The following is a 288,358-nucleotide window of genomic DNA, read 5'->3' as shown; positions in this document are numbered from 1 at the left end:
CTACTTTGCTTTTTCTGTGATGTTCAGGACAGTGTCACATAACAAGGACTTGTGCTAATCTATCAATTATGTTTTTATATTAAGAAGCCTCAGCACATTTTGATCACTAACATAATTTATTCCTCCTGTGCAAAGGAATGACTCAGGTTCTTGTAGATGTTGTGGCTGACTTAAAATATATTAGTCATTTTGCATGGAAAAATAATGCTGGAAGCATATGACTCTCTAATGGAGGCTCTGCAGACATTTTATGGTCTTTGGCTCACTCCCATTATAAATCTTGTATTTTTGAGGTATTTCCAACTCACTCATTGAACTTTTCATCAACCTAACATTCAACATTCGGGATGTTGGTTAGAAAAATTATCCAGGAGTTTAAAAAGATGCAAATGCCTTAGTCAAAGGTAAGCTCTCCTGAAATACAACATTTCTTCTTCTCAGAACTATTGAAGTTCACATGAAAAGCCTTGGGGAGGGAGACAAGAGCAGAGACCTCACAGCTGTTTGATATAGTTCGAGTGTCTAGATAGCCTCCTGCACTAGACACCCTATATATATGATAAGATTTTGCCTGGCCTGACCAGTTTACAACCCAAAGAAAGAGAGGCACAAACTAATGAAAGAGGATGTGGAAAACTGAGTTTTGAGAGTACCAGGCCAAACCCTCCCTGCCCAACTGCAGAATCGTTCTTGATTCTTGATGGATATTTTTGCCATCATTCTGCTGGTGTAAAATAGTGAATTAATGGTCCTTAATCCCCATTACAACAAGGCCTTGGTATAGGTAGTCCTAACAGGTTTAAACAGGATTAGCACAGATCGAGTGAAGTGAATAGTGGACAGGGGTTTGTTTATTTTTTTAAACTGAGTTTATCCATAAGAGATGTGCTGAGTAAGCTGACTTGGTGTTTCGTGTTTGTTGGACAGCAAAATCAGTCTGCATTCTGGATCTTTTAGGATGTATGTACACCGACTTAGTAAGTCAAAGTCCATTTACACAAAAACCAGGCTGGCCGTACAGTGTAAGGTGAGACAGATGATAAGCACATTGAAATTAGGAACTCCATAGTTTGCTAGATAGTTGCTCTAGATAAGGAAAAGGAAAGTTCTCTGGGGATATTCTATTCAAATGCATATGAGCAGAGAAGCGCTGGAGGAAGAGCGTGGGAGAGGCATGCCAGCACTGGGCAGCTGCGAGAGGACCCTGGCTGGCCCTGACAGAGCAGCACAGGGTACTCTGCCTGTCTTGCTCAGGGCAAAGGGTTGCAACAGTAATACAGATACTGGTAATTTGTCGTGTTTTCCTTTCCTGACAGGCCATGATTTTACTGTTTTTTTTTTCACTTAGCTTCAGCACACAAGCTATTAATGAATGTGTCATACCAGCAGGGCTGCTTCATTATCTGCACTCCAGGCAATCCAGCCTGGACACCAGCTCCTACGAGACAGCATTGTGTGGAATTTCTATGAGTTGTTTAATTAATACAGCAAATAGAAATGACAAATTAGGCAGATATTGAACTTGAACTTTGCAAGGGGAGTTTTCAGCCCAAGATATAACACTAAGATCAGACTGGTTTTATGTCTTTTGTCCCTGTTGTAGTTGTTGGGTTGCAGTTGTTATCTGAAGGTGTTACAAGGAGCAGAAAGAAAGAGATGTAATAAAGGCATTAATTTAGGTTTAAAACATCTTCTGTACCTAAGTGGAAGACACAAGATGACACTAAGTAATTTTTAGGCCTATTACCTTATTACAGATGACAGAGGTGCATTTAGACAAATCTGTATAAGCAGACAAGAAATATTTAGAGGAGAGGAATCAGGTGCTTATACAGTAGTTGTTTTTTTGACAGGCCTTTGTGATGAGCTGGGAAAAAAAGTAGCTGCATAACGAGACTTTGGAATATGTACTACAACTGTGTTCAAGACACAGATTTTATCAAAGCCATGAAATAATAGCACTTTCTTGGCATCTTGTTCTTGTAAAACCAGATGTTACTTCCACAAATTTGAAGCTTGCAGGCACCATGAGCTGTCTGCTTTTTTGATACAATTAATTTTCTATTTTTTTTAAATTTAAATATACTTCAAAATCATACCAGAGAGATGATGTTTCTTCCTTCTATTAAGACTCCCGCCCAGCATTGTCACCACTAAAGAATAGTACTGGGAAGCTTTCAAAAGGTATCCTTATCCCCTGAAATGAGAAGAGGAAACCCCATCCTCCCCCAACAAAACCAAGTTCATAGACATCACAGCTTAGACAGAAAATCTCTAACCTCTTTTGCTAAAATGTTCTGGTTAAAGTGTGTTACTGAAACAGTTATGAAAGCTCCAGGTGGCTGTAAAGAACAGTAGTGCTGGAGCTGGTCCTTCTGCAGGCCAGCAAGTGGGTAGCTTCCTTAGAAATGTGTCCTTTCTTCTTCTTCAGCAAGGCCACCTCCAGAACATCGCGAGGGATCAGCTCCTTCATAGACATACAAAGGAACCTGCTCCAGGTATTGGAATACTGGCATGGGTGGTGTGATGTCACTCTACTCTTCTTTCCTAGGCACAGCAGCATTTGAAAGCTACATAAGAGAATGATCATTCCTAAGTCGGATTCTGAATCTGCATAGGGAAGGCAGCTGCACTCCATGGAAATGGCCCTGCAAACATTGTGATGAAGCTGGGCAAATGAAGGAAATCTCCAGTAGCGCAATGAATGCTAGAAGGCACGTAGTTGAAGTCACGATTGAGACAGATCTCTATTTTTGCTAGAAAGTTAAAGGGAAGATATGAAAGGTTAACAGATAGAAAAGAAAAAAGGAGAAAATATTCCAGCCAAAAGAAATGAGGGATGACACTTGTTTACATCAGTAGATGTTACAAACCTTTTTTAACTAATGAACTTTCCTGAGGTAAAGAATTACATCCATTTGTCTTGAAAGGGCACTTGACAAGGGGTAAAGTGTCTATTATAATCTCATATAATAAACTGTTCAGCCTACTTAAATATGTTCTCTATCTGCTTTATCCACTGGAAATATGTGCTTTAGCAATTCATTAACCTCCCTTCTAATTATGTGGATATAGACAGCACTCTGTTATGACCCCACAGAACCACAACTGAAGAAATTTTGTTCTGTTGCTGAAAGAACATGTTCATTTCTGAAAAGGGGCAGAGAAAGGTCAGAGGGATGTAGCTGTTTGTAGCCTCCCTTGGATTTACTGTAATAATAACTTGCTTGTTCAGAATTAGCTATTACTTCAGTATGGATTTTATTACAGGTCAAAGACACACTTATGGAAGCAAAAACAAACCTCCCACTAAAATAAAAAATATCAGATAACATCAGATACAGTATTTCTACTTCAAGGGAAATATAAATAAGTACTTCATTAAAGATGTTCTCAGAGGAAATAAGCTGGCTTGGAAGAGCTATGAACTTTGGGGACATTTGCTCAATGTGGAGCCAAGTTCAAACTTTGCAGCAGTGGAGATGTATTATATTTTTTCTGAAGGGAATGTAGTGGGCTCAGAGGATGAGAATGCTAATAAGCGCAAGAGAGCTTCTAGGCTGCAATGTCTCCCAGTGCAGTTTATTTTCCAGTTTAGACCAAAGTCCAACACTTGCTGCTTAAAAGGAGGAAACAAGAAACTTTCTGGGGCAGTTTTGGGGCTGACTGCTGTCATGGAGGCAGTCCGTTTGAAGTAGCCGGTGGCTAGAGGTAGGTTCATGCTATCCGACATGAGCATGTTTGCAAAGCTTTGAGGACAGCTATTTCCTAGCTTTAGTATTAATTATTTCAGCTTATATGATATATAGACAGATTTAAATCCACTCATTTAAGAGTCTGCAAAGTGGCTCATACCACATGTATCAAGTGGCAACAATGTCCAGATAATGCACTGGGGAAATCAAAACTTGGAATGAAAATGGGGAGGATGAATATGTTCTGTGTCTTCCTTCAGTACTCTTGGGAGAAACACTAGGAAAATTTCCAAGGCGTTTTCCGTCTTGCTCTATTTTATTACTCATTTATTATTCCTTCACTCCAGGAAGGGTGTCCCAGGTGTTGTGAGAGCTGGGGGACAGGCCTATGACTTCTAAGAAGTACACTGTCACCTCACTTAGCATGTGAAGAGGATGCCTGCAAAAGTGTCTGTGCTTAAATTATAACAAAGATTAGAACATGGATCATCCTTCTGCTCCTTGGTTGCACAGTGTCAAGTGCCACCAGGGGTCCTGGTCCATTACCAGCTTTTTTATATATTAAGTCTGTCACCAGAATAGACAGTTAAAATGAGACAGACCTCCTCCAGTAGTAAACGGGCTATCAGATGCAAATAATAAATTGTGAATGCTGCTCTCAGCAGCTGTCACAGCAATGCTCCTGTTCTCCACACAGCCCTGCATTTGGTGAATGAGAGGAGAGGTTTGAGAGAAAGCAAGCGTTACCCAGGGTCTGGCACAGAAAGAGGATCAAGTAGAAAGTTCTGCACAAAAATCTGGTGTAAAAGAAAGTGTGGGAGTAGTGGGAAAGTAGTGCTGAGCCCTGGCGAGAGAGGGCTGAGGATGAAATTAGACCTCTCTTTTTGCAGACTTGCTCTGAACAGATATGAACATAGTGCTGCCTCTGCTCTGGAATGGGTGCTGGATAGCTATGATGAGCATGGTGCTGGACTGGCAGCGGTGCTGGGAGGTGGTGGCTGTGGCTGCAGGCTCAGTGCCCTGTTAACCACAGCGGCAGAGCTAGCTGACAGCTGTCTGTCTATGGACAACACGCCTGTGCACTCAAGAAAATGTTCCCACTGGGTGAACGTCTAAGCTGTGTAGAGACCTTCGTGGTTTGTACTTCAATCACTGGAGTGTAAATTACATCACTGGATTGCCTTTACTACCTGTTCCCTTAAGAAAGATTTTAGCTTGAGAATATTCCCTGTTGCAGTTCTTTACTGTAGTGTAACTCCATTGGCACTTCTTTGACTGAATCAGTCCATACTGAGCAAGTAGCTAGGACCTTCTGCAGAGAAAAGCTGGTTTCTTGTGCAGAACAAGGCCACCATCCCTCCACAGATGCAACAAACTGTCCACAAGGTGAACCCTGGGTGTTATTTTAGAGCTAGTCCCCATTCTCCAGGTGCTCTAAACCATACATATGTGATTAACTGACATCATTACTTCATTAACGGTTGTTGTTGCACAGCAACTACATATTTTGAGGAAGTGTTGCTGTGAATATGTTCACATAAAATTTTAAGCACTGTGCATGCTCTGCCCAGTAAATGGCGGAAGAGTAAATGGGGGAAGAGTGGGTCCTGCTTGCTATTTTACATCAAAGGTGCCTAAAGGCAAAATAAGCATGAAGTGAGTGGCATAAAATTGAACATCTCAACCAGCCCTTGCTATGCATCAAGGTAAATAACTGCACAAGAAGTAGGACCGTTACTAAAAAGCCTTGGATTTCTATCATATATTTCATTCAGGTTTCCCTGAGATGAGAGGGGCCACACGCTGCTGTGAATGGGTCAAAAGTGACCACTTGACATGAGCCTTATCACTTTGTGGTGAACTGCGGCAAGCGCTGGTGTTCACTGTTGTAGAGTAGTGGCATACACAGTACAAAATCCAACATTAATCAAATAATAAATTTGAAGGAGTAATGGACATGGATTTCTCTACCATCACTTTACTGTTAGATCTTCTCAGCCCAGAAACTGGGATATTTATTATTCAGGAGGACCTGCCATTGCATTTGAATTCAGACCACTCAAGTGTTTTTGTTATACTGGAGAGGGCTAAGAGCTGAGCAGGAAGACCAGGGAATGACTTCTAAGACTAGATCTCTTTCAAGAACCACCTATGTAGACAAAAAGTCTCTTTCATGTTTAATGCTATGTAAAGTTCTGTGTGTAGCAGCTCACTTAACTGAATGAAGAATATGAAAGTGATATAATAATACAATGGTAATATAAAAACCTCGAGACACTCATGACAAGAAGCCCATCTTTTTGTCTCAGTGTATTTCAGAGCGCCTTAGGGGAATCTCTTTTCCAGGAGAAAAGTGGACATGAATTTTCTCTTGTTTGTAAACAGATATTCCCATAACAAAAATTTGAGCTGCCTTGAAAGTGCCTTTGTCTCCTAAAATTGGATATCCACCCATGAGGATGTGTGACTTTGCTGCCAGCTTATGTACTCAGTAATTCTCTGTTGATTTTAGATCTGATGCTCTCCTGAGATAATAGATGGCTCTGTGGGGCTTACCAGTATAGGTATGGAGTAAGATAAGTATGTGGTAACCAACCAAATGGGCAATAAAAATATAACCGCTTGGAGTCTCCAGCCCCAGCCTGGAGAAGAGAAGGCTCCAGGGAGATCTCATAGTGACCTTCCAGTACTTAAAATGGGCCTACAGAAAAAATGTCAAGGGAGTCTTTACCAGGGAGTGTAGTGACAGACTGAGGGGTAATGGTTTTAAACTAAAAGAGGGTAGATTTAAATTAGATATTAGCAATAAATTCTTCCCTGTGAGGGTGGTGAGACGCTGGAACAGATTGCCCAGAGAAGCTGTGGCTGCCCCCTCCCTGGAAGGGTTCAAGGCCAGGTTGGACGGGGTTTGGAGCAACCTGGTCTGGTGGAAGGTGTCCCTGCCCATGGCAGGGGGGTTGGAACTAGATGATCTTTAAGGTCCATTCCAACTCAAATCATTCTATGATTCTATGAGTTTCAAACCCCTGTTTTCAAAGACTTTGTGGAAAGGGTTAATTATGCCTGTAAATATACCCGTTGTGAGGCTTCTCCTGACTGAATGCCAAGTGGCAGGCAGTCCATTTGGATGCATACAGGGAAATGATGACACAGTTAATGCTTCTGGAACATCTGGACTCAGCAGGGATTAAACAGAGGTAAAACTTAATTGCTGTGTCTGTGTGTTCAGATACTCCATGTGTGCACAGAAACTCTCAGCTCACAGGTGTTACTGAGGACCATTCACAATCTTCCTAAGCAAAAATTACTTATCAGAGAGAATACCATAGCAAATAAATTTCAAACGTGAATGTGGGGAATGTATATGACCTTTATAAAGTTAAAGATAGTCTCCTTCCCTCCTACATCTTTCTGAGATTTCTGCCTCCTCTTTATACTGAGGAAAGGGTTTGTTGTTGAAATATTTGCATTTCACTCTGGAACTCTCCTAGTCCTTACTGTTTGTTCCTTTCCTCCTTGAGTCCTTCCTGTGCATGTGGATCATATGACTCTCCAACCAACTTGTTCCTGTATAATACCCTGTGTGATGTTGGTTTGTGGCTAATCCCTGTCCCATACTTGTTATTATGGTCAGAGTCCTCACATATGAGGTATTGCCTGCAGTCCCAGAAAGCAGGACAAAATACGAACTCCAGAGAAGAGCTGAGCAGGAGGTCTTGATGTAGAAGTAAATGGTGGTGGGTTCAGGAAAGGTACCTGTATGATGGTACATTTCTGACTTTGTACATGGGAATTACTACAGTCTTGAAAGCAAAAATCCTCAAGGTGCCTTGTTTGTTCCAGGCACCTGGTGATGTTGAGGTGCTGTGCTGACCAGGCTGGAAGCAGAGGCATGGAGCTGGGGCCAGGAGCTGCGTGTTGTATTTGAACCTATTCATGGATGGATGAATGTGTGATAGTCATCCCTACATATCCTAAGCATTATAATGGAGAAAGGGTGAAGAGTTCCCCTCCCTCTCCTTTGAAATCACAGTTTCTGCCAGGACAGATGATTCCTCTTTTCCTCCTTCACTGTCCAGCCCTTACAGTCCTTCCTCCTGCCTTACCTACAGATGCGGGGATCCTCTGTGCTCTCTCCCAGGAATTTGTTAGGTTATAAATTTGTTATAAAGCCTAACCACAACGAACACAAAGGACCAGTGAGAATCAGTGGCAATACCATGTGGAACAACCTGTAACCTCAGCAGTGACAACAGAGCTCCAGACCTGCTCCCTGTGATTGTTGGGGGAGAGTGATCAGCATCAGGCCCCTGGCGAAACCCATGGAAGGGTCAGGGGGGCCACCCACTCCCCTGAAGGCCCAGGCTGGTGGGGGTGAGCACCTACAGGGGTATGGAACTCATGGGGGGCTGCAGGAGAAAAGCATTTGAGGGTGTTGTATTTCCTGTGAGGTGTTAAGGGTGTTGTGAGAATGTGCAAGAATTGTTATGGGATGTTTAGGGGAAGGATCAAAGGTGGTTTTGTAGGGAGAACCACTGTGAGAGAAAACGGGATGAAAGGGCCTGGCCCTGGGTAACAGCCGGCTGGTCAGTATGTTTGTCTGCCCAAGCCCTGCACCTGGTCACCACGGTGTCCTACTGTCTTACTAAATATTCTTACATAATAATAATTATTTATTACTATTAATAATACTGTTTATTCTTACATTCTATCCATCCATCTTCTGTCTGGGCACACCCTCTATTCTGAGCCCATGTGAGAGACCACCAGCAACCTCTAAGCCCGACAAGCAGGCAGCAGCATGAGAGCAGAATGGCGGCAACTGGAGCGGGATCACGAACCTCAGAGGCTGGAGGGTGCTGGTGCCAACACCTGGGGGACCTGGGGCCTGAGGCCAAGCTCTGAGGCAGACTGGGTGTCTAATGCCAGCTACCAGAGAGACCCGTTTTCCATGTGTGAGTACATATTTCATTAGTAGACATAAATCTTCATCAACTGGAGAGGAACAATACCTGTCACCCACACTGTTCACGCGTGTGTGCACGTTCTGTGTGTGCCTGTGAGTCTATGCAGGTGTAAGCACAGTGTAAAGGCACTGCTCTCTGTTTTCATCAGTGGCTGGAGTGATGGAGAAAAATGTACACTGCTCCTTATGCAAGGACAGATTCAAGGTTTAATGGTGGACCACTTTGTAGATGCTGGTATAGGGTGGGGAGTCAGAGTTATTCACAGCAGAAGACTCTCATGTCGTTGAGAGCTGTGTCATCGCCTATTCCCTGGGGTTTCTCAACCTTTGTCTGGAGCCCACAGATGGCTCCAGAGGTGCAGCTGCTGCTCCATGGGCCAAAGTGACCTCCTGAAAGTCCACAGCCCTCTAGCTTTGTCCCATCCGAGCAGGTGAACCTCACGTTGTTGGCTGCCGTGTCATCAAGAAGGTACTGCCTCTCTTCCACACGCAGAGAGAAGGAAACCAGCTTATTGCTGGGGCAGAGCTGAGCCGTCGTCCAGTTTCCCCACCTGCCAGAGCAGAAAACAACTTGCTAAGATGTGTTTAGCTCTGCTGTGCTGCAGTCAACACCGCAACTCGCCTGGGTTCCTGGTATTCCCGAGGCAAGGGACCTACACAGGGATAGTGGGTATCTACAAGCACCTGTTTCACTCTGCTTCCCCATGTCCCCCTAGATGCCTGCCACCATCAACCCTGGGCTTCCCTGTTGCTGCACAATCCCTTGGGAATCTCATTAGCTTGCTTTGTCCCTTTTACTTAATATCAATGTCCTTTTCAAAGTAAACATTTGAGGAAAAGGAGAAAGCGCAGGTTTAATATCTGCATTTTTTTGAACTCTCCTTCATCTTTCAAAGTACTGTTCCCTTCCCTGGGACCAGATCTCTACCTTAAGACCTTCACACTTCATGGCCAGTGGGACTTCACCCACCTCCTCAAGTGGGGTGGGGAGCCACCTTCACAGGGTGTGTGGGTGCCTATGGAGAAACCATTGTTCTGGTTTTCCTTCATGCTCCTCAAAAGTTGCCGCCCTGAATGAGGGCAAGAAAGCAAACTACTTACCGCCCCACAGAGGACTCAATGACTGTGCCATCCGTGCAGAGTAGGCGGATGCCATTCAGAGCCGTGTCATCGCCAAACATCCAAAATCCCTGGTAGGTCTGCACCTTAGAAGAGGGGAAGAAAATGGGAGACGTCAACACCCTGCCCCATTTAAAAGAAGAGTAGAGATGAGCCCTGGTGATGAGAGGTGGTAGGAGACACAGATAGTGCTGCTGAGCAGGGCTGTGAGACCTCTCCACAGCATTTCTCAGGTAGCCCTTTTCACTGTTGCCCAGCTCTACTTTTTCTCCAAACTGCAGAGCAGAGGCGCTGGACACAGGAATATTTATTTGGTGGCTGCTGTCCCAGATCATGCCCACCCTCTCGCCGTGTGTGGTGACACTCAGATCTGGAGTTCTGGCAGGTAGGAGCTGTCCCAGCCCCTTGGGAATGGGCTCTGCAGTACTGACCCCAGGTATTTTCTTACCCCATGGACTCCTCTGCTAAGAAATCACTCACTGTCAGGGAGTCCGGAGAGCTACTCTAAGCTAGAGATTTCTTGCTGATAAGCCTGCATGAGTGATGCAGATACAATGCAAACTGGTGCAATGGGACAAAGTGTTGCGTCCAGCCCTGCTAAGATCACAACAAAATAACATCATTTCACAGCAGGGGTTTTCCCACACCCAAGAAGGAATGAAACCTTACCTTCACTTCAAATCCCTTAGCGTAGCCACTGGGGCAAAAAAGTGGGTGTCCCCAAGAGCCCCAGGGACCTCCATTGGGCACCGTGAGGATGGACTCATATTCCCGGGCCTCTGTGCCCTGGAGACAGCAGGAGCCCAGCAGGCAGAGGATGGCTGGGATGAGCAGCTGCATTGCGGGAGACCTGCTCAGCGCCTTGCTACACAGAGCTGATGGCATGGGAGAATTTATGAGCCATGAGACTGGGTGGGAGTCCTTGGGGAGTGTCAACAAACCCCATGGGGAGTGCTAGCTGTTGCTATGTACTGCTCCTGTTGACTGCCTGTCCCTCAGTGGCGGGGCCACCCTTGCCAGGCAGAAGGGGTGTCACTGGTTTGCACTGGAAGGGGAGATTGCAGGGCTGTGAAAACTTGTGGATGTGAGGGAAGGGAAGGGGTGCAGAGCTGGGACCATTCCTCAAGAAGATGCTGTGGTTTGCAGGAAGGTCCTGGCAATGCTGAGAGGAGGTTATTGGAGAGAGTGAGGTTAGAGAAGAAATGGTGGACTGGAAGGGGAAGAAACCTCTGAAGGGGCTGAGGCAAAATGAAGGTGGAGGTGTCTCAGGGTTCTTCACCCTGTGGAAGTCCTCACTTGCTTCCTCTTCCTCACTTCCCTTCTCTCCTCACCATCCCATTGGGGTTGAGGAAAGTGCCTGCACTAGTAGCCATTGCATTTTGCTCTGGGACATGCATTAAGTGTAGGTGACTACGCGAAAAGTGGCAACCTCTTCTCACAGGACAAGTGCTCCAGCTGCCTACCATCTTGTGTGACCTTTGCTGAACTTGCTCCAGTTTATTTATGTCTGTCTTGTACTGGAGGCAGGGGAATGGGAGCAAAACTGCACACAGTCCCATCATGCCACAGATGTGTGCAGACACAGCTCCAGCTGCTCAGGTGTATCTTTAGGAGGTGTGAGCATACGGAAAGGGTGGGAGTTTCCAACCAAAGCAGACCCTACTTCTGCTGTTGTTCCACTCTCAGATGTGAGTTCCTGTTGCATGTTTTATTCCTGCATAGGGACTAGCCAGAGAAGAAACCTCTGCTGACAACAATATTCAAGGTTGTTCTGTGAGTATCTGCAGAGTAGGAGGATAAGCTGCTGAGTAGGAGGATAAGCCTCTCACGGTCCTGTTGAAGAGTCAGTGATGATTCTTCCTGGCAGAGTTGTCTTGTGAGGTTTATACCAGCAGTATATTCCACACTATAAACACAGCCAACATGGGGAGAAAGAGTTATTCCAGACTTCAGTTACTGAAGAACGGAATAGCCTGCTTCTATAATATCCCTTTTGTGCACGTGAAGGAGGAAGTGTTGATTTCAGCTGAAATCTTCTGATGTTGTCCCTTGGATAAAATTGTAAAGAACCTCAGTTACTCACAGCACCCCATGGGAGACAACGAGGACAAAGATCTTATTGTGTCATTGTATCTCATATGCAGCAGGAACCTGGCAGAAAGAAACCAACAGGGATGAAGGCCTGCATGGTCAGGTTTCTGGTCTGGAGAATGGATAGCTCAAGGATACTTTGCCACTCCTGTTAAGATAGGACTTTCTAATCTTGAGATGTTGACTGGATTTCTTCATAAGAGTGGCAGCAACCACAACAAGAGCAGTGGGCCATTGCCAGGTACTATATCCAGTGAAGAGCTGTGAATAAGTGATGTGATCAACCCTCTTCATTAACCATGCCAGCTGCATGCTGAGGCTTTCAGGGTATGTGGAAAGTTATGGGTTTTGGGTGGAGAAGTGGCAGAGGCACCTAGAACCATGAAAATATCTTAAAGAGAAGCAGTGAAGAGGAACCAGGTGGGGAGGAGCCCCCAGCCTGGCTGGTGCCAAAAAGGTAGAGATGTTTTACAGTTTGTAGTTATATCCACAGAGCTGAATCTTGCACCATTTGAGTCCCTCTTATTGTGAGGGTCTGTTTTCTTTGCCTTCCACTTTCACACACCTTCCCCTGTTTCCTCTCTGTTGATCAGTCTGAGCTCCCGTCCCAGTGGTCCTAACACTGCAGGTAGGAGAGGGGGTTCCTGTCTGGGAAAAGACCCTGTTCAACAACTTTGCTGATTTTTTTTGTTGCTCCCTTTTGGCTGCCTGGGAAGGAGGTAGTGGAGGCAGTGGTACCGGGTCAGTGGTTCTGTGATATTCCAGCAGGAAGCAGTGAAAACAATTCACACTAGTAATTAACTCTGCCCGTGGGAGAAAGTGGATACCATAAGCGTTTCTGTAACTTCAGAGAAGGGAGCTAGAAAACAAACAAGGAACTAATCTCAGCTTTATGTTTCTCTCTTTTGTCTCTCATCAACTTTTAACCCTTCCAGAGTGATGAACCTCCTTCTTGAGTCTAAGAAACTTTTTTTCCTTACAGAAAACCTTTCCTGGTCTAGGAGTAAGGCATGGACTGGAATGAAAACACTGGGATCAGTATCAGCAGTTGAATTTGTGCTGCTGGGGTACAGGGTCAATGAGTACTTTTGGATAAATCTGCTTATACCCTGAATTTCCCTCAGTATCCAGTGATGTCTCCAACATCCCTGCTAATGCACATTTTTTCATATGAGGAAGCTCTTTTTCTTCACTCCCTGCTTCTTTTTCTCTTCTGTTAACCTGCAGTCCTCCAGTCAGGCAGGGAATGTACCAGCTTTTTGGATGGATTTTTCATTATGTTAGATTAGAAAACTGGAGTTTGAACTTCTCAGGCAGTCTGGCAACTTCTTTGCTAGTTAGCTTTGGTAGCTAGTTGTAGGGTTATATTGTATGACATATCTTTTTTTCTTTCAGTCAAATTATTGGAAGGCAGGATAGCATTGGACTCAGCAGTGAAAGTGAAAACACGATGGCCTGTGTAGAATAAAGACCAGTTCTACATCTTTTTGAAACATATAAACCAAAAAGCAATACCTCTTGTTTTTTGGACCACTTAAGTCCTACTCGCTATGATAAAAAAGAACCAAGGGTTACAATAAAAACAAAATCTTTGAAAACAGTGCAGGTGCTCAAAATAGTCAGAAATCAGTAGAATAGAAAAAGGTACTCACAGAGCCAAAATATCAAGATAAAAGCGTGAAGTGCTTGCAGTAGCTTTGCTGATATTGCATATATACATTTACATTGTAGATACCTAAGTGTAGGTTAGATGAATCCCACTTTCCGTAGGCCAGAAGGTATTTTGTTATTTACTATCCATTTACAAGACCACGGGGCTCTCCAGGGAAGGCACGGGAGCTATATTTTCAGTTGGACACCTTCTCTAGCAACATAAGCCTTCTTAGATAATGGTGAGAAAAAGTTACTTTAAGTTGTGAGTGGACTGAAAACATTATTGAAATGGCCTTTGTAATGTCATTGGAGATAAATCCAGTTGTTTTTTTCCCACATCTGGTAACATTTCAAGTGTTCGTTGGTTCTGTCAAGAGACCAATCAGTCTTTGAAGCATGTAGCGCTCCTGTTGCTGTCATGTTAATTTAAAATCAGATGCAGAGGCTCAAAACTTTATATGCTACTAATAGTGTTCTTTGAGGGCCAAGAGGCAGGCAGTGGCTGACACTGTTGGTGCACCTAGACCAGATATACAGGCACATTTCCATCTGGGTGAGGGACAGCACTAATTGCCTATAACATAACAGTGGTGAGGTGTGATTCAAAAGCAATATTTCCCCCTCTTAGAAACATCCCTAATAACACAAAGTCATTAGAGTGAGCTAGAGTCCGTGACTTATCACGCTCAGTGCAGAGCAGCTAGTGCTGAGAATTAGCTCTCTGAGGCAAAGGTAGAGGCAAAGACATCTTTCTCCTTCACATTTTCTTTCTTTATAATTTCTGTTTCTACTTGATCTTTTCTATTGACTGGTGAGGCCACTAGAGCTCTGGTTCAGGTTCATCTAAGTTATTACACCCCCATTTATTTGTCTATACAAGAGTCCACCTGTGACTTTCATGTCTGAGCTGCTGCTACAACCAGTGGGGATGCACATGCTTGGTGAAGTCTAGAAATTGAATTCACTGAACAGCCATTATGGAGATGAGTCAGCTGCCTGAGGGTAGGTGTCCAGTGCCACAGGAGAGTCTATAGGGTGTCCTACCTTGCTGCTGTTTACCAAGCCAGAAGGTGCATGGGTTTTTTCAGGCCTGATAAGAAACTGGGATCTACCTTATATTTCCCTTTTCCCTCTACTTTTTTTTTTTTTTTCCCCTATGTTTATGTCTTTCATATTTCATGATAATAATTTCTCATGGATCTTTTTGTCTCTGCTGAGTCCAATTTCTATGGAAGATCTTCAGGAGGAGAGAGAAGGTTGTTTCTGGAAAGAATCTGTAACAGGAAAATGATGGCAGTGATTACAGACATTATTAAAAGTTGCATGTGAAATAGATAGCAGGCTTATCACACTGTGTGGTAGGTTAACCTTGGCTGGCTGTCAGGTACCCACCCAGCTGCTCTCTCTCTCCCCCTCCTCAGCAGGACAGAGGGAGAAAACAAGATGAAAAGTTCATGGGTCCAGGTAAGAACAGAGAGATCACACACCAGTTACTGTCAGGGGCAAAACAGATTTGACTTGGGGAAAGTCAATTTAATTTATTGACAATTAATAACAGAGTAGGATAGTGAGAAATAAGAACAAAACTAAAAACACTTTCCTCCTACCCCTCTCTTCTTCCCAAGCTCAACTTAATTCCTGACTCTTTACCTCCTCCCCCTGAAGTGACACAGAAGGATGGGGAATGGGTATTGTGGTCAGTTCATAACACTGTCTCTCTGCTCCTTCCTCCTCATGCTCTTACTCTGCTCCAGTGTGGGGTTCCACTCACGGGAGACAGTCCTCCATGAACATCTCCAATGTGGGTCCTTCCCACAAGCTACAGTTCTTCACAAACTGCTCCAACATGGGTCCTTCCCATGGGGTTCAGTCCTTCAGGAATGGACTGCTCCAGCCTGGGTCCCCAATGGGATCATTGGTCCTGACAGAAAACCTGCTTTAGCGTGGGCTCCTTTCCATGGGCAGCAGCTTCTTCCAGGAACCTCCTCCAGCATGGGCTCTCCGCAGACTGCAGCTTCCTTCAGGACACATCCCCCTGCTCCAGCATGGGGTCCTCCATGGGCTGCAGGTGGGTATCTGTTCCACTGTGGACCTCCATGGGTGCAGGGGCACAGCCTGCCTCACCATGGGCTTCACCATGGGCTGCAGTCGAGTCTCTGCTCTGGCGCCTGAAGCACCTCCTTCCCCTTCTCCTTCACTGAGCTTGGTCTCTGCAGAGTTGCTCTCTCATATTTTCACTCCTCTCTCCCAGCTGCTGTGCAGCATTTTTACCCTGTCTTAACTACATTATCACAGACGTGCCACCAGCATCACTGATGGGCTCGGCTTTGGCCAGTCATGAGTCCATCTTGGAGCTGGCTGGCACTGACTCTGTCTGACATGGGGGTAGCTCCTGGCATCTTCTCACAGAAGCCATCCCTGAAGTCCCCCCACTATGAAGACCTTGCCATGTAAATCCAGTACACACTAGCAGACTCCACTGTAGTATATAAGATGGAATAAGAGGTCAGTAGTTACTCAGATCATCCTTGGAACAATTTTTTTAAATTGACTTCATGTTTGCCCCTGTTTAGCCTTCCAGTAATTTTAAATGACACATTATCCACCACTGCTATGACCTTAGCTATTCCAGTTTAGAGACATCTTAGACTTCTTGAGTATTTATTAACAGTTCTATTTATTTGCTGCTATTTACTCTGTAAATTATTTTCATCTATCTTCCAAAGTATTTTTAATTTCCACTTTATCTTTTCTAAAATCCGTAACCCCCAAGATTGGTTGGAACCATCTGAGCACAAAATTTCTTCCACTATGAACACTGATGCAAATAAATAATTTTAAAATAGCTGTATCTGTTATGATCTTCCTTTATACTGTCAGCTGGTCCTACAGATTTTCTGACAGGCTCCTGAATCTTTGATCTGAAGAAACATTATTAGTGTTAATTCCCTTTGCCATTTGTTCCTCAAAGTGCTTTATGTCTGCTGTGTTTTTACATGCAATCTGCCACCAGATATGTTACTTTTATTTTTTTCCATTTGGCTACAACTTTAGCTTTCACTGTTTCCCCTCAGACTCCCTTACCTTATGGATTAACACTGCCTATTTCCTTTTATCCTTCCCCAAGTCCTTGTTACTAAGTTGTGTGCCCTGGTCCTGTACTTCCAGCACCATAACCTTTAGACCACTCCTGCTGTCAGTCAGCCTGAAAGCTCTAGGGTTTCCTTTGCAGGATGCCTTTTGGCAGGAGGAACAGAGAAGGAACCCCTGCAGGGTCTGTGTCTGTGGTTGGTCTGTGAGCAAGGGGAATAGAGAGCCAGGAGCTACTGTGAGCACTCCTGAGGACTTGGTGACAGAGACCTGCAGCATTGCCTCGGCCCAGGGATGGCAAACAGAGAGAGATGGGCACACTTCAGCACTGAACATGCCCCATGCCAGCACCAATATCTACTAATTTTTGTTAGATTACTCAGAATATTTTTAAGAAATAGAATCCCACTGAGGAACATCATTACACAAATTACAGATGTTACCCTTGGAAGCTGGAAGGCAGGCCAGCAGACTTTCCCAGGCATCTGCCTGCCTGTTGCCTAACTTGTTCCCACCGTATCAGTGAACAGAAATTCTGGCTACAGCTGGGGCAGGGAGTGGGGGGCTGTTAATGCCCCACAGCCCCAATGAAGAGCTTACTGGGAGGGTTTTCCTCAAGATCTGAAGAGAGGGGAGGTTATCAAAGTGAATTGAAATCACCTGAGAATTAAGTACTTCTCTTTGTGTATGAAATCTGCTAAGAAATTCCTTGCAGGTAGTCAGCCCTGGGGACTTTATCACTAGGAGAGTTTTGCTGGTATTTCATGCCAAACAAAGCCATAGCTATCCTGGTATGATGTATTGTTGCCAGCTCTTGCTCACTTTGAAGAGTGAAAATAAACAAATCTGACAAAAGATTTTTTCCTGGGGAAAAAACACCTTCAAAACTTCGCTGGATATGACCCTGAGAAGCTTGATCTTTCTTTGAAGTTGGCCCTCCTTTGAGTAGGGTGCTCAGGTTCTGTGAAAAGCCACGTCTGCTGAGATGTTGTCTGGGACTGAACTAGTATAAAACTAGATATATCGTAGTTTTGCCGACATAACTGTGTCAGCAAAACTCTTCTCTAGACTTGTCCTCTGAGTTAATTCTGAACACATTTCCTTCCTGATTTATGCTCTTCCTTCCAGTTTACACAGTAACTTCTCTACTTTCATCAGTTTCCAGACGTTATCTCATCCTTTCTTTTTCCTAAGCCACAAAGATTTATCCTTTTGAGCTCTTCTTTTGCACTTCCTTCTGATATTTTCTGTGTTGCCTGGGAACTTTCAACATTTGAAGAATTAAACCCCTGTAAGTTTTGTCTGCAAAATCTCTAAATTCTTCTTTAATAACATTCCTCCAGTCTCAAATCTGAGTTTCAGATATTCTTTAAGGTAATATACATCAAGAGCCTGTTTGCTGAATGCAAACCAAGGGGAAGGAAAAAAAAAAAAAAACCACAATGAAAATACCTCAAGCACAAAGGAATTTTCCTTGTGAGGCTGGATATTGAAAGTACAAAGGCAGACAGGAAACCTCCAAAAGGAGAGATTTTTTACCGACAATGCAAATCCCTTGCTGTTCTCAGAGGAGGAAAAATGCATCATCCCTTTGCTACCTCAGGAGCCTCCATGGGCACAGCAGGGACAGAGCTGTGCTCTTGTGCTCCCTTGTCCGGAGCATGGCAGGAAAAGAGCTGGCAGGCAGAGAGCAGCTGCAGCAGTGTTGCATGACAACCGTTCATCTCGAGCCTACTGAAAGAGCAGTTGCTCAGTAGCTCCCAGCTTTGGAAGTGGGGGAATTTATACTATAGCAACATAGGGTGATCCAACCTTTATAACCACTGCTGCTATCTGCCCCTGTGTCATCTGAGAACAGCTGTCAGGGTGAGGAGAGCCACTGCTCAGTACAACAGCAAGACAGAAACACTGGCCATGTTTGCTGAGAATGAGCTGGGACAGTTGGGCAATTCCTCGAAGTTCACTGATTGGAGAAGTGGACATTAGCCTGAGTGTAAAGTATGTCCTCAGTTGTCCAAGAAAAGGTGCAGCCAGAGAACTTTTCTCTTTTCACAGTCCCATTTGCAGGATTGATGGCTCTTTCCTACTTGAACCCCCAACATCAGCAGTATCCCCTTTTCTGGGGTCCCCCAGCCTCCCTGATAATGTGTGACTCGGCCCAACCCCTTCCATCTTTCAGCTCCTCTCTGGGACACTCCAGCATATGGGAGGGGATTTTTCTTGGGTCGTTATGTGACACGCCCACAACATAAGGACACGTGTTTCTGACTTGCTAAGATGAAACAGATGACATGCACTGTGTGTTGCTTTTTTTTTTGTCCTCAGACGGGAAACATGTAACTACCTGAGTTTAGCTTTGTTTCCTCATATCTCTTGCTTTGTCTTGTTTCTTATCAGGCCCTTTGTATTCTGGTCTCATCATGAATCATATTGCCCTGACCAAATCCAATTTCCACAGAAAAGCTTCATGAAGAATGAACAAGGTGGCTTCTGGAGAGAAAATCAGTAGCAGGGAAATGCCAGGCCAGGTCATTATTAATGGTTGCCTATAAAATAAATAATAAGCTTATTAACTTTGCAGACCACAGCAAGCTGGAATAGCTTGCAAGTACTTTGGAGGACACAGCTTGAGCTTGACAAATGTTCTTGTCAAATTGGAGAATTAGTTTGAGAAAAATAGGATGCAGTTCTTCAGGGACAAGTGCAAACTCCCATCTTACACAGAAATAAGCAGCTGCATGAGGAAAAATGCCTGCATTAACATCACTCTGCAGAGAAGGGTCTGGGGGTCATAAGGGAGCAAAGGGAAAGCATGAGTCAGCGGCGTCAGGTCGTCTCCATGCCGAGATATATGAACCAAATTACAGCCTGCAAGAAAAATGGAGTGATTTTCCTTCTCAGCATGTGTAAGCCCCTGGCAGGGATGGTCTGCTCAGCTAAGGGTACTGAACTTCCAGAAGGATGTGGCCTAGTTGGACAGTGTCCAATGGAAAGCAACAAAAATGATCAGCGGTTTGGAAAACATGACCTGTGAGGATTGAGCGTGAGAGCCAGGACCATAAAATTGAGAGGTGGGAGGACTGGGGAAAGGGAGTCATGGGAAGAACGGTTCAATTAGGGGTCTGCAGCTAGTGCTGCTGTGGAAGGATGTGGGGAGGACAATGCAGGGAGCACAGGGGAGAAAATCTACTCCAGATTTTCCTGTCTCCTTTCTCATTAGGCTATGTAGATCCAGGCTGGGCAGCAGCTGTAAGGGTGGGCTGTGAGGAGAGTCAGCATGGGGGGCAGGTCTGGTGGCTGTATGAGAGCTTCTGTTCAAGGGGGAGACATAAGGAGAATGTTGTGGAGGTAGGTATTGCTTCAGGGACTGAGAAACCATGTCACAGTAAGAGTGGTGTCACCTGGGACCTTCAGGGAATGAGAAGATCAGCAAGTCCCTGTGCCCAGCATTACAAACAGCTCATGGCCACTGGGGGGGGCGGGAAGGCGGGGGGAAGGCACACAGGATAAGCGGCCTGCAATGGTACAAATTATTGCTGCAGGGAGGAAGGGAATAACCTTGTCTCTGTGCGTAAATCAAATGGCTCAAAACTAAGAGCCCACCCTGACCTTCAGCTGGTGAACAGGGGCAGAGCTCCCAGGAGCTGCTTTCTCCTCTGGAGACTCACTGGGCATGTAGCTGCACCTGGGGCCGATGGGGACCCAGGTGGGGACAACACGAGGGAAGAGCGTCGTGGGGAGCAGTGCAGCAGTCATGGGCACCCATCTGTTTGCAGACCCTACCTGCTCTCAGTGCTCGCCACAGGGACGGTGCAGCAAGAGGCTCTTTGCCGAAGCATCGGTTGCTGGAGGTGTGAGCGAATGGACTGAGGTGGGAGGGAGACACCACTTCTCCCCCTCAGGCACACACAGTCATGTCGTATATATCTGCAAGCTCACTGGGGACAGCTTTCCCTGAGGCCTCGCCTGGCTGCTTGCCTCAGCCCCCGCACCGCTATGCTCCCAGGCAGCAAAGCCTCTGTCGGCGCTGCAGAGAGGGGAGTGTGAAATGGCAAGTGACAGGCCTTTACCGGAGCTTCACAGCAGCAAATGGGTGAAGGTTGCTGCCAAAAGCATCACTGCAATGTGTTTATTTTCTTTGTATTTGCAGGGTAAAATTGGGAAAAAGTTGTGAATATGAGCAAAGGCAGTTGAACAGCTGGAATCTAGCTGTGTACACAAACTGTTGATGGAGAACGTAAGTAATCAAGTTCATATATATATTACAGCATGTGCTGCATTTATTAGATTAAGTATATGAAAATATTTATTAAATCACCTATTATTACATGCATTATCTTTTACTGTGATTGTAAGCCTGTACTGAATTTCCCAGCTCCTTTGCAAGTGGCCAGCAGAATGGAAGTACTAAATAATCTTGAACCTTTATTAATACAAGCTGGACTAGAGTTGCAGATAAGAAACTGTTGGACATCAAATTCCTGCTGCCTGGGGAGTCCTTTTCCTGACTAGTAATCTGAAACTAGCAAAGGGTAAATATCCTCCAAGCAGCAGTGAAGAAAACAAACAAGGGAATAAATCCTGCCTAGTACTGACATGCAAGAAATACCATGGAGCCAATTTTCTAGGGATACTTAGCACTTCCCTCTAGCTACAGCGTTGTTTGTGGAGCTGGGTGAGCCCAAGTGCACCTGCCTGAGCTCTGGCACAGGTCTGGCCTGGGTTGTGGTTAGGAAACACCTTCTCAGACTGCCATCAGCTCTTTTCTGAGGTAAGGATGGGAGGTGAAAGGACATTTTGGTGTCAAACAGGGGAAAGGAAAGAGAGTAGAAACAGTGGTATACTTGGGCCTAGTTTCTCTGCCATTGCCAAAGCCGGAGTAATTTAAGTGAAGGAGCAGGACTTGCACTGTTTTTGTTTCCTGGAAAATGTTCAATTTTGTGCAACAATTCTGTGGGACTGGAAAGTCTCCCCACTCTGGGTCCCTGGTGATGCAAGAGCAGTGAAAACCCAATGTAGGAACAGGGGCAGCAAATCTCCAGCGCGTCAGTAGCAGTCAGTGTCACTGCAGTGGCTGGCTGACTCATCACCACTGCTCTCCTCTGCAGAGGTGGTGTATTTTCTGGTTAGGACTGTGTGAGAGAAGTGTAATAAGTGAGTACTATGTAAGAGGAGTGCCACCTTGGAAATACTTCTGCTGCCACCAACTGCAAGGACCTGTACATTTTGTGAGGATGCTCTAAACCCAGACAGCTAATGGGGAAAAGCTTCTTTAGACCTTTTAGGGAAGAACAAGGGGTCTGCTAGTATTTTGAACACTGTGGTTGTTGCAGAGGGAAGAGTGGGATGGCTATATAGTGGCTATTGCTGAGGGAAGGTCTTTCTGCAATCTCTGCTTCCATCTTTTCCATCTCCTCTGGCAGCAACTGGAGAACTGTGCTTCCCCATGCTTGTCCTGTCCTGTCACCTCTCTGCCAGCAGCAGGGTATGGGGAAGTGACAATTACTGCGAGGAGAAGTGTGGCCCCAATCAATGCTTCAAAGCAAACATCTGCCCTGGCACCAGCAAGAATAACAAGCTTTCACTCACTCCTCTCTCTCCCAGCTCTGTCTCTTCTTGCTAGTCTTCTTTTCCCATGGTAAACATCAACCCACACTATAACATTTTATTTGGGGTCTCAGAGTTGAACTTTGATATGCTGCTAAGGAGATTTGAGCCATCTCTGATTTGTTTTATCAATTCATGTTAATTTCTTGAAAAAAGATAAAAGCTGAGGATGATGATGTTTATTAAACTCCAGGTTTATTATCACAACCTGTGTAGAAAAGATACTTCTAACACCTGGAGGAGGATTTCCAAAGATAAGTTCTTTAATGTATCAGACCAAGCATCACAGCTTTTGAAGTGTGTCTGTGGCCATGCTTGTTCTTTCTTTTCCCCCTCTCTCATTCTTTGGTATTCCTGGCATATCTGAAGAAGGAATTTTCAGCTAGCGTTTGAATTCTTTGTTATCTCCAAGTGAAACTGAATGCCTTGAAATACCCTGTATAGTGTATACTCTGGTTGATGCTGAAGGCTCAGACTTTCCTCCTGTGCCTGCCCATCCCCATCCCTTTCTCCTCAGCCGTCCCACAGGGACCTGCACTGCAGCTATCCTGAGATGTTCTCAGCCCGCCGCTACCTCCTGGGAGAGGTGTCCTGCGGAGCCCCTTCAGCCATTGTTTTCCCTGAGATCCATCCAACGCCAGGTGCACTGACAGCTCTGCATTGGTAGCTGCATTCTGCTGTGTTGAAACAAAAACCTACTCCATGGATAAATCCTGGTGGTGTGAGCAAGGTCTTTTGGACTGGAGGTGAAAACAAGAGAAGAGAGGCAGCACTGTCTTGTGATCACCACTTACCCCAGGCCCACAGAACTATGTTAGGTACCTTCCCTCATTTTCCTCTCACACTCCTATAGTACCCACCCCAAGTACCTTTCTTGTCCTCCTGGTAACCCAGCCTGCATCTTAGCTGGTACAAACTCTTCTCTTCCAGCTTCTTTGTTGCTGCAAACTCTCCTCTTGCTTTTCCTCCCACTGCTTCCCCGAAGAACTCAACCTCTGTTCCTCCTCTGTCTGCCTTTGCAGAGAAGGTGCACCACTCACAGGTAAGGCCCAGTGACTGTGTCTGAGCTGCTGCATGGCAGGAGAGAAGAAAACAAATTACCATTCATAGTAATGACTCAATGACTTTGATACCTGTGCAGTAAAGATAGGTGCTATTCAGTGCTGTGTCATCACCTCTACTTTTGGCAGACTCCACCAGGGAGGAAGCAAAGATCTAGTGACAGGAAAAAAGACTGGAAGACAAGAAAAAGTAAACCTCAGTTTTATTCAAGGGTTCAATAAAATTCTGTGCATCTTCTGATTTGAACGAATCTCTTAAAAAAATTGCATTAAAACTGAATTTGACATACCGCATGGTTTCAATACTGATCCACAAAGCTGACTATTTCCTGAGTATTTCCTTCTCATCCAGGCTGTAAAGCTGAGGTCCTGAACCTTGTCTAGAAAAAAATGAGGGGGCTGCCTTGCCCTTGTCTCTGTTCTCATCAGTTTGTTTTCCCCAGGCTCCAGCAGTACATTAATTTCTTGCAACAACACAGAGATCATAACAGCTCCAAGCAGCATGGGACGGGAGAGCCCAGGCTTAATTTACATTAATTTATGCACTAAGGCTTCCCTTTGTCTGAAGAGCTTTTAGCTAATAGATCCCTCATTGGCAGAAGCCAAGGTCTAATTACATGATAAAATTGTGCAGATGTGGCCATAGAAGAGACACACGCTGTTAATAGAGTATTTTTCCACAGTGGCTTTTCCCAGTTTGGAGAGAAAAATAAACTGCCTCTTTTTTATTTTTTTTTTTTTGTGCTTTTTTTGTTTGTTTGTTTGTTTGTGGGCTGTTGTTTTTTGTTTGTTTGTTTGGTTTGTTTTGGTTTGTTTTGTTTTTTTGGCTTGTATAACTGCATCTTGTGTAGGCATATGGTTAAATTAAAGAAGACCTTAGCCTCACTGGCGAAGATATTACCGCCAAGATGTTTGGACCTGTATTTCAAGAAACACAGGGGCCTTGACTTTCTATACTTAGCCATGAGTGAGGAAGGAACAAAAGGATCAAAGCAAGTGTTACACAAGTGAAGTGTGTAGATACCATCTGTAGTGTTCAAAGCACTTCAAATACCAAGTGCAATCCTATATTGAGGAGTAGGTAAAGATGAGGGGAACAGAACATTTGAGAGACTGACAGCTAGGGCATTTGTATGGGAAAAGAGGATTCATGCCTTCATGGGTAGGATTGCCCTATTTTTGTGAAAGATTTTCTGGGGGAATATCCATAAATTTCCAAGAAATGGGGAATATCCATATTCCAGTTGCATAAAATTACTGAAAAACTGAACATGCAGGGGGAAATCTAGATATGAGATAGTTTTTGGAATGCAACCTGGGAAACTGTGAACTGCTGCTGTCACCACAGATGGTTGTACCTCTGGAAAATCATGTCCTGAGATCAAGGAGAGTTTTCAGAGGGCCTTAATGACATGCAGGTAGCTGGCATAGGACACTGTTAGGAGTGGAGAAGACTTTTACCTTCAGTGCAAATCCAGTGATGTATCGACTAAAGTGATAGTGGGGATTACCCCAGTTGCCCCAAGAACTTCCTCATTAGGAACGGGGAAGGCAAAAATGTGTTGTGTGCTCCCTGGAAGCAGCAGGTAAAAAGGAGACCAAGACCCTGGGTGAGGGACCTGATGAGTATCAGGGTTTGAGCTCTGGTCTGTTCACAGCAGTCATTGCTTCTTGACACATGGCCTGAGCAGGTCTTCAGTGACCTGTCCCGGCTGTCACTGACATGAGGCTGTGGAAGGGTGTCAGTCTGTATATCAATGTTTTCCATTAGCAGTCTCCCTCCACTGACCCCACTGCCCTGCATCCTTGATGGAGACCCCTGGGAGTGGGCTTCCTGCAGTTCTGAAGAGAGGGGTGACAGCCCAGGTGACCTCATATGAACAGAGAATTAAGTATGTGGTAAACAAAACCTTCTGCCAAGGAGTGCCTCTGTGGTTCCAAACCCTGGAGCAGTTCACACAGGCCGTCCTAGTGGCAAGGCAAACACAGTTTTACAGTAAGAAGTGTATAGTAGCATTTTTCTCCCTTTGAGAAAGTAAGCAGTCCTTGTGATAGCACTTTTTTTCTTGTTAAAATCCTATCTAACTTTTGTCAGCAGAGAAATACCTCTCCTAGCTTTGGTAGAGGACATGCAATGGCTAAATTTTCTAGTCTTGCCTGGCACTTAAGGCTTGTTTTCAGCAAATCTTTTCTTAGTTTAAAACTTCCCTTTCTAACACTGATTCTAATTATTCACTACTATTAACAAGTTCAGATATTTGCAGATATTTATTCTATTTCCTCTCAAGGTATCGGTTATCTAGACCATAGTGTTTTATCTCCTTTAAACTTTTCCACCAAGAAAGATGCTGGGGGACTTCCAGCCCTGAGGACCTTGGGACCCTCACCCTAAATCTGCCATGGGACAGAATGTACCTGCTCAAAGTTACAATAAGAGTAAGGGGCTTTACTTTTTTGTTTAGAGTGTATTTCTCTTTCCTAATTTTCTCATGGTTTTTCTCCTTGTTTCATGCACAACCTGAGTGTTTGTGTGCACACTAAAGCCTGTTAGAGGCCTCATTGAATGCATTACTTACTTTTTTTTTTTTTTTTTTCCCCCAAAATTCTCTTTCGGGGTTCCACCTGAAATAAATTTCAATTTTTGAGAGGAGCTGCAAGGTATTTGGACTCAACATGACGCTAGCATTTTCTTCTGGGAAGAGATATATGCATTGGTGTTGTATACAGGCTCGCTAGTAATGCCTGTTGAGATTTCCTACTGTTTGCTTCTCTAAGACTGATTTCAGTTGCTTGTAACTTTTCCAGTCTACAACCATTTGTGCTGAAATTTTCCATTTGTGGTTGCAGAGCTTGACTCCATGCAGAAGTTTTTCTGGAAAGTTTTCTGGAATTATGATAAGGCTATGGATTGAGGGAAACTGACAGAAGAACTTGCATACTACAAACAGCAACATACTTCTACAATAGTGATCCCCACTCAGATGGTGGAGGTCTGTGCCATGAATTTGAAAATTTCAGTTCTACTGATGCTACAGTGTAAATTGCTTCAGGGGTTTAGTTCCTTTTTAAAATTACTTAGAAAATTAGACATTCTAAGAGGTAAATTGGAAACTCAAAAACTAGTGTAGCATGAGTAACCAATTATTAATTTGATCTAGTATTTTTATGTAACTAATACTGAGGAATAGACAGACTCAGCAAAGTGATGCAAGAAATGTTTTTTGAAGGAACCAAGGGTGTCAAGACTGGGACACAAAGACCCGCTCCAAAAGGACCTGGTACCTGGGAGTTTTATCTGAGTGCAAAAAAAGAAGGGATCACAGCATAGAAAATAGCTGAGAAAGGGAGATTTTGTACCAAGGCACTCACCTTTTTTCCCTGAAATAAGAAAACAAGCAAGAACCCAAAAGAGTAGCTGAAGGGCCAGGTATGTTTGCTCAGGCAGGGTGACACAGTGGCAGACAAGATCATCCAGACCTGCCTGTTGGCTGCAGCCCACACAATGAAGAGTCACTTAGAAAGGGTTTTGACCTGGAGGTGATGCCTTAAAAATAAAAAAGATGATCGCTCCTTTCTTCTCTTTCTCTACTTTTCCTGAGATCCTTCCCCTTGCATCTGCATGGCTGCTCCTGCATGGTGGCAGTGACCACCCCACAGGCACTCTCCCTGGGATAGCCTCTGCCCCTGCACTAAACATGAGGGTCTCTCCCATGTCTAGTGTGAGTATGTTATGAGGGATGAACACTGGGGGAAGAAATGGAAACAGCAGTGTCAGGGTTTCAAGGACATGCCAAGAGCAACATGACTGGCAAGTGCATATAGGCAGACTCTTTCAGGTTAGAGCAGTGAGATAAATAAGCAGAGCCTAGCACGGTCATGATGAGCCTTTCATGAGAAGAAACTCTTGGGGCTGTCTGAAAACCTGCATGTGGCAGCAAATGGAAAGAGTTAAGTGGGCTTCCTGTAGGGCTGCTGCAGGAGACATGCTGTGGGCCAGACCCTGTTCAGATCACCAGTTCTGTTAATGCTTCACTGACAGCTAGAGTGGCAGGCTTTGGTGGAGACTAAACAAATTTATACTTGCTGGAGCATTTATCCCTTTTTCAATACATGCATATAAATTTACAAGCGTGTCTAAAGACAAGATATCACTCACATGCACCTAGCCTCTATGTGAGAAGTTCTCAGGGCAGGTGATTTTTATTTGTACCCACACAGAAATTTTTAGTCTATTCAGAGACCTGCAGTTACCATCAGAATGGGACATAATTCTGCTCTACAGTGACTCCAGAGAGGAGGGGATTAGGGAAGCTTGTGCCTGTTGACTTCAACCAGGAGGAGAGTGATACAAATCAGCACTGGTTCAGCACCGGTCCAGTGCAACTTACAGTAGGGATGTGGGTAAGTGGCTTCTGGTGAAACAAAAAGGTCATGTGAAACTTACAGAAGCAGTAGAGGTGAAACTTCTTGTGCTGTGTACTTTGTAGAACTTCAAGTTCAGGCATTTCTGAGGAGGAGGCTAGGAAAAATATATGTTTTTCTACTGTTGTAAAAAGTCAATATTTCAGTGTAGTGTTCATGTAGTGTTGGAACAATGTGAAGTCTGACAAAATATCTATCATATGCATTCCCTCTCCACATCTCTTCATCATCTCTAATTAGTATGAACAATAAATTTAACAAAAACATGCATTTTGCACCTATGCAGATGAGCCTTGGAAGCAATTGCATTAAGTAGACTGGTTATTCCATCTCTGCTGGACAGAAAGCAGAGACACAACCCACCCTTGTCCTGAATCCTGCCTGTGCTGTACATAGACAGCGTAGTGCCAGAAGTTCCCAAATCAGATAAAGAGAGGCCAGAAACTAGATGTGGGAAATGTGAAAAAAATAGGCTTAAATGGTCTGAAACTAGAGGTAGGAGCTGGAGTGAGGAAAATCCATTGACTTTTCTAGGATGCAGGATTCCTTCATAACCAACATCTCTTCCACAGCAATCCTTTTCCCCTCCCAATGGTTGCCTGCAAGTGAACACCCCAGATTAGGAGATGTGGGAGCTACAGCAAGCCATCAGAAAGGAAGCTTCCTCTTACCAGCAAGCACTTTGGTCCCGCTGTCCCTGCCAGCCTTGCCTTCTCCAGGTGGACTTGTATGCATGTGCATGGGTGGAAGAGGAGGTGGAAGACAGTCCTGTGGCTGCCAGAGCTCTGCGGGCAGGTGGATGCTACCTTCTCCCGGGGTGGCAGTGGCTTCCCTGCCTTCTACCTGTGGCTGTGCTGGCTTTCCCTTGTTTCTGTCTGTGTTAATGGTCACTACCTAGGTGCAAGGAGAGACATCCACCTCCTCTCTTCACCTCTCCATGACTCTTTCTACCTCCTCAGGATTTTCCTGCTCCCGTCAGCTCTCAGCATCACCCATGACAGCAGGAACTAGTGGGATGTGGCACATATGCCCCGACTTAGTGCTACACTTCTAATGATGCTGAGGTAATTGTTTCCCTTTTCCTTTCCAAGTCTTTGGGCAAGGGACAAAGCAGAAAATGTTGTATCTTGGCACCAGGGTCATGTGCAAGGAGCCAGGGTCTGGATATAGTCAGTCTGAGATGGCTGGGCAGCAAGGCAAGGCCTGGGGACTGAAGCCTGAGCCCTGGTTGAGTGTGAATGCTGCCTAGGGCATCTGTGTCGCTCCTCCCTTGCTGGTTCAAGGTATATCAATTCGCTCATTCATAGATGGATTCCTTATTGTTTGTTTTCTGGGTTGTTTGTACTGAGACACTAGGATCTGAACTGCAGAATGGAGTTTTCTACAGGCAGTTGTAGCTCTGCCTTGAATATATTATATCTGAAACCTTGAAACGTAGTCAAGGAAATCTGGCTCCCAGAGTGAATGGATTCTTTTGTCTTTAGTCAATTCACCTCGATGCCCAGACTATTACATGGAGAAATGTCACTCCCTCATTTCACAAGAGAAACTAATGTTTGTGGAGTCCCTGGATACCACAGTAAAGAATACTATGGAAACTCCCAAAGCAAATAAGTAGACATTTCCAGGTCAGGGTTTTAACAGAGTGTAAATAATAAATAGATTATGCCCTAAGCAGCTACCATTGTTTGCAGGTGGTGACCAAATCTTGTTCTTGATGTTTATGACACAGGTGAGGCAAGAGATGGAGGTTTGGATCATTGTGTTTGCAGCGGTTGAAACCAAGCAGATAGCAGGGTTAAAACCACAGAATACATGTTCATAACTCAGAAGGAATAGCCTTCGTGTTTTCACTCCGAACTACACCCAGGTATAGGATATCTTGGGTTTTTCTGTACCTAATCAGCATTTCCCCTATAGTCATCTGTTCCTGACAGAGGCCCTGGAGTTGCTGGTCATGTATGGTTTATCTTATGGCATGAGTCCAAATCCCCAAGCAAAGCCGTTGGGTCCAGATTATTGTGGTTCACACCATTTTATGATGGAGAACTGAAACAGTGTCAGGATCAGGGCTGCTTCCTGGGTCAACAGTCCACTGGTCAGTGACGTGAGGGCTTTAGGACTTTGGTTTGAAGGCTGCTAATTGAAGGTCTGAGCTTTTAAGGATCTGCAGGCTCAAGTACAGCAAAGTCCTTTAGCACTTGCTGAACTTTGCGAATATAAATGAAGCCCAGAAGATTAATGTTGTGCTTAAAGGCTTTGCTGGATCAATATTCCAAAGGTGGAAGGCTAACTGTAGAAGATAGGGTCTGTTTCGCAGTAAATTCTCTGGATCAGCATGGCTGCCTGTGAAAAGATCTTGGGAGAAAGACGACTTTTGCTTGAGTTGTCCCATCAGTGCAAATGTTCATACTTTAGTTGCCAGCAGTAATTGCCCGTGGTAACTCCCAATAACCATCAAGTGTTTCTGCCCTGCTCCAGAGTGGAAGGGGACTGTAATTCCACATGTGGGTTTCTTGTAAGAACATGGACTCTTTCACATGACTCTTCATCTTAGGGTGATGGCCTCAAGACTCTTTGTCAAAACATGTGGTATAGTAGAAACTATTGCACTGCCTGACTCTGGGCATGGGCCAGGGTGCAGTCTGCTCTGTTTATGAACATGCATGTCAGAGTGGTGGCTAAAGTATTTTCAACCAACACCTGAATCATCTTGGGAGATACAAAATTCTGATATAAGAAAAAAGTGTTTATGTATATTAAACACTTCTAGACATTTTGATGTCAAGGACATGCCCTGTCCTTTCTTTTCATGTTTCCGTTAATCTGTGCTCAAGATCTGCTAATAAAATGCTTTATAAAAAATAAATGTATCCTTTGAATGATCTAGTATTTATCAAAATAATCTATAAATATTCTATTTACTTTTAAGAGTTTTTTGCAGGTTTTTTCTTTCCTTTCCTCCTTTCTCCCTCCCACCCCCAACCCTGATCAGATCTCAATCTGCTCCTTTTGTCTTAGTGTTACTGAGCTATCATGCATAGCCACCCTGCCGCTGCAGGCATGGCCAAAACCCAGTCAACAGCACATGCTGCCTTTTTCCACAGGGCAGTTAAAGAGGGAGGAAAGGAGATGAGAGGGACGGTTGAGATCCACCAGTAGGAACTTGGGGAAGGTGGCATCAGTGACAGGAGCAGTTGCGAGGTCCCAGCTCTCTGCAGGGGACACTGGGACTGAAGTACCTTTGCTGGCACTGCTGGTAGCACCAGACAACATTCCACAGCCAGGTGGTGGGGACTGGCTTGCCTCCGTAGTGCTGATCGATCTGCATCCCAGTGCAAAAGGTGCTGTAGCTGGTGGCAGCCTGTTCCCACCAAGGGAACCAGTTGATTTACTGGAAATCAAAGCCCAGGTATGTGCTAGTGTGTACACAGTATATAAAGCCAGGGGACTGGCTACATACTGGAACAGAGCAGAGGGATGAATTGCTTTGGACATATTAGATATGCCACAATACTCATTTTCAGGGGACTGAACAGCCTTGCGGCTGTAGTTAAAGCTAATCCTGAGAACTTCTCCCAATGCATTTTCAGAATAAGTTGCTGGGGTTTTCATATGTGAAGTGATCTTTAGTTGAAGATATAGTCATAGATTTGCAGTGGGTGTAAATTGACATTTGGTCTCTGGTTGTCAGTAAATCTGCACTACAGGAAGGTCTGTCTTCTTTCTTTTCTGTTAATTAGCAATTTGAATCAGTGTTAAAATATATCAAAAGCCTGATCCAATTGTAGAAACACATATTGAGCCATGTTCCACGGGAGGCTGTTCTGGGTCTGGAATTACTCAATATTTTTATTAATGACTTGCACTGTAGAATAGAGAGTTTGGTTATTAAATTTATAGATGGCATCAACATGGGAGATGCTGAAGACACTGAAGGATGGTGATAGAATTCAAAATAAGCACATTTGCAAACTATTATGCTGACATGAGAATAGCCACCTTCAAAGAGAATTGAGAGAGACTGACTGGTGGGGCAGTAGTTCTACAGGAAAAGAGGTGCTGGTCCAACCCTTGGTATCTAATTGGGCATTTTAACTAAATAAGCAAGTAGAAAACTTCTACCTTTCAAGTATCATGTTGCAATTGCAAGGTCTCTGTTGAAATGTTGTTCAAAACCAGTGTACCAGCTGAGTACAGTCCAGAAGAGATCAGCAAAAATGATGAGAGGTCTAGGAAACAACGTATGAAGGATTAAACGTTCAGAAAGAGTCAAATGTCACTACCAAATGAGATAATGCCGTGGTTTCTATTGTCAGCTGATGATGTCCTGTACCCTGGGTAGAAATGGACTGAGTTGTGTTCTCTGGCTCTATCTGCAGGTCCTAGCTGTTTTCTTCACAGCTTCCCTCCACCTCCTTATAGAATACCTGGGCTGCAGCCAGAGAGCACCTCTCTCCACCCCTGGTTGTTGCTGTACAGTACTGCCTGAGCAGATATTCCTATTGATTTTTAGCTACTATTCTCTGGTCCTTATTTGTGAACTTCCTTTGCTGCCGATTCTGACCCCTAAAACAGCCTTGAGGAAAAAAAGTGAATGTCTCAGTGCAAAAAGTGCAAAAAACCATGAGATAACAAACAAAAGTTTCTTCATTACTGGCCATGGTCTCTGCTTTCTTTCTGCTCAACAGGTTTCTTAAATATATTAGATTTGTTTGCTGACCATCCTATGCAGGTGGAAATCACAAAAAGATCTAAGTGACAAGTGGACCCTTTATGTGTTTTCTGTTCTTGTGTGGGCATGGTGGACAGCAAGTAATACTGAAATTAATTCAGTATGAAGGAAAAGGACAGGGATCTTCTGTAGCAATTCTGAGTGTAGTGGATCATAACCTGAGCATGAGAAAACATTGCCACACTCTTGTGACAATAACAGTAATTGTACTGGAATGCTTAAATAAAAGTGCAACCTTCCAGCAATGCTGAATAATCCTTCTTCTCTCCTTGGCATTTTGGTTCATCTTGGCTGGGGTACTGAGTACAGTTCTGGATGATGAAATTCAAGGACGCTGCAGATAGAGGAGTTCCAAAAATAAAAAAATAATCCCAAACCAACCCCACAAACACCAGATCTAGAAAATAATATAAGCAGTTGGACCGAAAGAACTGAGACTATTTAGTAGGAAGAGAAGACTGAAAAGGTATGTGAAAATAATCTTCATGTGTGTAAATGTTTGCGAAGGGAAGAAATTAATAAATTATACTACTATGAACAAGAAAAAAAAATGTAGTCTTACATTTCAGCAGATATTAGGAGCATCAATCCAACAGTAAGGACAGCTAAGCGCTAGACTGTCCTGCTTAAGGGATCTATGGTGTATTTATCATTGAAAGTTTTTAAGGACAGGTTGGACAAACATCCTTCACCCTTTGGGAACACTTAGGTGTGGATTGATCCTGCCTTAGGGCTGCAGGCATGGATGAGCTGTCTTGTTATGTTTCTTCAGGTTCTCTATCTCAGATTTATTTATAGAAAGCATTGTTCTGTGGCACTCTAGCAAAAATAAGCAGTTTTGGCATGTTGGCTCCCAGACAGAAATCGTGAACCAAAAGAAATTGAGAGCTCCTATTGCAGGTCAATTAGTCTTTCACAAGAATCTATTAAAACAATATTAGTCATTGTAAACAAAAAATACAAAAAGCAAATAAAGAATAAGTCTATAGAAAAAAGACAGACATAATTCGTAGGTGAAGGAAGTTAGTTCTGTTGATAATACAGAAATAAAAAATGTGAGAAACTGTAAAGATTGTAATTACTGTGTTAAAAACCACTAATGGATACTTAGCCTCATGGATAATATAACTAAATTGTCTAAGTTTGTGAGGAAGAGTTTTATATGAAAGTTGGGGGTCATGGGCAGGTGGGAAACTGCCTGAAGACAAGTTCACAACAAGAGGAGCACCACCTCGGAGTGGAGGTCTTCTTTATATCCTATCACTAATGTAAAACTCTCTCCTCCAAAATCTGAGAAATAACTATATTTAGTCTGTTGTTTGAGGTAAAGCTTCTTTCTCTGCTCATGCAACTAGAAAATCCTGAGTCTTGTCTCACTTCTGACATCTCCCACTTGCATTTTTCCTCCTATTCTATTTTCTATTAATCTGAGTCAATTTAGCAAATGAGAAAATGAGGAGCAGACAGCACATAATTTGATTGCTCATGTTCTCTAAACATTTGCCCATATTACTGAAAACTGATTCTAATTCAGCACTACTGTTTTTAGCCTACTAAAACCTAAAAAGAGACTGAGGTTATAAGACCAGTCCAGATGGGGATCAAGCCTCCCTGTAGTCAGCAGAGATGAATGGGTATTTTTAGGGAGAGTTTCACGTGAAGGTATCTGTTTCTCTCTATTGTCACCATATTGCCTCAGCAACTATAAAGGACCCCATGGCGATTATTTCAGATGGAGATATCTGCACTGTAGTTGTCTATGTTCATTCAGAATCCCACCTGTTATTTCTAAAAAATACAACCCTTTACTCATTTGTACTTTCATAGAATAGAATAGATTCTTTATTGCCCTTATATGTTTCTTTGGCAACAGGTGTCATTTCTGGTACTTTTGCTGATGTACTGACACAGTGTGTTCTTTTTCAGGCTGCAGTTTTACCTGTGGAGTGCCTCATCTTCACCCCAAGCCGCATTTGAGGGAGTTTTGACAGGGCTAGGCTGTGTGATTCACACCTGATTTATACCTAGTTGTAATGGCCAGTTTGGACATTAGAGCTGCTGAAGGGCAGGGCTACTGAGAGCTGATGGGTGGCAACCAGTACCTTGGAAACAGAGTGGGAGGAGTATAAAATGGCCTGGAGCACACAGAAAAAAGAGTCATTCAGCCAAAACTGTTCCTCTGTACTTATTGACTTGCTTGGTGGATGCTGTCTACATCCACTCCTCTACTGAGTTCCTGGGTACTTGCCTTCAACCCTTCCTATAGTGCGCTCAAAACACATCACTGAGATTGTCTTCATAGGCATTTATCCTGCCTTGTTGTTCCTGTCGACTCCTCTCTTTCAGTTCACAGAATCACAGAGTCAGAGAAATGCTGATGTTGAAGGGACCTCTTGAGATCATCTGGTCCAACTGCCTGCTCAAGCAGGGCCACCTAGAGATGATTGCTCAGGACTATGTCCAGATGTCTTTTGAATATCTCCAAGGATGGAGACTCCACAATCTTTCTGGGAAATTGTGCCAGTGTTCAGTCATCCTCACTGCAAAAAAAGTGTTTCCTGATGTCTGGACAGAAACTCCTGTGTTTCAGTTTGTGCCCATTGCATCTGGTACTGTCCCTGGGCATCACTGAAAAGAGCCCAGTTGTCCTCTTTGTACCCTCCCTTCAGGTATTTAGAGACATTGCTAGGATCCCCTTGGAGCCATCTCTTCTCCAGGGTAAACAGCCCCAGCTCTCTTGGGCTTTCCTCACAGAAGGGATGTTCCAGTCTCTTCATCATCTTCATGACCCTTCATTGGACTCTCTCCAGTCTGTTCATGCCTCCTTTGTACTGAGGGGCCCAGAACTGGACACAGCACTCCAGGTGTGGCCTCAACAGTGCTGAGTAAAAGGGAAGGGTCACTTCCCTTCACCTGGTGGCAATGCTTTGCCTGATGCAGCCCAGGATTCCATTTGCCTTCTTTGCCACAAAGGCGCAGTGCTGGCTCATGTTCAACCTTGTCTCCACCAGGATCCCGAGGTCCTTTTCTTCCAAGCTGCTTTCCAGCTGAGTGGCTAGATCAAGGTGGAGCCCCCACAGGAACTTTAGGATAAGACAGTGCTCAACAATGTGAAGTTTTTCTGCTGTAAATGAGCACTTGCTCCATCTTCATCACAGCCTGCACATGCCATATCCCGCAGCAAATGAAAAATTAGTAAAGCCTGTCTGTATCCTTATATGGGGACATAACTGTGACATTTTGACTGTTTGCATCTTGCTGTAGTGACCAATTCCTTAGATGATGAAGTCTTTTACAGCTACCACTACCTTAGCACAGCTTCTCAGAGTTACCAAAGTGCATTATGTTCACAAGAATCATCACGTCATGTAACTGCTGGTAAATTACAGTGAAAATGCCCAATCTCTGACAATTGCTCCAAGCTGAGGAACAGATTTCTCAACTTTTTTTTTCTCTGACTGGCGAGTTTCTTTCAGGTTTGTTCTGCCCATTTTTCTCTTGTTTGAAATAATATTTGACCTGTTGACATGATAGACAGGGAAGAATGGGTATTAGTTTGAATCTATCTGAGATTTCTGAGCAAAGAGAAAATGACCAATGAGACCTAAATGAGGTCAAATGGAAATTTGGGTGGGTTCGTAAGAAGCATCAAAGGTTTAGTATCATTGCTCACTTCTAACTTTAATTGACTCAAGATTGTACATGTTTTTTACAAGCAATCTGTTAGCTCATACCTGAGCTTCTGCCTTAGGAAACATGGTTAGCAAGTGCTTACACTGAGTATTCATCTAAGTGTGGCTATGGTGTCACCTGGGTGGGCTGTAGCTCCCCAGGCCTCCTTTGTTGATACTTTGCGGTGTGCTCCACTGGCTCACCTAGTTGTTAGTGCAAAACTCATTTTCATGGGACTTCATTTTTTGTTCGTTGCCTCTGGGCTTCGTGTTCTAAATAGAATGTGGAGAATCCAAACTAAAACTAAACTCTATGTCATTCATCCATTTTTTGTGCTCCAATTTGTTAAATAAACTTGAGGTTATTGCATCAACAAAGGCATCACCAACAGAGATACAGAATTCATTATCCCACTCTACCCAGCGCTTGTCAGGCCACACCTGAAATCTTGTGTTCAGTTTTGGTATTCACTAAACAAAAAAGTTGTGGACAGGCTGGAGAGGGTCCAGAGAAGGGCCACAAAGATGATCGAGTGACTGGGAAGCCTGTCACATGAGGAAAGGCTGAGAGAACTGGGTTTGTTCAGCCTTGAGAAGAGAAGGTTTAGGGGAGACTTTATCACCACGTTCCAGTATTTAAAGGGTGGCTACAGAGAAGATGGAGACTCCCCTTTTACAAAGAGTCACATGGAAAAGATGAGAGGTAATGAGTACAAGTTTCTCCTTGGGAGATTCTGATCGGACACAAGAGGAAAATGTTTCACAATGAGAACAATCAGCCATTGGAATAATCTCCCCAGAGAAGTGGTGGATTCCCCAACATAGGACACTTTTAAGATTCATGTGGACAGGGTGCTGGGCCATCTTGCCTAAACTGTGCTTTTGCAAAGAAAGGTTGGACCAGATGATCCTTGAGGTCTCTTCTGACTTGGTATTCTATGATTCTATGATTATTACCTTGTCCTGATGTGCTAGATGTAAAGAACATGCTCTCAATTTGGGAAAAAAATCATGCCTGGAGATCATTGTTGTGCCCTAATGTCTGAGCCACCAGGCCTCTCCAGCAAGACTTTGAGAAGACTTATTGCCTCTCTGAGGACCTTTTAGGAAGTGTAGCTGTTGCTATTCCCTCAAAGCAGTGCATTATGCATCTTTGTGTACTTGAAACAGGGTAGGGGAATGGTGGTGTCACTCTCTAGGTGACTGGTTGGGCTGTGGTGGTGTCGTGTCCAGGACCACAGTCATGTGAAGCAGTATAGAGCTGATGGATGGAGGTTCCTTCTGCAAGTTCACATCCTCTGCTTACCACATACACAGCAGCCATCACCACTCTGGCTCTTCATACGTGTGAAATTTTTGTCCTGCCACCTCAATAAATACTCAAATAATAACTGTATTGTATTTTAAGAGAAAGTATGAAACAGGCAAAAGAATAGAACAAACATGATATGTACTTTGGTTAAAAGTGTTTTGATAAAGGGACAAGGGATTTGCTTTTGAGTAGATCACTGTTCTGTCTAACTCTATATACCGTCTCTGGTGACAATGCTCAATATGTAATGCTTGCTGCAGTAAAAAGTTTATCTGATACAGGGAAGTAATGAGTATGAATTTAATTGTCAAAGCAAACAGCAATCATTGAATGTTTACTGTTTGGTAATGTTCTCCAATGCTGGACTTTGGAGCACACAGCAATTTCTCATGATGTTTGTGTCATTTTGCCTCCCAGTCCCCATTTTTGACCACACAGGAATTTTCCAAGTGATGAGTGATGAGCAGAGAATTCACCAGAACTTAGTATTGACTGCATCTACCACAACCAGGTGGAGAGTAAAACATTTCTCTTCTCTTTGTCTCTCCTGTACAGCATATCACTTCCTATCTTCTGCTTCCCAAGGTGCAGCTGGGGTAAACTGATGCATCTCCAAAGACATCATTCAGAGTTACTTCAAGTGAAGCACTTTCCAAAGCCTCAGTGGTGCAAGAAGAAATCTTAGAAAGATTCTTGGATTTAAATGATTTTATTAAAAAAAAAAAAAAAAAGAAATTTCCATCCAGACCTACTGCTGCAAATTTGCATAGCTCTGATTTATTTAATCTCAGGACCTGTTTTATTTCTTAACCTTTTACACTGTTTTTTTGTTTTGTTTTGGTTTGTTTTTTTTTTTTGTTTTTTTTTTTTTTTTGTTTGTTTGTTTTTGTTTTTGTTTTTGTTTTTTTTAATATCATTTGGTGGGTTTTTAAAGAGATCCTTTAACTGCTTTCTGTCCTTCTCTTGTCTGCAGACATTTTAAACATACAACAGTTTTTTTAAAGAAATGCTTATTTTTGAAAACCAACCCAGTCAGCATTTGAAATACAAGGGATTATCAACTTCAAGGAAACATTTTGTAACTTCCATCTCCATTTGGGAGTTTCTGAAAAAAATCTTTATTTTTCATATATTCAGCTCTCTGTAAACATTTATATCCCTCAGCTCTAGTACTTAGTAGCAAAAAAAAACCCCAACCCCAAACCCAAAGTAGTAACGTTTTTCTGACAGGCTAAACTAGCCTAATTAAAACTAAATTCCGATAGTATCACAGTTAACTGGGGTTAACAGTGACCACATAGAAATTTATCTTTTAAAATGACTGTGTTTTTTAAAACCCACACATGGACATATCTTAATTTGTATCTAGTTGCTTGACTTCCATTTTCTTCTGAGATAGGGATTATTTCAGCTTGCAAACTGACCATCTAGTACAATTAGTGAGGTGATATTTGAAGAGATAGAAATAAAAATAGCTGCACTGATCTAAACAAAACAGGCTTCATTTAATTAAAGTGAACCGGTTTGTGGTGACATTATCTGCGTCATCTTCCAAAGCCTGGGGAATCCCTTTGCTGAGGCAGAGGCAGCTCCATGAATTTCACAGAAGTCTTAGAGGGCCAACTACTGGTCACCTTCCACCAGAGCAAGTAGGACAAGCAAAAATTGTTAAGTATTTTATATTACAATATTGTATGTTCAGTGTCACCATCAAATGCGGCAACATGACATTTCAAGCACTCTTTTTTTCAGTGTGTGAGTAAGCTGTATGTCTTGGAAAGATATACTGTGTGAATCTAAGTTGTGTGTGTGCAGCCAGTTCTGTGTGGGAAAAGAGATCTGGTAGCTTGTCTGTTCTCTAGGTAGAGCTGGTTTCTTAGAGAACTAATTCTTGGAATGGCTGTTATCGCTGAGCTGAAGTGCCTAAAAGAAGGCATTACTTTTCTTTTGAGTGATTTGTTCAAGAAGAAGTGCCTGTTTTCTTATGTGTATGTATGTATATATGTAGACAACTGAAAAACTTGAACTTAGTATAGCACATTTCTTCTCCAGAGGGCAGGCCAAGCTGGAAGGCTCTAAACATCCTCCTCTTCTCTGCTAAGGAATGATTCAGTTAAATTTTGAGGTTGCACTGGGGGAAAAAATTATTCACGTTATCAGAAAAACTAACCTTTTATGCTTCCCTGTTGTGCCAGGTGTAACATACCTTCATATTGGTGTCCAAATAGATGCTCAAATGAGAGCTGTTACAAGAAATGCTTGGAAAACAGGATAGATACCACCTCCTCGTCACATTCTTTCTCATGCATTTATCAGCAACTTCAAAATAAAATGGGGATGTTTTTGTCATCTGAATATTGATGGAATACTTCCAGCCAGCCCTCCTCTGATTATTTGTTTGTAAAACATAGGTCATATACAAAAAAGATAGGGTGGGACTATGATTTAGAAGCTTGAGCTGAGCAGGTCTCAGCCATTTACTGCACTTAGGGTGGAGGAATTAAACTCTTTCAACTGAAATTAAGATTTAAAAGCATCACCAAAGTTTGCTGCAACTGATGTGCCTGAAATGGTGCATAGCTGGAAACTGTGAGTAGCTGCATTTGCATTACTTCAAAAAGTCACTGTGTGTCCCTAGCACATCTTGGAGAACATCAAGAGCATGTTGCCAAAGAATTTCCAGCCAGTTCCTGTGGGATGACAATGGGACCAGTGGCAAGACCAAGGGCAAAGCAATATTTATCCCTGCATGTGGCAACTTTGGGGCTGTAGTATGAATAGGCTTGGGGAAGGCAAAGAAGAATTTCCCACCCATCTATGAATATGTGGCACAGCTCCCAGGAAGGCCAGCAGAAGCTGCAGGTCTGGAGCTTTCCAGAAGTGATTTTTAAAAGCCAGTTCTATTGAATAAGACTGAATCAGATTCAGAACAAACCTGCTGTTAGTGGTGCCCCAATGAACCGAGCTTTGAGACTGCTTCTAGAAATTTGACCTTATAAATCTTACCCTTATGACTGCATTGTTCCTGCTGCACAAGGAAAATAAATACTCCATACATCACAGGTGTTCTGATGCTTAAGTTATTACTTTTTGTGAGATGCAGAGAAAACATCCAAAGATGCTTTAGCTACATATGACTGTTAATACAATATATAATGAAGATGTGCACCATGCAGCTCAATCTGTCATAGTTAGCTCTGATAGCCCTTAAAGACAACCCTAATTAACTAGCATGATTGCCAGTGAAGAAACAACTGAAAACATCTTTTTTAGAATTTTCTGAGTATAATAATTTAGAAATGTTGCTACAGAATGTGAGCATCAGAGAAAATTAAACTATGGGTCATGAAAAGAAAAACAGCACGGCTTTGGAGAGCTGCTTCATGAAGGATTGAACTCTGGCTTCCTTTCTCCCTCACAACACTGAGCCTGTGGGTATGCCCTTGTCCCAAATGACTGCATATCTGTGGTACTGTGCTCAAATTTTGTCTGAGAAGTTGTTGCATGGTTTGTACCTGCCTGCTTTGTCTCCGTCTCTGCAGAAATGAGGCCTACCTAAGACAGTCTAGACTCTAGAAAGTGATGTTAGAAACTCTTGTCCTGTCCGGAAGAGGGAGTAGAAGGTACCTCCCTGGCTCAGTGAAAGCTCAGGAGAATGAATGAGCTGTCTGGCAGTTCAGAAACACAATTAACTGCAAGGTGAAAACACCAGATATACAGAAACCATATTTCTCTTGAGCAGGTAATGTGGAACATTTCTTAAAGACTCTCTCTTTTGGTGCATGTTTCCTGCACTTTCCACATCCTACCAGACCAAAATCTGGTGGACCTCAATCACATCATAGCACCTTACAACACTGAATCTGTATAGCCTGTTAAGGTTTTATGGCTTCTGCAACAGTTCAACTACTTGGATGAAATTTGGCTGCAACAATAATTGGGCTTCTCCAGCAAAGAGTGACAACTATTTCTTTCTGATCGCTCAAAATCAGTTCAACGGCAGCGATAGCATAGTGGTAGTTTGGTGCGTTTCTTAATGAACATATATCATCACAATGGACATAATGGCCTCTTTAGTGGTTGTGTAGCAGAGGAGATAAGTGAAGGTGTTGCAAGAACACTTGCATGAGCTTATTAACTCAGTCTGTGGAAAAAATTGTTTCTAGAGGGAACATGACAGTATGAGAAGTTAGATGCATGCATGAGTCTTTTAAGGATCAGGCCCTGAACAGGTCTGAGATATCCCCTTTGTGTTTCTGCTGATCTCTTTCTGTTTTGCTGATCTCTTTCTGTTTTCAGATCTCAGATGTGTTGTGGTTTGAGCTTGGTTGGCAACCAACCATGCAGCCACTTACTCCCCCTTCTCTTCTGGAAATGAGAAGGGACAGATGAGCCAGGCTTGGGATTCGAGATAGGACCAGGAGGGGCAGATCACCCATTATGGTCACGGGCAAAAGGCAGACTTGTTAGGAGGAGGAAAAAAGAACATACATTTATTACAGACACTAACAACAACACTTAACAGAGTAGGACAGTGAGAAGCGTTGCCACATCTTGAGAACACCTTCCCCCCACCCCTCCCTTCTTCCTAGGTTCAGCTCTGCTCCCAATGACTCTACCTCCACCCCCCAGAGGCGCAGGGGCAGGGAGTGGGGGGTGCAGTCAGTGCTGCCTCTTCCATCTTCAGTGGGGGGAGCTTCTGGAACTTCTTCCCCCTGCTCCATCGTGGTCCCCCTCTCACAGGAAACAGTCCTCCACAAACTTCCTCCGACATGAATCCCTCCCACAGGCTGCAGCATTTCCTTACACTGCTCCAGCGTGGGACACCAACTTTTTCCGACTGGAGTCTCTCCCACGGGCTGCAGCCCTTCCTGAGCTGCTCCAGCGTGGGACATCCCCACGTGCTGCAATCCTCCCAGTGCTGAACTACAACATCAGGCTCTTCCTTTTACCACAAGATCCCGGCCTTCTTTGGGCACAGACACCTTAATCATCCATGTGAAAAACGCAGGCCATAAATCAGTTTCTGCTCCACCGTAGATCTCTATGGGTGGTAGGGGGGGCCGCCCTGCCGTCTCACCAAAGGATACAGGGTGGTCTCTGCTCCGGCACACCTCCCCCCTCCTTTCTTCCTCCGTTCCTCCACTGACCTTGGTGTTCATGCAGCTGCTGCAACTCCTCCTCACAAGTCCCACTCCTCCTTACCTCGTCCCTTCTTAAATATGTTATCACAGAGGCGCAGCTGATTGGCTCAGTTTTGGTGCAGAGGTGGAGCTGACGTGGAGCTGGGGGAGCTTTGAGAAGCTTCTCACAGGGGGCCACCCTTATAGCCCCTTCCCCTGCTACCAAAAAACCCCAACACTCACTCAAACCCAGGACAAGCTGTTTTGTGAATGACTTAGAAGTGCATTGACAAAAATATACAACTGACATTGTTAAAATCCAGAAAGGGCCCCTAATAACCTAAAGGACAATGTCTCTCCATGGTGTCAAAAAATATTTTAACCCATTGCACTTTTTCAAGAAGTAGATGTAGATTAAAAAATTAATCCCAAAATCTGATGTTGTGTCTAGAATGTCTTTCAATCCTTGCTCCAGAATTTTTTTCCATTCAGACAATTTATGGTGAGATAACCAGAAGTAATTTAGAAAACAACTTTCCTTCTCAGCTTTTGCTAATATTGTGAATATCAAATAAGACCTGCTCGATTATTTCTAGTTTATTGCTATAGCATCCACAACACAGCTGGGAGAGCTGTCAATGGGAAACATGAAATATGATCTAAAAGTCAATCTAAACATTTTATTTTCTGTGGAGAAAAGACAAAAATAAACTCTGACTCCTGCCAGCTACAGTGTTTGTGCTTCACTGCAACAGCAACTTGTGTGCTTACTGGGAAGAGCAGTGTCAAGGGGACAAAGCTCTTCTTAATTTCAAAGGAGACTTTCATCTCATGAAACATAGTAGCTAACTGAAGAAAACACCACTTCTATTTCTAGGTGTTTGCAAACAAACAGCTGGGAACACTTCAGCGTTTTATGGAAAAACATAACTGTTTCTTTTCTGGGTCACACTGGAGTCAGTGAAGTATCACATGTATAAAATAGGGGATAAGTGAAAGACAGAAATTTAGGAAATCATTATTGTATGACCTATTTGATGAAAAATTTCATTTCAAGTCTAGCCAAATGACTACAACCTTCCGTATGAGATTATAACACCTATGCTACTGTGTTAAGTAGTCATCCACAAGTACCTGCTGAGTCTCACTCCTATTAGAGGTGTAAGAAATCTACTGGTGTCTTCCCAGACTTTAAAACCCAGTTGGAATTTTATCAATGAGTTATCTCGGAGGTGGCTCACCTTGAATGAGATACAGTGTCACACGCTTGCTTGTTAAACAGGCTCTTATGTAAGTGTTATGGTTTCCATAGAAACATAACTAAATCTTTCCTCCAGCATAATCCCAAAGGCTTTCACAGACCTGGAAAATATGCAGTGAATAGTCAAATTATTTTTTATGCTGACAAAAAGGATGCCACAGCTGTCACCCAGTCAAATTTCTCATGTGGGGCAAAATAAGTTTAAATCCCACATTGCAGAATTGCTTGCATCATTCAGACATTTTCTGGAATCTCATTTCCCTGCAAGTTCAGTATTATAAAACTCTTATGAAAACTTACAGAGCTGCATAAGCTATAGATGGGAAAGGCCTGTTGTGGTTTGATCTCAGAGGGCAACCACACAGCCGCTCACTCCCCCTTTCTCCTCGAGTGCTGGGAAGGAGAAAAGAATCAAAGGCTCAGGATTTATGATAAGAACAGGGAGGGATGACTCACCCATTATGGTTAGGAGCAAAAGGCAGACTCATTGGGTGGAGGAAAAAAGAACATAAATTTAATACAGACACTAACAACAACACTTAACAGACAGAGTAGGACAGTGAGAAGCATTTCTACATTTTGAAAACACCTTCCCCTACCCCTCTCTTCTTCCCAGGCTCAGCTCTGCTCTGGATATCTCTACCTCCTTCCCCCAGCACTGCAGGGGACAGAGAATGGGGGTGCAGTCAGTGCTGCCGTTTCTTCCAGATTTGGGGTGTGGGAAGACTTCTGGAACTTGTTCCCCCTGCTCCAGCATGGTCCTCCTCTCATAGGACACAGTCCTCCACAAACTTTCTCCAGCTTGAGTCCTTTCCATGGGCTGCAGCATTTCCTGAGTTGCTCTGGTGTGGGACACCCCCACGTGCTGCAATCCTCCCAGCACCGAACTACAACAGTGGGGGCTGCTTCTTCCCAGAGGATCCTGGCCTCCTTCAGGAGCGGTCACCTAAGATGTCATGGGGCAACCCACAGACTGTATGTCAACATCTGCTCCCCCATAGACCTCCATGGGTGGCCATCTTGCCGTCTCACCATAGGATATAGGGGGGGTCTCTGCTCCAGCAAATCTCCTCTCCCTATCCTCCTCCATTCTTCCACTGACCTTGGTGTTCACACAGCTGTTGCAATTTCTCTTCACTAGTCTAACCCTCCTCCCAGGTCCCCTTCTTAAATACATTATTGTAGAGGTGCAGCTAATTGGCTTGGCCTTGGTGCAGATGTGAGGCTGACTTGGAGCTGGGGGAGCTTCAAGAAGTTTCTCACAAGGGGCCATGGCTGTAGTCCCCTCCCCTGCTACCAAAAACCCCACCACTCACTCAAACCCAGGACAAGACCTTACTCATTTGTCTTCCCAAAGCCAGTTAATGAGTGCATAACCCATGCAGACAGAAATAATAAATATTCTGATGATCTCTTTCCCAGGTATATATTGCTTCCAGTTGTGTATTTTTTAGTGTTCATCATGCAGAGTTTTAAATGTTCCCCTTAACTGTTGGGCCTTGCACCGTGTAATAGGTATTTGCTCGGTAGAAAGATTTCCCCTGACAGTCATAGGATCATAGGATGGTTTGGGTTGGAAGGGACCTTAAAGATGATCTAATTCCAATCCCCCTGACATGGACAGGGACACTTTCCCGTAAACCAGGTTGGTCAAAGCCTCATCCACCTTGGCCTTAAACACTTCCAGGGTGGGGGCAGCCACAACTTTGGGCAACCTGTTCCAGTGTCTCACAACCGCCACAGGAAAGAATTTCTTCCATCTAATCTAAATCTACTCCTTTTCAGTTTAAAGCCATTACCCCTTGTCCTATCACTACACACCCTGCTAAAAAGTCCCTCTCTTTCTTTCCTGTAGGCCCCCTTTAAGTCCTGGAAGACTGCTAGAAGGTCTCCCTGAAGCCTTCTCTTCTCCAGGCTGAACAACTCCAACTCTCTCAGCCTCTTGTCAGAGGAGAGGTACTCCAGCCCCCTGATCATCTTCATGGCCCTCCTCTGGACTTGCTCGAGTAGGTCCATGTTCTTCCTACACTGTGGGTCCCAAAGCTGGACACAGTACTGCAGGTGAAGTTTCATGAGAGCAGAGTAGAGGGGAAGAATCCCCTCCTTTGGCCTAGGGGCCACACTTCTCTTGATGCAGTCCAGAACACGGTTGACTTTCTGAGCTGTGAGTGCACATTGCTGGCTCATAATTTTCCATCCACTAATACCCCAAGTCTTTCTCTGTAGGGCTGCTTTCAATCCACTCATCACCCAGCCTGTATTTGTGCTTGGGATTTCCTCAACCCATGTGCAGGACCCTGCACTTGGCCTTGTTGAACTTTGTGAGGTTTGCACAGGCCCACCTCTCAGGCCTGTCAAGGTCCCTCTGGATGGCATCCCTTCCATCCAGTGTGTCGACTGCACCACGCAGCTTGGTGTCATCGGCAAACTTGCTGAGGGTGCACTCAATCCCACTGTCCATGCTGCCAACAAAGATATTGAAAACACTGGTCCCAATACTGTCCCCTGAGGAATGCCACTTGTCACTGCTCTCCACTCAGACATTTTGCTGTTGACCACAACTCTTTGAGTGCGACCATCCAGCCAATTCCTTATCCACCTAGTGGTCCCTCCGTCAAATTCATGTCTATCCAATTCAGAGACAAGGATGTCATGTGGGACAGTGTCAAATGCTTTGCACAAGTCCAGGCAGATGATGTCAGTTGCTCTTCCCTTATCCACCATTGCTGTAACCCTGTCATAGAAGGCCACTAAATTTGTCAGGCATGATTTGCCCTTAGTGAAGCCATGTTGGCTGTCACCAATCACCTCCTTGTTTTCCATGTGCACTAGCATAGCTTCCAGGAGGATCCTCTCTATGATCTTGCTGGGCACAGAGGTGAGTCTGTCTGGCCTGTAGTTCCCCAGGTCTTCTTTTATTCCCTTTTTAAAAATGGGGGTTATGTTTCCCCTTTTTTTAGTCAGTGGACTGTCACGACTTCTCAGATATGATGGATAGTGGCTTATTCAGTTCATCTGCCAGTTCCCTTATGACCCATGGGTGCATCTCATCAGATCCCATGGACTTGTGCACCTTCAGGTTCTTTAGATGGTCTTGAACCTGATCTTCTCCTACAGTGGGTGGTTCTTCATTCTCCGAGTCCCTGCCTTTGCCTTCTGCAACTTGGGTGGTGTGGCTGGAGCTCTTGCCAGTGAAGAGTGAGGCAAAAAATTTGTTGAGTACCTCTGTCTTCTCCATATCCCAGGTAACCAGGTATCCCATTTCCTTCCGGAGAGGGCCCACATTTTCCCTAGTCTTCCTTTTGTCACTGATGTATCTATACAAGCTTTTCTTGTTGCCCTTGATGTCCTGGCCATATTTAATTCTGCCAGGGCTTTGGCTTTCCTAACCTGATCCCTGACAGCTCAAACAGTTTCTCAGTATGTCTCAGTCTACTGTGTCCTCTTGTGTAATTTCATCCCACTTCTATTAGTAGTTTAGGATCCCATTTTCTTTTCTAGATCACAGCTGAAGATATTTCTTGATAATGTTCTATAACAGAGATGGTGGTGATCTGTACTAATTCTTTAGTAGTTTGTGGGCATTTTAATGCTTTCAACTAAAAGAGACGTAGGCAATTAGCTTGATCACTGGGCCCAGACTGTTAGCTCCTCCTTTGGTGAGTTTTCCCAGTCATCTTTTTTTTTTTTTTTTCCCCTCTTTTCTTTAGTGTTATAGACCTGGATAATATAAGAGGTTTTGGACTGCTTGTGATCTGCATGCTTTGTTCTTTCAGTGCTTATGTGTGCTGGTTTCATGCCAGCTGAATAGCCAAAAGAGAGAAAATCAAAAACGTTCAGGGTGTTTATTATCTATGTGATCCCCTAGATCATTTTTAATCTCGTAATACCAACGTACTGGGAGAGGTCCTTTATAAACTGTTTCCCAATTCTTCACCTCCTCAGCTAGTTTTTCTGTCTCCTGCTTTATGTCACTACAAAGTTAAAGAAAGTTCCTATATCATTTTTCCTGGCCTTACTAATATAGTGCGCTGAAGACTGATTCTGGGTTGGTAACTGGCAACATTTTACAACTTTTTTTTCCTCACCATTAGAGCACAAAAACACTACTGATCTCATCTAAACAGATTTGAACTAAAGTTTGGGGTAAGATTTGCTGCATTACTGTTGCTGGATGCATTAACAAGAATTTCTGTGCTTTGAAACTGTTTTAGCAAGGCGGTTTGACTGAACTTTGATATCCTGAGACATTTCTCATGAAGCCTTCCCACTCTCCTTATACTTCTGCAGGTTTTTTTATTGAGTATGTGCATATTCAGTAACTAATCTGTCTTGACAAGGATTCAAACGCAGAGTTCATTCCCAACAGAATTTTCACAGATGGTCTGCAGATATGTAAGGTCAAGAAATGTTGAGCTTGATACTATCTGTAGCAAGAAGTATGTAGCAACTTTCCTTGCTCAGGAAAATTTCATCCTATGGGTAAAGCCCAGGTTAAAAATAGGGAGAGTCCACAGCATAAAGTACTGAAAAAATTCTAAATGCTGTGTATAATAATGGATTTTAGAAAACAGATCAGGCTGTGCAGTAGGATCCCTGATCTGTCTCCCATCTCCCAGCAGTGATCTAGGTGTTGTGTTGGTGCTGACTCCCATGGTGGACTGTGGGTCCATGTTGCACCAGAAATATCTCTGGGAGTATCATCTCTCTGGGTTTGTGCACTCAGACCAGAGAATGTGTTCACTGAAGACTGCATTGTCCCTTTGCTTGCCTTTTTGGAGGCTCATGGGAGGCTCCTGGAGGAAGAAGTCCCCATTCCATGAGTCATGATTAAGGGAAAAAAAAGTGAGATGGTTGTGCACTGTTTTAAAAGTCGATTCATACTCAGTTGGGTTCTGTTTCTTGTAGGAGATATATTCAGGTACTCCTGTCAGGGGGGAAATTCTGCCAATATTGAGGTACCTTCTGGCAGCTCTAACAGCGTCTGCTAGAAATTAAGGATTCTTTCTTTGGTAAAGCCAATTACACTTCTCCCAAACCCTCAAGTATAATGACTCCTTCCAGCCTCCTCCAGTATACTGAAGAGGTACTTAATGATTGTCTCTGTTGAGTGTTTCTTTGGCATAGATAGCTCCATGACCACATTCAGAGCCAGTAGTGACACTAGCAAGGGGATGAGGTGAAAGCTGAAGCAGAAAAAAATCCTGAGGCTGCAGGAACAGAAAGGGGTGAGCTTGTGGTATGGGAGTGTGGGCCTCATCCTGCAAGGACTGAGCAGGGTATGATGAACAAGAAGGGAAATACAAAATGGAGAGGAGGTGGGAAGGGGCTGCATTCATGCAGAAGCTGCATTCATGTAAGTGTGTTTTCAGTCCAGCTCCCTTGCACTAGGGGATGGCTGCCATGGTGGTGGCAGGGCTGTGAGGTGCTGTTTGTTGTGGCTGGATCCTAAGACTGCTGGTACAGGCACAGTCACAAAAAAGAAACTTGAAAAGCCTTCTGATGTCTACTCAGGTAGGTATTTGGGACAATTCACTCTGAGCATAGAGTGCCTCTCTGTTTTCATGGACTGTGTTTCTCATCCACTGATCATTTCTGTGCTATAAGTTGTCATCCTTATTGCTGTCCAGTTATATTCAAGGGGAGAAAAACATTATTTGACTTTCAGTCAAATAATTTGATTTCTGATATCTCAAGGAAGTCTCTTCCACCACAATCCTCCTTCTGCCACGCTGACTTCAGGCTCTTCTCTTGGTGCTCAAATTGCAGTTGGTGTCTCCTGGCTCAGACTCCTATTCAGTCACCAGACCTTCACACTAATCTGCTGCAAGAATCAGCCTGTTTTTCTCTCTCACCTTGTGTGGATCATTGTATTATTGCCAGTCTGAAGGTTTAAGTTATTTTCAGCTTTGAGCAGGACCACTACTTTGCCAGGTGCTCAGGCCTGATAGAGGTCAATAATAAGAAGATATGAAAATCTTTCTGTTTGATATCAGGCTTTTTTTTATTCATTACAGTGAGAAGAGCATTTAACTGAGACAGGATTAGGCTGTGGCTGTACTTTTCTGTATGTCCATAGGCAGACTAGCTACAGGCCTGCTCTCATTACTGCTATCTCCCTATAGAAATGCCTAGGGAACACTAATTATTTGTCATGTTGGTATTTTGGATACAATAAGTGCAATTAGTTGTTCATTAGGTACGATAAATGCCACATGAGGTAGCTGCTGTTTCACAGAGGCTGCAGTACAGGTGGGCACCAAGGGGTCCATTAATGGCTGGGTGGGCCAGGGAAGGATCTGGGAGCTTTAAGGAATGGGAGCTTTGGACTGCAATGACAAAGTGTGAGCATGGCACTTACCTAAATAAAACCTGCTTTCTTCATTCAATGAAAATTTAGAGCAAGGCCTCAAAATGGACTTCAAGCGCCATGAAAATCTTAGAGGGCCCATAACCCTTTATCATAATGACTGAACTCTATCTGGCATCAAAAATGCCTTATTTGCCTGCAAAAGTTTGTTCCTCTACTTACTTGTACTTATGGAAAAAACCCCCAAACTTGTATTTTACATCAACTTTTCCTTGTTTATCTTTCTTCTACTACTTCTTGTCTTGATGATCTGAAAAACTTTTTTGCTTCTGAGAATATGTATGTCGTTTTCAATGTATATTTTTACCTTGCACGTATATGCAGTCTGTTATTATTGTTCCTTTTATTGCCAATATAAATTTAAATCCTTCAGTGTCTATATGATTTATTATTCTGTATATACCGCCATAAAAGCTGTGTGGACATTATTTCTCTTTGAGCTTTAAAAATGGTTACAATATTTTAAACATTTTAATCAACTCTAAAACACATAACCTAACCTCAGTTCAGTGCATACAAAAATTTTATGATGCCTATAGATAGCCAATACCTATCAGTAACAATCTAGAGGAGCTGGAAGTATGATCCTTGAATTCAGATTTTTTTCCCAATCTGAATCGACTGGCTCATAAAAGTTGAGCCTGGAAATAAGCATTTCCTTCTGGAATGATGGAGAGAGTCCTTTCGAGCAGCCAGCCCTGCAGTTGTTAGAAGGCTGAGATGAGGATGGCTTATTAAGGATCTGTATTTAACCCTGACTGCTGTTTAACTCAGCTCAGGTATGTGAGCTTAAACTCTCTAAAGTCCAGATGAAACTATTATGATTCATCTAATTAGCACTGTATAAAGTTCCTTTTTATTGAAGATTTTAACATACAATGCTGCTGCAATTCAGTTAAGCAACTGAGGAGAGTCTTAACATAGGTGCATGAATAGTCCTGTCACTTTCAACACTTAAAATTCAACATGAGCCAGTGCTTTATTAGAATGGGTCTAAATTTGTTTGTTAAAATTATTTATTGTGAATTACAGATATCAGAACTGCAGTGCCTTTAGGTGGAATATACCTGAGGGAATATGGACACCTGTAATCTATAGGTCATGTGCTCATGAGTGGCAACGTTCTGGTCTTCTGCTCCTGTTACAGGAACAGCATCTGAGATTTAGCAATAACTTAATCCTGTTCTTTCTCTGTTTAAAGGGGAAAATGCAGCTGTCCTAGCTTGGTGTTAGGTGGTATATTCCAGTCAGAGAGACAGAAATCTCCTGAGGACCTGATTTGGGGCTGCTGGCTGTGGATGACCAATGGTGTTCATGGGAACTGATGGCTTGGTCGCAGCCCTCCAGACACTGGGTGCTTACTGTGCATGCTGTCTCTGCCACAAAACAGATGGTCCAGTCCACAGCAAGGAGCCAGGTGGATATCAGAGCCAAACGCAAATCTCCCAGACTCCACATACAGCCCTACCTCATGTGGGAGCACAGCACAGTTGTCAGCTCTCATTACATCCCTGTGACTGAACTTGATGCCTTCGCAGTTGGGCTGAAGCCAGACAGGATGGTGGAGACACGAGCAGCAGCAACCACTCTGAGGACTTTCTGCTTCCACGGGTGTCCCGGTTGGGGCTGGCCTAGAGTTCCCGTTGGTCTGGCAGCGGGAGGAGCTGCAGCCCCCTGAGACCCCAGGGGCTCCCCAGGGCCCAGTGCCCTCACCTGTGTGCGGGGGCGGGGGGAGCACAGCTGGAGGGCTGGGCCCCGATTGGCCGATAGTCCATGTCACGTGATACTGTGCTCACTATATAAAGGCAGGAGTGGGCCAGGAGGGGCTTTCACTTCTGGGAGTGTGGCTGTGGTGCATTTGTGTTTGGGATTGCTGGCTGGTGGTGAGCAGCTGTATTGTACATTTACTGCTGTCAGTGTATTGTTCTGTTGCTGTTATTAAGCTGTTTTTATCTTCACCTGCGAGTCTCCCTTTGCCCCTCTGATTCCCTCCCCATTCCCAAGTGGGGAGCGGGTGGGTGAGAGACTGCATGGTGTTCAGCTGCTGAGCACAGGCTCAAACGACGGCAATGGGGGAAAATCCCTCCCCAGTTTGTTGGCTGTCCCACACGCTTTCCTTGGAGCAGAGCAGAGGGGCAGGGGGAAGGGCTGTCCCTTACGTGCTCCTGGCATGGAGAGAGAAGGAGTCCTTGTTAAAGCTGCCCTCCTTCATCCAGGGGGTGACACCCAGCCCATCAGGAGGATTGAGCTGCAGCTTCCAGTTGCTGAAGAAATGATCAGAGGAGTTAGCTGGGCTTGAGAGGGGACATGGGCACTGTCTTGAAGCTAAACCAGATGGAGAAGCAGCTGTGAGATGAGCTATTGTTTCATGTCTCTCTGCTTACCTCCAAATACAAGAGCTACTTCCTTAATCTTTCTTTCTTTTTTTTTCTTTAATAATTCTTTTTAATTGTAGTTTAAGATACATTAATGTTAGCAAGTCCCAATCAGGCTGGTAATTGCTACTGGTTTGCTCTGGCAAGGCCAGCATCGCCTAGGAGCTGGTTGGGATCTCCGTGGGGACAATCTACACATCTCTGCTGTGGTCATGTTCCTGTCAAGCTGATGAGGTGCCAGCAGTGCTGAAGGGGTTGATGGAGGAGCTGAGCCCAATACACAGCATCAGGTAGGATGAACAGGAAAGAGTCCCTTGAGACAAGCCCCCAAGCCTGCTTTTGCGTGGAAGGAGCAATGGCAAAGAGCAATCCCTGAGCAGGTGGAGGATGGGAACTCCTGTGGTGGGGGATGGATGCTTGTAAACTATTGCAACAGGAGGAAGGCTTCTTCACTACCTGCAGAAGTGCGGGACCTCAACAGGTGAGCCCAGATTATGTTGGAAAAAGCATCTGGGCTGGTTGAGCCCGATCCATACTCTGGAACCAGGAATCTGTGAGTGGCAGTGGTGGGAGACTCTTTCTTGTGGGTGACAGAGGCACCCTTAACCTGCCAGGCTAGATATCTCAGGAGGTTTGTTGCTTGACCAGCAATATGAGATGTACTAATGAGACTGACAAGATTTATCCAGCCCTCAGACTACTACTGCTTTCTTTATCATCCACATGGACACTAGTGATTCTTCTGGGAAGACCTGCAGTGTATCAAGAGTGACTAAAAGGCCTTGGTGGCAATGGCCAAGGCCATGGGGGCCCAGGAGGGGTTCTTTCTAGTCTTGTTGGTAGGTGGGAGATGCTCAGATCAAAGCATCCTGGTGGGTCAAGTTTCAATTATGCAACCAGTATCCAAGACAGGGTTTAAGATCTGATAACTTTGAGGAATGAGAACAGCAGAGGGAAAGGCAGGATCCATCAAATGAAGTGGGACAAGAACTGTACCAAGAGGTTTGTTAACCTGGTAAGTAGGGCTTTATGCTGGAATGCCAGGGGATGATGACCAAAGCACAAAGAGATGTGGAGGAATTAATGTATTTATCTCCATTTATTCACCTAAGACTACATGTTAACTTTGTGTACAGCAAGATTTTCTGGTATACCACGGGGTGCAAAGCTGTAAGGGCAACACAAGCAGGTACAACTCTTCCTAGAGCCACCTCCTAGCAGTGGTACAAACTGCTGTGTCCCCAGGTAGCTCCTCTTCCCTGACTCAACCAGGATCAGTTGTGCTGAATTCCCTGTTGTAGTTATGCCATGAAGTGAAGGGGCTAAGAATAATAGGTAGACTTATCGCGAAATGCATACTATGCTTTTTCCTTCAGTCTTAGTTCTTAAAACACGCAATAGCATGCAGAAAGCTTGGAGACTTTTTGCCTTTGCAGTACCTGGGTGAATATGCATGTATCTTACAGGCCTCATACTCCACATGGTGACTAAAGGCTGGGCTGTTGCCTGTGTTGGCACACACCAATCATCTTGATGACTCAGGGCTCTGAGGGAGAGAGTAAAGAGAGTACAGGGTGAGTGAGCGCATGGGCTGGCACATCTCAGACTCCAGTGATGGGTAAATGATTTCTTTTCTGTGAGTGCTTAAAAGGACTGGGAATACACGAAACAGTGCTTCTTTTGTAGATTGCCTGGAGGTGATTCTCAGGGTCTACAGAAGAAGAATGCTGTAGAAAATGTCTGCTGAATTTGACACAGCATTTTGGTGCCCTAACAGTGATTGACAGAAAGAGCTCAAGGAGTTTGCTTAATAGATGTCCAGAGAAAGTATCCAAGATTTAGAGCATCCAAGTGCTGCTCCAGTTCTAGCACAAAGCATTAGCTTTGGTATATGTATGCCAGCTTGGTGTCCATGCCAAAATACTGCTTTCTCTGGGTGAGATATTTGTCAAATTCTAATCTTATGTCAGGATTTCTAATTGTCATTGACATTTTGAATAATCAAATAAATTAACTACTCTGAACATGATCTCAATAGGTGTGAAGATGACATTGTGCAGTGGAGGTTGACTCATCACACACATCAAGGGACAATGTTTTTCTCTGAGTATTTCACCCTTGTGCACTTATTTGTCCTGTCAGTGAGCCCGAGACAATTTTAATGATTATTTTGCAACTGCATTTTATCTTGATACAAAGAGAATTTTATATTGCAGGCCAGATACTGGAAGGTGTCTGTTGCTGTTTCTTTCCATAGTTATTCCGTCAAGGACAACTGAAGGCAGGTAATATATTAATATTTATTATGTCAAGAATGAGAGTGATTACAGTGTTGACAGCTCACCTACAGCTGTATTAGATATGGCAAACACTTCTTTCTTCTTGCTATAGAGATTTCTGTGGCTGTATTTTCTCCAGTGTTTCCATTGCAATTAGTTAATAAATTACTTGTTTTTTAAAAAGCCTAAGTCTTGACTCTGAGCATAAAGGAAATTAAGATCCTTTTTGTCCTTTGCCAAGACATCAATGGGAATTTTACATAAAGAAATATGTTTGAAAGCTGCCATGGGTTACAAGGTTATGTAATACCTAATACATCAGCATGGACCTTGGAGTACAGTGGTTTCTGCTTTGGCTTATGTGATCAAGGGCTAATGACTTTGACTCAGGCCCTTCATAACAGTCAGGTTCCTGCCTCTCACTCGCAGAAATGCAATGGGGGAAGAGTGCAAGTGCTCCAGGCACACACATGTGTCACTTTGCAGTGCTTCTGTCTATCACAGTCTTGGAAGACAGCACCTAAGGGTTATTTTTGCCAAACAGCAATTTCTGCATCCATGCAAGCATGGGGTGGGGGCAGGGAAGGGAGTCTGTCTTGACAGAGGGTTAGTGTCACTAAACTAACTGATTTAAATTCACTGATGGCAGTTTTCAGACTTTTGACACTGATAGTCAAAAATGCCTATCACCTGGCCACCAAAATCCAGCTGTAATGGCAACACTTTGTATTATTGTCCTGACCTGATTCCCTTTGTTCTTCACTCCAACTCCCTCTGTTCCTCATCCAGTAGCATGACTGGCATTAAGCTACTTAATTGCTGGCATCAATTTATCAGGACTGACCTTTAAAACTGATACTTCAGTGTAATTAATGTGAAACAAGTGGGATGGGTCAGTCATACCCCTCAGAGCTGTTAGATGATTTTTGTAGGCAATCTGGGAGTAAGGTAACACTTGCTATGTCTTTACAACTATGACAGAAATTTTTCTCTCTGAATGACATATAAACAGGTTATATTGATCAGATAACAACTTGCAGTCTGCATGCATGACCATAGCCTTCCTCCTGCCTCATCAAGATGGATGAATATTTACAGAAAACAGACTTCTTTTGAATCTGTATGTGAATTCTGGGTTGCATAATAGGGTTAAAATAGTGAAGTTCTTGAGCTGTTGTATAATTGGGATGTGTCTTCTTGAGATGATGACTGCTGAGATGGGGTGACACATCACAGCTGCAGTTTGCAGCATCATTTTACTTTTGCTTGAGCAGGCCAGTTGCAATGACATGCCAGTGTTTTCTCCTTTGATCTTACAACTAATTCAGAAGCTTTGTAACCAAAAAACTCCACCACTCACTCAAACCCAGGACACTACTATAGCATATTTCTCATTCAAAATATGAATTGGAACATTATATTCCTTAATAACTGCATTATATTCCCCTTTGTGTGTAGACTTACAGCAGTGGTTTGATGACTAAGTTCATCTTTGTAGATTTTGCTCTGGAAGGATCCCAAATAAATTCAAGATTAGTTGCCTGGGCGACCAAATAATGCAATTCAAAATGCAATGTGCTGCAGACTAGTTGCATGCTGCCTAATATATGCCCAGCTTTTTTCTACAGAAGACCTGGTTTCAGAAGTTTCTGGATGCTTTCTGCTCTTACACTTGCTTTTTCCAATGGGATAGGAAGCTTTAATTGTATTTCAAGTCTTACCTGTTTGGTTTTTTTTGCATCTTGTCTATAACAAAGATGATGTTTTCTCCTACTACTGTATTTTTGTATGTTTATGATTTTAATATACAACTTCAGCAGTGTTATCTTTTATAAATGTTCACATGAAGATTTTCAGTGCTGGGTACCATTGAAACCAATGAGAGTGGCAGTTCTGAAAAAAGAAATCTTTATCACATTAACTGGACTAACTAGGTAAGTAGTGTTACTTGTTACTAATGTCCAGAAACATGAATAAGATCCATGTTACATTGCCTGGTAAAGGCATGGGTAGTTCCCTTCTTGAAGAACTTATTGTTGACAGATAGAAGTGCATCACAGTGATTTGGGTAACATGAATTACAGATCAGAGGGAGAGCTGGGATAAAGATCCTTTGAGCTCCACAGTCCTCTCTTTCCACTCTGCCTATCTGCCTTTTCTACAAGTAAATGTGGAATTACCCAGTTTGGGATATTTCCTCCTTTTCTGTTATTCTTTGTAAACCATTCTAGGTCATTCAAACATGTTATTGAGTAGGAGAAGCCTCCTGAAAATCAGCCTTACCTGCAGTAACATCTCTGTGATGTGTTGACTCTGCCAGGTTGCTGCCTCCACCCCCACACGCTGGCATTTCGAAGAGAGAAGCATTGGATCCCCGATGCCAACAGCTGTCTCATTGCGCACTGGTTCATTTGTCATCAGTGACTGACTACTGGAGCACAACTGTGACCTACGAGCTGCCTTGTCAATGCGTAAGTGCTGGCTGTTTAAATTGACAGGAGATAAGCAGTAAGTATCTAACTTTCCAGCCCAGAGCAAGATTTCTCTCTATTGCACTTCCAGCTGGGGCTGGGGATCCTGAAAGAGGGTGTACAAACACAGTGTGCAAACAGAGCATGCTTCAAAATCCCTGACCTGTCTTGAAATGGTTTGTTTTGTTTTATCTGATAGCATGAATCATGTGACAAACATTGACAATTTACATGGCACATAACCCCAGCAAGCAGTGATTCTGCCAGCCTCACCAGTTAAACGATACTTAGGAAATATTGCAACTGTTTGTCCTGAATACTGGCCACAAACATACTTCATATTGCTGTTAGCTGCAGGGTCATTTCACAAGTCTATATTTAGAGGATTTGGAAAATCTGTCCTGAATAAAAGCCAAGCTTAGTGCAATCTAGTAACTCTTCTCAGGAAATATGCTTCTTTAGGTCCTATTTGGTTTTGGTTTTTACTTGGGTTTATTGTATTAGGTGAAGACAAACAACAACTTTTTATTTCTATTTGTGTATCCACATCCCCTTTACATGGTGTCTGCATGATGCAGGAGTCTGGGTTGTGTTGTCCTCACCCAGTCAAGAAGCTCCAGTAATACTAAGGTACAGTCACAACAAGAAGACATAATAAAGAGGAACATATGCAGGATGGAGCTGCGTGCCTAGGGTGAAACATGAAACCAAACAGGGCATCAACTGATGATACCATCAATCCAATTCAGCAGCTGCTTTTGATCGGTGGTGACATGCTGCAGATTACTATCACTGTCTGACTACCAATACAGAGCTCCTTTGCAGAGGATGCTGATGTGAAATAAGCCTGTGAGATATGACTGGAGGGAAAAGGTTGAAGGAATGCAAATTGTATGGAAATGCCTTTGGATGTGATGGGGCCTGATAAGCTCTAAGCAAGGATTTTATAGATTGCTCTATGCCCAGCTTTGCAAAATGCACTGTTGCTTATCTCATTTGTATGCAGAGTGCTGTGCTCTGTGCTGCACTTCTCAGCCCTTTCTCCCTTAAATGAAGACCCAGCTTCCCTTCTGGTCATTCCATCTGAAAACACTAGCAAGGGAGATATGCATTGGCACTTGGTATCTGCTGTCAGTCTCCACTGAGTGTACAACCATGCCTGTGCCCCTCTTGCTCCTCCAGCATGCTCTGGCTGCTGTACCCCACTCCTGCCAGAGACCCTGCGAGGACGCTCCTCTCCCACCTCACTGCAGTGTCACCCAGCTTCAGAGCTGCTGCTCTTTGCCTTTGCTCTTCACCTTTTTTGTGATCTGATCTACTTAGACCTCCCTGTACATTAAGGCCAACACGAAAATCCCTGTTATCAATCAGATGTAAAGGCACAGCCCCTGTATCAGAGATGAAGACATAGAGCAACCAAAATATTCTGTGTTTCACAGCTCTACTTCTCAGTTGTGGGTGTTTTACCATCCATTACCCTGTCCACATATTGTAATAGCATGGCCTTATGTGTGTACTTTAACAGCTCAGTATTTAATTTGTCTTAGTAAGCAAACGCGCTCATCTTGTTTTAAATTAAAAGTCTGGCTCAAAAAAAGTTAACTACATGAATATAGAAAAATATTATGAAGTATTTCAGGGCTCTGTGGTATTCTGTCTGCAGCATGAAGGTTAAATAGTGTTTGTGAAGAGTATGTGTATTAAATGGATGAAGTGTCTGCTCACCAGTGGGCTGCGAGGGGCAGTGGGGAGAGGGGAGTGGTCATGGTGTGGGCTGTGCCTGATGGGATGCTCCACAGGTAGTCACTGCACCCAACATGCCACAATGGCTTTGTCAGTGTACTCAAAGCAAGCCTAAACCCACTGATAATCAAAAAGTTGCAGGTGATTGTGGCACAACACCAAGCAGTGGTCAGAACTGGGCAGCCATTCAGAGTAATCTGGAGCATTTGAGTCTGCCCAGGAAAAAACATTTTCCCTTGTCCTGTGCAGGTTTGGCCTTTGAGGGTGGCCACAATGCCAAAAGCGTGATAAACCCACATGGCTGAGGTAGCTGCAGGTGCTTGGAGCAGGCTTAGGAAGGCCTGGTGGGTATTCATCATGTGGGGAGTCCTGTCTACCTCCTGGATGCTGGAGCATGCAGAAAGGCAATGTCATGTAGATGCTGTGAAGCAGGTGGGATGGCCTGGGGTCCTTCTCATAAGGTCCCACTGAGAAGAAACCTTTGCCGAGATGCTGCAGGAGCAGAGAGGATTTGCAGGCAACCAGTATTTAATTTCCAGTCAGGTTGTCCATGAAGGAAACATGGAAGGGAGATGGTGGTGCTTTGGAGTACCTCTCAGCTGAGCAGGGCCAAGATTTTCACCCCAAACCTGCAGGATGGGGGACTGCAGCCTTGAAAACAGGCTCTTGAGAAAGGATTATGGTGGCATAGGGGTCCAGTGTCAGCCCCTTTTTAAAATTTTGAGGAAAAATGCATTTTCTGTGTGCCTCAAGAGAGGGGTAACGAGTAAGACTGGGCCGAGGATTTTATCTCTGTATGCACAACATTGGGAGACCACACTGAGGACTTCAGAATGGTTCAGGGGAAGGATTCAAGTGACTAGAGTAGATGTATGCATCTAAGCCAGGCTCTCCTGCTTTCCTTTTAGTCACTGGAGGTGCTTTTGGGGAGTAACCCATTGGATCCTAATGTGGGCTTTCTAAAGGATGTAGGAAGGCTGCTGAAGACACAGAAAAGACCCCAAAAACCTATGTAATGTGTAGAAAAAATGCTGAACCGTGTGAGCTTCAAGGGTTTCAGTATGTTTAGACTGCCAGAAATAAACTTGCAATATCAATTGATTGTGACCTGGAAATCCTTGACAGGAAGAAAATATCAGTTAGCAAATGGCTCGTTAAGCTTAGGGCAGAGGAGGTATAATGAGATCCAGTGGTTGGATGCTGAAGATGGAAAATTTGAGTAAGGAAAAATAAGACTCTAATATTAACTTGGCATGAGTAGCTTTTAGAGCTATATAGAGCAGGCAGTCGGAGAAGAGGCAGGCTCCCCACCTCCTGAGGACTCCCAGCAACAGGATGACACTTCTCTGGGAGACTCTGGTCAAACACTGTTAGGCTTGAGGAGGAACACGAGAATGTTGTGTAATAGTTGTGACACCTGCGGTGAGGTGAGAGAACCTGCTGTTCCCTAAGGGGCTTAAACTCTCTGGATCAATCAGTGAAAGGATTAGGAGCTCATTTTGTCTTGCAGCAGTCATTGATTGATTTTTGAACACATACATCAAACAGAGGGACATGCAAAAAGGCTGGCTAGATACACAGCCTGTTGCTGCACTGAGATGGACTCCTATGGGTTATAGAAATTCAAAATAGTTATTAAGTTAAATCAGTCCCCTGAGGTGTCAATAGATAGGGTTTTAAAAAAAAGACCCCAAACCACATCTGAGCACAGTAAGCCCTGGAAGATGCAATATCTTGGTGCTGAATCATATTAGTTCCAAATGGGTTCATGTCAATTTGAAAGAACTTCTTAAGAAAACAGGAGAAGAAGAGTTCCTGAGTGTCTTGGTTTGGGCTGAAATAGAGTTAATATTCCTTTTCAGGGACTAGATGAGTGCTGTGTTTTGGATTTAGCTTTGGGTTTGGTATGGGAAAAATGCTGATAACACACTGATGTTTTCAGCTGCTACCGAGACTTCAAGGACTCTCCGACTCCCCATGTCCTGCCCGTGCGCAAGGGCACAGGGAGCAGGGAGGGAGCATGGACAGCACCTGACCCAAACTGGCCAGTGAAATATTCCATATCATGGAACGTCATGCTCACTATATAGAGGAGGGGTGGTTGGGAAGGAGCTCTCTCGCTTCCGGGATTGCGATTGTGGGATCTTGGTATCTCGGGGTTGCTGGCCGGGAATGGGCTGGGTATTGGTTAGCGGGTGGTGAGCAATTACGTTGTACATTGCCTGTTTATATATTTCTTTTTGTTTTCCCCCTATCATCGTTATTGTTCTCGTTTTATTGCCATTATTAAACTGTTCCTATCTCAGCTGGCGAGTCTCCCTTCACCCCTCTAATTCCCTCCCCCATTCCCAGGTGGGGAGGGGAAAGGGAGGGTGACCAGCTGCGGGGGTTGGTTGCTGATCAGGCCCAAACCACAACACTGAGTTATTACAGTTACATCAACTTAATTTACAAACTCCTGTAAATTGTTGACATGTGTTAATAATGGTATTAAATCATGGTGGAGAGGGAGAGGGGCCACTTTAATTGACTGCTGCTCAGGAACTTAAACTGCTCATAAGATGCTGAGCTGTGGGTATACAAAAACATAGACTCCCTGTCCCCACTGATCTGGGAGTTAGTAATTCTTAGATACCCTTGAAAATCTGGGCCTGAAATTCTGATTTGAGAAACAAAAAAGAAAAAAAAAAGAAAACTCAGACTTTCTTTTGCATCACAGTTTGCCCATGGGGGAACCACAAGACACTTCTGAGAGTAACAGAGGGCAGGCAGATCTCTGAGTACTGAGAGCCATAAGTCAACCACATCTATTTTTGATGAGGTAATTCTTCAGCACATTTTTAAAATTATTCATCAGTTCCCTCAAAATAGATCAAATTAAAATCTCTGAAACTCAATCCCTAAATATGTTTGTTTAAAAAAAAACCCAATGACCATCACCACATAGAGTTGGTCTCCCTCCTGAAAATTACAATCCTTTAAGTAAGAGGAGTAATTAGGCAAAGTATACATGGCCTTGCTGCCCATGATGAAAATATTAGCTAGCCCAGAGTGCCCATAGAGTTCTGCTGGGGCCATGGGCAATGCTGGGGCTCAAACAGGTGAGCCTGATGTTCAGCTGAATTTGGCTCCTAGGATGCACAGGGAGCCCCAGGACCATGAGGGAGACAAGAAGCAGGGGTGGGTGCCTGGACGTGGAGCACAGCCCTGGGGTGCCTGCTGCTCCCCCAGACCTGCTCCAGGCAAACCTGGCCCTGGTGTGGTGTTGAGGGGAGCCTGGGTGCAGCTGCATGTTCGCACAGCTCCTGCACCCACTGCCAGCTGCAGGAGTCAGAGGTCTCTACCCAAGCCTTTGGGCTGGGCAAGGGTAGCGAAACCTTGCTGAGAGTAATAGGAACGATAAAGAAAAAATTCATGTACCTAAGAAATTAATTACATTGTCTGAAATATTTTAAATACAATTAAATTGCACCTGGAGCTTTCCCTCACATCAACCAAGCCAGCTATTATTTTTTTTTTTTTTTATGTGAACCTTACGAAGATTTGATGCTACAAACTATTAGATCCAAATATTACAATGCATTTTCCTCCATGAAATGAACACCTTATTAATCATGCTGCACCCACTGCAAGCTATTTCTTACCTTAGTGTTTTTGTCCCGTCCCCTAAACTATTGCATTCCATCTACTACTTAAATTTCCTGTAATGGATTGTAAGAAGTCCTCTGTGCAGTATGCTGAGTGAGTGATCAGAATAATTGGATTTTTTCTTGTCTTTTCAACATTTTCATGCATTATCTTTAGTGACTCATGTGCTTCAGTTTTTTCCAGGTGTGCTTCAGGGGAAAATGAAAATAATCCACCTCCAGCATATGCTCAGCCTCTCAGGAGAAACTGCAAGTTTTTGTTATTATTCTAAACAAGATTTTCTGCTGCAGAAGATCCACTTAGAGCCATTTCTGCTCCCTGTATCGTCTGGGCAGGAAGTCTATTCTCAGACTATTAATGGCTTGCTATTTTTTTCATATGGAAAAACAATAAATAAACAAACAAACAAAGGATCATCACTGGCAATGCTGTTCATATTACAAGTTCAATTGCCAGAAGAAACATATAGGTTTTAATATGAAAATTTCTCTATAAATCTATATGTAAGTATATAGATTTTCATTCCTGACAGCATAGCCGTTTGCAGATCTGCATTAAACAATGAATTTCAATGCCAGTGTTGTAAAAGTATCAGTCAGCAGCTCTGTTGCTTCTGGGTCTGATGGTAATAGATTGGCTAAGAAATCTGGACACGTTCATTTTGCCAAGGGATCGTGTGCTGCTGGAGGTAATGCACATCAGATGAGATGTCACACTCTCAGAAGAAGTGCAGAGGCGTTAAGACAAGCCAAATTCTGGGCTGTTTATATTCTCCTTTACCAATCAGGATGTCAGGATGGGGACTGAATTTATAAATACTGGAACAGGATTTGTTGCATGACAGAAGCTCTTGGAGAAAAGAAATAGGTTAGACTTTCTGGCTTATTATGTCTCAAAGAAAACTGATTATCTGTGATCACAGTTTAAATTAAATAAATATGTTTGGATGTGGAATGATAGAGAGATTTCAGAAAAAAAGTGCTTCAAACATCACATGCTGAGGTCTATAAAGAGGGAAGCAGAAAACAGCAGCCAGTTGTGTTTTGTGCTGCACAGGTTTCTGAATGTTTCAAAGCAGCCCTGTGAAACTTTGCAAGTGTTTAAGAAACAACTGTCTCCAATTAGCACTAGTTCTTGGCTTACAATTGAAAGCCAGTTTTGGGTCAGTGGTAACTTCCCTGAAGAAGGAGTGAGGGGAAAAAAAAATCTGCTGGGGATTTAATAAGAGCCAGAGACATTGCTGTGATTTCACTGCAGCTGTGGAGGCACTAGTGGAACATGGAGGGAGGACTGTGACGGGATGTTGTTTTGGGTTTAGGTGTGGAGAGCATGTTAACAGTGAGAAGATATAGCCTAATGTGCATCTCTGTAGCTTTTTGCCTTTCAATCTTTTTGCTTATCATGATTTGACTAATCCTTTAAATATATTTTGCATTCATTTCTCAAATAACCAGCAGACATATGGTGCTAATGAGAACTAGAGAGGGTTTGTTTTTTTAATGAACAAGAGCAGCTGGTAAGTAGAACGTAGAATTAAAAATGGAGGGAAAAAAATAAGCCCAGAGGAATAGATATGGTTATTAATCACAGCAGAATTCTTCAGCTCTCTCCTCTGATGGGAAGAATCAGGTGGAGTGAGACACCGGTGACCTTGAGACAAGTATGTGACAGCCTGTTGCGCTAGGTGAAACATAAATGACTGTCTGATACACTCAACTGTGTCAAGGCTCTCCATGGAAGTAGAGATGCTCTGCCCTGTCCCCATGCAGGCAGCCTCGCTGGCGGCGGCCGCTCCGGTTGCCCAAGCCTCTGTCAGCCCATGGTCCTTCCGTGGGGAGAGAAGCCTGCGCCGCCCGTGTGGGTGCAATCTGCAGCAGGGTAGGTGAGCCCAGACCAGCAGCCACACATCCGAAATGAAAGTCTTTGGAAAGGGGACAAAATTGCTCCAGTACATCCAGGAGTAAATTCGCCATTTCTGAGTGGTGCTGCCTTGCTGGGAGGGTTTGTGGCAGATGTTCACAGCTTTCTTTAAGTGAAACTCACTTCATTTTCTGCTATTTAAACATGTCATCCTAACCAGCACAGAACAATAAGGGAATATTCCTGGGTTATGCTGACTGAGTCTGGAAAGGCAGTCACTTTCTTAACACAAACTGCCATTCTGCCCAGTAGCCTGGAGTTTCTGCTGCACTCTAATGTTCATTTTTAAAATCAAGCCTATTTCATTTAATGACTTGAAGCAGACAGGACTCAGCTAATGGTTTTAGTGTTAACCTACCCTCACCATGAAATACATACTTTTCAAGACTGCTGTGACTCAATCTGCCCCTTCCACTCAACAGAACTTGTCTGCGATTCATTAAAGCTTATTCCAGCTAGAAACCTCCGACTCACATATTTTCTGTCAGCCTCCAGTCAGGGTACCACATAACCCCCTCCTAGAGAGCTCCTGAGTCGGGACTGAGTTACCACAGACAGTGCAGGGATCCCCAGGTTTTCAGGGGCCCTGAGCACCTTCGGCTCCACAGCTATGGCTGCCTCATCTATCAGACCCTGAATTCTTTGCCAGAGCATTGTGTTCGTAGGTGTGGCTAGTAAGACAAGTCAGATTGTCCTCTGGTCTTTGCACATGTCTGGCCATAAAAGATAGAAATTATCTAGCTTAGTTTTAGATGTCCATATGTCCATAGGTTTCCCTTATAATCCAAGGAGAGAGAAAGGTGTAACTTGTCTCTTCCTGATACAGACATGATACCCTGGACAGGTTAGTAACTTTAGAAACCTTTCCCTACTGTGGTCATGTCAAGGACAAAGGACAGTCTCACCACTCTGTGTGCTTACTGGAGTACCTTTTGATCCCAGTAGCTGTGGGGCAGAAATAAAACTGCAGTCCCACTTCCTTGTTGCCCTTGGCAAGCTAAGGACATTTAGAGACTCTGGTGGTGCTTTCAGAAGACAGTGTTGGTCCTTTTGGTGCTGGGATGGTAGGAAAGGACAGGCATGGTCCAATGAATTCTGTAGCCAACCTCTATTTGAAAGGATCTAGTTTGAATCCACTAAGACCCACTTCATGATGTAAACAAAAGTGCAGGAAAAGGGGCAGCTGCAACGTGCATTCTTGATTTGAACTGAAGCACTGGTCTGGACACACCGTAAGAGCATTTCATGGGCTGCAGCATGAACACTAGCAGTTGCTGGTTTCTATGGTACTACTGATCTCACAATTATTATGCTGAGAGATAATGATGATTTACACAACACAAAAGCAGCCTCTTTTCCAAAAAGCATCTTTGGCAAATTCCTAATCCCTCTAATTTTCTGTAGTTCACGCCCTTAATCTCCAGAGTCAAAAGGATGCTTCACTAAAGTGACCGCTTTGAGCAGGAGTCCGTGCCATTTCTTTTCCTTCTTGAACAGTGTAGGCACCTTTTACTTCTCTGAGGTTCACTGAAGGTTGTTTTTTCTTATTAATGAGTAAAATGTACATTGTTATAACTAACAGGGCAGTAGACCAGTCATTGTAACAAAGGATTATGATTTATTTACAAGGTAAGAACATAAGAATCTGGCTATATGGGAGAAAGCCCTTGTTTGAACATGTTATTTGCACCAGTAGCAGAGAGAATCCCTACAGCTGAACGACAGTAAGTGGCTTTTCCTGTTTAGTGAAATATAACAAAAAATTGTCTAGGTGAGCTGGATGAGTAATGGAAGCGCTCAAGCCCTCTAGGGACACTCTCGCTGTCTTGCAGGATTGGTCTCCTTTTGCATCTGGGAAAGGAAAAATTGAAAAGATAATAGTGGCAGATGATTGCTGCTGCTAACAGTGGTGAAGAATGAGCACAGCTGTGTTGGGTTTTGCCCCCTGCATGGTAACAACCTTTCTGGGAACAAAGAGATGCTGTGTGCCCTGGGATTTAATGGAAAAGGGGGTGTGTGAAACTTCAGGGGCATAGCTGAAGTTGCCGAGTTCAGAAAGAGAAGGAATAATTCCAAATCCATTTGCTTCTTACGTCAACCTGGAAAGTCTTTGATGGATGTAAGCATCAGGCACGCTGCGACAGTCCAGCTTTGTGCCTAGAAAATGCTCTCTTGCTGTATGCTCAGCACCATCAGTCTCTTCAGGAAAAGGCTCCGCATGCCACACTCGCACTGGGGCTGAAAAGTGTTATTTGAGCTGTTTGTGCTGTGAGATTCTCACTAGCCCATTGTGGGGGATGCAGATTTTCAAGATCTGGCTAAGGCAGCTCTATCTTATTCACTTCCTTATGATAATTACAGTGATATTTTTTGCTACATACTGTGCTGAGGGAGAAAGGTTTCCCTTGGTGTGCCTGAATGCCGCACAGAGTAACGTAACACAGTGCTCCCTCCTGCCTCTCCCAGACCCCCCATCAATCTCTCAGCAGGGAGAAAAAAGCTCACGTAAAAGGGATGTTTACAGTGATGTTATTCAAATGAGCAACGTACAAATAAAATGATATTTAGGCATTGCCTTTGCTTCTCAATAAATTTCTCCAGGCAAAATTACCCACAATGGTACTTAAGCCTCCTTGGGGGGTCCATAGCTCTTGGCAGTATTTTCTTTCCTGCCTTCTACAGTTTGAGGAAAAAAAATATTCCTTACTGTACTAGCATAGCCCACAAACTTGCTGAGGCCCAGATGTGAAACACTTGTCTTAAGAAATGCCAGGAGGAGGAAGAAACCTGAAAAACAGCAAAAAAACCCACGCAAAGGGAGACATTTGCAATTGTACAAAGTTTACCTCTCTGATTTAAATGTTTCTGTAACTTGTTACAAAATTCACCATTTGTAAGGAAGAATATGAACTCACTGTATTGAACAGTTGCTGGATAAGATATTTGTGCAGAATAGAAATATTCTAGGGCCAAAAATCAATACTCAGAGGGGACTGAACTGCTCAAGCTATGGGTGAGCATATGGAGGCTGCTATGAAGAATTTAGCACTTTGAAATTCACCCAGGTTAGAAGAAATGGAAACTAATTTCCAACTAACACCTCTTCTGAGGCCATTAGTTAGAACCTGTCAAGTTAATATGAACCTTCTTTCTAATTTCAAGAAGGCAAATGTTTCTCTTTCCTGTTTACAGGGTGTTTGTCACTGGTGCAAAAATCAGTCTTAGCTATTAGATTGAAAAAAAAAGACAAACAACTAGCCACGGAAATAGAAACAGCTCCCCCAAAGCAGTGCAATTGTATATTGTAGGAAATTTGCACAGCCATGGATCACGCATTGGAGAACAGTGTCAAGTGTAGTCAAACTTGCATGTGCTTATGTCTGAGGGCCAAAGAAGTAAATGAGAGGTGTCACAAAGTGTGATCAGGAGAAAGCTTGCCTATTTTGATTTTGTATCCACTTAGGTATGGGAGACCCAGGGAAAGTCTTCAGCCTCCACCACCTGAGCAAAGGACAGCATAGGCAACAAGTGCAGGTGACTTGGTTTTGATTTGATTTATTACTGGATAGAAAGGCAGAAGAATAATATTGATAAAAAGGGGTTTAAGAAAATTAAATGATTCCAGAAGAGCGTTGCCTCTTCTGACTAAAAACCCAATGACTGCTGAGTAGGGACTTACCTCAGTCACTCTCATTGCTCCAGCATAGTCAGTGGTTGAACTATTTAAATTAAAAAAACAACTGCACCCAGACTCTGGATTTGATGACAGTTGTAATCTATCAGCCACTGATAGTTTCAGCATATGCTGGAGCCAGGGGATTTTATCTAACTCTAATTGGGAGGTGACAGGTGGTGAGCAGGTCTGACTTTGCTCAAGAGAAGCTCCTTTCTGTCCTGCTGCAGCATGATTAATTTACACCCCAAATAGTACCTTCTACTCAGAAGACCAGATTAAAAGTGTTGGTTGTGAGCAAAGCCTTAGACCTGCAGGTCAGCTGTGCTACTGCCTGGGCGAATCAGAAGTGTCAGAAACAGCAGAATTACGGATGTGACTCAGTGTTCTGGGAGGAAGCCTGTTGCAGGAGGGCTGGCCGGCTGTCAGCCCCCATGACCTGCAGTTCCACTGGGACCAGAAAGGGTGGAAGATCCCTCTCTGAGTCGCCCAGCTCTAGTGGGAAGATGTCCAAGCTGGGTACAGCTAGGCTCACAGGCAGTGGGTAAGGTCACTGGCACATCCTGGTCTGACGCGAGTGATCATGTCATTAGTTTTTGTGAGGCACATGTACTGCAGAGCACAGAAAGCTGTGAGAGTGCACAAGACCTCAATAGAGTGTTTTTATTCTCCTGTGGTGACTCAAACTGGTACCTTCATATCCAGTGATAGATTTTTTACACAGTGGGTCACTTGGTTTCTCTATAAATAGATGGGTATAAATATATTAAACTCCCTTTGCATGCCCCACTCAGGAGAATACCATAACAAGACTCTTTCAGGATCCATAAAGATATAGAGTTAGCAGATGCTATTTCTCTTTGCCTGCTGAGAAGCTGCTTACATTTTCATAGGGTTCTCATTGCTTTGAGCCTGACTTAACCAAGGCAGCAGGAATTCTATCCTGTAGCTGTTACCTGAGCCTTTTCGTAAGTCTTTCTCGTTTACTTTTGCACAGAGGAACTTCAAATCTTAGTGACCTACTTTCAGCTCTGTTTACCTGCAACAGATGAGAAGTGGCCCATACCCCTTGTGCTTCTGCGCTTCACTGGCTGAGATGAAGTCCTGCACCCAGGCTGAAGTGCAATGGGCTGTGGTCCCTGAGAGACCCCCTCAGCTGGCTGACAGCTCCCCCGTCCTCCCTGTGTGTTTTTGACAGGAGGGGACACTGCAGCCACCACAGCACAGTCCCCTGGCAAAGCACAGCCTGCACAGGACGAGGCTAATATCAGCTGGCCGTAATAGTTTCTTTCCTGAACACAGAGAAAAAATATCTTCCTTCCTTTGCAAGCTGAATGTATGTGCTGTAGATTATATCCATCATACTCTTGTCTGTATTACCTGTATTAATCTAGTACAGTGTGGGATGAAAATGTGCCCCTGAGACTAAGCATGTACATAACTTTAACTACCAGCTGCCAACATGGATGCAAAGTTATCTATTCAAACTATGCATAAAACCCTGTGGATAGTGACATTAAGTAGCTATCTTGTATGCAGTGCAGGCATTACATTTGTGTTAGTGTGTTGACACGACATTATATTTCTCAACAAGGCAAATTAGAGCAATGATATGAAATTTTGTCTTGAGAGCCTGAGGATTTTTTATAGTTCTGGGAACTAGCATTAAGACAGACTGTAAAACGGGGTGTAAATATTATAATGATGAGTTATTCCTTCCTGCTTACTAAGAAGCAACAGACATCACTAGAAGAGGCCAGCATATCCCATATGGATTACTTGTATTATATTTTAAGCACTGATGCATGTACTGATTGCTTGTAGTTTGTGGGGATCAAAGGTAATATTACCAATACTCAAAGAAAAACTTACATTTTGTACGTAGCAGCCATTTCTAACCACCTCCTCAGCTGGGTCTTTCGTACTGCTCTTGCTGTGAAGACACCCATGTGGGATCTTCCTTTTCTATCTTATTTTTTCTTTTTTTTTTTTTTTTTTCCTGCCACCAGTTTTGATGTCACCGTGAACATGTGTGATAAAACTTGGAACACTTGTTTCAGGGTATAGCTGCATGGCACCCTGTGGTATAGGTTCCTACAAGGATGGATTCCCTGTGTCCTTCAGATTGCTGGGCAGATGATATGTGTGGCCAGAGTCATTGTGGTATAACCTTGGGCCTGCACAACCCTTCCTCCTCCTCAACCCCAGGAGCCAGGGGCATCATTTTGTCTGTGGCACCACAGTCTTTATTAAGAAAGAGGACTAGGGTTGGGGAGAACTGCAGCCACCATGCCATGGTAACTTGTTTGGGCACCACCGCTCCCTGCTAGAGTTGTTGTTGGCCCATCTACTCTGATTAGACAACAGGTATCCTGACTGACTTAGTAAGTCAAATAACACACCCCACAGAAATTTCCACGTGAAAGCTGAACAAGCAAATGTAGATCTTAATATTCCACAGGAGCTGTTATTCCTTACATAGATACCTGCTTGGTTTCCCCACTTCTTGTTTTCAAAGAGGTATATTTAAACACAAAATTCATCAAGGCTGGGCCTCCTGAATTCTCCTCTTGCAAATTCCCTGTTTTGTGGACATTCATAGTTTCAGTGGCTGTGTTTAGGCTTCCACACTTCTAGACATTAACATCTGCTTGGACTGTATCCCGCCTCCCAGTCAGGGAAGGGATGGGTGAGCACCACCACACCCTGTTTTTCGCACAGAGAAAGACTGACTACAATGGCAGGGCACGATGCTGTGTGCTCTTTGCTCACACAGGTGAAGCAACTGGGGATTATTTCCTTACATACATTTAATAACATACACGTTTAGCAGTAGTCGCTGTTCAGTAAATGCTACTAGTACCTAGTCTGACCTTCTGCATACTGCAGGACCCATCACCCTGCTTCGCACCCAGCAGTTTGTGTTTGATCACAGTAGGACTCATATTTTGTCACAAATAATGTTACAAAAAGGTATCCAGTTGTCATGTACAACTACAAAAGGGGAAGAGAACATACCATTTTCATTGGATGTTTGTTCTGTTGCTTAACCACCTTTGTTCTTGTAATTATATGACTGATTTATAATTTAAATGCATCTGACTTAATTTTTTAGCTGCTGCAACTCATTTTTTTCAATGCAAAATGAAGAAGGCATGTGGTACTGAACATCATCTCTGCAGTCAGCTCACCCCTCCAGCCTCCTCTTTGATACAGGAATCACAATGATTGCTTTAATCCTTGTGAGGTTTCTTCCCTAACCCTCAAATAATTTTAATTAATCTTTTTAAAAAATTTCTGATTTTTTGTCAGATCCTTGAGTTGATCAAATTATTCCAGTAGCAATTTCTGTAAACAGGAACGATCTGAGCTGCCAGCTGCTGTCCGTGTCCCTGTGTTGCTGCTGTTATCCCCAGCGAGACTTCACTGCTCTTCAGCTTGTCCACTTTGACCCCTCATTCCTTGTGTTTCAAAAACTGTGAAGTCTGCTGCTCCTACAGCTTGATGCTTGACTGTTCCCAACAGTAGATTTTGTATTTTGCTTGTTGATAGTTTAAGGTGAAACCAGAGAAACACCTCAAAAATAAGACCTTGATTCAGATTTCTCTCCATGTCCTCTACTTTCATTACCAGGCTACAAAGGCTCCTCTTTGTTCATTTGCTTTCTGATTCTCCAAATCCACCCTTACAATTGGGAGGACAGAGTCATCGAGAAGAGTGAAAAGTGATTGTGTGGCAGCCCTGATGCCATCCCAGGCATTTGGGTACTCCTGTGGTAAGAGGGTGTACAGTCCAAACTCATCCAGCACAAGGAGGGCTCAAATTTGTGTCTCCCCCACCCTGGGTGATTGCTCTGACCACCAGCCTTTTATATGACCTTCAGCTTAAAAGCAAGGCATGAGGCAATGTCATGTACCCAGCAGAAAGGTGACAGCCTGGGAGCAGAAGTCTGGTTTGGAGGGTGCATCTCAGGCTCCCGTAGGCACTCCAGTAGAGAAGCAACAAGCTTAAATTTGTTTCAGACCAGACATTAACATTTGCAAAGAAATCCCAGTTCTAGGTGCGTTCCTCTGCTCATTCCCTGCAGAGGAGTCTCAGCAGGATAGTCCAGGTTTGTAATCCTGAGCCAGGTGGCCAGAGGTGCTATTTAATACCTTTCATACAGCTGGAATCGAGATCTCCAGTTTAACACCCGGTTCCTTCTGTAAAACAGATCTGGCAAAGTTTCCTTACCCCAGAGGAATGTTGTATTAAAGGACTTGAGATGGGCAGGCAGGGTGAACGCCAGTTATGTTTCTTAAACAGCATTTACTTCATATATAGAGAACCTTTCAGCAAAACATTAAATTGTACTTAAATCCCCCCAAAATAGTAAGTATATTCTCACTTAATACAATTTTTAATGATAATAAATCCTTAATTAATGGTAAATATAATTGCAAACCCAACAGTAAATTCTCCTCTTGTGTACATCTGTGTAGCACTGGGGTGTGAAATGGTAGTTTAGTGCTGTGAATGAACAAAATTTGGCTCATAGTTATTTATTCTTGTGTTTGAAGTGTCTTTGATCTTGTGTTAGTTATTTCTTTGAGAGACAGGCAACTGCTCCAGAAGTGAAAATGGAAGGACACATGAGTGAGTAAATAGTGGCCAATAGCACACAGAATTCAAGCATTCATGCATTAAAGTATAATAACCATTGTGCACACTGACATGTCTCATAAACACCTTTAGATAGAACTGCTAAGTTAGATCACAGCGAATTCTGACAGCTGAACTGTTTCTATTCTGTGCTTTTTGCTTAAAAAAGCTGGAATTGTATAAGTTGATTGCATAATGCAACAGAGCCATGAAGTTTAGGATGCTGGACTGTGTTTTAGGAAAAATGAAACAAAGAGAATGCAGACCAGATTTCTAGATCATAGGACATAAATACAGCAGGTCTCAGCTGTGTACGCAAATGTTTTCTCCTGATGAGCAGCTATTAGGAGAGGTTCAACAGGAAGATGTTTCCTTTGAGTGCCAGCCAACATTTGATTTCCTTGCCTTTATAGGTCTATGAAAATTATTTTTTAACCTAGATAGTTAATATCAACACATGAAACACCGGTTCCCTGTCTCTCCTTTAAGTGTTTTCTAGCGTTGTTCACATTTCTGACACAGCCAAGGTCTTCTCAATGAAAAACTAAAAGGAGTCTGTATTGAATTAATTAGAAGCAGCCTGTAATGTGTACCCTAGAACTGTGTTGTGCACTGGGGCTGGTTATCAAAACCAGGTGAATGTGCTAGGTGAATGTGTGTCTGTGGTAAATGGGATTGCTTATAAGGATTTGACTGGTCTGAATTAAGAAGTTATTTTATTTCAGGTACTGCAAGTTTTGTACAAGAAAATTTTCAGATTCTTTCCATCATAGTTAAATGAAGTGTGATGCTTGTATAGCTGTATTATTCTCCTCTTTGGAAACAAACAACAAAAATTATATATATTCTTGAGCATTTCCTTTACCTTCCAAGCAGTACAAATGGACATTTAATGACCTGTAGAATATGGCCCATGACAACAAAACAGTCACGAACACCTAAAAATTATAAGACCAGAAAGTTCTAGGTTTTATTTTGCATGTCTTGTAACTCTAGAATATCGATCTCACCATTTATGGTCTGTCTGGCTCTTTACTCCTCGTAATTTCTGAAGTGCACACAGAGGCAGAGCTAAATAAAAGTCAAAGTAATTTCAAACAAAGAGATATTTGACTTCATCATTGCTTTTCTTTCTCCAAAAAGAAAGCATTTAGTGAAAAGTTCTCATTAACACCAAAGACAATACTTCTGTTTATCACTTGCCATCCAGAAGAGAAATTCCTCAGCTTGTTCCTACTGAAAGCCAGAAGAGTATATAAGGGTCATGGGATGCATACCACCATTTCTGCCATGTTAGTGGGACCAGATGGACCTTTGATTTGACCTAGTGTAGAAGTTCTTGTATTTTTATTTAATCTAAAGATGCACTGAACAGAACAAGAACTGTGGGGAGTTTTATTGTAGTTATGCTGACTAAGAAATGTATGTCCCAGCTGTTATGTCTTTACACCCTTTCATGAAATATGAATAAGAAATTTCTGTAGCATACTTTAAAACAACATATCTTCATATGTCCTTTGTACATTATATGAAAACAAGAAAATCTGTTTTTGTACAAGAATATTCACTTTTTGTATCCATTAGTCACTATTCACCATTCTCTCCTGTTGTGTCACGCAGGGAGCACAGCTGTTATCACCTGACCTACATGGTCAATCACACAGTCCAAAAATCCATTGGCTGGCTAAAAATGACCCAGAAGTAATGGCTTATATAGATTGTTTCACAAAACTACTAACTGAGATAAGGGTCGTATCCATTAGGAACATTTACTTCTTGGTGCTGAAAAATCAGCTGGGGATTTCTGTGTTTTAAAATCATTGTGCCCGGGGAAAGCTTCCTTAGCTGCTGCTCACAGCAGACTGGATCCATACACTCTTTAGTTTTTCCTCATTTGATGGACTGCAGCTCATTTACTGCTTTTGGCTTCTCTACCCAGAATAGGCTCTTTGCCTCTCTCTTCACGAGATGAGGGTTTGCAGCCCAGCAGCTCTAGTCCACCTGTACTGAAGCTGTCTCTTCAGATATCCAGAAGTTTAAATATTTTTTTTTTTTTTTTTTTCTCCAATAGATTCTACCATGGGAAGTCTGAATTTACAATTTTCTCTCCAGGGACAGCCATGTAAGAGCAAACTATGCCCAGGCATTGTAAGATCTTTCAAAAAAAAACAGCCCCGCTTTTAACTCAGAGTTGTACAGGTTGAGACTTAGCTATAAACCATCTGTAGACAATTCAGTGCCTCATTTCACTCCGTGTTCATGAGTCCTCTAGGGAATACGGTGTACTTCTACACATGACTTCTTCTTCTTCGACATACACGTGTCTCCTGCAGCCCATGTCCTCCCTCCTTATCTGTTTCCACAGTGAAAATTATTTAATTTCTGCAGTAGTGGAGCAGCTCTTCTTTCCTGCTCAAGCCTCCCTGATGACTTAAAGCCCCTGCCAGTTACTATTTGTTGGGGACTCCTTTAATTTGCCTCATTAAGTGACCAGTTCCCTAACAGAACAGGCAGTCAGTGACTACTTACTGAAAAGCCAAACCTCAGCAAATTCTACCCTGAACCTTAGCCTTCTTTTTGCTTAAGGAAATGCCTCTTAAATGGCCAGTCTCCAAAGTTCACTGGCCCTTCTCTGCTGGTCCTAACCACGTGCAAGCACTTCTCCTGCCATCCTCTAAGGATTTGCCTCTGTGTGAAGCACCCCTTGGAGAACACACAGCATCCCCTGAAAATACTATAGTGTAAAATGCCAAGAATTCAGAAAATTCTTCAGTTTTGGTAACTTTAGTGCTCTATGTGTAGAGCCACAGTGTGTTTTAAGACCCAGTCCTTTGAGACTGGTTGAAGAGTCAGTTTCTTTAAACCTTGGTCTTTCTGAGGAGAAACAACAGCAGTTTTCAATTTGCAATCTCTGTGACAGTTTTCAGTGAAATCAGTGTGAGTATGTTTTTGACTTTTCCTAAATCTATCTTCAGTCCTCCTTTAGTAAACACACAGCAAGAGCAGCTCAGGCTGGGTTTGAGACAACATTTGTTTTTCTTCATTTACCTGTAACAGGACCAATGGCTCTAACATCCTTGATTTGCACATGACTGCCAACATTCGCTCTGCTAAAGGAGAGGTCTGGATAAATGATATCCTTTCACCTTACCACTGGCCAGCTTGGTCACCAAATACCTGCTTGTTTGGTATATGACAGGTTAATTTGATATAGATGTATGAGTTTCCTTCAAAATCCTGACAAAATACCAGTTTCTTTTACTAAATAGGCAGAATTCATTCTCATACTTCAGCCTCATCCTTAGGCAAGCTTATAAATAAATAAATAAATAAACAAACAAACAAACAAACAAATAAATAAATAAATAAGAAAAACGCACAAAAAACTAAGCATTGTAAGAATGGGTGACATTCCCCAGCAATCTTAGCTTTTTTTACCTCACAGACTTTCTTGTCTTTTTTTCCCAAGCCAACTGCCAGAACTATTTCAGACAACCACCCCAGTAACCTTTGATATTCCCTACAGATCTTGTCACAGAGAATCCAAAAGAGTACTCTCAAAGAAATCAGAAAACCTGTTTTCTGCAAAAGCTCGCTTCTTGATCTTCTCCAAGGGAATAGAGTATTACTGTAAGTCTCTATTCCAGATATAGCAAAGAGCAGCCACTGTGAATAGAAGGTACTCAATAAAAGAAACTTATTTTCTGTACCAAATAATTTTATTTCTATATCTGTATATTTATAAGTCCACCTTTGTTAGTGTCTGCACAATGTAAAAAGTGAATAAAAGGGGTATGAGCTATATTTTGTTCTTGTCAGATTCAGCTGTGACAAAATGTGAGAGAGATCACAGTTCACCCAATAAAAGATGAACAAGAGGCTTGGATTCCCTTGGATGTCTGCCAGTGGATATCGGGTGATTCACTTTGGACAACTCACTTGTATAAACAACCTCCTTCTTGAAACAAGTGCTTTGAGGCTGTTGATGTCCACAAAATGGTCAGGACTTCAGCTGTGCACCTCATCTGAAGGATGGTCTCTTGTCTGGCACTGTAACTTCTAATGCTGTGTGGAAGCATTGGTTCATAGTGCCACCTACAGAATCAGCGCTTCTGCTTGACCATGAATTAAGACAACAGCACGTGGATTGCCTTTCTTTCCTTCCTCTTTTAGGACCTGTAACTTCATTTAACATTACCAAGAAATTGTGAAACAAAAGCCTCAAACTTTAAGAGTTAAATTTACTAAGATTTTCAGGAGAGCAACGATACAATGCACCTGTGTATTTTTAAGCATCTTCCTTTAATTTAGGCTGTGATGAGAACATTCCTACCATGGAAAGCAGAATAAAATTGAACAAAAATTGAAGGTGGAAGGAAGAAAGATCTGGGACATTAATAAAAGGATAACTATTAAGAGTGATGTGCGGACATTGAATGACACAGAAAAACATGTAACATTGGGCCTAAAAATATGGAATTTACATTCCATATTGAAGAGAATCTTTAAAAATATATATCTGATGAATATACTACATATTTTCAAAAATGAAAGTGCATCTTCTGTAAATGGAATCCTACCTGTGGCAGTTGCTGTGCAAGTACACATAAAGAGATGATGTGTATATTTGGAGAACTGCAGTCTAGAGCTACTCTAAAGGATACCCATGACAAAAACTTCAGGAACCAGACTAGTCCTTGAAGGAGCGTGAACTGGCATTGACACATATAATAATGAAAGATCTAGTGGGGAAGGCTATCTAAGCAGGGTATTCTATGAAGATATCCTTTTGCATGGCTTTCTTTCCTTAAGGCTAATATATGTGTGTATGTGTGTATACATATATACATATAAAAATTTAAGAGAAGTAGACTGGACAATAAGGGGAAGTTTGGAATTCAGATATGTCTCTGGATTCCTCTTTTGTTGATTATTACCCAGTAACTAAGTAAATGCATAATAATGTAATATAAACTAAGAATTCCCTGGTGCAAAGATCAGCACTCACATCCTTTCAGTCCTAGGTTAATTCCCATGAAGCTTTGGAGTCATGGAAATAAAATTTAGGAATTAAATTCAAATTTACATCATGTAAGAACAGAGTGCCCTGATATGAGAAGGATGGCCATGGCTTTGAGTGCCGAAGCCTGGGCTCAAGTCTCCTTTAATTTTTAGCCAGAACACCATTACAGTGAAGGTCAGACACATCCTTAAGACATGCTTTCAGTCTGAGAACTAGGGGTGGATTTTTCTTTTCTGTCCTGATGAAGCTGTTCCAGTTTACATCGGTACTTCAGTGCTTCTGGGGCCAGAGCACAAACAAGAATATCCAACTTGCTAAACTTCATAGATAGGGCACTCAGACTAGGGGAAAGGGAATAATAACTTGGGTTCGCCCTGTATTCCCAGGGATCTATCTATGTACAAGACAGAACATCCCAAAACATCTGTGGTTGAACATTCCGTAACGTCTGTCTTCAGAAAGCTGATTCTCAGTGCAGCTGTTTCTCACAATTCATGAAGGAAGAAGTCTGGTGCTAATCTCAGCCAACAAAAGAGTTGGATCAGTTTTATGGAATTTAGCTAATTATACCCCAAAATTTCTGTGTATTCTAGATTCCAAAAGTCCTGAAGTGTGAGGGTGTTTGTGAAAGAAAAGGGATTATAAAAGGATTTTTTATTTTCTTTTCCGAAAAAAAAAAAAAAAAAAGAATGTTAAATCTCAACTAGTGCTTAGTTAATTACACACCCCTGGAATCCTGAAATGTTTCATTTTTAAAAAGTCATTTCCAAAATATGGACATTTCCAAAACACTTTCCTTCTTTTGGAGGAAAACAGGGTATGTAGGGTGGGGGGGAAATATGAAGAAAATTCCATCACACCTCACCCTTCAGTTTGCACATAATTCCATGTTGATGAAACCATAAAACTGCAATTTTGATAAATAACCTACATACAGGCTTCCTCTTTCCCTCCTCTCTCCCCCACTGAAGTTAAAGAAATGCACAAACTTATAGATAATATTAGAAGATTATAATCAGTAATGCCAAACTAGACCTGAAAATAATTACATGACTTGCAATTAATTTTTAATGGTTTCCTCTTATTTGCTTTCAGGTTTTCTTTTTTGAGTTTCTTTGCAAAGAATTTGTCTTTGCTGGGACTGAGTTGACCAATGGCTCTTCAGATCCTGTAAGAGCAGCCCCAGCACTTAAGCTAGTGGAGAATTTTCATGATCTCTCTCTCAAAATGCCATGGTGGTGAGCACTGGGGAAAGGACTATTAATCATTTGTCATCATCAGCAGCAATAGAATTATTTTTATTTTTTTTCCAGGCGCTTAACCATATGAGGACAGGAACACCAAAATACAAACTTCACCTGGGCAGACTGTTCAGTCTTTCATTTTGTTTCTCACACAAATGTCTTGAGTGGTCTTGGGTTGACAGGGGAATTTGCTTTGGGGACTCACTGGTGGTGTCTTTGCCCATGTGCAAGTTGGGTTAGGAGTGAGCAGGGTCAATGCTGGAGTGAGGTTGGTGCCTGGGGAACATGAGTCTTACCAGCAGGAGGGTGGCAGTGACCTCCGCTTTCCAGGGGAAGGCAGGAGGAGACCAGCTGAATGGCTGGAGGGCAATAGGGATGAATTGTCTGGGACACCACTGGCCTAAGCAGAGGACTAAATACCCTCCAAAGAATATGACAAAAAAAAAAAAGTAATCTGGATATCAGAGGAGCCCAGTGATGAAGGCTGATGTAAATGTCTTAACTCTTAGTAAATGTGAAAGAAGTATGAGAGGGGTGAAAGCAAATCTGTGAGAAAAATGACCAATTGTATCTTACAACAGTTACCTCCATGACTTTCAGTTTGGAGAGCTGGCACCCCTACAGCCCCACCAAAATTCCTGGCTGGACTCCATATCCCATGGTGTAGCATAGCCTTCCTCCTCACTCATGAGAATAGGCAAATTCCTTCTAACTTGTGACCTCCCTGGTCTACTGATATTTACTACCCCTGCAAATACCCATGAGCTGGTGATATTTTTTAGGGTATTTTCCACCATGGAGACATCAGAAACATTAATAAATAACATGTTTCTTCTGTGACTTGATTTTCATCAAACCTTGATCAAATCTTCATAGAGAAGATTGAGGTAGAGGTAGTACTGAGTACAACCACATGCTCTATCTATCCCACATAACTGGTGGAAGCAGGGATTTCTGCAGCAGTAGTTCACTGAGTTCATGAGGAGAAGGAAGTATGCCCAAACTGTTCTCCTAAGGTGTTTGTGACCACTTGGAGTATCAAGATGAAAAATTTATTGAAAATGGCTGTTCTGTACAGAAGTCATTATTTTCTACAGGCAGGGTAGCAACACATTTTTGTAGCAGCCCTTACTGCTATTTCACAGGGATGCTCTTCTGCTCATGTTCCCTTGAGGACTTTCAGAGATCTAAGCATCTGTGTGGGATATTTCTGAGTGGGATGCAATACCTTTCATGTTTCCTGAGCAGCAACACTGTGACACAGTCAGGAAAAACACTGCTCTAAGGAAAGCTAAGAGGTCATCTGCTCCAGCCTTCTGCTCCAACTTGTGTCTAGCTGTGCCTAAACCCTGCCTGGCTTCTGGACTTCCAACCGATGCTTAAAAATCTTCCCTGATGGAGACCACAGAGTCTCCCTAGACAGCCTATTCCAGTGCTTAGCTAGAGTTAGGCATTTCTTGTTGGAGAATGGCTCAGGGACAAGGGTCCTGAGCCCACCGAGCAGTTGTACGATCAGAGCCCGTTCTAAGGGCTGATGCTGCCTCGCTGATGCTGGGCCTCACTAGGGTTTGCCTGCAGCTGCTCGCAGCTGCTGATACATGAGGAATGTCAAGGATGCTTCGGCCTGGTGTACCATGGTGTGTCAAAAACAGGAATTAGAAATAGTGGCGTGAGAAACTTAGTGTTATGAGAAGCTTGTGCTGTTAGCTAACTGCAAGTAGGTGGACCGTGCGAATACGACCTTTAGAGCTTAAACCAATCAGCTAGTGACTGGTAGGCATAATAATTATCATTGTCTGTATAAATATATGTACCCTGGACCAATAAAGACACACGTAGGTTGATGTTCTATCACCCACATTGAACCCGTCTCGGCGTGTCGTTCTTCCGCGGCTCTGCAATTTCTTACCTTGCTTCAGCAATCGTCTCTAGCCACTGTCCCGTCTGCCCCAGGCACAGTGGAGAAGCCCTCAGTGCTGGCACCCAGCCCCAGATCTCCAGCTATAGCTCCCTGACCAGCCGTGGCTTTGTGATACAGGAGTGTAAGTCTTTTAAAGACTTTAAAAGAGTCTTAACCTTCCTCTCTGAACAAATGAGTAGTCCAAGTGAGATGGTTAGTTGCCACGAGCTCTGACGCCTCATTCCAGCGTGGATGACTAATGAAGGAGTAAGGCAAAACCGTGTACATAGGAGAACATATTTGTATCCTCATATAGGCATAACCTCACTGTGATTTCCAGCCTGTGAGTAGCTGCTCACGTTGGGTCAAGGCACACTAGCACTATTATTAACTGCGGTGTTTTGTCTTTTCTGTGTTTGCATGGGAACAATCTGCAGGTTTAATGACAGACCCTCTCTCCCATGGGCTGAGCTCACCTTGTTGCAAACCTGCCTAATTCAAGGGCTGTTGGTGACTGCAAGGCGTTACCTTTTTCCTTTTCTCCGCTGCATGTTGCCTTTAAATTTGATCCTTACAGCAAACCATTCATTTATCCTGAGTTACCAGTAAATTCGTTTATATGCAGACATCATAAATCACCCTTTACAGTATTTTATAGTCAAAATACAATTAATTAGGTTTGAGTTCTTTTATTTCTGAGTAGTTTAAATACTTATGAACTAAAATTTAAATAATTATAGCCTTCTCAGAATATTTTTAAGAAAGATCTATCAAGTATAAAGTTGAATTTTCAATGCCTCATTTAGCATGCTGCAAGGAAGAAAAGAAAGATATTAAAATATTTTGTACTGGAGGTTTAGAATTGAAAAGAGAGACCTAGAATTCTGATTACTAATTAAGTTCACATTTAACACAAATAAAACATGCAGGGTTGTAGGAAAGTTTGACAAAGAGAAGCCTACAGAGATCCATACTTTTTGTGCTATAATTATTTTGGGGTTTTTATATTATTATAGTTATTATCTTGCCAACAACCATGACAAAAAAACACTATTAAATCCTCTGAAGTTGATAGTATGCATATGTATGTCTGTGTGTGTGCAAAAATGTGAAGAGTTGTAAAAATATTGAACAGGGTTCTGATTTCACATAGTCCCAAATCCTTCGACCAATTAACTCTAGCTACTGCAGCACAAATTTCACCCTGTGTCTGTGAGCAATTCAACAGAGGTCAACTTGAGAAGAGCCTCACTCAAGTCATGCATGGCTACTTATGCTTCAGCTCGCAGGACTTCCACTGAAGTCATCTGCCCAGAGCAGGCAGGTGAATTATTGGTTGCAAACCCAAAGCCTGATATAGACATTGAATACTGTAGTGCTGTAAGGACGTTGGCGTGGCTTACAGCCCTCCACCCACCGCCTGTGAGCAGTGTGTCTCCTGAGAGATTCTTCAGCATTGCTCTTGGCTGCAGGAAATGAACAAGAGAGAATGAGGCTGGCACAGCAAGGTCTGATATTGCTCACCGTTCCTTGCTTGCAGAATGTGTGCAACCATGGGCAGGTGAAGCCTGGGGGCTGCAGAAACAACCTAGTCGTAACCTAGCTGGTTCCAACAGGAGTGTTCCAAGGTTACTTTGATTCAGCTGAGGTGAGAACTGAGCCCAGTGTGTCTTCCATGTTGCTGTTCAACAGCCTCCATCATTCTTGTTATTGTTGATTTTTGTTAGTGCAGAAATGTTTAATTTACTGAAGAGGATAAAACTGATTCTGAGGCAAGACACACCATCATATTTCAGAATGGACTAACAGTAATTCCTAACAAATACAGTTGTATTTTCCTAGAAAGGCCATTTTTCTATTCACATGTAGACGGCAGTATTAAAGTACTTGTTGAGAGCATCATGCATTTACAGAGATTCAATGACATGAATTAGGGATGAGGAATACTTTAACTGCATCAGTTGGATAGTGTTGATCAATTATTTGAAATGAATTTAAAGGCTAACTGGAGTCTGGAGATTAATTTGGAAATGGTCTATGTATTCTATTTTCAGGCACCTTCATGCATTCAAAGTGTGAATAAACCCAGGCCAATCAAGAGGGAAAGTAGCAGCTTGGGGGAGACAACTCTTTATGATATTATACTAGCATTATGCTTTCAGAATGAGGCTCCCATAGGGTATATGCAAACCTGGTGGGATTTAGTTGAAGAGTTTGTGCATTCAGGTCAAGCCGGGTTTCATTCACAGAAGCTCTTCCACAGTATCAGGCTTCATTTACTAAAATTGCAGGAGGGACTCCCCCTTTGCAAACCTGCTCTATCTGATGAAGAAGCCAGCCAAGCTCTGCTGGCCTTTCTGCACACCAGGAGAGCAGGGAAGGCCTGCAGTGAGGAGCTGATCAGAGTTAAAGGAACAAAATAGCTGTTCAACAGCTGCTGTTGCTTAAAAAATATAACTACTTGGCAGCTGAGTCTCTATAAGTAATGTGAAAAATAAGTGAGATTATGTTAATGAACAGTAATATTTCAGTTCTTTGAGTAAGGGGGGCTGCACTTACTTTTATGGCTGTTTCACAAACAAAAGGGAGAAAATTTGGAAAGATCTAAGCATTAGGGGAATCAGTGCCTACAGCAGAGCTTTTGCCTAGTCTGCTTTTCACTAATGGCCTAGAAATAGCAGTTTAGACTATGTCTTGGAAACAATCCTTTTATGGGATATGGGAAAAGGCAAATTTTAAAGTATCTCAGCTCCTGCTTGCTTATGACTGCCTGTAAATCTTCTATCCTCCATTCTGATGCCCTTCCCTGCTTGACTGTGGGGCTTACAGTTCAGTGGGATGAGGAAGTGTCGGGAAGATGCTGAGCTAGCTTGTTGGGTAGGTTGGAGTTGTAGTGATGTGGTAATCACATATGTGTTTGCCTGAGCTGTTTTTGACAGCTCAGGGATTTGGGATTGCCTTTAGGAGGGCTTTCTGGCCATGCCCTGGTCCTGGTGAGCATGAAGAGAGAAGTCTAGACCACATCTGTAATGTTATAGACACTCAAAATTGGATTAGTTTCCAGATAAAAGCATCTAAATGCATCTCAGCTGGTACTAGGTGCCTATGTTTGGATGAATGAATTGATCTAGAGTGATTTAGAGTGTGATTCAGTACCCTAAATATAGGCAATTCAGATAACTTAAGGTATCAGAGACATCCACGTGGGGTTGACAGGTTCATCATATCCTTGTAGCAATGGGTAGCGAAGGGGTAACTTTCACTCCAAATGAGCAGGTCTTATCTGGTTTTTGGGAAGGCCTTGCACGAGCTCTGTCTCTCCTGCTACTATAATTATAGGCATAGGACATGCCAGCCTGCCTAAGAATGGGAGTCATCCCTTACTCCCTAGAGTGTTTAGCTATCCTGTTACAGGGCAGGATCTCCAGGGGCTTTATGGAGCCCCATGAGCACAAAAGCCATACTGCTGCACACTGCTCATTTTCCTATGGACTACGAGCTCATTCATAATGTGCAAGGTTTGCTCTACCCTGCTGCCTTCATGCATGCCTCTTAAAAGTCTCCCTGTATTCCTAGCTTGTGGTCACTCCTGGCCCCTACACCAGCAACACTAGTAACTTTATGTCCCTAAGAGACATCATCTAAACCCAATGATCAGATACAAAACATTTAAAATATCAGTACAACTTGACCAGAAAGTAGACTAAAACCTTGTGGGGTGATCAGAGCAGGCAGCAATTGGCATAGACTGTGTATTACAGTTAGCCACAGATTCAAAACAAGTAATAGTGTGAACATAAGGTCAGAGGAAGACAGACTTCTTACAGATCTGTGGTGACCAGTAATGTATGAGCTCCAGTGCTCCCATTTCCTTGGTCGGGGCACCAGCAAAGTCTCCCTCCTCTACCAAACTGCCTTTTACATGAAACCTTTGTGCCTTTTCCATTTCCTATTTGTCTAAAATTGGCCACTGGGTTCAGACACCATTGGGGAGACTTAGGGACGTTCACACCCTCAGCCCAGACAGTGCAATAGCACATGCCACATCTTCCTTGAAAATCAGACTAACAAAATGCTATTGCTGTAACAAGCAAAGCTCTCAGGCAGGTTTACAGAGGGAAAATTCTAGTTTAAGACTTTTTCTTCCTTAGTGCTCCAATGAACGATTTTGGCAGCATGGGCCGTTTCCTGAGGTGCAAGAAGTCTGGGCAGCTCATTGTTCTAAATGTGTTTGCTATGGACTATTACCTGTCTGCTATTAAGATTTACTCGGAAGGAGAGACCAGCCCTCATATCATCTCTGCTCATTCATCCATCTATTCCAAACATAGCTCAGGGCATGAACTTTTGGGGTGTTGAAAACAAATTCTCTTTGGCCAAGTAATGTGCTTGGAAACAATGTTCCTGTTTTTGCAGAAGTAGTAAACAGTGAATCAGGGTGTAAGACATTTTTCAATCATATGTGGCTAGCGGTCGGTAGATCTCTCCATTTTGAAATCCACAGGACCTATCTGCCTTTTACTTTGATTTCATTAATCTCCTTGAAGAGCCAGTGCCTGCCTGGTCGTGTGGGCAGGTAACCTTCTGTCACACCGTCACTATGGTCTGTGCTTTCTTCACTCCTCTCTCTAAGCACCTTCTGTCCCAAGACTTGCCTTTAAAATGTTACTGCAGGGTGGATTAACTGCAGAGCAGTTTCACCACTGGTACCAGAGCTCATGCCAGCCACAACCCTGGGGCACCAATTGAGGCTTCTCCTCCAGCAGAGGAAGCTTCCCCCCCCATTGTCATCCATGTTTTGCTGGTGTGTCAGCACAGAAGCCAGATAACAACAGATATTTGGGCACTTAAACCACCCAGAGACCAGAGAAAGGTGCCATTCTGGAGACTAGTCCAAGGCTGTGGGCTCCATAAAAGAAAAAATAGTCCAAGAGGTGAATGCTGGAGCTCAGATACCTGGTGCCATGCTGACAACTCACATTTTCCATCTGAAGACCTCCTGGAGGGATCTTTGCCAAAGCCATTAGCAGCAGAAGGGCACTGGCATTGCTTTGTTTCACTAGGATTGTCAGTACTTTTGGTGGCAGAGGGACTTTCCACCCTCCCTGCATCCCTTGGCAGACAGAGCCCTTCTTCCTCCCCCTCGGCTGCCTCTCTGCCCCGGTGGGCATGGGGAAGGAGCCTGGGGTGATGGCAGGGAGCAGGGGAGCGACACCAGGATTTTGGGCAGACAGCAGCAATTTCTTACTGCAAGGGTAGTCTGAGGTGGGAAGAGAGGACAGGCGTGATGGGGATAGAAAATGAGCACAGAGGAGCCTTTGGGGATCTGGCTGTGAAGAGGAACTGCACAAGAAGAGGAAAAAGTGAACAGCTAGAAGGGAAGACCATGGTGGATAGAACATTTAATCGATTTTTTCCCAGGGAAGAAGAGTGCTACTGGATCAAGTGTGATGAGGAGCAGCTCGTGCGTGGTGGCCATCAGGGCTGACAGCCTGCGGCGGGGTGGTGACCTCCTGCCAGCTGGCCCCAGTTTGGTCTCATACTCAGATGGTATTTTAAAACTTTAGAGCAAGACAGTGAATTGGTAAAGGTTACCTTGGGGCTTTTCAGACTCAGCTATATGTACCATACAGGGAAGAGCTCTGCTTTCACCTGGCATACCCTTTCTCAAAAGTGTGGCATCAGCTTAATGTGTAGTTGTGAGATGCAGGATGTCTCCCTTAACATTAATGTCTCCCTCAACGTTAGTACATTTGCCCTTCTTAGCTCATTGCCAGTATAGTTTGCTGATTGCTGGTGGTGTCTGAGTTGGCTTTCTTTTTAGTAATTCTGTGACAAAAAACACATGCAGGTGAAAGCAGCTGTGCAAAAAGCAGCCAAGCACAAAGGGGGAAAAAAATTGCATCTCTTCCTAGTGGCAGGGAGTTTCACTGTGATTCATTGTGCCGCTGCTGGGCTCACAGCTCTCTGCTGTTTTTTTAACTGCTGCAGGCAAAAGCCAGATCAATCTGTTTTAGGTGTTTGTTTCATTGTCGGTATTCTGCGCTCTGTCAGTCGCAAAGGCAGGGGATGCTCACTCAGAGACAAACAGATGATGGCAATTTATAGTGTGCCAGATGGGGGTGTGTGATTCAATACTGAGTGAAACTGCTAACTAGAAAGGCCATCAAACAACACAGTCTCTACATTTTCCATACGATTACAGTCTGTCAGATCCCTGCCAGCCACAAATATCTGCAAGTGTGACATCACTTGCATTTTGGAGTACTTCTTTGCCCAAGGAGATACCATTTTACACTTGAGTATTTCTTGGAGACCAGCACAGGTGTTATCTGCCTGACTGAAGCATGGGGAAAAAAAACGGCAGGATTTTGGTACATGTAAACAGTACCTCCTGGTTTTTTTCAGGAAATCGCACCTGTCTAGGACAAATTAAATTTCTGCCTTTGTTGTTGTAATTTATGAAATTAAAAATTACCTTTCATCTTTAAAACCCCTAAAAACTTTGTCAAAATAAATGATTTTTTCCACCATAATCCCACAGTGTAAAATTTGATCTGACTTTCTTCTAACATAGATATATTGGGCTTCATTTGCTCTTCACACTGTTGCTGTACAAGAGCAAGCCCACTGTTGCAAAGCGATATTGTACCTCTTGTCATGGTTGTCCATGAAGGTACTTGCACTGTGTACTGTGATGCTGGAATGACAGTCTGACCAAACCCTGACTACCTTTCTGCCTTTCCTATGGCAGTAGTCCCTTTGGACAATGGACATTATTATTTATTAGTTACATTAATAAAGTTTGAAGTTTAGGCTTGTTGGTTTGGATTCAATCAGCATAAAATACTCACACCTCTATCTGAAGCTCTGAGATTCATCTCGGAACCTTAAATGGAAAGACAGATACAAAATATTTATTTATTCTAATTACTTTTTCATATACACTGCAAAATCTCAGATTTTAAACCTATTATTGGATTGTAGGAGGAGAAAAGAAAACCTGTGGCTCCCTCCCTGTTTCCCACCGCTTCTTTGTGGCTCTTCAGATACATCACAAAATCACTCCCCTGCTCAGCCTTGATGATCACAACACTCCCGTGATGAGATTCCTTTTGCAAACATATTTATCTCTGGCATTGCTTTGTCTTCCCCAACTCAGTTTATATACATGAGTTTGATCCATTCAAATCCATGGGAATCCTTGCTTTGGATAAATTTCTGATCAAGCTTATATCTGAGGTGGCCCAAAATATAATGACTGTGGAGGAAAAAAGACTTTGTGTCACATGCTTATAACATTCTAAGTGTGATGGTACAATAAAGTACTGAGGCAATAAAGCCTTGGCTGGGAAACTTAGCATTACAGGAATAGCAATAGATACACTAATAGAAAAAGTCCCCAAAAAATATTATTTTCCCCTTCCAGTACCCTTGAAGATCAGTGGAAATAAAAGCATTGCTGTATATCAGTGGTTGTGGTTTTGTTCTAATTCTTCCCTGCCCCTGGTTTGAAAAGTAAGACTCCTCTTTCCTCCTGAGGAACAGCACTTCTGTTTTCTGGGGATTCTTACTCTCTTTTCCTCCTCCTCCCACCCATCTCCATTGATTTAATCTTACACGATTTGTCATGCAGCCAAATACTCCCATAGTCAGATTTTGTCCTTTTGCTCACAAACCCTGCCTTCCCCTGTCTGTAAGTATTCCCCTGTTCCCACTGACATGAAGGCTGTTGCAGAACCAAGACTTGTTTCTTTAGCTTCTTTTTCTGCAGCTCCACGAGGGCTACTTTGTGTGATGGGAAATACCTGGCAGGAAGGTTAACATGAGCCAAGGATAAGGGCTGTTTCCTGACACAGCACCTTGGTTGGGCTGCTGGCACCTACCTGTGCTGAAGAATGTGAAAGGAGCACTCTTTTTTCCCTTTCTTTGTCTGCTGGGCCTTTGCTTGTATCCTTACTTGATATTATCCAATATACCCTGCATCACTAGTATAAAAGAATAAATGGCTCTTCCTCAGCTTAGGGGGCCCATGCCCCTGAGAAACACCCTCTTCTCTCTGAGTGCCTGAGGCATGTCTGGCTGCTTCTCTGAAATACTCTAGAGGAGTCACGAGTATCTCCAGGAAGGCTTAGATGTTGTTTGTCTGCTCCAAAGCCCCACACCACAGCCCCACGTGCACAGGCTTGACAGTTAATCCACAGGGAGATTAGTGGCCGTTTTATCTTCACCCACCCTGGTCTTCATCCCCAGCCTGCTCAGATGAATCCAACTGGGAGACCCGGCAATGCTGTGCCAGCTGAGCCCTGTGCCTGCTCACTTCACAGATGAACAGGTCTTACCCATGTGCCTGCCTGCTGTGCAATCCCCCGTTTTAGGGGGTGAGGTTTGCTCGAGGCAGGCAGGCAGATTCTCCAGATATCTGAGAAAATGTGGCTCTTCCCATAGCCAGGGAAGTCCAGGCCATGGCATGGTGGGTCTCAGAGGGTTCATGCCCCCTGGAAGGGGAGTATGCATGTTTCTCCCTCCTGTGAGGCCACCCCAAGGTGGCACCAAGCCTGTGATGTCTCAACATGGCCAGAGGACAAGGGAGAGGAGTGCAAGGGGGGGTGACCTCACTGTCCCCCCAGGTGTGTGGCTGGGGCCCACTCCTGCCCTGACCTGCACCACTCCCCCTTGAATTGGGATTTGGCTTGCCAGGACTATCTGTTCCTTTCGGTCCTTTGCTTGTATCCTTACCTGATGTTACCTGATATACTCTGTGTCACTAGGATAAAAGAATACATGGCTCTTCCTCAGCTTAGAGGAAAACCTAGCAAAGAGCATCTCCATTACAGAGAGCTCTGTGGAGCCTCCTGGGAGAAGAGAGAGGATGAGACGCTGAGGAACGACCTGGTTTTCCAGGCTGTGAAGGAGGTCACAGGGTTGGGGGGCTATTGAGTTTCATCTGGCTGCCCCTGGTGTCCCCAGTGCATGCACCGCAGTGGGATTCTGGCCGAGCGCAGCTCCTGGTGCCTATCCATCCTCCCACCCACCTGTCCTGGGCAGCTGCGAGGGGCAGCAGCAGTAACATGGTGTAGAGGTCTCAGAGTCCTCCACCACAGGAAGGAACTGTGCTGTGGCCTTTCAAAGCCCATGAAATCAGCAGAAGGAAGCAGAAAAGCTTCTTCTGGTAGCTGGCTGTGGCACCTTGACCTTTCTGAAACAGTTGTGTGGACCTTGGGCTGGTGAGGTTAAATAGTGGCATTGATATTTTGCTCCAGAGATGCTGCTTCCCACCATTTGTTATCTAATGACAAAGCAGCCTTAGATCAGTTACTGATCTGCTTGAAATGAGGGACAGTATTGTCATTACCAAGTGACAGTATTTGGACAAAACTTCTTTTTTCCCTAGAAGCTGTTAGAACTAGAAAACAGTGGGACTGCTGCTGTTTGACTACCCGACACATCAGTAAGCACAAAGTGTAGCCAAGAGTAGGAGCACCCCAGCAGCCTTCCCTTTCATACTGTTTATCAACCATTATATTTGAGCGTCACCATTAAAATGCAACATCTACCAATAGTTGAAATATTTTTCAATATTTGATATTACAAAATGTCATTGTTTTCACTTACATGGAGCTTTTAAACAGGATTGTTCCCCAAATCTTATTCTCTCTCAATATTGACCACAATAACTCTGTGCATTTGTAGTGCTTATATTAAACTCTTTACACATGAATTATGGAGGTTTGGGTAGTTATATTTGCATTGACCTATAACATCTTCTCAGGCATTATACTAATTTTTCAGGTTCTAATGTAGTATCTGACTGCAGTAAATATAACTTTGTATTACCTAATAAATATACTTAACAAAATCTCTTTGGAGGAAGGGACCAAAATCCAGTCTGTGAGCTGCTGTAAGAATCCACAGAGGAACTCCCACTGTCTTCATGAGAGATGCATATAAAGATGAAGAGAAGGATCTTGTCTTTGCATAGTGCTTGGTGTAGGATTAGCTCATCTAATTACAGCTATCTATGGTATAGGAATAATAAAGGTTGGGCCAGATGATCCCTGAGGTCCCTTCCAACCTGGTATTCAACGATTCATTTACAATGAAACGAGTCACCCTAGGTTCCTGTCAGAGTCAATCGAGAGAAGTAGGTATTTTCAAGAAGTGATTCACTTGACCTATTTGTAGCCATCTATTTTAGGATGAAATGATCCCTCTCTCCCCCCCAGAAGTGCCTATTTCTGTGCATTGACTGTAAAGGGCAGTGTAGGTACTAGCTGAAAGGTAAACGCCTACATTGCAGGTTTTTGCTTTTGCCCAAAGGAATCAGTGGATGTTTAGATTTTATCTTTATTTATTATTAGCTCATACCCTTACCTTATAGTAATGGGTGGGTTTGGGGCAATATGTTCACACCAAGGACTGCTCTGTTTCTGCCCATTTCATCTTTGCTTTTCCTATTTTCCTTTTCTCTTTCTTTTCTCGTTCCTGTCTTTCTGTGGCTCTTTTTTCCTTACAGCAATTTCCAGTCCTTTCTTCTTTTATTTCCTGAAATTGCTTTCAATAAAATAATTAATGCAAGTCCTTCAAATATTATTAAGACTTTCAAGGTAGTATGCCAGTAGGAGTAATAGGAAGCTGGGGAGTTCATAACTCTCAGAACTCGTGTCGGTCAGGTTTCAAGGTTATCTTCACAGCCAGGAGGAATGGAAATATGCATTGTAAAATAGAAGCTCAAACTGTTCAGAACCTGAATGAGTCCTATACATTACACTAAGTGTGCTGCATTCAGACAAATGTATTCTGGGGAAGAGCTGCTTGGTGCATTTACTCGGCAATGTCAATATTCTCGGTTGTACTCTTGTGTTTTTACAGTTGTTATAGTTTGGGTACGTTTCTTCATTTTCCCTTTGTTGCTCTGACTGATGAGGTTACATCCTGGCCTTGCTGAAACCCCTGGGAGTTGACTCTCACCTGGATTTTAGCTGCTCTCTGCTTAGAGGAGACACAGGTTCTCAGACTATATGGGTATGGGGCACATTATGCCTTGTGCTGACCTTTTCCTCTCTGCTGAGGACTCTTGTCTGTGTGCTAAATAAGAGAGGGCAGAGGACACAGCTGAGGGAAGAGGATTTAGCGGGAATGTATTTTATGGGATAACCAGGGTGTGCCACAGCTGTGGCTTCCCCAGCCAGCACAATGCTATTTTATGAATGTATCTTTCAATCTCTTTCTCTTCTCAGAAGGAAAGATGAGGTCTGAAAAGGAGATCTTTTCTGTCGAAATTAGTAATGCTGTCACTATAGGATCCTATACAGACAGGAAGGCCATGGGTCTCAAACTGGCAGGCAGCCCTCCTGGGAGAGGTGTACAGTGTACAGGGTGTGAAATCATCTGATAGCCACAGTGGTACAATAAAACTGATGAGTAGGGATGGGCAGGAGTCCTGATGCTTTCCCTACCTCCCCCAGAGTCCCAGTGGCATCTCTCCTTTCTCTCCACTGCGCTGAGCCTGGCGGTGTGAACCACCCAGCAGGACATCTGGGGCTGCAGCACCTGTGAGGGCACTGGGTGGGCGGCTGGAAAGTGCTGGGTGCTGGGTGCTGGGGCAGGCATGGGCAGGCTCGCATCCCAGGTGCCCCACGAAACAGAAACAGCCCTACATTTCCCACTGGGACCTGGCTCCAAACGGTATCCCCAGCCCTGGGCTGTGATGCTGAGGTGTGCAGTGGTGCTCCCTGACATTTTGGGAGTGGGATCTCCTCTCTCCACAAACCCTACTGACTTCTCCAGGATTAAAGATGAATATTGCTGCTTCTGACTTTTTTCTTGCAAGCATAGTGGCTTGTTGCTCTTCTCATTTCCACCAAGACTATACAAAACCTCCATAGCATTGAGATGTTTATCACCCCACCTTTTAAAATCCTGTTGCTTTCATGTTTATGGTTCAGCTTTTCCCAGTGGAGCTTGGTTTTCCTTCTGTTAGTCATCTTTGTTTTCCTACCCAGAAAAAAAGCACTCAAACCTCATAAATTCCAGTCATCTATAATAATAAAATTCTATTATTAGTGTTGTCTTCAGTGTAGAGTCTTATGCATGCATTATGCACATTGCTCTCTCATCAACAGTAAAAGAACCCAAAAGATTTCAGAAGAAACGAAGAGCACAAATCTTGTGGCCCTTTCTAAGTCAAATTTCCTTTTTAAGTCAAACAAAATTAAGGAAGAGTGTAAGAGTTGTAATGTTGATTGAAGATTACTGTGACCCAGTTCTTTCCCAGAATTTACTAGGAAAGTTAAGTTTTATACTGTTAAATTTTTTAATGTTGAATTATAAACACATACTCAGCTTCTGCTTGGGCCCATAAAAGATGATGGGTTGTTTACAGGAAGTAGAGATTTCCTTGGAGTGACTTGTCATTCCATGTATTATTAGAATCTAGCATCTTCCAATAAAACCCAAAGAAGACATGAGAAGTCAACCCGAGATTGGCAAGTTTTAATTGGCAGAACTTTCTTCTTTGATAAGTCATATATCTATATTTTAATCCTTTACCTATCCATATCTAATTTGTTCCTTGTAACATCAAATCTATCTCTCTGCCTGTGTCTAATACCTATATTTCTGTTCTATGAAAGCTGAAATTTTGCTCAATACAGAGACACCTCACAAGACCTTTCACACTATTTAAAACCCAATTACCCTGAAAATTTTTCTTTTCCCAGATATGTCTCAAGTGTTCAGATTTTGAAATTGCTTTGCTTGGTAATAAAAGGTACACTTGCCTTACTAATAGGCGAATAAGAGCTTTTGCTTCTACTTTATTTATCTGTACACTTATATGAGTGTGCCTGAATAGAAATGTTACTGTTTTCAATATTTAATCAGCGATATGTGGACTTTATTTATTTATTTATTTATTTTATAAATAAGGACAAGCAGAACAGGACAGGAAAGGATGGGAAAGAAGAAGAAGAGAAGAAAGAATTTTGAAACTTGAAATATTTAGGAATTACTGGCAGCAGTGGACAGAGAAGAAGATACCCCAGACAGTAGCATAGTACCTTCCTTACTAATTTCCCAGACTTCCTAAAATGTTCTTTATTTAGGAACTTATCTGTCAATAAGATCAGTGTTTCTTATTCACACCCCTATAATTTGCCTTAGTGTAATTTCACATTTTTCTCTTTTATTTCCAAATTTTGTCTGCATCAAGCCATTTTAATGCTTTTGTGATAAAAAAAAAATAATTTCTGCTATATGATGAATTGCATAGGTTAACACTGCAATGACGTGAGCTTTTTCCTACTTTTCACCTGCAATTGGTTCAAAGTGCTTCTCAAAATCTGCTAAAGTGTTCAGCATTTGAGTTACTATGGATGTTTTCAATGTAAACCTCCTTCTTTCTGCCGCAATGCATTTGCATTCCATTGCATTTGTATCCAACTAAAGAAGAAATTGCTTTTTAATATTTTTCACACCCTGTTCATGTTGAGTCATGTAAAGCATTAAACTGTTGCCAGTGGATGGAAAATATGACACTATTTGAAGACAAAACACGTGCATGAAAAAAGCCAGTGTGGTCAATTTGAGATCATATAGGAGGCATACATTTCACTTAATGGTAAAAACGGGGCATGGTATTTTACAGGAGCTTTGTATTGTGCGTAGATTAGTACTAAAAATAGTTCAACTGTATTAGCACTTTCACCTTTTTTGGAATTAAATTCTCATTGCTTTACAGAAGGTATTTTTAACTTCTGTGGTTTAGCTTTAGCTGAATCTTATTATTGAAGAATGAAGTGAAAAACTGATACTACAGGAAACTTTACTAGTGGGTAATCTGAACTGCAGTGTTCACTCTCTTTGCAAACCAAGCACTTACCTGCACCACTGCAGTAGGGACTCAGATCTACCTTGTCATTTTAAGAGAAACAATACATAAATCTGGTTTACCTATTGGTTTTAATTGCAAAACATTACATACCATTCTCTTAAGACTCAGTTTGATTGTTTCAGGATTTTAATGGTACTTTTCTGTAAAAATACTTCACACATCTGCTTTATTTATCTAAAGAGGCCAGTTCTTTTAAACATTATTCCTTGGGCAGCAAACATTTTTGGTAGCTAGAATTTATCTTTGGCATTGTTACAAGCAATTAAATTCCTATTATACCAGCATGTACCTTGCCTGTGGATTTTTTTTTTTCTTGTAGATTTTGAGAATCATTCACCCAGGGCCTGATTCAGAGAAGTCCTGAGGATTTCCTGCAAGGTGCTGAGCACCCCAGCTGGTATCAGAAGGAATTAAAACTACTGGATTTTGCCCACAGTACTTTTAAATCCACCATGAAACTGTGGTTGTTTGTTCAAGCTTATTCACATTACATACATTTGCTCTGTAATTGCTTGCAAATCGCCTTGAGAAGTTTGGAATGAAACATGCTACAAAAGTGAAATATTGATGTTATGGCAAACACATTGCAATCCCCCCCAGATGTGTGATTCCCTCACAGTAACCTATCTGTGACAGACATTTTTATGTAATACATGTTGATATGAAAGAGGACTTGAGAATCAATTAGGAGCTTTTCAAAGAGAAAAGGATTTGGCTTTTTCAACTATATTTTCCTTTTTTGTTCGTTTGTTTGTTTCCTTCCCCTTATCACCTCCAACAGAACATTTTAGACAGGGCCCAACTCAAATTCTGAAGTTGAAAATACACATATATATACATATATATATTTATATTCGTTTCCAGTTGTGTTACCATTATAAAATATATTTCTTTAAACTCTCTCACAGTGTACAGCTTTCCCATTATTATTCACACTAGTCTCTGCATAAAGATATTCCTCTGGAAACTGATGATCTGTTTTACAAAGAACACAAGAAACCTTGGAATAAGAAATTGTGGTATCCTGATGCAAAGATCATCACCAACAGCAAGAGTGACAGTGCTCTGAGTAGCCCAAGTGCTCATATTTGAATGTTGTATTCCTTCACCAAAACAAAGTGACAGGGACGTAATGACAGGCAAATAATTTACCTTCGTATTTACCTGTAGCCTTGTTCTACGGAGCCAAGTGAAAGTGAAGAGTGAAGTAAAAAGAGCAATTTAGTTTTCAAGGACTAAAGACATCAGAGAAGAATGGAAGGAACAGAGAAATGGATACACCATATTTTGCAACTCTTGTAAAAATTTCTCTAGAATATTAGAATTCTTTTTACACCAGAAGCCACAACATCAGTAGGTTAGCTGAATGTCTGGAAAGGTTCCTGAACTAAGTACTTAAACCTGCTATGCTCTACCGAGCAGAGACAGTCCGAAGTTCACTTTGCAGATACATCTAGTGAAAGAGGCCAGGACAGTTGTACCAGCATTGCAAGAAGCTATTTACATCACATTTCCCTGCTTGCAGAGATTGCTTTCACAACAGAATCATTTGCCATCTCTGGGTGAAACAGAGTAGATTTTATTACAATTTTATCTAGAAGCTCAAAAGGATCTTTCATTTGGACAACTTTTGGGCTGACTCTGTGTTCAGTGAATAATATCCTGTAGGTAGATATTGTAGATATTTTTTATTTGCTCCGGTACTATCTTAATGGTTTCTTATTATCTATATCTATAGGTATGACCACACTCTTTCCCCATCTCTCTCTCTCTCCTGTTGCTGAAACTATATATAAGTAAAACCTCTTTTTTCCTTTTTTTGTGCTTCATGTGAGCAAGTCATTGCAGGCAATTCCTTAATCAGTTCATCCATTATAGGATGCAAAGAAGCTTCCAAGAGAAAGTGTTCCCACTCATTATACGATATGAGGTCTCAGTTTTAAACAAGTCTGGGTAAACTATTGTGTGATTTCCTGTCATTAAGATAAAAAAGACAAAGGTAATCTAATCAGACAAGATGCCAGTGTGTGTTAATCTTAGGCCAGTTGGTGAGAGGACATTAATTACAATGATCTACATTTTGGAATTTTTAAACTGGAAAACATCTGGTAGAAGGTGTCAATTTGTGAAGAGATGAACTGTAATAGAAGTGTAACATTTGCGGAAAGAGCCAGATTGCTCAGATGACACTAAAGAAGATGCAGTACAACACTATGTACTATGTTCAGCGGCTTGGCCTCCTTTGGTAGAGCCTGCTGACACATTCCCAGCCAAGTCCTGAATGAGCTAGTCAAGAAAACCCTCCTTGCACAAACTCTGTGGCAGGCTGGTCACCTCCCAGAAGCTGTGCAGCACTGCTTGCCTGGACAAACTACTCCTCCATCAGGTCAGGCTCAAGCCTGGTAAAACCTGCTCAGTATTTTGCCACTACCCTAGTTTTCCAGGACCTACCTGCTAATTCCTTGCTTTTGCTTCCAGAGCTGCTTCATTGCTCTCCTGCCCCATCCTCAAGCCAGTGAACACTGCAGTGCTGCCTAGAAAATGTTATGTGCTGTGTGAGAGACTGCCAAGGGGAATTCCTAGAAGCAAGCCAGAGCACTGGGACGTGAGGAACACCCTGCCTCATGGGCATCAGCTCTGCCTTCCCTCAGGAGATGAGGCAGTCCTAGAAGCCATTTGAGAAAATGTGGGGGTCCTGGTTTAATTCAGCCTCTGTCCAGGACACAAGAAGCTCCTAAAGTCCTTGCCATCTTGGATTCCCGTGGTGTATGAAGAGTACAGGGAGCCGCTCCAGAAGTCTAGAAAAATGTCTGAACTCCCACTATGATACAGAGGATGCTTTACAGCAAATTGGCTTTAATCTCATATGTAGCCAGCATTATGCTTTCTTCAGATCAGGCTGATTGATGACATCGATACCCTAACAAAAACTGCTTAGAGTGGGAAGTCTATCTGGGATAAATATGGTTGCAAGAGTGAAAACAAACTGGCTTCTGTAGGGAGCTGTTCTATAAATAGTGGCTTGATTAAACTGCAAAGAATGCTGGGGTAAGGTAGCTCTAGACCAGATAAGATGCCCATTGGCATCTTCTTGTTTTGGTGTTTTAAATGAATTTGGATGGGGTTTATAGGTAACTGAGGCAGAACTCATAGGGTAACTGTTTCCTGCTGTCCCCAGGGTAAAATAGGACACAGAAGAAATGCTGATCAATAAAAGGTTCAATTTAGCTCACCTGGTATTGAATTCAGTAAAACTGTCTCTCTGCAAGCCAAATGGAAATGAGAGGTTTGAGTGCTGTGCTATATTTTTTCTTTTACAATTTAGAAATTCTCAAGTCTGTATATTTAGTCAGCTGCGTGTTCCTTCTGGACAATTAGTTGAAGCTGTATGCCATCAGAAGTTCTCTCCAAGTTTTGCCATCTCAGTTTGACCTAATCGTCTGAGTCAAAGCACTGTTATTTGAGCATTTGTATTTTTTTCACTCCCTCAGCAGCTTCCTCCACCATTTCTTTTGTGAAATAGTGGTGATGTCAATATAACATATCTCATTCCACAGCCTTGACATCTTGTTCTGATCCTTCTTTGGCAAGCCAGTATAGTGAAATCCCCGAAATTATAAATGGATCTGATGCTGGCCATTCATGTTTCAAGCCAATTGATTCTGAATAAAGTTGTCTTGAAGTTAGATTAGGCAACAAGGAATTCCTGATTCTACTATTGATCTGCTATGTAGTGTGAGACTCATGATATCAGTCATCGGTGCTTTGCTTTTCTCATCCATGAGAACAAAACTCTGAGAAGTGTGCTGAGGGTCACAGATTAAAGACATTTAATGGGCATTAAGACCCAGATTCTTCTGCCTTGATTATGTAGTATCTCATCTCGCAGTGCAAAATAGATTCATTACTCCTTCGGTAATACACTGTGCAACATGATGGACTCAAACATAACCTGATTACTAGAACATCAACTTTGGCCAATGCGAATCTGCTGTATCTTGCACATAAACTTTATTTCCGGGTAGTTGAAACATAAAATTGATCTGTTCTTGAAGCCAGTTGTAATTCAACAGTTCATTAATGACAAATGGCAGAATGCCCCAGCCATCCTTCCAGGCAATACTCCAGATGGAAGTCATTGGATAAAGAACAGGAAGGTTTGGCAGAATGTGAAAAAAGAATAAATTTGCTACACATCACTCATTTTGCCTGACTGCAATAAAGTAATTGTAATAGAATGTTGTCACAGGATAATGGTCTCCTGCTGCTTTAGAAATCCTTTGCAAAACAGATGTTTACTTTCTCTGTGGGAGACATTGATCCCAGGACAATAATCTTTTCTGTTAAAGGAAAATTAAGTACTTATAGGTTCAGCAGTGCTATAAAAAGATTATAAAAAAACATATAATGTAATAGGTGATATGATATAAAATAAATATGTGATGTATGCGATACATACAACTAATCCCTAAGTGGGATTAATTCAAATAGATTCTTCTGCCAGCTCTGCAACTAACATTTTCTCAACAAACGCAGATAGGACAATGCAATGCACGATGATGAAGCTGTTTTTGTTATTTTAATCTTCCAAGGCTCTGTGATCTGCAGAAAAACAGCATTTGTAAATAAAAACAGTAATATTAAAACTCTAGCATATAATATCTGATGATAAATGCTTAGTTAATAACAAATAGATACAAATAATGAATAAACACCAATGAAGTAACACATTGTAATTAATGGAAATTAAAGACCATCAATTTTCTGCCAGGGCTGAACTCAGTATTGTGAATTTTGCATACTAGCACCAAGACAAAAATTTGAAAACAGATAAAAATTTATAAAACATTTGTATATTCCAAAATAATTTCCTTAGAAGAGCAATTATACATTAGAGATTGCAAAAGAATTAAAAATACTCACATTTTTCTCTGAGCTAGCTGCAATACATGTGGGAGACATACATTGCACTCTGTTGTAGTAAGATAGAAAACTTACATATGCACAATTTCGGTGAACCTTATACATTTTATGGACATTTCTGCTATTCATCCAATAATGTGCCAACTGCAAATTTGAGCTGATGAGACATGTATACATTTGCTCTCTTCTGTGCTGTAACTGTCTACATCTATGTGCTGTCAAAGGCATTTGACTGTCAGATGAAGCAACCCTCTGTGGTATTTAGCTTTTGCCAAGGTTGTATCTGGATCTGGAGGAATAAAATGAGGATAATTAACCAGGGACTGAATGACTTGTTGGGTCACCAGCCTCACCTTCAGGACCTGCATCATCTCACATCTCCTGCTGTCCATTTCTATTTAGCTCAAGACATCTTGTGATGGTGGTTGGTACTTTTCCAGCTGGCGCCTCTATCCAATTCCATGTATTTTATATCACGAATCCCAGAGTTGCAGCATGCAGACTACCAACATCTTTGTAACCGGGCCAGGAAGGTATCAGGCTTGCTTCCACAAGATTTAAGGGTCGTAACTGAGCAGAATAGCCAGTGAATAGCAATGCTAAGTCTGGGTTCACTCAAAGTGCTGCTTCAGCTGGAGCAATAGAAGACTTTAAAATTGCATTTTTTGCTCTGAGTGGTGAACTTCACTACCTAGATGCCAAAGAAGAATGTCTTTTACATTCTTGAGAAGAGTTGGTTTGGTATGCGAGTGCATTCAGTTATAATAATCCTGACCTCAGGAATAGTCACTGAAGCAAAGAATTTCCCTTCTCATTTCAGGGTCACCACATTACAGATATAAAAAGAATATGGCCATGAGGGGCATGAATAAAGTAATTTTTAATGCTGCAAGGGTAACTCAGGAGTGCTGTCAAACGCTAATGATAAGTTGCATTGGGAAGAACTACTTTAAACTTTAAGAGAGGAAACTGAAGACTTAAGAAGTGTCAGTCTTGTCATCTTGAAACCATTTTTCCCTAGTGATGAATAAAATGCAAATATGCCCACAAGCAAGTTGCTTACCCTACAGCTGAAGTACTGCACATGGAACCAGTTGACACTTCGGTATTTTAGCAGTTTAGACTTATAAATATGTATTTACATTTTCAACGCTAAACTATGTGGCTCTTACCCAGTTGTCACTGTCACTGCATCAGCCAGGAAACCAGTGGAATTTGCTTCACTGAGGGCTGTACGATACGGTCTACAAGAATGCAGTAATTTTAATGGAACCAAAGCATATGAAAAAAATTAACATCTTAACAGAGAGTATCCTGCACTAGGGATGGTGTTTAGCACCGAACGACACCTTCCAGACCTCTTAACTCCTGAATCCCCTCAATGACAGGACCTTGGCCTGAGGGCAGGCAGGGGCTTGTGCAGTGGGTTTCAAAGAATCTGTTAAAATGAGGACTTCTTTAGAGGGAAGAAGGAAAAGGCAGAGTAACCATTTCATCTCTCTGTACTCAAGTACTGATGAAAATTGTTATTCTCCACAGGAGGAAAGACAGAGGAGGACAATGGGTCTGGAGGCTCATGTGTGGATTAGCTTTCAGGTGAGGTCATTTTGCATCACTAGGACTGCAAAAAGAAAGTCTCTGCGTGCCAAGTTCAATATTTAATAAAGCAACAGAAGGTAGTATGGACCACTCTGGATTTATTATACATTCTTTCAAGCCACAGGCTTCAAGCCCCAGAAATGTAAAAAGTATGGCAAGACAAATGGAAAGACAAATGGAGATTGTTTCTCCTACTCCATATATATTTCTATAGGAAAGAAAAACTTTAAAAAAAAAAAAAAGAAATAAAAACTGGGTGAGCCAAGAGAAACAGGGATGACGACACTGAAAGCAGTGCCCTGGCAAGGGCTGTCGTGCCCTAGTTAAAAGCAGCGTGCTCAGCCACAGACCTGTGCTGCTTCTGAAAGCAGACACACGGTTTGTGCTGCCCAGCGACATGCTCAAAAGCTCCTTCCTACCTGTGGAAATCTTCCCAGTCTCTCCAGTGGGTTCCTGTTCAGGCTTCACTCAGACATTTAATAGGGTAAGATTGTAAAATGTATGCCATAATACAGGGGAAAGGTAAAAACTACCTTCAAATTGTTGCCTTTGAAAATAAGTTTTGTTTGAATGAAGATAATGTAATGACAAGCAGTATTCCTTGATGGTAGGACAAACCACTGGAGCTGAGACCACATTTCCTTGGAGCCTTTCTGCCAAGGACTACGTGTGTTTATCACTATTGCCATGAAACTCTCAAGGTGTCTTTAAACTGACCGCATGGGTAGGGAAAGTTGGGAAGGAAACACCTTGCATTATCTTCAAGGGTGCCATCCTGCATCCAAGCTGCTCTGCTCTGTGTCCTCCCCCCCCTACCTTTCTCCTTTTGCACAGAGCGGCTACGAGGGAATGAGTTTAGGTTCTTCCTTCCTTGTTTTGGACGTGACCCGCCACGTTAGCGGGAGCAGTCCTCGCTTGAGGACGAGAAGAACTTTTGCCCCCGAAAACGGATGGCGACGCCCGGCGCCCCCCGGCTTTCTGAAAAGCTTTTTTTTTTTTTCCCGAGCTCCAGCTCCCCGCAGGCCACTCCGAAAAGTTGCCTGGCGGGAAGCGCCGGGCAGGGCTGCGAGGCCGCGCCTTCCCCCGGCGCAGGGAGCTGTCCAGCACGGCCCAGCCCCCGCCGGCGGCGGCGGCGCAGCGGGAGGGCCCCGGGGAGCCCCCGGCCCCCCGCGCCGGCACCGCCGCCCCCCGCGGAGCCGCGCGCGGATCCCGGCCCGTCTCCCCGCTCTCCCGCCGCCCGGCTGCCGAAGCGCAGGGAGGAGAGCGGAGCGCCCTGCCCGCCCTCCCAGCACCCGGCCTGCGCGCCGGCTCCGGCCCTCGGCCCGCCCCGCCGGTGCTGCCGGTCCCCGGGGCAGGGCGGCGGCTGCGGGCCGCGGCGTGCGGGGCTGAGCGCGGCGGGCGGTGAGCGGGGCGGGGGCAGGCGGGAGGAGGAGGAGGAGGAGGAGGGGGGAAAGGGCTCCAAACAACACGTGATTCCCGCGGAGCAGCGAGGGAGCCGGGGGAGGGGAGAGCGAGGGCGGGCGGCCGAGGCAGAGGAGGGCAGCTGCCGCCGCCGCCGCCGCCGCCTCTTTAAAGCCTCCCGGCGCGGCCCCGCGCAGCACCCGCGCTCCCCCGGCCAGGCGCGGGTCGAAGCGCGGAGCCGGGCAGCGGCGCGGGCTGCGCCGGTCCCGGCGCGGAGCCTCCGCCGCCGCCGCCGCCTCCCGCCCAGGGGCACCCGCGGCCATGCGAGGCGGCCGCCCCCGCGGCCGCGCCGCTCGGCGCTGCCCGCCGCGGCTGCCCGCCGCCCCGCGCTGAGCCCGGCCGCCGCCGCCGCCGCCGCCGCCCCGCGGCACCATGTCCCGGCGCAAGATCTCCTCGGAGTCCTTCAGCTCGCTGGGCTCGGACTGCCCGGAGACCAGCCCCGAGGAGGAGGGCGAGTGTCCCCTGTCCCGCCTCTGCTGGAACGGCAGCCGCAGCCCCCCCGGCCCCGCCGACACCCCCTTCGCCGCCGCCGCCGCGGCCAGCGCCGGGGCGCGCCGCGCTCCGCGCCGCCGCCGGGTCAACCTGGACTCGCTGGGCGAGAGCATCCGCCGGCTGACCGCCCCCGCGGTGAGTGCCCCGCGCCCGCGGAGCGCCGCGCCAGACTCCGCGGGGCCGGGGTCCGGGCTGGGGCGGGAAGGGGGGCGGCGGGGCCCGCGTTCGCCTCCCGCGCCCCCGCCCCGCCGCTCGCCCCCAAACCGGCGGGAGGCAAGGGCTCGGCGGCCCGGTGCTGCAAACGGGGAGGGGGGGCGCAGAGGCGCGCAGCTGCCCCTCTAGCTGGGTTTAGAATTTCCGCCGAGTCCCTTTCTGAATCGAAAGAAAATCGTAAAATCACAAAGTGCTTATCGCTATCCGGTACTAGCAACGGGTTTTTGTAAGAAGTTATGCCTGTGTGATGCATGGCATGCGCGTTCTTCCTTCACCACGCAATAAGCCGTGAACTTCTTATATTTATAGGGCTCTTCTGCACTGAACGAGGTGAAAAAAAAAAGTTTCGGCTTTGCGTTCAGAAATATTTCGGCAGCAGATTTCCCTGTGCCTCCCAGATGTGCTGACATTTCTGAGAGATCAGTTTCTTTAAAGTGTACTCTGAAATGCACGATTTACGATTATCCGGGTAGCCACACCTGTAGTTGAGAATCGGTGAAGCGCTGCGTGTGCTAAAATAAGGAGTGAATTTGGGTAGATCCCGTAACGTACGCTGGTATTGCTTTGTAAGACTGGAATCAGTGGCTCAGGACTTGTCGTAGTCTCATGTAAAACAAGGTTCTTCTCCAGGGTTTCTGTTACGAGTGTGCTACGTTCCTGTGAATACCACTCTGACCATCACTAAATATTCCTCTCAGAGTTTCGGCTGCAACTGAATGCTTGTTTGGTCTCTGAGATATTTTAACGTGTTAAGGTATAAAACATGAATTGCAACAAGTAGTCTAAATCTGTAAAACAACTATATCTACTATTGTGGTGTTGGATCATCTTTTTGCATATTGTTATCCAGCTTTGGAAATTGCTTATGACTCTCATCATCAGCTATCAGTTTGCTTTGGTTTTAATATACTCTTTTCCATTTGGTGTTTCTTGAACTGGCTAGATAGAAGTAGACAACCTGTTTAATGGGAGAAGTCATCAGTGCGTTACATAGCTAGTAGTTACCCGGTTTCAGTTAAGACTTTTCTTTCCCATTGATTTTTTCCCTCTCCACTGGGAATCTGGTCTTGTAATGCTGATATTAATAGATGATCTCTCAGGTGACCTGTCTTGTTATAGTACAAAAAAAAAAAAAGCGCTATTTAATTTGATAATAATACAATGGTATAATTAGAGCATGTGTTACCCAAAATATTTTAAGTATTCTGAAGTAGCTCAGTGCAGTATTTTTAGATAACCTCAGTATTTGTATTTTCCCAGCTTTGACTGTTGCCTCCTGTATTGAGTTGCTATAAAAGACAATTACATTTTTTACAGCTTTGATGAATTAATTTGATGAGTTTGTTTTCAAAATAAACTAATTGTTTAAATTAAGAGATTAGGAGCGCTTTGATAGCTCTTATAGTGCTCTTTCCTTCCTATTCTCAGAGAAAATATATGTAAGAATGCAAAAATTTCATCCAGCCTGGTTTTGATGTCCCAAACAACAGCTTCCACAGTTTCCTTGCGAGTTAATTATAGCAACCTTTATTGCTGAAAAACTCCGTTCTTTTAAAATTTTAATATGTGATACATATTGCTTAAAATTTTCCTTTTTATCATGGTATCATAACTAGTGCTTCACTCCCCTCTTACACATTTTGGCATAAATCAATGTGAATTAAATCTAAAAAGTCATGTTGGCACAGGCCCGGTATAAGAAAAGAATCAGGTCCCTTGTCTTTTCATTTTTCACTTTGAAAAATCACTGTTCAGGTGCATTGTTATTTTGGTGCAATCTTTTCTTACTGAAATTCTGTTCTGTGATACTGAATATATACCTTCTTGCATTAAGTCAAGTTACCATATGTCTAACACTTTGATTATTTTTGCACATCTGCTAATACAAATCAAGAATAACTGTAATTAGAAGTAAAAAAACCCAAAATGTTGCCTATAAAATTCGTGTCAAATGGGACTCATTTCCATTATTTGTAAAATTAAAGGACAAGTCTGAAGAGTGCGCTGACGTATGTTCTTTTTGAACAGAAAGCTTTAATACTTCTGCTATAAATGCAGATGTATCTTAATTCCATGATACTATAGATATGGGTCTCTGTTAAGTATATAAACATATATTTATGTACATACAAGTGTGTGTGAATGTATGCACTATATATATTGCCCGCGGTGGCTTAATGTTTTCCTTTCCAGCATGAATGCAGCAGCAATTTGTCCCCATCCCAGTGCTGAACATTTACAAAGTTGAAGGATGCTACAGGTTCCTGATGTTTATACTTAGCCTTAATTTTGTGCTTTCCTTCGGGAATGGCTAGGATTGAAACGCTGAGTGAAATGGTTTTTTGTGTTGTCACTGAGGAAGAATTCTCTGTGTGTGTTTAATACTGCTGTAGCATGCAGAGGGATCTCTGGGGTGATGTTGTTTCAGCGTGTCAGTAGCAGGGGCTACCGAGAGCTGCTCGGGGGGTGTAGAGAGCCTTGAACTGAGCAGGAAGGAGCATCCAAGGGGTGGAGGAGCTGAGCAGGAGGGGTGTCCATGGGGCACAGCAACAAGAAGGCTGTGCAAGCAGGCTAGGTCTTGAGTGGTAGCACAAAAATGTGTGTGAAAATATTAGTATCTCCTGTGCAATGTATTCATGAGTTAGTACAACCATACAGTCAATGGAAAGAGATTCTATAGAGTAAAATGCAGCAATAAAGTATTTGAGGTATTTTATACTAAAATATAGTGAAAAGAAGTTACTGCATTTTGTTATCACTTGTAATTTTGGTCTCAAGTTTAGTTGAGTGTGACTTTGCACAAATAGTACATTTGTGGGGCTGTGGGGAAAAAATTAAAAAGTGAACCTTGCTGTGTTGCAGCGTTTAATCCAACCCGCTCTGCTTGCTGCCAGAGGACAGCTTCTAGCACTTTCCCTTTCCAGCACACATTGTTTACCAACTTTTCTCTTAACTACATTTTTAGAGATTTTTCCTGCTGTTGTTATACTAGAGCATGTAGAGGCCTGATCTTCAGTCAGCACAGGGTGGTTTTGTGTTCCTGTGGGTTTGTAAACATTTCCTGGCATGCCTGGATGGTTGACGGATGGACACTGTTCATCTGGAACTTGCTTACACCAAACCCTTTCTTTTTTAACAGCCAGAACTAGGAGGATGATGGGGCTCACCTCCCACCAAAACAGCTGCATATTTTGGGGAAAAGTATGTGGTGATGAGGAGGATGAGCAGACCTCCCTATGTACCCTACTGTTGGCATTCGTGAGTAGGGTGTGCTGGGGGAGGTCAGGGGAGCAGGGTGCACCGGGCAGGGAGGCAGCAGCAGCGACGCAAGGAGAGAGGCAGCTTTTTGTCACAGCTGCACTCAACGATCTGACTGTGCACGCGCCGAACATCACATCGAGCTGCTGCCCTGTTGCCCTCCAAGGTGGCATTTTGCTGGGTAATCAGGAGCACTGACAGCAGGAGGGTTGAGGCTCTCCCAGCATCCTGGCACAGCCGGGCACCGCAGCCCAAAGGGTCGGGGGCACCGGGCCCAGCCAACCTGTGCGCAGCACCTGAGTGTGAGGATGATGTTTTGTGGGACCAGATGTAGCTGCTCGGCGCAGTAAACTCCAGGCATTGCACACACTCGGCTCTTGTGCCTCCTTTAGCTCAAGAGATCGTGGCCAAGAGTGCTCCATGGTGACTGCCCCGTGTCTGGCTCTGCCCTCTCACAGCCATCACCCCTGTGATGGCCCCACAGAGCTGAGCCCGTGGCTGCGTAGGCAGCTCCTATCCACTCCAACACGTTCCTCAATCATGTACCTGTCTGGGCAGAGATGTCCTTTCTGTCCTCCTTCATCTGAATCACCATCGAAGGATCTTTGGTTGCCTACTCCATCAGAGAAATTTGGAGGTAGATCCAGCTGCTGTTAAAACTAATATAATAGGTGCCCTTCTCACTGGGCTGAGTTCAGGTTTTTGGAGATAAATAATAAAATGCTGGGAACCTGGTAGAGACATGGGTTTATGACCTTGTTTTTAAGAAACCAACTGCAATTATTATATGTACATCACAAGTAAATTTAACGATACGTTTTTCTTGTGATTCCAGCTTTGTTGTTGTATTCCATTTTAAAGGATGAATTTTACACCCACAGTGACATAAATCTTGATTAATTATAACTAGAGCTGATGATATTATACGCTATTCATTACCAACATGAATTTTTCTGCCTTTAAGAGCTCTGCTATATGAGAATGGTATCCTGGCACCAGTGGACACAGTTTTATTCTGTGGAAATGCCATTTAGTATCTTACTGAATTCCAGTTCCTTGTAGCAATTTTCACATTTGCTCCAGTTCTATCTTGACTTGTATCCAATGCCAGGCTGAAAATAGAATCAAATTCAGAAAAAAATAATTTGTCACTGATTTGAAAAGTCAAATACTCTGCTCCCATCTGAGGGACATGGACTACCCTAAAGGAGCTGAGAGTGGCTGGGCATGCGTTCAGAGGAGACTGTATACCCCCCAAGCACCGTACTGATTTTTCTGGAAGGAGAATTACAACATGACACAGCATTAAACTGACTTAGATTTCCACTAGATTTTATTTTCTGAACGGCCTATGTAACACATCTCTTGAACTGTAAACATTATTCAGTGAAAATTGTTTCTGTATACTTTTCTGTTCATTCAGAATTATTCCTGCTATTCTTTAAAGACCCAGCTGAAGACACATTAAAGTAAGAACATTTTTTTCCTATTTAAGTTAGAAAGCTGCTACCGGCTCGTGCCAAATAGTCTGAATTTAAGAATTGTCTTTTCCTGACAGTGGGAGAAAAGTGAACCTGAAGACAGTCGTTTAGGTTAGTATGTAGGCTATTACTTATGTCACAGAACTGCTGTAACTTCAAATTGCTTAATTGCAAGTAAATCCTTCAGTGAGAAGAGGTGGTGTTTTGTCGAAGAAGTTGCAATATAGTGGCTCAAATTGAACCCGGCTTCATCATAAACCTCCACCACTTACTGTCAAGGAATAACTACTCTTTTTAGTAGCAATAACAAGTTGTTGAGTAGCAATAACAACTAGCAGGAGAGGTAACAAATTGATTTTTATATGAGATTTTGAAAAAATTTTGCGTAAGTATTCTGAGCTCCTTATAACTCACATTAACCCATCAAGTATATCTAAGATCTACTGTTGTAGGAATAACTTCTATAACTTCTGCCTATCTTTCTTAATGAAGGGAGGTAATATCAAATGATAACCATATCAGCAGCATGATGAGCTTATTCACTTAATAGCCCAGGCTGGATGAGCTTTATGTGAGTAAGGTCCTTCTCAGGAATGAGGGTGTGAAGGAACAAAAGCATGAAAATGGTGAAGAAAGGCACTTCCCATGAGAAACTCCTAAATTCTTACTCCAACAGGTAAACAGGATTAATTTTTTTAAAAGTGTGATAAAATCAGAATTTTGCCCAGTCTCTTTCAACTAACAGGGAGGAAAGCCGTTTATACACAAGGTCACACGAGCAGTCTGTAGCCAGTCAATCTGCTATTTCATAGCATCAAACAGAGCTGTGGTGTCTTAAGCAGGAACATTCTGGAAAACGTTATCAGTCTGAGCATCATGGTGGGTTTTGTTTGTTTGTCTTGTTCAGTGGTTTAACATCTCATGCAAGGGAACTTCAGCCTCAGAAAATAAAATAGTAAAAAAATCAGTTTGGCTATACTGGAGGGCCTGCAGCATTGGAGTGACCCTGATGAAATTTTATTTAGGGTGAGTTTGAATATTTGACATCTAATGCTTAGATCGATCATAGTCATAGTTGCTTTCTTAATGTTTGTACAGCTCCTGGCTGAAATCTTGACTTCCCTAGAGGGCATGGAAAAAAACGTGTCTTGGAAACATTCATACATCGTAGATAATCTTTGCTACCTGGAAGAAGAGAGCATGTCCCCGCTGGGGATCATGCCTGCCCACAGGCAGATCTGAACTGCTGGCTCACAAACCAGAGTGTGGCAGCACCAGTGTTAATCCCACAAAATTGATCTCAGTTGTTTTGCACTTCTCTGCCTCTTCCCTGGCCAAAGTGTATAGGTGCAAATAATAGAGAAAGACTTTGTAAGATAAGAAGTGTTATGATCGTCATTGTATGCCCCTAAGTAGCAGTGCGCAGTCATGGCTACGTGAAAATGAGGGTGATGTCCTTCATTTGAAACTGCTTGAGCAGAGACAGTAACTGCTTCACAGCAGTCCAGTGTAATCCTGGTGAAATTTATAATGTGAACATAGAGAAAAGCCGCCTCTTTCCTTCTACCTCTTGTGCTAATGTTAAAGGCTGTTATAAAATGCTTTGAGTAAAAGAAATCATTCTATGTCATACCCACATTCTTTCTAGATGTGTCTGCTTGCTAACTCTCAAACTGAGTTTTAAAATGAAGACCAAAAAAAAATCTGTGGTTTGTCTATAGGTCTCAAAGGGATAAGCATCTTTGCAGCTCCGCATATGAAATTATGACCAGTTATACTGAGGAAATTAAGTTTGTTCTATCCCAGCAGAAGAAATTCCTTGAGAAGGGCAGACATGTAAAACTTTCCATTTCCTATCTGTCTGCCAGAGTAGCACTGGTGATTTTATGTAGTAGATGTGAGTTGCATTAGAAGATGATCAGGTAGCATTAGTGGTAGATCATCTATTTTATTCTCACCTACTGACTACATTTTGTCTGCAGCACTGAACGGATCTTCTACCCAGTCCAGACATGGGTGAGTTTCAAAGATGAACAAAGTGATCCCAGCCAGTATTATAATGGATAGCACCCTGAGATACTTATCCTTCACTGTCAAGGAGTTAGACTAGATGATCTAATAGGCAATTTCCATCTGTAATGTCTGTGATTCTTCTAGTTGAAAGGTGGCTGGGGATGCAGGAGTTATAATTTCTGATTATTATTTAGCTCTGCTTCATTTCTTCAGAGTGTTTGCGTTGTTACTAACATGAAATAGTATGGGGTAAAATTCTTAGTCTCAAGGTTATTTATTAAATTAAGGCATTTTTTTTGATGTGCAGAAATATTTTTTTGTGAAGAGAACTCCAGTTTGCATCAGCTGAGGAGCAGAATGGTCTCAAGTTTAGGTGCCGGGTAGTACTGAGCTCAGGCGCTGCACCCTTGCCTGGTCCCATCCGGATCATCGTGAACTGTTCTAGGGCAGCTTGTTTTGCCTCCAGCTGTCAGTCATCCCACTGTAGATCCTCAAACAGTCCCTTCCTGGGGATTCTGCACCTTCCTCTCTTGATACCAAATCCAGTGCTAGTCATGGAGGTCTGCAAGCAGTTGGTGCTTTTATCTAAAGCACCAACTTCTGGAATCAGGAAGCCGTTTTTCATGAAGAAAAAAAATAAATTTTTAGCTCATACAGAGGAAAAATGAATGCACTCCAAAGGTTCAGAAGCTAGAGAGTAAAAATATATTTTTATTTCCTGATTATATCAAACCCACTATTAAACTTCCAAAGATTTTTATTTTTAATATTCAAATGATTGCTTATGTTGGGACTATGCTTCTCCATTTCTGATTTCTGTCTTTGCCCTTTCATTCCATTCTTTAGCTATTGGGAGGGGGATGGGAGGAGGATCCTGGCTGTGCAGGACCTTAAAGGACCTGCTAGGGAGCCTTCTTCCTTTCTGCATCATCAGAAATTAGTCAGATGCCAAAGGATCCTTCCTTTTCTTTCTGAGTTTTGTTCTTCCCTAGTTGGAGCAATTTCAATTCATATCTCCCCACTCCTGGCACATGGGAATGTTGATAAAAGTTTGTCTTCAGCTGGAGCCTTGATTCTTTGTTTACGGCCTCTTTAACATCAATATTTTGGTGACCAGTAGGGCAGGGAAAGAACAGTTTTCCTCTGCTTTCATGAACATAGGGTAAATATTAAAAAAACCCAGACTGGATGTGAAAATGAGTATTTTGCCATTTATTTCCTTCCAGATGGGCCAGATGCACACCTACTCATGTGTTCTTAGAGATCTGTAATCACCTATGCACAAAGACATGACTAAAATTGGTTCCGAAATATGAAAAAAATAGATGTTTTTCATTAATGAACAATCACCAGCAGTGAAGTTGGCAATTAAAATCTTAAACATCTGCTGAGTTAGTGATTGAACACTACAAATTTGAAGCATGTAAAACTTCCAGCATCAAAGTACTGATTTGGCTGAGGTCTGTGGTAGCTTGCCTCTCCTGCATGCAGAAGTGTGGATTCCTCTAGGAAGAACTTCGTGGCTCCCCAGGGCACAAAATTCTGGAGGAGCCCCCTGAGTCAATGGACTTCCTAGAAGAAATTCTGATAGAAGCAAAGTGGTTTCTAGCTGAGCCTATTATACTCTTCAGTGCTTTAACTTTTATGTTTAAAATTTTAAGCACTCAAGTTTTTAAGAATATGACTGCTGAAGCACTTCTGAGGCTCAGTTGGGAGCTACTTAGCTTTTACCAGGAAAAATCTTTGAAACCTTGTTAGGGTTAAGGAGAAACTGCCTGTGTACCTGGCTGCTCTCTTGGCTTGGACCTCCCTGTTCCATACAGTCCCCTTCTTCTCTAATTCTATCTGGTTGTCTTAGGATGCAAAAGGAATGGGATGGAGAATTTGAAAGTGCATTTATGTTAATTTAGACTGAGTCATCTGGGATACTGTGTGCAATTCTGTCACCTCAGGGTGGGGTTTGTCTGTCCTTACTTAAACATTTAAAAGATGTCTAAGTCTAAAGCAATCACTCAACATCTCTCTAGACAAAAGAAAGAAATGTGTATTTCTAAAGACTGAGTCCTCAGGCATGTATTAGATGCCAGCTATAGGATGAAATGGATCACTCTGAGTTCCTACAGTTGGACAGATGAGCCCTACCATTTATTTCCAAAGGTGTTGCAGTCAAATGAAAGACATTTCAGAGGCAACAGAAAATGGCTAGGGAATAGTCTAAAGTCTCTGTCCTCTGAGAAGACTGGAAAGCTTACATTTGATTGCCTTAGGGAAGACATTTATAACAAGGGATGCAATTAAAGTGAAAGTCCTCTCCCCTTTGTCTCCGAAACTGGAGGCAATGAAGTTAAAAGAAAGGAAAATTAAACTGAAAAAGAGAAAATTGTACACAATATTTAAACTGGAATCCTTTTTCAAAGGAGCTTGTCTGAGTTAAAAAACCTAGAATACTTCAAGTTCATTTAGACAAATATCTTAATAAAGTCTTTCTCCAGTTAGTCATAAAAGTGCTTTTGGAGAGCTATTACTCCCCTAGCTTCAGGTCTTGAACCAATTTTGCACTGCTGGAGAGCAGAGTGAGATCTAGCAAGAAGGGCAGATTTCTCCATGAGTGCATCCTGCAAACAGTGGCGGCTGGTGGGGCGACAGTGGCTGCCATGTGAGGATTGCTGCCTGCTGGTGTGCAACAGCAGTGTGCTCTGGTTGTAGCACTGAGGTGTTAGGTGAAGGAGCTGTAGTAGATGGTGAGCAGGCTGTACGCATCAAGGAGGATGGACAGGTCTTTCCAGAGGCCCTGCAGAGACAAGAACCTGAGCCCCATGTTGAAAGGAAGGAGGAAAAATCAGAGATAAACCTTGAGGGTCAGGGGTGGTAACTCTTGAGATGGAGGAGGCTGGAGGTTTTTTAGTTCTGGCAACACAGCTAAGGCCCCCTTTCCACCTATGGTTCAACAGCTACAAAGCAGGTACAGTGCCCTGGGAAGAGTTGGGAGCCAGGTGAGCCTCAACCCTGAGTGTCTTCAAGAAAAGGAGGGTGGTAGGTATCAGAAACTTTCTCCTGAGGAGACAGAAGCACTTATCTGCCAGCCTGCCTTGCTGCCTCAGGAGGTTTTCTGCTTGCTCAGTGTCCTGGGTTGAGTGGTGGAGTTTTTGGTGGCAGGGGAGGGGGCTATAGGGGCGGCCCCCTGTGAAAAACTTCTTGAAGCTCCCCCAGCTCCAAGTCAGCTCCACCTCTGCGCCAAAACTGAGCCAATCAGCTGCGCCTCTGTGAGAACGTATTTAAGAAGGGACATGGTGATGGGCAGTCGGACTTGTGAGGAGGAGTTGTGGCAGCTGCATGAACACCAAGGTCAGTGGAGGAACGGAGGAAGAAAGGAGGGGGGAGGTGTGCTGGAGCAGAGACCCCCCTGTATCCTGTGGTGAGACGGCAGGGCAGCCCCCTCTGCCACCCATGAAGATCTACGGTGGATCAGACATTGATTTACGGCCTGTGGCTTCTGCCTTATTGATCAAGGTGCTGTGCCTGAAGAAGGCCGGGGTCTCATGGGAAAAGGTAGCCCCGCTGCTGTAATTCAGCACTGGGAGGATTGCAGCATGCGGGGGAGTCCCACGCTGGAGCAGCTCGGGAAGGGCTGCAGCCCGTGGGAGAGAATCCAGTCGGAAAAAGTTAGTGACCCATGACGGAGCAGTGTGGGGAACGCTGCGGCCCATGGGAGGAACTCATGTTGGAGAAAGTTTGTGGAGGACTATCTCCTGTGAGAGGGGGACCATGATGGAGCAGGGGGAAGAAGTTCCAGAAGCTCCCCCCACTGAAGATAAAGGAAGTGGCAGCACTGACTGCACCCCCCATTCCCTGCCCCTGCGCCACTGGGGGAGGAGGTAGAGATATCGGGAGCAGAACTGAGCCCGGGAAGAAGGGAGGGGTGGGGGGGAAGATGTTCTCAAGATGTGGCAATGCTTCTCACTGTCCTACTCTGTTACGTGTTGTTAGTGTCTGTAATAAATATATGTTCTTTTTTTCTTCCCCTAACGAGTCTGCCTTTTGCTCGTGCTCATAAAGGGGGATTTTTCCCCATCCCAGTCCTATCTCAAACCCCAAGCCTGGCTCTCTGTCCCTTCTTATTGCCGGAAGAGAAGGGAGAGAGCACGGCTGTGTGGTGGTTGGCTGCCAACCAGGACCAAACCAGGACACCCAGAGCTTGGATATAGTGTTGCAAAGAGACTGACAAAGCTCGTTTGTCTCCTGGACCATGGCTCCTGCTGCTCATCCATGTGGGCACCGATGATACAGCCCAAGGAGTTCTTGAGTACATCAAGAGTGACTACACGGCTTTGAGTGCAAGGGAAAAGGGTGCAGGTGACAGTTGATGTCTCCTTAATCCTGCTGGTGAGGGGGAAATGTTCTGGTTGGAGCAGACACATCTAGTAACGCAGTCCCTGGCTGTGTGGCTCGTGTTGCGCTGGCAGAGCTTTGGTCTCCATGGGCATGTGCTCATGATAAGGTGGGTAGAATATTGACCCTTAGGGTGGGATATTGAACGTTAGGGCTCAAGAGGTGGCCATCAGAGTCACAAAGTTGAATTAGCAACCAGTTACCTCCGCATATGTGTCAGGGATTGATACTGGGGCCAGCAGAGGACTACCAGGTTGGTCAGAGGATGGAGCACATGACAGCTGAGAAGAGGCTGGAGGAGCTGAGTCTGCTTAGCTTTTGAAAAGAGACAGCTTTGGGGGTTTCTCGTTGCAGTCTACAGCTACCTGATCAGGGTGTGTAGAGAAGATGGAGCCAGACTGCACAGGGGTGCACAGTGGAAGGATGAGAGGCAAAAAAGCTGTGAGATGGGAAGTTTCAAGTCAGCATTAAGAAAAAAAACCCTAAAATTGTCATGAGGGTATTCAGACACTGCCACAGGTTGCCCAGAGAGGTTGTGGGATCGCCATCCTTGGAGACACTCAAAACTTGTCTGGAGAAGGGCCTGAGCAACCAGTTGCAACTCACATTACTTCGAGCGGGAGGTTGGAGTAGAAGACCTTCCTTCAAACCTGTATGATTCATTGATTTTGTGATTTTTTACAATTTATTTTGACATACTAGGGTTAGCTATGGTCTGATACCTGGATTCGGAATCAATTTAGGGAAGCCCTGTGGCCTCTTCAGTGCAAGAGATCAGTCTCAATATTTTCAGTGTTGACTTCTACCTTATATATCGTCATTCCAGATGAATCTTGGATATGATCTGGTATGACAATTCTTGGATCAATATGCAGTTAACAGTAGCAATACTGGCATGTTGTAATTTGATTTGCCCTTAGAAACATGAACTGATGTGACCATTCCTTTTGTATTGCATACGAAATACTAGTAAAGCATTATAATCAAAATGAATTGTTAACATTTACTGGTTTAGGTAATGGTCACTGTTTTACATTTATATTAAATCTTTCATTTTGAGTGGCCATGAAGCTTTAAAACCTCTTCGGTAGATAAAATGCCACTGGGTACTTGCTTGGCACAGACTTACATTGAGGTGGAGGAGGTATATTATTATAGGCAGCCTCTGGTCTCCCTGAATGGCAGAACTATGCTTCTTGGAGAGGTGATCAGTGTCGTGCCACTAGGAGAAGATTTAGATATTTTGCCTCCATCCAGTCTTGCCACAGGATGCAGAAAAGAGGTGGAAATGTTTTCCTGCCCACTCTCTCTCTCATGGGCAATGCATAGTCAGTAGTGGAAGACGTAGTACACCACACTAACCTTGCAGGCATCCATAAGCAGGTGTCATATCTCTTCTCTATGTTTTCTTTAGTCATGGCCATAGTTACAGAACTACATCTATAGCAAAATGACATTCACCCGCGATAAAATCCAGCAAACTGAGAAGATAAGCACAGTGGCTTTTTAACCATGCACAGTGACATACTGTAATAATGCTTGTTGGAAATGAAGAAAGAGTTTGTGACTCCTCAGGTCAGTTTTCATACTATGAGAACATTACACAGAGCTCTGTTTATGACCAGTGTTTTAAACATAAATTCTACTTTTTGTTTCTACTTAATTCCTAAGATTTGATAGGATAAGCCAATGAAAAGGGGTGTGCATTCATGGGATTTTATTAAATTGTCTGACAACAGCTAGGCAGCTGACTTAGTTTTCAGAAGAAAGAGTTAACATGGGCTAATTTTATTTTTCCATTCAGCACTGCAGGAGAAGGGAGGTCTACTGATGAAATAGGATCAGGACTTGGAGGTTGCTTGTATGGTCAAATCTTGGGGTATTCAGAAGGATTTTTCCTTGGGTAAGGAGTGCACCATCTGTGTGTCAGGCATGAGAAACACAAAGACAATCCATGGAGGATTGCTTATGTGTCATAAGCTGCAAAACTACCTGAGAAGATAAAAAGATATTTTCCTTCCTCTCTGCTGTGGTACCAGATATTGCTGCCTGCCATACACTTGCTATAAAAGCACTTTGAGAGAATCAGAAGGGAGATTTAATTTAACAATCAAACATTTCTACCATTTCCTATTTCATGTCAGAGGAGTTACTGCTGGAGTACTAATGTTTTGTGCATAGGGAGTGGGGCTGAGGTAAATGCTGTATGGAGATGGGAGGTGGCAGCTGTCTGGACCTCTTTGCTTAAAGACATTTTGCTTTGCTTCATTGCTAGTGTGGGAAAATACATCTTTTCTATGTGAAGAATGAATTTTTCTGCCTGCTGAGCGCAGGAAAGATGCTGAATCTCTGTGAAAACATGCCATGAAATATTTTTGTAGCTCATCAGGCCTAAGGACTTCAACACCTGCTGTACCACTGAGAAGAGGAGTTTTTTGATATGTGATGGTTTCATTCATATGGAGCTTCCGTTGTGTTTTGCAAGAGAATATATAACTTTTAATGCCTTTTAGCACAGGAAACTTAGCTCCCACAGAGAAGAGATCATCTGATACAGAATTAACAAAAAAAAAAACCTGTTTCAAGATTTACATCTCTTTTGAGCTTATTTTTGTTCTTAGAATCATGGAATCGTTTGGGTTGGAAGGGACCTTTAAAGGTCATCTAGTCCAATCACCCTGCAAATAAGCAGGGACATTTTCAGCTAGATCAGGTTGCTCAGAACCCTGTCCAGCCTGACCCTGAATGTTTCCAGGGATGGGGCATCTACCGCCAATCTGGGCAACCTGTTCCAGTGTTTCACTACCCTTATCATAAACAATTTCTTTTTTATATCTAGGCTGAATCTACCATCTTTTAATTTAAAACCATTAACCCTTGTCTTGTTGCTACAGGCCCTGCTAAAAATTTTGTCCCCTTCTTTCTTGTAAGCCCCCTTATGCATTTGTTAAGTGCATACATTTCTACACATTTGATTTCAAAACAGAAGACATGTTCTTATAGTTTGGTATTAAAAAAGAAACTTTTACAATTGTACAAATCCAGTGCAGCCTGGTATGCTTTTTCATTCCTACAGTCAGCAAAACAAATGCCTCCTTCTGTAAACTCAGGACCAAGAGCAGGTAGAAATCTCGGCTCTTGTGCTGCTGAACTGATACAGCAGTAAGCAAAATCTGAGACTTTCGAAGGTGATAGAGGTTTTAGAATGAAATTCCTCTAATTAAGGGGCATTTAAACGATTACTTTCCAAAACAATTATATGTCTTTTCCAAAAGGTAGGGAAATACTAAATATCTCTAAAATTTCAGTGTCTGCTGCTGCGAGTCTGATCAAAATATCTCTGTGTGCCTCTGATACAGCAGGAAGATTTATAAATCCCAATTGTGTACCTTTGTCTGACCTCTGGCACCAGGAAGAAATGGACAGATGAAAAACCTCAGATTTGGTACAAACTAGTCATTTTGGAAGAATGTTGTTTTGCCATAAGTGACTTGGAAAAATCAAAAGAGGATGACATGAATTTCACATTTACTTTATTTACACAAAGATCTCTCATGAATTAATTCAAAACAATAGTCTCAGCAGCAGTAATAGTAAGGAAAATAAAAATATATATGTACATACGTATTTTGCTGAACACTGTAGTAGTAGTAGTAATGCAAATAAGCACATATATGCACATACGTTATTTGGTGGACACCTATTAAAATGCAATAGCATAGAAATGCTTGAAGCATGTCATCATTTTCTTTTGATGAACTTGAGTTTCCTAATAATGTAAAAGATGACTGGAGAGTCATAGCTTGTCAGGAAAGTGAGCCAAAAGAAACTGTATAATATTCTTTAATACAAAATGCTCTAGGGATCATGCAAAGTTTAAAACCTCAGTGCCTCTTCCTGGTGTTACTTTCATCACAAAATTATAGCATTTTCTTGCAGACTACTTTAAATTAATTATTTTCAATTAATGAGATAATTATTGGGTCATAGTTTTTGAGAGCTAATAGTGAAGGCTCCTTTGTTATGCACAACCAGTCTTGTAAGCAGTATTAAATACGTCACATTGTTAAGTGGTGAAGTAACATATAAGGAATGAATAATATTTCATATCCATTGTTGCAATGGGCATCTGGCAGGTAGAAGATGAGGAGGTGTAAAATTGCAGAGAAACAGTGTGTTAAAAGATCTGTTTAAATTGTACTATCCTTCCCTAATCTTACATTTTTTTTTAATTCTTCCATAGCCTCAGACCATTCGGCAAACTCTTCAAAGGACACTGCAGTATTTTGAGCATCAAGTTATTGGGTAAGTGTTAATGTGAGGTAGTGAAAGGTACACAGTAATGTTTTGCTCCGTGCTTCCTAAGTCACAGCCTTGCATGACAAGCTTTTTACTTTTCTCTCAAATTCTTAGAAATGCTCTGGAGTAACTATACATACCATGGATGTTAATGATAAACTGCTGTCCAATCCTGCTTCTATGTAACCTCACCAGAGCACGATTGCTCCATTAACAGTTACGTTTCCTATATAAGGAGAATATGGAATCTTTCTGTAAAAGTATAAGATCTATTCTGTTTTGCTTTTCACAGAGCTGTCTGAGAGTGCTAAAAAAGTTACTTATACTATGACTTGATGTCCACATCTTGCAAAATCTTGCATCAGTGCTTGTTACATACATAGATAGTTACATACTTCCAGGTTTTTGCAGAAGCAGGGCTGAAAGCCACCTCTTAAGAACTTATGACATAGTTTCAGATTTTGGTGCACTGGAGGGAATTGTCCTTGTCTGTTTCTCAATGTTCGGATAAAATTGACAGGGAGCCCTAGCTTGGTGGCTGATATCTGCAATATTAGCAGTCTGGCTGGCTCCTGAGGGCAGCGAGTAGGCCATTCTTGTCAGGTAGTTGTGATGTCTGCTATGGGGCAGGCAGGGGGAGAAGCCTTCTGGCTGCTAATTTTTTTAGTTGCTGAAAAAATTGCTTGAAATCTCACATTAGGAGACTTCAGAGGATGATACAGTGCCCTGAAGAAAGCATGTGTGCTATAACAATGCAGCTTTTTATTTGTGGCCACGTGTGGCTTAGATGTAAGTTTAAAACTGGAACGCTCTGAAAACCTGTAATTCATGTGTCTTATGATACACTGACTTAACCTTTTTGAACATCAGTATGAGTTGGTTAAAGTAGCATCTGTCTCTAGCAAATGTCCTGTATTTGTCCTCCCCGGTGATCATTACTGTTGGTACACACTGTGGTGGGTTGACCTTGCCAGCTGCCAAACCCCTACAGAGCCGCTCTGCTCTCTTGGTACCCCTCCTCAACAGGACAGGGGGAGAAAATAAGATGAAAAAAGCTTGTGGGTTGAGATAAAGACACTCCCGACAGCTCTGGCTCATCCTCCCCTGAGTAGTGCAGGGGGATGGGGATGGAGGTTGTGGTCAGTCCATAGCAGCTCCTCTCTGCTGCTCCTCACGCTGCTTCCCTACTCTGCCCCAGGCTTTCCACAGGCTGCAGATTCTTTCAAGGCATATCCACCTTCTTTGCTGGGTGGTCCTCCATGGGCTGCAGGTGGAGATCTGCTCCATCGTGGTCCTCCGTGGGCTGCAGGGGGACAGCCTGCCTCACCATGGTCTTCATCACAGACTGCAGGGTAATATCTGCTCCAGCACCTGGAGCATCTCCTGCCCCTCCTTCTTCACTGACTTTGGTGTTCATAGGGCTGTTTCTCTCTGTTCTTTTCCTCACGCCTCACACCTCCATGAGGTGCTTTCCCTTTTCTTAAATTAATTTTCCCAGAGGCACCACCCACTTGGCTGAGGGGCTCAGCTGTGCCCTGCGATGGGGCCATTGAAGCTGGCTGGAACCAGCTGTGCCCAGTGCAGAGCAGCCCTGGCCCCTCTTCACAGGGTCCTCTGCAGCACCCACTGCCAGCACCTGGGTGCGGACACCCGATACAACATAAATGTTCATCAAATCTCCCATCCCAGTCAAGATAGAATCAGAGAATCATAGAAACATTTAGGTTGAAAAAGACCTTTAAGATCATCAAGTCCAACTGCCCAGTCCACCACTAAACCATGTCCACATATACATCTTTTAAATACCTCCAGGGATGGCGGCTCAACCACTGCCCTGGGCAGCCTGTTCCAATGCTTGACAACCCTTTTGGTGAAGAATTTTTCCCTAATACCCAATCTAAACCTCCCCTTGTGCAATTTGTGGCAGTTTCCTCTTGTCCTATGGCTCGTTACTTGGAGAAGAGACCGACACCTGCCTTGCTACAACCTCCTTTCATGTAGTTGTAGACAAGTGGTAAGGTCTCCCCTGAGCCTCCTCTTCTCCAGGATAAACAACTGCAGTTCCCTTAGCCGTTCCTCACAGGACTTGCTTTCTGGACCCTTCACCAGCTTCATTGCCCTTCTTTGGACGCGCTCCAGCCCCTCAATGTCTTTCTTGTAGTGAGGGGCCCAAAACTGAACACAGTATTTGAGGTGCAGCCAAACCAGGGCCAAGTACAGGGGGACGATCCCTTCCCTAGTCCTGCTGGCCACGCTATTTCTGATACAAGGCAGGACGCTACTGGCCCTCTTGGCTACCTGGGCACACTGCTGGCTCATATTCTGCTGGCTGTAGACCAACACCTCCAGGTGCTTTTCTGCTGGGCAGCTTTCCAGCCAGTCTTCCCCAAGCCTGTAGCATTGCATGGAGCTGTTGTGACCCAAGTGTAGGACCCAGCTCTGGGCCTTGCTGAACCTCAAGTTCAGAGGTGTGGAGTGGCTGTGGTGTCATTCATGGAGTCAGTGACACTGGCTGAAGAGGCCTGGCCTCCTGGAGTGGCGGTGAGACTGGGCCGTGACTTTGGGCTCTGGGTCATCTTGAGCAGTGTGCAAGGGCATGGCCTCCTGCCAGGTGCATGGCTTGGCATTGCTGGGCATCTGGGAAGCTGTACAGACCACGCAGCTCACCGCAGAACGCACCAGCAGCCCTTACCATGAGGTTTTCCTTACCTAATATGAGCCCACTCTTCCCAATATGCTTTAGTCCATGTGGAGAACCAGTTTCCTGTTGGGCTGTAACCTGATGTGCAGCTCTGAATCCTTTCTAGTCCTTTTCCACAGGTGCTGGCAAAACGGGTGCTGAAATTTTACAGACATTAACCAGATGAAGAGTCTAATCCTTAAAACTGCTATTCATGATTTATGAAGTATAAACAAAGTATGAAAGCATAACAAAACTGTTAATAAAATACTCATTAGAAGAGCTTTTCTTTGTGCATTGAGCTAAATTGATTGCGTATTTTGCCAATTGCATTATCACTCTGCTGCACTATTTTCTTCACTTGTATTCCCTCTTCTGTTTTCATTATCACCTGCATAAAGCTTTGTTTTAAACATAGTTTCAGCTTCTGTTCTGTTTCTGTTGAATTAAGGAAAAACAATCCAGCCAAACCAAATCAAATAGAATAATTTAGGTGGTAGCTGCTTTCTTGCTTGTTGGACCATAGCTCTGTGCCTTTCATCAGTGGTAGGATTCTTTTTAATTTTTCTTTAACAGTCTATAACATAAACTTTATTCTTGATAGTATAGTGAATTGCAGCTTGACATCTTTCTGCTGAGATGCTTTCAAAAGATAATTCACAGAGAAATCTAGGTTTTATACTTGCAGTGCTAATGTAACGTGATGTGGAAAATATATTACTCTTATTACATACTCAGCATTGCTTCATAAACATCCTGCTTTTACAACTTCGTTATAGACAACACCCCAGTCGGAATGATATATGACAGATATGTGATACCCTTCCCTCATGCTTCAGCCCTTTGATACTATTTTTTTCTTACGTCTTCATTTTCATTACAGATAATATTCGAGATTCTAGTATAATACCTGAGATACCCAGGCTACTAATGCAGTGTCATCTGTGTGTGATAATGCACAAATGGAAATGAGGTGATGGAGGGGAGAAGAGGGAGGAGATGAGGCTAAAGGCATTATTTATCACCACTGCTGAAAGACGTTTGTCGACCTTGCATTTATATAAGGAGACACTATAACTTTTTTACATTTTTTTTAACTGTAGTTACAGGGATGCAGAGAAGAACTTTCACAATATATCAAACAGATGTTCGTATACAGACTGCTCTGGCAATGAAGAAGCCGAAGATGTCTCAGGAATTCTCCAGTGTACGGCTAATGTACTTGGTATGTATTTTTTCAAGGGAATTTGTTTCCTTTAGTTGGAAGGAAAGTTTACTGACCATCCCAATACCGACAACAAACCAAGGAATGTTTGCTCCAACAAAGGAAATTTAGGATGTAGGCAGCTACATATCAGCGTACTGTTACCATATTTGTCTGCTTTTCTACATATATTTTGTGCCTTTGAGACAATTCAGACTGATTTTTCAGTGGTGGCAGTGGAAGTGTACTGAGCAATACCTAGTCATTAGAGAAGTTCCCAAGGCTTTTTAGTCCACATGGGCTTGCATCTGTGCAGGCCTTGGTCTTGGAATTATCTCAAGTGGTTTTATGAGGGTTCTACAGAACAACAGATACTCCTGTCATCTATGGGCCCAATGGATAGAGGGTCTGAGAAACACAGAGCAGGATGTACCTGAGACATGAAACATTCTGGAAAATTATGTTCATATTGAAGAATGCTTGCTGCAATAAACTTTTAGAAATGTTGCATGTCAAGACAATGTCATCCATCACTGAAGTGCAACTGTTTCAGTAGGTGTCAAAATTAGGTAGCTGGTTATTTGAATCCATTCTTCTGATGTGTTCAGCTTGTTCTCCTTCCAAGTTGTTAGTAAGTTTTACTGCTTTTCTGCTGCTATCATGGAGTTTGAAAATGGAGAGTTCTTGCAGTCGTTTCTCTGCAGGAAAGACCCTGCGTGTCCTGGTGGCCAGCAAACGGGACACGAGCCAGCAGCAAGTCCTGGCAGCGAAGGTGGCAATGGCAGCCTGGGCTGTATGAACAGGAGCAGAGATACAGATCGAAGGGACTCATTATTCCCATCTACTTAGTACTCATTAGACCACATCTGGATTACTGAATCCAGTGTTGGGAGCCCAAAACTACAGAGAAGTTGATAAACCAGAGAGAGTTCAGTTGAGGCCACTAAGATGGTGGGGGATGGCATACCTGCCCTGTGAGGAGAGGCTGGGGGAGCTGGGCTTTTTCAGCCTGGAGCAGCGATGGCTTTGAGAGGACCTAACAACAGCCCCCAGTGCCTAAGAGGAGGTCCTCAAGGAGAGGGATCTGGGCTCTTCACAGTGGTGCAGCATGGGAGGACAAGAGGCAGCGGACCTAAGGTGAAACAGCAGATGTTCAGACTGGGTATTTTTTTCCATAAGGACAGTCAGGCAGAGGCACAGGTTTCTGAAAGAGGCAATCTGTGTGCAGTCTCTGCCCTTGGAGGTACCTAACCTCAATTGGGTAAAGCCATGAGCAACGTGGCTTGAATGACCAGGCAACTCACGGGGTCTCTTCCAGCTTGAAAGCCTCTCTGATTCTGGCCCAAATGACATGATGCAGCTGTTGATACCATGAAGACATTTTTGCTAGTTGAGCTTTTTTTTTTTTCTGAATTTTTATATAACACTCACACCACTCAGGGCTGTGTTTTTTGTAATGTTGAAATACTCTTTGATCTTCCATTTGAGATCTTGGTAGGCTGCTGGGGTGGAAGGCACAAAAGATGGCATTCTAGTTCATAATAGTTTTTCTTTCAGCTAGTAATATACAATATTAATCCTGTGAAATTTTTATGGGCTTATGCAGTTAGACTTTCTTCATCAGGAGGCACAATGCTGTAATCTGATCTTGTATGATAATTAAAGAAGTGATTTACATTCCAAGTCAGGGGAATACTGTAAGGTGATACTCTCCCACTTTGTGGTCTGGACCATTGTATCCTGCTGACCTTTGGAGGTATATGAATTGCATGTCTGTCTTTTCTGTCTCAAACTGTTAAACAGACTTGGTACGCTCTGCGAAATAGCTAACGTTCTAATTGAGATGACTGTCTTTCACTGACATTCAAAAAGCTTTTTTTTTTGGTGTCAGGTGCTTTGTTCTTATATTATTAGGTGTCAGGTGCTTTATTCTTTTATTATTACCTATGTTATTATAGGTGCTAGGTGCTGTCAGGGAGGTTCTGAGTGCCCTTAGCTGCTGCTGAGAAGCACTTGCACATTTGTGATGGGGAGAATTTAGAACAAATTAAATTGTAAATATGTCCAGTATTAGTAAACATTTTTTTTGATGTTTGCATTTCAAAATAATTGAATGCTAACTTTTAGAAACAAATGCTGTGAGTGATAAGGTAGGACTCATGCAAAGCAAAGGGTTTTCATGCTATCATGTGTATATTAATAGTATAAAAACCCAAATTAGACATTCAGTACTTATTTTACCACGACACGAATTAGGTGTTCTCAGAAATAGTTATGAATACTTTTATCTTCAGAAAGCTTTTAAATCAATATGTTAGTCCTTGCCCCTTAGCTTGTCTGAGTAATGTGCAGCCTGTTTTTTCAGTGATATCCTCACAGTGCATGTGTGTTGGGTAGATCAGACTGTTGGGATCATAGTGTAGGGATAACATCTAGACATTACTGTCTTGGGATATTGTTAAAGTGCACTTTGTTGAAAATAAGTTTGCAGAGACTTACTCTCAGAAAAGCTCACCTTTTAAAGAATGAATTTGAGTTCATAGCAAAAAAAAATCAATGTGAGCAAGACACTGAGATAATTTAAAAGCAGTACTTCCTTCTTCTTATCTTGGACGGGAATGTTAAGGGAATGAGCAGTAAACCCAGCTTTTTCATTTTAAACATAGCTCCTGTCACAACAGGTGAATAATTAACAGAGGGTGCACAGTTAATTCTCACATATGCAGTTATTTTTCTGATTGAATAAGGATTAGTGAGAGCTACTTCTAAGCAAGAAGGATGTAACCTTCTGGGTTGTGTATCTAGAGCAATTAGCATTGCTGAGACAAGGAGACAAGAATGAATCTGAGTGTGATGGAAGCTAGAGAAACTGTTGAACCAAATCTGGCTCTTTGTTTATTTGTGTGAGTGGGAACAGGGACTTTGCTGTCTAGGGCTGGAAGAAAGTGTTTTGTTCAGGGTGCTTAGAAGCAACTTCCTGATCTTTTACCTTAGATATTGCCAACATGATTCACCTCTCCTGACACTCTGACTGCCTCTAAAGCAAATGCTGAAATCGTTAATAAGCTTGGAAGATTGTGAGCTTTGCACTGTGGTCCTGGTGTGATTTATCATGTATGAATATGGGAATTTTCCTCCTGTCAACTCATCACTGAAGTGTAACACTATCTTCCAGAAGTGGAAGGACCTCATTCTCCTCACCTGCTTGCTGTGTTGCTCCTGCTACAAGTCTAGACATCAACAGAACTCTTTCTGCTTTAATCCACTGTAGTAAGGGAGCCACATCCATCATGCTCACGTGCAGTAAACCACAGCTGATACCAAGTCAATGGCACAGATTTCCTCTGGGGTGACAGCTTCTGAGACAAGAATATTTAATTTAACTTTGTATCCTTTCCAGAATAGTCCAGACAGCTTTGTGATGGACTCTGCTTTCTTTAATTGGAGCGTACATACTTTTGCAGTGTCCTTCATAAGCACATAGAATCATAGAAACATTTAGGTTGGAAAAGACCTGTAAGATCATCAAGTCCAACCATTAACCTAACACTGCCAAGTCCACCACTAAACTATGTCCCTAAGTGCCACATCTACACATCTTTTAAGTACCTCCAGGGATGGCGGCTCAACCACTGCCCTGGGCAGCCTGTTCCAATGCTTGACAACCCTTTTGGTGAAGAATTTTTCCCTAATATCCAATCTAAACCTCCCCTTGTGCAACTTGAGGCAGTTTCCTCTTGTCCTATGGCTTGTTACTTGGGAGAAGAGACTTGCTACAACCTCCTTTCACGTAGCTGTAGATAAGTGATAAGGTCTCCCCTGAGCCTCCTTTTCTCTAGGATAAACAATCCTAATTCCCTTAGCCACTCCTCGTAGGACTTGCTTTCTGGACCCTTCACCAGCTTCGTTGCCCTTCTTTGGACGTGCTCCAGCCCTTCAATGTCTTTCTTGTAATGAGGGGCCCAAAACTGAGCACAGTATTTGAGGTGTGGCCTCACACAAGGGACACAAGGGACGATCACTTCCCTAGTTCTATCATCCAAAGGAAAAACAAGTGACAATATATTGGAGATTGGAAAAAAGAGAAGAGAAATCCTAGCTTCTAAAGGGACCCTTTGTAAATTTCCTAGTTGTAAATAAAGTATTTCAAAGAATAAGGGCTGTTTTGCTTTATCCAGTTGACACGGGTAATGCTTTTAGCTGGATCACTAAGCTGTGTTCAGAACAAATTGGTGTTTTTAGTTTGAACTTACTTTAGAAATAATGACAAGGCAAAAGATTCCTATGATAAAGTATATTATGTGAATGACTACCACATTTCTTTATTAGGTGACCATAAATTTATACTGAGGTACACTAGAGAGGAAGATTGTATGTGATGAGATTTCTTATTTAACCTTGGGCAAGTTTTTATTCTTTCTGTGCCTCAATTTCCCATCTGTATAATGGAGATAACAGTGTTTCTTTTAATCCTTTAAACCATATGTCAGTGCTATTCAGATTTTAACCTCCTCAAAGCATAGAGTTTATCATACCATTTGTACATTCAGCATTTTGAGCAATGACAGCCAAATCTTGTTTGGGACTGCTTTTGTCCCCATAACTTAAAATAATTTGATTTCAAGTAAGATGAGAGTGTGCATTTTGACTAGTCAGAATAAAGCAGAAGACTTCCATGTAGCTGCAAATTAAAACTTCAGCAACAGGAAAATAAGGATGAAAACTTATTTTTTAGTCTGTAATTCCTACTGTTAGGAATTTAATTTAGGACATAAAGCCTTCATGACCTGTCTCCTGCTTGTCTTTTGGGCAGATAATTCCAAGCAGGTCTGTGCTACTGAGCTTTACAAAGCAGTAGGACAAATGCTCAGTTTTCATTTTTCAACCCCACTGTGCACTTCTGATATATCACATGATGTTTCTCACATCCCAAATGCACAAACTAGATAAAAATTGTATGGCCTTCACCTCACCTCCTCTAGACTCTTTTCAAACACTGCACACAATTAATATAGTGTTTGTGGATGTGAACTATTTTTCACTCTGTTGCGGTTTGAGCCCAGAGGGCAACTGAGCACCATGTAGCCATTCACTCACCTTTTCCTCCTTCAGGAATAGAAAGGAGAAAAGAAAGTAAAAGGCTGGGGAATTGAGATAAGGACAGGGAGGGATGGCTCACCTATTATGGATCATGGGCAAAAGACAGACTCCTTAGAGGAAGAAAAAAAAGAACATCACTTTATTTCAGACACTAACAAAACCAACACTTATTAGACAAGGTGGACCAGTGAGAAGCACCACCATATCGAAACTAAAATCCACCCTTCCCTTCCTGCCCACCTCCCCCCGCCCCCGCCAGTCTCAGCTCTGCTCCCAATCTCTACCTCCTCCAGCACTGCTGGGGGCAGGGGATGGGGGTTACAGTCACCTCACAGCTCCTTCCTTCTCAGGAATGCTGCACATCCCTCCCCTGCTCCATGTGGCTCCCTGCTCACTGGAGACAGGCCTCCATGCACCTTCTCTGGCGCGAGTCACAGGATGCAGCCATTCCCATCCTGATCCGGCGAGTCCCGGCTTCCTTTAAGTGCAGTGGCCTGTCCTGGTGTGGGCTCCTCCACAGGCTTCATGTTGTCCTCTGCTCCACAGCGGACCTCCATGGGTGGCAGGGTGGGTGGCCCTGCCATCTCACCACAGGATACAGAGGGGCTCCAGTGCATGTTCCCTCCTTCCTCCTCCCTCCTTCCACTGACCTGGGTGTTCACATAGGTGTCCTTGTAACTCCTCCTCACAAGTCCTCAACCCTCTCTCAGGTTCCCCTTCTGAAATACATTATCACAGAGGTGCAACCATCATCGCTAATTGGCTTGGACTTAGTGCAGAGGTGAGTCCGACTTGAATCCGGGGGAGCTTCGAGAAGCTTCTCGCAGGGGGCATTTCTGTAGGCCCCTCCCCCACTACCAAAAACCCTGCCACAGAAACCCAGCACACACTCTTGGTCAATCCTTCACAAAAAAACAAAAGGTAGTTTAGTGGAGTTGCATGTTTTCCTTTAAATGGCACCAGTAGTTCATTTGGAGAGTCTTTGCATCTTGCTGAGGAACTCTGTAATCTGTCATAACTTTGATAGTAAAACTAATGAAAAGTAACCTAAATTCATAAATGCTGATTAAAAAAATCTGTTGTGCAAAATTTGCAATGCAGAGTAAATGTTCATACCAAAACTTTAACAACATGGAACAAACGTTGTCTTTGAAAGCCTATTTGTGTATGAGATTACAATACCTAAATAATGTAGCACTACCATGCTATATATACTGCATAAATAACATGTGCAATACCTTGGGCGCGCTGCCCAAAGTTACAAATGCACTTATATCAGATAGTTACTTCAGCAAGGAGGCCTGGAGAAATAATTACACCTACCTGACTTTCCATTGCTTAAGATACAGAAAAACACTCTCTTCCATTTTTTGTTCAAGAAATTAATTTATACAATGCAGTTCATCTGTTATAAAAACTTAGTTCCTAAAATCTTACTACAATTATTTAATTTTCCTTAAAAAATGCACAGCATATGTCAATTGCTGCTAAGTCAGCTCTGTATGAGGACTCAAATGTATTACAGGAATTTTTCCTGTTAGGCATTCTTAACTTGTAGGTTAAAAATAATGCTCCTGCTCTTGATTTTGTTTCTGAGAGTGATGTGAGGATTTTGTGTCTCTGTCATTACTAAGTGAATATCTTTCTGGGCATCTTCCATTTGGAGGATGATATGGCACAGTGGCGAGGATTCCTGAATCCCCTAGTGATAAGTTATGTGAAATCCCAGCCCAGACACCTGTCCTGTCAGCGAGATAAATCATGTTTCTGGATTCAGCCTCCCCAAAACACCGAGGAGGAGGTGGAATCCGTCGTTGGTGTAGAGGTTTAGAGAGCTCTTGCTCTGGGTGACATTTGCTTGTCACCACTGAGGAAGATATGTGCTGTAGGTTGCTTTATATAGAGCAAATCACTTCATGCCTAAATACATCTTGCAGGGCTTTCCTTCATTTAGTGAAAAGGGCATAGTACTATAAACGTAATTTAGTCTCTACATTTGACAGAGTTGAAGATCTGTGTTTCCTTTGGGAAACTGAGAAAATCCTAGCTCATACCTGTATTCTGTAGTTAAAGAGGAATCAATTTGGGAAGATTATGATAAGTATTAAATAATAACATCACATCACTGCTGAGAAATACTATATTTGAAGAGGCCGGAAATACATAAAAAAAGGAGATTTCAGGACAGATCTTAGCCTACTGTGAGATTAGACCAGGTGATGGAGTTGGAGAAGCTAGACAGGGGTTTGGTGCACTGACTGCTCAGCAGGTGTCTGAGAACTGTAAATGCTTTATATTGAAAGTACATATATTACTATCACTTTCCTTTTTGTTTGAGCTAAGAACTGCAGACAGTCATTAGGATGCAAGTAATTTAGGATATACAGCCTGATTTATAATTAAAGTTGTTGGTTTACAAATGGCGTAAAAGGAAATATTACATAACCCAGAGGACTGGCAATACTAATGGATTTTAATATTACTTTGAACTCTATCCAGGGAGGGGGTCTAAGCTATGCACAAATGACTCCTATTATTTAGCAGATGCTACAGTGCACTGGTAATACAAAAGTAATCTAAACAAAAGTCACGTAATTCATGTGATTTCAAAACTGAGTACATCTAAATTAGAGAAGGACAAATGTTTATATCAAATGGCCTTAGACATCCCACTCTTCTCAAATCAGAGCTATTTATTGTTAGAAAGCAGATGAACTGCCAGTAGATAGTGAGCAGTTTGAAGTTATGATGTACAGTAACATCTTGTAAAAGTCTATTTATAAACTAGAAGACATTCTGGCAGTGATTCACTGACTAAATGTAGGTGTTTGCCATTATTTTAGGTGCTGTGGGGTATCTTGTGTGGCCTCTGTTAAACCTTCAGAAATGTGTAGGTCTCCCTTAAGTCCGGTATCCTGGCAGATGTAACTATCTGTTAGTTCTTTTGTAGATGTCTTGGATGCCTTATGAAAGCTCAGGTAGCTTTAAATTTCTGTATTTAATCAGTTGAATTGAGCCCTTAATATATATAAGGAATTATGAGAGATGATTTTGCATTTCATGGGAAGAGTTTTTAGATTTCATTGCAGTTTTATTCTAAGAAGTGAAGTTGTGCTCCCTATGTCAATTCAAAGACATATGTGCTTATTTTAATGCAAAAGAAAATGAAAAAACTCTGTTCTTATTGCTGTTTGATCTCTAGAGTTAAAATTAAACAAACTGGATGTGACATTTTTAGGAATCGCCAACCTAGTGACTGCATTTTTCATTTAATAAACACTGTGCAAATCTAAAAAGTGAGGTTTCTGAGATGTGGCTGGGGGACGGACGGACCATAAAATGATGGTAGTCTTGCTTCAGACAGCTTGGCTTTGCATGCAGAATTGGCTGCTACTGAAAGCACTATGTGTGGAAAAAAAAAAGAACATTGCCTGTTCTTAATCTTTCAGCTGAGCTTCCTGTGTCAGCAGTTTGGTGCAGAATCTCTCACATGTATGCTTAGCCTAGGTGATCAGGTCCTCACCAAGAGGCAGCAATTACAATGATGTTTCTAAGCATCATTTGTCAGAGGAGACCCTCAGTTTAACAAAGAAAGAAAAGACCTCAAAAAAACCCTTGTTAACCTAAACCGAAGTATTTTAGGTTAACAAGTGTGAGGAATTATTTTTAACAATAATTCTTATTTTTATTTTATGAAATCTTGAAAGATATGCAGACCCTGTATGGCACTAGAAGTGTAGTACAAATTTTACAGTTGTGTCAAAACCATATGTAAAGGCATAAAATGATATTATTGTTTTTATATAAAAAACACCAAAAAGGGTAATATAAAAATACTATTTGGATTCCCAGGATGATACAATTTCACCTTCATAATGAAGTAAGATCAGTCCTTTATACAGAAATTAGATACTGGTACTAGGCTCACTCACAAGCCAAATGATTCATGTAATATACCTTCAGCATTAGCTTGTACACATCAAAACCTTCTTTACTGAGAGAATAAATAATGCTTTTCCTACCGTCTTAAATTATGCTTTGGAATTCTGAACTGCCACCTGGCTTTCTGTCCAAAAGGCTGTATAAGGAAAAGATCTTATTCATACCGAAAATCTGATAATCCAAAAACACTGAAGAGGTATTTGCTATAATTGAAGGTGGCAAATTTTGCTTCTGTCCACAGTATGAGTTCTGGAATTGCATACTGAATTGCCCCATCCCCTTAATATTTGACATTTACAGATTCTTAACGGGTATCCCAGAAAAAAAGGTATTTTTCTATGCCAGAGGAATCAGATGCTGGCCATTCTCAAACCACTGTCTCCATAATTTACTTTAAGGAATAACTGGATGGCTTGTATCTGCTTCTGCATGCTCTGCGAGTTAATGGATAACTTTGATGTTTTTATCACATCATTCATCTTCTCTTTGTTTCTGAAGAACCTATGATTTGATATTTTCTTTATGAGAACAGTTTTCATACCTAATTTCTCCACTTTGTAAAGTACAAAACAGAAATACTGTATTAGTTCCTTGACGTTTTGTAGTAGGTTTTCAGTTTACAGGAACTGCTGAAAAGAAAAGGAAGACAGACCTTTTACTAGCATGTTATTACAAGATGAAGTCATCTATTTCTCCGCCAGTTCAGTGAAATACTTAATTTGTACTTTGAGCCTGTGCTTAAAGACTTTGGTAATTTTGGATCTGGCTCACAAGTATAGTTCTCTAAATGTCTCTGAGACACGTTTTCAGAGGATAATAATAGACCTTATATAGTACTTTTGTCATAGATCCCAAAGTGCTTTGTAGTGGAGACCCATAGCAGTATTTTCATTCTATGGTTGCTTTGCCTCGGTTTCCTTCTACAGTGTGCATATTTAATTTTGGTATGGGTTAGAATAAAAATGGAATTGTAACAAAACACAATAAAAATAAACTAGAAAGGAAAAAAAACTTATTAGAGTTAAGAGATGCAATTTGTCCTCTCAAAGAAATGGTTGAAGTGGTAAGAACACAGCAGATCACTTTCCAAAAGGAAAGCAAATTGAGACTGATGAATTTTTAGAGTTTTATTCAGTATCTCAGTAGAAGGTTGGTAAATAGCAGAAGCTCAAAATAACAATTGGCTTCACTTGGGCAACAGTAGAGAGTGTTGGGATGGATTTTGATTTATTATGTGTCACTACCATTTAGTGAAGTGTCTTGGTGAAACTAAGGAAGACTTTTTCCTACTTACCAATTTCAGGCTAGTGGCCATTAGTAAGCCCTATCTGTGGTTACAGGGTTCATGCATGAGGCAATACGGGAGCACAGTAGCCTCTGCATTTGGAAGTGCTGGGCACGCATACAGATCTTAAACATTACTTTTTTTTCTGGGCAGCTGGATGAAAATTTGGATTAAATGTCCATAGTGAAAAAGAAAGGATGGAAATGCCAGCTTTTCAGAAAGGAATAGTAAATCATCAATTTTGATGAACAGAAGTTGATTCACATTTTCAGTGCCATCTTCAATTTGAATTACTCCACTGCAAAATCAAAATGAAAAAATGAAGATTCAGAGAAATAATTTAATGTGAGATGAGTTTGAAAAGATTAGACTGCTTATGCTGATGTATAAACTGAAGGTTATAAAGATCATTTTGAAGAATTTATTAGTCTTTTCTCAAAATAAAAGAAAAAACAAAGGAAATGCTGAACATGTTGGAATTGGAAATCATACAGAATGTAATTTTTAAAGATGATAATTAGCCCGTGGAAGACTCCAAATGCAGTAAAGTATGCACTATAGAGACAATGAGTTCTGGGAATTTTCTTTAGTAAGCAGGTTTTCCTATATTTAATAAAACTATCTCCTGATCAGATACTTCCATCCATTTCAGTGAACAAGCAAACATTTACTGTAGCAGTTAAGGAGGAGCTTCCTCGAAACCATGTTTTTCATGATTTTCCATCAAATTTTACAGTTTTTCTATAGCATCTGATACCAATCACTGCTGAAACAAGATTTCAGAGCAGCTGAATAGCAATCTGATGCAGTCTGACATTTTCTCTTGTTGCGATGATGATGGTAATTTCCATTGTCTCTTGAAAGCTAAACAGATATAAGTATAAAGAAAGGAGTAGGGAGAAAATCCACAGAAGATATTAAAAAGATCGGGATCATTTATATGGTAGTAAATGAAAAGTTTATAATGAAATGTATACATAATTAGTTAAGTGCGTACTTCTGTTCATCAGTTGTTTCAGTAAGAGAGGCAGGAATAAGTCAGTAAAAATACAGATTAAGTATTTTGTACAACTTCACACAAGCACATCACTGAGGCCAAGAGCTTTGTAGAAATACAGAAAAAAAACAGTTTGTGCATGTTTGTGTAATAGAAATGTAAATAAGTTTTTGATTTAAAGAAAAAACATTACGCTTCAAGAAAAACTGACCTCTTACTGGTGTGTCTTAGGAAGAAACTTCCCTGGTAGGTATATTATACTTGTTTGTTTTAGAAGGTCATTTCGCTTTGTTTAATTTTCTCAGTTTCTTGTAGTGTCTATTATTAGAGAGAAAATTCCTGACTAAGACCAGCAGTTTGGTCGAGTTTGGGCATATCCATTTTTCTATTCTGGGCTAACCTAGTTTTCTGCTGGTAATGTGTGTAACTCAATTCAAAGCTAAAATGTTTTAAAAGTAGTGGCACGTCCTTGAGCCAGGTCTTTGACCTGAATTTCACAGTATAATTTATATTGCTTGGAGTCAGTAAGTTGAGTCCAGATTGATCAGCCAGTCGTCCAGTGTGGATGACAAAACCGGTCTAAGACAATCAGCAAAACATTAGACCAAATACTTAGATACAACTCCAGTTAATGAAATGAGGCTTACATATGTAGCAATAACCTACATGAGTGATTAGCTCTGCATATCCTATTTTCAGGTAGTGGCAGCAGGGCAACTGGCTGTTTTACTGTAAATTTATAATACACTTTAAAGACAGCTCACTTACGCAGTTGTTTTGGTCAGCTTTGTGGGGGTTACATAGTTCTGTAACAGTATTTGGTCATTTGTATGAATAGCCCCGGCGTTTCTGATACTGCCTTGTTCCCATACTTTCAGGGCCACTGCAATCTTACAGCCTTGGGTGCCCCTGCTAGATTGCTCGCTTTTATACACAGACTTCTAAAGCTACTCACAGTTCACTCTACAGAACAATGAGATTTAAAAGTATGCATATGTGTTTCTGTATACATACAAATACGATAATTTCTTAGCTCCTGGCTATTAATATCCAGCTATGACAATGCTACTGGTATGGGTTAGAATTTAATTCTTTCTAGGTTATAGTGAGTATTTTTATGGAAGATACTACAATACTGTGTTATGCAGACGTAGTGGTAATGCATCAGGAATTGGCACACTGTCCTCTGAGTCAGGATGTTAGGGGGTGTTGTGTACCAGAGGTACTTTCTTCTGGTTTAGCTGCAGATCTGACCATCTGTGGTCATAAAAGATCCTGGGAATATTTGTGTAATAGCCTAGTTTAGTGGCCAAATTTGATTATGAGTAATGGCATTTGAATGAACTTTCCCAAATTATTACTATTACTTCTTTTATAAAATATGCTTTGTCATGTTGTCATGTTGTCCTGTTTATATATATAATTTTATGCATTTTAATCTGCTATTAATCATATTGAAGGTCCAAACAAAGCTATCGTTGCAGATAGTTTGCAAAGCTGTGGAACATTCAGATCCCTTATGAATATTGATCATTATAACTATGACTGTGTTCACAGTCAGTTTGGATGCTGCCTTGAGATGATCAAAGGTTATTGTCTGCAAACAACAGATACATGATTTCTTCTGTCCCCTGTTATACCTCTTGGGCATGGAAGTCACTAATCACACTGCTCTTCCAAATTTAAAAGCCTTCCAGCAATCTAAACAAACAATGAGAAGTTCAGTAATCTACTGGGATCTTATCTATGTTATAAAGCATGCTGAATACATACTAAAATAAAGGGCCTGTTGTGCCCTTAGAAAATAAATAACTGCCCTTCATTTCTGTTAAAATTCAAGATAAAATTTAAGGTGTCTGACTAGCTGACTGAAATATGATTTGATTTGATTTCATTACACTGAGGAACTATGTTGTTAATTTCTGTATTAATTTCCTTTGAAAACTCTTGCTGGATATTTGTAATTCACATACATCTGATTCAACTTCTTTTTCTTCTATTACAGCTTAGAACAATACAGACCTATCTGATTAATTTTGTAACTCTACTATGTGATATAGAGATTATATACAGATGAAATTTAACAGAGCATGTCTTCCCTAAAATAAGACAGAGAAAAATGTTTAGTAATCTTCTCAAAATTATTTTTTCCAGTTCATCGTTAAAATGGTAAATAACAAACTGGAGTAGGATTTGATACACATTTGTATCCAGGGACTTCCATCACTGATATTTTTTAATCCCTTCAGCAATACCAGCCTTATCACTACTGTAAATCAAACTCTTTTGAAGTTCTGTGATGGAGACCTGGAGTAACATTATGAGATATCACAGAACTATCCCATCTACTAGCAGTTCAGATTGCTCGAAGAGGCAAGGGGTTTTTTTGAAGATGGGTGAGTGTAGAAGCCTAAAATGGAAAGGCTTTGCTCTCCTTTGCAGGAAACAAAAAAGTATTTATTCATACCTTCTGGCAATGCCCAGCAGTTACAATGAGAAAAGTATTTTGTCTGAAATGAAACCCCAAACCCCAAACTCCCCTCCCCCAGCTACCCAAGTGTCATCTGACTGCAGGGCTTTACATTGCTTATTGAAAGCCAGAGGCCTGGACTTTGAGTCCCAGTACCTTATTCTTCAGGTAGATAGGAGCTGGCTCCCTCACAGAGGCAGCTGAACAGAGGGGCTATAAAAGCGGAGGCCTCGTTTGTGGCTAGATCAACAATGGAATGAATGCACCTGTGGCTGAGTGCATTCACACAGCAGACTGCATGTGACCTGCAGAAGTCAGGGGAATTATAGTGTATCCTGGCTTCCAGCAGGGAAAAGGAGACAGGCAAGTGTAAATCCCACAAGCAGCTTTCTGGGACAGCGAGCTGAAAGCATGGGAGCTTAAAATGACAGGCAAAAATGGCTTCTGGGCTTATTCCCAACCACCAGAGAAAACAGAAGTCCTATGGATAGGTATCCAGTGAAAAAGCCACTCTCACTGATTTGGAAAATACTAGACAAGTAGAGGACAAAGGGAGAATGTGACACAGTAGCAATACTATGTTGTTGATATCAGTGTCCCATTGTCCTATAGGTCTGAAGTTTGAAGAAATGCAAGAAAAGTTTGGGGAGGAATTCTTCAATATCTGCTTTGATGAAAATGAGAGAGTTCTTCGAGCTGTAGGTGGGACCCTTCAAGACTTCTTCAATGGCTTTGATGCTTTGCTGGAGCACATTAGAACTTCATTTGGAAGACAGGCCACCCTGGAATCCCCTTCTTTCCTATGCAAAGAGCTCCCTGAAGGCAATCTCATGCTTCATTACTTTCACCCACATCAGATTGTGGGATTTGCAATGATGGGAATGATAAAGGCAGCAGCAAAGAAGATATATCGCTTGGAAGTGGAAGTAGAACAGGTCACTAATGATAAATTGTGTTCAGAGGGGACGAACCCCGGTAACTGCAGTTGTCTGACTTTCCTTATCAAAGAACATGAAAATGCAAATATCACAAAAGCACTTCCACCGGGAACTTCCCAGTCCCCCTTAGACCTGAGGATTAGCATCAGCACCTTCTGCAGAGCTTTCCCCTTTCACCTGATGTTTGATCCAAACATGCTGGTTCTCCAGCTTGGAGAAGGTCTTAGGAAGCAGCTCAGATGTGACACTCATAAAACTCTGAAATTCCAAGACTGCTTCGACATAGTTTCTCCTAAAATCAGTGCCACATTTGAACGAGTTCTCCTGAGATTATCTACTCCCTTTGTCATTCGGACCAAACTCGAGGATTCTGGCTCTGAAAATAAAGATAAGGTAAGAATGTTAATTTGGAATAGGATGTGTGCATGTATGTGTGATGGGATGGTGTTATTTATTCAGGGAGAAGCAGCTCAAGTCCTGTGTACTGTGGAAGGCTCATTTATGCCTTGCAAACAGGGGCTAAGTGATATTCCCCAGCCAAGTGAATATTTTCCTAAATTATTTATAAGCTTTGCCTGTGATGTTGTAGCAAATCGTGACATTGCCATTCAGAAAATTCTGCACGGTGGAGTTGAATAGTGCAGTTTAAATCAAAAGCATGAGGAATTTTACAAAATGCCCATATCTAATCCTTAATTTCACTCCAGCTGTATTATGATAACAATAATAGTTAAGCCATTTACTAGGGAATAGCTTTCAGTATGTTTTCTGAAAGACTCTCACTGCAGGGTTCACACTGCCACTTTATTATATCTTACTTCCCTGTTTTGAAACACTGCTTTCCTCTGTGTCTCATCTTATCTCTCACCCTACGCTCAAGGGAACCAGAGCTGTAAGTGGTACCAAGTATCACTTATGCCAGTTTTGATGCTTTCCAGTCATTTAAATAGGCACTTGTCCTCCTACACTGCCTCTTCCCTCAATGTTTTTGAAGAGAGCTACCTTAACTAGTGAGTCCTATGTTGAGTTCAGTGCATCCCAGGTGAGTAAGAGAGAACATGTCTTCTAGAGTGGACCTCTCCAAAGGTTGGATGGAGATTCTTTCATTGCATATCCTTGAATGATAGGAAAGCTTTTTGGTGTAAAGTTGGGTTCCAGCTTTATGCACCAATGTACTTGTATTTAATGCTTACATTGAAAGCCTGTGTGTGTGTGTGCCTTGGAAATACTCCTGCCCTAAGTAATGATTAATTTTCAGGGTTTTTAAGAAATAGCACCCAAGAATAGTCAATCTCAATTACACTGGATACTTAGACAGCTAAGTTCTGCCTGTGGGTGCCACATTTACAGCTTAGGTGGTCTGGATATAACTTGAGAAACTCTGCCTCTGTTTTGCTACCTACACTGGGCCAGTTTCAGAAGACTCCTGGGGTAACTCCATGTAGAGTCTTGGGTTCTTTTCAAAACCTAACCACTTCTGAGAGCACCAGAGTTTCCAGCTCCTCTTTGGCACTGCTCTTTGGCACCAGTAAACACTGGTTTCTGTTGTATTTTCCCCTAGAAACATGCTCCCTCAGAAGAAGCAAATTAGTGCTTCTCATTTTATATTAATTGATGTAATTCAACCTATTTAAAACTGAAGGGAGTTTGTTTTTCAAAATCTCTCCTCAAAGTCACCCTAGCCTTTAATTATGAAAGGGAAATGTGTGAAAAGTTTGGAGGTGTTGGCTCTGAGCTACCTTTCAGCACAATCATTTCTCCTTTCAAAGAGGCTTGTGCTGTGCTCCTTCCGCCCTCAGAACCTGCCTATCCCTCTTGGGAGGCACCTTCCCCTGCCCTGGGACTGAGTCACAGCCCTTCGACCATCTTCTGTTCTTCATGCATCTGCTGTAGATGACTGAAGAGGAAGAAGGTTTTGATGGGGGAACGGGGGCTTTAAAAACATTTTTTCCTCTATAATTACAAGTTAAACAAATAAAACATTCTCTTACCTGGGCAGTTTTCATACACTTGTGACTTGCTTATAGGAGAGGTGGCAGGGAGCGGACCTTACTGGAGGCAGGTTTTAGCAGCCAGTTTGGGAAGCAACTGATTTCAAAAGTGTGTTCTGTACCATCAAGCCGTACAGCTCTGAGTGCATCCTTGCATCATTGCTGTGGTTTGTACCATGTGTCATTACAAGTGGGCAATGAATCGAATCAGTGGTGGGACCAGCTACCACTCTTGAGAGTGACGCTCTTTGTCTTAAAGTTATGTGTAGAGTCAGACCCTGAACAACCAGTGTCAGCACTAGTGCTGCTGCAGCAATTCAGATTTTCTTGAGAAGCAGATGAAAGGGAACGGCAGTAAAGGAAATCCTTTGCTGCCAGGAGTTAGGAGAAAAATTGTGTCTTGAGCAGTAAGGTGTAAATGAGAGATAAAAAGGTGATGGTGAGGTGCAGGGAACCTGAGGTAAATGTTGTGGTGCAGGCACAGGAATTAATTTGTGAATGTCAATTTAGATGAAGAGGTATTTTCTTCTGACTCACCTGTTTTATAAGCACTTTCCAAAAGTTTCTTTCTGTGAGTAGTTTAATGAAGCTTTGTTAGTAGTTAAACAAAGCTCAGCATCTGATACATTTTGCTAGATATTCCCCTTTTTCTCAAATTGAAAGGCTGCACATATTCAGAGGTTGTGGTTGTCTTGCTTACGTAGATTTTGAGAGGAGCAATGTGGCAACACTGTTAGGTTGTGTTCAAGTCCTTAATATCTCCTGGATAAAAAAATACAGACTGAGCCCTGTGAACTGCATGCTACATGACTTTCCCAGAGCTCATGTCACTCATGTAGCTCATTTTGGAATTTTTTTCAATTTTCCAACACATGTTTTGAAGTTGAATATTGGGCAGGTAGATCAGTGGCTGTAAGCATGACCCTGCTTAAAAGTCAGCAGTAACTGACAGGCACTTCCATATTTCTGTCACACACCTCTATTCAGTACATACTGGAATTACATCCCACTTACACCTATTTATCTGTTTTTTAGAAAACTGTGACTCTGTAATAACGTCAACACTTTTCAGACTTGGTTACTTCAAATGACAGTTGAAGGGATGCAACTCAGACAACTCTGCTGCAGTTTTGAAGCTGTTCAGTGCTTGTCCCATTTATGCAAAGTCTCATTTGTGTGCTTTGATTTACTGGGATTTGAATCACTGGAATAAATGACTCTATAACATCCTAAATTTCTGATTTAAGGCCTATGAAGTCTGGGTGATAAGTTGCACTTCCTGCAGAGATGTATGTACATGTTTGCAGAAGCACAACCTCATCCATCAGTGCATCAATATCTCAAAATATTTTGTGAATTTGGTATGTCACCAGCTCTGAGCATTTCCAGGATCCCATTGTTGTAGGAACCAAACAGGAAAAAGAACTCCCCACCTGAAGAACATGGACTCTATAGCTTTAATCCCAATTTTCAACACCATCCATACTCCTGGGTCATAATTCTAATGTTTTGATGTTTCATTGGCTGATATTTCAGTCTCCATTATAAAATGGACACGTGGACACTGCAAGCATGTATTCCACAAAATAGTAGGCAACTGTATAAATTTACTAGATCAGCAGTCTCACTGACCTTACTTGAACTTACTGTAAATTTGCAGCTAAACACACTTGTAAGTGCGTGGAGAATAAGAACCAAATTGTACAAACTAACCCAGAATAAGACAGGATGTGATAGTTTACTCCCATCCTTTCTTCCCTCCCTCCTTCTGTCCCATTTTACTTTCAGCAGTTATCAAGTTATCCACACGGATGCTTTGGCTTTTTTCTTGATTATTCTGCACATTCAAAATTGTCTACATGAACAATTACGAGTGTTTTTAGATCAGGTTTCCTCTTTAGATGTGTAAAAGCTGAATGCGATTGGCCTCTAAGGTTGTCACTTTTCCCATGCAGGTTAATTCTTGTTATTGTTTGTTGTTTATAGTGTGGTACTACCCAGATGCTGAAGGCAGTATTAGGGCCCTGTTCCTCTACTTTTTGTACAAACATTCTGTTGTTTTTCACATTTCACACTAATTTTTATTCAGGGTTTTTCTGTGTTTAACTGGAGAGCTTCACTTGCATGTAGTCAGATTTTCCAAATTTTGGGTGTTAACCCTAAATAACAAGAACACAGGTGTTGCTGTTTCACCTTTCTAAGGAAACTCATGCTACACCTCTCATTCTGAGAGCAATTATATATTGCAGCAATCAAAAATACATTTACTGTGGTGATTAGCTGTTTGGGATTGATTAGTTTACAGCTTCACACATGGTTAATACAGGTGTACTCCACAAGAGTTTCATGAAAGTTAGTGGAGTCACATATAGAATAAGATACAATTTAACTTGAGAAGACTGGATCTGAACTTGTCTGCTGGAGTGTTCTGAAGCCCCTGTCAAGCCCATCTGCTGAGGTTTCATTTCCATGGAGAATGCTGGCATGCGGGAGAGTTGATGATTGTGCACAGCCACGCAGGAGGACAGGAGCTGCCTTCCTGTAGGCACCCACAGGCTTCAGTGACGGGTCCTCCTGGCCAAGTGACCACCTGGGAAGCACTGCTGTTCCCTCCCTGGCAGCACCCCCAGGTGTTTGTGCAAAGTAGATGGGGTGTTTGCACACAAGTCTCTCCTTGACTCTCGCCTGTGAAGAGAGCGTGTGGACATGACAGACTCAATGTTTTCCTTGTGAGCACTGCACTACTTAGACGTGAGTGGTATTGACGTTGCTGTCTCTCGTCTGAGCTTCTGCAGGACTTCCACTTTCATACTTTTCCAATAGAAGTCAATTCCTCATCTCTGCGAGTCACTGTTGGTTTTAAGGCAGATCATCTTTTACCATGTCTCTTTGTGTATGCTATTTGTTTTCACAGAGCTCCCTAACACATATTGCCTGATTCTGCTGCCTCAGTGACTCGGCTTTTCTCAAGTGGCCTGTTAACTTTCCCCTCACCTTAATGGTGAGACCTTGCACAGTCTTTCTTTTAGTTTCCACCAAGGCCACATTTTAGTTTTCTATTGAAAGTGCATGACAGGAATTTTCCACTTTGTCTTTTTTTTTTTTTTTTTTAGCGAACAAGACAAAATGCAGCTGATTACCCCATGATAAGTTGTGCAGGTAGCCTGAGTGCAGGTGGGCTGCCCTCCCACCAGACCAGGCAAGGGCTGTAAGCTCCTGATAGGTACTCCCTGAGTGCAGTCCTTTTCTGATTATACTAATGAACAAGGCCATATGTAACATGGTGTAAATACTTTCCTCCTGGACAGTACAGTGAGATGGCTTGAGCTGCTTCACTTTTTGGCCAAATGGGAAGACAAAGACTGACTCTCCTGGTTTTCCTCTGTTGTCTAACATTGTCCTCACATGCCACTCCTGTTCCATCAGCACTGGGAGATCGAGAGGAGACAGGGTTGTCCTCACAGGGACCCTCTGTGCCCCCCAGGCCTTGATCCAGACCCAGTCCTCTCAATGGATGGATTGAGAGGACAAGCTCTGCCAGCACTGCTTTGTGGGTGCCTTTCCGAAACTGTGACTTGGCATGCAGTTGGCAAGAAACTTGAAAATGAATCATGAAGGAAATTATTTGGTTCCTTGCCAGATACTGTGCAGCTGTATTTCCCTTGTATTTTCCTTGCTCTCCTGTTCAGACTAACAGCCCTTTTCCACCTTTGAAATAAATTGGTTTTTATAAGGATACTCACTGGCCTTTGACTTACTGTTAGGCCTGTGAACACTTTCACTTAGAGAACTTGTCTAAGAATAAAGCTGGCACCTGAAACTGCATTACTGAAGGTGGCCAGGACTTTTCTGGTGGAATATATTCTCTTTGAATAAGCCATTTTATTAAAATCACAATTTCCCCAGGCATTTGGCAAAATGTGTTCTGGAAAATAATTTGTTTTTATTGTGTTAAAATGTTTTATTCAATGATTTTAGATATACCTTTTATTAGGAAAAAGTTTTACATTATAAATTATAATACAACATTTAAAATATGAACATTGGGTTTGACAAAAAAAAAAATCTGAAAATTTTATATTGCAAGAAGTTCCAAATACCACATCTAATTCAGATTTTTCAAGAAACACCAACTCTGTAATGATAAAATGTCCAGCAAAATGGTAGCATCAGCTTTTTATAGCTCTACTGATTGTGCAGGCTGTCTGAGCCAGAGCCTCATCTGTTGTCAGTGGGGAGGAGAGGTTTGTGGTAGATGAGCTAGACTGCACCAGCAGGAATTTGTACCAGTGTACTGATTTAGATAAACACAAAATAAATAAAAATAAACCAGTCCAGAGTGAAGATTAAAAAAAACCCTATATCTGGAAAGTGAGATTCTAAAGTGTATCATTAGATATGTAGTAAATGGCCAGATTTTTAAAAACGCTGAGTAATAAACAACTGTTCATTTTAAAATTTAGGTTGATTCAGTGGAAGCCAGTGGGAATTTCCTCTGTTAATTTCCATTGTTTTGTTTAACTGTGAAGTTACTCATCTAGTCCTTCTTCCACAGTATGAGGAAGTGCCATCTCCACGTCAAGTACTTCCTTTCAATCACTCATCTGTGTATTTGCCATGTGTGAACATATCAAAAGTTCATCTAGTCCAGCATACTGGCCTTCATAGTGACGAACAGACAGTGCTTAATGAAAAATAAAAGAAAAAGTTCAAGCCTGCAGTGCTCTTTTCTGTAATATGCCCTCCCAGCTTTTAGCTCTCTCATGATGAAAGCAATTCCTCTTGCACTGGCATCCAGGATGTGGGACCTGACAGCCCCCGCAATTTTCTCTAGGACCTTTTGAACCAGGGGAAGTTCATTCTCTTGGCTTCTATGGCATCCTGTGGCCATAATGTCCACTGTTAACTAGAAATTGAAGATAAGACCTCTCTGCCAGGTCTGTGGAAACCTCATGTGCAGCATGGAGCTGTGAGGAAGCCTGCTTACCCATTGCTTTGGCAAAGCACATTCCTGTTGTGTTTGTTGCCCACTGGAAACTGTATAAAAATAATGTTTTTTAAAATTCAGGAAGTACATTGTCCCCTTTTTTATACTGAGAGTCTATTCTTTATATGCTACTTTTTATTTTTATTCTGGACCAACTGAATGAAATGAGCAGTCCGGACACTGGCAGACTAATTTAAAACCCACAACACAATCTTGAAGTGTTTTGCTTTTGTTCTGTAACTGTGTTTTTCTTCCTCTCTTAATAAAATTCAAATGAAGTGGCCTGAAAATCATTCTAGCATGAGGGACATCTGTCACTTACTTTTCCCAGATCTGATCTATTCACAGTCAGTCAGCCTTTGACACTAAGCTTCTATTGCTTTCCAGGGTCCTTGAGCTCTCAGAATCGAATTGTCTTCTGTTTCTGCTAATGCTAATATTCCACCCGTTTGCCTGTCAAAATGTGTTCAGACTTCGATGGTTTTCAAGATGAATTGGATTGGCTGGTTTGACTGCTTCTGGAGACTATGATGGCTTAGAAGAAACAATAGTTGACATGACTTTCTTATCTCACTAAGGGTTGTGCATCAGAGGACTTTAATAACACTGTGAAAGTGGCCCAGGATTTTTAATAGATCTTCTTTAAGACAGGCCAATGAGAACATAATTTTAAAAATGTTTTCAGTGATAGGACTGAAGAAGTGTAACAATCTAAAGATAAAATACTCTCTTTTCTTTCCCATTAGCTGAAAACCAAAGAAGCTGTTTGCAGTTTTGTTAAGTCAAGTGGCTGTTAAAACAATTTAACTCCATGGTGAACTCTTCTCTCTTGTGATTTTTATAATTTTTTATGATAGGGAAGCTGCTTGCACATGAAAACGTCCATCTTTATTTGACTGAAAGCTTTTGAATGGGTTTCTAAATTATGCTATGTCATAACTGGAACAAAAAAGCGCATTTAATTAATTTTTACATTACATAATGAGAATAATCAGGCACAACTCAGTTTGATTTTCAGGAATGCATTTTTTTCTATCTCTTCTGGTGACTAAGACTAAGTATTGGTTATTCACAATACATTTTTATAATTTTCTTCATTTGCTCATGTGAGTTCTTGAGTGACTGTGTTTTTCATGGCATCACAGTCCTCTAATCTGAGTAGGTGTGATGTCAATAAAAAGCTATTTTCCTTGGGATGGTTGAATTAGAGTAGAAATATTTTTACTCTTTACCTTCCTCCCTCTTGTCTTGGAATTTGCAACTGGGCAATGCACATAGTCAGGTTAGGGCTTTTCTGTGTCTCTTAGGAGAGGCTGAAGTGGCCTTAGAAAGAAGGAAAAAAGACCTCAGTGTCTCCCGGTGGATTGAGTGGCTTTTGTTCATGAGCTCCCACAAGTGCACGGGTGGGAAGTTGGAGGCGGTGGGAATACCTGGCTGTGCCTCTGAGCATGAACACTAAGTTTATTGCTTGGCGGGGCAGCGAACGCAGGGTCTGGCACTACCTGTGATGTCAGCTTTCAATCGTAAGGTCACTTCTACCTGGCAAATACCAAAACCTCCTGCTAACCCTGCTTCTGGAGCACGCTCCTTGCCTGACAGCAAGCCTGAGTTACTCCAGGTTACTTCCAGAGTGGCCCTTGCATGGCCAAAGAGCCCAGGGAGTGGAAAGGAGGCTTTCTACTTTTTTCCTCCACCTTAATTTTTGTCTTGAAACCTCAAATGAGGACTGTGGGTTTCCCTTCTTATTTGGTTGTCAGTGTAGCTTAGTAGTTTTGGACCAGTTGTCAACTACTTGGCTTGGGTCCTCCAGTCCCATCTCATAAATATCTAATCTTTTGAATGTGTATTGTTGTTGACAGTATGGATTGACTCTAACTGGTGCTCATTGTGCATGCATCTTGTCCTGGATTCTTCATGCTTTATTTCCATGGAGGAAAAACTCTGAAGTTCTGAAACGCTCCATGAAATAGGAGCTTTGCTGATGTTTTGCTAGGCAGTGGATGCAGGCAGAATAGACAGCTGATGGCAAATTACTTTGCCTGTGATTTGTACCTGGTTTTGACCCCTTTTATATTCTGGAAGTGTAGCTGAATCAGACATCATAAATTTTGTAGGTCATGACTTGAATCAAAAGGACTACTACTCTGAAGTAGCACCCAGTTTATTTTGCATTAGCAGTAATTAGCAGTAGTATGAAAGAGTAAGATAATAGTGATTTACAGAATTCAGAACTTAGAAAAGTGACATGCAAAAGCCAGATGCTGATTTGCTAATACTTACGTGCAGTGTTTCTGTTATCTTTGAGCAGCAATGGATGCAGAATGAAAAATGGTGTGATGTGAGTGTTTGACTAAGTAACATTTTGCTGCCTTTTACTCTTGCCAATCATGTGCAATTTACCCTGTTTTGCCTTCCAAGGGCAGTGACTGTCAGTCTCAGTAACAGCAGATCACCTATTGCCAGGCAGGTGGTCCATGCCAGCAGTTCTAATCGTTGTTTTAGCACATGTTTTGCAATGATGAAATGGTGTGCTGAGGAGCCAGGAGTGCTCACTCAGGAAGGATGAGCCTTTCCTTTGCAGTTCTTTACACTGCTGAGGATGGAGTAATCACTGAAGCATACAGCCCAGCCAGGCAGATCGGTGGTTGGATAACTGTGGATTTGTTACTCTAGGAATATTCCTTCATCACATGTGCATTTTTAGGATGTGCTAAGTCAGAACTTATCTCAGCAATGAACATGTTAGATGTAGAAGTTACATAAAGCACAAAAATACTTCTTAGAGGGAACACAGGGATGTGCCCAGGTTCTGCTTGTGCTAAACCATCATAGGAAAAAAAAATAATCCAGAGTTTCGTAATCTGCTGTTTTGAGGATTCCTCAAATTTTGTAGTTTGTCTTGTTCATTGTTTTTTTGAATATGCCTTTTGTAGCCATATATGTTCACATTCTCCCCAGCTAAAACTTTTATACATTTTCTTCTAAAATGTATATAACACCCCTCTTATCGTCATGATTAAAGAGAGTGAAATGAGTTAACCCGTAAAATAATATTTGTATTATTTGTTCCCGTCACTAACCTTTGACTTTTATAAGTGAGGACTTAGTATCTGAAAAGAGAATTAAATGTTCTTTTTCCACAGACCAAGGGCAGGCATGTAAGATATTCCTAACACATAGTTTTCCTACTGTTTTGGTTCAAAATAGAATAAACTTGTTCTTCTTTGTGGATTGCAAACAAATAATAAACATTTGGTACTTTGAGGTAAACATTTTAAAATTCAGTCCTTGATGAAGACACATTTAAATATTATTTTGAACATTTCGACCAATGTAGTTTCTATTTGCCTTCTGAGTTTTATGTATTTTATGATACTTGTTATTCTGTTTCTTTCTTTTTAAGAACTTAAATTGATCTTCTTGTTCACACTGGATGCAGCTTTTTCTGTAATGATCCTCACTCTACTGTAGAACCACTAGCAGAGCAGGGTCTGTGCATATCTATCAGGAATATAAACATATTTCATTTTCATTTTTGCATCACCTTTCTTTTTCTTTGAAAATTTAGAGATTGAATCATTTTTGCCCTGTACCTAAAAGGGACTGTTATGAACATATTGTTTGATCTGCATAAATAAGGATGTTAGCTATTAATTGCTGTGTCTTTTTGACAGCATCTTCCTAGGAATATTCTAGTGGCTTTGGTGGATTGCTGTCATGACTGGAGATGTTAGGGTCTGATTATGGCATGTCTCAGTAATTCAGTCTAGCATTTCCCTCCTCAGATGTTGGACTGGTAGCTTTAATAATGTCTGTTGTGATGAAAAGACAGGTCTAGGGAATCCTCCCTAAGACAGTACAGATAACATTACCAAAGTGTTTAAGAAGGATGGCTTACATCGACAGGTTACAAAGATAACTGCTTCTGAAAATTCATAAAATAAAATCTTAGAGCATAAGAATATTTGGCCTGTGCAGTGCTTAGGAGTATTTGAAGAATGACCCCAAATTTTCAAGCAATCTACTAATAAATCCATTCCTTACACAAGTATTTTAATGGGCAAAGATAATCAAACTGGGGTAACTTTGGAGGCCCTTAGTTATGGCTGTTGAAGGGCCAATACATCTGTCACAAAACAAAAGCAGAGTCATGCCCAATGGCTTGAGGAAGAAAGAAAAAACTGATCACACTAACTTCTTTTTTGTTCTGTGTATGATGGGGGTAGGCTTCTCTGCAATGCTTCAGCACATTCTGCTGTTTTGATTCTGTTTGAGAAGGGAAGATCACTGACACTGATACATGAGCCCCAGAATAGGCATGAGGTGTGAATCAGGGGACTTAGTTATGTCCCCTCCTTCCACTGATGCCAATGATCTTTACAGCTTCAATTCATCTTTTAATCCTTCTGTCCATAAAGAGTGTTGGATGATTTCAGTTGAGTAGCTTCTTACCTGCATGAATTCACTTAGAAAGGGATGATATTAAAACTGATTTTATACAATACAGCAAAGACTAACCTCTTGTGTTAGTGTAAAACATTCATGGGGAGTGCCCAGTGATTTCTAAATTAATTATATTTTAAATTCTAACTTAAATATAAAAGAATTGGTGTACTGTTTTGTAAAACCCACAGTGCTTTCTACTTTGTTGCCCCGAAGGCATCTAGCAGAGGGAGTGTTTGAATGGGTTAGCAGAGCCTGGGGATTATTCTCAGCTGTGCTTGCTGTGGCTCAAAGTCCTTTGCAGTGTAGGCTTTTGGATGACTCCCCTGTGAAAGTACTTTCTGCTTCCATGGACGTTGCACCTGGTAAAAGTCAGGCAAAAAGAATGAAGAGATCCCCAGTTCCCAGAGTTCTGTTATCCCAATAATGGAGAGCTACCAAGAAAAGAAGAGGGTATTTCAGGTCCATTGAAACCCAAGGGGAAAAATATCAGTGCTTTGCAAATACTGAAAGAGATACTTCATATTGAAAGAACTTCGATTTTTCAGCGTTATTGAATTGTATTTAGCTTTTAATTTTAAAGGAAAAATATGCTATAAAAATACTGTCTACAGCAGTGATTTGAGTGCTGTGCAGACAGGCAGCGTTTAATTTTCATGTGAAAGAAGCATGGAACATATCATTAAAAGGGCATCAAATTTTCTCACTCCTCTCAGTGGACTGCTGATTCAGTCTATTTCCTCTTTGTTTAGGAAGGTTTCAAATTCAGTTATTGGATAACTTCTGCTCTGTGTCTTGAACATTCAGTTTCTGGCATTTGTTCCTGGGAATATGGGGATAAAATAGCTGAGAATATTTTCTGTCAGCCAAGAATGTAGAAACATCTGAGAGGTTTCCTAGCTATGTTCAGCAGCATCAGAGGATCCTGAAAAGCTTTTGGAGCCATTTTGGGTGATGGGGAACTCCACAGAGAGTTCTGGGGACATGGGAATAACACTGACGAATCCATAAACAGTATTTAAAAATAACTGACTTATTTGCTGTGATTCTGTTTTTTTTCCCATGGTGTCATATAATCATATATGGGCTCACTGAATGTGGTGAATACACCAGGGTACCATACTGGACTAACAGGACTTGAAGGGCAATCCTAGCAGCCCACTGTTGCACTGTCTATAAAATCCAAATTTTGTTAGTAGAATATTCTTTGAAACAACTGTAGCAATACAAACCCCGTTCATTCTGTCAGTACTGGTGTAGTGAGGTGTGCCTGAGAGTATAAAAGCAAAGTGCCAGCGGATGTGGTCAGGATCTCCTGACCCCCAACTGGTAACATAAATCAAGTTACTATTCAAAACTAAGTATATCATCCTGATACTGTGGGATCAAAACCTGGTACCTTTGGTCAGGATAAATAAGATGTTACTTCTTGATTTATCTTCATTAATTATCAACTCTGTTTCAACAGGATTACTTTGGGAGAAGGTACTTATTTTGAGTAGGGAGAGCAAAATAAAGTCTAATTTGACGTTAAATGCAGAAAAATATATTTGGTGACTGCTCCTACGAATGTCTTGAGCATGAAACTCTTTTGGTAACAGAAGTTGTCCATATGGCGTGTTCAGGGAATTAGACTTTTATTACTAAGTAGGAGCCATTAGCTTCATCAATACTGTACTGCTGTTTTTTTTTTTTTTTTTTTAGTTTGGAAGAGACGCAATCATAAATAATTCTGGGTTTTTAAGAAAAAAATCCTTTTTCTCTATAAAATTAATTCAATGTTCAACAGATTGTGACTTAAAAAATAGTATAATTATGTTATCTTTTTGTTATGTGTTAATTTGATTGACATTTTAAGACTTGTTTCTACAGTCACTGTAGAAGTAGAGATTGTAGTATTCATTATGGGAAATGGACACAGAATTATCAATTATTTATTAACAAGAAGTGACTAACACATTGTTTTTCCGCTTATGCCAAAGTACAGCTCTACAAAATTATGAGATGAAAGAACTGATTGACCACCCGCCCAAGTGTTTATTTCTGGATTTGTTTTCAGCTACAAGTGGCTATTTGTAGGCCAAGCTCTAGGCTCCTTTCACTAGCAGATTTTACAGTGAAGTTGTCAGATGCTGGTCTGAGTAACTGCTGGGTAAGGATATAAATTCTGTGTGAAGTCAAGGAGAATTTTACTAAGAAATTACTTAACTAAGAAAATGGGACAGATCCAAGATTTTGTCTTAAGATGATTTAATCAAAATAGATTTATTAAAATTAATATTATATTAATACAGGTGTTATTTTTCAAATCATCATATACAGGGAATTAACCTGCAATCTGCAATGGAGAGCACCACCTGAGTGAGGTGTCTGAGAACATAAAATTACACAAGAAGTTTGATCTGTTGGATTTCTTGTGGCACAGATAAAAATATTCTCTACAAAATACCCTGTCACCAAAGCTCTTGGTATTGAATCTGCATGCAAAGAAAGTGTCTATATGGGAATAGCCTTGCTGGGTGAAACTTGTAAGGACATGTTAGCCCATTGCTCCTTTGTATTGAACTCAGCATTGGCAGGACTGCTCAGGAACACAGTGGGCGCACAGGTAACTCTAAAATACCTGGTGTGGTATTTTTCTAGAAATGTGGATGAGCTCCACCTCTAAACTGGAATGAGAAGTCGTTGTGGCTGCTAGTGCATCATGATGCCCGACCCATGCTGGTGCCAGGGGTGGTTTGGCTGAGCAGTGCTGTAGCTTTCCTCAACAGTGGGTCAACAGCCTATGCGGTATCAGCAGGAAAGCAACCTTCCAAAGGTCCCTGGGGCATGGAAATTATCCAGAATTCACCCAGAGCATGAACAGCGTGTTAAGAGCTGATGACCTTACAGAAGTGCTGCTGCCTCCAGACTGATTAGTTTGGGGAAGGGATGTTTTAGATTTGGGTGAGCTCTTGTTTCTCAGCTGATAGCTCCATTTCAGAGCTCAGGCTTCTTCCATATCTCAGATGAGTGAGGACCACTGCTGCATGCCTAAGTCTTGCAGCACTGCTGTTGCTTTTGAAATTGTTATATAAATGCTTTTGCTCAGTTCAGCCAGTCCCAACCTTGTTGCAGCTGAGCATCAGAGTCAAATCAGTCATATTCTGTATCAGCAAACAGTTGACACTACTTTCTCTCAAAAGAAAGAGCTGTGATGGAGAATAAATACATGTTTTTAAATAATGTCATAAATTAACTGTATCAATCAGTAAATGATCTGACTATATGCAAAACAAACAGTACATCTTGTCCTCTGAAGAGATGCTGTGCCCTCTCTCTCACCCATTTTCATACTCTCCTCTCCTGCATGACCACCTCTCTAAACCAGAACCCTTACTCTTCACTTGCTGTCTGTTTTCCACATCTGTTCCACTGCAACCCCATTCCCAGGTCCACAGCTGGAGTGTGGAGGTCACACCACATTATCACTGACCATGTGTGGACTAGTGACCTGCACACTTCCAGGAAACATTTGGAGGGTCTCTGAAGCAACTGTTTGTACTTTTAAATGGTGAGATGCTCCTTGGCATGATTTTGGCTTAGTACCATTTAATAATCTCCCAAACATTACCTGGCCCAGAGTCAGGAGTTTCCCAGGGGAAATCTGGATGTGACAACTCTGGGGGGGTGAATGACATCAGTTGTGTGGGCCCACACCATTTCATGCCTGTTGGTTGCCATGCCAGAGGACTGTCCTGGGTGTCTTTATTTACAGAGTTCGGAGTGCAGGAGTTCCTGCAGAAGCAGGAGATGGTCACCTCAGAAGATCGTGATTTGCAGCCCCCACTGTGCTCCTGCAGATGCAATAGGCAACCTGCCCTTATGCGAGCAGGGATGACTTTTCCATATGCCTGCCTGCCTGCAGGCGTGCTGCTCTGTGCCCCTGGCATTGTACCTGACGGGTACAACTGATCCAGTGGGTTACTGTCTCTCCTAGAAATCACCGTTAGGTACTACACTGGGTGACTGTTCTTGCTTCATTTCATATCCTAATGCCTTTCTTTCCAAACAATCCCACCTTGCTGCCTATGCTGCAGCTAGACAGTGCTGGTTCTCATCCAGAGTTACAGAAGTCCATTATGTTCTGTAGCACCATCTTCTCATCATGGTACTATGTTTTTTCCTAACTAAAAAGTTTTAAAAATGCATGAAATGTTGTTTGTTTGTGGGCTTGTGTCCTGTTTGGATCCAATACCTGATTACTTTTCTCTAAGTCAGCAATGAAACACTGTGAAATAATTTGTGTTATTCTCCAGGATTTTATTTGGTCAATTAGCCTCTGACAACCTGTGTGCTGGTAACATTATCTAAGGTAAGGTTTTCAGTTTGAAACTGTGGTCTGAAGGTAAGATCCTTAATGTGAATGCATGTGGACATGATGTTATGTGGGAGAGGCCCAAAGAGTCCTCCATCTGAGGTCCCCTATGTATCTTTTATATTTGCTTTTATTATTTATACTTAAGCATTACTATAGACAAGGGTCTATAGTTCATGCCTGTATGTAGATCTGTAGGGTGACATAGTCTCCGTATTCGATTGCTCAGATTCTAAGTAGATAGGTACTATGTAGTTAAAAATACAAGAACATACTAATATATCATGGTTGAGCACAGATATATATTCAGTTTTCAGTTTAAGCTCAGTTTGCTACAATCCTGTATATAACATAGCCATTTATGTTCAAATTTATGACATACACTCTGTTATCTTGTTTTAATGAATGTCACTGTCCTTACTTTCCTACTAGTTTCTATCTGATTTTGTCCATGAGAGAAACTCCCAGAATTTCTGCCTGAGCCACGTTGCTCCCTCTTGGTGCTTACCTCTATACTGAAGAGGTCTATAAGATGTAGGTCCTTTGGTCTTGTAGTTTAATGCCTTCGGCAAGAATGTGACAGAAATACAAGGAACATAAGCACAAGAATTTCTCAAGACAAGAACTTTCTTTTTGATATCACTTATGACTACTGGATGTTTTTGAACAAAATGTTCTGGGACATGTTCCTCTGTCTTTGTTTGACCATCTAATCCCTTTGTCTAGAACTGCCTTCAGTTTATCTGTGTTTTGTGAGCAGTTTGAAGCAGGGAGAGTCCTCTCCTCTCTGTGGGCAAGGCTTTCTTGTGCCGTGTGCTTCTTCTTGACCAAAGCACAGCTGTGGTTCTTCAGGGTCTCCAGGTCCTTGCCTGGTGAACCCACTGAGAAGCCTCAGCCCTTTTGCTGTGTTAGCCCTGGTATTTGAAAACAATTGTGGTGGTGAATCATCCAAATTAATGGGCACTGCAAATTTTTAACACCACACCCCCTCCCCATGAATAGTCTTCACATTAGTGGATACTCAGGAGTCTTCTTTAAAGCAGATGCATGGCATAGGTACTTTCCTAGTTAAGGTCCTTTTACAAAAAAAACCTTTACTGTAACACTTTTCCTGGCTATGCAATACTCAAACCCGTGTCAGAAATAGCTAGCTGACAGATTATGGATGGCCTGACGCTTCCCTCTGTTAATTGCTTTCTATGGTGTTTTGTACAGCAAGTGTTAGTGGTTTCTGTTCAAACAGATCTTTACCACATGACTAGGGAAGCAGAAGGATTACATGCGGAGAAAGAACAGATTCCATTTTCTAACAAGTTGAAGAGTTGTTAACGTTTTTAGGGTATCTGCATGTGTTTGTGAATTGCGTCTGCTGAAGTGAAAATTGTACAGATGATCAGTATTCGATAACGTGTTGTGGAATAAAAAAAGAGAGTTTCTGATCCCTGCATAGATTAAAAAGCATGAGGCTTACTTCTCTGAAAGAAGTACTGTATGAATCACAAAAAAAATGCCTTGGGAGTTTAAATTTAGCAGATCCTTCCCTCTGTAATTCTTCAAGCATTTGTATTTGTAGGTAGTAATCTACCTAAAGGCAGCCTGGTGCTTTCCCACTTGAGTTAGAGAAAATGAACAGAAGTAAGGCATTCTGCTGAGCAGGATTGATAGCCCAAAGCAGATTATAAAGGGCTTGAGTAAATCTGTCTTCCCTTTGGCAGAAGTATGACTGAGAAATGAGTTTAATTTGTAGGTTTATTCCCTTTGAAGAAATGTATCAGTAAAGGATATTTGTCAGTCTGCTACTGCAGATCTGTGAGAAGAACCTAATAATATAACTCTCTGTTCTTGTTCATGAAAGTGATCTAGATTTAAAATAACCTCTCCCAGAGGAGTGGGAGGGGAAAGGTTGTTTTAAACTGGGATCAGAAACATCCTGAGAAGTTTACCTGAGTGCCCTAGTTACTGGGATCCATTTACTGTTAATATGTTTGTAACAGATGTATTTTTGTAAAACACTGGAATTTAAGAGAAGCTAAAGAGCTATAGGAAGCAAATGAGTTCTTTTGTAGACAAAGAGGAGGCTGAGATAGCCAGACAGAAGCTTGTATGTGCCACTGCAGTTGCACAAGATGTTGGTGCACAAATGTTTAAATAACACTGATCTTCCTTGGACGAGGAGCCCTGTCTCCAGTAAATTCAACAGGATCTGTGCAAGCTGGTGTAAGAGAGGCAGGATTTTAGGTAAGGTGAAACCAGAAAAAAATGTACTCCTTCAAGCAGCCTGTTGCTGGAATCACAGAAGGACCATACTGTAAAACTAAAATTGAACTGTAATTGAGAAAGTCTGATTTTCTGTTACCTTGTGTTTTGTTTAAGAGAGAAAGAACAGTTATATGGTTCTTGCCTGTCTTACCTGCTTTGCACATGAGTTTGAGAAGAGGTGAAGAAATATCTTTACTTATGCAATGCAACTCTGTTGATAATCCACTAGTATACTTAGTTCTAAGTGTACCAGTTTGCTTGATTTTCTTTTTCCTCATTGAAGGATTTTCATTTTCTACTTTAAAGATTTCTGCTAAGTAAATAGGAACATGTGAATAAAGTCATCAGTACATATTTTCATTATACCACTGTTGATATTTGGAAATTCAGAATGTTCCTACTGTTGAATTTATTAATAATAATATAGTATTTTAAAATTATCCTTTAATTGATCTAAAATATGGCATCTGGCCATGTTTACTTTTAGAAAAGCAAAATATCTGTAATCATTGTTTATACTGTGCTCCTTAGGGAATCATAACGCATACATCACAACACAGTGCAGCTTCTGTAGATATTCTGATAATACCTGGACAAACTGCACAGTGGACAGTGAGACCATATATATAATTATTTTCATATATTTGTATTTGGAAAAGCACTGATAAATGAAAAATAAACATAGATTTTAGAACTTCATATTGCAATAGTGTGTAGTGCACCTCTGCCTTGTTAGGCATTTGCAAAATTTTGCTTTTGAAGTGTCTGCTTGTCAGTGTCAAATGAAATTCTTTTTTTCTCTGAATCCATCTTTCTAAATAAAACCTTATTTCATATACATTTAGAACATGAAAAGTAATTTGAGATACACTATGTTAAAACTGTTCTTTAGATGAAAGCATATATTATCTCCCAGTAATTTAGATTTTTATTCAGGACAGTTGGCCTTGGAGGAAGCACCCTTGAAGTGTAGAAGTGCACTTTAAGTTCCATTATTACCAGGCAAATGAGACTGGTTTATAATGCTATTATTGGCTGGCGAATTTCCCCAGTGCTTTTACTAGATAGTTTTAGTTAGAGACTTAAAATGTTTTCTTCTCTGTTATTTTTGAAAATAAGTCTCTTGAGTCATACATATACCATTTAGTGTGTGATTTTCTTGTAAAATGGTGTTCAAAATCTTCATAGGATAATGTGTAAATCAGTAAGAAGTTGTATATATTAGACACTGCACAGTACTAAGTAGAGGGAACTCTTCTAACTCTATCTTCAAATCTAAACCAAGATATAAACAAATGTTGCTTGTATGAAAAGCAAGTCCTTAATCCTTTTTATACATCTGAGTGGTGATCCTGCCATCTTCTGAACAAGGACTGGTGAGACAAGCACTCTAGCCCTTTGGGCTTGCTCATGAAGCTCAGTACCGGTGCTCCTCTGGGGCATCTCTGTTCTGTGAGGCAGCAAGTGCAATGAGTTGCTGAGATTTCAGTGATACTTCAGTCTGCATAGCTACAGGCACATGCTAGTGCACTAAAAATTAGAAGGCTTTTGAATGTGATTTTTTTTTTCCTGCTTCTTTATGTCCATATTACAGGTTTGCCACAAGCTGCCTCATTGGGCAATGTATCTTAGAAGTTTCACTGACCCTTTAAGGAAAAAATTCACTGGTGCTGTAGGTAGGAAGGGAAAAATAAACAGAAAAATTATTTTAAAAGGTCAAAGGTTTTCTCATATAACTTGTTGACTGGAGTGAAGTAATATACATAACACCAAGCCGTGTGGTGCGGTCGACCCACTGGAGGGAAGGGATGCCATCCAGAGGGACCTGGACAGGCTTGAGAGGTGGGCCTGTGCAAACCTCATGAGGTTCAAAAAGGCCAAGTGCAAGGTCCTGCACATGGGTCAGGGCAATCTCATGCACAAATACAGTCTGGGTGATGAGTGAGAAGGACTTGGGGTATTAGTGGATGGAAAACTGACTATGAGCCAGCAATGCGCAATTGCAGCCCAGAAAGCCAACTGCATCCTGGGCTGCATTAAGAGAAGTGTGGCCAGCAGGTCAAAGGAGGGGATTCTCCCCCTCTCCTCCGCTCTCATGAGAAACCACCTGGAGTGCTGTGTTCAGCTCTGGGGGCCCCAGCATAAGAAGGATATAGACCTTCCCAAGAGGTTCCAGAGGAGGCCATGAAGATGATCACGGGGCTGGAACACCTCCCTTATGAGGACAGGCTGAGAGAGTTGGGGTTGTTCAGCCTGGAGAAGAGAAGGCTCTGGGGAGACCTTGTAGGGGCCTTCCAGTACTTGTGGGAGACGACAGGAAAGATGCAGAGGGACTCTTTGTCAGGGAGTGTAGAGATAGGATGAGGGGTGATGGTTTTAAACTGAAAGAGGGTAGATTTAGATTAGATACAAGGAAGAAATTATTTACTGTGAGGGTGGTGAGACACTGGCACAGGTTGCCCAGAGAAGCTGTGGCTGCCCCCTCCCTGGAAGGGTTCAAGGCCAGGTTGGACGGGGCTGGGAGCACCCTGGGCTGGTGGAAGGTGCCCCTTCCCATGTCAAGGGGGTTGGAACTAGGTGATCTATAAGGTCCCTTCCAACCCCAACCATTTTATGGTTCTGTGATACCATTTGACTTTTTTGACTTTCTTCAGTTATGAAGTGACTGTCCGAGTATTATTTGTTTATTAATGGACTCTTTCACAGGGAAGATAAACTATGGTAATAAATACATTACTGGGATTTGAGCAAGTTGATGTGTTTGGCCATTTCAGATATCCAATAAGAACAAAATGTATTATTTGTTTTGGTATGAAATTGTTGGCTAAATACAGCATCACGTGATAAGCCATGCTATGTGTTGACATAACGCCAAGCCAACAGTCCTGATATCATTTTCACAGTCTAAACCATTTATAGTTTGTTCTTAGATCCAGTCAACAAAGACCTTGAACTGAATCCACCCACTGGGACAGTAGAAAGCCCTTCCAATAAAAAGCCCTTAAGAATATCTAAGAAAACATTATAATATTAAACCCATTAAGATTAAAAAAAAAAATAATCTGTAAGACTTAATGGCAAACGAGTATCAGAAAAAAACCCCAGCTGTAAGACAGTGCTAGAACTAGGAAGCACAAGTGCAAAGTGGTAACAGAGAAGCGCTTCAGACAGACATGGCAATGGCAGAATACATTTTGGACAGTAAATGTAGCACTGACGGCTGTCTAAAGTCACTCTTTAGAACTGAATCTGTCAAAAGAAAAGGCAGTAGAAAATAAATAAAAATCTATCATAGAATTGCATCTGATGTTTTTGAAACTCAAATCTGAAACAGTCTCTATATTTTGCATTTGCAGGTTTGTATGCAAGAGCAAGCCTTTAAAACCAGAACTGGCATCTGAACTCATGTGCTATGCTCTGTTCTGGCTCTAGGATGAGGCACTGAATATGTGGAGTGGCATATATGTGCATCATATTTTTTACCCTTTGACAATTTAGTTTATAATCTACTGTCTAGATTTACCCAGTCTAGATTTCCCATTTCTGCAGTATAAAACTATTAGCTGAACCCATGCTTAGCTTGTCTGGATCTTGGAATTTTCTTAAAATATCCTGTCTTTTGATGGGAGTGAAGAAGAAGAGGAAACAGAAGTGACTTTTTGCTCATGGATTAAGGTAGCTCATCTTTCAGTTTACTCTGAGGATGCAATGGGTGTGGACTAATTCCAGCTCCTTGCAGGTGTATGGGAGGGGACCTGCTGAAATATAGGCCCCATCTGCTCCTCCTCAGGTGGGTCTGTGTTCTTCTCACAGTGAAGCTGAGTCTTAGAGGCACAAAAGCAAATTCTGATATAGCTATTACCAGGGTAAGTCTGAAGTGCTGGAACTGAAATCTCTTCTTTAATTCTTTGTTCAAATTTAATTGCTTTAATGAAATAAAGGATATTTGTGAATGATAATTAATGACTGAATGGAGCATGATCCATTTCAGACAGAGTACAAAGGAACAAATGGCATTTAACATAAAAGTCTGACCTTCATATTTGACAGATAAAAACCCCCATAACCTTAATATGGACTTCATATTGTTTGAAGCACAATCATCTTTTTTCTCTGTTACATAGCATGACAAAGTACCAGTCTAATTAATGAGTTTCCTAGGCCCACTAAAGCATTAAAATAATAAAATCAATGGAAAAACCCCACATCTCTACTAGAATCAAGGGAGGTATCATCTATGGACTTTGTTCTTCAGAATTTCCTTCTTCATACCAAAATTTATAAATGCTGGCAGCAGAAGCTAGTTTCTTGACTGCTTGGTATCAGGAAGCATCATTCAGGGGTGCTGAGAGAAATGGCTTTTACTGGGGATGCCCATGAGGGTGGTGCTGTTCTACTGACAGCACCCATTCTGATTTCATTTTACTACACTTGCACTTGTATTTGAATCTGGTATTAGAAGAGTATTTATGACTCTCTCATGCCCTCATCTCAGGAGCTGTACAGCCTGGCAGCATTTTAAAAATGTCTTAGTTTTCCTGCTCATCCCTTCTCATTTTCAGGGTACTACCTTGCTCTTCGTAATATCAGTTGATGTAGTAAGTGTTTTCCCTCTTTTGTTTCTAGGAGCTAAAACATTCAACACCATGGAAATCTTTATGATTTAAATCATATTTAATGTTTTAGTAATGTCACCGTATTTCTCTTTTTAAGGGAAAAAAACCAGCTCTTTTGAAAACTCAGAACTAATAACACTTCAGATCTGGAGTTTTGATTTAGAGTCTCTCTGTAGCAAATTAGAGACTGATTGGACACATTAGAGACATTAGCTACTTTTCAGATCAGCTCTGTCTAGTAAAATAGGCATCAGTCCCATTTGTACTTAACAAAGAAGTAATTTGGAAAGTAAATGAGTTGCTCACAGCAATGAGGTGAGTAAGTAACATATCTAAAAGATCATAGCACTATGTTCAGTTAATTTCTTCATCCTTTTGGCTATATTCAACTATTTTAGTACCTTTATGTAGTCTTCCTATTACATCAATCTGTAATTTACTCCTTCTCCAGTGTTCTAGGTATTTTCATTTTCCATTTAGTTCTCTGTAACAATTTTTTCTGTTTCTTCAGTACTTCTGACTTTGCTAAAATGAATTTTTAATTTTGTGTTGACTGTTTTTCATTATAATCCCAGTAACAGTGCATATTTGTAGGACCCTAGAGGGTCCAATTTCCTGTGATGGCAGGCAACTTTTTCATGAAATGATCACACACGATTTTAAATTGGTTAGATTTTATTTTGCCACCAGTTCTCCTATTTGCATGACTCTCCTAATGCTTTACTCCCCTGATGGTTGGAGACATTTTCTAATTTCCTGTTTAAATGTATTTGTTGTTAGCTTGTGTGCATTTATTGTTGTGCAGAGAGTGTTGAAGGTACTCCTAAACCACAGTAATCTAGGTCCTGATGGTTAGGAAACTCTCTTACGAGATATGAAATATGAATGCCCATGCCCTAGGGGAGAGGAAGATTTCATTAATGTCAAAGACTGTCAGATGACATATGAGACCAATGGGAACGATTGTTTTTTTTCTCCTCTTCTGTTTAATCATAGTTTAGCCTATACTGTTTTTATATCACAACCCATTAAGCCTGTTGAAACCTCAGAGCTTTGAGACGACATATACAGAAGTTGAGGTTCACTGCATGAGTTCTCCTTTTCAGATGCTTTCATTTAAGAGTGTGACTGATTATATTGTTTCCTTGGCTGCTACCGCTGTGTCTTTTAAAAGCCATATTCCATGCTTTTTTTTTTTTTTTTTTTTTTTTATTATTAATAGGAATTAGCTTAAACATTCTGCCCTGACATTTTAAGTCTGTGAGATTCGGGGTAGATCATAAACAAAAATATTTGTTTTGGTGTGCTCTATATATGTACTGAAAATCCCAATTTGGATTTGTGATACAGTTCTCCATAAAATTTAAGGATCGGAATAGACCCATTTCAAAACCATATAATAATGAAAATAAATCTTTGTGAATAAAACTAATTCCATATTTACAATCTGAAGAACAAGTTTTTGATTTTATGTTGATTTTATACCAGAATGACTCTGCTCATTTCAGAGCAATTACTTTGTTTTATGTAAAATGTACATAATACTAAGATCAAGCCTTTAATAGAGGCCCTACTGCTGTCTCAGAAAATATTGCTGACTGAAAGTCACATAACTTTTGTTTTGATGTTTCCAAGGAAACACAGCTTGCTTCCACTGCCAGTTGGTTTCAACATGTGTGGAAGATATGTATTTTTTTCTCATTGTGTAGTCCTCTGGGTTGCTTTAAAATTTCCTTTAGTGTTGACTGCATATTTCACTCTGCATCTGCAGTGTCTTTGCATTGAATTGAATGATGCTTTCATTCTAATCTTGATTTACCCATGCACGAGGCACCACGCAGATTCAGTTGTCTTCCAGTCACAGTACATTGTAGCTGATTTTATATTTCAGATATTTGTTACTGGCTTTTTTTTTTTTTTTTTTTTTCCCAATAAATGTTTCCATCATTCAGGCTCTTTTGCTCCTACATGCTTCTGCAAAATGGTTCCTATGGTGACACTGCTAAATATCTTTCTGTGTGCCTTGCATTGCCCTCTGCCATCTTTTCCTTCAGAAGAAAAGGTGGTATCATGACAGCCCATTCACCCTGCTTTTATAATAAGACTAAATCAACTTTTTTTGGTATATATTTGTTTTACAGAGCATTCTCAGTACATTTTTACTTATACAGGGTCTTAATTAAATAGCAGTATGCATGAGTTTTCAATTCTTGTTCACTTTCTGTTTCTCTGCCCATATTTCTTCACATTTGTAGAACTTGGTTTCATAACTGCTCTCTGCCTTCATCACCTGACTCCTCTGATGGAATGGGAACCCTCTAGAAAGATGGCCATGCTCTTGACTTTTAAAGTGCCTTCAAGGCTTCATTACAATTTGAGTAAATGGGGTCATGCTTGTGAGTGCTGCACTCATGCATATTTATGTTAGTTCAGAGACCACAGTAAAAAGGTACAAGGATCAGCTACATGATGTCACGAATCAGCTCATGAAAATGTTTCCATAAAGCATCCAGTATTATTTATAGGGCATACACTATGCCAGCCTAACAGTTCACCTGAATACCCATAGTCTTTGGGAAGTGTAAATTAGCTTGGACCGCTTTTACTATATGTGATACCTTAGAATCATTGCAAGGTCAAACATGTCCTGCAGCATAGGTTATGGAATATCAGCGGCTTTCTTCATGGTAATTTTTTACTATAGCCATTCCTGTACCTGACTTGTCTCCAGATCTAACGTTTCTGTGACTTTGTAGGCATTTTAAAAGAGAGGATGAATATTCCTCCAGCAGGATGGTAACATCAGTTTTGTCTACCTATAGATCATTAAATACAGTTGTGGCACATCCCTGGGAAGTAGTACAGGCTACTTTGGTTTCTTACATGGAAAAGTTCTAATTTTTGCTGTATTTATACCTATTTGAAATTTTCCGTTTTCTTTTCATTCCTTCTTTTCAAAGCAAAATATTCTGGCAAGGTCTTTATTTAGCCATCTTTTGTACATGGTTTCTATTGCAGATGCATTGTGGTGCTAACAGCATTGCACATGTAAATCATTATTCCTACTGACTCCTGCATAGCAGCTTTGGAATAGTTTAAGTACAGCACAGTTAACTCCTCCATGAAAATTCTGTCTTGATTTGAAATTGGGAGGAATTCTTTCAGTTGTGTATGTGTGTGTGGGTGTGTGTGTGTGTTTGTTGAAACTCAATACAGTAAATGAAATATAGAGAAAAATCTTAAAAGCAATGTGCAGATTTTGCATTATGGAACTGACTGATTAAATTGTGGTCTAGTTGGAAGAAGAGGATCTGCATTAATACTGCTTTGGGAGATTGGAACTGATAGCGGCTTTTGTAGATCAGTTGAAAAAGGTGACTTCCTATCTCACTCTATAATTGCCACTTTTGCAGTCAATGTAAGGCTGAAATTTTTTATTATTTTTGTGTTTCAGGAGTGAGAATTTAGTAAAGAGAGGCACACTGTCTATCTGTAACATAGGGAAAATCTGAAAAAATACAGGGGAGTTGTCAAAATTCTCAAAGATTATTGTTGGTGTTTTTATCAGGATCTTTGCTGTAAATAAAGTCCATTAACCTAACTTCTTTGATAATTGGGGTCAAAAATTTGGATGTAACATAGGTCCTTACTGCATCTTCAGTAATATTCTTAACAGTTTGTCATTTTTAACTTATTACTCCTAGCAAGTCTTGCGTATTTTTGCCTATAAAGGTGATCTATAAATTACTCTGGTCTGGAGTGCTTTTGTCTGTGATACAATAGAAGTTTGAAAGCTAGGCCTCTGCATTGTTAACTACCAAAAATATTATTTGTATATTGTAAGAACAGTAGTTTGCTGTTGAGCAAATCCAAGATAACTGTGCTCCCTAAAAGTTAGAAATAAGCCTAAAAATATCTCCTTGGGAAGAGGTAGATTTATCTTACCTATATACTGATAAAACAGCTTATGTTTTAATTTTTCCTCCTTTTTTTTTTTTTTTTTTTCTTTTTTTTTTGGTCCAGAAAGGTCAATAATGATGATCTCCTCGCACTCAGTTCCTGTGTTTTCACCCAGTGGTGGGTGGGGCACCCTGGATCAGGAATTGCAGGAAAACGTCCTTTCAGCTCTGGACTGTAGCACACACAGGGCATATATCTGCTGACATCTGCTACCAGCTGTCTGATAAATACATTTTTAAAGGGTCTCTGCATTTGTTAATTTGGATGAGTTAACCGAATGGCATAACTATATGCCTGACACAGATGCTAAATTTCAAATTCCTGCTCTTACGCACAAACGTACTAGAAATCACAAATGTAAGAGTTATTTCCTACTTCATTAGAATTGATTTGCTTTAACCATGGGGACTTTTTATTTCTTTGGTGTCTTTTTTTAAATGGCCCCAAAGCATTTTGGTCCAAATTCTCTAATGCCATGACAGCCTGAGTGAGACACAGGAAATGTAAACCTTCAGCCTGAATGGTTCAAATATGACAGTTAGGAGCCATGGAAAATTAGATCTCTTAATGGGAAATGTTTGTCACCTTGAGTTGTAAAAGAGGCTTGTAATATTGCTTATGATGTAGACAGAACAGCTTTTAGTCACTCCTTTTTAACTTGCTCAGGATGTGAAGGGTAATGCAACTGAAATGCTTAGATGGTATTGGCTTATGGCACTGTACAGTTCTTTACAGGCGTAATTAATAAAGTAGATTATGGCCTCTGCCATCTGCTTAAGTTATGTTTATGATAAATACTGCTTTCCCCACTGTGTAAGGGCACAGATAATTTTGTGTTGATAGCTCAATTACCTGTGAACATTTATACTTAAAATTCCTCACTTCAAAAAGGAAAAAAAAAGCACCAGCAAAACAGAATGTGCATGTATATGTGGTATATTGACTGGAATGCCTTAATTCTCAGGAAATACTCAGTGAGCCCCATACCTAAGCCTGTGGTGGCTTCGTCAGTGCTTCTGACCTTAGCTTAAAATGCCTGTCTGGGGTGAGAAAGATGGCTTAGAAGATGATACTGAGAAGAAAAGAAGGCAAAAAAATTGAAGCCAAAGGTGATGACTCTATCCCTATTGCTCTCTTCCTGTGTCACTGTTTTTAGGAAAGACCCAAGAGCCAGAAGTGGTAAGTCTGTTGCTAATGCTAAGAGATGCTGTGGGGTGCCTAGTGTGTGGTGGGATGCACATTCTTCGGACTAAATGTTTTCTGTTACTAAATACTTTGCCTGGATGGGTCTTTTCAGTAGTTGAGCAGGGTTATTTTTCAGTGTTAAATAAAAATGATATTCCCTCTCCTGCCTTTAATTCTCTTTCTTCTTGCATTGGATGTTGCCTTCCTCGTTCATTATTAGAGAGGATCATTAAACTTACAAGCTCAATACCTTTAATGTCTATATTACAGATCCCCTCCAGCCTTTCTGACTGCTTACTTTATAGCTGTTAATTATAAGTTTTTCCATCTCAATATCAGTGTGGGTTTTTTGGTGGGGTTTTTAGGTCATTAAGGAAAAAACAAATGTAGTTCCTTTAAATGTCCTCATCTTAACATCCCTCTGTTGAAAAACTGATCACTGTCCTTCATTCCTTCTCTTACCCTACTTCTGAACTGACAGAGTATTATCCTATCCAGCACTTATATTTCCATATTATCTTCTTATGAAAAACTTTGCCAAGGGCATTCTAAATGTTATACATGCTCTCATTTTTTTGCTGAGTGTTCCTTTCAAAAGGATGCCATTTTCCTTCGAAAAAGTAGTCCTATTTACCTTCTATTATGCCTCTCAAGGTGTGCAATAGTTCTGTTTCAATCACTCCATTATGAATTAAGTGGTTAGGACTCAGTAAAATTTCTCACCTACAATTCATATGGTCAAACACGAAGCTTTTTAGCTGACTGAGCTACTAACAAAAAGGGAAAAAAAAATAATGCAAGGTCTTCTGGAACTCAGCTGAAAGTTGGTATCTTAAGACCTTATGGACTCTCTGACTGAGGACCTTCCCAGACTTCTGGCTGTGGCTATTTAATCACCCATTTTTTCTCCAGTACCAGCTCTTTTGACTTATATTTCTCAGACTGTGCCTCTTTAATCAGAGCTTCTTAGCACCCTTTGTATGAAGAGAATTACTACAAAGACATCTTCTTAACTCCCTGAAAATGTCCTTACTATCCTTGGTGAAGAGTTTTATATGTTTTACACCACATGCTGGTGTGGTAGACCTATGAATTCTTTGCTCCTTCCACAAATAGAAGTGTGAGAGGATGAAGAAACTCACCTGGGTGATTTGGAAAGCTGCCTACCATATGGTGTGGACATACCTGGCTGTTGGCATGATGGTGGCAAGAAGCCTTATCATGTCTGAGCTCACCTGGGTCTCCTGTCAGGCTGCAGCAGGTGGAGCTGACATACAGCATGTGTTCAAAAAACTAACTGCTTCAAAATTGGCAATTCATACATTTAAGAAAATGAACTATGTGATGTGATTGTCTCCAGCAGCAGGGAACTGGGCAAAATTAAGTGGCAGATCCTTAATAAGCTGAGAAGCAAACTAATGAAAGGGACTGAAAAGCGCACATAAAATGCCATGAGCATTTTACATCCACTCTGCCATAGTGAAATACACAGTGAGATTCTTGGTTTAAGTCTGAGTCTCATAACATGCAAAAAAGCATATGAGACTGATGATGAATTATAACTTATGTTCTATAAATAAATTTTAAAAAACTTAGATGACGATTACTAAAAAATAAATCTATATGATCTGAAAAAAATTCTCTGCTATGTCTCAACATAATGCTTTGTCAAATACTAAATACTGAATACAGGTTTTATAATGGACGTCATTATAATTCAGGAATTGCAGAACTACCTGGCTTTGAGGAGATAAAACTAACTACTTTTATTATTTGCAACCATAGAACGTGGTGTGACAAACTGGTTGAGGTAGGGACCAAAACCCGCATGCTGTATGGCAATGCAACAGCATTTTCAGAAGCTGTTGCGTTAAAATATTTAACAGGACTTCTACTCCTAAACAATTTAGATGCTTTTGAAAATCTTACCTGTAGTCTATGTTGTAAAATGAATAGAAATCCATGATCACAGAAATAGATTGTTTTCTGAAGTGGTTACGTATGTGTGATAGATAAGCAGCACTTGCTAATGGCAACTGACAATGTGATTATATGACAGACAGAAATGATGCAGGGCCTGATTCTCCACTGCTGCAGATCACTCATGGGCACTCAAACCTGGGTAGAGTGACATTTAGTCTGTCAGGAGAGTGCTGCATTCATTTAGCATTTGAATGAAATGACTGCTTGAGTTTCTAGGCAAGGGAGAATTGGGGTCATGACAATTTCATAGCTGGTTTCCAAGTTTAGCTTTAGGTACAAATGCTAGTGTGTTGGCATAAATTTAATCTGGCGTAACTCAGAAGCCCTAAATTGCATGCCAAGAAGGGCATGTCAGACAGATTGGCATACATGAAATTAGCTCCCAAGATTATTCATGAATTCTACTTTATGTAAACAATGGATTAGAAACAGACTCGGGCATGAGAGATGACTGTATCTATGCTAGCAAGCATTGTGGAGCGTTAGGAACAGACCTGGGGGGTAAAAGAGTAACTGTTGAATACTCAGCACCTACATTATTTGTATTTCTGTGGGGTTTACTGTGGACAGGCTCTAGCCTGGTCCTGTGGGCTGACTGTCCTTTGCAACACGGAGTTCTGCAGGGAAACTCCTGGAGAGCAGCCTGCTCTCTAAGGCTGCTCTGCCAGGCTTTGCATCTGAAGTGTGATCCCAATACAAATTAAAAGACTATAATAGACATGTCTCATCTTAATCTACTATTTTACTGAAACAGTTAAATGATTAAATAATTCTGTGCTTAATTATTGTGCTATGAGCTGTATGAAGCTTTCATTCTTTTCTGTGCAGACTCCAATGTCAATGTGAAAGGTGCAGCAAGTTAGTTCAAATGAACTGTGATCTTTAAAGAAAATCTGTGAGTAGTTAGTTTTGAATCCTGAAAACACCTTGCTGGAGTATCTGCAAATAGGAGAAATCTTAAATCTCAGATATATCACTGCTCTAGCAGACTGGCTACATGCTGAACATACAGGCTTTTCATTTACCTTCTTGAGGCATATGCATCTCCCCAGGTAGTATACAGGAAAACAGTCACCCAGGGCTCGATTCAGTTGTCCACACTGTGTCATCTGGTATGACTGAGATGCCCTAAAGCACTAGAGAAGCCCTCACAGGGCTGGCAGGAAGTGTGGGAGACCTGTGCTCTTTCGGAGCAGCAGTAGGAAGCTGAGAGTGATACCACAGAGCACCTCAAATGCTACTAATGACAGTGTGTCAGCCGGTGAATTTAATATCCACATTTCATGCTTTGTGGCACCACGCTTATCAGATGTATAAATCCTTATTTGTATGTAACTCCCAAATTCATGCAATTAGCAATGCTGAAAACAGTGGGGATCCACTGTGAAATAATCAGACCGGACACTACTGTAACAAAAAATACCACCTTGTGATGATGATGGTTCATCATGCATTTGAATTAGTAGTTAGCAGGGATTTGTCATATTCATGACTGTTGACTGTCCATTTTACTTACTCCTTTTTCATCCTTTTTTTGGCGGCCATTATCTGATTTTTTTTGTCTGGTTGTTTTGTTTTGTTTTAAAAAAAGGAAATCCCTTCTCCCTCAGTTTTCCCTTCAGTAAGTTCTAAGTTTACAAAGTCTTATTTCACAGCATTCTGTATAGTAGCATAGTTCTAATGCAAGATTCTAAGTCTCATCTACGTATTTTTTTTCTGGTTGGTAGCAGCTTAGTGTTTTAAGAAAAGGGCTTATTCCACTATAAATCTGTTTTTTAATATAAGTATTTGGTTAGAATATATATGTTCCCTTTCTAGAACATTTGTTTTGTAATTTCATGTTTCATAATTTGTTTTCATAATGGCTTTTCAGTGTTTGTGATCATTCAAAATTCAAGTCTGAACATTATGAAAATTGAAGACTTCCTTGATGCTCTTTGGATATATTTTAGTGATAGAAGAAGGATGTACAAAATTTTTTAAACATGCTGATCTTTAAAATGTGTTTTCTAAGAGTAGAACATCCATTCATCTGCCTCAGTTGGATTTTCCTCAGTCTAGTATTGATTTTAGTCAAGCACTACTACCCATCAATAGACCAGTTAGATTTAAGGGCATTCTTGAAGCTTGGCATATGCTAGAATGGTTCTGTGAAAGGGGATGAATTGCCATGAATGCACCAAAACTCAAGGATTTGACCACAGATAATATTACTTCCTCTCCAAAGATATATGTGTTACAGAAAGATGTGTTGACTCTTTCATCAGCTGGACAGATCAGAACATGTTTAAATTATTTCTTCCAGAAAAGATAATACCATTTTTTGTTATGAGTAGGAAATGATAGTCTCAAGTCACTAGTCAATCTTCGTTATTAATGACAGAATCAAATAGTGCAGCATGTTTGGAACGTGTCAGCTTGGCATGTTTCATTTTCTGTAAAGAGCAAACAGAATGAGACACTTATTTGCAGCATACTTCACTTCCACAGCAAATTCTAACAATGGTGACATTTAAAAAATATATTTTTGCAGTAATACTGCTACAAAGCCATCTAGGCTTGATGTGAGTAGCAGAGGTCATAATGAATCCTTACAGTTATCTGTGGGAGTATCATACTTCTTCTAGAGGAGATAAACTGAAATAGATTTGTTAAATGTATCATGAAAGCACTGTTACCCAAGGATTTTAATTTTCCTTTTTAACAGCCTAGTTCAATGAATTGTTCTGATTACCTATGGAGAAATTAATTTTAAAATTAGGTAGGTCTCAAATGGAAAAAGATAGTGACATGCTCAGGAGTCATTGCAGATTGATTTATATGAGGAATAAGCAGATCTGTCAGCCAGGAACAGGTGTCATTTATTTATTTTATTTTATTTAACTCACACCCAGGATCATCATAACTGGCTCATTAGAGTTTAAAAAGAGCATATCATTACCAAAACCATGCAGTGAGCTGAATCTCCCTCCGTGGTGTTGTGTGTCCCATGCTCGTGGTACGTTTCCTCAGCGGCACGCTCACGTGAGAGCGCAGCCCGCACCCCGCGCCAGCCCCTTGCACCCCGCGCCAGCCCCTTGCGCCCTGCAGTGTTGCTTGTGGGAGCGGGCTGGCTGCACACACCGAGAGATAGCAAAGTGGGGTCTGCCAGCTCTGACCTGCTCTGAGCTGCTGAAGAGGACTAAAAACCCAGTCCAGATCTGAAAAGAGGAGCAGGCAGTAAAGCAACTAACTTCTGGGTAATACATCCCTCTCTTCTTGAAGGGAACAGAACAGACCCATGAGAGGTGCCTGAGCTCCCAGGAAGAGGTGACAGAGAGGAGTCCAAAATGAGACCTTCATTGCTGTGAAGCAGTAGGACATACAGACTGCATGGGACTCATTGGAAAAGCCTCATCTTTCTGTAAATGCGGGCATAAATCAGGGCAAGAAGAGAAGAGCTGGAGCCCTAACAGGATTAGAAAACAGAATCCTCTCCCACAGACAGATGTGAATGTAATACCTATGAGCCAATGAGAGCTCGGGCCCACATCTGTTCTTCTGGCTAGTGTATTTACGGCTAGACTGCTATGCAACACACTGCGTAACAACCTCCTCTGCTACCTTTTCAAGTAGGGGTGTCTGTGAGTGAGACATCAGTGCTGTCCGTGATAGCAGGGTAGTTGAAAAACACTCACCCTGTGAGACTCTGTAGGGACGGAGGCTGGGCTTTGCTGCTTTTTTGCCTTCTGTTGTCCCTCAGGCTGGGGCTGGCGGCTACGGCCCGGCTGGAGCACCTCGGGGACGTGTACCCGGGCACCTACAGGGAGTTAGTGCCAGCAGGGAGGTAGGTGCTCAGGGCCTGTACGTGTGTCCCTGAGCACTGCGTGAGGTTTTTCAGGTTGCAGTTTAGGATTTGTGCTGAAAGGCTGCTGAAGTCCTGTTTGAGGTCTCTAAATCTTTTCTTTGGAGCTGGCTTTTGGTTCTCTCTGACTAATCAGCAATAATAGTAGAGATAAGAGAGAGAATGATTTTGTGTAGATCATGTCTCAAGACAAAATCTTCTCAAGCTAGATTTTTGTAGAATGGGGGGAGAACGTATGCTGATAAAAACCAGTTCTGTAAATCAGTAACAACAGAATAGCTAAGGGATGTTACAATAAAATCAGAATGTACATTTTAATGCAGTTCCCCTCATGCAGTCTGTACTATAAATGGCAGGCTACTAAAAGACATTCTCCATGTTGTCATGCATTTTAACTCCCTAATTTGGCTATTCAATTTGAACTACAAATGCAACAGTCTCTGGATTTTTAAACCTCTTGGCTAATGGAATAGATGGCTTCAGCATTGTCCTATGAGAAAGAGACATGCTACAGGCTGTGCCAAATTAACTTAATTTCTTTAATTTAAGGGGCACACACTTGCTGCAGGATGAAAACTAGTATGAAATTGGACATGGTTGGCTAACAGTAATGATGTAATTTCTCATTTTTGCTTTATTATATCTGCTAAGTGCAAATTTACCTTCAGAGTTCAGCCAAGAGGAAAAATATCAACAATATTAGAATCCAACAGAAAGCATATTTATTCTTTTAGCAGTTGTTTTTCTTCATTAGTTGTTTTTTAGAGAGACTTATTTTAAATAAAATTAATAGTTCCTTTTCTATAGCTGCTGAATATAATTTTCCTTTGAACATTTATAATCTTTTAATAGCTGTTTTTTTCCAGACAACATGACAATAATTGCTAGATTAAAAAAAAGGCAGTTTGATTGAGCTTGAATGCTGGCTTGATCCTATTTCTGTTGAAGTCAGAGAGACTTCTTCAGTAAGAACAGAGTCAGAATTTACTTCATGATTGTTTCTTTTCTCCTGCCAAATCCTCTTTCATTCATCCAAGGCAGTGAAGAGTTCTGCTTTCAATCACACTGCTGTAAATCTGGTCTAACCGCATTGACTCAGTGGACTTATTTTTGTAGAGATCAGTATAAATGAGAGAAGGATTTATCCCAGTTGGATTCATGCTACTTGTTAGTGAGGTAATGTACTATATAATTGGCTCTATCAATAAGACTTTCCCAGTATTAACTTATTTTTCAGTCTGTGTATGGAAACAGATGGAATATATCAGTCTCTAATAGATATGAAAGGTACAATATCCAGGAACAAAAAAAGTTTTTATTTGTCTGGGGCTTTTTATCTTTTATCCTGAAATTTAAAAATAGCAACGAAGTGACATGTATTGCTATCCATTGCTCATTTTTTGTTGCTTAACTGTCCTAGATGTTGTGACTGCTGGCAGAATCATAACTGTTTGAAGGGTTAGATCCTGAAGTAAGAAGCACACACGGTGCTGTTTATTAATTATAGCACCCGCAAGGTGCTATAGATAGAAGATGTAGAAACACATAATTTGAATCTTGGAGAACTCACACTTAATGGAAGTGAAGAATATGAAGGTAACAGAAGAAAGGCAAAACCTGACAAAATTCATATGCTAAGAGTTGCATTGAGGGTACGATTTTAGCTTGAAAAAGCTGTAGTTTAGATAACAAATGTTCTATGCTATAGTTATAAAAAAAACCAGGAGAGGGTCTTTTCTAGACAGAAAGTCTTAATATGAAATCTTAGAAGGAGCCTTTATTTTGTTTAACTTTGTGGAAAAACAAATTTGAGTGGGTGCTGTGATAATCTGGGAGCTCTCAGGCAATCTGAGTTATTACATTTTAGAGCCAAGAATTTAACATGACATGGATTTTTTATATGACCCTTGACATATTTATTTTTGCTGCAGTTTTTCCAAACAAGAAGGGACCATGCTTAAACTGTGCTTAGAAATCCAGAACATATTCAAACAATAAAAGAGGGAAAAAGATCATTTTGTTCTTATAAATTCTGATATGCAAAATAGCTAAGGTGGCACTGATTTATTTGCTTGGCTCCTCTTCTATATTTTGGCAGATTTCTGGATATATATATATTTTAGCTGTCTGGTTTTTGCCTGTATACACATGTTCCAAGAATTCATGCAACATAAATTAAGCATGTATGTTCTGTCTGATAGGTTATTTGTGAGGCAAGAGCCATTACACCTTGTCATTTAGAGACTTAAAACACTTCCAGGAAGTTTAAATTACTCATCTTTACAAAGGAAATATAAAATTTAATTCTGATTTGAGCATGCCATTTCAAGCCACCTTGCTTCTCATTAGGGTTCTGATAATCTAATGTTAGATTCATTAGCATTTAAAATTATTGCAATCTGCTGCCTTTTGTTTTGATTCAAAGTCCATAATTGTGCCACATGATGTCAGTAATTACTGAGGCTGCTTTAGGAGGATATGCAAAGATATGGCAAGAAAAGATGATCAAGCCAAGTTTAGATTTGTTACATGGTTGTACACGTGCGTCAGAAACTACATTTTAGTAGTGTATCTGTTTACTCTTGATATTGCATAGGTTCCAGAAAAGGAGGAATTACGCTGGAAAATTAGGAAAACAAATTAAATATACTCTTGAATCATCCAAGATGGAAAGGAAAGGACTCCTAGCCACATGAGGATGAAGCTTCTACTGTATTTAGGTTTTTTTACTCCAGTTTCTTCTAAAGACAATATATGCTCTTCTCTGTGTAGAACCTGTCCTTTTCCATACAAAACAGATTAAAGCACTCGTGCTGAAAATTAATAAATGTTACTGGCTCCAAATTATGTTACAGATTATATAATTTAAAACACATAAAAATATTTACTATTTCTAAATAGTAATTTATTTTATTAATTTTGTCTTCTCTTTGTAAATGAATAAGGCAGACTTTCCACCCCAAGAGGAAGGGTAAAGTGAATTTAATTTCTAGTCTCTGTTTTCATATACCTTCTTATGAACATTCCACTAATGAAATGAGATTCTATACAGAATATAAACATGAAATACACATCCAGAATAGTTTACTGCAATAATGCAGTATTACATTGCAATTTGATCCATCATTAAAAAAATTACAGCCTTGAGGCAGCCTGAATCCACTAATGGGACACAACATTATGGGTAATGTTTGTTTTTCCTAAGGTTAAAAAAAAGTGGATAAGAGAACCAAGATATGCAGGTGTGATGGTGGGTGCTGAATGTGAAGTATTTGGAAGGCCCTAATTTTCATCCCATGAAATTTTATTTCTCTTAAAATGTTCCAATCCTGGTGGCCAGAAGCAGTTGCTTTTAAGAAATTCGGTAATTTTTTTCTGTTAGAATTTTTTTTTTTTTTTTTTCATTCTAGTCATCATGACTACCTTGCTTTTAGAAGCTTATTTTGTTTTGTAGGCAGATGAGACTTTTTTTAGAGTAAATGAAAACAGAATCTCTGGCTAGAGAAGCAATAGATCTTGTTTGCTTTAGTTTCTGATCCATCAAATTAAAGACTTTCCGTGTTCCATGATTGGAAGTAGAAAGAAGTAGGGGAATTCCGTAAAAGGTCAGAGTTCTGAAATACATGTGTATTTAATGGACCACTTAAAATTAAGAAAGATTAAGGAAAATCAAACTGAAACTTGGCAAAAAAAAAAGCTTTTCCTTTTGACTTTTTCATGAAGAGAGGAAAAAGCATCAAGTCTGATGGCAGTTAACAGATTCAATTTGTGGAAGCAGCTATAAATCAAGTGCTGCTTTATTACACTGCTACACATTTGGAATAAATTGGATTACTGCAGTGGGAATTATTTTAAATTTGTACTGCTGAAAACAAGAATATGATGTTTCCTGAAGTCACTAGCCAAAGTTTAAGAAGAAAGCCAGAGTTTAGTAAGAAGAAAAAGGGAAGATAAAAGAAATCAAATTAAAATCAAATGTCATGAGATTACACTAAATAGACTAGGATTACTACTTTTATTTAGTACTTAGTCTTATTTTGTTACATTTAATTGCTGCTGTTTATTATGTGTGATAGGAAAGAAGGAAAAAAGAATCAAAGCAGGCTGGAGACAAGTACGATGACTGAAGAGTGTTAGAAAAGCAAGCTCCCTTTCCAGATTAAAACTGATTTTGCTAGATGATACAGACAGCAGATTGTTGATCATCAGTATAATGAGAGAGAAGATATTTGGAAATTTGCCTCAGATCACTTGGAGAATTCAGTAACCAAAGGTAGGAAACTAGATTCTCTGAAGTCATTAGGAAACACCTCATGCTACGAGTCAGAGTAAAAACTCTTTACGCCCACTATTGAACGAAGACTAACAACAGTAATCCCATCGAAGTGTTCTTGTTCTCCATCTGGTTTTATAAGAAAGGGAGAGCAATTAATGGCTAAATCAGAACCAGATCACAGAACACAAACTATGAGCTGCATTGAAACAAAGCTGAGAACCTCTCGCAGCAAAGCAACTTAATTGGGAGAGAAGTTCTGGTTTTGCTGTCTTAGCTCCCACTGTGACTTTGTCATTAGCATCCTATAGTGGGGTATTCGGCTTTCCAACTAGGTCCTGATCTCTTCACCTCAAGCAACAGCTTTTTAGACTTCCTCAAGATAGCTGTCAGAAAAAAAAAAAAAGCCAACAAACCTAAGCAACGCAAAAAAAACCACCTCCCAAAAAACCTCATAAAACCAAGCAACTCTCCTCACCCACAAAGTACATCAGCAGCCCTAGCGACTTCCTCTGGGGTGTCTGGTATTGCTCAGTATCAGACAGAAAGCAGGCGAGTAGAAGGGCCATGGATTAGTCTAACACAACAAATATAGTACTGTAACTATAGTGGTATCACACTGACAGTACGAAAGTACATTATCAACCAAAAGAATACATTTTATTCCAAGCTTAGTGTATGAAAAAGTATAGGAAAATCATTACTTCCGTGTTAGGAATTCAGCCTGGCTCATCAGAAAGTGTGTAAAGCTGATAGAGCTTGCCAAAGACTGTTTAATGAGAGTGATAGTACAGCAGCATCAGCATGAGAGTGTGGCATGTAACATTTGCTGGTCTAAGAAAAATATGGTCTGATATTGCCTGTGTATGTGTACAGCAGTCAAAATGAAGACAAGGAAGGGGAAATCACTTTGGTATTGCATCATATAGCCAAAGCAAATGAACCAGTTTCTGTTAGCAGTATGCCAGTTAGGGTTGATAAAAAATATCCTGTAGGAAGGTATGCCCAGAATTCATGAGAGATGAATTTTCAGAAGTCTGCTGTGCTGCATCAGGAAAGACATATTTCTGTATTTCTGTTCTTGTTGGCCCAAATATCACAAAGTGAGATTTAATTAAAGTATTTACAACATGAACCTAATTTCAATCTGATAATTTTGATATATCTCAAAATACAATTTTCTTAACCTGTATGTAGTAAGAGATATACCTTCAAGTAGTACAACCTTACCACCTTTTTTTGACTGTAACTGCTGAACAGGAGGCTGTTTCTGTTAAATACAACACAGGGTACAGTGTCCCATGCAGACAACTTCCTTAACCTGAGAGAATTTTGACATTTCACATTTTTTTTTCTTCAAAAATCAAAAATATAACTTGTTTTTGAAAAATTTTGAAACAAACATAAACTTTAGAATATAGTATTTTTCTTTCAATGAGGTTGAAGGTTTTTGTTTCAATAAAGATAAAGCCATTCATTGTATATTTTATCACTTTATTTACACTCATGATTGAATTGAAGAATTTTGAATTTGAGTCCATGTGGATACATATTTTGTTTTACCCTTTGGTTTAATTCACGTATACCGAAGAAATATTTTTTTGCTTTCCTTGAATCATAATTTCCTGACACAAAAAGGTATTTTGCCAGGATATTTTTGACCAGCTACTGTCACGGTTTTTTCCACGTATTAAGGATGTACCTACCAGTCTTACCTCAGTGGGGGACTTTATTTGAGAGTGACCGAGGAGCTTGCTAAAGTCAGCATTGTTGGAACTGTGTGGCTGCAGAGCTTTGAAATGAAGCTGTCACCAAATACGAAAAAAAGTGAAGTTTAAAATACATTTCTCAGCTAGGTTGCAAAATTTCGATTCTCCAGAAGAATTAATTTGCAGGTTGTTTTACTAATTAGCTTCAACATTAGAGTTATTTCTGGAAGATTTATTCTGTTAAAAACTAAAATATTTGGAACAATCTTGTATCTCTAAAATTTTTAATTTCTTGTGTGATCTGATTTTAATAAATCAGGAATTTTATCTTGTGTAACAAGAATGTCCTGATACAACAGGCTAAATGTTTAGGCACTGTGAGACAGTGATGCTGTTGTCATTTCTTCTTGGGTGAATCCAAGACAGTTCTGCAGACTTTGGTAATTTACACCAATTAAAACTCTGAGATTTGACCAAGCTCTGCAGAATTTAGGCTTCTGGTAATCTGAAGTGAACAAGACAGCACTGGGCATATGGAAGCTGATCTTTGGAAAGCTTTTACAGAATAAGCTTTGATTTAATTTTTCTCTTGACTTCAATTGTTAACTGCTTTTGTGAAATACAAGCATTAAGATGTTGTGAACCTTTGCAATAAACAGAGACAGTGTATTTTACGTATGGTTGTCAGTGTTCAAACAGTATATAATTTCATAGCATAGAAGAGAGCTGCAGTGGCGGTCCCTACATAGTAAAGGTAGCTGCTTAGCCGTTTACTTCCCTAGGTCAGGATTTTTACTCTGGGGACATAAATGTAATTGAAGTGCCTTGGTAACCTGTGGTCATTTAACATATTTCGGTTGGGTTACTGTGTGTGAAATACAAAGGTGTTTTAGATTGACCAAGCGGCCATCAACCAAAGCAGAAAGGAGAGGGATTTAATTCTTCCATCTTTTCACAAGTCACTAGTACCTCAAAATGAGCTTTCGTAAACAATGCCTTATTTTCTTTCCTGTTGAGCAAAGGATGTTATTTCCTTTCACAAACATGGGAAGAAATTGGGAAAAATGTCTAGTTACACTGTTTAGATATGACTGACAAATCAGAAATGTCATCAGAGAGTCATTTATACCAGACTGTTTCCATTTATTATAATACGAATAAATGAATACTTGTATATGTTGGTAGATATAACCTATAATCTTTTCTTTCCTCCAGTGAGAGGTGAATGTTTCAATCATTTGAGAAAGGGGGGATTTCCCACTCATTTGGAATGCTCTGTTCTAGAGTGTGCTGCTGTCAGAAATAGCCTTCCTCTTAACTTCATATGACTTCAGATTAGGCCTTTTCATTGCTACAGCTCCAGAGCATCCCTTCTGGAGAGCCATGCATTTTTAAAGCAGTGGAAAAACTTCTTTAAACAAAAGGTAATATATTTGTCTCTTAACACAGAAATAGGCAGTCATCTGTTCGCTTTTCTGTGCTATTTCCTCTTACCTGAAGCTAGGTAATCATCTTCATTTTCGCTCATTTCCTTGGTGAATACAAGAATATTTTCCCCTTTTAAAGAAATCAACTGATCTGTGAATAATCCCATTGATCTAAATCAAAAGACTGTTGCAGTGTGATTAAGAATTGCTAAATTTTACTGTCCCCTTTTTTGGGGGGATTATTCTTCTGATGGAATAGTATGCAAGAATAGGTTATTTGGGAGAATTGTTATTATTTTTACTTATTTTAACATTATAAATAAATCATATGATAAAGCATGAGAAGCTGAGGTCCTATATTCTGTATTCCCAGCACATCAATCGCTGTAATTTTGAGGACTGGAATTTTATTTCATAGAATCATCACCTTGATAATTCAGTATTGTTTAATGTTCCTTATAGTGTTCTCTACATGCTTGAATCTTTAGTAAGAGATTTTGAAAAATAATTTAAACACCCCCCCAACATTCTAGCCAAATACTGCAAGTTATATTTGAAAACAAGGGAAAGATCCATGGGTCTTGTCTTTGTGTTAGTTTGAGTACCCTGAAACTTTAAATGGATAATGCTCAGAACAGAGGATGGGATTTCCAGTGTAAATGTGTAGGAAAAATCTACGTATAACAGTGTACTACAGCACTCTAGCAATATCTGGTATTGGTGCAAAATAATTTAAGATGAAACTGTGTATTACTAGGCCCAACATTGGCCTCAGTGCTTGTTGAATCCAAGTATATCGTGACTTACACTGAAGGAGATGAGATTTTATGAGTGTGTCTGGGCATGTAAATGAAGTAAGGCACTACCATGTTTGTTTACATGAATCAATGACAGGCCATGTAAAGCAAAACCCAAATAAATAATGAAAATGCAATGCAACTAATGAAAACATATGTGCTAGAGAAAGTAGGTACTAGAGATGCTTAATAAAATTTAGCCTTATGGTGAATCATTACCACAGGAGCCTGTTGATTTCCAGATAAAAACTGAAAAAAAAACTAAGGTAAACTGATTTCCATGAAAAGAGTATATTTTCTTTCAGGCTCTTCTCCTGGGGTCTTTTTCATGAGAGATTCTAGGCAGGTCTTTTTTGTTCAGGATCTACTGAAGGAAGAGCATCAAGGAGCCCTCCAGCTCCTATGACCAAGGGTCAGTCAGGGTCCTTAATAACCCCAGCAGGAACTGAGAAGATGAGGGGACAGGCACTGGGGGAAGCTTGCCGATGACACCACAAAGCACACATTGCTGAATTACAACTGAGGACAGTGCTAGGAGTCTGTATTTGTACAGTAACACCCTTGGATGTGGTATTGGTTTCAAACAATGTGATGAGCAGGAGGCTCATCAGTTCCTTCCATTTGCAGCAGCAGCATTGTATCTAGCTTGGGTATGTCTTGAACTTTTGTCAAAGCCTCTTCCTGGCTAGTCCATAGCATGTAAATATCCACTCCCTTTGCAAATACAGCACACAGCTTCATATTTCTATCAGACGGCACAGAGGACTGTTGGTTTGGTTTAATCGCCTTTGTTGAGATGTGATATGAAATGAGGCTGCTGAACGTGGAGCAGTGCTCTGCTCTCAGCAGTGGCAGGATCACTTTAGCTCCTGAAGGAAATCCTTTCCAATTTTTCACACACTTAGACTCAGAAGGATCTTCTTACAATGTTTTTGGTTTGGGTTTTTTTGGTTTGGGTTTTTTTTTGTTGTTATTTTTTTATGTTTACAACAAAATACTCCAGGAACAGTTTAAAAACTTTCCAGACAACAGTGTTGGGGACTCAGCAGTCATGAATGCGAAGGAAAGTGCTTCTGACTCTTACAAAGGGAACAGACATACAGAGTGTGAAATTTGAAAGGCACCTAGATCTTATTCTTAAAACTGACTTTTGAAATCAGGATTTTAGGCTTAAAGGCTTTAATACTCAAAAGAATCATAGGAGTCAAAATGCTGAAAATTGGGGAGCTAATCAGGTGTTATGCCCTGTAGGGAATTCAGAGCTCCAAATTAGCTACAGGTCAGTATTTGCATAAATTGGATGAAACCAGTCCTGTCGATGTGTGTACAGACAGCTTTTCTTTAGCTCCACTCAGCCTCTCAGCCTGCCATGGCCAAGCTGGCCCTGATCCAAAAGCCAGGGAGCAGTGTTGGCATCATGCTGTTCCTGAGCAAATATTTTCTGCTGCTCAGCAGGGTGCTTCAGCCGAGGCAAAGCACTGGGATAGGGCATCCTCTGATTTCTGGGGCTGGGCTGGCTCCCGGTCTGCCTACCCACAGCAAATACTGAGCACTTGTGTGAACCTCCCTTAAGGTATTTGAGGGCAGAAATCCGCAAGCTGAGCGGAGAGCTTCCTAGAGCAGCAGATCTCAACATTTTTAGCAGGAACAATTCCCTTGTCCTTCTTCACTCTAACAACTGGGCCTCCCATTTGCATCCACACTCACACTTGCCCCATCCCACCAACCTCCCTCCAGGCTTTGGTGGTCCCTAAGCAGCAGTGCTGAGCAGCTAAAATCTTGGAGACAACTTCGTATTTCTCATCAGCCTGGGTCATTGAAGCAACTTGCTTTAATTGCTTTCTTCGACTTGTGCTAGAATAATCAAGGCAACAGAGACCAAGTTTTGGTTTTAAAACACCACCTTCCACCTAATTTTTTTCTTTTCCTTTGTTGTCATTTCAAGGAAAAATAAATTAATTGTAGTTCAGAAAATGGAAGATAAACATATATTTTAACATGTACAGAAATGTGAATAATCACTAGCTCTTTATGTTCCCTCAGACACTCTATATAATGTTCTATTTATAATTAAGCTAAAGGCATTTTAATGTTTTTGTTTGCTTTTAATTTATTGATGGGTTGTAAAAAAATACATTATGTAATTTGTTATAAAAATGACACCCTTAAGCTGGGACTACTAAACAAAACCAATGAATTCTTCCCAAATTCAGATCTTTTACGTGGCCTGTAAGAGACTCCACATGAAGATTGTCTTTACTGGTACATGTCAAATATGGTAGCTGATAGAAAGTTATGGATGAAAGGTCTCCTAATGCTGTAATGTATTGTGTTGAGCATACTGAAGGAAATTCAACCCTTTTAAGAAAAATACAGAAAATGTAATTTTAAAGACTTAGTACAGTTCCCACTACAACCAGCTGGATACATATATACAGTGACTTTGGTGAGACATAGAATGGCTCTTTCTAATTATATCTAACTTAAGAATGATGGGACTGGGAAAAGAATAAATTTCTTCTCCTGGTGTTCCAAAAATTTATACTGCACCAAGAGATCAGAATTGATTAATCTTGATATCAAAAGCTAATTATAGTGTCTTTTATCAAAGCTGTAAAACTATGTGATATATGGGGTAGTAAAGAGAAGAACAAAATAAAAATACCAACAGAGGACTCACCATCTAATCAGTTTCCTTGGTGTGGTGCTGGCAGGAATTTCAAGCAGATTTATATACTTAAGATGAAATAGGGGAAGGGTTGGAGCCTGCAAGTCCTAAAGGAGAAAAATGTCTGCAAGCTAGTTAGTGCATGGGCTAAGAGATCTTTTAATCACAAGAATTTTAAGATACCTAGGTTGGTGATGAAATGTCACATTTCCTAATGCTTGCTCTATATATATCTGTTCTGCACAGATCAAAGGGGAAAGCTGCTTCTGCTGCACTTTGCCTGCTGTTCTCATGAATAAACATATATTCTTATTTAACCAGTTCATTGCATTTTGATAAAAACAGTTTCCACAAGGAATCTAACCTGGATCTGATAAAGAAAAATATTTTGCAGGAAATATCACAGAATTACTAAGAGTACTTTCTGCTAGCAGGTCAGCTCAGGCAGCTGGGATGGATCACGTTCAAATGAGAAGCTTTTGCTAGAAACAGAATACTGCTAGTGGAAGGATTAGGTGCCAGACTGATTTGTACACCTGCACAAATCTTGTGGTGAAAGGAGGAGGAACTAATCCTAAAAGTAACAACACGGGAAAATTGGAGCCTTTTCACTGCTTTCAGTGTATTGACACATTCCTCTGTAATCTTGCTTGGTTGATGTTGATAGAATAAATAAAAATATCTGTCTTTAACAAACAAAATTCATCAATTATAAAGGTTTTTACAGTCATGAGGTAATTAGAGATTTGACCACGTAAATATATATAGCATTTGTTTTTAACCAGAGAGATAGTCTTGGTGAGTTTCTTGTGTTGTTATCATGAATGTTGAGAATGTTGCAGTATAAACTCAGTAGAAAAGCAAAGGTGTGGTTTGGTGTGTCTGCACAACATATAGCAAAAAAGGGGCCAGTTCAGAGTAGGATTTCCAGGGGAGTTTCAGCCCCTGGTATTCTTTTTTAGCTGTGGCACGTCTGCACACTGCTGTATGGCAGCTGTACCCCAAAAAATAGCTAAAAAGGAAGGTCTAGATGTATGGAACAATGAATTTTCAGCTATAAGAAGGATTGAGCCCACCTTTAGTGTCTTTCAATCAGCTACTACTGTTGTTGCATAACTCAGCTGTTCTTAAATTTTTTGTTAAATAATTCAAAACAAATTGAAAGATCTCTGAGGCTTGAGTGATGTAAACAAAAGGTGAAAATAAAATGAATTTGTTTTAAAACAACAAAATGTCATAATTTAAAGGCAATCTTAATTTATTCTTATTAATTTATATTAGACATATAATAAAAAGATTTCCCTGCAGATACTTTGAATTTTTTGTAAAATTGGGTCTAGTGGAATGTGCTGAGCATTAACTTGCTCTGGGTGATGGTCGTTATGCTGTTTTCTAGTATAATTTCCAAAACAGGAAAAGAGAAACAAGGTTTCAAAGAAGCATTCAAGCAGACAAAGGTACTTGACGATTGCACATTATCTTCTATTCATAAGTGGAATTTTCAGCTTGTAATTCAGCATGTTCAGAGCTCTCTGTAAAGGACAACGTGGTATGAACCAGCCTAGGCACCATTAAAGCCAGTGGTGAGCTGAGGACTCTGCATTATGTGTGTTGGAGCTTACTCCCACAAACAGCCATCTAGCTGGGGGCCGGGCTGTGGTACAGACCCTCAGATCTGCTTTTGGGGCAGGAGCTGTGGGCTTTTCACATTCTCTCCAGGAATCAGGAACTGAAACCACAGTTTCATTTTTTCACAGATTCTTTCTTCCCTCTGCCCCCACCCTACCAAAAGCGAAACATGTTGCTTTGAGGCTCATAACTTTGCTACAGGGTTTACAAGATTTTCTTTTGACTAAGTACAGTGTAAGAGTTGTGCATAGAGGAAACCTCTGGAAGTCAAGAAATAACAATTATAAATGATATTCTAAATGATAATGCATATGAATGTTGTTAAAATATAAGCAGGTGCAAAAAAAAGACAGGAGAAGTACTGTGTTAGGGATTGTATCTATTAATTTGGCATAATTATTTCAGGAAACTTAATTGTAACAAGCATGATTTTTACCTCTCTGGAGTTGGTAAATTGAATGCACGTTTGCGTCAACCTCCACCTCACTGCACTGTCATGCTAATGGAATTTTGTTTGAACTGAAGAACCAACTTTTCAGAAAGCTTTGATGACTTTCTCATTCTCCATGCCTTTTTTAAAATGGAAAGAGAAAAACAACAGAAATAATCTATTTTTTTTTTTCCCAGGAAAGACTTAAATAAGAACTAGTGTTTAACATATGTTCACTGGAAATGTAGTATAATTCTTTTCCATTTGTCTTTCATAAACGCAGTGAGAATATTAAATATGGGAAGTTTCCCTTACACTCTGATTGTTTTGTTGTAGTAAAACTGTTGTGGGGACATAAGTATAAAAAAGGCATTTTGCTTTTGTTGAAATGCAAAATTAATACAAGTGTGTGTCTTGGGGACACCCTGTTTGGAGCATGTTTATTGCTACTGCCATTCTCACAGTTCCTGTCAAGCAGCAGGGCTTTAAGTTTTCAGGAGTTTTTGTAAAAAGGCTCTTGGATGACTCAAAATTATATGAAAAAGTAGTGAAATATCCCGTAAGCCAGAATGTCCCCAGAATCTGCAGCTTCTCAGAGCAGTTAATCTTCCTGTCCAATTTAAACTTTATGTCAAAAATATAAATCTCACTGAGAAGTTGCATGAGGTACCTACAGTACATAACTTCAGGTGATGTGTACTGCTCTCACAGCAGAAATCCTACAATTTCTAAACCTCACCATCCATGAAGAGGCAGGCCAGCTCTACTCAGTTGTCAGAGGCAATCTAATCAGAGCATTGGAGAGAAAGATCTTAGGATGAACAAATGGGCATTTCCCCAAAGATTGTTTTCACTCATCTGCTCCTGACCAATACAAACAGATTTTTTTTAACCCCGATGCTGTAAACTTATAACTCTGTGTTGCTGGAGTAAGGTGGATATCTGTATATCTCCATAGGGTCTACTGGCTTTTAGTAAGCAGCAGAGAGATGCAGTGGTATCAATAATGCCTAAAAATCTACCACGCTAATCGAAGTTGCGTGACCTGAAAGCAGTTTTAAGGGATTAAATAGATTTTGCAGTGAAAGGAAAAAACCCAGAATATCTCAAGTTCAAAGGGACCCATAAGGATCATTGAGTCCGACTCCCTGCTTCTCACGGGACTACCCCAACCTAAACCAAATAACTAAGAGCATCGTCCAGACGCTCCTTGAATTCTGACAGACATTTTAGGTAAAATCCTTTCTGGGGTGCTGTCAGAGTACAGCAGGGGCCAGGGTTTCCTGGGTGCTGGGAGCCATGGGGGTCCCCAGGGTGACTGGGCAGGGCCTGGCAGCCAGGGCCCAGCCCGACTGCGCAACCGGGAGCGGGGCAGCCCAGGAGCGGCCATTGGCACCAACCCGGGGATGGGGATGGGGATGGGGAAGGGCCAAGACTGGGCTGGGCCTTGCGCCCATGGAGGGGCCCAGCCCAGCAGGGCCTGTGGCTGAGCAGGGCAGGGCTGTGAGAGCTGGAGGTTGGTCCTACTGCAGCATCGCGGAGGCAGGGACTGACAGCCCCAGGGAGCTGGCACGGGGTCCTGGGCCGTGGGCAGGGTGGGGGGATCCCAGGGGGACTGGGCAGGGACAGTCAGGCCAATGGTGCATTCAGCACCCTGACAGGTCGGTATTAAGTATATGAAGGCATTTATTCATGAAAAAAACTCCAATCTAATCTCAGTATGTTGACTTTAAAAGGGATTTTGAAATTATCTCGGAAACACCAGTGAGTTTCTTCTTCTTAAACAGCTGACTTTTGTTTCTCTGTGCCATGCAGCACCTTGTCAAGCGGCTCTGCCTGTCTGCCATGTTGAGTTCATCCACTCCCCTTCTTGGCAGCATCCATGAGGGGAGCTGACTCAGGCACCCATGGGGTTGAGTTATGGCTCTTCTACCTTGTGAAGAAAGGGGTTCCTTTGAAGGAGTAATTTTTCCATTATTTTTATGCCTCAGGGCTAGATTTATCTTGTACTTATCCAAGGAGGAGTCTGAAATACCGTCTTAAAAGCAATTTCTGTGTCTTGAAGCAGGAAAGGAGAAATTGTAAATCATCATGATAATTTCAGGTGTAATCCACTGTTTCCTTTTGTTTATCTAGTTGCTTTGACAGACTAATGTGCAAAGGATAGAGCCATCTCCTATACCTCTTCCCCTTCCACATTTACTTATAGCTGGCTCCATGCTTTGATTTGCCATGAATACCTGTGCTTCACGTGGAGAAGATCCTAGATCCTATCTAACCCTCATTTGTTTGCTTTTAATCTGCCACACTCTTACTCTCTTTATAGCAAGAAATAGCTTTGGAGGTCCAAGTTTACAACTGAAGGTTTTTAATGGTTCTTTCATTATTACGCTCTCTCTTTTACATTATAGAACATGAAGGCATTCCCACCAAACTTTTATATTTCCTAGAAGTGGGCTCCCTGCAATATTCATGCTGGCATTTTATGTTCATGAGGTATCTATGGTGTACAGAAAATGTTAAATTTGGTCACTTTGGTCTGGAGACTGTTGTAGATTATGTAACACCTCAGGGATTTCTATAAATAATGAGAAATTTATATCAGACACTTTGCTGCTGTGTGGAATAATGTTCTTTTGACAATGCATTGAGCTGGAAATCCAAACTTGTAAGCAAATGCTGAGAGTTATACTTCTGCAAGAACCTGAACACATCCTGAGTTGTGCTGAGCAAACACTGACTAGTTTATTCAATTGCATTAAGCATCAATTGAAAAAGTAGTTTTTCATTTCTGTGGAGATGATACGTATTTCTTTTAGCTTTTTCAATAAAACATAGGTGTAATGGAAGCTGGTGTTCTGTTATGATTTTTGTATTGAATTTAGATGCTTTTTTTTTTTGTCTACAGGTAAGATAACAAATCAGGAATTCTTTTGAATATAAATTTTCTTATTCGCATGAATCTTTCTCCGCAGTTAGTTTTTCTGGCGGTGGCTCTGATTTACCCCACTCTACAAGCAGATCTGGTGTATTGGAGAGGTTGTAATGGCTGTTCCTTCTTCTCTGTTTAAGGTTAGAGTTGTGTTGTGCCTGTGTTGGTGGTCAGCCAGCCACAGAGCAGAGTTAGCTTTATTGGCACATAAAGTTTTTGTTTAACTGATTGAATTGAGATTTGGAACATTTAAGATAGCGATCAGTTAGACCAATGGAAGACTTGTACTTCCATCAATGTACTTATATAATAGCATTTAGCTGTCTTTAAATACACAGGAATATCTTTACTGCTCTGAAGTATGTTTATTCTGATAGGGGATAGACTAATCTGGACATCATAGACATCTATGTCCAAGCCTTGTTCTTTTACAACAGAGAAATGTGTTTCTACACATGGGACACAATTCAATCAACCCTGACTTAGATGTCTCACATTGATCTCCTGTTTCTGTTGTTGCCAGTAAAAAGAGGAGTAACTAGTTTAGCTGTAAACCGAGTGAAGGAAAGAATTCCACACTATCCACACTTGCACTGCATTAATTATCCCAGAAATAAATTGTGTATTTTTTGTTTGAAGACAAAATGATACCCTCCTACCTCTCTCCTTCCTGTTGCCACTTAGATTTCTGTCAAGTTGCTGGTTCATCCCTCTGCTTCCCAGCAAGACTGAACATCTTTGGCAGGTATCACAAATCTCCACTAATGGAGAATCTAGATCCTCTCCACTGATGTTTCCATTCTCACTGTCACAATAGAAGAATATCCCACATGAAACTAATTTTTTTCCAGTTTGAGCCTTTTACTTGTTCATTTCACACTCACAGAAGGTTGAGGTTGGAAGGAATGTCTGCAGGTCATGTGGTTCAATCTCCTGCTCAAGCAGGTCCATGTAAAGCCGGCTGCCCAGGACTGTATCCACACAGCTTTTGAATATCTGCAAGGATGGAGACTCCACAACCTCCCAGGGCAGCCTGTGCCAGTGCTTGGTCGCCCTCTGTAAAAAAGTGTTTCCTGATGTTCAGAGGGAACCTCCTGTGTGTCAGTCTGTGCCCACTGCCTCTTGTCCTGTCTCTGTGCACTACTGAAGAGAACCTCGGTCTGTTGGCTTTGCACCCTCCCTTCAGATATTTATGTACATGTGTAAAATCCTCCTGAGCCTTGTCATCTCCAGGCTAAACAGTCCCAAATCTCTCAGCCTTTTCTCATATGAGATATGCCCCAGCCCCTCAATCATCTTTGTTGCCCTTCACTGGATACTCTCCAGCATGTCCGTGTCTCTCTTGTACTGAGGAGCCCAGCACTGGACACAGCACTCCAGGTGTGGACTCAGCAGTGTTGAGCAGAGGGGAAGGCTCTCCTCCCTTGGCCTGCTGCAGCATTCCCTCTGAGGGAGCCCAGAGTGTTGTTAGCCTTTGATGCAAGGGCCTGTTGCTGGGTCATGTTCAACTTGGTGTCCACTGGACACCCCTGGATCCTTTTCTGCAAAGATTTCCCCGCTGAATCTGTAGAACAGCCTGACCTTTTTGCATCAGGTCTTAGTGTATTTGAAGAATTTCATATGATCACCCTGAGACTTTTCTTCTTTGGGGAAAACCATCAAATTTCTTCAATTTTTTTTTGTAGGTCATATTTTCTAGACCTTTCATCGCATTCTTTACTCTTGAGAAGACTCACCAATTGATCCACTTCTTTGCTATACCAAACACAATCAGATTTGCCCATCTGGGGACCTAACACTGGTGGTCAGAGCATAAGGATTACTTCCTGTGTTTGGCAAGCTATATTCTTGTTTACATAGTCCTGTATAGTGTTTTCTTTCTTAGTGACAGCATGACTTGTTGGCTTACATTCATCTGTTCCACTCTGTAGACTATGGGCCATCTTAGGAACTGTTAGCCTGCCTGTATTTTTTACATTTGATTATTTCTGCCTAAGCATTCTTTGCCCTTGTTTTGAATTCTGCTTTTAGCCCACTCCTCCGATGCAAGATTTTTTTTTTTTATTTTTTATTTTTTTTTAATTTCAATGTTGTCCTTCATACTTGCAGCCTTTCTTTTAGATATGTCACCTGGAAACATGACAATCAGAGTCATTACATTTCTTTCTGGAAGTGTCCTGTTGCCCTGTCCAGTGCTCACAAAATCCCCTAAGCCCCTAACCACAATCTTCCCCCAAATCTTCCCAGTCCTCTAAATAATTATGGGTCTGTTAAAGAAGCAGCTCTGTTTATTCTCATTGAATTTGTTCATTGTATGAAGTCCAGCATGCATGTGTAACTGTTTACAAAAGTATGGCTTAGGACTGTAAATTTCCTAACCTACTCCAAATAAAAAGTCCTAAAAAAAGAAGGCTATTATCACAGTTTGGGAGGGATTATGTACTGATCAAAGTCAAAGCAGCAGCTCTATTAAAATTTGTGATTGCAGAGGCTGCAGAATACATAGCCTGACCTAATGAAAAAGAAAATTTTTTTTTAATCCCCCAATTCTTTCTCAAAAATACCTTCTTGTATTTTCCTTAATATTTTCCAGAAGGTGTGTACACTTTCTCTCAGTCACTATTCCAAAATGCCTGTCTTTGTACAGGGAAGTGTTTGTTGTCTTCTATCAGTGCAACAAATTGGGCTTTTCCACATGCTTTTCATTAAAGACTAGGCGGTGGAGTTGGCATTTGATTAATAAGCTTTTGATCCATACTTAATCCTAGGGTGGCATGCATCCAGAGCATGCAGAGTGTTGGATATTGTGTACCTAATGAAATAGCTGTTGGTGTACAGCACAGTAGGAGGCTCTCTCATGTTCTCAAACAGCAGCTTTAGAGTCTGTCCGTTTTCCCTGGACGGGTCTTTGGGGAGAGAGGCAGAAAGAGTTCCTGAGAAGCAGGTCCTCTTCTGTTTGCTCCAGTTTCTTTCCAGTGGATTTGCAGTGAAAGTAAAATAAAGCAATACGTTTTTTGTTTTTCATCCTAGATCTACTTAAGCTGCACCATCATTTCATAGCAACATAATCCCATAAAATATGACGTGCAATTGCTCATTTAGAAATATTCTCTTATACCACTGTAGATCAGGAGAATGTCCTCTGAAAACAGTGGAATTATTCTCACTTTTCAGTGAGAATATAATTCAAGAGACCAGAAAGCAATGAAATGCAGCAGTAATGAAATACAACTGATGACAAAAATGTTTCAATCTTTCTCGTTTTACAAGAAAGATAGATGATGTAATCCTGATTGCCTGTAGGTTTATAGACCAGATGTAAAGCAGTCCAGCTCTGGGGAGATGCCCAGAAGTGTGACTTCCTATGGCAAGCTTCAGGCAAATCTGATGTCTCATTTCATTCAGCTATACTTTAAGATACAGAGAAGGATATAAGGGGCAAGAGAGTCCAAAGAAAAGAGATGGAGATTATGCTGGATCACAGTTGCAGACTGAAGTCCTCTAGAAAAAGTCTGAATGATCTCAGAAACTTCTTTGGAAAGGAAAGGGCTTTGCAAAAAACTGAGAAGAGTGATGCAGTTTTAGCTCTTCTCTACTGTTGTGCTTTACAAGATCTGAGATTTTCTTTGGCAGCTTGAAGAAACTAGCAGGCCATTTTCTAAACAAAATCCTCAGTCATCAAGAGTGAGCAGGATATCAGAATCACTAACAGAACATGAAAGGAGTGGTGGGAAACATCAACAATTCTTGTTAAGCACAGCAAATAATAATAATATTCAGAGGATAAAGCCAAAATAGCACTGAACCTGTGACACTTTTAGGACACTAGGCAGTTGTGTAGGGAGAACACATCTTTGCGAAGTTTCTAAAAATGCTCTAAAACCCCACAGTCTTGTTGAAGTAGGGGCTCAGCTCACTTGGGCAGAAGAACACGTTATTAGGCATTTTACAGGATTTTCTGTGTCTTCTATTGCTTCTCACACATAGGTCGCAAACTGTATTATAGGGTGGTCAATATCATTGTTCTTGCTGTGCTGAAAGGCCAAATAAGCACTCAGGAGTTGATAATTTACTTGGGGTTACCCCAAAGCAGAGTGGAGGACTCCAGAGTGTCTGTTTAGTATGTTATTTACTTGATCAGTGTTTCCTGAGAAGAATCTACCCAGGGAAGGTTGGCATGATATACTCACATGGACAGAGGTCACATCAAAAAGTTTAACACCTCAAATTTACAAAGGTGAAGCAAGAGCAGAGAGTAATGCATTAATTTTCTTCTAGTCTCACAGCAGTTAACAGAAGAAACACGTCTTCAAAGGTAGGTGCTGTGCCTTGCTGACAAGGAGCCCACCCCCAGTCCAGGCTGGCTCAGCCGGGGTCTGTGGTCACGCTCTCTCCTCCTAAGATCAAACTATTTTCACCTGGAGGTGGAAGAGAGAAGTGATAATATGAGATACGTTTATTTTGCACACCAGTGAAATTCTAGGAACAGGAAACAGAAAAACTCTCTGTCAAATGGGACCAAAATAAGAAGAGAATTACGAATGCCATACCGAGTAATTCACATTTGGCACTTTGTACTTAAAACAGTTTCGTATGTGCCCTTTGAAAGCATGAGGCAGCATGCATGAAAAAAAAGCACCTATTTCCCTTATGTTTTGAGCAGGGATCCATATGTTTTAAAAATTAAAAAGAACATTTAGTCTTGGAGCATGAAATCTGCCCATCTAGGTAGCTGACTAGCTTTCTCACAAAGATGGCTGTCCCAGAGCGAAGCTGAGGAAACAAGGCTTGGAAGTTTAAACATTGGTAGGTGTGTGGGAACATAAATTAAAAAGAATGTCAATTTTAATTACTTTCATTTACTTTTATTTGCTGAGTTTCCAGGCTGACATCAGAAGTTACATCTGTTGGGTTGCTAGCAGTGTGGGGTACGGTGCAAAGGGGCATCAGGACAGGATAGGCTCAGTCCCCATGTTGACAGTAGGATCTGCAATGACAGCATATTATCTGATGTAAGAAATCCCTAATAGAAACGGGAGCTTCCCAGTGTCTCCCCCAAACATGGAAAGTACCATGCTGTCAGCTCAGCAGGAGCTTCCAGGCCTCTGGACACTTCAATCATGTAATTATTAGACACCTCTGGATTCTCTGATGAGGTTTTCCTATTTTTCTTGGAAAGATCATGGATGGAAGAAGGATAAATGATAATCATGTGAGAGTGAGGGAATGCCTACACAATGAAAGAAAGGGTGACTGGAAGAGATCTTTTCATTTCAGTGGATTGTGTGGAATAGAAAGATACAGATTTAAGGCATTATAGTGACTAACACTGTGCTTGGATGCACAAAGTTTGTGTGTTGTGCCTGTTTTAACTATGAGGTCCTTAGGGTAAGGACTGTTTGTTGTTTTTTTTTTTTTTTTTTTTAGATCACCTAGAACAGTATTGCCCTGGTCTTTGTGTAGTCCTGGAATAAAAACATGAATGATGATTTTTTTTTTCATGGCAGAGGTTACAGCAGGCTTTTTATAAAGAGATCCAGTTTATTTGATTTAATTATTTTCTGCTTAAACAAAACATGTTCATCTTAGTTTTCTGTTTGCTTGTTTTTTAAATACTATATTCAGGTGAGAAATGTCCTTTGCAGTACTTGGCAGTTACTTTTGTGTGACCCTAATAATTTATTAAAAATCAGAATGTATGTAGCCCCAAATGTTGAATATATCATTACAGTTGGTTTTCAGTGTTCATTTCAGTCTGGTAGTTTTGTGCTTGTCTGCCATCATGGAGCAAGAGGTAACAAGCCAGGGCCTCACTGGTGTCCAGCACTGGACAGCACTAAAACACCTAGCCATTTAACAGGCAAATGCGAGATCTATAAACCAGTGTGACAAACCACCTGCTGCTCCGTTCCTACTGTTCCTTCTTCTGTCTGCAAATACAAATTACATGAATCTGTATCACCAAGAAATCTGCAGACTCTAACAAAATGTCAGCCTTCAGCTCTACTACATGTATGAGAAAGATAATAGGAAACTGGACCACTGGTATACTTTTTCCATTATTTTATGGAGTTCTTTCTCACATCTGTTTTTATTTGATTCCTCTGTAACATGGCCATATTTGACTTAGATGTTTTGCTACTAAGAACAGAAGATACTTCACCATTTCACTAACCTGCTTTCAGAGAGTTGTCATTTCCCTTAATTTTGTTATTTTTATAATTTATAGTTAAGTAACAAGAAGGAGCTACTCTGGAATTTGCTTTTAAGGCTAGGTACCTTCCAGGAGCAAAAGTTAGAACCATTATTTACATACTATTCTGAGAAATATATGTTATTTATATTGCTTTCTTACTAATTGGGTTGAAAAATAATCCAGCATCTGATTTGGGAATCCTTTTGTGTCAGTATAGGCTTTTTTCTGACTCACCTTGGTGAGTGGACTATGTGAGTCTCATTACTTGAATAGGTGAGTGTGAAAGGCTACAGTTTATGTTTATCAATTTTAGCTGAAGAGGAAGGATGGGGATCCACATCTATCAGCTATTTTTTCATTTTTTTCTAATTTTTTCTAATTTTTTATTTTACAGGTGATGGAAATTAAAGGACAAATGATTCATGTGCCAGAATCAAACTCAATTTTGTTTCTGGGTTCCCCCTGTGTGGACAAGCTGGATGAACTGATGGGCCGAGGCCTCCATCTTTCAGACATACCTATCCATGATGCTACTCGCGATGTCATACTGGTTGGGGAGCAAGCAAAGGCCCAGGACGGCTTGAAAAAACGAATGGATAAGCTGAAGGCAACGCTAGAATGCACACACCAAGCCCTGGAAGAGGAGAAAAAGAAAACAGTAGATCTGCTTATTTCTATTTTCCCTGAAGAAGTGGCTCAGCAGTTGTGGCAGGGGCAGCAGGTTCAAGCCAGGAAGTTTGACGATGTCACCATGCTCTTCTCAGACATTGTCGGCTTCACTGCCATCTGTGCACAGTGCACGCCCATGCAGGTCATCAGCATGCTGAACGAGCTCTACACGCGGTTTGACCATCAGTGTGGTTTCCTGGACATCTACAAGGTAATAGCTCAAGTCCTAAGTTAGCAAAATGTAATTGAAACTAAGATAGAAAAAAATCCCAGTAGCCATCTTCCTAAATTACAGACCTTCCCTATGAAAACAGAAAGGCAGTATTTTTGTTTCACGTGAAAAAAAAAATCTGAAATACCCTCATTGAAGATCAAATACTTTGATGCTGGGCTGTCATCATGGTTCCCCAAAGGAATATATGCCTTATATTCCCATTTTCCTATAGGAGTGTACACTTCCTGTATTATAGTCAGGTTTCCTTTAGGTGATGCATCAGCCACAGTGTCCTAAGGATAATGAAGTGCACAGTGATGATCCTAGCCCAAGCTGCAGCTCCTGGAAGCACTCAAATACTTTGTCTCAGCTGAAACTGGAATGGTTTAGGATTTCAGCACTTACCTTTCCCCTGAAAGAATCCAAATTTTCAATGAAGAGCAGAGCATTCACTAAAAAAATTGTTATGAGAGATTTATACTTCCACTGAAAACAGGAGGACAGCAGATGTCCATTCATAGTAAATGGAATGAGTGGGACATGGCATTGGGGTGCCGTGCTCCTTTACTGCTCTGCTGAAGAAGAGATATTGCATGCGTTGGTCCTGTTAGAGGCTTCATCACTTTAATTTCTCTTTAGTGAATTTGGTGTCCAGTATGTATCTGGGAGAAAAAAGGGGGGGAGGTAAAATTTAATAAACTAAGATATTATCTAATTATCCTGTGAAGTCTACAGAGAATAAGTTTTATATATGGAATACCTTTAATTTGGTGATAGGAAAAGCAGAGTACATTTCTTTATAACCGAATGCACCAAAGGAAAAAAAAAAACGTAGTTCTAATAATACATTGACTTAGTTTTCTGTCCGAGGCTTGCAAACTAAATCACTCTTTCAAACTGTTTCAAATAGTATTTGTTGATGGGCTATAGAGAAAATGGCTTCACAAGAGTGATGTCCCTTTCATTTTTAGCCTCTAATACTCTTTAAACAGCATCCAAAAATATTAATTACCCACCTAAATAATAATCGTGGCTGAAAAGTTACAATACATACCACAGATAGAACTGAACATGGTATAGATACAGATTGTTAGGACAGTGTAGCAAAGTACACTGTAAGTAAGTTTTGTGCTCCTGGGCTAGGGGTTTGTATTCCTGATGCTCAGAAGCCAAAGGCCATGGTGTGAGAAGACTACAATGAAAGGTACCAACCGTCACTTGAAAATTGTTATGGTGATACAGTCGTGGAAGATTGGAAGCTTGGTGTCAGTTTATATTAATCTGATGTTGCTGCACGGGATCTTGAGCCAGCTCTGAGAACAGGACTTGAGGAACTTCTGACCCACAGTCAAGAACGATATCTAGTGACCCTATTTCACATGCTGTATCTGGTACATGGGTATAGTTAGTATTTTCCCAGATGATTAATTTTAGTTAGCTGTTTTGAGGCATTCAGGACATTCTTTGTTGAAATGGGAATAGGAAATAAAGTATGTAAAACTCTGATGTGTTTGGAAGGAAGGTTAGTTGAGTCCTCTAAGAAGGAATATTTATACATAGGTCATGAATATTATATCATTTAGGCTACGGTTTTCTGCCTTTCACCTAGCTTTGTGCCACTTTAGATAGAAAGATGTTACTGTATGGGAATACTGTCCTGACCAGTGAAATAAGATGATGACTGCTGAGATAGACAAGGTAAGATTTATGCATTCAGAAAAGAAATAAACACTCCAAAAAGTTAAGACTCCCATGTAATTCTGTGAGCAAAGGAATAAGCAAAACCTGTTTTTCTATGGAAGGATGTTTTACACCTCTAACACCCTTTCTCTGCTGTTACTGCCTTAATATTGCCCCTTCTTTCTCAGATCCTTTCATCCTGGGTTTTCGTCCATCTCCCTGCTCCGCCATGTCCCCTGAGCCTCCCTACACATACCCTGCTTCCACCCACAGCCCACCCATGAGCAAGGCAGTCTGCACCGTGGCTATTTTTGAGTTGTGTGTACCCTTTTTTCTCCCCGCAAATCTTTTTTTCATTTGTTTTTTAAACAGAAGTCTAAAAAAGTTACTGTGGGGTTAAGTGAAAATTATTCAATTAAGCATTACAGAAAGACAAAACCCAGGCAATTAACCCTTCTTCTCTTCCTTAGAGAATCAGGCTTAAAATGACAATTCTTTTGAAAAAGCATTTGTATTTTATAATAAAAATAGCTCATGTGTTTATATCTTTTTAATTTGTTCCAGGTGATACTGTGGGAGCTAAGTTTATTGCTAGGAATGATCACCACCACAGCAACTATAATTTTAGAAGTTATTGTCAGGCAGTGAATTTTAGATGTGTAATCACCAGTATTTGTACCCACAGCCTGCCTCTGAGATACACTCCTGTTACTAGGCTATAGAAATTTATCATGTGACCTATATATACATCAAAACAGATCAGTTTTCAAATTTTCTTGTTTTTAAGCAACATGGCAGGAATAATTTGCAGAGATTATTTGGTGAGTAGTTCTGAATACCAAATTCACTGTTTTATAAACAGATAATTAAGCAAAATTCATTAAATAAATTCCATGCTGTAAATTATTCACCCAGCTTTACTGTTACAGCATTTTGAATTCAGAACCTCAGTGCTTCTAATCTTGGACTCAGACAATGAACATAATATTTTCTATTGTCTCATACTATTCATTCAGGGATGTTTACAGAGAAGTATGGCACAGAGAGAAGAACAAAGATCCTCACATTTAACAAGCACGCACAGAGGGCAAGCATAATGAGCTGTGGATACAGAATAAGAAATGCTTGGAGAGGGCTGAAGGGATGAATTACACTTTGAGATTTCTTGGAAATGAAAGTAAGTAGCTGTAACTGATAAGGCAGGGAAGGTATATCCAGTGGATGGATGCATAGGTAAGAATGACACAGGCAGATGATGGACTCAGAAAATGCACTTCACAGCAGCATTTTGAATGGATACCAGAGATGATAGATTACATTTGTCCAGTCTGAGGGAGGACATTACAGTAATTGAGATGCATGGTGATATGAGTCTGGCTGACAGTTTAAGCAATCTGGAAGAATCTGTGTTTCAGAAAATGAAACTTTAGAGAGAATCTGCTTACATATAGCCTTGATGAAAAGATCAAGAGGGACACTCTTGGGGTAATCACAGAAGGGAGAGAATGTGAGACAACTGAGGCCTGGCAGTGCATTTGGAAACTGGTGCTGCTGACCATCTGAACTAATTATATTTTGCTTTGGATTGAGAAATGGGAGAAAAAGATGCTGTCAGGCAGGGAATGCTAGTCAAAGCAATGCTGATGCAGATGCTTGGTAAACTAGTGTATGTGGAAATGCAGGTAGAAACATGGACCCCAGGAGCAGAACTAATGGGAGAGAGAAGATCTCAGTAAATTTTGAAAGCAGTTGCTTTGAGTAAAATATATACTGGTTGGCCTGACAGTTTGTGTCTTTGTTTTGACCTGTTTTTCTGTGTATCTGAGTTCCTCTTGTTTATGAACCAAGTGGTGGGAAACTATGCTTCAGCTAAACCATATTTCATCACATAAACTATTTAGATATGCCGCAGCCATGGCTGCTGGCATTTAAAACATAACCCTGCAAACTGAAATTGTCCCTGCTCAAGATTCCTGCAGCTTCTGCTTCTCCCTCCAAGTAATATGTCTTTGACATAGGATCATTTTACATATTTTTTTCTTGTTGAGTCCTTTTGCTTGTGTAGGCCTGCTTTCTCAGCTGTTTTCCCCTCAGTTTCCTTTCTGAAACAACCCAGTTTCCCTCTCTTGCCCTTTAACTACTTTGTGGAGTAAAGGCAACATGTACTGTTGCTGTTTTTTTCGTCATGCATGCACTGACTGGGTGGCTATATATGCTGGCTGGATAACTCTGAGCCAAATAGAGCAGAACCAGGCCTGCTCCAGTCGGTGTTAGTTTCTTTGTCCTTTCTCTGGGCAAGCAGCATTTGCCCTTGAAGACATTTGCAGATTTTCTTCTAACACTAAACTTCACTTTCTGTGAAGTGCTGAGTCCCACTTTCCATGTCTAAGCAGACAGTCCTAAATGTTTTCAACGATGAACTGTTGTCAGCTGCCAGAATTTCTTTGCTATACATCTTTGTTGTCAAAATTTTAATTGAAAATTTATTGAATAAGACAATATAATTCCACAAGTTAATTTTATAGTTAGGGTTCACAACTTTGATATGTGAATTTCTTCTTTCTCTTTGGTTTCATTATTTGGCTAAACTGACAGTTTCTCTGAATGGTACTACACACATGCCTCAAAGTCCTTTACCAGCTTGCTTGGGTTTCTATTTGTCTGTTATCCCTGACAACATTATTTAATTTGCTTTATACTGAAATATATTATTTTTTCTGAATGATAGAGTTAGCATGTCAGATCTTCATTTTCTAACTTTGGCTACAGCCTTAATTTTTGATCATTGAAAGCAAAAAAGGATATGAAGCCTGGACTGCTCTGCAATCATTTGAGACTGATACTCACTGGTTCTGAAAAATGTTGCTTACTTTGAGGTTGTGATATAATGCTTTTAGGAACCTAATTTCAAACTCACAGTTTCTGAAAATGCCACTTTACATTTTTATACTGGTAGTTTAAGTAGCAGAAATCAGTATTCATTCCACAGAAAATACCAGTACTTTCTCAGTACCAGGACTATCCCTTGAGAACTGATATTTGTACATACTCACACGTATGTTCCTAAGCTTCCTATCAGTGTTATAGTGACTCCAATGACAGGAGTCATGATCTTCAGACTATTCTGAGGTTTTCCTGGCTTTATGTTTAATAAACTAAAAGCCAGTTTCCAAGTTTTCATGTAAAATCTATGGCCACTTTTTTTGTCTTCTTTCCATAAGTTCTACAGTTTTAACCTTTTAAGTTCAGTGCAACTACATGACCATTTTTAGAAGGTTTCAAATTCTTTTAGCTTCAGCTTAGGCGTCTGCAGAATGAAGATATTATGAATTGCAATTAAGATATGTAAATGATATTGATACTTTTATATGAGCAATATGATATGCATAAAATACCATGGTATACCTTTTTCAAGATGAATAGGTGCAGTTTTGGGGATTACTGGTGTACTAGGTTACTTCCTCCTGTTAGTTTAAAGTCAGTGGGTTTTGAATGTGTAATAGAAGAAAATGGGTAATAGAAGAAGATTTCCATTGCCCAGAAGCTCTTAACATGATGCCACCCAGCCTGGTAGAGCTGCCCTTCAGCATGCTGCTCTGTTCAGGTCCCACCACAAGGGCTCCTGAACTTTCTTCCTTTTCTTGCCCTGAGCAGGGTATAACACTGACTTTCTCCTTGAACTCGAGTTCTGCATGCACTTGCTGGCTCATGGGTGTTCTCTTTCCAATATGAAGTCAGGACAAAGCTGGGGCACCTGTCTTCTTTGGGAACGCAGGATTGTTCTTGGGTTAAATTTAAAATAAAAGAAACACAAAATATTCCTTGGATTTTCCCTGCAGATCTGGTGTATCACCACCCAAGAGTTCCAGGATATTTTAAGGCTTCCCATTACATTAAGCATGTATTTTTCTGCAGCCTTGTGGAGGATTTACACTTTTTGTCTTTAGGGATATGTGCAAATGAAGCAAACAGACATGCAGGCTCCAGAAGAGCTCTTCTTTACTTCGTAAACATACAGACCTTCACAAAGCATTAAAACATCTGTGCACGTTCCCCTGCTTTAGGCAATTCATCATCCAAGAATCCTCTAAAGAGTCTAGGACTTCTACTTCTGTATATAATTTCTTCTTCAGGAATACCATGCTTGTATATATTTCCTTCTCTTTTTCTCTTTTGTCTCTCTCCTTTCACTTTTATCTGAAAAGCACACATTTGTTTATAAGTGTCCTGCTCAATTTCTTTCAAGTTGCTTGGGAGCCTTAAAGCACATGTCCAACTTGGAGGTTGGACAAGGCCTCAGTTTGTGTGTGAACCCTGCCTATATCCTGACTTCATCTGAACAGGACGGAGAAGGGTATCCTCCTTTGGGGCTCCCTGCTCTACAATGAGGAGCAAGTCCACACATAGCAGCTGGACAGAAACCATAGCTAAGAGCATGCCCTGTTGCAGCATACAGGTCTTCCTGATGCTATGTCTTGTAAAACCCACCATTAATACTTCAATCCTTTGTTTTCTTGTGTCGTGTTTTTCCACCTTCTAAATTTCAGTCTCTCTGAGGGACTGGAGAAAATTAATTTCACTGTCTATCAGCCTAGGCTATTTCCATTTAAACAGTCCAGTATTGTATCAGATCTAGAGGATACATAGCACAACCATGACAACATATGGCTGGCCCTTCATATTCCTGAGCATGCCAAGATGCAGCATCTTCATTCATGCAAATAACATTCATAACTGTACCTTAATTTCTTAAATGATTTAAATGAATATGGAGGATACTTAGGTAAGTTAAGAGAAACTAGCTAACGTATGGATTTCAAAACAGTAAATTAAAACTTATGTAAACTTGAGGAAGATGTTGTTGTTCAGTAGTAGTTTTAATACAGGGGATATCAAATTAAGACCACTTTTACATCTGGAGAAGGGCAGTCACATTAAACTGAAATGTGTGTCAAATTATGCATGATTATTTTCACATTTGCTTATTTCGTTAAACAGTTCTTTACTTTGACATTGCAACTATGTCACATAAGGCAGAATGCCAGCCAGGACATTTTCTATTCATCAGACATACTCAGTGTGATTTTTTGTAATTACATACTTGTCTACAGAAGAGAGAAATCATTTATGCACTCTGACTTTTGTGTTCCATGACTGTTGTGTGCAAACCTGATGTTGACATCATGTAAACTGTAAGTCTTCTAGCATGTCTCTATTTTAACTAGAGAAAAATCCTCCTTAAAAATACTAGGTAATAATTCTACAGAGGAAGTACTATTTGTCTCTTTTCCTTTTGTAAAGAAAACAACACTCTGAATTAAAAGTGTAGATGAAAGAGTTTCTTCCTGTATTGGGTACTGAAAGATTTATGCTTAAGACTGCTAAATAGATGCTATAGAAAGAATTTGAATACAGCTCTTCCTGCAAAATGCTCCTGAAATTGCCAGCATGTAGCATCATTAAACTCACTAAAAATAAAATGCCCTCAGGCTTGGTAAGAGCAATTGCTTCATAATTAGGCTCTTGGGAAAGAAGCTGGGGTTTAAAGTAAGACTTTTCTTTTAAAAAATGAGCTCTACCAGATGAACAAATTTTTGAACTTCATAGTTGGACACTTGGAATCCATTCCTGCTCACACTGGAGGGGTTTTCCATACACTGTTTCCAAAAGCAGAATGCAGTGTCATAAAAACATTGCAGAGTTATCTTAAAACTTATGCACAAGATTTCACTGCTTAGGAGTTAATTTTGAACTTGAGAGACAGAAGGTAAGAGAGTCAAACAGTAAGGTAGAAACTGAAGGAGATTCTTGGGTCCATTTGAAGACAGTCTTATTCTCAAATCCTATATTGAAAACTTTTAAAACCTTTAAAAACCAGGAGGGTTTTTTTTAGTATCCCAGAGATTTTTGGAATCTATAAATAATATTGTATACCACATGTAGAATTAATTTAATCAACAAACTCCAGACCTAAGTATTTTAAGATGACAGATGTTAAGCTTCACAGTGTTGCACAATTCAACTGTGTTTCAAAGCTTTTCTTCCAAATCTGTGCAGTAGAAAAACATATAGAGTACTTCAGAATGCAAACAGAACTACTCTTTCATTTGTATTCACACAACACCAAGAAAACAAGCAGGTTTTGATTAACTTGAAAAAGGTCAGTATTCACTCTTTGTTATGTAGACGGAAATGTAGCTCTAGAAGTTACCTCAGGATCAAGTATGCTTAGGCCATGCTCAGAGGAGGCTTTTCTAATCTGCACTTACACCACCTCCAGATATAAAGCATACACACTTCACCTCTCAGTAGACAAACCTGTCTAGTTTCTCTCCAGCATGTTTCTTTGATATTTCTTTCCTTAGAATCTGTGTTTTATATTAAGTGACTCGTTCAAGTCTTTCTACCGTAAGCTGCCCAACATATATCACGTCTGCCCTCCCTCTGTTTAGTGATTAATAACACCTCTGACCCGCATGCCAAATTAGGCATGCCAAGATACTGGATTTTTTGAGCTAAACAGGATATTTCTGTTCTGCTGACAAACAGTATCTTAGTGCTAGCAGTCAACACACTTATGCAATCTCTTTCTTGTTTTGGGGTACTTTATGGGAGTAGGAACATGCAGTCTGCAGTGCATTTTCAAAGGCATGGGGTGTCGTGCATGAGAAAATAACAGCTCACCTGGAGTTTTCTGAGAGTTTCACAAATTAAGCCTTCCCAGTCTGTGGCCATTGTGGCCCACATAAACCTGGTTTTCAGCCATTTCTCAGAAGAAGCCTGCTGATGACAGCATGGGAGGGGTCTTGCATATCACATGACAGTCTGGGCGTGGAATCAGGCAATTAAGCAAATACATAGACTTTTGGGTCCTACTGCAGCAAAAGGGTAAAAAAAATGAGATTCACATAATTCAGGATGGAATACATCATCCCCTGGAAGTTTATTTTTCTCTTCAGTGACTATAGAAAGGCTACAGATGAGTAGCTTAACTTTTGTGTGACTGACACTGGGTAGTGTGAGTCCCATCCTGAATGACAGTGTTGTGAGGTTATTACTGGTTTGCAGAGATATGTCTGGAGAGGAGTTTGAGTAGAAGGAAGTAAGGGAGATCTCAATGACATCTTGAGGTAGAATGTGGATATTAAGTAAATTGTTCCCGCTGATGAATGCTGAGATTGCTGACTTGAAATAAAAGTAGAATGGAGAGACTTTCCCTTCAGTCTTCGTCCCATACCAATTAAAAAGGTATCCTGTTTGCTGCCAAACTAGAAATCACAGAAAGAAATAATAAAGCCCAAATGGTAAGTCTGAAGCACCACTTTGCCATATACCATGGCCTTTTCCTGATTTTCCTGCTGTACAACTTAAGGCAGAAAACAGATGAAAGAGAAGTCCAATAAGAAATACAAATAACTTCAAATGTTTCTTACAGAATTATACTTGCAATAATTTAATCTTAAGGGTGAATTTTGCCGCATTCCTTTAAGAGGGAAGATGTTTCAGCTTTCATAAAATAAATACATAGTGTTGAGGTACTGTGTAGTTCAGTCTTGCAGATGGAATGAAATATGGATAAACAGGATAATGAACATTCTGGGGAGGTGTAGTCTTTACTGCAGTATGTAAGAACACTTTCCAGCTTCCAGTTCCAGGTGCATTCCCATCCTGAATCCTGGCCTCATGCTGGGATGAGATTTAAGAAACCACTTCCTTATATATTTACATGCTCCAAATGAAATGCAGCCTAAATGTGCAGGAGGCTAAGATGTGGTTGGCTAAGTCCAGGCTGAGGAGTACACACGGAACTTACTCTAAGAGATAGCCAGGGACATACCCTGACTTTGATCCTTATGAAACTATTTCCAGGTCTTCAAAACAAAATTGATGTTCTAGAAGTCATTGATTTTGTTCTTAATGTAATCATAAGAATCACTTAAACTTCATATTCTCCAGTAAATGCTGTTCTTGGCCTGGATTAATCTCTAGGAGTTGAAAGGAAACTGGTATGGAGTGTAGAAAGGTATTCCACTGGTTCATATATCCATCTGGAGATCAGCTTTCCTGAAGGACTGTTTGATTTCCCAGAACTTACCCTGCTTTACTTCTAAAATTCACATGCTTCTGTGAACTTCCATGTTCAGTCTGCCCTTCTGCCTCTTCACATGGTCTTGTTAATTCTCTCTCTTCTCTAGTTCTGAGAGGTGGAACTATGCTATTTATAACATGGAACTAGTCATCTAGACTATGCTTACAGACAACAAAGTATGATTTTATAGGGTAAGTGTGAATCTCTTTTAGTGTGAGATTCATCTTTTCCTGAAGGAGCTACTTAGCACAGGACAGATGACTGCTAGAGTTCCCATTTCAGTTCATTGATTATAAAGAGAATTGAGAGTGAATAACTCATATTCAGATTACTGTATCAGAGATACCTCTGTCTAGGTGAGCTGAATCTCACCCACATAGTCTACATCTTATAAATTTGCAGCCTATATGGTTGAAATACTGCTTCTTCCCTGTTTATGCCATCTACTTTTCATGTTCTTTATTTTTACAGTTATTTAATTATGTTATATAGTTCAATGCCATGCTATGCTGTTTAATGAATGTATTTTGTTTGAGTAAAATGAAGTTTCACTGCATATTAATTTCTCTCGTACAATCTGTGTCAATCCACGTTACTTCTTTCCTAATTTGATTGCTTTTTGTTATGTTGGCAATGGAATAACTCCCATCACCACCTGGCATGAGTATCGTGCTGTCTCTCAATAGTGTCCCTTAGAATACTTTACTGATTAATTCAAAGCTTGACTTTCCATGACTTTTGTGAACGGATATGATGATTGTTGTCCAAAAAGCCATGTATTGCCTATTGAAACAATCAGTAACATGTGACATTGACTGAAAGAGGCAATGGAGTATTCATTAGTGCTGATTCTGTCCACTTTTAGCTAAGAAGAGAAATATTAAGAGCATTTTATCAACCAAAGAAACTGCGGTGGTAATTTTACTGGTGATCATTAGAGGAAGATACAGAAAGGCTGACATTCTGGCAGATGTTAATCAGCAGGGTGATGACCAGAGAAACTGTAGTGTTGCAGCTACAAAGAATGCAACTCCGTGTCTCAACTGAACAGTAAAAGCATCTATAATAAAATACACAGAAAAACGTGCTTTTATAAAAATTCCTTCCTTCCTTCCTTCCTTCCTTCCTTCCTTGGGCAGTTCAAATATTACATCATGAAAAGTTCAGAAAGTGTGGATAATTTTCAGCTTTAATTTTTCCAGTGTAATTTGTGTTGCAGATTTTTCTTCTTGGAATTAAAAGATACAGTATTACAGTGAAAAATCAGTGACTGCAATATAACCTCAATTATCTAAATGTCAGGGGAGACAGAAAACATATGGACAACTGAAATTTCAGAGAATTACCAATATAGCTAGTAGATATACTGGGGTGCAGGGCATATCATAAAGTTTGGACTATGGTAGAAACTGCCATAACTATTGCATTATAATGGTCCATGTTTGACAGTATTGAACACAAGTACTTGAAAAAGCACAAGCCCCATGAGCTACTTATGAAATGTTAGGTACATATATCAGACTTCTTTCTGGTATGTTAATTTTGGTATTTATGCCCTAAAATACAAGGATTATGTTCTTTATCACTGTATTTGTTGAAGCATTTATTAAAATCCTCACTGTCTGCAGAACTGTTTGATAGTTCTTTAAAAAACTTGCAAAATTCTTTTTATCTGACTAAGATCTTGTGGTCAATAAGTTTCACAGGCTTCCTGCTTCCATAATCTTTAAGGATGCTGATGCCATTGTCTCTTGCCCTTCCACCCTGCACCACTGTGAAGAGCCCACCTCTGTCTCCTTGAGTACCTCCCACAGGCACTGGGGGCTGCTCTTAAGTCCCCCCTGGGCCATCTCTGCTTCAGGCTGAACAAGCCCATCTCCCCCAGCCTCTGCTCACAGGGCAGGTGCTGCAGCTCCCACCATCTCGGTGGCCCCCACTGAGCTGGATCCAGTTTATCAATCTCTGTCTTGTACTGAGGGGCCCAATGCTACATGTAGTATCTAGGTGTGGTCTAATGAGTGCTGAGCAGGGGGTGATAGCCACTTCCCCTGTCTCTGTTCATACAGTTCAGGCTATCATCGGTCATCTTTGATTCCAGGAGTCGTTGCTGGCCCATGTGCTACTTGCTGCCCACCAGGACCCCAGGGTCTTTCTCGCAGAGCTTTTCCTCAGGAAGTTGGCCCTGGGCTGTATCAGTTCCAGGGGAATTTCTTAACTCCTTCCCAGGGACAGGACATTGCACGTGTCCTTGTTGAATTTCATGAGTTTCCTGCTGGCCAATTCATCTCGCCTGTCTGTGTCCCTCAGGATGGTAGCCCTGACATAGAACAAACTGACCCATCTCCCTAGTTTGGTATCAACTGCAGACTCGATGAGAGTGCAAATAAAGTTATTATCCAGAAAAGAAGTACAGATTTTGTCAGAAAAAGCAGATACACTTATTCAGTAAAATTCTAGCTAGTTTTTTTTGCATAGAGTATTTTGAAAGGTGTTAACTAACCAGCACACATTGCATGCACGTAGAACAATGTGTCTGTATTTGGATAGGAGAGGGAAAACATCCTTCGGCAACAGGTGAAAGGAGAGATGGTATTTTAAGATGGAGAATAATGTTCTTCTGTGCAGGGAGAAAAAAACCCACACCCAAACCAGAAAAGTTAGTTTTCTCATTGAGAAAAGTTAAGTGAGGAAGACAAAGAACATTAAACTGCAATTAGCTAAGTCGTTACCCCTTTCCTTGCAGCTTTCTATTTTTTTTCACTCTCAAGCTCTTTAAGAGGAAACCGGTATCATTGCAACTGCTGTTTGTTATTATTTCAATATTATAAAATTAAATTTTATAGAATATCTCCCAACAGTAGGAGAGTTTCAGGATATTGGCAGATTAGTCATAAGTAATAAGAAACTATTTAGTAATAAGCTTTTCTTCAGCTAAGTATAGCATCTATGCTTTATATACTGTGGCTGTAAACGGGGTGTGGCACACAGAGAAACTGTTTAATATTCCAGGTTTTCCTGCCAACTTAAAATTAGAATGATTATGAACACATACTCTCTTAAGCAGATGTAAATATTTCTGGTGATTAAAATAATAGAAGCACGAGGCCACAGCAGGATTTGATACATGTGGAAACTCAACTGAATTTAAAGAAGTATCTGTTACTCTGTAAAAGGAGGATAAGAAATCAAGACATGGAAAAGGCTGAAGAATGTCTATGTTTAATTACTCTATCTAAAGTCTGTCTTTGTGATACAGTTATACATATAATCTATATATATTAATAGAATAAACCAAATAAACTTTTAACAGCATAATATATTTTTCTTCATACATGTAACACTGAAATGTTTTCTCAAGGAAGAACATCCTTGAGCAAAGGATGGTTATACAGTACATACTTTCCAAAGTAATCCTGTATTCACTTGATCACTTGTGTAGAACATCAAGGCATCCAGGAGTGTCTTCATCCTGAAATGCACTGTAAATTTTTTTTCCTGTGTCATATGAGAATAAAAAAATTCTGTTTTTTCTGTATATATGTATATATATATCAGGAAAATGCTGAAGGGTGAATGTTCCTTGAATGAGACATTCTTGAGAAGGGCTCCATTAGCAGTTAATTTTATCTCAGCAGGACAACCGACTCAAACTAAAATTGCTAGTGCAACCTGTGTTAAGGGCTTTTATTTATGGATGACACTGAGTTAGAGACAATACTTTAACTGTGCTTATCTCTATAGTGAAGGCAGTCCAACTTTTTATTTCCTATTTATTTATTTATTTTGCAAAAGAACGTTGAACAGACCATAGAGACAGGGGCATAGATTATTTTAAGGTGAATGGGTACTAAATATTATAACCCCTAGGAGTGAGACAATAAATACCTCTGCAGGCCTGTGAGTATTTTGGAGATGGGAACAATAGTACACAAGTACCCTTCAGAGGAAGGTGAAAGGGCATACGGTTAAGGGTAAATTTTCTACCTGAAAGAAGACAGCAATTTTTGAATTTTCAGACCCATTTTTTTGTACATATTTAGTTTTAATTGTAAGCAAAACCGTCTTCTTGATACGAGCATAATTTAACCCATTAAAAAAGGAACAAAGAGCACACAGACTTACTTATGTCTCTCGTGAAAAAAATTAGTCATGAGTACTCCACTGCAACAGTTATAATACAAATTATATATTAAGCTTTTACAGGAAACCAGCTGAGAAAGCACTAAAACTAGAGCAAATTCTCCCTCCAGTTACTTTTTTTTTAGTGGATTTAATATTTCTGATTGCTGTAGGAATTTCAGATTGGAATTGCCACAAGAGTGACCTCCATGATTACATTTTTTATGTTTATTTCCAAGCTGTGCTTTGAAAAAGGTGCTAGTAAGATTCCTTACACTATCGGAATTCCTGAATATTTCAGATTAAAATCTTTAAACTTGCCATTGCAGTTTTCACTTACAAAATGATATTTCCCACCATGTGTGTAATCCTGTGAGATGAAGTCTAACACTTCAGTTCCTTCATTACCTGTAGAAGTTCATATACATAATGACTGGTGCATATTCATGCATTCATGAGGAAAAGTACAGAAGCAGGGATGTTACTTCAATAGTCCACATTTTCTCTTCTAAACTGTCACGGAATCAACACCCCAACTTTATACTCAGGGAACATGATTCAGTTACAACTTCGACTTTCTCAGTTAACGTAGCACAACACAAGGTTTAGCTACTGTTAGTTCAAAGAGATCTGTTGGAGCTGCCCTGGGGACAGTTTATTAACCTCTGTTCTCTGGACACATTAGAATTGGAGAAATTATATTCTGTTTGCTGGGCTACCAGATTCATCTGCAAGTCATATTCCACCTAAAACCAGTATGAATTAAGAATAAGTGATGATAAAAAAATTACTATAGATCTCAACTTCTGTAAAAATTACTATTTATGTCTAAACCAGACATATGGTATCTATTGAGGACTAACAGAAGCTGGGTACATAGGAAATGAGTTCCCGAAAGTAGAAGAGATTTTTGTTTGCTGCCTGCTGCAAGTGTTATGCATTGTCACTCTTAGCAGTCTCAGGATATCTAGCAAGAAGCTTCTTCTGAATTGATGGGGACACACAACTACTTCAATTAATTATGAATCTTAATCTTTGATTTGTCGAGGACCTGACTGAAAATCTTTTGGACATTTCCAATGACTTGATGCAGAGTTACAGAAGGATTTAGAGAAGGCCTGTGTATAGCAGTGTAAGTAGCTGCAGTGTTTCCTGACTTCTTTGTTTGTTAATTAAGAATAAAAATTATATCCTACATTTTTATAGATTGGTCTAATTTTGAAATCTAAGTTCAACCTCACTTCTCTCTATGATGCTAAATATTAATTCCCAACTAATGAAAGTCCAGTGAAGCTGCCCACAGTGAGTGTAAATCAGTGAAAAGGGATGAAAGTAGGTGAGAGTAGGTCAGGCTATCAGTGAGTTGCTGGAAATATTCAGAGCAGTAAGAAATGATTATTTAACTAGAAAAAAATGTACTAAATCTTAAGAAAGGTAAAACTATCAACCATATGCAAAAATAGCTGAAATATTCAAAACAGAATGTATTTTGTTTTTTAAAAGAAGCAGGATAATACATTCCAATCTTACAGGGACAGTGAAATACCTTTTCCTGCATATGTATCTAGGAAGGATATAAAAATCAAATATACCACTAATAATGCACTATAATAGTCACATTACAAACTCAGAAGCTTAAAGTTAGTTTATCACATGGTAGAGATTTTCTCTGGAGTTTCATTACTGTGTATTATCATCTCAAAGATCATCAAACAGATCTGAGTGCTGCTATTTTTAGCTACCTTGAGTAGTACCTTCCTTTTCTCTAAATCCTATTGACATTTACTTGAATATTTATGGAGTAAGTTGCTCTTTGGTGTGCATAGTGATTTCAGGATCTACCGAGAAGATAGTTTGGAGCGAGCTATAAGCAGTGCTTTATTTTCTGGTCCAATTCTTGCTTCTCAGCCAAGACAAGATAAATCCCCTTCTTCCCCATGTATGTCTGACTCACTGACAGGCCCAACCTGAAATTTTGAAGCATGATGTATTGCTTTCATTGCAGATTCTATTTTAATGTCCTCATATAACCTCGTGAAATTTAATAAGGCCAAGTGCAAAGTCCTGCACATGGGTCAGGGTAATCCCCAATATTAATACAGACTGAGGGATGGATGAATTGAGAGCAGCCCTGCAGAGAAGGGCTTGGGGATATTGGTAGACAAAAAATTAGACTTGACGCAGCAGTGTGCACTTGTAGCCCAGAAAGCCAACCGTATCCTGGGCTGCATAAAAAGAAGTGAGGCCAGCACGTTGAAGGAGGTGATTCTCCCCCTCTACTTTGCTCTTGTGAGACCCCACCTGCAGTGCTGCATTCAACTGTGGGGTCCCTGGTACAAGAAAGACATGGACCTGTTCAAGCGGGTCCAGAGGAGGGCCACAAAATTGATCAGAGGGCTAGAACACCTCTCCTCTGAAGAAAGGCTGAGAGTTGGGATTATTAAATGTGGAGAAGAGAAGGCTCCAGGAAGACTTTATTGTGCCCTTTCAATATAAAAAAGTGGCTTATGAGAAAGATGGAGAGAGACATTTTGCCAAGGCCTGTAAGAGGCAACAGTTATAAACTGAAAGAGTAGATTTAGACAGATTATAAGAAAGAAATTTGTATGATGAAGGTGATGAGGCACTGGAACAGGTTGCCCAGAGAAGTTGTGGATGCCTCATCACTGAAAGTGTTCAAGGCCAGGTTGAACAGGGATTTGAGCAACCTGATCGAGGGGAAGGTGTCCCTGCCCATGGTAGGGGGCTTGGACTAGAAGATCTCTGAAGGTCCCTTCCAACCCAAACCATTCCATGATTCTGTGACGCCATATGAGAGGACCAAATCAAAGTGCCATGAACAAAATGAATTATAACAACTCCTGGAGATTTTTTAAAACAGGAGTTGGGGGAAAAAACCCACAGATTATTGAAAAATTTGTCAAATCTAATTTTGAAGGACTGAACCAGGATTAAAGTTTGATGGAGATACTCAGCATGGAAATTTTAGCTTAAATGCTTAGTTGGGAAAAAGCTTAGTGACTGAAAACAGGGTCACAGAATGGTAAATCATTAGACAACTTTATCAGTACTCATCACATCCATTTTCAACAATCAGGTCAGTCTTAACTGTCCTAATCATTCCCCTGGTTCTCCATTGTTACTGGCAGAGGAACTTCACAGGGATGAGCACGTTAAAGAGTATCCTACAATGGTATTATTATAATTTTTATTTTCAGAGTATGGTGAACATGAGGCAGCTTCAGTCCCATTTTTCTTGTAGTACACAGTTATGTACAATGAAACTCTGATGATGCTACTCATTCAGTAAGTGCAATTTAGCTGTTAAATTAGTTTACACCACTATGGAAATTTCCAAAGGGGAAGAAGCTAACAAAGTAAGTAGGTTTTCCTGAACATTTCAGGAACAGTATATGGTCCCAGATCTATACTTGCTTACAGTGGTGTAACACAACTAACTAGTGGAAAAGTTGTTCTGAAATTAAATCATTCAACAAAGAACAGACTTTGTATTCAATTTTTCATTTTTTTTTTGACTCAGCTCTTTTTGTAGTAACCCCTTTATTTCTGTTCAAACTGGTTATGTCCATCCACAATTTAAAGAATGACAGTGTGCAGTTATTTGGATCTCTGCTAATTCTTCCTTCTGATTTGGAGAATTTTTTACCATCTATTTCTTAGCTATCCAGAATGTCTCTTTAACTTCTGATATTTCTCACTATGCTCATGTATTTTCTTCCCTAGTTTCTACATTTGTCACTAGCCGTTGCAACATACTTGTCTATCCATTTGTCTTTGGAAATACAACCTCCTAAACTGCAGGGAATTGGCAGTCTCTGTGAACAGAGACCCTGAGATAGGCTTGGGTAAAACAGGCAGGCAGGCAGCAGTATTGATTGCTCCTACATGTTTTTTCTATATACAAGTACTATTAGGAGCTTCCAAAAGTGACAAGGGAGCTCTAACAGCTGTCTCAGCTCTCAATTTATGAGAAACCCTCAGCTTCTTATATATATCCTCCTGCACAGTCAGCAGGAAAGGCTAAGGTTCCAAACTCAGCAATGGGCTTGCAGCAGCTAAGTTTGATGTTGGGAAGTATTTGATCATACAGCTGTTCTAGATTCATGCACTGGGTACATTTACATGTAATGCTTACTTTTTGAGATACTATTTCCAATTCTGTTTGTCAGGACTGGAAATTAATCTGAGAGGGTGCAGGTCTTCTACTATTAGTAGAATCTCTGCAGAGAGAAGAATCAGCTGGTTTTATTCCCTGAATAACTTCTTGCTCAGTGCATGATTTCTTCTCACCCTAGTCTTTCCTGAAGCCTTTTCTGTCATTCCTGTAGTGCTGTGGGCAGGGTGAAAGCCACATTAATCATGTAGAAAAACCCAAACTAATCCTCGAGGGCTGCGTTTGCTTGGGCATGTGTTAACGGACGCTGTTAACAGACCATGTTGCAGGTGTGTGGGCAAGCAGACTGCAAAACACAATGCTGTCAATAAAGCTGCAGAATTTCAGGACTTCAGCGTTTCTCAGGCTGCCTTTATCCAGAGCCAGACGGCTTCTGTAATTTCTTTTGTTCCTGCTTCCTCCTGAGGGACAGCTTTCTTTAAAGAAAATCAAGGATAAGAGGGAGGTATGGCCTGTCTGAAGAGACCAGGGGGATCAGGCTGCTGAACTTGATGCGTGAAGGCAGGGAATTCACAGTCACATAACCTGCATTGTAGAGAGAGGCAACAATTTTTACTTGAAAATAAGAGACAGGTGCAGTCAGAAGTCTGTAGCAGTAGCATCTATTTGTAAATTATTCCTATACTGGGAAGAGCTGTCAGCTAATGAGAAGTTATAGACTCTTCACTGTTTTTGATGGTGATGTTTTGTTTTTTCTAATTCTTTTCCTGATATACTTTTCTAGAAGAGTAAATAATAATTGCAAATTATAATCATGTAGCACCATTCTTACCCAACAGCAAACTCAGCCAGGATAGTGTCAAAGCTGCAAGCAATTTCTTATTTAGGAAAACAGAATTTTTTGTATTGCTGCTATGGAAGAATGTTGTCATCGCTCAGCTGATGGCATACACAGTTAATGATCTTCTTTGGTTATAATGGTGATGAACCACTATGCAATTGCATGTCAGGTTTTGGCTGCACCTGTTTGCAAACTCAGGTAATTATGCTCTGTTGTCTAATTGCTTATTTTATGGATGTTTTGCTCACATGTTTTAAGCAATGCTATTTGATTGCAGGTAACTAATGGTAGGGTTCTCTTCTCATTATCATACTTTAACATTTGATTTGTCTGATTGCTGCAGGTGGAAACAATAGGTGATGCATACTGCGTTGCAGCAGGGCTCCATAAGAAAAGCCTTAGTCATGCCAAAGCCATTGCTCTGATGGCACTGAAGATGATGGAGCTTTCAGAAGAGGTTCTCACTCCAGATGGGAGCCCTATTAAGGTAACCCCTTTGCTCTTTATTCTCAGGTAGTCAGTGGTATGTAAACCTGAATAATTCTGTCATGATCTGTCAGTAGAAATCTGTTTATTGCTAGAAGAACTTAAAATTGCATCAGTGTATCACAGTCATTTTTATAGACTTATTCACTGGTTCCCATCAACAGTCATGTAAGCTGTGCCTTACTTCTGTAAGCGCAGGTAGAACGCACAGACTAGTTGTTGCCTTGTCGTATGCACTGAATGCCTGTTTGTGGCTGGAGGACATTAGATGCACTCCTGGAGCAATTCTTCCAACTCACTTTAGTGTGAGTAGAAGACAATTCACGTGATACAGGATTGTCCCATGCTACAAGCCAAAGCACAGTATGGGATGACAATAGGGAAATTCACTTCAGAAGTAGGCTCCTGATCTGAACTTCAGCACTAGCATAGAGGAGCTCAGAGAGTTCTGTGTCTCTAAGGGGCCATATGCCTCTTTTGTAAATAGCTGTTGACCTGTATAGAAGAAGAATGTGTAGACTGCCTGCTTTTTCTCAGTGCTAATATGCTTCCTTCCCACGCTACTCCAGTTCCTTCTAGATTGGTGCAGGAGGTGGAAAAACGCATGTCCTTTTGTACCGTTTTAAAATTCCAATGCTGTTCTACTTCTCTTGACCTTATACTAACCTTGTAGCTGCTGGCATTTGGAATTAGTAATGTTTAGGTAGGAGACGGGGATTCATGAGGGAAGAAAACCATGGAGATATATATGTGTCTTTCTTTTTCAGGGGTCAGATTACACACTGTTTTCATTATGTGTACTTACTCCTGTTTCTGGTTAAATTGTTCTTCCCATAGTACAAATCTTTTGTTTTCAAAGAAAATGAGGGGTATTGTGTAGGACAGTTATTCAACACTGTCTACAGCCCATAACAAAAGCCATATGTGGCTGGATGAGAAGGCTGGACACGCTTCCCATAGGACTATTTATATCATGGTTGAAATGCACTTTGTAAACTGCAGTTCCTTATATCTGTTAAAAAAATAAGGGTTGCATCTGAAATGCTTCTCTCTTCTTTTTCTTTTTTTCCCCAAAATTGATAGACTGTTTTGAAGTTTAAAACTTGTCAGAAAGGATGTAAAATTTTAAAAAATGTGTTCAGGGATGTTCTTATGATGCTCCATGTGCAATAAAATACTTCTGAGTTCCAACTCTTTTCTATCCATTAATTAGATCATATCTTGAACTATATTCCTTGAACTCTTTGTATATGGTGAATTGAGAGTTTTAATCTAAGTGAATTGTTCTGCCCAGAAAGGAGAGTGTGGATGCAAGGCAACCAAGCTAGAAATTCTATGAAATATGACACCAAATGAAAATATTCAAATGACAATATATTGAGTTCTGGATTAAATATTTTTATTTTTAGATATCAATGCTAATAATGATATTTTTTTAAATGTTAAAATATTTTATTATTGAAAAATGTCCACATATTCAGAAGAAAAAATATCTTGGGCTATAGATCTTGAAGAATATTTTTTAAAGCTTCATGTGGACATTCATCAAACTCAGAATAATAATTAGAAGACACATGTCTGAAGATACCAGAAGACGTAGTGTTTTCAGTTTTGAAATAAGGCTGTTTCAAACAGGTATTAATCCTATTAAAATAGATTTTTCTGGGTTGTTTGTTTGATTTCTCTATTTTTCCAAAGACAATAGCTGGTTAATACATTCTAGATATACTGTCACCTGCTGGGAGAGCTGTCTTTCAGATCCTCTCCATCTTTTCATTTATTTCGAGTGACTGATGCAATTGTTGGGAAATTTTGAAGGTGTATGTTTTACTTCAAGAGTCACAGTTTGTTGCTATTTTCATTACCACTCATTATTTTTCAGAAAATTCCTGATGATTTCAGTGGCTGCACAGGAAAACCTATAAAAGAAAGACTATAAAGACGGTGCAAAGGAAAAAATGCTTGAATACAGTGAAATTCTAGGAATAATCAAATATTTGCAAAAAGTGCTTATAAGACTCCTTTAGAATTCAGAAGAAAAAAGTGAGTTCATCATACTTAGACTGAAAGTAGAGGTACTGAGAAGGTCTTCAGAGGGTATTAATTGTCCTCCCTTCAGTTTTAGGTGCAATAGATTTCAGGGCAGGAGGAATGGTGATATTGTAGAATGTTGCTGTTATCTTTGTACCTAACCTGGTAAATCATCGTGTTTTAAAAAGCTTATATTTCATAGAGGCATCTTAATTTGATTTTTAAATATATTTATATTAGGATTCCTCTCACATGGATGTCTACCCTGTAAAACTACTGAAATAAGGACTTTTGGGGAAGTCTACTTTATTATGTCCTAGTTTAGGTGTCTACTCTAGGATGAGATGAATCACGCCCTAAAAATGTGTATTTTCTCAGTTGTCTGGAAGGGTAGTCTATAGACTTAGTCTAAATGTGGATGTCTACACTGTATGATTACACTCTTGTCAGATGAGTCCTCCTACAAATGGCAAAAAACACGTAATTTTTCTTAGTGGTTATGTCAATGATCGTCACAGTTAAAAACATACGCATTATTTCTAAATTGAAGTGGCATGGTTTTACCTTGCAGACAATGTTGAATTGACTAGAGTGATCCTTATTTTTGTTAGCTGCCAGTTTTCCACTTAAAAAACCGTGAAGGTGCCTATCACGCCACAGAATCCTGTTAACAAACATCCCATGTACATAATAATGTCTTAAATCTGCGTCAGGGGAAGTTCAGTTTGGATTTTAGGAAAAATCAGTCAAGTACTGGAACAAGATCTCCAGAGAGGTGGTCGTGGCCCCAGGCCTCCAAGCCTGCTGGTATTAAAGAGTTCTGACAAGGCTCTTAGATATGTGGTTTAACTTTTAGGTTTCCCTGTGTGGACTTAGTTCTGTAATCTACCTGAAGTTTAAGGAACCCCTAGGTATGTGTGACAGTTGCTATGGACTCGGCTCAGAACCAGTAATAGGAGACTTATTGCGTGACACATTTTACAATTAAGCCTTGCCATTCAAATATTTAAATATTCATTAACATTACATACAAAGTACACAATGTAGTCTATAAGTGGCCTGACTTCTAAACAGTGAATTAAACTGTACTATAACGTGATACTTTGAGCTGGTCCTGTTGATATGGATGGCAAAACAAGTGCAGTATTTTGACTGTATTTTGACCTTAATTGTTATCTGTGATTCATGTTAACAAGCACAAGTCACATTTCCTGAGTCTTTGCCAAGTGTGTTGAATATAGAATTCTGATGCAGCTTTTGTTTTTTTGTATCAAAAAACCTACATCAGTATTTGGATATTTGAAAACAACTTGAAATCAGAGGGCAGTTTTCCTCGTGACCAACATTTTATACCTTGGACAGCTTTCATGAGTTGCTGTGACTAAACTCCAGCATTATTCTTCAGGATAGTCTGTAACTATTTTGAAAAAGACAATTACTTCACTAAGTCAGAGACAATTTTTCAAAACATAGTTCCTAAAGATAATGGACTTTCTGATCTCAGGAGTAAACAACAGTGTTCTGTTTTCACCCCACTCCCCCAACAACTGGCTGATAAGTCTTGATTAAATAGGAGGAAATAATTTTCAGCCATTTTATATAATACATGACGCCACAGTTACTTGAAGTTCAATTTCTGTTAGACTAACAATTGCAGCACAATTATTCTGTTCTGATTTTCTTTTCTAGTAAGAAGCAAACATGCTAAAGTCTCCTTGGTGTTTGCAGGATATTTCTTTTAACAGAGGCATATCTCTTGTTTAAGCTTTTTGAGGTCAGCACTGGAAACCTCAGAAGTTATTCCCCAGGTTTGCGGGGTGTGACTGGTATGATGCCTGTTTAAGAGGCTAATTACTTAGGGGCAAGATTTTTTTAGATAGTCATTATGAATCTGTTTGGGTTGTCCTGGTTGCAGAGATTTCAGCTCTGGGGAAACCTAACTGCAATTATGAAATGCAGTGCTTTTTATCTGATGATTAGATATGTCTAACTTTATGATTATGGTTTATGGAATATATGCATTTTCTAAATTACTTTGATGGATACATTTTGTTATCATCTCAGGACTGAATTCACCAGAATACAGATACTTTTTGTAGTGCTTGAAATGTTCATCCCTGTGATAGCAGTGGATATCTTATTAAATGACACTTAAAATCTCAAAATTAGGAAGAAAAAGTAAATGAACAAATGAAAAAAAAAAATCACATAAATGTGAATTTAGGATGAGATTTTTACGTATAAAGTACATTAGCAGACAATGAAATGAAGTTTTTTGTCTGGGTACACAGTTACCATCTAAAAGTATTAATTGTAGCGATCACAGAAATACCTTGTTTGTACAACTATGTATACTTTAAGAAAAATCTGCCCCTTAGAGCAGTGCTCCTGTGGCCAGTAAACAGCGAGGGCCTGCAGGATGGTGACAAGGTGTTTGAAGCAGATCTGGTTTATATCCAGCTGATGCTTCCACAACCAGAGTTGGAGCTCATAGCATACTGATGAGAGCACCCTGGTGTGCAGCTGACATGTACTAAGGCATCTGACACTTCCAGCAGAGCCAAAGGCAGCAGAAATACATAAGCAGAATGGAGACCCTGAGCCTGCACTCCTTATACCTGCATGAATAGCCTGGGATTTGCAGGGTAATGAAAAAATGTTGTTTTGCAGGAAGAGAGAGTGAGCTATTTTATGGCAGCCTCCACAAATCCCATCATCAGTGTTGTAACACAGCCTGCTCTTTTCGAGAGAAATACTTGTAACAGAAAATGGGCTGCTCATTCTCCTGTGAATGACAGAGAAGGCTTCAGGTCCCTGTATGTTTGTTTTTAAATTCCGTTACTTTAGCATCAGCTAAGGCATTAGTACAAAAGGAGGACTTTTGGCTCAGATACTGCATGGAGAATTGGACGTACATTTATATTCTTTCAGCAAAACACTTTTTAGTCCAGAAGCACTTATTAGGTTTAGCTTCTGTACAGCTAATTGTACGTCATGTCCTATGACTGAAGTTTGAAAATATTGACTTAAAATTGACTCCTACATTTAAATGAGTGCTACTTGAATTTAGGGTATGCTTCATATTTTACTACATTTTTTTAGATAAAGTGGAAGTACATTAATTTTAATAGCTGAAGATAATGCTGTAAGGAGAATTATCCTGAGTATTGACCTTTAGAGATAAAGGTCGCAATGCAGATCTCATTTGATGTGTTAAAACCCATAGGGTATTATTGGTGGCATCACTTTTTATCATGCTTCAAATCTTGCCTAATTAATTAACGTGCAGTGTATGTCCCAAGGAAACAGAAAGGCTTCCTTTCGAGTTTATTGTTAAACGGGCTGCTCTGGCAGAACATACCTAGTTTTGACTAATGAGATTTCCTAAAAGGTTATTCTCTAAGATTATCTGCTTATTTTTATAGTGTATGGAGGTGGTCTTAATAGGGTTGTGAAGAGATACAGAACTGGGAACACACAGAGGAAAAGTAAATGATTTCCATGAAGCTGATGAAATTAACTACAATTATGTAGATTTGTTGTGTACAGGTGTTCCTCTCTAAAACATAAAAGATCAGGCCCTACCACAGTAATTTAAAACATGTTTTGAAATATGTTCCTCTACAGCAGAAAGATGTCATGTATCTCTCAAATTACCATGTTACAATAAATGAGAATTAGGCCTGCAAATATTGTAATCACAAACTGATGCAAATACATACCCTTACCTTTCTTTTTGCTCACCTGCTAATGACTAGTTCATGAAATAATCTAAATAGAGTAGTGCAGAAAATTTCTAGCTGATACTGGCTTCAATTAGATTAATTTATTCTCAGTGGGGTGAGGTAGGTGGGACTTTGTATTTGCAAGGCACATAATCTGGTCCTCAGTTCAGTTGTTTCTTTATTATCAAGATAGAGAGTGTGACTCACTTGCAGCTTCTAACTTTCAGATGTGTGTTCCCAAACCTATTTTATTACTGGATTTATAAAATACACTTAGTGTAGTCTGATTCTATCACTATCAACACAAGAGCTGAGTTTCATCTATCAGCTAGAGAAAGAAGAACAGCATGGCAGAGGGACCATTTCATGTGAGCGGTGGGATTAACCTCCTCTAATTTCAAACACTGACTGTGAACAGCTGAATCTGAACTTGTTACTGTAGCTGTCTGTTTAAATGGAGAGAGTAAACCTATTTTAGTCTGTATTCATCTGATGTGCTTTCAGTGTCTACCTATAATGAAATATTTGAATGAATATTTGTCAGATAGGTCCTATCTCAAGGGTAAACAGGCTGACGAGCTCTCAGGATGGACAATCCTACTGGAAGGAGCTGGACTGAAACACAGGTTCAAACCTTTGTTCAGTCACAGCCTTTCCATTTGAATTTTAGGTATTATCCAGACTTTCTATACTTCATATATATAGGTGACAAATAATGCTATGTGTAGAACCATTTCTGTAGCATGTGTAAGCTGAGTGACTTTACAGCCATGCAGCTGCATTAGTTTTGGTTTGTGTTGTCTATTTAAATACCTGTGGTCATCATCACAGGAACAATGAAAGTCTGAGTTTGATAAACCTCTAATCTCTGCTTTCCAAGTGGTAACTTTTAATAAGCATGAACTCTGCCTCATGAGGAAGGGTACAAATAGTCAGAAGGACTGTGGATTGGAATGGCTTATGTCCAGTGAGAGTGACATGCTTTTCTAAATAACACGGAAATGGACAATTAATTTTAGCATGTGTTGTATCTTCTCCTCGCTCATTAACTATTCCCCTTTGCATTATGGTAATGAGACACTTGGGCCCAAAACACAAGCATAGTGAAAATGCCTTCATTTGCTTGAATATATGCTTTTTTTGAGTTGCTAAGTAAAGAGGCCATTCCTAAACATACAGTGAGGGAGCGTAGTTTAGAGAGTGTTTGTCTGTATAATCCTTTTCAGTGTTTATTGCTTTACTTTTAATTCAGATTGTGGCATGCTAGTTTTATAACAATTTTGTAGTCGTCTCCAAATGTACATCTTTATGTAAGCGGTAAAAGGTTGTCTGGTTTGTTTTAAATTGTGAAAGGCTGAGTGCTGATGCAGTCATTCTCATCAGCCCTGTGTGAAAAGCTGCTGCGTTACTGCAGTGCTCCTTGCTTCATCTGTGGTCTCCTAGCAACTTCACCCTGTACCTAATGTCTACATCAGACTCTGGAAGGTATATAATACCTTATTTCAAGCTGCATAACTTCAAATTAGACATTTCCTTGTGTTAAAAGAAAAAATCAGAGACAGTTCCACAAAAGAAACACTTGCATTAAGAGACTTTTTTTACTAAAAATGACCACTGAGCCAGTACAAGAGTTCTTAGTTTCATGGGCTTACCAACATAAGGACAGCACAACTCCTTTGGGAAGCACTCAGAGCTTCACTCCTCGGGGGGAAGCTTGGTACTTTTTCTTGAGAGCATGCTTGGGAGATGGTGAGCCGAAGTCAGCCCTGGCGATGGTTCCTTGGATTTGAGGAGAGTTGGTGACACCATACCTCACTTTGGTCCATTTGCCTTTGTAAATGTGAAATGAGAGGAGCTGATCTGTATCAGAGTGCATCTCCCCAGGCATCTCAGAAATTACAAGTTTTGTTAGGCCTACCCTAAGTGAAAACTCACTTTCCTCAGCCCTCCAGTCATTTGCACTCAAGTACTTCCTTTTGACTAATTTTAATAATTATCAATTGTTTTAAAAAAATCAAAACCACACCCATTATTTGTAACTTCTACTCTTTTGAAGGGACTTTGCCATATCCAGTTATATGTTGACAGTGTTACTGCATATGTGTTGCAATAACAAGGGCAAGTGGGGTTTAGTGGGTGCACAACAGCAGCTTTGTGGAACAAGCTGGTCTGAAAAACTTGATGTTTATTATGCTGAAGAGGGAAGTTTCCCAAAGGTTTGGATATTCTTTCAGATGGCATGCATTTCTTGTTTTAATTGGGTACTTAGGTAAAGTCTGCAGTAGATGATAAAGGTAGATTTTTCAAAGCTACCAGGGCTTCATCCTGCACCACATAAGGGTCAGCCTTCTGTGTGTGCAATTGCAGGGCAGAGGCATGATATCGGGATTGGCAACCCAGTGTAAGCCCAATTTGAGTTAATTAGAAGATTATGAAGATATTATTTTTCTGACTGCTGGGAGAAAAAGACCTGAAAGATGAGCTGAGAGAGCTAATTAATAACATGAGGATATCTTTGGACCTGGCCATTCTCCTCTCATGTCATGCTTTCTCTGACGTTCTGCAAGTAAGAAGCACAAGCACCTTTCTATCTATACTTACCTCTATTGCAAAGATAAAGTACACTTGTAGAAACCAGGGCAATTGCCCAGGGCTCCTTGTGGACTTTTCCACTGTTTATTAGTTCACAGTGACTACTACGTGTTCACAACTCTGACTCACAGTTTTTAGATTTAGCTGAGTGTCGAAACACCTCTGTAATTCAGTCATATGTCCTGTTCCCTAAGGCAGACAAAACTTTACTATGATGGTTGCGGCTTGTAACTTTCTCCTAGTGCTTCACAGTGAGCAGACAGATACTTTAATTTCCTTCTCCAGGTGATATAAGTACATGTACAGGGAAAACCAGCACTGGCTTCAAGATTTAGATTCCTATGTGGGATTTTGTGGCCACAGGATGTGCAGCTGGATTGTGGGGTTAGGTTTAAGGTCACAGTGTGACATCTCTCGCTGTTCTGATTCTCACGGTTCAGCAGTTGTTCCAGACACAAATGCCTCCAAGTAATACTCCAGATGTCTGGCTAGTAGTAGAGCTGGTTGGGAAATTTCCATGGAAAACGCTTTTTGGCTGAGAACGCTGAATGATCAAAACAAAAAGCTGTCATAGAAATGTCTTGCCAGATTTTCATCAGGCAAATCTACCAGGTTTTGGTAAATTTCTGGTCAGAAAAAAACTTGCTTCAGACTTCAAACAGAATAAAGTGTTGAAATTGTGGAACAACAGTGCATTCTGGTTATCTAGGATGGAAGATATCCTATGATAATGTTTTGGTTTTGGGCTTGGATTGGGGTACATTGTGCAGCTGCCAGAACTTCACATTATGGTTTTGACTGCTCCAATCAATGGAGAATTTCCAAGCTGAAGTTGTTACTGTCCTTGACTCTTTAATCAGGCAAAAAGAAAACAATAGTAACAAGAGCAATGACAACAGAACCCACCAGGTGAATAAATAATTAAATCTGTGATGTACGTAGGAGTTTCAGGAGGTTAACACTGTTACATCTTTACAAAGGGACAATGGACAAAAATTCTTAGAAAGCGAGAGTGGCTATGTGTATAGTGATGTTATATATTTATATAAAAAAAGAAACAAACCCATATAACTTAAAATGATCCATGAATATTTAAAGACTTGGGCTAAGGAACCCAGGGTAGCTGAGTGCTGAACTTTTATTTCTCCTATGTCCTGTATATCTGTTCTCTTCTTCCCTCATTGTGTCTCCCTGTTATTATAAAAGTTAGTCAGGCTTCTGCTATCAACTGCAAGACTATTTTTCTTATCTCCTGAGATGGAGAAGAGATGGAAAACATTACACAAGAACTAAACAAACGTAGTGAGATAATACACAAACCTACAAGGACTTACAGAAGATAAGCAGTAATACACTGAGAAGCAAGCACAGTTTTTGCATAAAACCAGTGGTTTACTGGCTTTTATGCAGTCCGACCATGCCAGCAGTAACAGAAAATGTTACTAGGCTTGAATTGCCACCTCACTGTGTTAATAGGCGCAGGTGATCCCAGAGGCCTCTGAGTGGGATGTAGAGGCAAAGATGCCTTGCCCTTTGCAGCTGCAGAGGTGGCTGCTACCTGAATGTCTGGTCCCTTCAGTGACAGAGTTGTCTGCACCTCCTATTTGCTCTGGCAGCTTTAAAATGAAGGAAGCCTCTTCTGTCCAGTGCTAGTGATACTTATTTATTATTGTCATCTCAATTATGTACGTTGTCTTTTCTAAACTGGGCAATATTTTTGTTGCAGAACCACCATTACATTGCTGATATCCCTTCATTTTCTGTCTTTCTCCCAGAGTTACAATCAATGAAGTACCCTAATCCAAATGTTTCACTTTTTCTGGGGCCAAAATATGCCATAAACTGCAGTTTTTGGCAGCAAATAGGGAAAATCTGCTTCCTCCTTTGATTTGACCCTCCCCTAGAAGAAAGAGATAGTGTTATGCCTCCAGGAGTCCTCCAGAGTGCAGAAGTAATACATCCTGAATAATGCAACTTGGACACACGTGTGCCAGGTGATGGTGCTAGCAGAGCTCCCTCTTCTTTCACCCTGATGCAGGCTGGAGAAAAAGATTCAAGAAAGAGCCTCTTTCCATCTCCTCCTTCTCCCATCTCTCTTGTCTCATACTGCACGATTAGTTCTGGGTAAGGTGCACTGGAAATAAAAAACATAAAAATGAAGCTGAGCTGCATGCACTTTTTTATACTGCATACTTTCTGTTACACATCTAAAGGGCATAGCTCTCGTGTCCGTGACCTATTATTTATCTTGTCCCTTTAATATAATTTTGATGGGAGGATTATGCACTCTGCAGGAAAGGTCCCTTTGGACACAAAGCTTTTTCATCTTGCAAGGAAGAGTGCCTCAATAGTCCTAATAGTCCTTGTATTTTCTGACTCTGGATTGCAAGCAGAGCCTTTCACAGAGTCCCAGAAGAGCTGCCTGTGGGTTGTCTCGTGGACAACAGTGTCTTTCTCAGCCGCACTGGGTAATTCTGTAGATATGTTAACCTTTATGCAGATCTGGCTCCATACTCTGGCATCCACAGTTATGGGATTTTTAGAAACAGCTGCCAGCATCTCCTCTTCAAGATTAAAAAGAATAAAGTATATTTGTTAATGGAAATTCTCTACTTTTCATCCCCCATTCTCTCCAACATGTACACTTCTGAGAAGAAAAGTCAAAGTCTGCAGTTTTAAGCACCAGCTAAAAAACTCCTATCGCATAACTGTTGTCATTATTTTGTGCTAAACAGTGAGTCATTACACTGTGCTATATTTGAGTGAACAGTTCAGATGGGGGGTGGATGCGGGAGGATTATACTTGGCCTTCTGTTTGAAGCTGACAAGTTCAGCAACATTGTTCAACTGTTTCAGAATAGTTTAGTTCCCTAAGGAAGAATGCATTTCCTGTCATAAATAAATCCATAAACTAAATGTTTAATGGTATTTCAGCTTCTTTTTATATGAGACATAGAGTTGGAAAAAATGCCAGTACTTCAGAGGAACTTGGGATGGCCTATTCTGTTTAAATATCTTCCTTAAATTTAAACTAGGGTAAAAGTCATTCAATGTAAATATTCATTTTCAGAGACTTCATATTGAATAACCTGAATATTCTTTTTAAAACCAAACCAATCTCCATATTTTGGTATAGGAGATGAGAGGCAAAGACAGTAGTTTTGAATGGAGAAGATGGGAAAACAAGGCACATATAATCTAAGGATGTTCAGTTAATTAAAGGGCTCTTTTTCTTCTTCCTAGAGAGTGACCTATTTGATTAGGTCAATAAAAAGAAAGGGGAAAGTGGTATAGACAAAAGTGGATTAGATTGTACTGGGATTTCTCCCACCTGTCAGAACTTGGAGGGGCCCAAGTGGTAATTATCCCCCAAAAAGTCCTGATTTTTGTCTAGTTTTGAAGCTTTGTTACAGGAAAAGAGTCAACTTTGAGGAGGAAGATGGGAAGTGATGTATTTCTGAGATCCTGTTTTTCCTTCCTACAAAATCTCCACACCAGGAAACACAAGGCTCTGGATAATTTCTTATTGAGATACAGTTTTCATAGAGTGAGCAATGTGTAATTCTTGACGTTTAGCTAAATATTCTGTTAATGCTTAAAGCCTTCACCATTATCTTAGTATCTAAAATGACAAAAAAGTTATTAAAGCTTACTAAAAGTCATAAAATAACCCAGGTTGGAAGGGACCTCAAAGGATCAGGTCATCCAACTTTTTGTGGGATGGGAAGCCTGGATGAGATCATCTAGCACCCTGTCCAATCACAACTTCCCACAATGGGTACTCCACCACGTCCCTGGGGAAGTTGCTCCAGTGACTGATTCTTCTCAGTTTAAAAAATTTCTTTCTTATGTCGAGATGAAACCTCTCCTGGTGCAAATTGTACTTGCTACCCCTTGTCATCTCCATGTGGCTCCTTGTGGAGAGAGAGCGCCTCTGTTGTCTTTGTAGCTGCCCTGTAAGTACTGGAATACTGTGGTGAGTTTCCAATGAGCCTTCTCTTCTCCAGGGAGAAAAGACCTAACTCCTTCAGCGTTTCCTCATAGGGCAACTTCTCTGGCAGTTTGATCATCTTCATGGCTTTCCTTTGAACACTCTCCAGTTTGTCCACATCTTTTTCAAACAGTGGAGCCTGGCACTGGACACTACTCCAGGTGTGGCCTAGCAAGCACGACTGAGTAGAGTGGGATGATCACGTCTCTGTCTCTGCTTGTCATGCCCCTGCAGCTGCAGCCCAGGATCCGATTTGCTGGTGTTGCTGCAGCAGCACACTGCTGAGCCCTGTGCAGCTGCTTGTCCACCCAGACCCCCAGCCAGCAAGGCTGCTTCCCCGCCACACAGGTCCTAGCCCGTACCAGGCTCTCTCAGTATTCTGTCCCAAGTAATGTGATGATATATTTACATTGTTAAAATTTGGCGTTCATCTGGGAATCACAACATGCTCTTTACAAAAGAGTAAATTTTTAGTTGTCTGTAGCAGTAGTGACACCTCTTACATTAATTTTAATGGAAATTGACCAATTAAATCCATATGTGCCTTTTTAAAAAAATTATCTGTTGTGTCATCTTTCTGCAGAATACCCGTTTTTCTTTCTGTGACAGCTTACTTTGTAGTAGGTCCGTTTGTGCTACATTTTGAAAACGGATGAAAAAGTAATAAAAACTTCTACCAGAAGAAAGAGTACTAAAAATAGGGAGATTTTTAACTACCATTCAGTTCTAAAGTTCTTTGAGAAAGGAAGTAACTGCTGCTGTTACTTCTTTACTACTGTTATTTCTGCAGGGTGTTCCTTTAGGAATCACTCTGTATCCCCAAACAATACTGAAGAATTAGAGTTACCATTTCTGTTGGGATCATCTATGTGACTTACTTAAAAGAAGCAGACTGTTACTAAATCTTACCTTAAAGAAGTCTCTTCTGATTTTTGACTAAGTTGTGACAGTGACAATGACAAATACATAACATGAAATGACACAAATATTTCCGTTATTCCAGTAAGTGTTTCTATGTTTTTCTGAAAAAAATTCTGTGATCTGAAGGTGGCTTGATTGTCAGAAAACAATTGAGCTTTCTGGTCTGAAAATCAGATATATGTAAGACATCTCAAGTACGACAATTAAAATCACTACTCACACCAAACTTTAAAGTAGCTAATCTATTCAAAAAGTTGCTTTTATGGTCTCTGGTCGTAGGAGTTTGATCTCTTACTTGTTTGTAATTTCTGTTTGCATCTTATGTTATCTTTTAATCTTCCAGTTTACAAAGCTGATTGTATAGGCCATCCTCATTAACTGGCTATTGTAGTTTCTTTGCAATATTATGAAAAAGGTCGTAATCTCACAGCACACTGGTTGCTTGAACTTCAAAAAAAGCTTCATTAATCAGATGTCTTTTTGACTAAAATTTCTGTTAACTTATCAAAAACAGTCCAGGGTTTATAGATAATGGAAACATTACAAACTTGATTAGCTAACTATACATTTGTACATCTAAGTGGTTTGGGAGCTGAGCTCAAGTCCTTTGAATTGAATAGAAGATCTTTTGCATTAGGCTACCTTTGTTCAGCCTTTGATTTTTCTGAGGTGAAACTGTCGTTTCTGACTATCAGTTTATAGAGACTGGAAGATATATATATATATAGAGATATATTTATATATAGATATATATAAATATATATATATATATATAAAAGACTGAGCAGTTTCTTCTCTACATCACAAGTCTTTCTGTCTTCAGGAATTTGCTCAGAGGTACAACTGTACCATTCTGTAAAATCAAAAGTGTTTGGAATGTCTCTGAGGCATTAAAATCAACATGAGCTGAATTACTCCTCAGCTCTGGATTTTGCTTTTTATATATTTTGTGGAATTAATTTTCTAAAGAATGGAGGGTTCTGAAGGTCTAAACTGATCTGTGAGAGCTTTTGTTTATAGGACACTTGGCTTACTGAACTCTTAAGTATGTTTTTTAAAAAATAAATGATATTTTAATAGCAGCTGTTTCTTCAACTTTTAATGCATGTAAGCAATCTGTATTATTTAAGAACTGGATCTACCTTAGTTGTGTTGAATTACAAAGTGAAGGACTTGCACCTACCAAATTACTGCAGACCTTCAAATTTCTATACATTTAGCTGATTCTCACAAGCCCTAAATTGGTCTATTTTTGACTCTAGAAAACTCTGTCTGTTTGGACTTAGTGAAATGAATGCTAACAGCTATTCACTTTAGAAAATTTTTTAATAGCCAAGTTCATGTCCCACACACAACTGCATTTAGGTTCAAGCAATAATAACAAACACTCGGAATAATCAGAACAAATGGAAATCATTCCTTAAATATATCTAAACGTTCCATATATTTTTTGTGAAAGGTCTGATTCAGCGGACCCATGCGTGACTGATATGTGTACACATTAGCAGTTTGTAGTTTTACAGGCTACTGTTATGACTAAAGGTAAGAATGATCATTAAATGTGTAATTTTGCCTTTTTTCAATTGTTCAGGTATTTCATGATTAAAAGATCATTATAAAAAAAGTTAAGTTCAAAATACATTAATGGAGCTACTTTTTTGAAAGAAGAATCAGCAACATAAGTGTTTTCAAGAGAATCTGACTTCAGGTAGTGATTTTATTTTTTAACCTAGCTTTTGTGATAGTCACAATTTCAACTTTAAAGCCTGTGGAAGACTGAGAAATCCAAAGAATTTCTGTAAATACTTTCATGATATTTTCTAAGGATGTCACTTTAAATTCTTAGCTTATGTGCAGTAAGACAACATGAAAATGTCTCTCATATTAATGATTGAGTCTTTCCCTTTTCCTATATAAACTCTTAAACACTAATTAATTTAACTTTAATACATACTAATTTTAACATGGACAAGGTATTGTACGCCCTGAAACTTTGTAGCGGGATACATAGAGTTCCATTATTTCCAACTCCAAAATATCAGTCTCTATTTCACCAGGGTCTCTGTGAATAAGAACTTTATCAAAGGTGAAAATTAAGATAAGATGATGTGGAGTTCAAACTTAGGTTTTTTATTTCTGTATCTGTTTACCACAAAACTTCACATATCTTAGGAAACTATTCAATATTCAAATTTACAGTCTCACTTTTCTTAAACTTTTGGTGAGAACAAAGCATGATTACATTCTGTTCGGCACTCTGAAACCTTTCCTTTACCATAATTAGAATAATATTTCACAGGCTTCAGTGAGTCCCTCATTTAACCTCATTTGTCTTCAGGGTACCGTCCCTTGCATGCTGGGCTCCATGTTCAAGCACTGTTTGCTTTCAAGGCCAGAGTAATGGACTAGATGATCTTTTGGTCTGATACAGTACAGTTGTTCTTAAATTCTTATGTAATTTATTGTCTGTTCCTAGTCACAGACCTCTGCAGCTAAGTGTCAACTTCTTTTTCTGAAGGAATGGCATATTTAATAGCTAGGATAGCTCAGATAACAAAAACAACAGAGTGCAAAAATTCTGTCTGCTGTGACTGAGGTCACGGTATCTATTTCAGTCTGGTTACCCTACAACATTTTATGGTTGCTTATACAGTGACATTTCCTCCCCAACGGACTTGTAGGGAACTTGTGAAATTTCTAGTTACAAACATATTGGCGAGACTGTAACATCCTTCTTCTGTTCTCACAGCTTTCATTATTCCTGAGCATTTGCCAAAGAATTTTTGGCCTTTTTGTTTTTCATGAGCTCTTCCTTGATTTTTGCCATTTGTTGCATTGATGTGTACTGGTTACCTAAATTACGTGACATTCTTGCTCCCCGGACAGAAGGAAAACTTTTAATGCATGAGAATGAATGGCAAATAACTAAATAATAAAGCTTACTCTTGTTCACACACGTAGAGTATTGTTTATAGGAGATGAGGCTAATTTTGCAAAGATCTGTTCCCTAGTGAACACAGTAAGTTTTTTTGGTCAGATTGTTCATAACTAGAAAGAAATGAACAGCCATTCAGAAGCAAAATGATTGTTTGCAAATGTATCTTTTTCAGAATGAAGAAAGGTTATTCTCATAGTAGAACTGCCTCTCTAGTTATGTCTACACAAACCTACTGAGCCACACTCACTCTACCAACTGCAATCTGTAAGACAGTGCAGAGTTTCCAATCTAGTTCTCAGTGAGGCTAACAATTGCATCCTGGATAGTGGTGGCACAGGGCTCAAGTTGCCTTGACTTAAGTCAGGTATATCATGCTTTTTGTTGTTTTTGACAGCTCTGTAAAGTAGAGCCATCCAAGATTTCTTTTTCCTTTTGGTTTTGGTGGGATGTTTTGTGCATATGAAAACACAGACCATTTTAAGCCAAGACTTCTTGTGAAATGCACTAGTTTTAATGATCTTTTAATAAAACAAGAAGTTCTGTGGTTTAGGATGGCATTTCTGGAAAGATAAAAATGTGTTAAGAGCGTCCACTGGTTAAGTGGGGTGTAGAAAACCAAGCTTAGACTCCATGGCTTATATTAGATGAAGGTGAATGTCCCACACTACAAGTGAGTGGGTACTGTTAAGCCCAAAATAGCATAATGGCTGTTCTGGAGCCTGTCATCATTTTCTTATGTTGTATTTTGAAGGACCTCAGTTTTGTGTCACAGAAAAGATGCTTAAAAACTGCAATTTATACAAAACTGAATGTTTTTCTTGTTAACTCTAACAAGCATCATCATTTCACAGCCTACGTAACACTAATTAAAATTAAATCTAAGCTCTAAACAATGTTTTTCAAGAAGAATAAAAAGTATATTTTTGAGAAAGTAGAAAGTGAGAAATAAATGCATGTTTTAGAACCTTGACTGTGTTTCTTGGAAGTCTGAATTCCCCCCCTCCAAACTGCTTTATAAATGCTTCTGTTTGGAGCTATTACCAAATTGCAACAGATGACTACTTTTAGTTTGGTCTTCCAAAGACAAGAAAGAGATACCGTGTCAGCTTCCTAAAAATTCTTCTCCATACCCTCCCCTCCTCCTCCTCAAAAAAAGGAAAAGGAGAAAAAAGCCAATAGGAAGAACTTGGTAGAGTTGATTGGTTCTTACGCACGTAGATTTGCTGTTTAGAGGTGTACAGACAGCAGGTTTACAGGCTGTAGAAAGTACTGAAAGTTGTGGAAATTTCTGTGGATGTGGTCTGTGATACCACTTTTTCTGCTGCTTCATTTCCGGGAACACCAGCAAAGAACAAATATTTTGACTGGACTTGTGGTTTCCTCAGCAGGACATGGGCGTTATGCAGATGTGAATATAGTTTATTTTGCCATCTAGATAAAGCATTTTAATTCATGATATTTGCCAACATTTCTAAGTCCATTGCTTGATATGTCTTGCACATTAGTGACAATGTTATGAATAATGCCCTCACATCCTGATGCAACTATTTTCTGAGCACATTGCTAATTTAGAGGGACAAGGTTCCAAAATGAGAATGTGACTCGTGTTCTCTCATTACTTTGGGCTAACAGAAGATGATACTATTATAGCCCAATGCTGTTACAGGAATTATAGCTTTTCCATATTTCCTATGACACACCTGGAATTCTTACTGGTGCATGAAAAACAGATATACATCTTTGCTATCATGTGTCACTACGGGCTTAGCCTATCAAAACTTAACTGGTCCCTCCTCTCCACCGTCCTCTTCTTCCATTCCTTTGTTTTGTATTGGAATTTTACTTCTAAGGCATTTTCTATAACACTATTATCATTTACTCCTTGTGATTATGCCAAGGTGTATTGGTTATAGTCTTTAGGGTTTGGTAGTTCCAGCATTTAAAATTCCCATGGATTAACATGGAAAGAGGCCTGTATTTTACCTTGTATCACACCCTTTACTACAACCCTCTCTTCCCCTCATGATAGCTGTTCTCCTTAAACTCAGGCATCCTAACCATCTGACAGCATACTGCCCACTCTCCAGATTGTATTGCCCTCTGCTGTCCTACCTTGCCTTTGACCCAAATCCTTTTTCAGGAAGCCTTTGAGTCAGTGAGAGTTCATTAAAAAGGTTCAAACACTCTTCTGTGTATAATCCAGATCTACTGCAGCATGCTGTCAGCTGTTGTTGTCAACACGGGGCTAACTGGGTGGAACTGCAGCCAAATCATGTGCTTCTTTTGTACCTTCTGTTTTAAAGTCTATCAGACTGGACTGAGATGTGACATCAGAAGCGCTGCTTGTGACCTTCACAGAAATGGCACGTTATCAAAACTGTTAATTGTAGAAATCATTTTTGGGTACAGTTTCCAGATATTTCTAGACTAAGCAGAACTGATTCCGTTCCTGTGAAAAATAGTTAAGAAACCATTGCATGCCAATTTTCTACTGAGTTAGTTTGTTTAAATAAGGTCAAGGATATGTAGAGGAGAACAAGGACTCTTGCTGCTGAGTCAGAGGACAGTTTCTTTCATTGTCCCGTTCTTACAGCTGGGATGGTAGACCAAGTAAAAAGGAGCTGCAGTCAAGTAAGAAGTCATTAATAAGTGCCTGAGCATTACAACAAAAGCCTCTCTTCAGTCCAATGAATGTTCGAGGAACCCACCAACTGCAAAGCTTTGAAAAATCTAGCAGAGAAAGAAGACCAGAAATATACTTGCAGTTAAGGGAGAGGCAAATATTGGAGTTACCTGTTCCAGGTTTATGCCAGTTAGTTTGAGCAGTCATAACAGCCTAGTGTGAGGGCGTCAGAGGACACGGGCTCAGCAGAAGGTGATACATGTTTCACCTCAGAAGACCCAGAGTCACAACTGGTTGGAAAAAAGGAAAGCTGGAAAGGTATCGGTCTGCACTTGTCATGTTCTGATAATTTTTCATAGGTGTTGACAGCTGCCATGGTTTGAGTCAGGACAGTGGTCCTCATGGCCCTGTGGACTGCCCCAATAACACTGCTGTGCTTCTGTGGCTATACTGGGTCAGATCTGAACAAGCTCATTTTAACATGTCTTGGAGTCTGTATGCCTCACTGAAACTTACAGTGCCAGTAGTAGCTTTAAAGATATTCCAAAGAGAAAAACAGCCTTTCTTAGTTTGGCAGAATTTAGAGATACAAAGAACTTGTGTTTGCTTGGCAGCATTTCCTCGTGATTAGTATGAAAGCGGACTTCCTTGTTAACAGGTTCTTTACACAGAGGCATAATTTTTTAAAAATCTGCATGCTTTTTGAGCTACACTGTTCTATGATTTAGACAGACATTAATGAAATGTATGCTTTAAAGGAGAAGATTTGCATTCCTTTGCTCAAATTTGCATATTAAGTTCAGCTACATGAATTTGGATGGTTGCTGATGTGAAGAAAGCCCCTGTTTATTTTTATAGAAAATAATTAATTGACTTCAGAGAAGAGGAAGGGAGTTTTCATTACTCTTCCCACATTTCTACAATAGGGAATGGTGCCTGTGGAACGCGTAGGCTGAACATTATTCATCTTTCCCGTGGGGATTATTAGAAGTGCATTAGGATTCTCTGAATTTCCTTACAAACCAAGATCAATTTCTAAGTAAGACTAAATGAAGAAAAATTGTGGTGAGTTATCAGACGCAGTCCACTGTAGTAGCTGCTTTATAATGAGCTTTGAGACACACCATAATGCAGTCTATTGTTGCAAGTATCTTTTGTACGCAGACTGCCTACCTTTTATGAAGTAATTGGAATTTAACGTGCTACAGCTTTGAAATGTATGAAGTCAAACCCTTAATGTGGGAAGCTTCTGGGATTAAACAGTTTTGCAATGGGAAATCTTAAATGTGTTTTGACTAATTCCATTCAGTGTTCATCTCCAGCATTTTTTTATAAGTGAATTTTATGGGCCTTACCACTCTAATTAAAGATGTCACTGTTTTCATTTTACATTTCAGTCCTGAACATTTCTAATACAGCCATAACATTTTCACTTAGTAATTAATTTATTGGTATAAAATGTCAGTCGTTGAGTAGAATTTAAAAAAATGGTTAAATGCGTGATCACAGGTTTGGTTGGCTAACCTTATGTAATTAGTTTTACTCTCATGTCCCTGTCACTGATGATCCCATAGGTATGCCTGCTCCTCAAGTAGATCAGTGCAACAGAAAAGGATCAGTGGATTGATGGAGTTTGTGATGAGGCCCTTTACATCTACACTCAATGCATTTTGAGGTTTTTCACTTGGACTGATCTTGTTCCTCTGACTGAATGCCTCCATCATATGTGATATGAAAGACCAAATGTTGATTTGGACCCTGATATGACCATAAGAATTTGTCTTGACTTCGGTGTATATATTGAGCACAGCTACTGCTTTAATTTCCTCTGACAGTGGTCTAGTTCATGCAGACCAAAACCACTATGTAAAGTGAAGCAACGTAGAGTAAGCAGGAACAGTTGGGGCATGTGCTTCAAAACTGCACTGTTTCTTTGAACAAAACCTGTAGGACGTAGCCTCATTTTACTTTGGAGGTTGCTGCCCTTTAGTGAGTTGATCCTTTCTCTCATCCTTATGGAGGCTGAATGTACAACTGCTGAAGTATTTCCTGTGAAAGGGTTTATTTTTACAGTTATCCACATGAAGCTTAACTCTGATCAACTGTGATGAGGAACAGACCAGTGCCAAAACAATATGTATAGTTCAATGTATGATTTCAGTGTATTAACAGAATTGACAGTCACATTCCTAAATGGTGACTGTCTAAAAAATTCTATTACTTTTTCTACCTGTCAAGATTACACTGATTTGCTATGGACTGCGTACTCGATTCTCCAAAGTATGTAGTTAGACATAGATCATCATGTTGTTAAAAAAAAAAAAAAAAAGTTAAAAGTCCAAGTTTATATTGTAAGTAAAGTTGTTTAAACATAGTTGCTATACTCTTCATTTTCATCTCTGGTATTAATCTTATACCCTGATCTGACTGGATCAGAAGTTTTCTGCCAAAACAGTTTTTTGATTCCATGGCACTGGAGTTGTTTTCCAGAAATGCAGGTTTCGCTATCTATGACAGCTTGTTTGATGACCAGTGGAGATGACGTGATTTCTAGGATTTCCCAGACTTTGATCATTCCCCACACAGCTATCAAATCTGGCATCTATAAATACCCCGTTTATATGAGGAAATTTTAGGCCTCTTCTCCCTGCCATGCTCCCGACTTCTTAGACTTAGCTTAGATGCTCCCTAGTGTCTCTGGAGTCACTGCTTTTGCCCAGTGAGGACCTGAGAAGGTACAAATCTTGTGAGGCCTGCTTCTGCTGAAGCTTACCAGTTTGGGATCCTGTTCTCATTTACTTTCCAAAATACTTAAATAATTATTTTTTAATTAATATTTTCCAACCTGAATTCTGCTAAAAATGCTAAATTTCTTTCCTTGAAAGGAATGTGTTCCTCCTCTTCCTCTCACACCTGCTATTACCATAGAAATAGATGTTCCAATACTGGACACAACTCTGTATCTTGGTGACTGCTTTCAGTAACTTTTGAGCATTTCTTGTACTAGCTGCAGAGTACTGACTTCATTTTACATAGGTTTGTTCAAGGAGGTAAAGCAGATTCTCAGAGTTCTTTTAGATGTCTTTTGAAAATGCTAAACCCAAGTTTAAGCCCATGGTAGTTTTTTTGACAGTTTTAGGGAAACACTAAAGAAAATGTGAACAGAATTGCACTTAACTTTAGTTTTAAGTTCAAAATTATGTTTCTTTAAGCAGTTTCAGGACTTTAAAAAATATTTTTCCTACCCCATCTGTTATTAAGAATGAAAGGAAGACAGACTTCTCAGCAGTCATTTGAAACCCTCAGATATATCACCACTTTCTAATTAGTTGTCCTGAAATGCAGTATCATATTAGGAGTTAAAGAAGACATACATGTATTAAGTCATCCTGTCCATCTTCCTTTCATCGTCCTTACAATGTATTTTCAAGTGTTTTGCCTAGTGCCTTAAAAAAAAAAAAATGCCTTGTATGATGTAGCTTAGCACTCTTGCCTCATGAGTCTGTCACTGCCATTAATATAGTCTATTTAGGCCTAGGGAAGCTGGATATTCGTCTATGTCTTAATTTCCATTTTATTATTTCTAGTTGTGTCCCTATCTGCCATATCTCCCTCTTTGACATTAACACCTTGTAGATATTTGTAGATGATTATCATGTTCTCCCTATTGAATAATACTTAGCCAAGCTGTGAATATTTACAGGTTTTTTAGTTCTCCTCCTTAAATCCTTTCAAGGATCTGAGATCTTTTCAGAAGTCACTCCTGCTGACAGTACTTAGTTTTTAACTTAATATTCTTGGTGTGTTTGAACTAGAATTCTGTAGGAAGGAACTATTTAGAGTGTCATATGATGTTCATAGCCCCAAATTACTTTTTTTTTAAGTGATCAGATTGCATGTTAATTCCAGTTCATTTTAGTCTTCACTCGGGAAACCTTACACAGAATTTTCCAATTTTCTCTCTTGAATTGTGTATTTTTAATTTGGAGTATATTTCTAGATGCATTTAGATTGTGTGATCAGTTAGCTTCACATGTGTGTTGTTTATTGCAGATCATTAATGAACACAGTAAACAAAATTCAGAATAATTTATTTGCTAGGCACAAATACAAATGAAATGAAGTTCAGGCATATTTGACATGATTTAATCTTCACAAAACCACAGCCATAATCTCTGGAATGTCTAATGACTTCTTCCTCTCCAGCTGTTTCTCCTTAATTTATTAAGGCTAAAAGATAGACTATCAAGAAATAATATCAATAATTTTTTTTTTCTGCTGTAGTCATACCTATATTTAGATTTCCAGTGTCATTTCTATTGTTTATTGATTCTAAAAGAACTATTATTTTATTAGTAAGGTTGATAGCTAACTTGTTTGCTTGTCTTGGATGCAAGCTCTCTACAGATGACCTACTAAATTAATACAGACTTTTTTGTTAGTATTTATGTCAGAAAAGTTAGTGTTCATTTTAACAAATGCATTAATGTAAATTTTGGGTAGCAGTTTAAGAGACAAGGATTGTTGAGTTGGTTGCTCTTTTTCTTTGTGGGAGAATTTGTATATTTTACTCCTGTTTTTCGATTACACCAGTTACCCTGCATACATGTTATGTATGTATGAAAAATATAGTCTATCAGAGAACAAAGGGACTCTTTCCATGAAAACACATCATGCATGCATTTGGGAAGAAAGGAGCAAAGAATGTGATTAAATGGTAAAAGAGTTGTCAGCTCTTGTCAGCAAAGGTTGAACCAAGGGAGATGGCTTTGAGTGAAGATGTTGACTGGAAAAGTTCCAAATAAAGCACAATCAGACAAGAGCAACAGCAGGAAAGAAGCAAGTAATGATAATGCTGGATAAGCAAAATCCAGGGCTAGACATCTGTGTCCTTCAGCTGCCAAATTCACCCAATTAGCGGCATTAAAGATTGGCTGGGCAGCAGTGACAAACAATGAAGTTATAGATATGCCATGCTATCATCTGCTACTGTATCCAAAACTAAATTAGTGTTTAATTTGTCTAGTGATTTTCAAAAGAACATGAAAGGATAATTGAGGCTTAAAGTCACTATGTCTTTCTTTTTTGGTCTCTCTCACTGAGACAAATAAAAGCACAAATATGCTTTTATTTCTGTGTGTATATGTTTGTCGATTATAGAAAAATAAATTAGTTTATAAAAGCTTGTAAAGATGGGCAGAGGTGATCTTGACCAAGCATATTAACATGTTTGAATTTTTGTATTTGCAGAATACATAATATATATAAAAGGAATTATTATAATATGTCTATTATAATTGCCATTTTTTTTACAGAATGTAGAAGCTAAAAACAGATGTATGTGTTCCCATGCTTTGTTCTTTATTAGTGTGTCTCTGAGAAGGGGATGAGTGTGAGATGCAGGGGGACAGACTACTGAATGAAGTGAAGTCATTAGACTGAAGATTGAAGTCTTTATTTCCCATAAGTGATTCACCTTCATCTGAGAGAAATTTGTCTCCATTTCTTTGGATTTTGTCATATTCGTGACATCATAAGGTCTTCATTTGCTAATTCCTTTGAAAATAAGGTTGAAGTTTTTCCAGTCATGAAAACACTGGAACATTTGAAACAAACAGTAAAATAGTATCTCAGTTCTATTCATGACACATATGATGTGCAAATCATCGGATATTGCTAGTAGATTTGCAGCTTAAATCTAGGAATATAAAATGTTACATTTTACATGAGTTAGAGTGATTTTTCATTTATTTCATTAACCATTTTATTTACAAATTTATTTTTTAAGCTAGCTTTTCAGTGAATGTAACAGAGCTGTATAGAATACTCTGAGTTTTGATGCTGGCTTCTGTTATACTTGTTTTGTGGTGTCAAGAAAGTTTGACTTGCTGAAGTGCTGACTAGACATGAATCATGAGAGTCTGTGAACTCTTTTCTAAAATCCTCAGTTCAGTGCAAAACATCACCCTTTTTCTTCATGCTCATTCACTTTGTTGTATGAAGTAGTTGTTCTCAACTCAGTAGATTTGCCTGTCTGAAAGACTTCAAATAAATCATTAATATGTGAATGTATGTTTTGATTTCACTGAGGAGGAAATTTACTTTCCCTGCAAAAATCTAAAGCTCTGTGACAGTGAAGTACAAAGGCCAATAAGGAGTGTTAATAAACCTCTTCCCAATTACAGCCAAGGTGAAGTCTTGGACTTTATAGGATCCATACAATCACAAAGCCTCTTTTCTCTTTGTGTGCAGTTACCATTGCCTGTTAGGCTAATCATAATCATTACCTATCAGCTGTAGAGAATTGCTCCAGGCTTCAGAGGGGGGGTAAATTCTACAAAAATCGTTGTCATCATCTAGTTCTTACATTGTCTTGCTTCAGTCTGTAGAAACTGAAGTTCTTAAAAACGAACTGATGAACAAGTAAAGGAACACAGCATCACTACTGTTTTAGAGAAGAATGAGATGTGTAAGGATGGGCTAATAGTGTGAGCTGTTCTAACACTGGAACATACATGGTATAAAGTATCTGTACACCCCAGCTGTCATATGCAAACTTTCTGTAATTTACAACATAATCTATCCTTTATGTAAACATGAGATAGTAATTGTGTTGGACATTTAGTATTCAGATATCTATGATGATGGCAGTGCCTGAAATTTCTTCACAAGAAAGCAAAATATTTTTTTGGTTATAACTTGCAGCACTAAGCATTGCTTATGCACTGTTTGGGATGTTCTTAGCCTTTTGTTTTTCCATGTGGTCATTCCTTGATTTACTGTATTTCAAAAGAGAGTACATGTTGCCTTGTTTCTGGTATTTGTCTATATTTAATTGGGTATATTGTTTGACAGATTGAGAGATGCTAAGGGAAGTAGTCTCCGCTTTTCCCAGCTTGTGAACAAACATATTTTCAAAGCCTGGCCCATTGATATTTTTGTTGTGTCTACTGTGTCCATATGGAAAAGGAAGGTTAATCAGTTTATCTTGATTTTGTTTGCCTTTAGTGCTGATTGCAAGAAATTGAGGAATCCAGTAGAAACTACACACTTAAAACATATCTCCTCTTTGTACAAGAAGTATTAAAACGCCTTGCAGTGGTAAATGTTTAAATGACAGACAACAATTTAGGTCCCTCTAACAGTGTAGAAGCCTTTGGGAAGAATCTTCATACAGATACATCATTATTGTACATAGGCTAGATACGGTTGCATCTAATAGTAAAACTGAAAATCTCCTATTCATCAATGCTTTCTGTAGATTTTAAAGCTGTTATGCATCAGATCCTCTGCGCTTCTACAAATAGAATGATATTCTGACAGGGTCCTATCCATCAACACCTATTTCTTTGATCATTTATGCACAGGAATGTAGCTCATTTTAAGCAGAGAAGATGAAAGTGTGTCAATTTTGCTAGTCTGGGGGTTGGATTCATCTCACATATCTGTCTGTTCATGAGGCGTCCAGGATAAATTTACCATTAAATGTCCTTCTCTGTTCCACCAAGAGAGTTAGCCACCTTCAGGAGTGATTGATACGGCCCTACCTAGGTGCCAGTTTTGGAATGTGAAGAACTGCAGCCTTGAGGTGATTTACCTCCTTGGTTTAGAATTGGTCTAGAAATCTAACTTAAATGAGCTGTCTAACTACTAGGTGGTTGAAATTAGGTGAAATCTATCTTAAATGACTAAATTAGTAGAAGTATCAAAGACTGTTTCCTAAGGTTAAAACCCTTATGCCCAACTCTTTTTTTTTTTTTTTCTTAGCATACAGTTTTTTGTTCCCTTAAATATTTTGAGCATGTGTCATTTATCCTTGTTAAAATATCACCTAATCCATTCAGTATATGTCATATGATGGCACTGTGAGACAAAGATGTCCTCCTACACTAAGGATCAAACAGAACTTTCTGATGATTTTTTTTTTTTTCTTTTTTAGGTGTCAGTGGAGGCTGGGAAAAATCCTTCACTGATATGTGGGCTTGCTTGAATGATTAGCTCTTTAAGTGCCTGAACACGCATATTCACATAGTAATTAAATTCTTGCAGAGGAAATTACTATTCAAAGAAACAATAAAACAAAGTTTTTGGTTAAATGCTATATCAGCAATGAAATGCAACATTTTATTGTTGAGGGAGAATCAGATTATGAAGCAGCACATTAATATTAATTATATTAATGTCTCTTCCTTGGAATCTTAGGGAAAGGATATCGAATTTATTCTTCTGTTCAGCAACTCTAGAAATCCGCATTCACATGGTTTATACCCCTCCCAGTAAAGAATTTCATGTCAGATATTTTCTTACAGATGACCCACATCCTCTTCTAACCTAGACCCTTAGCGGTGCCACAGTGCATTCACATGATGCCTCAGGATAGAATTTGGCCCAAAACACCTTGCCCCAATATAAACTTGCCTTTGGTGCTAGAACTAACGAGCTACCAAAACTAGTTTGAGTCTTTGGTTTTGATTTTTTACTTCATCTAATTCTACTTCATATTGCTGATAAAGACTCATAGGTGTATAAATTTTCATCATAGGTTATGAAATGCATAGTCATGGAATAAAGGAAGTTGTAAGGAACCTCTGGAGGTCATCTAATGCAACCACTATTCAAAACAGGGCTAACAGATCATAGTGGAAGAATTTAAGGGGAAAGAGAAAAGGGATTTCATCTGTCAAGTCTGGGGCTTCTTTAGGTAGAATAGCTTCATAGATTCTCGTTCCACATTCAGTAGAGATGACTGTATGCCAAAACCATAGTCCAGGGCCAGGCATATGTAACGTGCATCACACTGATTATAATTTAATTGTATGTCTTTTACACAAACGACATGATTGCTTTAACTAATAGCTGTTTTAAATGGATTTATTGAACTTAGGGAATTCAGTCTTTATTAGTTTACTATTGTATTTTTCATTGTCCTTGTATAATTTTCTGTGTCTTTTGCTTCAGGTGGGTTGAATAATTCTAAGTCTATGAGTAAGAAAGTAGGAAATTCTCATTAGAAAAAATCTAGGTGTTCATTTCTCCAAACGTTATTCAAATATAGGGAAATATATCCTGTAGTTTAGTTTTATAGAACACCTTGTGAAATTCAAAGTGATCTAAATTTTCCTCTGAGCAGGTCTGTTCCTTGGCAACAATTCTGTAGTGAGCTGTACTGTCATATGTCCCTTTCCAGAAAGACACTGTGATATTTATAAATCTATCTAAGAATACAGATAACCCACACACTAAAGCATATGTCAGGACATAGCTGTCAGTCCTGTCAACTTGCAGTTCTTTGAGAGAGCAGAAAGGCACAGTGACTCACCAGTGTGTGGCCCTGATTTTAGACCTCTGAGCTCTGCAGAGTCTATTTTTTGTTAATACATTTCACAAAAAAATTTCCCTGTATAAGGCATATGTTGAGATTTAGAGATATCACTGTTGTAGAAGCTGCTACAAACTACTAGAGCAGATAATGTCTTACAGAATTTGGCACATTCTGTTTGAAAGGATCTGGCAACGCGTTACAGACTAATAGCTAAGATGTTCTGCAAGAGGTGTTTGGTTTTTTTCCTATCTGAAGGACACTGCAAGGACAGCAGGGAGAAGGTCCTTACTGAAACACAGAGTATCGCTTGGTATGCTAGGGCAGAAAGTGAGGAGTACGTTATTTGTCTGAGAAATGGTAGTGTACAGATACTCATGTACATTATTGGAACTGATTTCTAAAGTACTGATCCAGCAGAACACTTCCTTTTATATTTAAATGCTTTGCTGGCTTGTAACATCCATGTGCCTGTAAGTATTTCCATACAGCTACTGCCCCACATCAGCCCTGAACTCGACTACCAGCTCAGCACAAAGTCTTGAGCAGCTGCCAGTCAGTCACATTATTAAGGCTTGAAATGCTCCATGCTGGCTGAGTGGGGGATTACTTCTGCCTGTGGTTGCTTTCCAAACTGTGTCACCTACTTCCCAGCCTGCCCTCATGTCTTCAGCTCAGTGTCTGTGTAAGGCAGGCAGTTCTGTGAAAATGAATTTTGAGTCCTTCTGGATGCAGTTAACCCGTGAGGCAATCGGAGAGTTCTCTTTCCTGCATGGGAGTATGTTTTTCAGAGTGTGAGAATTATTAAGGTCCTTCTCTCTGTCTGTGCGGTGGGAAGAATGTGTACAGCTACCACTCCCATGAAATATTATCATAGTTCATATTTGAGGAGGAACTGTGAACAACAAACACCTTTTCTCTACAAAAATAATTTCTTTTAGCTCAGGAAATCCCTGAACTAAAAATTACTGGTTACAGAGAGAAAATTTTAGAAATCGGCATGTATTTTTGCCCTGTGCTTATCAGAACACAGGTTACACATACTTTTGGTTTGAATTGGGAAGTCTGCTTGCCTGTTAATAATATCAACTACTCTTTACTGGCAGACAAAAAGAAAGGTACCCACAAACTCTTCTTTTTCCTACTCTGCCTTTCAATACTGTCCACAAAGAGCCTTTTCAACTCAGAACTCATTCTTCAGTGTCACGTCCTTATGCAATTCTTGATGCTGCACCTGTCAGGAAAGATGTCTCTGTGTCCTTTCTCCTTCTCAATTAATCATGGGTTATGCTTTTTAAAGTAGATTTTTAAGCCCTTAACCAAGATTGCAGGTACTTTAGCACAGCACCATGGGCATAAGAAGCTTGAAGAATAATTAAAAAAAAGTTAAATTTTCTTTCAGATATCCTTACAGCTTAAACCATTATTTTGTGGTATAATTAGAAGAGGAAGTATTTTTAAGTCTTGTAATGCAACGTCTCAGTTTTGACTGAAAGGAAATACGGGGTTTAATGTGTTCTGTTGGTTATCAACATGCAGACATATACTGGTAAAAAATCTTAGATTTAAGGTGGTTTTATAAAATGTTCTTGAAGAGACGTATTATTTCTCAGACTGTAAAATGGTGTCTTTTCACTTGCATTTTAATGTCAAAGCTTTTTTCCTCAAAAATTATGTGGGGAAATTAGAAGAGGGAAAGGAGAATGCATTTTTCAACAGATTTTCAAAAGAGAAGAAGCTCAGGAGCTTTGAACATAAAGCAAATTACTGGATTTTCTTATTGTGAATGTACTGATTAACATAAAAAGCTATTAAAGAATAAATTAGCAATGATGAAATTTCCTTCAGGCATGCCACTGCATTCCTTTACTCTTTATAAAATATTTTTGCCTCTTCACCAATAAGTGAGTGTAGATGGGTTGTGAGTTTTCAATGTTGCATTTACTTTACCTCACTTGGAACAGACTTTGTTTTGATGGAAGAGTGCAGGTTTCAGTAGGGTGCCTAAGGCGGCACTGGGGCTATTGGAAGTGATGGAAACTGCACAGCAGGTATAAAGAAAACAAAACCAAACTGAGGAATTTTACCTACAAAAAAAGAAAAATCATTCTTTGGAAATGAGGAGGAGTAAAAAGGGGTAACATGCAACTTTTGTAAGATTCGGTACATCAGAAAAACACATAACGGAATGTTCAGTCCAGAAAAATAAAATATCTTTATATTCATCGTCCCTCTTGCTGTTTATTCGTGGCTTTTCTCTCTCAGTCCAGTCTGGATGATCAATTTTCACTGATACTACTTCTGGCACATTTCCCCATTAGAGGATGACCATTAGCTCCAGTGCTCCTTACCTTTCCTTATGAACCTTCTTTATCTATCACTATTATACAAAATGACCATTCTTCCTGTCACTCAGGTTTTAGCCATTTCTGTAGTATTGCTTTACACTGTAGGCAATGTCCAAATACTACTACATTTTTTTTAAATTTTCTGGAAGCCTCTTTTCCTTTCCACATGGATAAGTCTTTCTTCTTGTCCTCAGTTGATCAATGCGGGCTGCTTTTCTTTTATGTCTCTGACACTCACATCAGCTTTTCTCCACCTCACTATTACCACAGATGCTGCAAAGATCAAATTAATTAATCTTTCTTCTCCCTGTCATTTTCCACTCTAAATCTTTCCATGGCAGCCAGTTCAAGTTGTTCTTCTTTATCTAAAAGGCCTCTCGCAGGTCTCTGTCTTTTTCACACCTGTTCATGTTTCATTCCCCATTGTGCCTTCCAATATTCTGCTCTAGAGATGGTTCTGGCCTTTGTCCATCTCTTCACTATTCCTTATCTACAGGGGTCTGGTGTTTTCTGGGGTTTTGTGTGCTTTTATTTTTTTTTTTAATGGCTGTCTTGTCTTTGTGATTGCTTCCAAAGAGCTGTCTTTCCATTTGTATGCAAAATGCCTCCGAACTTGCAGTCTCAGTTATATGCTGCCCTTTTATGATTAGCCAAATAATTAAGGATAGATAACGGAGCAGCTGGCACAGATGAAGAGTATGTGTTTTATTAAAAATGCTCAATTTAAGTGTAAGATTGTGAATATATGTATAATGTATACTATACATATATTTAAAGGACATAAATGAATAAATATAGTTATGAAAGACAAATAATACATCCTAGTGTTGCCATGCAATTTGCATTTCATACGTTATTAATAATCTTTAATTATACTGTTCTGGGAAAGCACTGATAAGGGCTGCATATATGATATAGCTTGGGAAGCCATACATGTATAACTTATTATTGTTCTAAGTCAAGTTCTCTAGGCAGATTTGCTTTTGCTGCAAAGTTAATGTGAGAAGTTGATGTGCCCCAATAAGTGTCTTGTTGTTAATAATTTGATTACACATTTTCTTCCTTTGTAAAAAAAAAAAAGCCTTAAAATGTTAACACAACACTTTTCAACTCGGTGAGGAAAAAGCTAGAGTACCTTATCTGCAGATGAAATAAAATCTTGAAAAGACATTCTTATGAAAAGCATATTTCACTAAAAAGAAATATATGATCAATATAATGGTTATCCTGCATATAAGAAGACACACCAAGGAGTACTTCATGGCAATAGCATCAGTGTTGCAGGCTTTGTAGAGAACCATATAATGAAGCAGAAGTAGAGCTTTATTGCAAGCCACTCCTGGTGTATCAGGCATTTATCTCTATGGTTTAACAAGAAAACCTGTATTAACTAACTTGCACCCAATGAAAACTTCAGTTTTTGGCACTCTCATTGGTAGCTCTATGCAATTTAACCTGTGTGTATGAGAATATCTACCTTTTTTATTGTAAGAGCATGTTTTTTAAAAAAAATCAAATATGCTACAGAACACAAAATCTTATGTACCAGGCCAAACCAAAGGTTTTAAAAATCTCTTTAGATAAACATTATATTAAATGGAAAATCTGTTTCCTTGCTTCATCTGTCTCATCCCTTCTGAAAGTCAAGCAGTTCACAGAAGATCTAAGCTGTGTACTCCTAAGTGAAATTTTAAATATCCGTTTATTTTTGCTCCCAACCTCAGTTTTTATGTGGAAGTTGGCATGGCTTTAGCTTCATTCACCTAACCTTGTAAAGGAAAATATTTTGTATTAAGGGTGGTATATCAGCTTGTATTTTTTTCAGCAAGTCTGACAGTGTAATGTCTGTTTTTCTTGGCACATGCAGAAAAGTCATAACCACAAAGGCCATTTCCCCAGTATCTTTTTGAGACAATCATGAGAAAATATCTTGAAAGCATTTACTTTTTTAGTAAATTATTTAGTAAAGTATTAGTTTGGGTTCTTCAAGAGAGCCTAAACTTTTCTTCCTGAGAATTTGGAAATTGTGATGGATTTGGAAATCCTTTGGAAGTCCTCTGTCACTGAAGCACTGAATGATAAAAAAACTATGTGGACATGTAAAAGGAAGCACTTCAAGAGTGAAAGCAGAAAAATAATCATGAGCAACTTTAGCTTTCACTACATATACTGCAAAACTATGTTTTATTTTCTTAGTATATTTTTTGCTACCAGATTTTTCCTTCCGCTCTAACGTGTACTCTCATTTCCACTTTCTAACAGCAAAATAAAGGTAGTCCTTTTTATTATAGCTTCAGTCTGTCCTTCACATATGATTGAATAGACAGTAGAAGCAGTCACAGCAAGTGGTTCATTTGTGATTCTTAAATAGATGTAGTAGCGAAACAAATCAGTAGCATTAGTTCTGTTCTTAAAACCGTTTACAAAATAACTAATCCTTCTCCAATCTCACAAAACCGAGACATTGTAAATAAGTTATTTATTGTTTATTGAAAGTTGACAGCGTGCTTGATGTTGTGTGAGCAAGACTTTCTACCTGCAATCTTTTGCTGAGGGCATGTATTGACCTCACTAATATGCAGAAGGGCTGTTTGCTCACTTCTTGACTGCAGGAACACTTTTTTCACTGGAAGTGAACAACAGAGTTTAAATGTATCTTGTGTCAAAATCAGGAAATCTTCATGCCCCCGAATATGACCAAAATAATGCAGAAGTCATGGGTTTTCACAGATGTTCAAGGCCAAAGCAAGTTTGTGAGTGCTTCCCAGTCCAATAGGATAGAGTATTTGAAGGATTTCAGTAGCTGTCTTGCAAAGTCTAGCAAAGGTTTGAAAGCTCAATTAAATTTGAATGCTATTTATTCACTGATTAAAAAAAAAAAAAAAATAGAAATCCTAGTCTGTAATTAACAGCGTTATTGTGAAAATTGAAGGTTTTATGTTTCCTGTGAGAATTTGCTAAGAAGTATCACACTGAATGCTGAACAACATGTTCTTAGGTTACTCATGGGCTTAATGTATAGCTGATACAATGCTATTCCCATCATCTGTGACTTATATGAGAGGAACAAAATGAACAGGGTGCTTAGCTGCATGGTAAAAGTTTTGGACGCATGGGAAGAACTATAATCAGTGAAATAATGTGGGGTCCCACATACTTGCAAAACTTCAAGGACGCCAGCATTATAAAATGCTGGCATTTGTCTTAACATAAAAAAAAAAAAAAGCTAACGATTTTTTTGTTTGTATTTGAGTAAATATGTATTGCGTTATTAAAAAAATAGGGATTGACAGACAAAAGCACAGTGCAATAATTGTGAATTAAGTCAAAGGACCATATTGAGTGTAGTATTTAAGTCATTCACTCATACCCCATCAGACCCTCTGTTTTAGTAGCTGCTATTTATTTTCTTCGTTATCTCATGTTTTGAAGTAGTTCAGTTACTATGAGTAAGAGTATCCTCAGAAGATATAAATATCTTCTTTTCATTTTTAATGTTATAAAGTCAACAAGAGGAAAAGACTTTCCTTCTTGTAAAAATTATTTTCTTGGCAAACACAGTTGGTTGCTATAATGTAGGAAGAATATATCTCTGATTATTCACTCTGGAAAAAATTTGGATGGTGATTCCAGGTTTTACAGATCAGGGTAATTGCCACATCTCAGTTACGGGGGATGATTGCTAGAATAGTCACATGGGTTTTTGTAATTTGCTGGAGATTTATTCCTCCTAATTTTGAGGGGCATACAATTATTTTAAAAATTATTGCTGCCTAATCTTCAGCATCTTCACTGTTGCAATATCTCTGTCTGGCAAAGTGAGAACAACCTTAGACCCTGAGGAGTTTGGAAGAAAAAAAATACGAAGAAGATAAAAGTACCATATTCATTCACTTCACCTTACTACTCTTTCTGCCAGTTTGAGAAAATTGAGGTCTTACTTTAAAGCCTGTGTTAGAAGTGGTGGCAAAAATAACCCTCCATAATGTATCTATTTGTGTAATTTAGATGTCTGATATTTCAGTAACTCTTGGTGATCCCATCCTATTCTGTTCATGATTCCTGTTCTAACTGATGTAGTTTCCAGCAACTGTGCACAGAGAAGAAAATAGTTTTAGTAGAAAGATAACCATGTTTTTGTTCTTCTTTTTTTGACTTTAAGATAGAGGAAGAGAAGAGCCTGGTTTCTTCCACTTTATTCTTTCTTCTTTGGTTTATTATTTCTTTGAAAGGGTTGCTGTGACTGGCTTGTAAATAAGTGCTAAAGATATTACCACGGGCAGCACAAGAGAGACAGACTGACATGGATCTCGTATTTTTCCAGATGAGGATAGGCATTCACTCAGGATCAGTGCTGGCCGGCGTTGTTGGTGTAAGAATGCCACGTTATTGTCTCTTTGGGAACAATGTCACCCTTGCAAGCAAGTTCGAGTCAGGAAGTCACCCACGCCGCATCAATGTCAGTCCAACCACATACCAGTAAGTCCTCTTAGCCTTCTCATACTGTTTTTATTTCAGCTTGGTTTGAGTTCAGTCTTGCAACATGCTCTGTCCTCAATACGCTAACTTCAACAGAAAGCAATGTACCAGGACAAGTGGAAAGTGGTGTTGCCTGAGGCTGTCAGTCTTTCGTTTGCAGGTTTGCATCAGAATGTGTGAAGAAGTCAGACAGTGGAGGAAGGAAGCACAATGGGAGAGCCAATCATTCCTGCCTTAAATAATATGTAACTGAAGAAATGGGAGACGTCTCCCAAAGCACCATAATTTTATGCACTCTTACAGCTTTAGGCTAAGGATTTCTGTTCCACCTGCTAGACGCAGTTCATGGAGAAAAGCATATTCCCATTGGCTCCGAAGAAAGTCTTTGATTTGGCCACGATGCCCAGCTTTGAAAGAGTTTTTATGCTTTCTTGAAGACAAAATTTCTTATTTAGCACTGTAAAGAGACACTTGATTGAAGCGTTTTCTTAATGTAGGAAGAAAGATTGAAAATGGCAAAGCATTATTCTTAGTTCTTTGAAGAAATTATGCAAATAGAGAGAAGGCTTGATTAAATCTGGTTATGAGGAACAGCTCCTAAATAAAAAAAGTGTTCCTTATTGTTCAAATTTGACAGCTTGACTATTAGAATTTATGCTGCTTGGATTACTACTGACGTACTCACTTTTTTGGCAGGACATCTCAATCTTACTCCCTTTCCAGTGTTCTGTATCTGAAGTAATTTTCTGAAGTACAGTTTGGCTCAGGTTTTGGGACTATTTTTCTGTGGTAAATCTGCATGCAATTACTCAAACAATACTGCTTTTCTTTCTTTTTTTTTTTTTTTCTTGCACAGAACTGTGAATCTCAATATTTACTTTTTCCCCATACCTATCTATGTAAATTAAAGTTCTAAATGGGATTTCTTCATTTAAGAATTGAAGCGTCTTACATGCTAAAATATAAATCATTCAGAAATTAAAGTTAAAAATAATTAAGCCTACTGAAAAAAATTACATTCCTCTGAAGAGCCCATTCACTTGTGATCAGATTTACAGAATGGGGCAAGTGTAGCTAATTGAACAAGAGGCAGAAAAGCTGAATAGACTTTTGATCATAAAGTGAATGGAAGCATATTCATACAGTTGTCTGCTAACATACAAGAGAAACACAGACCCAACCTACTATTTGGTATAGAAAATCTGTTAATTTAAATACAAATAAATATCTAGGAAATTGCTGTTTAGAACTTAGTGTCACTTGAAAATAAATTGTCTTTGGGACCTTCCAGGTTCAGTGTTCTAGTGGCTTTGGTTTCTGGCCTTCTGCTGTGGGATAGGAGAAACCCTCTAAGACTGTGTTTGAAAAGTGAACACAAGGTTGTTGATTAGTTGTGTCCCAGTCTTGAAAACTTATACAGTAGCAGGGCCTTTGGTGTTAATTATATAAATGGAGGTAAGTGATCCTGGAAAAAAGCTACCAAGGCTATGACATGGACCTGAACTTTTCTTGTACAGGAACAGTTCTTATAAACGGATGTTCTCCAACCTGAGAAGGTCTCTGAGATACTCTGAAAGTGCCGTTTATACTTTTTCAGAAAAGGTATCTTGGTGTTTCACAAATGTGGGTCAGGGGTGTGATTCCACTCGAGCAATGGTGTTGTTCAAGTTTGTGTCCCTGAGAGCTGAAATTGATGAGCTAGACAGTTTCATATTAATTTAAGAAAAATACAGTTGGAAATACAATAAGTGAGTATTTGTGGGGCCAGTGATGCACAAAACTCTTTTCTTGGCATGCTGAAGCCAGAGTCACCATCCATGTCCCAGTGCCAGTTCTGCTGGGTTTGGTTATGAGAGTGATATGTCACCTTCTCTGTGAGATAACAGATTTGTGGTCATTGTTGAGCAACCTCACCGAGTTGAAGATACACCTGCTCATTGCCGAGGAGTTGGACTAGATGACCCTTAAAGGTCCCTTCCAACCCAAAGAATTCTATGATTGTATGCTTTGTTTTTGTCACGTTGCTGGTAAAAGTCTGTTCTGAAAGCTAGTTTGAGGGCTTGTACATGGAGTTTGTTAGAAATGTGGTTTATGCTGCCTTTTATCTGACTCCAAGTACACTGTAGCACCGAGAAGACAGCTTCTGTTTGTCTGTGTCTCACCTCTACCTGGCTGCCATTGGTCATACCCTATTGTAACAAGTTAGATGTGGGTAACCTGAGTTTGGAGAGCATTCCTACTAAGACTTAACTAGCACAGTGCAAGTCAGATTTTCTCACCCTGTATATCTTCCAGGTTGTATCATAAAGAAGGCTACAATTTTTTTCACTTCCCTTTAATCCTAGAAATCCAGTAGTAATAGGACTATTTGTTCCAGGATGGTGAAAATTTCACCTTACATGATTATCATGTCTGGGTTTATCTTCCAGAAAGTTACAAATTTAGCCTGTTGCTTTCAAAAAGGGAAGACAGTAGAAATATAACTGATGATGCAATAGTGCTATAACATAAAATTGCAAAAGAAAACACTGCAAAATACAGAATTATTGATATTGTTAGCTGCATTATTGTACCATGTAAAAAATATGCTGTTGTGTGCTGAACAAATTCAGTGGCTGATTCAGAGAACTTCATGTGCAAGTAACAGGCTAGACACATGGTTACAGATAATGGAAGTAGAAACGTCAAGAAAATACATGTTTGAATGAGAGGCAGTTATCATTCAAGATGAATGGCTAAAAGTAATGAAGAAAAGGCAAGGAATGAGTTTATTTTACATGCTTCAGAAATTATATGAAAAAATAAAATTAATGTGCATGAGGTGGCTTAGGCTATTTCAGACCATAACTTCTGGCATGGGACATGAGAACAGACAGGGAAGATGGCAAGAAATGACACTGCCGATATAGGGGTGGGAAGAGACTGCAATTACAAAATACTCTATAGGGCAGGATTATTCAGAACTGCTTAAGGTGATCTAGGAGGTCTGAACATAATATACTGGTACTGTTCAAATAAACAAGTACTCATCTGATGCATCTGTATATAACTTTTCTTAAATATAATTTGCATGAGTATATAATTTACTGTGTGCAAATAAAGTGATTCATCGCAAACTGAAATGTCTTTATAGTTGACCTTATATTCGATCAAATACTTCTATTTGATCATACCATGCTTCTGTGTACTCAGTTAACATTTTTATTATCTAAGAAGCAGTGTTTTCCAAAGTGGATAATTCTGCAATCAGTATGAAAATAACAGAATTTTCAATTAATTAAAACTACTGGCATTTATCATTACATGTTTGTGTCTACCATGCCCCCTGATGAAAATTCTGATACAATTTTTGTGCTTACAAAGCTTGCAGATACCGGAAACATGTCTGATAGTTATCAGCTTTCATTTTACAGTACAGATTATGCATTATAAGGCATCATCGGCATTCAAATGATAATCACACTTCAGAGTGCCTATTATTGGTTTCAGACACTTCCCTGTGAGCCCATAATCTGCCTATGTAAGAATCAGTCTAAAATTATAAATAAAAGATGTGGTGTTGCCTAGCAGCAGCAGTGAACCTGGGGCAGCCTTGCTCCAGTTACACCTGACTGGGCACAGCTCTGTGGTATGAAACAGCACCTTTTACAAAGGTGGCCTTTGAATCTGTTGGGAATAAGATCTCACTCCTGTTCAAAATATCTTGTTCTCTTGACTCAGACAGGTCTTTTGACTGAAGGATTACAGAGCCCCATTTGCTTTGAATAACAGCATCGTAAAATGAAAGCACTGGAACAGCACTTGTAAAACTTCCAGTGAAACGTGGAAACTGGAGAGGGACTAGAGGATCCCAGACTGGTACCTGTTTAAACATATGGCCAGAAAGGAATAGAAGAGGAACACATTCTCTGTTCCTTTAGTAAACTGGCAAATCCAGCTCAAGGTTTCTTTAATTCATCTACATTATCCTGAATTGAATAAAATTACCCCATTTTCCTTACTCAAGAAGGTAGCACAATGAGATTTATGAGACTCTTCTTCAGCACAGAAGAGAGATAAAATATTTTTTAATTCTTTGTTTCAGTCTTGAATAATGTTGTTTATCAGATATTAATATAATATTACCTACATTCATTCTGTTTCCCTAATAGTATTACAATATAATGCCTTGGGATCTCTAAGCAGTTATCAAAAGCAGGTAAACATAATTGTTGCTATTTGTCAAGTAACTGTATTTAAAAATGAATTATCTTTTTCCTCTTCTTTGCACTTCGGGTCTTTTACAGCATGTATTTTCCTTGTGGAGAAGGTGCTTCTGACATCAAGTATCAGGTACAGATACTTTCCATTATCAGATGCTGGGCAATACTTCTGGGACCTAAGCTTAGGCAAAGATGAACAGCCTGTATCCCACATCCTTATCTAATTTAGGAGAGAGAGCAATCAAGCGTACCTCCTTAAAGAGCTGAGTGAGGTCACTGCTGGTTCACCTGCCTAAATTGCCCCTCAGCCTTTAAAATTGATTAAAACGTGAAGAATTTGAGTAGGTTTTTAACATTTATCTCACAGAATGTTGTATGAAAGGTTTACCTTTAGGTAATTAAGAAGGATGTATTTACATCTCTCTGTTGGGATTTAAAATTAAAACTATGCATTTCTATGAACTCCTTATAGATTTTTATTTTAATAAAATTATCTTTCCTACAGGTTATATCTATGTATATGTATTATTTTTCCCAGAGGTTATATCTATATCTACATCTATGTCTATATATGTATCTGTGTCTGTATTTTCCTGCCTCATATCAACAAATGTATAGATCTGCTCTCCAGGAATTTTTCAGATTATTTTAATTTTTATTTTTGAGCATCCTTTAAACAGCTATTTTTATATTGGTCAATTCACTGTGTATGCTTTCATGAGACTTACTGGTGGACAGGAAATTTAGTTATGGATGGAGACGGAACACAGCTTATAAACGGACACAAAAAGTTACTCTTCATCTAATTAAAGTATTAAAAGCCTAGTCAAAATGCACTGGCTTATTCTTGCTTCTCTGTTTCCAGTGTCATCTACCCCCATGAGGCTGCACCCCCATAGTCACTGTGATTACAGTCCTGGGGCCTCTGCTGTCCACCTGTGTTTGTGCTTTGTGACGCTACATTTTTATTCAAGGCTCATAGGTAGTTCACTCTACACAGAATAACTGTGTTAAACCACTGTTCGTTAGGTAACAGTGTATGTTACACCACAGCTCCACACAGCTAAACTAAAGTTAAAACATATTTAGGCAATAGTCATCTGACTGCTAGACAACTGCTATAACTGCAAAAAGCTCAAGCCTAAATAAATACAAGTCCTGAGGCTAGCACTGTTAGATCAATGCAGAGCCTGGCGCCTCTTCCTAGTGGTGGCATGGTCCTATTTACTGAGCCTAATTCTCTAATGTCCCAAACAGAGAGCAGAGACTGAGTATTCCTTCTGCTTAGGTGTGTGAGAAATAACAGTATTAAAGGTCAGGAATAGACACTCACCATACCGAGCTGCATGTGATATACAATATATTGCATTAAAAAATCATGGATAGTCCTTTCATAATCTTATTAAAATTGATCTATATGAAGTAAAAACAACAGTACACAAACTTCCATAGTTTAAAAAATGATAAAGTACAATGTGAAATGAATTGGAGCCAGACGCAGTCAGTTTTGTTTGAGTCTCCTGGTCTTTATGTATAGAAACTGAGGGAGAAATTCAAAGCCACTAAAATTTGGAACCACGTGCACTGATTTTTGGCGTTACAATAGCAAATTCATATCTTTATACATATTTCTAATGAGTACCATAATAATTTACTACCTGAATACATATGGAAACAAATGAGCTGGCATATGTTATCAAACTAGATGCCCAGCTGGTACAGTGACCAACACTTGTTGTTGCAGAGGAAGGGTTCATCAGTCCATCAGGTTATCTTCTGATAATCCATTTGGGAAGCCATTAATTAAATTTTCCTAATTTTACCAATTAATAGGTGGATGTGAACAAGGTTAGCTACACTTTTTACACTTCTTTAAGATTTAGGGCAGAAAGAACCTGTTCTTTTGTTGATAGCTGTCCCTGTGAAAGGTAACATTTATGGAAGATTGACCTGGCTGCTTTGCTTTTCTTGGTGCATGCTATATTTAGGAAGGCAGTGCATATTCTCCTTTATTTTAATGCATTGTTTTTCTTTTAGAAATATTGTTCTAATTTTGGTCTGTACAAGACAATTTTCCTAAAAGAAGTTGACTCTGAAATTCAGTTCTGAGTGGGTCCTTTTTTTAACTCTGATTCAGCAAATTGCCAAACCCTGACTTGACTCTTGTTTAGGATATGTGGAAATTCATTATACAGAAGTTAAAATGTATATATATGTACAAAACTAAAGCTGAATAAATATTCAGCTGTTGTTAATACCTCGCTTGAATATTTGTGTTGGGTTTGTGTCAGGGATTTTTGGTAGCAGGGAAGGGGGCTACAGCAGCGGCCCCTGTAAGGAGCTTCTCAAAGCTCCCCTGGCTCCAAGTTGGACCCACCTCTGGCCAAGACCGAGCCAGTTAGTGACAGTGGCTTCAACTCTGTGATATAATTTATTTAAGAAGGGAAACCTGGTTGAAGGAGTTGGAGTTGTGAATGAGACACGTATGCAAACACCAAGCTCAGGAAGAAGAGTGGGGTGGGAGGAAGGTGTTTTTAATATGTGGTTATACTTCTCACTGTCCTACTCTGTTAAGTGTTGTTGTTAGTGTTTGAATTAAATTGATGTTCTTTTTCTTTCCCCTAAGATGTGCCTATACTTCTCACTGTCCTCCTCTGTTAAGTGGTGGTGGTATTAGTGTTTGAATTGAATTGATGTTCATTTTCTTCCCCTTCTGTCTTTTGCCCACAACCGTAATAGATGAGTCATCCCTCCCTGTCCTTATCTCAATTCCTGATCCTTTTGCTTTATTTTTCCTTCCTGTTCTTGAGGGGGAAAGCTGAGCAAGTGGCTCCTGGTGCTTAGTTGCCCTCTGGGCTTGAACCACGACAATATTACATTTCTGTTACATATTATATTGAAGAGGCAATTAATACAGTTGGTCATTCCTAATTAGATATGAACATGTGTTTGAACGTTATTATATAATATGTATTTTATATACATATATATTTGTATGTTTGTGGCATTTATCTCAGGAGCTGTGATCTAAAGTGTATCTACTTCACATTTTGTGGAGGGCCTGAGGAGGACAGAGGGTAGCAAACCATGCAGGCAGGTGGAGATGCTGTGCTTTGTTCTGGGGAGCCTGGCTGAGGATGGGCTGCATCACCACTGGGACCACTTGCTTTCTCCTTACTGTCTGTTGACTCTGGAAGGGTTTGGCCTGAAGGTGTCTTTTTAGATAAGCTTGGTGTAAAGTGTGAAAGAAAAGACAGGCCCCTAAGCACTACAAACTATGTAGTGTGCCGAGCTCCTGCAGCCAAACCAACCTGCTGACATTTGCTGGGACTTGCAAAGTTTACCAAGGTGTGGCAGCTTGTGCTATGCATATCCAGCAAGCACTAGTCACAGCAGTGGGGACGAGGTTTCAAAGGTTTCCAGACACTGGACAGGCAGTGTGTCCTCTGAAGTCCTCATGGTGGAACTCAAAGTATTAGAGCATGCTGAAGCTGGGCAAATGTTTCCTCAGCACTGAAGTTTCTCAAAGCAGCTAGCATGGAGTTAGCACGTGGTAATCATTTATTCCTTTAGCTGTGGACATACTGTTCTGAAAGAAGAGATTGTCTTTTGTGTTTCCAAAGGAGTTGCTACTCCAGGCTGCTAAGTGGCTGTTCCCCTCACCAACTTACTCCTCCCCTTGGACAGATCCTTTAGTTTGTGATGGTACCTTGTTTGGGAAGGAATGGAGCAAGTTAGCCCATTTTCACATGAATATAAAAGATTTGCAGCCATCCTTCCTGCTGAACCTGAGGGCTAGCAGAGGTACTTTTTTTTTTGTGAGTATTAATGAATCGTCACACTATCCAGTGATAAGTGCAAATCTCTGCATCTCTCCAAGACAGAGAGATAAAGAGGTGATGTTGCTTTCCAGTGAGCATGGACAGAGTAAGAATCCTTGTGGAAAGCATGCGCTCAGCATAGAGGTCCTTGCAACAAACAATTCTGTAGTAACAAATCTTTGTTAGTTCATTTGCTGAATATAAGAAGTCCCTAATCAGGATGTGACTGTTTCTTGCCAAAATAGTGTGAAATATAATTACTCTATCATTTTATCTATGCAAAAAAGAGCTACAGCTTTTAAAAACTTCTTTAAGGTTCGCACTAAGTCTGATCCTAATTTTCATTCATACTGACTTCCTGACACTGAAATGCTTCTTGTTTCCACTAGAAAATAACCACATTTTCTGTTTTCATACTGACACTTTTTTTTTTTTTTTTTTTAGTATGAAAAAATAAAGGGCATAATTCTCAGGTACCATATCTTTTTGTCTGAAAGCAACAGCATTTCCACCAGGAAGGGGACAGAACAAGAATTTAAACAGTTCGGGAAGATGTCAGGTTAGAAGGGGAAGTGGTCAAAGTTAATCAACTACAAATCAGTATTTAAGAAATTCATCCTCCTCTGAAACGTCAACAAAGAAGACAAGCTGAGGGCAGATCTAGTTCCAGACAATTTATAGGAATGCTTGAGTAGTGTGACCCTCACAATCTAAGCACTGCATTGTAAATTGTATATATAACCACTTGAGTGGAACCCAGAATTTTGAACCTGTGAATAAGCCTACTATAAAAATACCCTTTACAGTACTGCTTTTAAGGGAAATCCACAGAAGTGATGCAGAAAATAACTGGGAGAAATGTTTTGGAATATTTTCAGACTAGCTGTTACATGCATATTCCTGAACTGCAGAGGTTGTGTAACTTCAACTTGAGCTCTGTGACTATGGGACAATCTGGGGACCTTTTATGTAGAGTTTAAGCTACTATATCATTTTCTGAAGCTGAAGGATAGACTCTGCTCTCAGAATTTCAGAACTGGCAATCTGACTTCGTCACAACAAAATGCTCTGAGAGTGGTCCACAAGGTGAGACAAACAACCAGAACTGGGTGCCACCACCCAGGAAACCTCCCAGACCAGAAGGTTTTACCCAGGCTTTTTCCCTGAGCCAAAGGGGAAATGCAAAAACTGACAGTGTGGCTTGGCCTTGCCCTCATTGAGGATCTGTTGGGGTTCTTTGTACCCATGAAAAGGAAGACAAGAAACTTGGAATCGTACAATTCCAGCTTGGGAGGGACCTCAAGGATCATCTGGTCCAACCTTGGAAAAACAAGAGTCTAGGCAAGATGGCCCATCACCCTGTCCATCTGAATCTTAAAAGTGTCCCATGCTGGGGGATCTGGGCCATGGCCATCAACTGCCATGCTTGCTGGGGAGCTGATTTGTTATCCAAATAAAGATTGGCTAGATGATTTCTGAGGGTGAGAGTCTGATTCATATAGTGCAGCTAATATAGGGATGTGGAATTTATTACAAGCCTGTGCTGGATTTCTGTGGTGGAGTTTTTGTTGGCCTCCTGTGAGAAGCTTCTCAAAAGCTCCTACGGCTCCAAGTCAGACCCTCTTCTGACCAGGGCCGAGCCAATTAGCAATGGTGACTTTGCCTCTACAATAACATATTTAAGAAGGGGAACCTGAGAGGAGGCTGGGACTTATGAGAAGGAGTTACTAGAAGGACACCTATGTGAACACGCAGGCCAGTGGAAGGAAGGAGGAAGAAGGCAGGGAGGTGTGCCAGAGCAGAGACTGCTGTATCCCTTGGTGAGATGGCAGGGCCACCCCCCCGCCACCAATGGAGGTCCGCATTGGAGCAGAGGCCTGTGGAGGAGCCCGCACTGGAACAGGTGTCTGAACTTAAATTAAGCTGGGACTCTGAGGGAAGAAGCAGCCCACCTGTTGTAGTTTACTGCTGGGAGGACTGCAACACGCGGAGGTGACCCACACTGGAACAGCATAGGAAAAGCTGCATCCCGTGGGGAGGACTCACGCCAGAGAAGGTTCATGGAGGACTGTCTCCAGTGAGAGGGGGGACACATGGAGCAGGGGAGGGATGTGTGATGTTCACCCTACCACCTGAGAAAGAAGGAGCGGCGAGCTGACTGTAACCCCGATCCCTGCCCCCTGTGCTGCTGGGGGAGGAGGGAGAGAGATCAGGAGCAGAACTGAGCCCGGGAAGAATGAATGGGTGGGGGGAGATGTTTTGGGATGTGGTGGCACTTCTCACTGTCCCACCTTGTCTGTTAAGTGTTGTTTTTGTTAGTGTTTGCCTTAAAGTGATGGGGTGTTTTTCTTCCCTTAATGAGTCTATCTTTTGCCCCTGACTGTGATGGGTGAGCCATCCCTCCCTGTCCTTATCTCAGTATCCCAGCCTTTTACTTTATTTTCTCCTTCCCATTCCTGAGGGGGAAGGGGTAAGTGAATCACTGTGTGGTGCTTAGTTGCCCTCTGGGCTCAAACCACAACAAAGCCATAGTAGTGGAGGAATTTCCAGTGGACTAATTGGTTAGTCACCCATCGTTCCTGTAGCATTTCATTGCAACCAAGTTACAATTCACAAAACAAGTGAAAATAAGGCCTTAATTAATATCTTGCACTTTTGTTCTATGAGGAAAATAGTGTGAAATATCTGCTAAATTCAGTGCCAGCCCTGAACTGAATCAAAATATATATATATTCTACAGTTTCAGACTTGTATAACTGTCATTAAATTAGATAATGTTAGGCTCTGAGAAGGAAACCACTGATTTTTAGCAAGGCCAAATGATCCATAGAGAATAGTCAGTTTGGGGAAGAATGACTGCAGTGAGAGCTTACAGATTTAGGTCAGAAAGTTCTAGGAGTTCAACTGTTGCTTGCAGAAATCTAGTTTGGGAAGCAGCGAGGAGTTATTTCAGCGTATTAAGCCTGTAGTTTTAAAATACAAAATATTTACCACAAGCATTGCAGAGAAGAATAGAGAGAAGCTTCTCTGTAGAGGCCTCTGCAAACTGTAATACAATTTAGAAAAGATTACAGTATTTTGATCATAAAATTGACAGTCTGGAAAATAGATTATGACATTCAAACTACATGCTAAACAAAGACCACCACAGAAGTTCAAAGGCAAAAACGTTGTTGGATTTATAACCAACTGATTATTTAAAAGCTGAGAAGAAAAAAATCTTTATATTTCAATGAGCTCACACAGATTGTCTCAGCCAAAATTCACGAAAAATGCTCAGTAAAAGAAGTGCCATTACATGTGCTGTGAATCCTGGAAAATTCTACTGGCAAGAGGATTCATTCATTCATTCATTTACCTCCCAGAAATCAGCTTTAGAGACATCAAGTAAACAACCTATTATAAAATCCATTGAAGTTCTTCACACTGATGTTTTTGAGCTTCAAATTGATTGAGAGAAAGAATAAATATCTTGGGAGGGGGCAAGATGAAGAATACTTTGGTATATCCATCTGTGCTCAGAATTTATCATTACCTCAAAACTGCTCTTTTCAATGTTGCGAGGGACTGAATACTCCAAACTTAATTTACTGGAAACAAAAAGAAAGTGTATGGAATTATTTTCTTTATTTTACAAGTCCAACTATTTTCAGAGAAGATACTTGATAAAGAGGCCCTAAACTTTCAGATCTAGCCAGACAGGGATTTCTCCACTATAGAGGAAGACAAAAAATGGCAAAAGGCAGTATGTTGTACCACTTGTGTGGGCGTGTCTGGAGGATGGCTTCATGGCTCCCATGAACCTGTATCCCTTTTTGACCCCAACCAGGTCACCCAGATTAAACCCCTGAGTACTTTTGGTGATGTCAGATTTGATTCTGTTTTTTGTTGAAGCTGGATTTGCAGTATTTGAACCTAGTTTCTGAAATACAGTACTACTGAGCATGAGAAAGGCACAAACTGACCACCCTGCTTCTTCCTGTGAAAACTCCTAAGCACTGTCACCTTCATACCTATTTTCCAACAGGATACCTGGTGGTAGTCTCCACTGAAATGTTAATTTCTGCACAACTGGCCAGACTGGAGTGGGTCAAATGCTATGTTACGGATAATGATCATTATGAATTTGGTTCCCTTTCTGGTACATGACTTTCTGGATGCTGACACTGATTTTCAGAGAATGTGTTTGTTTGGGCCATCTCCTCAGTTGATCTCAGTCAACAGAGCTCCTTGAAGTTGATGATACTAAGTTAATATATATTACTTAGGATTTTATTAGATGTTACATAATATTTTTAACTGATGTTTTATTTGGGACCACATAGGATCAATCTCTTCCAAAGGGATGTTTCTGGACTATGTTTTACATTTTTTTATATCCTTCTGTTTTATTTTCTTTCTAGGCTTTTGAAAAAGGAAGAAAATTTTGTTTTTATCCCTCGTTCCCGTGAAGAGCTTCCAGAAAACTTTCCAAAGGAAATTCCTGGGATCTGTTACTTCCTCGAAGTCAGAAGTGGTCAGAAGCCGCCAAAACCCTCCATCACATCTGCCAGAGTGAGAAAGGTTTCTTATAACATTGGCACCATGTTCCTACGGGAGACTAGCCTATGAGGCCTGCTGCAGATCAAAGACTCATCAAAAAAGCACAAGCCCAGAACTGGGTCATGACAGGGGAGTTGGAGGTTCTTTCTATTTCACTGCCTTGTTCTGAACAAGCAGGAAAAGCTCCATGTAATGTCAGGCAATAATAATTTTAAAAGGTAGGTGACTGCTGTCAGTAAACAAAGTGGAGATAGGGAAAAAAAAAATTAAATAATATACTTCCACTTCCAGAGGAATTTCTTTCATAAACTTCAGTCTGACCCCTCTATGATAAACAAAAACAAAACAAAAAAAACCCCAACTCTCAAATTAGAGTTTGGTTTTGTTTCGTGCAGAAAGGATGATGGTTCTCTGTAGATTTGCACCAGCTAAGCAGAATTGAAAGTCAGTTCTGATTATGCATTCCTACATTTAATATGTTCTTCAGTAAGGTAATGGTGTTTTTTAACTTTATGAACAAACATTTCATACATATACTGTAGACCTGTTGTAACCTTCCTGGCAGGAGGAATTATAATTCAATACAAATATTGTAGGAATTTTACCTATTTTTATACATATTTCACTTTCTGGATAATTACATTCCACATACTGTAAGCTGAGTGAACTTAGATAGCTTTTCAGAAGAAGCTACTGTATATTTCATACATTCTATCTATCAAACCTTATTGTTATACATGTGGAAAGAAGTCATTTTTTGACTTTTTTGGCAACAAAAATATTCATATTTTAGAGAAAAAAACACTTTGGTAAATCTCTTTATCTGATGTTTATGCTAAAGCTTTAGATGAGCATTGTCTTGCTTATATAAAATAATGTTCAGTATTTGTCCTACAGTGCTGTATGTCCAGTCCTTCCAGGGCAATGCAAACGAAGTGTAGAAGATCAATGTGTTGACAAAGAGAAAAGTTCTGTTTAGTGGGGCTTGTTTCCCACTCAATTATCAGCCAGACTGATTTTGGGTAGAAGTCCTGGACTTTTTTTTAAAAAAATTGATCTTGTGAAAACTTATTCTGAGGAATTCCAGCAGATACTGGAAGCTCTCTGGAAACTGGTTTTCCACATTTTTTTAACAGGACTTGTGCTCCTACTCCAGTTTGATTATTGAAAATCCTATCTGTTATTAATGATGCCTATCTGGAAATTTCCTCTGTTGCTGGACTGATCCCCGGCTTTATCTAATGTAGACCAACAAAACACTGAAAAGGGGAAGGCAATACTTTCCCAGGTTTAATGCAAATGGCAGTTCAAGATTTAGATGAGTCCATGTCAATTTCTGAAAAAAAAAAAGCCAATTATTTGCTGTTGAAAATTAATACAGCATTATTGTCCTCAGTGAATCAAATTGGAGCAAGGTGTGGATCTGTCCACTAATAGGCACTTTCAGGCATTGTTTATTTCTCAGGTTTTCCTTTCCAGAAATATTGGCAGTCAGTTTTCCTCTGCAGGTGTACTTCCTTTAGGGTTGTACTGAAGTGGATGATGTTCTGCTCTTGTAGATTGTTAGTTAACACTTGTGCAGTGATTTTGAAGTGGTTTACATTTACGTGGTCCTGATCAAAGCTCACTGAAATCAAAGATAAGACTCTCAACAGCACTAGGAGGCATGAGAAGCTCAGCATTTATATAATCCAGACCAGAAATTAGAGTTTACTTATGGATTTAGTAGTCATAACTTGAGGCACCTTTTGAAAATAAGTAACTTTCACCACATATCCAGATTATCCAGTTAGATCTTTCTGTGGAGGGAATGACAGTGTTGCATTTCTACTCTTTGACTGGTAGTCCATGTTAGAGTGGGAACAACTCAGTGTGGCACTGCTAGCCTGTGCTAACACGTTTCAGGATTCCCTTCCATGAAGCCTTTCTAGATGAGAAAGGACTATATCGGACCTATAGAGACTTCAGCATGTAAAGAACATCTGAACTTTTTATGCAGGGGTGGTTTTTCTCCCTGAAAATGGTAGATGCATGGAAATTAGCACAGAAACTTATTTAAATGGAAATTCCCTTGCTTTCTAGAGGAACACTGATGTTAAAGATTTCTTCCACTGATATTAGAGCATCCTTGGGATTGGAGGAGTTAATCTTTTATCCACCTTGCTAAACAACATCTGCAGCTCTACTGTCTATCTGAAAAAAGACTTAATAAAAACTGTTTGAACTTGAGGTTGAAGAATTTCCATCCAAACTACAGATTTTAGAATTTTCTGCATAAGATGACAAGTTTCAGCCTGTAGCCATTAGTTTGCACAGAACACAGGATGTAGCATGCATTTTTTTCATGGGAACACCAGTGAGACATGCAAGAATCATAAATGGAGCAAAGTTCATGTTTCACCACTGGAAGAGCAACACTACTTCCTAGCTAATAAAGCTGTGGTTTTGATGTCATTACCAAGTTACCTAGAGTGAAAATTTTTCAAATAGTAGTCGATAGCTTGAGATTTCATTCTGAGTTCCCTGACACATCCTCATTGTTCAGTAGGTGCTGATGTAAGAGTGCCAGTCTAGCCAAACTCTTTTTCTCTTCTCACCACTCGTGGTTCTGTGTGAAGAGGACAAATGTAGAGATTCATATCAAAAGCTTGTGGCTCAATAACTTCTCTCTCACAGTTGCTAATAGGAGATGTCTAGGTTAATTCTGTGGCTGATCTTGCTAGATCTATGGAAACATTTTCATGAGAAATGGTGGATAAATGCTAATTCTACTAGCAAATTGGAGAGGCAATCTAAAAGAAATTGTATCACCATCCTCATCCTCTCAGAGACTGTTTATTCTATAAGGAAATTTAAAATCACAGAGATCAGTTCAAAAACTGACCATTGGTGTTGACATCACCATGGAGACAATTACAGTGTTTGCAAATAAATCATCTAGCTCCTCAAATTAGAGTAGATTTTCTATATAAGAATACACAGTCTCTGCTTTTTATAAGCTTGTGTAAAGGTAACATGTCCAGAACTTCAGAAGTGATGCTAAGTTTTGTGTTACTTCCCTTGTCATGACACGGGAAGTTAAAAAAGTGTGGGTTCTTTCAGGATATTTTTCTGTCTTGTTGTGAGAAAATTGTAAAACAATTCTCAGCACTCTTTAACTTAGTAGTTTCATCTGCTGCCTTTAAGGTTTCAAGTTTGTTTTTGATGGACACCTTTATGAAGGGAAATGAAATTGATTATCAAGGTTGATGCTGTGAAGTCAATTAGATGGTAGTCGGACTCAACATTTCTTCAACAACACTTACTTTTAGTGATAGGGAAAACTCTCATTTGCCTGGCATTGTCTTCATAAATAAAAAGATTCTCAGAGTTTTTATACCTTGGGATGTTGAGGGTAAAGGTGCTGAAATGGATGCAGAAATCAAATACTGTAGTTGGAATTTTCTTCTAGTATTTTGCTTCCTGTAAAACAGATGACTTTTTGTTCATCTGATTAAGAATTTACATGCCTGTGTTTCTTCATATAGCTGCAAGTAGCAACATTGGCTGTCTTGAGTTTCTGTACAAAACAAATTGACCCTCTCTGAAGATAGAGGGAGGAGCTCTGTTGCATATTCCCTGTACAAGGCAAGATGATGTGAGGACCCTAGCTGGGGTCATCAGTCTCTGCTGCAAATTTGTTCTGTGCAGCTTCCTTCTGCTCCAGGCTCTGAGGGACCAGGCTTAAAGGGAACATGGAATAACCACAGAGGAAGACCCAGGGCCCAACTTTTTGTACAAAAGTCGTGAGACCTAAGTAAACAGAGGCAACAGTCATTCCCCCAGAGCACTTTTTGCAGATCTTGTGTCAGGTTTTTCCACCTGCTTGAAGCTCCTCATCACACAGGCTCTTCTGTGATACAGGCCAGACAGGTCAGGAACTCAGAAAAAGAAGAAAATAGTGATGGAAGTATTAAAGTGGTGGATAAATTTTGTACTACATCACCTTGGTAATATCTGTCATTCAATGACAAAAGCTTCTACATGGGAAAATTGCTGCTAAACCAGGACTCTCAAAGTGTGGTTTTCTTGCAAGATCCCACAGGATATTTATTTTTTAATTCCAAAGAGCCAGGAGTCATTAATTGTGGTTGTGGTTTTGGCTTCACTGCTCATACCCACATCCAGTTTCAGACCTGATTCTGTTTGGAAAGGCTTTTTGGAGCCTGGAAACATGCCTCTGCAAACAGAAATCCAAAGCTTTTAAAACCTTGGAAGGCTTGTGCTGGAATTGCCTATTCCAAAGAAGAAATCCTTGCTGTTGAGTCATTAGCAGGTCTTACTGCAGTTCATGTGTGTGCATATGCCATTTCGCAGTAATATCTCCTCCTGTGTTTACAGTGTTCCCTACCAAGCCCAACAGCGGTTTTGAGTGTATGACTACCTTTTCTCTGTTTTCCATTAATATTCTCTGTCATTTTTTTCTGTATAAAACAAGCAGTGCAGAACCATGACATGCTGCATGCATTTAAAAGTATCATAGCACTGCACTGAGGCTTAAACTCTGCTAAACAATCTCACGTTGTATATTTCTTCCTCTGAATAGATCCTTCTCCCAGATGATTTAAAAATGAAGGAAAAAAAAATACCGCCACTGCTGTGTTGAATTGCAAATGAGTATGAAACCTGCATCAGTTGTTGGGGCAAATTTAACTGCTGGACAGCTTTTAGATTCTTCAGCTGCGACAAGCTGTCACGCTTGCATGCTCCATGCAAGCTGTCCTGCCAAGAAGTCTGTAACCCAACAGCAGCATCACAAATTTGTGGCATTTTCTGGGTTTTCCTCTTCCAGTCTCAGGCCACTACCTCACCTCTGCTGAGTGCTCAGAGCTCACTGAAAAGACCGAATTCCTAGTCCTAATGCAGTCTCAGAGTTTCTGGCTTCGTTTTCGGATTCTGGTGATCTATTGCAAAATTACACATGTGTAATATTGGAAATAGCAACATGCTTAAATTAGCAAAAAACCAGGAAGCATAAAAAAGCTTGTCAAACTCAGAAGCAGTTGGTTCCCTTCCTTCAAGGTAATACATTATTCATAGCACTTTACTAGGATTGAGGGTGCCAGTGACAGGAGAGGCTGTGGATGAATTGAAGATGCTGAGTGTGCAGGAGACTCGACAGGCAGGAGTTGATTGGCCCCTGCTACTGTTCATCATTCCATCACCTTGCATGCTATTTTTCTGCTCTTGGTGAGGCTTCTGCTCTTCAAAAGGCCTCCACTTTTCTTTCTTTAGCACCCTGTATGAGACACAGATAGTTAGTAATTCTTATTATTGTTCCTATTAGTATCTGTTGTTGACGTGGATGGCTGCTTATATCTAAATAACTGGGATTAAAGGGCTGATCTTACTCTTCTTTGCAACAAAGACAAAACTGTGACAGTGACATGGCAGGCACTCACATCCTTAGAGAGGAAGACTGCAGTGCTAGTTGTCACTGGTGGGTTTGGGTGAAGAAGTAGTATATTAACAGTCCATGGCAAGTTTTTAACTTTCCCAAGCACTAAATTTATCCATGCCATTAGGAGTTGCTCTTTAACGCTGTTATTAATTTGCAATGCATGAGCAGCCTTACAACAAAAATCTGTAAACTGTTTAACCTCATATACATGATTGATCTTTTGTGGCTTGGCTATTAATCATGCATGAAAGCAAGCACGATGGTGAAACTGGGTAATGTACCAGTTCAGTCATAGGCAACAGATCATTCACCTCTGCACATGCCTACTTATTCCTGTGGTTTAGAAAAGTTGACCCCCGGTTATCTGTGGTCCAGGTTTGTATCAATCTGTCACCATAGCAACAAAATGGCCTCTGAAAAACAGCATGAGGCATCTCAGTCTGCTTCCCTGTGGGCTGGGGTTCATGTTACAGAGGCCAATACAGTAAGTGATGCCAAGGGGCAACTTTGCTGGCAGTCTTAACAAAAGGATCAGTGGAGGCAGATGTTAAACCGGCTGTTTGCTCTTGGGATTCTAGTTTCCAAAGGCAGAGTGAGGCTGAACATATTTTATTTTGGACATTTATTTTATTGTGGCTAACAGGGAGGCAACGGAGTGAAAGGGCGTCCAAAGGGACACACTGACTGCCTCGGCTGCAGCAGTGCTCTCTTCTGCCTTCAGCTCTCTGGCCCACTTTGGCTTTAGCATTCCAAGAATCATATTTCCTTTGAAGACTTGGGAACAGGTAAGTGCTTCAGGCACTTGTCACGTGTGCTCTAGACACAGCATGAGACTGCCTAAATTCCTGAGTGTGCTTAACTTTCTCAGTGACCACAGATGGCAAACTTAGACTAGACGTCTGTTTTTTAAGATGGGCAAAATAAGAGAGTTTGATCCCACTGAATTAAGCTCTTCCCGGCACAAGTTCAGTGTCTTGAATCTTTTAGTCTTGCTACTTTTCAGAGTTTTGCATTGACTGAAATAAATTGAATCAAACTAAGTGGCAGAGGGGTAGATAAGCATATTCCAGGATAAATAAAGGTTTGATATGGTAGCCATGATAAATGTCAAGAACAGGGGCTACTGCAGTTCCGGAAACCTCTTCCTTCTTATGTCTGAACCCTTTACATACGATACCAGTACTGCCAGTCACAACTGCTGGATGCCATTAGGACTGTGGTTTAGAAAAGCTGTTGAGCTTTGAGCTCCTAGCCCAATTATGCAAACCCTCTGTGCCACCTTCACCTGAATTATATGTCAGAATGCCTACATAGACCTTGGAGTAGAGATGGCAATAAAATACATAAATTCTAAAGAGCAGAGATAGTTGCTAGGTTATCATTAACATACATTTTTTGTGCTTTTGTGACTCTGTAGGCCAAAAGTTACCTTTCCATTAGCAGAAGGTCTCACATTGAGCTACTTGTTTTCTAGATAATTATTCCCTAGCAATACTCTCTAATGACTACTCTTGAAGCAATAAGTAAGGCTGTGCTAATCTGCTCTGTGTAGATTCTTGTACAACACCTATCACCTTAACAAACCACCTTTTAGCAGAACATTAAATGACAGAGTAACACCCTGTCATGTATTGTTTGTCCTTCTATCCTCTTCCCCAGGGAAGAAAAGTATGTAGTGGAATCATTTGATTTTGTGAGGTGTTGTCATTTTGTTAGTTTTCTAAAAACATACATTGCTACTTCCTCAAATAAGGAAGAGCAAACTCAGAACTATAGACAGGGATTAGAAAAGAGTTTCAATTGTAAACAGAGTATTTTAAAGACTGCCCACTGAGTAGGACTGGTTTCCCATCCTAGAAACAACAATACCAGTAATATATGTAAGATATACCCAGGAATTATAAATATGAGCAATAAAACAGGCAGGTATATATAATGGATAACTTCTGCTTTATACGCAACAGTAAATAGATGGTAAAACTGAGTAATACCCAGAGAGGAGGAATACTGTTTAATCTATTTTGGCATTTGTTTTATTACCAGTATATGTCTAAGGTATTATTTTTTCCTTCCCCAATGAGACTGGAACACACTGTTAAATCAATATCAGAGTTTCTGAATGTATTGCAGAAGAACATGGTTAGGAATAAGTAACTATCAAGGAGAGTTTGTTTAAAAATGAGCTATTTCTTCAGAGAACGGATCTGATGGAAAAGAGAAAAGAGGTATGGACAGGTATATTTATTTTAAAAGTTTCTATGGCATTTCTGATTGGTTGAAATAATTCTGAAACTGTACACTTAAAGTACATCTGCCTGGTTCAGGGTATTTGCATTTGCTAAGAAGGAGGAGATACCTAACTTTGCTGAATGATCTGGAGATTCTGAATGCCTGATTAAGTTTTGGAAATGTGGATTATAAGTCTGTGTAATTTACGTTCCTTTGAAATGTTGTTCATAATGACGTGTGGAAGCAAATTCTAAATATCCAACCAGCATCAAAGGAGAGTTTTCCCTATGCTAACCTGTGCTGGATGGTGAAATGTGGACTTTTTTCTAATCTATGCAGTTTTTTACACCGTTTTACAAGGTGATGCTCCCAGATGTGTTGGTGTGAGCATATGAATGCTCTGCTCTTCAGTGGGGATGAGGCTCATTACCCACCTTTGTGATGTTCTGAGGGATCCTGAGGGAGAAAGCAGTGCCCAGCCAGCTCCATCCAATTTTGCTCATCTACTGAGGGAGTGTCAAGCTGAGTCCAAAATGTATTTTCTCATGACATCTCTAAGTCAATTCTAGTGTGCTTCCCAGTGTTTAGGTGTGTAAGCATTCCTCTCTGGCAACTTCTCACAGGTGCTATAAGTGTATAGGTAAGAAGCCGACAAAAAAGAAAGCATCTGAAGAAAGTGACTTACGTGTATAGGAGAGAGCTGCTGTATGTAGAAGTGATGCTGATTCTCAACTTTCTTGTATTTGGATGACCCAGAGAGTATTCTGGGTATGGTGAAAAATGCAAGTGCTGTGCATAATGTCATGAACTCTCAAGGCATTAGGATGAGTTTTAGAGCCCATAATCCTTAGAGTTTTAGTGGAATTGCATGAGAAATGCACTATTTTTGGAAGAGGGAAAGTTGCTTTGTATTTTAGATAAAAGTTGAATCTCTAGTTGCACAGAAAAATTGTGGGGGACAATTAAAGTCTAAAAATTCTAAATGCAAAATGCAAAGAAGAACATCCCGCTTCTTTGTATTATTTGACTTTTCAGGAGGTAAAACTCAGAATCCCTCTACGAGTTTCAATACTGAATGCAAAACTAGATGTGAAACATTACAGGTGAAGTACTTTGCCAACTGGTAGAAATTTGGAGAGGATAGTAAGAATGCCTTTTAAAAAGTATGTAGGGATATGATACTTAAATATTAGCGCTTAAAAAAAAAAATCAAAACTCTTCTGCTTTGTAAGTAAATATTGTTTAGAAATGCCTAAACTGAAAGAAAGTTTGGAAGACTGTTGTATAATAACAAAAAGATACGAAGTCTATGACATAACCTATAGTTCACACCATTTCTTCAGAAACAGTGCTATATATGGAATTTTCTAAAGCACATTCAACCAACAGTTTTTTATAGTTAATTGCAAAGAGAGCAGTATTTCACCAAGCACCTTCTGCAAAAATGCCAAGTGGATCATGTTAGGTAAGGCCTAGATTTAACTCGGTTGGTTTAGAGTGTATTAAGAGATACACTGCATCCTGAAGCAAGGCTTTAAATGCGCTTCCTAATATGTGTCAGCATTGTGCCTTTTACTGAAGTCTAACCAAAGCCCAGTCTAGACAAAATTCCCAACCCAATTTATATTTCCTCTCCAGAAAATTAGCACTTCACTAAGTTGTAGCCAGTAAAGTATTAGATGCTGGAATATTGCTTATTATTCTTATGTCTCATTCTGCCCAAGTTGCACTGGAGCCCATTACGCTCTAGAGCACCAAGGATTTGGGGAATTGCTGTAAGATTGAGTGAAATTCAATTAATGTAGATTTAGATATTTAAAAACTGTGTCTGGTCTGAGCTAGTCAGGTCAGCTCCCTCTACAGTCAGTGCAGACATCCTGACATCTCAAAGAATGATCGTTCCTGGAGAAAGTGTTAAGGATGAGATAAACCACTGCCTTAGATGTGCTCTTCTCTCTCTCCCCAGTGGCTACATACAGTATAGAGCTGGAGGACTCGATCACATTAGCTGCCATACTGTCGGTGAGATAGATTCCACTGCTGTTAAGAGTATCTAATAGGACAGAACAGCAGATATACATGGAGAGAATCACATCAGTGGCAAGGGCCAGGCTCCAACCAGAGATTGAGGGTTGTGGTGGTAAAATTACTAAGATTCGAAAGGTCTGGCTAGGAAGTTTATCTTAATTAAAAGAACCTTCCTTTCAACTAAAAGCTAACAATCTGTGACTGTTTCCAACTCCCCACTTCTGATCCAAGATAATACTGGTGTGCTGCTCCCATAGGCTCCACCAAGAGCTATCTTTCTGAATCCTCATGTTTTTACTCCTTGATTCCTTCTTAGAATAGTGGCAGTTAGCAAACTACTTAAGGAGTCCATCCCTCCCAGGAATGGATATCTGGTTTTTGTAACATTGAAATTATCATTTTTCCTCACGCCTTTCTTTTTTTCTGAAGCAGTATATAGGTTGGTCTCTGCAATCACTTGGGAAAGAACAGGAGAGCAGAGGGGGAGACGCTGGCTGAATGTTCTTTCACTACAGTCATAGTTACTAAAGCTTCTGTCTGACCTGTCCTAAATTGTACTTGTGTTGTTACACACTTGGAGTATCCAGATCCTCCAACAGGATCTTGGGTTGGGCCCTGAACCAGAGTCAAGTGGGAAGAACAAGGGCTGCCACTGCTATACTGCTCCCATACTTGTCTCTTGTGTTTGCAATTGCTATTCTGATCCTTTGATGTTTGTGGTGATTTTCACTGAAGTCTTGGTTAGGGAGGCCGTGGGAAAGTTCTCCTTGGGAAGAAGCAATAGTATGCAGTCCTCCACACTCTGAACTCTCACTCTCTCCAGAGGAAAAGAATCAGAAATATTATTGTCCTCAAGAGCTGAGAAAACTTGCAGATTTTCCATATATAATAAACAGTTTCTATAATTACCAGGAAAAAAAACAGAGAGGCAAACTTGTGCAGCAGGGGCATCCTGTCTCATACACACTGCTGTGATAATGAAATCCAAACCCTGCAGAATTGCAGGCACATTATTCTCACTTGCTTTAAAGGTCAGCTAAGAAGCCAATTTCTCAAATGGGCTCATAGCTCTGAGACAACTTAAGACTAGTCATTTCTTCCAACAAATTGCAGTTGTCAAAGAAACTGGATTCAAAGAAACTCATGGAGCTAAAAATTGGTATTATGCACTTGGCAGAGAAGGATGAATTCAGTAACAGAGGTGAAGGTATATAAAAATACCATAAAATCTGGAGAAAAAGGAACCAAAAAAAATGCTCAACTTGAAGCACGTTACCTATAAAATTACTTTAAAAATAATCTAAATCACCAACTGGAAGAATGACAGGGTTTTGTCTTGATCCTTCTTTATTCACCTTCCAGATCCACCTTGCAGGTGCTGCTTTATCAGCTGAATCAGTTTGGCCAGTCTTTTCAAAGTTGTGTGCCTCAAATTAGGCAATGAAAATCAATATGTTAAAGCCATTATTTGAATACTGAAAAAGAAGATTCTTTGGCTTAACATTTTTATCTTATTTGTGGGGGGAGGGGGTAAGAAAATTTGTCACTAAACCTATTGAACTGAGAAATATAAACTAAACTCCCAAAGCCCAAATCTAGTAAGAGGGCTACAGTGAAAGCAACTTTCCAGACCTCAGCATATCTTTATTAAAAAGTGGATAGTTATTTTTCATTACATCAAACATTTGCATTTTAAAGAATTCTCTTTTATGCTGTGGTTTTGCAAATTTGTGTTACTACTTGGTTGGATTTAAAAAAAAAACCCAAATACTTCTTTATTCTTCATTCTTTTTCAGTTATTTATTTTCCATAGCAGAGCAATTCCAGCATACTGTGTATGACCCTGAAGGAGCAGCAGTCCACTGCAGATAGGGAGCCTCAGCCTGTATGGTCAAGATGAAAAGTTCTGCAAAGTATAGATTGGGTGTCAGCTGAAGACAGGGCTGGTAGTAGTTGCATGCAGTTTGTACTATGACTTAAATAGTTGTTTTTACTTTTATATTCAGAAGCAGACCTATGTATAGCTCAGGAGTAATCTTCACCACTTTATTTAGAAATTCTTTCTGTAGTATGTGTCTTTTCTGCGCGCCACTTATAAAATCTCTGCATTTCAGATCTGAGGCATTGACAAATGTAGGGTATAAATAATAACTTGTGTCAGTGAATCAAATCACTGTGAACAACATTTGTGAAGTATTTATGCGTAGTCTTACATGTCTTATAAGAGTCCTTTTTGCAAATTCTGAGAGGTCAAGAGTAATCTTGATTTTAGGATTTAATTAGCATCTATATAATTTATCTAATATTCACTGTGTACCATTATTACTGCAGTACTGAGGTTCAGTTGTGAAATAGAAATGTCAGGATAAGCAGCACCAGCAGTTATCGGCATTGCACATCCTACACATAATGTACACATTTCATGTCATACTTCGTATTTTATAGAACATAGTATGACTGGTTAGATATGTAGAAAAATAATTAGGAATAAAAAATACAAAATATATTGACTCTTCTGTGTCTGATAGTTTTCTTGAGATATTATGGGTATATTATCACCTACTCTTGGGATTGCTCTGAACTAGACTGTGTATCTTTGGTATCCATCCTTGCTTTGGTGAGAGGCATGGTCAACATCATCCTTTCAGTTGTTAAAACTCAGTTATATTAGAGACCAGAGATGATTAATACAGGAATTTTTCAGCCCAATGTTGTAAGAGAACTAATACTGTTCTTTTTCTGAATATGGTGGGTTCCACTGCTAGAACTGACTTTACATCCTTCTTGATTTGATTTTAACCTTTCCCAGTTTACTAAAATTCTGCAGTTCCATTTTGAGGGATTCCATAGTGTTTTGAAGAAGTTGTGTGTAGTCCAGTTGTGCAATCGGTGCAACACACAAATGTTAAGCTGTTTCAGATGACCATCCTGGAGAGTTCAACCAATGTTTCACAGCCACAAATAATCCTCTTCTCTGTTTGACACTTTGCTCTGCCCCTATGGCCAATTTTAGAGAAGGAACTGAATTCTACTAAAAATCTTCTGGTAGTTTGTATTTGTTTCAGTGGGATAAATTCATGACTAGGAGAAACTTTTGCAGAACAAGCTAGTCTTACTGACATGAACTTCACAGCCTGAGCCCATCAAGTCATAGTTCAGTCTCTTCCCAAAGCCTTTGAGAACAAATTGATCTTCGCATGCAGTATCTTGCCTAGAAGAACTGGTAATCGTTTTCCAGTTGTCTCTCACTATGATCCTGACTCTCCCATCTAATGGAAAACCCATGAAATTCATGAAACCCTGAATGGAAAATCTGATACTTCTGATACTTGTTTAAACCCTTCTTCCAGGAGCCTGGTGCAATTCTGAAATTGGTGATCTAACTGGCAACTCATTCAGGCTCATCGTCATTTCCTCTGCAGGTGACACTAGAGGCTAGTGCTTGTGCATATCTTAATCTTTGATGCTTTAGAGTTGTATGTTTCATCTTTTCCCTTTGATTTCAGTGTTGCCAAAGTAAAATCTGAAGGCTAATTCCTGTCTAAAATGGTCACACACAGCTCCAATAACAGGCCCAGACATATGTGAAGGTAAATTGTAGGTATGAGTAAAAAACCTGTATTATTTTAGGAAGATGGATATTCACCTGAATTCATGATGGTCAATTTTAGAAGTGAGAATTTTATTAAGAGTTATGAGCCACGTATTGATGATCTATCATTTACTGAGAACAGAACAAATGGAAGAAACAGTTCAGTGCAGTGCAGTTTTAATCTCAGCTTTATGAATACTGAGACTTGCTACTTGTCTTTTGTCAAACTTCTCTGTTTTGCAAGTTGGATAAAAAAATTTGGTACTCCTAAAATGTGAAGATTGACCACCTCGAAGTCTGCACTCCTGTGGAAATGGACCAATCTCCCCTGGATGCAAATGTTTTTTGTGTAATTCTCTAATACTGTTTCAGTGTGGCCTATAAAGCTTCTCTGAAGAGACTTGTACAGGTATTCTGCACTAAGTAACAAGATTACAACCTTGCACTATCAACAAAGGATGCTTAGCATTACAATAATATTGAATGCCGTTAAATAATATTAGAGCTCTATCAGGGTTTAGAGCACTGTGATGTTTGTGAACTAAAGCAGTTTGTACAAAATTTCTTACAGATACAAGGATAGTTTAATTAATTACAATATTTCCATTTTAGTAATATGCAGAAGAGGTAAGGTGGTGTCCCTATTTCTATCAACTTAATGATTAAGAGATTCATTTTAGTACTATTTAAATCTGAACATTATTTTAAAACATCAGCCTGCAATCTAATGGGAAGGGATGTGGCAGGTTAGAGTTTTACTGTGAGCTAGCATGGACAGAAAAGCTCAGCAAAGCATGTAAGCCAAGAACTTCCCACAATGAAACCAAGGGAGTAATTGCAAAATCAAGTCTGGTTACTTGTCCTATCCGTTCAGCAAAGGAATCCACCTGCCAACAGAAGCAGAGTCTATACAAACTATTGCATGCTGCATTTCATTTTTTTTTATTGGGATTCATTTGACAGTCTTAGTGGTCTGGAAGTTACAGTAAGTACCTCTGGTTAAAAATTACTATTTCAGTTATGATTGCTTCCCCAAACCAACTGAATTTATTACTAACCAAAGACTTATCTACTTGAAAACAAACCAGACAAGTTTGGTTCTGTCATTTATGTCTTTGACTGTGAGCAGTTGAAGTGCATAATATATGTACTAACCAGGCCTGTGTTGTGTCATTGAGCAAGTTATTCAAGGCCACAGCACCAGTATAACACAGCAGAATTCAGTATTAATCCCTCTATGGGAACATGAGTCTATGTAATAAATTGATGTGCCATATGTGTAGGCCATGGGAAAATTGTGTGTACAGTGAACTACATATGGTCTTAAAAGCTTTAACATTTGTACTGCTCTTCCTGTAACAGAATGTATATCTTGATAGCTGTGACCCTATGAGCTTCTGAAAAAAAAAATGTAATCTAAAGTTTATTCTTCTTGTTTTAAAGGCGCTGTTTTGTGAGTTGCTGTGTATACAGGCCTCCATGCAGCAAGGGGTCTTTCTCCATGTGTTGCTGGGAAATGGAAAAACAGATGCTATCTGTAAATCTTTGCAGGTTAGAGAGATCAGTGAATGCCTTTCCTGAATCTCCTCCTGATAAGCTGCTTCTTTTTTCTGTCAATCAAATGCAAACTGCCAATAGCCTGGATCTTCTATAGAAGACACAAATCATTTGTTAAACGTCCCCGTTCTGTTCAGCTTCTATTGATACTACTTAATTTTCCCATTCTGCCTCCTTTTGAGTAGGCTTTGATGACAGGATACTTGCAAAGTGTAACTGAGGGTAAACAGTTTGCCTTTTCTACCCTTTTTCTTTTCAAAGCCACTGAAGGCCTCAAACAAGAAGAAAAGACTTTTACAAAACTCATGCAGGCATGTTGTTAAGATAGCAGAAGGATAAAACAGCCTTCTAAGAGTACTCCAAATTATCTTTCAATGGCATGCCTGCACTGCGTTGTGACTTGACATCTTGCTTTCATAGTGTGACCTGCTATAATGGTGTTTGTTACAATGAGGTCCTTTTAGTTTGTCCTAAGAGATTTTACTTGTTTGTCACCATATTAGAAACATAAAGTACAATCTATAAGAAAAGCAATATACAATATACTATACATCTTCTTTGCCTCTAGTTTTAGGCTAGTATCATATAAATGTTTATAATCAAAGTACAGGTTTTATTGTTCTTCACAGGACCAAGCAAAGAAGTTTTGACTTGTCTAAATACTAACAGTAACATTCCTATTCAACAAATACTCTTTTTCTCATGCTTCTTGTTAACTTGTGGTGGGCGCCATTCTACTCTGATTCCCCATTAATGTCTTTGAAAGGGAAAAGTAATGAGCTATTTCAGTGCATGACTTTTGCGCAGTACCTGATTCATAAAGAAAAATAGATCCAAAATATCATTTATAATTTATCAGTGATCAGCAAAACAACAAAAATCCTCTGAAGTTCAGCTAAGTTCTGAAGATCTTGCATTGCTTATTCAGTTTTGCAAAGTTTCTCAAGTCATTGTAACAGACATATTTGATGAAGCCTTTGCCATGGACACTGGCATCAGCCTTCATCAAAAATTGTTCTAATTTCTGCTTCTCACTTCTAGAAGCGTACTGTAATGAAGTAATTATCTGGATTTTTTTAAAAAAAATATACAGGTTTCCTTCAAGACAGTTCTCACTTTATTTGACCTAGTCCTCTGGTAGATAGCTCACATTAATCAATTATTGTCATATCAGTAAAACAATATCCAGAAAAAAATGTTTCTCCAGACAAACTTCACTGAAGAACATTTTGTTCCTGATTGTGACCAGGCTACTTCTATTTCACAGCTAAGTCACTGAAGAGCTGATCAAAGAAGACAGACTATTAAGACAAATCCAGAAATTTTATACACAAGAAACGTGTGTAATTGTTTTTTAAAAGTGGTACAATAGGGAAGTTATTAAGTTCTTTTTTCCTCATTAAACTTCACTGATACACATAACAGTTGCTCATAAAATATATATTTTTTTCCCCTCAAGTTCTCTCATTTGAAGCCAATAGAGCTTCAAAGCAAGAAAAGTTACCTGGTTACGTTGTCTGAATTACTTGGTAAATGCAATTCAGCTGCCAAGTCCATCCAGACTGACTTTCATTGTCACACATGTAGCTAGTTCACTGGAAGTCATTGACAGAGCTTGGTTTTCTAAGCACTGCAATAACATGATATAAAATGTACCTGTTCAGTTACATTGCTGGTGCTCAAGATACACCATCCAGACTATATTATTCATCTCCCATCATTTAAAAAGGAAAAAAAAAAAATGTTTAATTCTGTGTCTTTGCATTATTCAAGTTCTCGTATGTGAAGACTGCATCTGGTAGTGTGTTGCAGACTTGCTTTCCCATGATAGAGTAGCTGGTTTCTCTCTTTTGTGATACCTTTTCTTGTCTGTTTGGAATTTTTTTGACGTCTTTTCAATCATGTCAATAGCTTTGACTGAGCTGCCCGATGTCTGGAAATCCTCAATAAAAGGCCACAATAAAGATGTGCAGAACATTTCTGTATCTCAGGTGAGAAGAGTTTTGTATGGTTATGCTGGGCTTTCTGCTGGGGCAGACCAAATTTGCAAGTGCAAAACTCGTCTCACACTGTAGCTGTCACAACACATGACACGTTGCTCAGCTAGTGCAGACACATTGTCATTGCATTTCAGGCCAGCAAATCCTGATGAAAAACACAGAAGTTGCAGCATTTGGAATTTCAGATGTTCACAGGAGTCTATGACTTGCACCAGCTACTCTCTCTTGTACCATGAAAACTATGTGGAAGAATAAGAAGGAAAAATTAAAAAAAGAAAATAAGTGAGGAGGATGGTGAGGTAAAGCTCATCTATCAAACTTCGTGTCCTCTTAAACCTCCCTCTTTGCAATTCCCAAATGTGGAACTAACACCATTCAAATATAGCAGTCAATGCCGATCATCTGTCTCATAGGAATTGTATGAGTTTCGTTAGGTAAATTTTATACTGAGTAGCTATAATACTGCCATGGGGCAGGAGGTGACTGTCCTTTTTAATAACCGTTATTTAAAGATTCATTGCTGAAATGGTCAATAGCCAAATACCCTGTTGGGACTTGGCAAGTAGAGTTCACTTTCCAGCAAAGTTTTGTGGTAGGAACTTTGATTATTACTATGAATCAGAATGGATCTGTGGTGGTCCTAAATCTTCACAAATAAAGCAGATTATTGCAGCACAGTCAAAACCTTGGTCAATACTGCTATGCCAGAAACCTGGTGTTCGGAACAATTGCAGGTTTCCTACCTCCTGATAATCCTTGCAAAGCAAAACCATGTGACTAAAATTTACCTAACAGGAGTCTTTGTTTGGGCTAAAAGTTTGCAAAGAGCATTGAAACCATATTCTACACTCCTTGCTGTAAAAAACCATCAGTGGTCTGATTCTGCAAGTGTTGTATTTGCTGGGTAATGCTCAGTCCGTAAGCAGAACCATAGTCCAGCACGTCAACATGTAACACATTCCGTGTAGGAACAAGACAGCACTTTCCCCTGTCCTGCATTTGGATTTAAAGCTTAGTTACATGGGCCATTTAGGCTGCAGTCCCGCATGTGCTCAGGTGAACAGGTAACTTAAAGGACACAGGGGCCTCACGCCAAGTGTGCTTTGGCCACGCTGCCTGCAAAGGTTGTGAGCAAGGGTGGCAGGACTGTGGCCATACCTCATTGGGTGGTTGTAGATGGGAGTCGCACACCCAGTACCTAATGCAGCATTTCAGATATCTAAGGACTTATTTTTCCATACATTCTACGCACATTCCTACATATTTTATGAATCAGGTCTGTGATCAATGTTTTGAACAATTTGTTTGTTGCAGTTTCATGAGGTTACTATCTCTTCGGTTTGCAATGTAAATAATGTTGTACATCTGCTGTTTTATGATAAAAATGCCATGTGAATTGCTTATTTTTAAGATGTTACAGCTGTTATGGTTTATTTACAATGCCATCTTACAGTATTGGTTTAATATACAATGTATCTGTATGGCATGAATTAAATTGCTTATATTTTACAATGTCAAATATTTTATTTTTGTTTTCTAAAATGAATACGTTTCATCCTATGCAGTTTCATAAATAATTCTTAAGTAGCTCATTATGTCTGGAAATATTGCTTCCTCTCCAATAGTGCAGGCATAAGAACCAGTACTCCTGATCGAAATCATCAGATATATCATCTAGGAATTTTGGATTAGAAATATATGTACAAATATGTAAGCATTTATAGTTAATCAGAACATCTGCTATATCTTCCTTGCTTTTCATGTAATGATACATTTTAATCATTTTGTATACTTTTTATTTGTAATTATTTGTGAGTCATACACAGTGTAAATAACATGTTTCATTATGCAAGATTTCTAGGTATTCGAGATTACAAAAAAGTTGAATTTGTATATGAAAAGAAATTGACAGTAGATTGGAACGACATAAAATAAAGTGGTGATGACTATATCCTATTTATACTGTTCATTTCCAGATTGCCTGTTAAAGAAATAACATTTCATTTGTCCTTTAATGTCCAACCAGTTATTTACAGTATATTACATCAATAAATCATGCAAAAGTCTATTAAAAGTCATGATGAATCATTGAAATTTTCCCTTTATCTGTTGACAGCTTACCTATGGAAAGCAGAATTAAAGTATACTAAAACCCAATTCAGTGGAAACAGTCCAAAAAGTCAATGAAGATATTTGGGAAAATAACCTCTTTTGACTCCCGGCTCTCAAACCTCACTGTATACCACAAATATAAATGTACTGTTAAACAATAAACTAGTAAAACATGTTAGAACAAAATGCTAAATGCTTAAATACACATTGTTCATATCCCTCGATATGTAAGCTTTGGTTTTCATGAAGATTGCCATGTAAAAACCTTACTAAAGCCTTTGTTCTTGACTGAACTTTTGGAGTTTTGAGGAAGAGCTGCTTAAGAAATCTAACAGATTTTTTGGAAGAAAATGTCTGGTTTGGGTGATACTATAATGGCTAATTTCTTCCAGTGATTGTTCCAGTTCTTCATTCTGTAGAACAACAGAGCAGAACCAGATTTCACTTCTGGAGAATAGTTAGAAAATGGGTGACATTACAATGAAATATCAACACTAGCTTATTGCTACCAATGCAAGAACAAAGGAAGCTGGCACGCTGTAACGTCATCAGCCTTACAAATGCTGCATGTGTTGCCCATTTTTCATTCCTTCTTCATCTTTTCTATATCCCCAACTGAGAACATGATTCATTCTGCTCTGCTGTTTTTTACAGAAGACCATTAACTAGAATTGGTTGTAATATTTTTCTGTGGAATGTGTTACTGGGGGAAAATGGAATTTCAATTAATTCAAAATGTTGGCAAGGGAGTTTGATTCTGACATTTCAGTACCGAATGTGCTTGGCTTTTATTTGGATGAAGCTAAAGCTAAGGAAGGTCTAACATATCCTAAAATTTTAGATTTTTGCCTTTGCCACCACTGGCTTTAAGCCTGGTAAACATTTTCAAAGAAAGACATTGATATTTTGCCTATTCCTGTCTTCAAAATTATTCCAAAAAATTATTCCACAATGGTTAGACGGAAATTTGAATAACTCTGGTATGTAGGAGTCAGTTCTGGTCCACAATAGATTTGGGAATACTGTGTGTCAACCAAGACATTTTGATAAAGACAGTTCTCAGTCTTTCTAGTTAGGAGAGTTATTCTTCTATTAACATAACACTGCATTTTGAGATCTCACTTTCTCCAATAAAACTCATTTATGTGGCTGTATGAATGTAAGGAATGCCTTCAGCTGAACACCCATATGCAGTCCAGATAATTCCAGCCCAGAAGGATACAATAGCAATAAAAAAAGGTACAGACAATGACAACAATTATGAAAGATGTTGCATATCTTCCAGAAATTAAATAGGCAAGAATTGCCTAGGTTTGAAAAGACATGACTATGATAAAGATCTCTGAATACTATGGTAAAAGTGGATATAAAATTATTATTCTCTGTTTCTTACAATGCCAGAATTAGAGGGCATTTAATGAGGTTACAGGCAGCAAACTAAAAACAAGTAATGCAAAAGAAAGTACTTTTTTTTCACAGAGTGTGTAATCAAATTGTGGCTCTCATTGCCAAGAGAACATTTCAGAGACTAAAATAGAAGCAATTAGAAAAACTGATGGAGGGTGGATTCATCAGCTGATTTTAAGTATGTTGAACTGCATGCTATTGTCAGCTCAGGAAGCCACTAATTCTTTGTTGCAGGGATCTGGGAGAATTTACCAGCCAGAGGTCTCATCATACTTTTTTTATGCTCTCTTTTGTGAGGCATTCCCTATGGATATTGTTGCAGAGAAGCTGTTGGGTAGATGGACCTTTCAAAAAAAAGTCTGGGTTTATATTCTTACATGGGAGACACTGGAAGAAGACAGTCCAGGATGATTTGCAGGCTGAGGGAAGAACAGGAGGAAGAGAATTGGAAAGTCATGACAGCATCATGAGGAGATAGTGATGCACTGGAAACTTACTGTTAATACATGAACTAGACATCAGAGTTGGTCTGGGGGAAAAGAGGTGGGCTGTCTTGTGGGAGCAAGCATACAGGGTAAGGATTTTAGACTGAAAAGGATATTGGCTGGAGCAGGAAAGGCCATCTGGTGATCCTTCACTTGGGGACAGATCAAAACCACAGATTTCTGCTGAAATGTCTTAGCACAGGCAATTTTCATGTGATCATTCACAGAACTTTCCCTATTCCCAGGAAAAAAAGAAGATGTGGACCAATGGAATAAATGAAGACCCAACAGTGGACCAATATTAGTGCTACAAGAAACACTTGGGGGGTCTTTCATCATCTTAATGAGGAAAAAACTCCATAGTGTATTGACTGTATCTGAGTACCTTGAACAAAGGCATTGTGGGATTAAGTCTGAGATGTTGTTAATAACAACTTTAAGCAAAAAGGATTGTTTAAGTTTTCTTACGTGTAATAGCCCTCCTTGATTTCACTGTAGAGGCAGAGAAAATTAGATAATAGTACTGAATAAAGGAGCTACTCCTATAGGTATTTTCTCCACTGTATATATGAGCATATCACATACTATAATTCTGTTTTACTAGCATCCTAAGATGTAAGCATGTGTGAGATGCATAGGCTAAGTGGAACAGAAACTGAAGCTGAGGACCACTTTGGTTCAGTATTTTCATTAAAGACCTTAGTACGGAGGAGAAGAAATTCTATCTGTTGATGGCACAAAACTAGGAGTTGTTATCAACACAGCAAGAGTCAAATGAAATAAGGGAAGAACGGAGTGGCCTTCAGACAACTTAAAACAGAAGTAGGATGAAAGGATAAGTAATGTGTGCCAGGATTAATTGCAGGTATTCCTGTAATAACTGGAAGCTCATAATTTAGAAATGACAGAAGAAAAAGAGATACAAGGGTACTGACTGAGAAGTGTATGATTATAGCCACTTATGTCACATGAAAAAATCAAATGTAACCACAAGAGAGATGTTTCTGATAGATACAGGGAAATATCAATGTCATTGCATAAGGTACTCGTGGGATTATATCTGGAATAGCGTGTGTAATTCTGATTATTTACATTCAGGAAATTAGTGTATTCCTATGATTGACAACAAGGTAAAGACTAAGGGAAATATAATTATTTAACCTGTTTCTTTTCCGGTAGACCATGCATCTTTTAAAAAACATACATAAAAAACAATTTAAGTGTGCCTAATGCAATAGTATGTCTTTGGGTAGAGAATATAGCACCTTCAGAAATGTTCAGAGTGCTCACATTCCTTGCTGCTCTGTTAGGCTAAGGAGGCAGAAAGTGATGCAGCTTAAAAATACAGCTAACAGAAAAGGCTGAGTTGCCATCTAGTGTATCTCTTGACAGATCCAGGCTGTGTTTCCCTGTACCTTTTCCTGTTTTGTGTGGTGCTAGAATCAACAGGTAAAGGACCTTCAGCTGTTGCCTGTACTCCTAGCTTTTCTTAAAAATGTGAGAAAGTTAGCTAATGATATTTGTGCAAGGCTTCTTGATTCAGCTTCCTAAACACAGTCCTCTTTTGCATTTGAGATGCCCTAGTTCACCTTTCTTGGCCTCTAGCTCCTAAGTGGCCAAAGGACTTCTGTAGAACCTGCGCCATATTTATCAATGCCACATTAATCTCTTAGATGCCATAAAATAACAATGTATTCAGACAAATAAAGTAATTATATCATGCTGAGGTTATCATTGATTTCCCAGACAAAAACATCACACAGTTTGAAGGGAAAACTAGCTAACCACACTAAGATCAGAGGTGGTTTTTTTAATTAGTGTACAAAATGACTTTTACCAGAATACATTCACAAATGATAAAATAAAGCTTTGAATTTGGTCCAGAGAAATATTAAAAGAAGTTTGAACAATATACCTAACATGGTAATATAATGAATTGAGTACTTGTATGAGCAAGTAGAACAGAACTGTGATTTAATTTATTACATTAGACCCTGAAAATGTCTCTGTAAGTCCATGGAAATAGACATAATATTATATAAATTGCATTTTTCCTCCCATTTTTTTAACAGTTATTTCTGTTAAATATAGTCCATTGCTCTGGCTGTTATTTCTTGTATAACATGCTTTATTGTAATTACTTTCAGAAAATTAATATAATCCTACAGTGCACAGATCCAGATAGATTGCTTCTCCTATGGTGGAGGTGAAAGAACAAGTGCTGCTTTTATTTCAGTTGTCTGTCTGGAGCTGACAGAGTTTATTATGCTGCACACAAAACCAGTGGTGTTCAGACAATTGTAGCGGTATGCGAAGCTGACTGCAATGCTCTTCAGCCAAAAAGACTCGATTATATTATTGGCAATCTTCAGTTCCCTGTCACAAAGTCCGGTGATTGGCAGGATGTGGCTGCTCAGCTCTGAGTTTCATAAACCTTAGATGGTGCCTCCGCAGTGACAGCAGCCTGGCGATGTGTCAGGTAAGTAGACTTGCTGTCACACACCTGATTCGTTACAGGGCAGGTCATATGGGTTGTTACTGATATTATTTACTTGTCCCCATACACTTAAAAATACTTCTTCCCAGTTTTAGAACCGAATATTACATCTTTCTTTCTTTCTTTTCTTTTTCTTTCCTCTCAGGTATTTGACTTGGGAAATGCTAAGCTGGATAATGTGTTATGATGAAGTGCTTAGCTTCATATCTCACTTGTCTTTCTTGAGTGCCAGATGCATTTACAGTTTCTGACCTGTCCAGTTCTTTCAGGTTTGAAGATACCAGAGTGTTAGAGAAGTTGATATGATTTTTCATTTGCATTACTAAGCACTCTGTTATCAGAATATCAGCAAGACATCTTGTGCTAGTTTCTAATAGATTCTTCCCCAAATGGACTCAGTGCTTCTCCAGCTCTCTTACTAACACACAGAAGCATTAAAAAATGCTCAGTGCATTGGGAAAATGCTCTGCAATTTCACACTGCTTCTTCTCCAACAATAGAAACATCACCATCTGAGGTGAGAAAGCCCAGTCAGAGCCACATCTTCCTCTCATATTAATACCTTTATAGATTGCTAGCTGATCCCTCCTTCCATTCTCCAAGTTGCCTCCTTCATTACAAACCTGTGGTAACATGCAAGTATTTGTGAAAGGATGTTTCATAAAAACTTCACATATGGCACCTAGATATTATGGTGAACCAGAGACTTCCCATTAAGCTCTTTGACTGTGTTCAAAACTGCAGCTGTCACGTTTTGGATGGCATGGACACTTGTATTTTTACAGGTTATGTTAAGACTTTCTTTTTGTAAGCATATTATCAAACTGAGCTGCATTTTGCTCTTATTCTGTATTATCTCAACGGTATTATTTCCAAATTTCCAAAGGCTTGCTTTATTGCTGATTACGTCTATGTACAAAGCAGTACACATCTGAGTAATGATGTCTTCCAAGAATGGTGCATGAAATCAGGCTTAAGCTAAAATCAGGAATGATCTCAAACAGAAATGAGCACAATTACATCTGAAATATCAGTCTAGAAAAAAATGGAAGATGGAAGAAAGAAATGGAGTATAAGCTAGACTAGGTAGGACTTCCTAAGGATAAAAGAATAAGAGAGTTGTTGCTGTTACCTGTAGAAAACTGTTCGGAAACCTATTACCAGGAGGTGCTGAGCTTCTGTTTAAATCATGAAACGGTAATATTGCAGCCCATTACATAAATCTGCTGCTGAAAACCCATCAATATCAGTAATAACCTTGAATTCTAGAATAAGTAGAGGTTTAAAATTATCTTGAACATTGGAGACTGTAGTTTATAAGGAGAAAAGAATTATCTCTTGATGTCTGTACTGGCATTCAAGGGAGGAAGACAATTTTTTTTTGTAAAGAGAAGATTATTGGTAGAAAAATGAAGGATTATTCATAGTATCAGAATCATAGAATATCAGGTTGGAAGAGACCTCAAGGATCATCTGGTCCAACCTTTCTTGGCAAAAGCACAGTTTAGGCAAGATGGCCCAGCACCCTGTTCAGCTGAATCTTAAAAGTGTTCAATGTTCACTTCCCTGGGGAGATTATTCCAATGGATGATTGGTCTCATTGTGAAAAATTTTCCTCTTGTGTCCAATCTCCCCAGGAGTAACTTGTACCCATTACCCTTCATCTTTTCCATGTGATTCACTGTAAAAGGGTAGTCTCCATCTTCTTTGTAGCTACCTCTTAAATACTGGAACGTGGTAATAAGGTCTCCCATAAGCCCTCTCTTCTCAAGGTTGAGCAAACCCAATTTTCTAAGGCAATTATTCTTTGCTTTAGGCTCAGATTTGTTTTATATTGTAATAAAGAGAAATTCTATCTCAGAAAAAGCTATGAGTTTCTCAGATTCTCTGGAAAATCAAGAGCTAATCAATTTTAATTGTCTAGAGCACATCACTACCTCCAGGAAGTGTAATATACATTAACTGTGAAGCTTGGCTGAGTATTGGCTGCATGCTCCAGGACAAAAGGAGCTTGTGTAAATGTCAGTGGCATAACTGATCTGTGACACTGGAGGAGTGTGGCAAATCAATATTGTCTTAATTACAGTTTAAGTCAAATATATAGTAGTCAGAGAAGGATGGCATACTTAGCTTTAGCATAATTTATAAAAGCTTAAATAGTTCATTAATAAATTCTTCGCAAATCATTAAAAACCACACAAGGTTTTTCCCATCCCATTAATCCAACTAACACATTCCTGGTGGAGGTTGTGTAATAGGCTTAGGTCAGACCCAAGAGTCACTGTGCTTAAGTGTTAATATGGCAGAAACCCAGAGAGATCGTGGCATGAGGATTCACCAGCCCTGTACAGTGTCCAGCAGTCACAACCAGGCAGAGGGTGCAGGGATAAGTGCCGCTGGTTTACGAAGCACTATCTCCCCTTCTCTTGGCCACTGAAGGATATCTTTGTGGTAACCACTGTTCATCATCATCACACATCACACAGAAGTAGTGAATGAATTGCGAAGGTTTCACAATGTGATCTGGAAGCAGAGAAAGCAACTCTTTTTGCACCACCTGAAGCAGTTTCCTGACTCTAGGTAACATGCTGACATGGGACAGATGGTGCTGCTCTAGCAGCTGCACAGACTGAACACAGCTAGAGCGTGAAAAGCGGAATGATCATGGAGTATTTCTGTTACTGTAATTGTAGTAAAGGGGCAAGGGGTGTCTTGTGTGTAATTTTCCCACTTTTGTTCGCTGGTGTGATGATGTTTTGATTTTGGTGTGGGGAAATCTTTTTTGCTGATCTGAGTGAAGTTTGTGAAGATTGTGTTGTGAATATGGATGTTAATGAAAATTATTAAATATGTGATTGAAAGAGGTGAGGGTTGTAATTTATTGGGTTTGCATGGCTAGGTTTTGGTAAGTGGGGGCTAGAGGGGTGGCTTCTGTGAGAAGCTGCCAGAAGCTTCCTCCATGTCTGACAGAGCCAATGCCAGCCAGCTGCAAGAAGAACCCACCGCTGGCCAAGGCTGAGGCCATCAGTGACAGTGGGAGCACCTCTGGGATAACAGATTTAAGAAGGGGAGAAAACTGCTGTGCAGCATCCTCTGGAAGAGAAGAGTGAGAATATGTGAGAGAAACAACTCTGCAGACACCAAGGTCAGTGAAGAAGGAGGCACAGGAGATGCTCCAGGTGCTGGAGCAGAGATTCCCCTGCAGCCCGTGGTGAAGTCAATGGTGAGGCAGGCTGTGCCCCTGCACCCATGGAGGCCCACGGTGGAGCAGGTACCCACCTGCAGCCCGTGGAGGACCCCACGCTGGAGCAGGGGGATGCCCAAAGGAGGCTGTGACCCCATGGGAAGCCCACACTAGGACAGGCTCCTGTCAGGACTTGTGGACCAGTGGAGCGAGGATGCCACAATGGAGCAGGTTTGCTGGCAGGACTTGTGACCCCACTGGGGACCCAGGCTGGAGCAGTCTGCTCCTGAAGGGCTGCACCCCGTGGGAGGGACCCACACCAGAGCAGTTCATGAAGAACTGCAGCCTGTGGGAAGGGCTCACATTGGAGAAGTTTGTGGAGGCTTGTCTGCTGTAGGAAGTGACTCCACACTGGAGCAGGGGAAGAGTGTGAGGAGTCCTCCCCCTCAGGAGGAAGGAGCAGCAGAAACAAGGGGTGATGAACTGGCCACAACCCCCAGTCCCTGTCCCGCTGTCGTCCTTGATGGGGATGAGGTAGAAAAAATTGTGAGTGAAGTTGGGCCTGGGAAATGGGGGTGGGAGGAAGGTATTTTTAAGATTTGGTTTCATTTCATTATCCTACTCTGATTTGACTGGTAATAAATT

The 288,358-nt window shown here is 40.4% G+C and overlaps 2 protein-coding genes across 2 annotated transcripts; one reads left to right on the top strand and one right to left on the bottom strand.

Moving 5' to 3' along the window:
* Positions 1 to 8,848: 8,848 nt before the first annotated feature.
* LOC104363980 (vitelline membrane outer layer protein 1) lies at positions 8,849 to 10,627 on the bottom strand. Its single transcript, XM_009970528.3, has 3 exons — positions 10,450 to 10,627; positions 9,763 to 9,866; positions 8,849 to 9,212 (listed from the first exon to the last, which is right to left on the bottom strand). Exons 1-3 carry the CDS (start codon positions 10,618 to 10,620, stop codon positions 8,918 to 8,920), a joined length of 570 nt encoding a protein of 189 aa, XP_009968830.2. The 5' UTR covers positions 10,621 to 10,627; the 3' UTR covers positions 8,849 to 8,917.
* Positions 10,628 to 103,342: 92,715 nt separating this feature from the next.
* Positions 103,343 to 280,106, top strand: GUCY1A2 (guanylate cyclase 1 soluble subunit alpha 2). The gene is made up of 8 exons (XM_032990777.2): positions 103,343 to 103,597; positions 119,060 to 119,121; positions 122,899 to 123,020; positions 137,406 to 138,124; positions 193,812 to 194,297; positions 213,508 to 213,651; positions 248,463 to 248,617; positions 261,044 to 280,106. The coding sequence occupies exons 1-8, from the start codon at positions 103,343 to 103,345 to the stop codon at positions 261,249 to 261,251; spliced, it is 2,151 nt and encodes a 716-aa protein (XP_032846668.2). The 3' UTR covers positions 261,252 to 280,106.
* Positions 280,107 to 288,358: the final 8,252 nt, after the last annotated feature.

Source organism: Tyto alba, unplaced genomic scaffold, assembly GCF_018691265.1.
Source record: "Tyto alba isolate M040663 unplaced genomic scaffold, T.alba_DEE_v4.0 Super-Scaffold_2, whole genome shotgun sequence".
In the NCBI taxonomy this organism is placed as follows: Eukaryota; Metazoa; Chordata; class Aves; order Strigiformes; family Tytonidae; genus Tyto; species Tyto alba.
The sequence above is the reverse complement of the archived record's forward strand: the minus strand, read 5'-3'. Positions and strand labels throughout refer to the sequence as shown.

What these genes read in the sequence shown, in the direction of transcription:
- LOC104363980 (XM_009970528.3), bottom strand. Translation starts at nt 10,620, where the DNA reads ATGCAGCTGCTCATCCCAGCCATCCTCTGCCTGCTGGGCTCCTGCTGT. An exon ending in CTAAGGGATTTGAAGTGAAG is followed by an intron (nt 9,867 to 10,449) that starts GTAAGGTTTCAT and finishes CCCTCTTCTAAG; the next exon opens with GTGCAGACCTACCAGGGATT. An exon ending in ATTGAGTCCTCTGTGGGGCG is followed by an intron (nt 9,213 to 9,762) that starts GTAAGTAGTTTG and finishes CTGCTCTGGCAG; the next exon opens with GTGGGGAAACTGGACGACGG.
- GUCY1A2 (XM_032990777.2), top strand. Translation starts at nt 103,343, where the DNA reads ATGTCCCGGCGCAAGATCTCCTCGGAGTCCTTCAGCTCGCTGGGCTCG. An exon ending in GCCGGCTGACCGCCCCCGCG is followed by an intron (nt 103,598 to 119,059) that starts GTGAGTGCCCCG and finishes ATTCTTCCATAG; the next exon opens with CCTCAGACCATTCGGCAAAC. An exon ending in TTTGAGCATCAAGTTATTGG is followed by an intron (nt 119,122 to 122,898) that starts GTAAGTGTTAAT and finishes TTTTAACTGTAG; the next exon opens with TTACAGGGATGCAGAGAAGA.